This window comes from Thermobia domestica, chromosome 7, assembly GCF_964235325.1.
Source record: "Thermobia domestica chromosome 7, izTheDome1.hap1.1, whole genome shotgun sequence".
NCBI lineage: Eukaryota > Metazoa > Arthropoda > Insecta > Zygentoma > Lepismatidae > Thermobia > Thermobia domestica.
The window spans coordinates 240,580,416-240,868,773 of NC_137460.1; the positions used below are offsets into that span (position 1 = coordinate 240,580,416).

At 36.5% G+C, this 288,358-nt stretch overlaps 1 protein-coding gene across 1 annotated transcript; it reads right to left on the bottom strand.

The window, feature by feature from the left end:
• Nucleotides 1–77,642: 77,642 nt before the first annotated feature.
• LOC145689624 (uncharacterized) lies at nt 77,643–200,019 on the bottom strand. Its single transcript, XM_081763811.1, has 2 exons — nt 199,681–200,019; nt 77,643–77,687 (listed from the first exon to the last, which is right to left on the bottom strand). Exons 1-2 carry the CDS (start codon nt 200,017–200,019, stop codon nt 77,643–77,645), a joined length of 384 nt encoding a protein of 127 aa, XP_081619937.1.
• Nucleotides 200,020–288,358: the final 88,339 nt, after the last annotated feature.

Below are 288,358 nucleotides of genomic sequence, written 5' to 3' on the forward strand. Positions count from 1 at the left end.
TCTCTTCCTGAAAACTAGCACATATGAAGGATAGGGGAACAAACTAGGAATGTCCATGTATGTGCTTTTTCCTATCTGTTGGTAAGTCTCGGTATTATTTTACTGTGTATGCTATCATGCGTAGATGTAGAAATGTCCATATAAAAAGAGGCAAAAGATTTAACTAACCCTATTCTTTTTACGTGGTGTTCAATATTAAAACGCAGTTTTCTCAAAAATGCAGTTTTGTGACATTCCTTCTTTTTCTCCCTTACGCTTTATATCCACATTTTAATTTTTAAGCTAACTAACTCTTGCTAATGAACTACAATTGTTTCACTTAGAGCAAAAGATATTGTGAGAAAATCTTAAGGGAATTCCTCTCTCAAAACCTCCGCTACCTTTCGCCAAGCCGTCAGTGCCAATAATTGACAATTGAGATGGTTACCTTTAACCCTGATAAATTTCCGGAATTACTAAAGCTCCCCACTGATGAAAAGAGCCGAAACAGCTAATGGTTTCACCAAAGCAGACAGGGTAAACAAATACACACAACCATTTCCTGAATTCCTTTACGTGCTTCTTCTCATTCACATCTTTCTTCACCACCCCTTGTTCAGTGTAGTGTTCTGGCCATTGACTTGCAAGCACAAATCGTGGGACTTGATGCTTCATTGTCTTCAGTCACAAATATGGGAATACGAGTGTGTTAAGAAAAATCACGAAACCGTATTTTGCGTGGCCAAGATACGCAAGTAAATTTACCATCATCTGGGTAAATACTGCTTCAATGCGGACAACTTCCAAGATAGACAGGAGGCTAACTTACAGAGTAATATGTAACGAATGTTTTATGGGAAAATGCAGGTTCAAAACGAATCAGGATAAGATGAGCAGATGGCCAACTTCGAGATGAGGCGAAGTTGACAGGTTTTACTGTACCTGGTAGTACACGAACTGCTCGAACGGTGTTTTCGCACTGAAATAGCATGGCTGCGTTAGGTCACATTAGCCCAGTACTACTAAGCATGGATATAAAAATACTTTCCCAGTGGCTTTTAGCTTTAAGCACTCGCTCTTCGAGTCGGAAACTAATTCTGCATAGCTAAATGATAACTGTAAATATGTTGCTATCGTTCTCACGAAAGTTGAAAATATGAATTTTCGAGATTAAATTGTTACGTGGAATCTTTTAAAGCGATACGTTTATGTAATTCACAAATCAGAAATTTTCGAATCAAAGGTCTACATTCGAATTTGAATTCGCAACTGCATCGGTCGGCACGACTCAGCTCAGGTGATTTTGCACTGACGCAAGCGTGCTAACTCGAGTCAACCTGGGCTGGAGTTGCAGTGCTAAAACATCTCTACAGTCGTTTTTCTTTTCTTTTTTCTTTCACTGAGCGAGCACGATCAATAAGTCTGTCCTTCATTAGACCAAATCAAACATCTAATCACAAACATGTTGGTTTCCAGATCCCAGATCCGAACGTTATTCTAGTTGACAATCCAGGACACGTCAAGTGTTCCTTCGTCTGAAAAAACGTTGTCACGGAAGTAAAGATTCTATATCGATACGTTGTAGCATTTCCATACCAAATTCTTTGCGATGCAACTTATCTAGCTGCAACTGTTGCACAATCTGTATTTTGTATGGATGCAACCAAAGCAGCTAATAGAAACCTTTCAGTTTTACATCCAACGTTATGCTGTGTAAACTAAAGTAGACGATGATACTTAGTGGAACAAAGAAAGTGGAGAAACCCCGAAAAAACCAACGCACACGGTGTGTCTACGCAAAGCCACCTGGTGCGAGCTGGGATCGAGCAACAGGACACACAAAGGTGAACATTTTACCATTGAGCACTGTAGCCACTCCAAAGCCGCTTGTGCAGAACAAGGGTGTCTACTGAGTTTCATTTTCAAAATTCAAGTATATTTCCAGTATATTCAGTATAACTATCAGCAAAATTCCTGTACCTAATACAGTGATTTTTTTTAAAGTTCTTTAAGAATAATCTCACTTTTGATGATTTCAAGGTTTGTAACTTTTACAATCAAAAGAATATTTTATTTTTTAATAAATTTAGGTGACCTTGATTTTTTAAACATTTTTAAAGGGCCTCCTAACTCCCCTCACAGCCTTCCACTCTAATTAATAAAATGTATACAACTTTTGCTTTGAAAAAATTTACAATTTCAATGGATACAAAATTCTTTCTAAGACTATTAAAATAATTACAAAAAAGTATTGTTGACAAATTACCAGTTTTATGATTTCTCCAGTATGTGGATCAAAATTCCAGTATCAAAATTAAATTTAAGTATTTCTTGTATTAGTAGACACCCTGAGAACTCGATGCACTATTGGTGAAGCCACACTGAATTGCCTGGTAGATGGATTTACACGGCCAGAGAAGCCCAACTCAATTTCTACCAATTTTTCAACTGATACACAACGGTCACCTGCACCAGATTGTGTTAGTATACTGCCGGTTGTTACAAACTTAAAGAACCACAGCCTAATTTATTTAGCATCAAATGCAACTCATCTCAAATTTCGTCGCGTTGATATCAGATTTTGTCTCAGTACCTCACCAGTGACTGTGCGCGCGTTGTTGAACAGTCGCCACTTTTATCTATGTGACTGATGTGCTACGTAGTGAGCAAACTAACAACTTCGTGTCATGAAAACAAAACTTGATCTAGTCTTTCAATTGGTGTTACAATTACTTATCAATTCATTGCACTTCTTTAAGAAAAATTAATTGAAATACGAAGATCTGAACAGAGCACGCTTTATGTTTTGGCAATGTGAACAAAATTCGATACTCGTGACGTCAAAACTATTAATGCAATAACATACGTAATGATGAAACGAAAGAACATATCAGAAATTTTAATTTCGTAATAGTTTCATACTTTTAGTTTGCAGGTGGGAAATATTTATTTATTTATTTATTTACTTTTTTAATTTTATTTACATCAGATCTTCGTCCTCGAATAATACAAGTCGCGAACTGAAGAAAATTCATTAGGAATCAGTATTAGATGATAATTCTGCCATTTAAATGAAAGTATTGGGATTGAATTTTGAATGAACCCCCAATCGTTAACATATTTCAATCCCAAACATCGTGCAGTTCAGAACTAGCTTGCGGTACCAATACATAAATTTCGCTTTCGCAGACAGGAATGGACTCCCTTAAATACAGGGTTTGAAAAAACCCGGGCATTTTTTAAAAAGCCCACCCTACCTGGGCCCATATGGGTATTTTCGGGTTCAATTGAAATTTCTCGTTTTTTTTTTTTCTTTTTTTTAAATATTTCAATGTCTTTGGGGTAAAAGTGTTAAAATGTCACTTATATTTCAAGATTGTCATTATCACAACTTGCAACAACTTTCTACTCACTGCTGTTTCGAAAAAAGGGCCGCTAGATTGAAATTGTAAATCCGATCTCCGAGAAAACCTATACAGCAAGTTTAGCATATTTTGTGCCTCCACCGTCAAAATTTCACCTTAAAAGACTGAAAATTGCGGTTCGTAGCGTAGACACTCGCTGTGTTGAAAAATGACCGCCATTTTGATATTTTACGTTGGTATGCCGCCAAAATCTGTACAGGAAATTTAGTGTCTCTCGTGCTTGTACTCTGAAAATTTTAACTTAAAAGGCCGAAAGATGTACCCTGTAGTGTGTGAGATAGAGGCAGACAAACGAGTTGAAGTTGATTTTGTGTTTAACGTCCCTTTCAGCAGCGAGGCTATATGAGACGGGACCTACTGATTAAAGTAGAATCCGAACCACATGAGCTCCCTCCGGGAAGCAAACCCAGGTCACCCACGCCGAAGACGCGTACACTAACCGCTTAGCCTTGAAGGAGCTCGGCAGACAAACGAACAAATGTAGATCAAGTCATCCAGAAGCCTGACGGACGTTCGCCAAATATGAATACCAAAAGGGGTCTATTAATTTAAAACAAAGATACAATTCATGATGTATGAAATAAATGTTTGAAAATGTCTTAAATGAAATTAACATCTTCCAGCGTAAATAAATCTGCCATATTTTCTCCAAGAGAATACGGGACAACTCAGACCCCCCCCCCTCAAATTTCCAACACAATGAATTGAACTATAATTTAGTTATGAACAAAAGTATAATAGACCGTGGTTACTTAGTGGTAGAGCGTTCACTTCTGGCGCATGAGGTCCCTAGTTCGATCCCAGCTCGCGCCAAGTGAGCTTTGTGGTGGACAAACACCTTGTGCGTGGGTTTTCTCGGGATTCTCACGTTTCCTCCCACTTTCTTCATTCCGTCATTTCATTCATTTCTCATCATCACCGTCACCTTGAGCATAGCAGGCATAACCGTGAGACTAAAAGTGAAAGATTTCATTTTATTTATTTATTTTTTTCAATATAATAGGCGAAAGTTCACTAAGCAGCAGTTGCTTTTCTCTCTTCGTACCCTGCAATTAATTGTAAAGACTAAAGATGCCTAAAAACTTAAGATGTGCTATAAAAATGCTTTACAGAAAAACAATATGCAAATTATTTAAATAAGTGGTATTATCTACCTTCAATATTCTTCGCGCGTTCAGTAATATTTATTTACATGGCTGTATTTGCCAAAATTACGTTCCTCAGTTTAATCTGATGAAAAGCTGATTTTTCTCCCTGTGTCGTGTGTAATTGTCAGGACGATTTACATTTTTCTAACAAGTAACACTTCACATCGTTGCTGCCGGTCTGACGCTAAACTATACATTTTCGGAAAGCACTAGTCCTAAATAGGATAACTACACAGTGCGACGGTCAGACGTTGCCGCGTTCAGGACTTATGGAGCGTCAAACATTAACATGGGGTTTATGAGAGTAACCATAGCAGTCGTATTATTTCATGCTAATTCGTCTTGCATTTGAACTCTGTGCTAACATTTGTGTTGTAGCAGTCGTATTATTTCATGCTAATTCGTCTTGCATTTGTACTCTGTGCTAACATTTGTGTTGTTTTTGTGTTTTTTAGGTATGCGTTGTAAGATGGATCCGAAAGTGGTCGTTTGGGCTCTGGTGGCCGAGATCGGGACAAATGAGCGCAATCCAAATTTGGAAGAGCAAAGGATGGTGGCACACATCAAGTCTCTTTTGACCAGCGGGATGGAAGTCGTTGAAGAGATTCGTACGCTCGGCTTCGGTGACAGTGATGGTGACCAGGGGGACGGAGACATGGATTTTGGAGACGAGGAAGACCAAGAGCAGGAGGATGCAGAGATGCCTTCGTCATCGCAGCAGTCTCATACGTCTTCCGCATCTGGCTCATCAGCGTCAGAATACCTGCCCTCTCCTGTGAAGAAGCCGAAGTTCCAGGATCAGCCTCCAGAAGACTCCAAAATGACACCAGAGCAGTGGCGCGAGTACAAGGCAAAAGCCTATGCCTACTGGACGGTAAATCCAAAAACAGGTAGGCCTTGGAACACAAAGACCGGTCGTGCTACCCACTCGACTCTGCAGAATCAGTTCAGGTATATTCGGAACATTGGCGTGCTACGTCACTTTGGGGCAACACAAGGCAAAGATGACAAGAAGACGCTGATGGCAGAGATCAATGAGGCAGTTCGGGGCATGTTCGCGGAGAAACAGCACACTGCTATCATTCACGATCGAACGTTGCGAATTTGGGCTAGGCAAACAGCTAATGAACTGGACCCTAACAAGAGTCTCAAGTTCAAGGCATCACCGTCGTGGGTGTACAGATTCAAGAAGCGCAACAACATCGTGGACCGTGCAATCACCCACAGGGTCGGCAGGACCTGGCAACTGAAAGAGTTGGACTTGCAGCAGCAGGCTGATGCTTTCGTATTAGCGACTCGCGAGCTCATTGCAAGCGAAAGCATCCCACCAACGCAGGTTGCCAATGCAGATCAGAGTAGCTTCAAGAAGTTGTTGCAGAGTACTCGCACTCTCCGTACCAAAGGAACAACAGTCGTGCGAGCGGTTGTGGGATCCATGAGCGCAACAACCCACAGCTACATGATCATGCCCGTGATCACCATGGCCGGAGAGATTCTGCGGCCGATGTATGTACTGGTGTCGGAACCAAGTGGAAAGTTTCCGGGAAACAAGCCTGCAGATCCACCGAACATCAAATCATTTGCTGGCAAAACGTCCAACATGAACAGGGACGACCTTAAGGACTTCTACGAGCAAGTGTTCTGGCCAAGCATGCCTGATGATCGGAAGAAGATCGTTTTGCTATTGGACTCGTGGACTCTGAACAAGGACGACAATCTATCGAACGCACTGAAGCCTGCCGACGTTGCGTTGCACAAGAGACTGATTCCTGGTGGTTGCACTGGAAAGATTCAGCCTTTAGATGTGCATTTCTTCCGTCAGTACAAGTCCTTTGTACGCTTTGTGACCGACACACTGGCCATGGACAGTGTCATGGATATCTGGCATCGCGATCGATTCCTGGCACTACAGTCGTTTTCACTCTACCAGTTCAGCGCACCCCGATTCAAGAACCTGATCCGGTACGCTTTCCACAAGGCTGGCTATCTGGACGAGGAGCCGGGAATGTGGATCTCTCCGCACGAGTACTGCTTTGACTCCCTCGACGAAGGTGACGTGTGCTTCACGTGCGGCGAACTACCGTTCGTCAAGTGTGCACACTGTGAGCGCACTCTTTGCATCTCTCATGCTCTGTTCGACGATTTGCACATTGATTGTACCCTTTAACTTACGCAAACAAGTGCTCAATCAGACAACGTCGATTCAAACGTCACAAACCTTGTGTTCTTCTTCGTTTCCTGTAACTCTCATAAACCCCATGTTAATGTTTGACGCTCCATAAGTCCTGAACGCGGCAACGTCTGACCGTCGCACTGTGTAGTTATCCTATTTAGGACTAGTGCTTTCCGAAAATGTATAGTTTAGCGTCAGACCGGCAGCAACGATGTGAAGTGTTACTTGTAAGACCTGGGCCAAAGCACAATTCTGTGCCCCTAACCTCAGAAAAGATTATAATTCTTGTTCACTTCTCTAATGTGTTGCTGGAGAAAACGTCAGCCATCTTTCCTGTGTTTGTAAATGTAGAAACACTCAAAAACTTTTTTTTTTTTTTTTTTTAAATGTTCCGGAGAGTATCAGAGTTCCCATCAAGTTCAATGGAAAAAGTAGCATTGCGAATTTCGCTCGCTATCAAGTCGAACAGGATGGGGTAATAACTTCCTCGAAACTGTTACATGCAACAGCGTACAGTTCATTCACTAATTACAGGATTCCCAGCCAATGTCAGAATTTTTTGTTTTTCACTTTTCGAATAAGCTGATATTGATAGCAGAAATGGAACGAAGTTAAAATACGGGACATTTCCCTGTCCCGACTAAATTTACGGGGACGCGGGACACTCGGCCCAAAAGCGGGACTGTCCCGTTTTTTACGGGACGTATGGCAGGCTTAAGCGTAAAATAAATAGTTTTATTGTTGAAGTATCCATTTCCGATCCTTCTGCATTTAATTCGAGAATTTCCCGAGGATTCTTTCACGGCGTGTACATCAAAACTTTCACTAGTACGTAGATTTGAACTGAGCACTTGAAATGGTAAGGGTTACATAGTCTTCGGAACCCCGAGCATTAAGCTTCTAAAATATGACAATTTTTACGCAATTGCTGGTGTTGATTCTGCAGAATGCTTATTTGAAGAGTAGCAACAAATGACTGAACTAAACTGTTATTGTTCAACCAAATTTTAGTTGAAAAAACGTGTTTTACATCAAAGGTAAGAAATAATACTAATGCATTTACATATGTACTATTAGTACCGGCACCTATGAACTTAAACCCGTCAAACGTATGAGTGATAACGTCCCTTGGTATCGCCGAGTCGACGAGCACACTATTCACGGAAAATATTTTCTAAAGTACAAAATTGCTTATTTTACTTCGAAAGACTATAAGTATAATCCACACATTAATTTGTTCTATAACCATCTCAAGCTATTTTTTTTTTTCTTTTCTAATTCATTTAGTGCATTCAGAGCCTCATAAAGGTCTTGTTGAATGTTGTTGTATACCTTAACGTGAAAGCCTCTAATTCGCCCAAGGAAAGTCTAAAATCTGATAAAAATCACAATGTGATCACCTTAGGTGTAACAATAACATACTAACAAATAGGTCAAAAGCCCAGGTGGGTTTTTTCAGGCGGATCCAACCCGAAAAAAAACACCGGGTTTTTTCGGGCTGGGCCCACTTAGGCAAACCCTGCCTAAATATGCCCTTTATTATCTCAGAACAAACAAACGCTCACTCACAAGAATTTTTGCTTAAATGTCGAATGGTGATTTCCCCGGTGGAGCAATGGTTAAGCTCAACGTCTTGTATCAAGAGGGTTCAGAGTTCGAACCCAGGTGTTTACTAAAGTGGTTATACATATGGTGGTTTACTAAAGTGGTTTAAGATTACTCTTTCTCTTGAACATAGCCACTTTTCAATGAAGCCGACAGTGGCCAACATAAATGGATTGAAACGAAAACGGCTTGACTGTTTTTTATAGTTTCTGCATACAGTCTGCTATTCAGCCATGGCAAGTATAAGAATGCCGACTTGCGCATGGTCACAAGGTACCGAATATAACTTTTCTCACACAAAACAATGACTTCCCCAAATAACCAATAGCTCACACTTTGATGTCGTGACCAAAGTGCGCCTTTCGTGCACGTTCTTTGGCTCGATTCTTGACGAGAGCCATACCTCGGTCCTGAAAAGGATGTGTAGAATAAAAACAAAAAAACAAAGTTGTACTCGGCGGCCATTAAAAAGCACGAACGCTATCTAACAGAGTCAGAGCAGAACGAAGGTGGTGGGACAGCCAAGCAGCGTCCGAAAGGAGCAAGCGCGTCAGCCATGGTGGGAATGCGCGCAAGCGAAGATAGTGGAAAGAAGTGGGTTTTGGTTATGTTACGAGTTTCGATAGCACTTGGCATTTTCATACTAGTAACGCTGCACTTGTTCTGCACACTGTGCTAAAATATACCTCTGGTGGAAAACAGCATCTAGTAGAGCCATCTTTCATATGCACTTATTTTATCAGTAGTGAAGAGCTTGTAATAATTATACACTAGAAACTCTACTCTTTTAAATCAAAAAAACACCTATTTTACTTTGTATTTAATTCTGTCGACTGCAGAAAAATGTTCCTTATAAAGACGTCTTTCCATGCAAAGTATTGAATTTTAACTATAAATCTTACAAAATGTGAAGCGCCAAAACTAGAGTACACCTGCACCGCCGTCTATTCTTGGATAACTTTAACTCGCGCACTGATCCAAACTTAGGTAAATCCATTTCCAATTTGATTAAACCATGCCACTCCAAATATTTCAGTGTCTCGTTTTCGTTCAACTTCTTAACAGACCTAACAAGAGATTGACTACACATAATGCACTCATACTACGACACTTAACCACGCGACGAAACTGACAACTAGGTATTACAAAAGAAGAAAAAGGTAAACTTCAGTATACAAGCTCCAGTGTCGTCTCCCGCGTTGAAAATTAGTTTTTGTTTATATTTATTGCTTTTGTTTCACTTTTGGTTATAGTGTTAGCTATCAACATATGGCGTTGTTATTAGTTCAGCTGCACATGGTTAAGTATCATCTGAGTGTGTCATGACTAAGGCCCGGATTTTTATGTTTTTACATATTTTTTCCTTTGTATGTACGCTGGTGAAAATATGAAATGTTCGCAAATTACGAAGTAAGGAGCCATATAAACCAAAATCACGTTACATATTTTTACATATTTTGAAGTCTGTTACATATTTTCCGTCTACTGTACATATTTTTACATAAATTCAGTTTTCTGGCTCCTTTTCGCTAATTTTCTTTAAATAATACGCAAATAAAAATAGGCCTATATATGTAATAATAACTCAAAAAGTACTTTATTTAAATATCTGTATTTTTTTCTCTCACTTTGTACAACCGATTTGCATTGAGGGAAAGCTGGGTTAAACCAAATCGTACACTCTACAAAAAAAAAAAAAAAAAAAAAAAAAAAACGTCGTCAGTTATCGCTTCCAATCCTGAAAAATAAAATCTGTTTTCTTATATATAAATAAAGAAAACAATATAAGGATTTTTGTGCTTATCGCCTTTATAAGCAGACGCCACTCGGATGTGTGCCGACAAAACAAACTAAAACGCATACAGTTGGCTGGCTTTCTCACCTTTTTTTGTATGTCCAACCTCTACGGAAACACAAGAAACTCAACATTGTGCAGGGAGAAACAGGTGCGAAAATTGCCCGAAAGTTCCAGTCAGTTTTGAAGAGGGATCCAGGATACCTAACATTGAGGACTGCATGCAGGACATTGGATGGAGAAGAAACGGAGGCCCCTGAGGAAATCAGTCCTGGAAAATGTAATTTGCTGAAGTTCGCGCCTGTCACTTCCTGCGACGTGGAGAGGTCTTTCTCAGCCTATAAAAGGACCCTGACTGACCAACGACTCTCTTTAGCTCCTGAACAATTGGAAAAGTATGTAGTTGTTCATTGAGCATCAGCAAAGTAAGCGCTTTTTTTTTCTAAGATTTTTTTCATCATATACAATAATGTGGTTTTCATTTTTTCTGTGACAATTTCATTTGTTACTAGTAAAAGCTTGAAGTATCTGTGGCAAGTTAGAGAATTTTTCGAATACCATCATATAAAATACTTAGTGGTTTATGGTGCGCTCCGAAAGTAAGCGCTCGTTATTTTAAATATTTTTTTTCTCTTTTGATATTAAATAATGTGGTTTTCATTTCTCCACGAGACAATTTTATTTGTTCTTAGTGAAAATTTGAACGTATCAGTGACAAAGTTTTTCCATTGCGTAAAATTATTTAGTGGTTCATTGTTCGTCCCAAAAGTAAGTGCCTTTTGTTTAAATAAATATTTTTTTGTGTTTATATGTTCAATAATGTGATTTTTTTAATTTCTTTATACATATTTTCATTTGTTTCTTCTGAAAATTTGTACGTATCTGTACGAAGTTATTTACACTTGTTAAGCTTTTGTTACATACATATGTTACATTATATTAATTAGCTAAGAAAATAGCACATACACAAAATAAACACGAAAAAATATTTTTACATATTTTCATATCTTTAACATATTTCTTACATATTTCATTGATTTTTGCTACATATTTATGTACATATTTCGGTACTTTGGACTACATAAAAATCCGGGCCTTAGTCATGACGTATAGCGCAAGCACGTATTGTTGTGTACCACATATAATAGAACACGTTGTGTGTGTGATACTTCTGTTGCTTTGATAGTCAAATGCGTGTTCTCGTAAGTTCGTATTATGACTGCAATGTGAAATGGTTTTGATATAAACTTACGTTAATTTTCAACTGACATATAATAACGAGAAGGAATTATTAAAGATTTTAGAGCGTCGTGGTTGAATTAACAAGGAAATTGATTGCCATATATGTGCATTTTTCGGTGTAATCGACAGGTTAATGGAGTAAAGTGCTTTTGGCATGTCTCTCTCTTTCGTGGAACTTTTTACTATTTTATTTTTTAATGAAAGTTAACTTGTGCAGCAGATTAAGTTAAGGAAGTTCTCTAAGGTTCAACTGATCATTTTGATGCATGCTCTGGATTTTTCGATTGCCGATTCGATTCTTCACTTTAATATTGTGGTAAGTAGACTTGTTGACTTTAGTGTATTATAATTTTGGGGGAAGGGAAGTGTAATAGCCTTACGTGAATGTGTAATAGCTTTTTTTCCGTTAATTATTTGAGTAGGAGTGGTTGGGGGCTTGTCCCAACATTTGTTAAGTGGGTTGTAGCTGGCGCGTGCTTTGTAAACTCTAGTCCCGTGGGACAAAGTTTATATTGTACGCTCCATTGGAAAGAATGTTATCTAGAACATTGGGTTAGAGCTGGACCGGGTTTTGTAAACATAAACCCCCGGGGATAAACTTTATAATACACGCTCCAGTTTCTCTTTATAAGTATCAAAAAGCACTTGTGGTTTACATTTTTCCTAATTGTTTTTTTTCCTGAAATATTCTAATGTGATGGTGAGCACGTTTTTGTTTTAAATATGGCGGTGTGTTTCTTCGATCGAAAATAGTCCCAATGCGCAAGGGTACTACCTACGCCGTGTTATAACTGGAACGAGCTTTGTAAAGTACTAGAAAAAAAAAAAAAAACTCATTTTGGGTATGATTTGGTTTATACCCCAAACCACTTGCTAGTGAATCTGGCTCACTTAAAACTGGCTATAGTTCGCTATTTGCAATCTTAATGAGTATATAACTACAGTGTTGAAGCCTGGCCTAAAACTAACGTTCATAAAACACGAAACAACTTAAGCTAGTTGGCCACTGAAAAGTAGGAACGCTAACCGAGTCAGAAAGAGCGTAGCAGGGGAGCCGAGCGAGGGGTGCATCCTTTAGGAGCGGCAGTCTGCCATGGTGGGCATACGCATAAAACGGGTAGTTTACAACGGCTCACTAGTCAGTACCGACTCCGGAGTCGTCGATGGAATTGGGGAGGAAAAAGGCTTACTCGAGCAGACGGTTTAACCAAACAGAAAATTTATAGGTAAAATACGTTGCAAAACAGATTTTGTGAAGGAATGAGTGCGTGAACATAAGTAATTACTGTCAGCGCACAGCATATTGAAATGAACTGTGAGTGATAGTGAAAATATTGTATAAGTTTGCTCCCCCACTATCCTCGTTTATGTGTATACGTCCAGTCGCTTACGCGCCTGCTTCCTATGGACGCATCACCTCGCTAGTGCACCGGACCCCCTGCTGCGTACCTGCTTTGACTCGATTAGATATCATTCGTGCTTTTTAGGACCACCTAGCACCAACTGGTTCATGCTTTATGCACTGTAGTTTTTAAGCCATACATCCACACTGCATTTATACTGAGGCCTCCTGAAGTCAATCTACAAGTAGTTACGGAGCTCCTTATTTAGAGCATGTTTTACTAAAAGAAATACAAAGCTCTAACTTAACCTGAAAACCTTAATGTATCAACATTTGCTAGAAACAGTCAGCTCGAGTAATGTCGAGATAATAAATGCTATCCCTACTTTTCGATGCGGATGGAGAACTGCAGCGTGTATTGTAAACTTTACCCAAAATTTCGAATCCAAGATGAGAGCCATCCATGGGTAATAGTTAAGAACAGCTACTTCTCATCTCCCGTGCACGAGGATACATCTTACTGTTACACTATCTAAACACCCTAAGTACAAGGGCAAGAACTCAGTCTATTACCTACTTTTTAACATCCTAGATAGTCAATGAATAATTCCTGAAAGTATGGCGTTTCTCGTCCTTCCCTAAATGGGAAGTACGGCTCCTTAACTATAACCTCTTATGATATAGTAGCATAGAAATGGCGGCTCTATCGTCTTAGTTATGTGGGAGTGTATAAGAATAACGAACGACAATTAAAGCAAGTAGGCATGTACAAGGGCAATGGATGTAATTCAACAAAATGTAACCGAATGCAGTACATTTTGGTGCTTGTTTTTTTAGTTTTCAATGTGATCCAGCGATACGGCACAAAAGCACAAACTTCAAAGTGTCCCGTTTGCATAATGTATATCGCCCATCTCAACATTCAATATAACGACGTTCGTGTGCAATTTTAAGAGGGTAGTAAACAACTTTTTACACACGCTATATATATTTTAAGATCAAATTTCCGATTGTCTCCAAAAAGTTTATCAGCCCATTTTGAGTCTTATTATCTCATGCACATCAGCAATATCAACATAATTAAAATAACCACTCTACAATGATCACCTATACTATTTATTGACACTACATCCTACATACAATGCTATACATAAAATCGATACCTGTATGATCTAAACACACTTGTTCTATAGCCTAATAGACTTTTCATTTACGCAACGTTATGCACGAGAACCCGGGACCGCGTGAATCCAAATGTAAAATTGAAGTAGCATACGATATTCACTAAAATCTAAAGCACCTGAGTACCATATAAAGGTTTCGAGACTGAGCACATGCTATCTTACGAAGTTACCGTGAACTGTGGGAAAATTTATATGATAGCCTTCTCTTCCTACAGGGTTTTTATTAATGATGTTTACATACCCTGTAACTTCAGACTTAATGACACCTACTTAAACAACTTTCTACGATAATACCTCCCTAAAAATTTCTACTTTTACATGAAAATTACTCGAACAATCTTAATGCCTAACCCATTTCACACTTCCACAAAAACAACTTACATTGTTCTCCAGTTTCGCCTGTTCCACTAAATTTTTTTTGTAATTCTTCCTGTTGTAAGATTTCTCTTGATTACGATTACTCCTGTTCATACTCCGCAATGCAAATGGCGACTCATGGCGACTGATGACGCGTCAGGTGCAATGTTGCCAACCAAAGGATTCAAAATATCAATAAGGAAGCACTAGAAACTTTCAGTGTATTTCAATAGATATCATAAAAATTAGTAAAACATCGAACAACCAATTAACGTAATTAATGAATGTTAATGTAATTTCTAACCATGTTTCCAACCTATTTAATTGAAGAGATTTCTACGATAATGTTTAAATCCACTGTACGCCCTTTATTGTACCGGTATATTTATTCTAAACTAAAAACCAGACGCCCTTTTCATTTTTGAATAATTAATTAAGATCAGTATTCGAAGTGAAGAAAAAGCTGAGGCAGTATGTTTTATTACGATTTTGACTCGACATACCGGCTATCTAAATGTTGAAATACAGCAGGGGTGCCCACAAGTGGGGGCTATGACAAAACTGCGTCATTGAAATATTTGGGGGGGGGGGTAAAAATCTATATAAATATGTTTGAGAGGGTGTAAAAATTAATCGAAAAGTTTTTTTTTCATGGAAGAAAACCTACGGATAGACAATTGAGGGGGGATGCGTCATGAACATGAGGGGGTAAATACAGTGAAGGTATACTGCCTAAAAGATGTATTTGTATTCATATTGATTGAAAACCACTGGGAAGCTTCTGTTTAGTTATGATACGGGGGGCATGGAGAGACTCTAAGTAGTAGAAAATGGATCGATCTGGCTCATATTAGAACAACCTGGAACAGCATTGGCCAACTCAGGAGCCCCTGGGAAATTGAGCACCTTACACCGTGAACCCACGGTCTTTTACGACCTCCATTTTAGGGGTGACTTTATTCCCTTTTATGAGCACTTTTTAGGGGGTGTACTCGTTCTCTTTTATGAGCACATTTTAGGGGTGAACTCGTTCCCTTTTATGGGCATATTTTCCAACCCCTACGAACACATAGCAGAACATCAGACTACGTAACATAACAGAAGATCAGATAACAGATAAGAATATGAAACATAGAAGGGGTGTATTCATTCCCTTTTATGAGCATATTTTCCAACCTCTATTTGAACATAATGAACATAGCAGAGAATAGAGGTGTATTCGTTTTGGATTCCACCCTTATTTGAACTCGTTCCCTTTTATCAGCATATTTTTCAACCCCTATTTTAACATAGCAGAACTAGTAAAAGAGATTACGAAACATTTTCCAACCCCTACGAACACATAACATAACAAGGGTATACTCGTTCTCTTTTATGAACATATTTTCCAACCCCTATTTTAACATAGCAGAACTAGTAAAAGAGTATGACTTATTTTTCAACCTTAATTGAAGATAGAAGAGAATAAATAATATTCAACCCCTATTGGAACATAGCAGAGCAAGGATGAACTCGTTCTCTTTTATGAGCATATTTTCCAACCCACAGCAGAGCGGATTCGTTTCCACCCCCTATTTGAACATAGCAGAGAGTACGTTCCCTTTTAAGGGTATACTCGTTCTAATGTAACATAGCAGTTGGCCTATTTTTCCACCTCTATTTAAACATAGTCCATTTTTGGAGGTGTACTCGTTCTAACACTCTATAGCAAATAAATATAGTCATTTTAGGAGTGAACTTGAAATGAAATGAAATGAAATGAAATCTTTAAGTTTAACGTCCCACGGTTATGTCGGTTAGGCTAAAGGAGACGGTGATAATGAGTGATGAATGAAATGGTGGAATGAAGAAAGTGGGAGGAAACGGGAGAACCCCGAGAAAACCCACGCACACGGTGTTTGTCCACCACAAAGTTTACTTGGCGGGGGCTGGGATCGAACCCGGGACCCCAAGCACCAGAGGTGAACGCTCTACCAGTGAGCCACCGCGGCCCCTAGGAGTGAACTTGTTCTAACCTCTATTTGAACATAACAGAGATTATTTTCTTTTACGGGGGGTAGCAACCCCCAACTCTCATCCTTTCTCATCCAGGGCTTGGGACCGGCAATGGCGGAGTTTTAAAAAATAACATCATCATACTCTCATAAATGAATAAAGCATAATATCATTAGCATCAATAGTGGTAAGTGAGAATTTGTTTAAGAAATCGTGCAATGAATAACCAGATGCACGACATGCTTGATATAGAAAACAGTAATGTCCACAAAATTGAGATAAATCACCTTGAATACGTCTATTATTCCATGTATAATACAGACAATTTCGTTTTAATAACCTTATATGATGTTGTATATAGGGAGGTATACCATAGCTATCGAAATACTCTCCACACACATATTAGATATATAAACAGCAACCCAATGTTCACCAGGCTTATCACTACAATTAGTATTTATAATTATGGCGGCTGGAAATGTATGAATAAACAAAGGTAACTCATCAGCAGCATATACACCAATAAAATGATCTTTAGGCAAATTTTGTTGTAATGCTTCATAAAGTTCAATTGTATTTAACATTTTTTTAAAATTAATATATATTTTTCTCTGGAAATCAATTTCTAATTCTGAAGAGAATTCACCATAAATAATTGCTGTTACAGGAGATGGCAGTGCTTCTTTAAAATGAACCTCTAAACGTACACTTCCTTGCCGTTGTGAACTAGTATGAAATGCAGCACTTGCGCTTGAATCAGGAGTTAAATCAAACACCAGTAGAGTATAACCATTAAGATATACAGCAAGTGAAATATCATTACCTTGATTATAATAATAAATACCTGAACCTGTAAATAATGTAGAATATGCTTGTATATATAGTTTATTATCAAAATCCAGTTGTAATGGTTTGGATGGGACTGGCGTTCCATCAACATACAATGTAAAAAATGACATATTAAAATGTTGAAAATTGAATGGATTTGTTTGATAAGTACCATTGAAAGCAGTATTAGTAACAAAACCAATAATAATACGTTTAGGCACCATGCCTGAAAACAGATCTGGAAGTGTACTATCCATAATTCCTTGTGGCAGAGTTTCTGTCTTCACCTGCACTTTTGTTATAGGATATTTTATTCTAAATTTAGAATTTTGTAATACTTTATTTTGTGCTATTTTAACGGCTGGTGATACATCAACCTTTTTCACAAGCAATGTTGCATCTGTAATTACAACTTTTCCATCAGCATCTGCGTCACCCATTAGACAAAATGTAGGTTTAGCTGGAATTAGTTTAATACGCAATTGTACACCATTCAGTAAAAATTTCTCCTGGTTGAAAATATCAGCATGAATATAACCCAATAATTCAAATGACTGACTTAAAGTAGTGAGAAGAAAACGTTGTTTAAATCCTAAATTAGCATCGGCCACACTGTCCATATGCCCTGCAGTATCTTTAAACCACATTGATGTTTGAAGATGTGTTGATTTAGCTTTAGCATTATAATTTAGTAGTTTTTCAATATACGATCGATATGGATATGTATGTGAAGAGTAGGAAATAAGTTGATTATTTAAATATAATTCCACTTCACTGAACATTGCATTCAGAAAATTATTTACAGGCCCAATTTTCTTATCGGCAGAACTTAAATTAGAACCATCTGATTTAGTAATTTGACCTTTAACATAAAACATTGTGTGCGGTAAGTCTATATAGTCATCCCCATGACCGGGGACAACAAATTCTATTGGTGCATTATCAGATATCGAAGCCACAGGCTTATATGGAACTATTTTATTACCTATAATACTGGTTTGAGTGGGTAAACCAGCAAATAAATCTAATTCTGATTTCATACACTCACACTGCATTTTTCTTACTATTAATATTCACACATGGTAAAATTTACAATACTGTATTACGTCTATGAAAATGTAATTTTACACATACACTGCCATATTGGAAAGGAAGTGGATTACCTGTACTATCTCTTAAATCAATAATAATTTGATCAAATTGTTTACGTTGCACGGGCACATAATGAGGATTGTCAAAAATATGTACATTATTAATACCGTGCTCTGTAATATTTGTATTTATAATACGTAACAATGGAGCTATGGTGTCACCTACCATTTGTGGTTCTACAATATCACTGTAAATATACATAAGTGTAGGTAGCGCTTTTTGTAAATCAGGTGGATAACGAGCATGATGAACAACTGCTATATCTTCCTGTTGAATATGATCAAAACCTAGTATTCTGGCTAGTTCAGGAGATATGCGTACTTCTATATGCTTCTCTTGATCTTTTATTACTCTATTAACCTCAATTCGTTTTACAGATGCTTTGACTTTTAATTGTAAATTTAATATATCACTTTTATGATTAATTTGATATAGAATATCATCAACATGATAAAAGTGGCCTGGTAAGATTTGAGTCATGTTCCAGTTTTTTGTATTCATGATACGGTAATAAATATTATTTGTATATTTGGAAACATTCTGAAATGAACTTGTATAATGTACTTCAACAACAGCTGTTTCCCACACTCCCTTCTCCAGTACAATATGATGATATAATTTAGTTGTATAACAAGCAAGAGTATTTTGAGGAAAATATTTCATAGAACTATTGCTAGGAAGTGTGAGATAAAAACTATCACTTTGCTCCATAATCAATCAATCAAAAATATCTTTGGATCTTTTTATCCGTTTCACACCACCACCACTAAAATGAACTTTCTTTCTTTTTCTTCCAGATCCTTCCAACACTTGATTTAATTTGTTTTGAGCTTTGTTTTTTAAATTTGTTTTAGCTTCTTGCCACCGATCATGCAAAGACTCTTCAATAGGTCTATTATTATCTAGTACGTCTCCTGCTACATTAATTCCTGTACGTATCAACTCTTTACCAACAGTTTTTGCACCTTGTTTTAATAAAGGAAATACAGTACGGAATAAACCTCCTAGAAAACTACCAATGCCATAACCTTCTTGATATGCTGTACCTTTATACACGTTATAATCACCTCCTGCTTGATGCGTGTAATAATTAAAGTACTGATCATTCATCCTTCTATATACTTAAAAATATCAATAGATTACAATAGAATATTAGTATTATTGCTTATAATTACACCATTTGAGTTTACGGGGTGGAGGACCATCCTCTTCGTCCTCTGTGAGTTTTCTAATATAATCTATTCGTTGAGGATTACCAATGTACTCTAAGGGTATATTGGCTTTTGCTAATAATGTAGCAAAAGGTTTCCAACCGGCAACTGAAATATTTTTAGTACGACATTTAACAAAATCGGATATCAAATCCACTATATTTGCACCTGGAATTAATTTATTATTAATATTCACATTTCCATTATCGTCCCATTGAATATTAGGATTTTGTTTCAATTTACGTAATAAAGGTCTTACTTTACGTTTACAAATTTCAGGGAGAGTAGATATTATTTCATCCTCCTCCTCCTCCCCCTCCTTTTCTTCTTCCTCCGTAGTTGCTGTTGGTGTAACTGCTGCCGGTTTTTGAATTATATTTAAATATTTTTGTAAGACTTCTCTATATCTTATCCATTTTTCTTCTGCATTTAAACTTTTATTATTTAAAATTTCTTTCATTTCATCATCAAGATTAGATATCGTTTGATAATGATGTAATTTTTCTGGTGAGATTAAAATAAGTTTTTGTGCGTTTTGCATAATTATTTAATTAAACTAGATAGTATACCTCCTAAAATAGGCGCAAGCAATGCAGTAAGAAAACCACATTTTTGTATAATTATTCGTTTTTTCTTTTGTTTTAATGACAGACCTTTTTTCACCAAATATCTCAGTTCCTTTTTATATTTTTTAGCTTATTTATCTCTGTTTTATTTAATGGAACATTTCTCAGTTCCTTTTTATATTTTTTAGCTTATTTATCTCTGTTTTATTTAATGGAACATTTCCCTGTAATACGTTATAGGAACATTCACAAATAGAGCGAATTAAATTAGGATCTGCATTTTGTAAAATTGCCTTACGTGCTTTCGGTTTTGACTTTGCTAAAAGTTTTAACAAATGTGCATTTTCCTTACTAATCATTTTTTACGGCTATTAAAGCACAAATAGTTGTAAGAATATAAACCATATTGCAATTATTTTTTACAGGCACATAAACATAATTAAAAGAATCTGTTGGAAAGATATTTGTTCGAACTCGCTGCTCATCAGGAGTATTTTGTTTTAAATCAAAAAGTAAATAACCATGTGCAATTCGAGTTGCATCTTGATATGCTTCATGAATAAATTCTGTATTACCTGGATACAATTGTCGTGCCAGATAATTAATTTGAGCTTGGTCTCTAGGATTTTTAAACAATATAATGACAATTTAACGAAATATCCCGCATTCCCTTTTGTTGATCAAAAATATTCTGTGTTATAAATATTACACTTATATTTCTATGATGGCTACCCTTAGTAAAAATATCTACAATCCGATGGTCACACTCACGCATTAAATCATCAATAATGACGAGATGTGGACACTCGTGTGCTTGAAATTCATTATTTTGAGGTAAACCTTCTTTAAACGTGCAGTCTGAAAGAGTATCATACAACGGCTGCCATTCACCATAACACCATACAATATTTTTAAATAACTTACTATAATGGTCAAGAAATGTTTTAACAAAATATGATTTTCCACAGCCTGTAGGACCTGCTACCATACATGTAAAAGGAATTTTCCATTCCATCTTTATTACAGATATATTACATTTATTCTAATAGCGTTTTTAAATATTTTGCTTTCTTTTCTCCTTTACATAAAAAAACAGCGTTTGTTGAAGAACAAATTTGAGTTAATATACTTTTTACTTGTGATATGATAGACCTCGTGATGATGATGATGATGATGACAATTTAACTAAGCAACGAAAATTTACAGTGTTGCTAGAATTTAAAATATAAAATTCACCTTTTGAAATTATAAAATCTACAAAAAATACTTGTGACGACATGCTTCACCTATAAATTCTTAACTTTTCTTTTTTTTACAATATAGTATGTTTTAAATCAATCCAAGAATTTTCAATTTTTGGCAGACCTAACCATTTCACATAGGCCTTATTATTTTTATTTCGCAAAACTTTTTCAATTAAATACGTTTTTGGAAATTTCGTTAATTGTAATTCGTGTCTCTCCTCAATAGGTTTATTATTTGAGTCTACTAAGTGATATGTTGGAGGATTAGTGAAGAAAACTTTAGCAATTCGAAAAATTTCTGTACTCCAATTGCGTGTAAAACCTCTATCAAAACCAGGACGCTTAAGTTTACTAATTCTTACATATTCACCTAACTTAAATTTACTTTTTCTTTTTATCACAGAAAACTTTTTGCAATAGATGTTTGGCAATAGATGTTTTTCATTTTCTTTTTTAATAGCGTCGATAGGTTTCATTTTAATAGTGGAATGAATAGTATTATTATATTTATGTAGTAATTCCGGCAGAATGCCAATCCATTTATAATTTCCCTGCAGTGTAAATTGTCTCCACATTAAATTACGTAATGATATATTAAATCTTTCAATAATACTTGCTTTCATATCACTGTACGTGGAATAATGTTTAATGTTATTTTGGTTCATCGCCTTTTGAAACTCTGAATTATAAAATTCTCGACCCCTGTCAGTTTGTAAAAATTTGGGGCTTTTGTTTGCTTTTCTCAGTACTGTTATAAATGCTTGTGTAATTTCTTTCCCAGTTTTATTTTTCACAGGAATAGCCCAAGCATATTTAGAGAACGTATCTATCACAGTTAATAAATATTTGAAATTTCGATTAATTTTTGCTAGACCTTTCAATGTTCCACTATTCATTTCAACTAAATCAGTTTGCCATAAGTCATGAATTCCTTTCGTTATAATGGGTATTCGAGGATAGTTTCGTCTTGCGCCTTTATGTAATTCTGCAACTATTTGTTCTCGAACTGATTGTGACATATTTTTTGTTTATCAATACTAATATATACAAAAACTAAATTATCATATTTACAATATACAAATCTCACATGTTAAATCTTTATTATGATACCCCCAAGGAACAGTATGTATATTACAATTTAAAATTTTTCTCTTGTCATCATACGGATCTAACGCTAACTTTGTTACCTGATTTGTTGTTATATTGTGATATTTGCTTTTAATTTCAAATTGTGTTTTATGACTCATTCCGTTTTGAAATAGACATGATTTATAATCGTCAAACGTAATTTGTTCTTTAACTACATTTTTCTTGATCCCTTTACATTTTTCAGTTCTTTATTTTCATCAGTTTTTATTACATATTTTTTGCTCGTAAACCAACATATTCAATAATAGGAACTCCACTTAACTCATCTTTCATTTTATCCAAAACGTGTTTATTTTTTGTGTTATATAAAGCATGATTTTCCGCATAATTAGAAGTATCAAAATATACGTTCATGTCTTTTATATCTTTATAAATGTCGTCGGTGTTAATGTAGTAAATGAAAGAGTCAGTATCCATGTAAGTAATGCTAATCTTATCTCCATATCGAGGTTTCATTATATTGTAATGAAATTCATACATTGCTAATTTTGATAGTTCCAAAACTGTCGCTCCTACATAGATCGGTTTATTTAAAGTTACAGATTTTTTTAACATATGGAATAATGCAAGATTATCTCCTAATTTTACCCAATTTTGAAACTGATCTTGCGCTACTAATTTTTTACACTTTTTTCATTGTTAATTAATTTTATATCAATGCGTTTTCGAACATTCTCCATTGTCTTTCCGTATACAGAATTATTTAATAACTTATAAAAATCTTTTTCAAATTCAATTGCAGCATTTGCACGACGTTGAGTATTTTCTTGTATATAAGATGCAAGCCATTTAGATTGACGAAACCATGATATTTTATGTACTTTTACCAATATTAAACCTTGTTTTAGATAAAATTGTAATACTCTATAATGCAAGATATAATTCGATTTAGATTTAAGTGTTAATAGTAATTTTGAGTATTTACCATTTGGTGGAACATCATTAGTGGGAGCACACGGGAAATCAGAATGGTATTCGTGTAAATAATTTGGATACTCTAAGTCCACTTCTAGAAAGAAACCCCATTCACTATCCGTGGGCCAATTGATAATTTTATTCTTATCAATTTTATCCTCCCACCGAAAACCACCATATGGTAAATAGTCAATCATTGATAGTCCATACAGATTATTCATGTCAATATACAGTAAATAATATTTTTCTTTTTCCGCATCAAAATCATGTACGTAAGGATTATTACCTTTGGCATACCTTAATACAGCTTGTGTAATGCCTCCGCGAATCGATTTTTCTACAAACATATACATATTGATATCTGATAAAAGTTCAAGTTCAATTTTTGTTTTATATAACATGGCTTGCCATGCCAAACCAGGTGCAGTAAAACAATTAATTGGGTCAATACAAAAAGCATTTACACACGTCTTTCGAAATTTTTCCAATACATCTGCTGTGAGAAGTACATCACATTTTAAATATAGATCATGGTAGTCCCTAAATTTTGACATTTAAACACACGCCAAATCAGTTTTGCATATTGATAGTCAGTCTCGGAAATTTGTGTTCCATTCAATTTGCTATTAAATGCCCCTCTTTCAGGAAATTCAATTTCTTTAAATGTATCTAAATTTGTTATGTAACCATAATAATAAATTCCCTTACGGAGAATTAAAGGAAACTTATCATCGGAAAAATATTGCTTTGTATATACGAATTGCTCAAGTTTTAATTTTGACACCAAATTTTCGAGACTGTACGGAAGAAATTTAAATAAGTCTGCAAAACGTAACTCGATAGGTCTACCATTAAAATTAAAATGTTTAGAAAATGTGATGTATTTCTCAGTGCTTTGAGCAATTACAGATATATTGCCAGGTGTGCAACCTAGTTCTTTCACAAATAAATGTGCATCATAGGCATACAAATTATGGAAGAATACATTGATAAAATTACTTTGACGTTTAATTTGGGAGCATTTAGTGGATAGATTATACTCCTTTAACTGAGAACTATTTAATGGAATTAATGGTTTTTGTTCATCTAATATGTTTATGATTTTTCTTAATTCATTCTCCATAGCAGACATAAACTTCATCGATACGTTTTCCCCTCGATAAATAACTAGATCTGATTCCATATATTTATTACTCCAACACACAATATAACCAAAACTGCATGGTATATGTTGCTGAATTTATATTGTAAGAGATCCACTTTGTTTATTTATAGGTTTTAATAAACTTTCGAAATCTGCAACTATTATCACATCATTCTGTAATAACAATTTCAGATTTCGAAATTTTAAAACATCTCCTTGTTTCGGCATTTTAATTTTGGTTGGAGTGTGTTCTTTACATAATTTCTCATGTTCATCTAATTTTGATTTGTTATAAGAAGATACTAAACATCGTCTACAAATAAATGTTTGATGAGTACCTAATTGATGTCTAACTAAACCATTTAAATTTGTAATTAAACAATAATGAGAGTTTAAATATAATAAATCTATATGTTTAAATACACCTGTGTTTTCGCTTATACGTAACGGAAAAATTGTTTCATTATCATAATTAATGCCATATATATTAATAGAAATTTGTTCCTCAGTAAATACAGAATTATACATATGTTCAAATTTGCTTATGTGTTTTACTTCAACAGGGAATTTTATATTCGTTTTTTCAAATAACGGTAATAAAGTATTAATATATTGTATGTAATTATTCACACGCAGTGGATTATCTTTTGCGGGATACAATGCAGCTAGAATACAATACATAAAACATGTATTATCGTTATTTTCAATATTTAAAACCCATTTTGTGGATAAATCCATTGACGCAATTTTACATAAGTTTTCTCTTTATGACTTTTCAATAACGCATTGAGATTTTTTATAAGACAATAATGACTATTGAAATTTTCTTCACAATACAGTAAATCTATACGTTTATCTACAACTGTGTTTTCGCTTATACGTAACGGAAAAATTGTTTCATTATCATAATCAATGCCATATATATTAATAGAAATTTGTTCCTTAGTAAATACAGAATTATACATATGTTCAAATTTGCTTATGTGTGCTACTTCAACGGGGAATTTTATATTCGTTTTTTCAAATAACGGTAATAAAGTATTAATATATTGTATGTAATTACTCACACGATGTGGATTATCTTTTGCGGGATACAATGCGGCTATAATACAATACATAAAACATCTATTATCGTTATTTTCAATATTTAAAACACATTTCTTTTTGGATAAAATCCATTGAGGCAATTTTATGTAAGTTTTCTCTTTATGAGTTTTCAATAACGCATTGAGAGTTTTTATAAGACAATAATGACTATTGAAATTTTCTTCACAATACAGTAAATCTATACGTTTATCTACAACTGTGTTTTCGCTTATACGTAACAGAAATATTGTTTCATTATCATAATCAATGCCATATATATTAATAGAAATTTGTTCCTTAGTAAATACAGAATTATATATATGTTCAAATTTGCTTATGTGTGCTACTTCAACGGAGAATTTTATATTCGTTTTTTCAAATAACGGTAATAAAGTATTAATATATTGTGTGTAATTATTCACACGATGTGGATTATCTTTTGCGGGATACAATGCAGCTAGAATACAATACATAAAACATCTATTATCGTTATTTTCAATATTTAAAACACATTTTGTGGATAAAATCCATTGAGGTAATTTTATATAAGATGAAGCTGACAGTGGATCATATTTACTGATTTTAATTTCTAAGTGATGGTTTGGTTCAGAACATAAAGACCACCCTGATTTCTTAATTGCTCTGTTTTCTTGTGCAACTAAAATTTTATTAAATAGTTTTTCAATTATGACATTCACATCTGTACTCGGTAAAATAATTTCGTTACCACTATTTACAAAGAATCTACATGTTTCTAAATCTACTGGTTTTACAAAAGTTGTAGCCAAAGAAAAATTTACTTTAAAAGACGTATTATGTTGTTCCTGTTTTAATATATCTAAACAGTCTTTTCTTTTATTATTTAAAAACATCCACTATCCTCATTTAAAACAGTATCACATTTTAAAATGATTTTTTTCAAATTATTATTAAATAGAGTATCAGTTGGTGAATTGATAGTATTTGATTTAACCTTTTTCGTTGCTATTTTTTTAAAAATAACGCAATGTTACTATTATAATTCAGAAGTGAGTTTTTATAATATGATATTATTGTTATAAGATGTCTTACCTAAAAACAAAACCACACTAATAATATAAACACACAAAAAAATCAGAATACTACACCTGAAACACCAACAAGGAACTGATTAAAAAAGAACTTCTCGATCAGTCTTTTATACCTGTGTGAATGCATTGCGCAATATTGTGCAATAGGGATGAGTCACGGTCGGGGATTCCCCCCTTTTTGAATCCTATCGTTGAATGACAAGTTATACCGCGATCAACATATACCTTTGTGATTGATTGCATTACGTAATATTGCGCAATAGAGATGATATCATCAGGTCACGTTCGGGGATTCCTTTTTTTTAATCCTATCGTTGAATGACCGTGTTGTCTGTTAAATAGAAAACTAGCTCAATGTTTTAAAAATCCGGATGAATGACGTAATGAGAATTATCCACATATGGCGGAAGTTATTATGTAACTGATAACGAAACACGGAAGTTTGCATTCCTTTGCAGTCTTTAAATAATCTCTCCTATGTTCAAATATAGGTTAGAACAAGTTCACTCCTTAAAAGACTCTTTGCTATAGGTTTCGAATGTATTATCTGTTATGTTCAAATAGGGATTGAAAAATTAGAACGAGTACACCCCTTAAAAAAGTGCTCATAAAAGGGAGTAAAATCACCCCTAAAATGGAGGTCGTAAAAGACCGTGGGTTCACGTAAGCCATACTTTTTTATTAGCTGTGCTATGTTCAAATAGGGGTTGAAAAATATACCATACTCTTTTACTAGTTCTGCTATGTTAAAATAGGGGTTGGAAAATATGCTCATAAAAGAGAAAGAATACACCCCTTCTATGTTTCATATTCTTATCTGTTATCTGATCTTCTGTTATGTTACGTAGTCTGATGTTCTGCTATGTGTTCGTAGGGGTTGGAAAATATGCTCATAAAAGGGAATAAATTCACCCCTAAAATGAAGGTCGTAAAATACCGTGGGTTTACGTAAGCCATACTCTTTTATTAGTTGTGCTATGTTCAAATAGGGGTTGGAAAATATGCTCATAAAAGAGAACGAGTTCAAATAAGGGTGGAATCCAAAACGAATACACCTCTATTCTCTGCTATGTTCATTATGTTCAAATAGGGGTTGGAAAATATGCTCATAAAAGGGAAAGAGTTCACCCCTAAAAATGTGCTCATAAAAGAGAATGAATACACCCTTGTTACGTTACGTGTTCATAGGGGTTGGAAAATATGCTCATAAAAGAGAAAGAATACACCCCTTCTATGTTTCATATTCTTATCTGTTATCTGCTCTTCTGTTATGTTACGTAGTCTGATGTTCTGCTATGTGTTCGTAGGGGTTGGAAAATATGCTCATAAAGGGAACGAGTTCACCCCTAAAATGTGCTCATAAAAGAGAACGAGTACACCCCCTAAAAAGTGCTCATAAAAGGGAATAAAGTCACCCCTAAAATGGAGGTCGTAAAAGACCGTGGGTTCACGGTGTAAGGTGCTCAATTTCCCAGGGGCTCCTGAGTTGGCCAATGCTGTTCCAGGTTGTTCTAATATGAGCCAGATCGATCCATTTTCTACTACTACTCTAATCTCTCGCCAACAACTTTCCGTGCAGTTTTACTATACGTATCCATAGTATAAGTAATAGTAGAAATAGGGGTAGGAGTAGGAGTAGGAACGGGTTAGAAGTCCCGCAGGGGTTCGTTAGGTTCTCTTCTCGACATTAAATGGGCAAATTAAAGACTTCTCCACATTTTCCCGTTTATTTTACAATCTGAGGATCCGTATAGTAAAACTACACCCAACTTTCCTTAAAATAATTTAAAATATCCCCTTATGTTGCATTATAGAGAATTTTACACAAAAATGCTCAAAGATGAAGTGTTTATATTAACAATTTCCAGCGAAAAAGCTCCCGAACTCCAACTTCACTGGGGGTTGGGTATTCCAAACACCCCGAAGAATCGCTCCCGCACTAGACATTCTCTAAATCCGCTCTTGCTCAAAACACATGTATATGAATTAAGACAAGAAGACACACACACGTACATAGGAAAGAAACAATTCAATACACCACATCAAAATATAAACTAGATGAACTTCTTTAAAAACACCTCATTTTCGAAACAAAAGGTAGGGTGAAACCTTCGTGGTTCCTATGTAAGATTTCAAAGTTGACCCCCTCCCGCCCCCGGAGGGTGGGGGTAGGGGGTCGAGTGTGGTATCATTGGATGTCCTCCTTCGAGACGAACAACTTTTATTAGAACTTTTTTTTTAAAATCCGATTTGCAGTTTTCCTGATATTCTGAAAAACAGTTTTAAATGCCTCATTTTTCGTTTGTAAGCTATTTTGATTTTTGTCGATTACAGCGCCATCTATCACGCAACGAAAAAAATGTTCGAAACAAAAGTTACGTATTTTTTCATGGAGAATCAGAATATGCAATAAAAAATTGTGGTTCCTATTTAAGATTTCAAAGTTGACCCCCTCCCGCCCCGGGCAGTGGGGGTAGGGGGTCGAGTGTGGTATCATTGGATGTCCCCCTTCGAGACGAACAACTTTTTTACAACTTTTTTAAAATCAGATTTGTGGTTTTCCAGATATTTCCAAAAACAGTTTTAAATACCGACATAAACTTTTCCATTTATACGAAGAAAACCTAACAAGAAATTGAACTGCATATCCTTTGATGTATGGCCATTGTTAAGTATAAATACCTGAAGCAGGGACAGATAATCATTTAAAAGAAAATACGATTTTCAATAATCAAAGGAATAGGACAGTCTGAAATATTTGATAAAAATCTGAGCACTATTTCTGGTGGCCCAACACCCCTGCTTACTGGGAGGAAAGTGGCCATTATTTGTCAGTAATCTAAAGTGGAACATGATTCCCAACGTCCGTGCTTTGTTGCTAGACTTTTTTCTTGCTGGCTTGGCATTTTAATTTGTGATAATCTGCAATACTGCACAGAATATTATTTTGCTAAGGTAGTCTCAGGTAGTATCAGTTATACCATTTCAGGGTTTCAGTTGTCAAAATGTTCGCGAGTATCTATTACTCATGGGTAAACCTTATACTTTAGATTAAAAGTTCATTAATATAATTCCAAATGACATGAGTACAAATGTCTCGTGTGCTCTTGTATTGTTTGCTTAATAGTAAGACAAATATTTTGGAATTAAAATGCCAAACATGTAAATTGTTTCGTTGTTAGTACTGCAAAATACAAAATGGTAATCATTCAAAAGAAATTGTAAAAGCTAAAGATAAAATAACTTCATTTAATGAAAGTTGTAAATAAGAAAATGCATAACTGTTTAAGATATGTTGCAACTATATTGCATGGATACCAAAGTGAAAGTATTTGCGAGTAAATTTGTGGGATTAAACCCTTGTAACAACGTTTGAGAACCACTGTCGCAGAACTGTTTCGAACTTTTATGTTCAAACTTCGAACAAACATTAATATTACGATTCCGAAATCAACAGTGAGCTTCAAAATTTCAGTCTTGGAAACAGTTCCGAAATTCATACTTTTGAGCATTCCACAATTCCAAAATTTTGGAATGTTTCAGAATTTTCGGAACATTCTGGAACGTTCCGAATTAGATGAATTCCGGAATCCGAAATCGAATTCCGAACACCCTTAGTCGGTGTTGTCATCTTAGAAATTATTTCTTCATAAGAAATGAACTCTTTTTACGTGCAAAGCTATTTGGCAATTATTGTGTATAAAAATGGATTTATTAAATGTATTTAGCATCTACTGTCCCGTGACAGTATGTCTTGACCACTGAAAAACCAGAGGCAGTATAGCATATCACCGCATACAGTCTCACTTGGACCACTGATTAAGATTTTAGGATAAAGTTTTAAGAAAAAAAAAACTATCATTTTATTTACCTGTTATTCCCTTGACACCTTTCTCCCATTCCTCCTTCCTCGTTACTGCTATTTGTTTAATTCGTCTTCTACCCTCTCATTTTCCACATACTCATACATGTAAATTTCTACAATTTTCCTGATTGAGGTTATATGGAAACGAATAACCGTTGGAATTCGAAAATAGTTTCTTGTTATGTAGCAGGGTTCGATTTCTTAATTTACTCGTGGAGGAACAAATGGATCACAATGTGTAGGGTATTTGCATATACATTAGGGGCAGTGGGGCTTCAAAGTTGTGAGATGGCCAAAAATATTTCCTGGAGCCTCTTGTAATCAGAGTAATATTTTATGTTCAAATTCAAAATCTAGCTAAACAAAATATTTAATTACCAAAAGTAACAAAAGAATATCAGAAAATGTAGTAAAGATAGAGTAATACAAATAGTACGTACATACAACAAACTAAAGTTGTCTTTTTTTAAAAGAAAAACATTAGTTACGTTTTAGTTGAAAAGGCGAGATGCATGTGAACATTCTTCGACATTTCTTGCTTTCCCGGTAGGATTGTCTGAGCACTGTGACACTTCAATTTTATCCACATTGTTGCATATGTTTCGGCATTAAAGAAACGCAAAGATGGACCATTTATAGACACAAAAAGGAGCTTACCAAATGTTACAATCTGCATATGATTCCTCAGATTATTCAGTGTTTGATTTATAGAACTAGGGGGAAAAGTTGTTTTATGGGAAACTCTAGTGACATGCTTCACTATAATTGCCGAACGTGCCATTAAAGGAACGTCTCTTCGAAAGGAAGATGAATCACTATTGTTAAAGATTCAAGAAGTGCATCTCATAGCATCCGAAACGAGGAACTACACTTGTACCAGATCTTCCAGCTGAAATTGTTCATGGAAGAAACATACCTAAAGATAAATTCGTTACAGGCCTACTCCGTGCTGGTATGTCAGTAAGCGTTTTGGTTATTCAATCAGCTTTGCTGTTACTGTGAGGTGTTCTTAATCACCACATGTAGGTGTGAGTTCCTTCGTGGCCACCCACGGCGGCAATGCTACATTCCAAGAGCTCAGGTTTACCTCATCTCCTCATGCAGTTTTTATTTATTTACCCTTTTAACTGGAATTGGTACGCAAATTCTCGGAAATTATTCCATCAAAAGGAGGAGAACACAGATGAATCTTTTGACTGATGGCTGGAGGGCATCACCGCTTTCGACAACACAATCATACATTGCTATTTCTAATTCAAATATTTGTGAATATAAAGATGAGTGGCCCGTACGGTTGAGCAGAGTTATTGATTCTGTATTGCTTGTGAGATATCTGACTGTTATATCCAGGAGCATCTACTTTGACATCAACCATAGTACACCTCAAACATCTTGCGCTAAAAATTTGACGACACGGGTTTTCTTTAAACTTGGGTCTGTATCACTTGCAGCTAAAAGAATAAAAAAGAGATAAGGTAAGTCGAAGCTTTCGGAATGTAGCAATTTTGCCGTGGGCTGCCACGAAAGATCTGACGCTTGTCGATGGTGATTAATAACAGGTCGCAGTAACAATAAAGCTGCTTCAGTAACCAAAACACTTACTGACATACCTGCACAGGGTCCGTCTTCAACGAATTTATATTATGGTATGTTTCTTACACAAACAATTTCACCTCGACGATTTGGTAAAATAACGTACTGTAGGGCACATGGGAAATGTTCCAGGAACTTACCCTTGAACCCACAAATTTTGCATTCCTAATTAACACTGCGTCTTCTTCTTGAACAGATATCATATATTTTTTCCGGATAAAACTTGACATTTCTACACTGTACTTCTTAATTACGTGCGCTGGACATACGCAAAAATCTGTATAAAAGATTTCATATGCGCCATGTACGGATATTTTTCAAAGTTTCATTTTCACAAGGTTAGTCTCCAGTCATTTCTTGTATAGTCTTTATGGCAGAAGTTGTAGTATAACGACTTCTATGAGATTCATTTTTCGTATCTGTAACTGTAGTGATTCATCTTTCTTTCGAATAGCTGCTCTATAAATGATATGTTCAGCAATTCTAGTGACACATGTCACTAGAGTTTCCCATAAAACATTCCTTCCCCGTTTTTGTGATCCCCATTTTCGCTGTTTCTAGCAAAATGCGCACGGCTCCTAGTTAAATATCATACCAGCTACATACTGTCGTGCAGCACTACGCTCGAAATATGGTAAATTATTCACTAAGAGTGAAACATTTTCCGCCTAACATGATTCAGCAGAGTAATTTAGCAATCTTGGTAAAAATGTGAAACTCTGATAGTTCCAGCGATAGACCGTGTTTGTTTGTGTCATGTTTTGTAGGAATGTTTATGTAAATTGATGTTGAACAGTGCAATTTTGCAGTGTCACTCTCTTGGCGTAGTTCTTTGACCTGAAACTTTTTAATGGAAGCTTTATTCGGTAAAATTTCTCGTCCCCATATCAGTTTTGTTTCATTCGTAGTACATTAAACACGATTTTCGATTTTTCACCACAATAGCAATCGATTTTCTTGTTGTAATTGCTGTCTGTGTGACTGGCTTCTTTTTGTTTGGCATTCTTCTTCAGATTAACTGAGAACATCGTGGATGTAAGAGAGAACGTGATACTATTATCAAATTACAGAGACAAGAACACAGAATATAACAAATTGCTTAATATTACGACAATTAAAAAACTACATATTACATACTATATTAAGTGCGATTCTGTGTGTGCACAAGTAATAAGAATACATGCCCTGCGCAATAACTTCGAGAGTTTTTTGATAACTTCACATACCAGCAGACATGTTTGGAAGTTATATTCATTGTAGAATAACAGAATATCAAGTATTTTCAAAAGAACATAATGTAACCGCACAACAGTAAAATTATTGCTTTGAATTATTTTCTATTATACAATGGACCAACAAACCATAAAACCTTCATGGGGGATTTCTCGGTACTGGGAATCTGTGATATTTTAACGAATAAAAAATCAACTAGAATAATTCGTATCACTTATTTTCGATAGAAAAGTGAAATGGAACATTTACACAAATTCATACTCTTACTTCCATGAAAATCGATTATTATGAACCTTGTTAAGACTATAAAATACATCTTTCATCTGTAGCTATGTGATGGATCGAGACGAGATTTTCAGTTTAAGTTGAACGTAAAATAGGACACATAACTACATTTTATTATTCACCTTTTTTGCAGTGTTGCCACGTAATAACTAAAAGAATTGCATGAAGGGACTTTTTAAGGGAAATTTTCTTGTATAACATTATCAAAACGTCTAACGAGAAATCTATACTACACTCTGTTTCAGGTCAAGAAAATACTAAAACGGAAGTACGTTACAGCGCCCTAGCCACTAGCACACAGTGCGCTTTTCTATCAGAAAAATGACGAGTTATTTATCTCAGGTATGCATGTGTATATAATAGAGTATTTATTTAAAATGTGACTGTTGTCTCTGTTCGCAGAAAAAGTGGATGGTGAATGACATAAGCCACTTTGTGTAGTTATGCATAAAAGTACTTTCAAATAACTTTATCATCTGTGTAGCGCAATGCATTAATATAAGAACTTACAACCCTACTTGTAACCGACTACAATGTAAGAGGAATTGACGCAACAGATTGACAGATCTACCCACTCTCAAATAACAGTGTAAGGAAAGATTTTTTAAATATTATTTTTTGCAGTAGATAAAAGAATTAGTAAGAATGACTGTTAGAATGACAATTGGAAAATACAAAACACATTCTTTTTCAGTTAACTTACTTGAAATAGGGTAAGTTTGGCAAGATTAACTTCGTTGTTGCCACCTTGTTTTTCACTGGGATTAGATTTTGGGCTTCATTCCGTAGTGGTTTTCAGCAACGAAATCTTAAATTAGTGTTTTAGTTTCTGATAGTTGGGATGTGCAGTTATATTTGGTTATAGCACTTTTGCGCTGCGACCCCCAAATTTTGCAATGACCGATACGGAATGAGACCCCTTGTGACCTTAGTGAAAGTAGCTTAGCGATTTTTATTTTCGCATTTGTTCTGTTTATCTTGTTGTGTTCTTTTAAAATATTACGTAGTAGTCATCACAAAATTCTGCGTACAGCAACACAACGCAGCGAAAAATTACAAAGAGTTATTAAAACTTCTTTACGGATTATCGCGAACTAAATCGCATAAACTTGTGTTGCTTTAACGCAAAAGTGCCCGCTTATTATTATTATTATTATTATTATTATTATTATTATTATTATTATTATTATTATTATTATTATTATTATTATTATTATTATTATTATTATTATTTGTTGTTGTTGTTGTTGTTGTTGGAAAATATTATCCTGCGTTATTTGTTAGTGCTGTTCGTTAAACACTCAATTTTGTAACAAGTGTTGAGAATACTTCTATTTCTTTTGTATTATTTTTATAGACAATGACTGCAAATTCTCCATGGTATTATAAGGAGATAAAAGAAAGAAAACTTCTATGTTTCTATATAAGTTTATTCACATTTCTGAAGCAATGCAGTAAAAGAGGGCACTAAAATTGTGTCAGAAGCTATTCAGAAGACCTCTGAAGCAACATTAGGTGGAACCACAACTATAATGAAACTTCGATAGAAATTCTATTGTACTAAAGTAAATTAAAGGTTTCTACTCCACGCAAGAAAATGTTTGGGGCCCCATCCTGTATAAGTCTTCGCAAAATTTGAGGAACGCAACGCAGAAACAAGATTGGATTGCATTTTAGCCTCCCGTTTAGCAATGTAGCTATATGAAATCTGGACCCACAACTTAACTTAAGATCTGAACCAAACCACATGTGCTTCAGGCTGGAAACAAATACGAGTCTCCCACGATAAAGGCATGTATGCTGTCCACATAACCACTAAGAATCTCTGCACAAGACTTGAGAAATATGACACGTTCATCAAAGCAATAACACGCCATAATTCATATATGTAAGGGAGGCCGGGACCGGTTGACGAACTTTTTATTCTTTATTTTTTATAAGCAGATAGTGCACCGTATTGCAATGTAATGGATGTGTACGGACAGACCAATGTTTCTTCTAATAAACTCAATTTTTGTTTTTGTTTTGTTGCTTACAGTTTTCGAGGAATAAATTTTTCTTTCTTTTAAAATGGAGTATGCCAACCGACCCCTAATAATGGGCTAGTTGGCTGATATTGTAGGACTAGTTGGCATACTTTTTAAGTATAGCAAAACACAAACAAAAATTGGATTTATTAGTAATAAACGTGATTTTTCTAAATTCTATTATATATCTTGCAATGAAGTAGGCTATTTGAAACGACTTTTATTCACAACATTTAAAAGAATCAGCATTATGAAATATGAAAACATCTTTCTTTCATTCTAGCTTGGTTGTCATGACATTGAAAGCTATAAGATTATCAAACCACATCAGTTTTAATAGGGTTTGGTGTGGGTTAATTCTTCATATTATTTCAAAATGTAATTAAAATAACTGAACTATCGAGAAACGCAGTTTATTTCTTACTTTTCACAAAGAAAGAAACAGCAATAGCTAGGCATATATATTTTATAACAAAAGAGCACATACAAAAATATTCTTGATTCTGAGAACTAGGTCTATTCAGAAAATTCAGAGTCCGACATCCAGCCTTATCTCGATTTCTAAATTTTCACAGTAATCCAGTAAGTGCATGCTATTCTATAACATTGAAGTAAAAGATTGATAGAACTGTGAACAACATAACAATAAAACAAACAATGTAACAATAAAAGTAAAACAAAATAAAATTCCACACGGGGTTGTATTGCGCACTTGCCAACCAACCCCAAATGCTATACGCCAACCAACCGCAAACCCATGTTGTGCAACAAAGTCGTAATTACTCAGCAATTGTTTGGCATTCACGTTTTATTTTGATTTATTTCATTTTATTTATTTCAGAAAACAACAGGCGGATGCCTAAATAGTTTTCCATCATGATAATATAATTTAAAATACACATATGATAACATAATAATACGATAGCAAAATACTTTAAAATACATATAACATGATCTACACCTTATTTATTTAGAGTAAAATTCTGTCTATGGCTAAAAATGTCTATCTCTGGGTGCTTTTCTGACATCTTATTATACAATAAACACATTTTTCTGACAGGCGATATATCCAATGCATTAGTCCTTTGAGCTGAGAGACGGAATATGCAATTATGGGGTCTGGTTGCCCTATGTGGGATGTGAATTTTGGTTTCTGATAATAAATCTTCTGAATCTACTGTACAATGAATTATTTTATGTAAGAAAGATAAAATGAAGTGAGTCCTCGTGCTTACAAGTGATTGTAATGAATATTTTCTTCGAAGATCTTCATATTTCTCAAATTTCGAATATATTCCTGTTTCTTTATATGTTAAAAAGCGCACAAATTTATTTTGAATATTTTCGATTTTATTTGTATATTTCTTACTATCAGAATCCCATATTATCGCTGCATATTCCTCCTTAGACCTTACATAGGCAATGTGTAGTGTTTTGAGGACATTGGTGTTAGAAAAATCACTTCCTAATCTCATCACAAAGCCAACGTTCCTAAAGACCTCACCAAATACTCTGTTGACATGAATATCGAATGATAGGTTTGATTGCAGAGTGATTCCAAGATCACTTATGCAATCCACTCTCCCAATTGGTGTTTGATTAATAGTATACACATTGCGCACATAGTTCATTTTTCTAGTGTATGATACTACTTTACATTTTTTTAATATTTAACAGCAATTTGTTTGATTTAGGCGACATAAATTCCATTGGAAAATAGAATTTATGTCGCTGTGCAAAGAAATAGCGTCTAATTCCGTGGAGATACTACGATAGATTTTTAAATCGTCAGCAAAAAATAGTTTGTGGGAGGATGTTATCCCAGGTGGTAAATCATTAACAAATAATATAAATAATAGAGGTCCTAAGTTCGATCCCTGAGGCACACAAGAGTCTACGATATATTCCTCAGTTAAAATATATATATCGAACGTGAAGTTTGCGTTGGCAAAGATAGGACGCTATAAATTGTTGAAGGTTTTGTGAAAAATTGAATGTCACAAGTTTGCTTAGAAGTATATCATGATTAATTATGTCGAACCACATTTCTAAAAGCGGACGAGGTATGCATTAGATCAGCAAGTAGGGCATTGTTTCGTAAGTGCTAATCCCTATTGATTGAGAGGAATTGCATAATTTCTTAAACGAGACGAATGATTAATGGAAATGAATGATTATGAAATTAAAGTTTTGAGCTCTTCCACCTTGAATTGAATCCGGAACCACATTTCTAACGGCGCACGAGCTATGCATTACATCAGCAAGAAGGGCATTGTCTCGTAAGTGCTAATCCCTATTGATTGAGAGGATGGGCATAATTTCATGGAGGGCTAAATATTTGAAGAATATAAAGCAAGTAAGGCAAGCAGTTAGGTGTTTTGTTTACATGGACGAAAACTGTGTTAACGCTCGGCACTCCAAATCAAAGGCATAGCATGATACTAAGATGAAAACCGCTGACTAAGCTTGAAAAGAGTGTTTGTGCTCAGCCATTAAGGTACCTTCTCGAAAGGATGAAACGGAAGTAAATTTATTTCTTTTTATTATTATTTACACGGTGGCTGGATTTTCCTATTGAGAATGTATATACATACCATACAGCAAATTGAAAAGCATGTCATATTACAGACCACACACAATAATGTAAGACAATGCTAGAAATGGTTCAGTTGCATTGATATTATTTATTGGGTAACTTGCTAGTGTTTGGATAACTTGCTTTACCTTTTTGCTTTTCTTAAACCGCAATATTTGTACCAGTAGCACTTATACTGATAACGTTGCACTGCACGACGTCACGTTGAACGTCATTTCCGGTTTAGTATGTTCATAACCTGAAACAGAGTATAGTTGATTTGCTTCAAACTTTTCTCCTGAATATCAACTTAACAATTTTCTAGAAACGAGGTGAGGAATTCTTAACACTGTAGGTTGTAAAGGGGTATAGACCAATTTTAAGCTGAGTATCAAGGATCAACCGTTATTTCTGGATTTGTGGACCGAAGTTAATTATGTTTTGATTCAAGTAGTCCCTAAATTACTCGACAAGCAGGTTAATCCCTGTATCCATTAGTTTGACTTAGTCGCACGGCTAATCACTGTCTACAGTTGCTACTAAATGGAAGCGACTATGTCAAAATCATTCTTTAAGTTATGTTCAATTATTGCAAGTATTATGAAAGGTTACTTGTCAACTTGCTCCTCTTTAGTCGATTCGAAATTGACCAACAATTTGAATTCAAAGATGCCCAAGCGGAAAGCTATTGTGACAATATGTTATGTTATAGCAGAATAATTATACGATAAAATTAAACTTGCAGTAAGAAGGGAAAAGAAAAGAAAACAAAGTTGAGTGAAATCATATATTTGAATAAAAGAAATTCCAATTGAGTACTCAATACAAGCGCAAAATACGCCAACCCATTAATAACGAGCCTTCCACACTATTAATTGCATCCGTCCTTGTACTTATGTTCTCTGTATCATTCACTTGCCGTGTCTTCTTTCTATACAATTCTCCATTTATTACATTCCCAAATATGAAACATTTCTTGAAAACGCTATAGGGTCCAAATTGAGATGCAGTAAAATAAAAATTTTAAGAACATAATCTATTGCCCTTGTGGCAGATCCCATTATTTCCATATGCCATTGGTTAAGCAGTCTTTAAGCATTATGTCAGCTTTATTGCTGGAGATTTGCGGTATATTCCGTAAATGCAACATGCTGCCTCTATTTTAGACGAAGAATGAAATACGCCTGAAATTTGTTGAAGAAAAGTCATCTGGTTACTCCATCTGGTGAAAATCTTCTCAACTGTATTCTGCAAGGAGAAAGTTTCTTCTTCTGTCGTGTTCTTGAAGAGAAACGACTCAACATCGTTCTCGGCTAACTTATAGAAATGACATAAAAGTCATTTGGGGCTCATTTCAGTCATTGCTAATGTTAATGACCATAGTTTTCGATTTGTAATACTGTATTCAACAACACTCAGACCCATTTGTATTAATTGATTTGAAATGGAAAACAATAAGGATATATTTTTAAAAAATATTTTTTAATGCGTAAACGTGCGTAGGGATGGGCACGAGCGAGTTTTCCTTGAAACTCGACTCGACTCGAAACAGACATCTTTGAGCTTGACAAATTCCTCGAAAAATTCCCTCCAACTCGGCTCGAAACTCGACTTGAATTCGAGTTCAGTTTCGAGTCGAGTTGAGCCAAAACGAGTCAAATCCTGTGTGTAAGTTCAAGTACTCTCTTCAAGTATCCTGTATCAAGTATAGACAATATGATTATTATCAGCGATACTACTACTACTACTGTTTATTATTATTATTATTATTATTATTATTATTATTATTATTATTATTATTATTATTATTATTATTATTATTATTATTATTACTGTTTATTATTATTATTATTATTATTATTATTATTATTATTATTATTATTATTATTATTTAAGACAGGCGTTTTGTATCTGAATATTGAAAACTAGTTGACTGCAACCTTGGTAGTCGTGAAGTCTAGAAGGCAAGGACATCGTTCTGGATTTGGGTTCCGGAAGTATTCGGGCTCGAGCCAAAAATTGTTAAGAAGTTGCTGGCCAAACATGTTCAAAACTGCTCGGCCCGGATTGTCAACGGCTCAAGCAGCTCGGCTTACAACTCAGTTCACTAACGAGCTGAACCGAGCCAATAGCTCATCGAACCAAGCCGACTCTACCCCTCGGCTCAGTTTGAACCGAACCGAGATGACTCACCCCAACCGAGCCAAATTTTATGGCAGCTTATTGAAGATTACGTGCATTTCATTTGAAGATTACTTTAATTTCTATATTTCCACGTAAGTATGCATCTCAGATGTAAGTGCACACCATATTTCCATTACTTATACACTACTCTATTAAAATATTAGAAATTTCTTCTGTAAATTTTAAAATCTATGGATCTGTATAGTATAACTGTACCGTTAAAAGTCCTTTGTATCATAATAAGCATATGCGAAAAAGGGCTTTAGAAGAAATAGTGACTGAAATATCTGTTTTTAGTTTTGGAGCAATAATTGCGCTCTTCTGCAGTGATTTGTTTCCTACGTCACGACAAAATGCTTATCAAAATGCTATCATATAAAAGCACAATATACTTTTGATGCCATAGAATATTAAACGAGATTTTTGGCAGCACATCTGCTACGAGAAATGCTACGATAAATGCTTTAGTCTAAAACTAGCCTTAGGCGAGTCAGGTTTATTGTTTCAATATTCATAAAAACAAAGTTCAGATCTAACTAATGCTATATTACTTAACTTTGTACTCCAAGTAGTGACCATTCTGTGATGTTGTAACGGAGAAATGAAAAAAAAAAACTTCAGACTGGCAAAAACAATCTTTATCTAATAGACGCCATTATCCGCAAGTTACAAATTACATATGAAGGTGGAAGCTATAACCATAGGTCTCTCTTTTAAGACAGCAACTACAGCTCATTATGTTAATTAATAAAGGAATTGAAATCTGTGAGTTTTACGTCCCACGGTTATGTCGGTTAGGCTAAAGGAGACGGTGATTATGAGAAATGAATGAAATAGTGGAATGAAGAAAGTGGGAGGAAACGGGAGAACCCGAGAAAACCCACGCACACGGTGTTTGTCCACCACAAAGTTCACTTGGCGGGAGCAGGGTTTGAACCAGCGACCCCATGCACCAGAGGTGAACGCTCTACCACTGAGCCACCGCGGCCCCATAATAAAGGAATTATACAGTTCGTCAACCAGTCCCTGCTGCCAACCAGCCCCGGTCTCCCCTATAGGAAATTGAGCTCCCTTGTTTGCAAAAATTCCATGGTACTGTAGCAGAAGACAATGACCTGCTTACTGTATCAGCGTCAACAATGCAGCGCGCGCTGTTGAACATGGAATATAGATTGATGTCTCATAAGCAAACATTTTTTCTTAGTTTAACGTCCCATGGTCATTCCCTTTACTTTAAACGAGACGAATGATTAATGGAAATGAATGATTATGAAATTAAAGTTTTGAGTTCTTCCACCTTGAATTGAATCCGGAACCACATTTCTAACGGCGCACGAGCTATTCATTAGATCAGGAAGAAAGGCATTGCCTCGTAAGTGCTAATCCCTATTGATTGAGAGGAAGGGCATAATTTCTTAAACGAGACGAATGATTAATGGAAATGAATGATTATGAAATTAAAGTTTGAGCTCTTCCACCTTGAATTGAATCCGGAACCACATTTCTAACGGCGCACGAGCTATGCATTAGATCAGGAAGAAGGGCATTGTCTCGTAAGTGCTAAGCCCTATTGATTGAGAGGAAGGGCATAATTTCTTAAACGAGACGAATGATTAATGGAAATGAATGATTATGAAATTAAAGTTTTGAGCTCTTCCACCTTGAATTGAATCCGGATCCACATTTCTAACGGCGCACGAGCTATGCATTAGATCAGCAAGAAGGGCATTGTCTCGTAAGTGCTAATCCCTATTGATTGAGAGGATGGGCATAATTTCATGGAGGGCTAAATATTTGAAGGATATGAAGCAAGTAAGACAAGCAGTTAGGTGTTTTGTTTACATGGACGAAAACTGTGTTAACGCTCGGCACTCCAAATCAAAGGCATAGCATGATACTAAGATGAAAACCGCTGACTAAGCTTGAAAAGAGTGTTTGTGCTCAGCCATTAAGGTACCTTCTCGAAAGGATGAAACGGAAGTAAATTTATTTCTTTTTATTATTATTTACACGGTGGCTGAATTTTCCTATTGAGAATGTATATACATACCATACAGCAAATTGAAAAGCATGTCATATTACAGACCACACACAATAATGTAAGACAATGCTAGAAATGGTTCAGTTGCATTGATATTATTTATTGGGTAACTTGCTAGTGTTTGGATAACTTGCTTTACCTTTTTGCTTTTCTTAAACCGCAATATTTGTACCAGTAACACTTATACTGATAACGTTGCACTGCACGACGTCACGTTGAACGTCATTTCCGGTTTAGTATGTTCATAACCTGAAACAGAGTATAGTTGATTTGCTTCAAACTTTTCTCCTGAATATCAACTTAACAATTTTCTAGAAACGAGGTGAGGAATTCTTAACACTGTAGGTTGTAAAGGGGTATAGACCAATTTTAAGCTGAGTATCAAGGATCAACCGTTATTTCTGGATTTGTGGACCGAAGTTAATTATGTTTTGATTCAAGTAGTCCCTAAATTACTCGACAAGCAGGTTAATCCCTGTATCCATTAGTTTGACTTAGTCGCACGGCTAATCACTGTCTACAGTTGCTACTAAATGGAAGCGACTATGTCAAAATCATTCTTTAAGTTATGTTCAATTATTACAAGTATTATGAAAGGTTACTTGTCAACTTGCTCCTCTTTAGTCGATTCGAAATTGACCAACAATTTGAATTCAAAGATGCCCAAGCGGAAAGCTATTGTGACAATATGTTATGTTATAGCAGAATAATTATACGATAAAATTAAACTTGCAGTAAGAAGGGAAAAGAAAAGAAAACAAAGTTGAGTTTCCAATTGAGTACTCAATACAAGCGCAAAATACGCCAACCCATTAATAACGAGCCTTCCACACTATTAATTGCATCCGTCCTTGTACTTATGTTCTCTGTATCATTCACTTGCCGTGTCTTCTTTCTATACAATTCTCCATTTATTACATTCCCAAATATGAAACATTTCTTGAAAACGCTATAGGGTCCAAATTGAGATGCAGTAAAATAAAAATTTTAAGAACATAATCTATTGCCCTTGTGGCAGATCCCATTATTTCCATATGCCATTGGTTAAGCAGTCTTTAAGCATTATGTCAGCTTTATTGCTGGAGATTTGCGGTATATTCCGTAAATGCAACATGCTGCCTCTATTTTAGACGAAGAATGAAATACGCCTGAAATTTGTTGAAGAAAAGTCATCTGGTTACTCCATCTGGAGAAAATCTTCTCAACTGTATTCTGCAAGGAGAAAGTTTCTTCTTCTGTCGTGTTCTTGAAGAGAAACGACTCAACATCGTTCTCGGCTAACTTATAGAAATGACATAAAAGTCATTTGGGGCTCATTTCAGTCATTGCTAATGTTAATGACCATAGTTTTCGATTTGTAATACTGTATTCAACAACACTCAGACCCATTTGTATTAATTGATTTGAAATGGAAAACAATAAGGATATATTTTTTAAAAAAATATTTTTAATGCGTAAACGTGCGTAGGGATGGGCACCAGCGAGTTTTCCTTGAAACTCGACTCTACTCGAAACAGACATCTTTGAGCTTGACAAATTCCTCGAAAAATTCCCTCCAACTCGGCTCGAAACTCGACTTGAATTCGGGTTCAGTTTCGAGTCGAGTTGAGCCAAAACGAGTCAAATCCTGTGTGTAAGTTCAAGTACTCTCTTCAAGTATCCTGTATCAAGTATAGACAATATGATTATTATCAACGATACTACTACTATTACCACTACTACTACTACTACCACTACTACTACTGTTTATTATTATTATTATTATTATTATTATTATTATTATTATTATTATTATTATTATTATTATTATTATTATTGTCACTGTTCATTATTATTATTATTATTATTATTATTATTATTATTATTATTATTATTATTATTATTATTTAAGACAGGCGTTTTGTATCTGAATATTGAAAACTAGTTGACTGCAACCTTGGTAGTCGTGAAGTCTAGAAGGCAAGGACATCGTTCTGGATTTGGGTTCCGGAAGTATTCGGGCTCGAGCCAAAAATTGTTAAGAAGTTGCTGGCCAAACATGTTCAAAACTGCTCGGCCCGGATTGTCAACGGCTCAAGCAGCTCGGCTTACAACTCAGTTCACTAACGAGCTGAACCGAGCCAATAGCTCATCGAACCAAGCCGACTCTACTCCTCGGCTCAGTTTGAACCGACCTGAGATGACTCACCCCAACCGAGCCAAATTTTATGGCAGCTTATTGAAGATTACGTGCATTTCATTTGAAGATTACTTTAATTTCTATATTTCCACGTAAGTATGCATCTCAGATGTAAGTGCACACCATATTTCCATTACTTATACACTACTCTATTAAAATATTAGAAATTTCTTCTGTAAATTTTAAAATCTATGGATCTGTATAGTATAACTGTACCGTTAAAAGTCCTTTGTATCATAATAAGCATATGCGAAAAAGGGCTTTAGAAGAAATAGTGACTGAAATATCTGTTTTTAGTTTTGGAGCCATAATTGCGCTCTTCTGCAGTGATTTGTTTCCTACGTCACGACAAAATGCTTATCAAAATGCTATCATATAAAAGCACAATATACTTTTGATGCCATAGAATATTATACGAAATTTTTGGCAGCACATCTGCTACGAGAAATGCTACGATAAATGCTTTCGTCTAAAACTAGCCTTAGGCGAGTCAGGTTTATTGTTTGAATATTCATAAAAACAAAGTTCAGATCTAACTAATGCTATATTACTTAACTTTGTACTCCAAGTAGTGACCATTCTGTGATGTTGTAACGGAGAAATGAAAAAAAAAATACTTCAGACTGGCAAAAACAATCTTTATCTAATAGACGCCATTATCCGCAAGTTACAAATTACATATGAAGGTGGAAGCTATATCCATAGGTCTCTCTTTTAAGACAGCAACTACAGCTCATTATGTTAATTAATAAAGGAATTGAAATGAAATGAAATCTGTGAGTTTTACGTCCCACGGTTATGCCGGTTAGGCTAAAGGAGACGGTGATTATGAGAAATGAATGAAATGGTGGAATGAAGAAAGTGGGAGGAAACGGGAGAACCCGAGAAAACCCACGCACACGGTGTTTGTCCACCACAAAGTTCACTTGGCGGGAGCAGGGTTTGAACCCGCGACCCCATGAACCAGAGGTGAACGCTCTACCACTGAGCCACCGCGGCCCCATAATAAAGGAATTATACAGTTCGTCAACCAGTCCCTGCTGCCAACCAGCCCCGGTCTCCCCTATAGGAAATTGAGCTCCCTTGTTTGCAAAAATTCCATGGTACTGTAGCAGAAGACAATGACCTGCTTACTGTATCAGCGTCAACAATGCAGCGCGCGCTGCTGAACATGGAATATAGATTGATGTCTCATAAGCAAACATTTTTTCTTAGTTTAACGTCCCATGGTCATTCCCTTTACTTTAAACGAGACGAATGATTAATGGAAATGAATGATTATGAAATTAAAGTTTTGAGTTCTTCCACCTTGAATTGAATCCGGAACCACATTTCTAACGGCGCACGAGCTATGCATTAGATCAGGAAGAAGGGCATTGTCTCCTAAGTGCTAATCCCTATTGATTGAGAGGAAGGGCATAATTTCTTAAACGAGACGAATGATTAATGGAAATGAATGATTATGAAATTAAAGTTTGAGCTCTTCCACCTTGAATTGAATCCGGAACCACATTTCTAACGGCGCACGAGCTATTCATTAGATCAGGAAGAAGGGCATTGTCTCACAAATGCTAATCCCTATTGATTGAGAGGAATTGCATAATTTCTTAAACGAGACGAATGATTAATGGAAATGAATGATTATGAAATTAAAGTTTTGAGCTCTTCCACCTTGAATTGAATCCGGATCCACATTTCTAACGGCGCACGAGCTATGCATTAGATCAGCAAGAAGGGCATTGTCTCGTAAGTGCTAATCCCTATTGATTGAGAGGATGGGCATAATTTCATGGAGGGCTAAATATTTGAAGGATATGAAGCAAGTAAGACAAGCAGTTAGGTGTTTTGTTTACATGGACGAAAACTGTGTTAACGCTCGGCACTCCAAATCAAAGGCATAGCATGATACTAAGATGAAAACCGCTGACTAAGCTTGAAAAGAGTGTTTGTGCTCAGCCATTAAGGTACCTTCTCGAAAGGATGAAACGGAAGTAAATTTATTTCTTTTTATTATTATTTACACGGTGGCTGGATTTTCCTATTGAGAATGTATATACATACCATACAGCAAATTGAAAAGCATGTCATATTACAGACCACACACAATAATGTAAGACAATGCTAGAAATGGTTCAGTTGCATTGATATTATTTATTGGGTAACTTGCTAGTGTTTGGATAACTTGCTTTACCTTTTTGCTTTTCTTAAACCGCAATATTTGTACCAGTAGCACTTATACTGATAACGTTGCACTGCACGACGTCACGTTGAACGTCATTTCCGGTTTAGTATGTTCATAACCTGAAACAGAACCAAGCCAGAGTATAGTTGATTTGCTTCAAACTTTTCTCCTGAATATCAACTTAACAATTTTCTAGAAACGAGGTGAGGAATTCTTAACACTGTAGGTTGTAAAGGGGTATAGACCAATTTTAAGCTGAGTATCAAGGATCAACCGTTATTTCTGGATTTGTGGACCGAAGTTAATTATGTTTTGATTCAAGTAGTCCCTAAATTACTCGACAAGCAGGTTAATCCCTGTATCCATTAGTTTGACTTAGTCGCACGGCTAATCACTGTCTACAGTTGCTACTAAATGGAAGCGACTATGTCAAAATCATTCTTTAAGTTATGTTCAATTATTACAAGTATTATGAAAGGTTACTTGTCAACTTGCTCCTCTTTAGTCGATTCGAAATTGACCAACAATTTGAATTCAAAGATGCCCAAGCGGAAAGCTATTGTGACAATATGTTATGTTATAGCAGAATAATTATACGATAAAATTAAACTTGCAGTAAGAAGGGAAAAGAAAAGAAAACAAAGTTGAGTTTCCAATTGAGTACTCAATACAAGCGCAAAATACGCCAACCCATTAATAACGAGCCTTCCACACTATTAATTGCATCCGTCCTTGTACTTATGTTCTCTGTATCATTCACTTGCCGTGTCTTCTTTCTATACAATTCTCCATTTATTACATTCCCAAATATGAAACATTTCTTGAAAACGCTATAGGGTCCAAATTGAGATGCAGTAAAATAAAAATTTTAAGAACATAATCTATTGCCCTTGTGGCAGATCCCATTATTTCCATATGCCATTGGTTAAGCAGTCTTTAAGCATTATGTCAGCTTTATTGCTGGAGATTTGCGGTATATTCCGTAAATGCAACATGCTGCCTCTATTTTAGACGAAGAATGAAATACGCCTGAAATTTGTTGAAGAAAAGTCATCTGGTTACTCCATCTGGAGAAAATCTTCTCAACTGTATTCTGCAAGGAGAAAGTTTCTTCTTCTGTCGTGTTCTTGAAGAGAAACGACTCAACATCGTTCTCGGCTAACTTATAGAAATGACATAAAAGTCATTTGGGGCTCATTTCAGTCATTGCTAATGTTAATGACCATAGTTTTCGATTTGTAATACTGTATTCAACAACACTCAGACCCATTTGTATTAATTGATTTGAAATGGAAAACAATAAGGATATATTTTTTAAAAAAATATTTTTAATGCGTAAACGTGCGTAGGGATGGGCACCAGCGAGTTTTCCTTGAAACTCGACTCTACTCGAAACAGACATCTTTGAGCTTGACAAATTCCTCGAAAAATTCCCTCCAACTCGGCTCGAAACTCGACTTGAATTCGGGTTCAGTTTCGAGTCGAGTTGAGCCAAAACGAGTCAAATCCTGTGTGTAAGTTCAAGTACTCTCTTCAAGTATCCTGTATCAAGTATAGACAATATGATTATTATCAACGATACTACTACTATTACCACTACTACTACTACTACCACTACTACTACTGTTTATTATTATTATTATTATTATTATTATTATTATTATTATTATTATTATTATTATTATTATTATTATTGTCACTGTTCATTATTATTATTATTATTATTATTATTATTATTATTATTATTATTATTGTCACTGTTCATTATTATTATTATTATTATTATTATTATTATTATTATTATTATTATTATTATTATTATTATTATTATTTAAGACAGGCGTTTTGTATCTGAATATTGAAAACTAGTTGACTGCAACCTTGGTAGTCGTGAAGTCTAGAAGGCAAGGACATCGTTCTGGATTTGGGTTCCGGAAGTATTCGGGCTCGAGCCAAAAATTGTTAAGAAGTTGCTGGCCAAACATGTTCAAAACTGCTCGGCCCGGATTGTCAACGGCTCAAGCAGCTCGGCTTACAACTCAGTTCACTAACGAGCTGAACCGAGCCAATAGCTCATCGAACCAAGCCGACTCTACTCCTCGGCTCAGTTTGAACCGACCTGAGATGACTCACCCCAACCGAGCCAAATTTTATGGCAGCTTATTGAAGATTACGTGCATTTCATTTGAAGATTACTTTAATTTCTATATTTCCACGTAAGTATGCATCTCAGATGTAAGTGCACACCATATTTCCATTACTTATACACTACTCTATTAAAATATTAGAAATTTCTTCTGTAAATTTTAAAATCTATGGATCTGTATAGTATAACTGTACCGTTAAAAGTCCTTTGTATCATAATAAGCATATGCGAAAAAGGGCTTTAGAAGAAATAGTGACTGAAATATCTGTTTTTAGTTTTGGAGCCATAATTGCGCTCTTCTGCAGTGATTTGTTTCCTACGTCACGACAAAATGCTTATCAAAATGCTATCATATAAAAGCACAATATACTTTTGATGCCATAGAATATTATACGAAATTTTTGGCAGCACATCTGCTACGAGAAATGCTACGATAAATGCTTTCGTCTAAAACTAGCCTTAGGCGAGTCAGGTTTATTGTTTGAATATTCATAAAAACAAAGTTCAGATCTAACTAATGCTATATTACTTAACTTTGTACTCCAAGTAGTGACCATTCTGTGATGTTGTAACGGAGAAATGAAAAAAAAAATACTTCAGACTGGCAAAAACAATCTTTATCTAATAGACGCCATTATCCGCAAGTTACAAATTACATATGAAGGTGGAAGCTATATCCATAGGTCTCTCTTTTAAGACAGCAACTACAGCTCATTATGTTAATTAATAAAGGAATTGAAATGAAATGAAATCTGTGAGTTTTACGTCCCACGGTTATGCCGGTTAGGCTAAAGGAGACGGTGATTATGAGAAATGAATGAAATGGTGGAATGAAGAAAGTGGGAGGAAACGGGAGAACCCGAGAAAACCCACGCACACGGTGTTTGTCCACCACAAAGTTCACTTGGCGGGAGCAGGGTTTGAACCCGCGACCCCATGAACCAGAGGTGAACGCTCTACCACTGAGCCACCGCGGCCCCATAATAAAGGAATTATACAGTTCGTCAACCAGTCCCTGCTGCCAACCAGCCCCGGTCTCCCCTATAGGAAATTGAGCTCCCTTGTTTGCAAAAATTCCATGGTACTGTAGCAGAAGACAATGACCTGCTTACTGTATCAGCGTCAACAATGCAGCGCGCGCTGCTGAACATGGAATATAGATTGATGTCTCATAAGCAAACATTTTTTCTTAGTTTAACGTCCCATGGTCATTCCCTTTACTTTAAACGAGACGAATGATTAATGGAAATGAATGATTATGAAATTAAAGTTTTGAGTTCTTCCACCTTGAATTGAATCCGGAACCACATTTCTAACGGCGCACGAGCTATGCATTAGATCAGGAAGAAGGGCATTGTCTCCTAAGTGCTAATCCCTATTGATTGAGAGGAAGGGCATAATTTCTTAAACGAGACGAATGATTAATGGAAATGAATGATTATGAAATTAAAGTTTGAGCTCTTCCACCTTGAATTGAATCCGGAACCACATTTCTAACGGCGCACGAGCTATTCATTAGATCAGGAAGAAGGGCATTGTCTCACAAATGCTAATCCCTATTGATTGAGAGGAATTGCATAATTTCTTAAACGAGACGAATGATTAATGGAAATGAATGGTTATGAAATTAAAGTTTTGAGCTCTTCCACCTTGAATTGAATCCGGATCCACATTTCTAACGGCGCACGAGCTATTCATTAGATCAGGAAGAAGGGCATTGTCTCGTAAGTGCTAATCCCTATTGATTGAGAGGAATTGCATAATTTCTTAAACGAGACGAATGATTAATGGAAATGAATGATTATGAAATTAAAGTTTTGAGCTCTTCCACCTTGAATTGGATCCGGAACCACATTTCTAACAGCGCACGAGCTATTCATTAGATCAGGAAGAAGGGCTTGTCTCGTAAGTGCTAATCCCTATTGATTGAGAGGAATTGCATAATTTCTTAAACGAGACGAATGATTAATGGAAATGAATGATTATGAAATTAAAGTTTTGAGCTCTTCCACCTTGAATTGAATCCGGAACCACATTTCTAACGGCGCACGAGCTATTCATTAGATCAGGAAGAAGGGCATTGTCTCGTAAGTGCTAATCCCTATTGATTGAGAGGAAGGGCATAATTTCTTAAACAAGACGAATGATTAATGCAAATGAATGATTATGAAATTAAAGTTTGAGCTCTTCCACCTTGAATTGAATCCGGAACCACATTTCTAAAAGCGGACGAGGTATGCATTAGATCAGCAAGTAGGGCATTGTTTCGTAAGTGCTAATCCCTATTGATTAAGAGGAATTGCATAATTTCTTAAACGAGACGAATGATTAATGGAAATGAATGATTATGAAATTAAAGTTTTGAGCTCTTCCACCTTGAATTGAATCCGGAACCACATTTCTAACTGCGCACGAGCTATGCATTACATCAGCAAGAAGGGCATTGTCTCGTAAGTGCTAATCCCTATTGATTGAGAGGATGGGCATAATTTCATGGAGGGCTAAATATTTGAAGAATATAAAGCAAGTAAGGCAAGCAGTTAGGTGTTTTGTTTACATGGACGAAAACTGTGTTAACGCTCGGCACTCCAAATCAAAGGCATAGCATGATACTAAGATGAAAACCGCTGACTAAGCTTGAAAAGAGTGTTTGTGCTCAGCCATTAAGGTACCTTCTCGAAAGGATGAAACGGAAGTAAATTTATTTCTTTTTATTATTATTTACACGGTGACTGGATTTTCCTATTGAGAATGTATATACATACCATACAGCAAATTGAAAAGCATGTCATATTACAGACCACACACAATAATGTAAGACAATGCTAGAAATGGTTCAGTTGCATTGATATTATTTATTGGGTAACTTGCTAGTGTTTGGATAACTTGCTTTACCTTTTTGCTTTTCTTAAACCGCAATATTTGTACCAGTAACACTTATACTGATAACGTTGCACTGCACGACGTCACGTTGAACGTCATTTCCGGTTTAGTATGTTCATAACCTGAAACAGAGTATAGTTGATTTGCTTCAAACTTTTCTCCTGAATATCAACTTAACAATTTTCTAGAAACGAGGTGAGGAATTCTTAACACTGTAGGTTGTAAAGGGGTATAGACCAATTTTAAGCTGAGTATCAAGGATCAACCGTTATTTCTGGATTTGTGGACCGAAGTTAATTATGTTTTGATTCAAGTAGTCCCTAAATTACTCGACAAGCAGGTTAATCCCTGTATCCATTAGTTTGACTTAGTCGCACGGCTAATCACTGTCTACAGTTGCTACTAAATGGAAGCGACTATGTCAAAATCATTCTTTAAGTTATGTTCAATTATTGCAAGTATTATGAAAGGTTACTTGTCAACTTGCTCCTCTTTAGTCGATTCGAAATTGACCAACAATTTGAATTCAAAGATGCCCAAGCGGAAAGCTATTGTGACAATATGTTATGTTATAGCAGAATAATTATACGATAAAATTAAACTTGCAGTAAGAAGGGAAAAGAAAAGAAAACAAAGTTGAGTGAAATCATATATTTGAATAAAAGAAATTCCAATTGAGTACTCAATACAAGCGCAAAATACGCCAACCCATTAATAACGAGCCTTCCACACTATTAATTGCATCCGTCCTTGTACTTATGTTCTCTGTATCATTCACTTGCCGTGTCTTCTTTCTATACAATTCTCCATTTATTACATTCCCAAATATGAAACATTTCTTGAAAACGCTATAGGGTCCAAATTGAGATGCAGTAAAATAAAAATTTTAAGAACATAATCTATTGCCCTTGTGGCAGATCCCATTATTTCCATATGCCATTGGTTAAGCAGTCTTTAAGCATTATGTCAGCTTTATTGCTGGAGATTTGCGGTATATTCCGTAAATGCAACATGCTGCCTCTATTTTAGACGAAGAATGAAATACGCCTGAAATTTGTTGAAGAAAAGTCATCTGGTTACTCCATCTGGTGAAAATCTTCTCAACTGTATTCTGCAAGGAGAAAGTTTCTTCTTCTGTCGTGTTCTTGAAGAGAAACGACTCAACATCGTTCTCGGCTAACTTATAGAAATGACATAAAAGTCATTTGGGGCTCATTTCAGTCATTGCTAATGTTAATGACCATAGTTTTCGATTTGTAATACTGTATTCAACAACACTCAGACCCATTTGTATTAATTGATTTGAAATGGAAAACAATAAGGATATATTTTTAAAAAATATTTTTTAATGCGTAAACGTGCGTAGGGATGGGCACGAGCGAGTTTTCCTTGAAACTCGACTCGACTCAAAACAGACATCTTTGAGCTTGACAAATTCCTCGAAAAATTCCCTCCAACTCGGCTCGAAACTCGACTTGAATTCGAGTTCAGTTTCGAGTCGAGTTGAGCCAAAACGAGTCAAATCCTGTGTGTAAGTTCAAGTACTCTCTTCAAGTATCCTGTATCAAGTATAGACAATATGATTATTATCAACGATACTACTACTATTACCACTACTACTACTACCACTACTACTACTGTTTATTATTATTATTATTATTATTATTATTATTATTATTATTATTATTATTATTATTATTATTATTAGTGTTCATTATTATTATCATTATTATTATTATTATTATTATTATTATTTAAGACAGGCGTTTTGTATCTGAATATTGAAAACTAGTTGACTGCAACCTTGGTAGTCGTGAAGTCTAGAAGGCAAGGACATCGTTCTGGATTTGGGTTCCGGAAGTATTCGGGCTCGAGCCAAAAATTGTTAAGAAGTTGCTGGCCAAACATGTTCAAAACTGCTCGGCCCGGATTGTCAACGGCTCAAGCAGCTCGGCTTACAACTCAGTTCACTAACGAGCTGAACCGAGCCAATAGCTCATCGAACCAAGCCGACTCTACTCCTCGGCTCAGTTTGAACCGAACCGAGATGACTCACCCCAACCGAGCCAAATTTTATGGCAGCTTATTGAAGATTACGTGCATTTCATTTGAAGATTACTTTAATTTCTATATTTCCACGTAAGTATGCATCTCAGATGTAAGTGCACACCATATTTCCATTACTTATACACTACTCTATTAAAATATTAGAAATTTCTTCTGTAAATTTTAAAATCTATGGATCTGTATAGTATAACTGTACCGTTAAAAGTCCTTTGTATCATAATAAGCATATGCGAAAAAGGGCTTTAGAAGAGATAGTGACTGAAATATCTGTTTTTAGTTTTGGAACCATAATTGCGCTCTTCTGCAGTGATTTGTTTCCTACGTCACGACAAAATGCTTATCAAAATGCTATCATATAAAAGCACAATATACTTTTGATGCCATAGAATATTATACGAGATTTTTGGCAGCACATCTGCTACGAGAAATGCTACGATAAATGTTTTCGTCTAAAACTAGCCTTAGGCGAGTCAGGTTCATTGTTTGAATATTCATAAAAACAAAGTTCAGATCTAACTAATGCTATATTACTTAACTTTGTACTCCAAGTAGTGACCATTCTGTGATGTTGTAACGCAGAAAAGAAAAAAAAAATACTTCAGACTGGCAAAAACAATCTTTATCTAATAGACGCCATTATCTGCAAGTTACAAATTACATATGAAGGTGGAAGCTATATCCATAGGTCTCTCTTTTAAGACAGCAACTACAGCTCATTATGTTAATTAATAAAGGAATTGAAATCTGTGAGTTTTACGTCCCACGGTTATGTCGGTTAGGCTAAAGGAGACGGTGATTATGAGAAATGAATGAAATGGTGGAATGAAGAAATTGGGAGGAAACGGGAGAACCCGAGAAAACCCACGCACACGGTGTTGGTCCACCACAAAGTTCACTTGGCGGGAGCAGGGTTTGAACCAGCGACCCCATGCACCAGAGGTGAACGCTCTACCACTGAGCCACCGCGGTCCCATAATAAAGGAATTGTACAGTTCGTCAACCAGTCCCTGCTGCCAACCAGCCCCGGTCTCCCCTATAGGAAATTGAGCTCTCTTGTTTGCAAAAATTCCATGGTACTGTAGCAGAAGACAATGACCTGCTTACTGTATCAGCGTCAACAATGCAGCGCGCGCTGTTGAACATGGAATATAGATTGATGTCTCATAAGCAAACATTTTTTCTTAGTTTAACGTCCCATGGTCATTCCCTTTACTTTAAACGAGACGAATGATTAATGGAAATGAATGATTATGAAATTAAAGTTTTGAGTTCTTCCACCTTGAATTGAATCCGGAACCACATTTCTAACGGCGCACGAGCTATTCATTAGATCAGGAAGAAAGGCATTGCCTCGTAAGTGCTAATCCCTATTGATTGAGAGGAAGGGCATAATTTCTTAAACGAGACGAATGATTAATGGAAATGAATGATTATGAAATTAAAGTTTGAGCTCTTCCACCTTGAATTGAATCCGGAACCACATTTCTAACGGCGCACGAGCTATGCATTAGATCAGGAAGAAGGGCATTGTCTCGTAAGTGCTAATCCCTATTGCTTGAGAGGAAGGGCATAATTTCTTAAACGAGACGAATGATTAATGGAAATGAATGATTATGAAATTAAAGTTTGAGCTCTTCCACCTTGAATTGAATCCGGAACCACATTTCTAACGGCGCACGAGCTATTCATTAGATCAGGAAGAAGGGCATTGTCTCGTAAGTGCTAATCCCTATTGATTGAGAGGAAGGGCATAATTTCTTAAACGAGACGAATGATTAATGGAAATGAATGATTATGAAATTAAAGTTTTGAGCTCTTCCACCTTGAATTGAATCGGGAACCACATTTCTAACGGCGCACGAGCTATGCATTAGATCAGCAAGAAGGGCATTGTCTCGTAAGTGCTAATCCCTATTGATTGAGAGGATGGGCATAATTTCATGGAGGGCTAAATATTTGAAGGATATGAAGCAAGTAAGACAAGCACTTAGGTGTTTTGTTTACATGGACGAAAACTGTGTTAACGCTCGGCACTCCAAATCAAAGGCATAGCATGATACTAAGATGAAAACCGCTGACTAAGCTTGAAAAGAGTGTTTGTGCTCAGCCATTAATGTACCTTCTCGAAAGGATGAAACGGAAGTAAATTTATTTCTTTTTATTATTATTTACACGGTGGCTGGATTTTCCTATTGAGAATGTATATACATACCATACAGCAAATTGAAAAGCATGTCATATTACAGACCACACACAATAATGTAAGACAATGCTAGAAATGGTTCAGTTGCATTGATATTATTTATTGGGTAACTTGCTAGTGTTTGGATAACTTGCTTTACCTTTTTGCTTTTCTTAAACCGCAATATTTGTACCAGTAACACTTATACTGATAACGTTGCACTGCACGACGTCACGTTGAACGTCATTTCCGGTTTAGTTTGTTCATAACCTGAAACAGAGTATAGTTGATTTGCTTCAAAATTTTCTCCTGAATATCAACTTAACAATTTTCTAGAAACGAGGTGAGGAATTCTTAACACTGTAGATTGTAAAGGGGTATAGACCAATTTTAAGCTGAGTATCAAGGATTAACCGTTATTTCTGGATTTGTGGACCGAAGTTAATTATGTTTTGATTCAAGTAGTCCCTAAATTACTCGACAAGCAGGTTAATCCCTGTATCCATTAGTTTGACTTAGTCGCACGGCTAATCACTGTCTACAGTTGCTACTAAATGGAAGCGACTATGTCAAAATCATTCTTTAAGTTATGTTCAATTATTGCAAGTATTATGAAAGGTTACTTGTCAACTTGCTCCTCTTTAGTCGATTCGAAATTGACCAACAATTTGAATTCAAAGATGCCCAAGCGGAAAGCTATTGTGACAATATGTTATGTTATAGCAGAATAATTATACGATAAAATTAAACTTGCAGTAAGAAGGGAAAAGAAAAGAAAACAAAGTTGAGTTTCCAATTGAGTACTCAATACAAGCGCAAAATACGCCAACCCATTAATAACGAGCCTTCCACACTATTAATTGCATCCGTCCTTGTACTTATGTTCTCTGTATCATTCACTTGCCGTGTCTTCTTTCTATACAATTCTCCATTTATTACATTCCCAAATATGAAACATTTCTTGAAAACGCTATAGGGTCCAAATTGAGATGCAGTAAAATAAAAATTTTAAGAACATAATCTATTGCCCTTGTGGCAGATCCCATTATTTCCATATGCCATTGGTTAAGCAGTCTTTAAGCATTATGTCAGCTTTATTGCTGGAGATTTGCGGTATATTCTGTAAATGCAACATGCTGCCTCTATTTTAGACGAAGAATGAAATACGCCTGAAATTTGTTGAAGAAAAGTCATCTGGTTACTCCATCTGGTGAAAATCTTCTCAACTGTATTCTGCAAGGAGAAAGTTTCTTCTTCTGTCGTGTTCTTGAAGAGAAACGACTCAACATCGTTCTCGGCTAACTTATAGAAATGACATAAAAGTCATTTGGGGCTCATTTCAGTCATTGCTAATGTTAATGACCATAGTTTTCGATTTGTAATACTGTATTCAACAACACTCAGACCCATTTGTATTAATTGATTTGAAATGGAAAACAATAAGGATATATTTTTAAAAAAAATATTTTTAATGCGTAAACGTGCGTAGGGATGGGCACCAGCGAGTTTTCCTTGAAACTCGACTCTACTCGAAACAGACATCTTTGAGCTTGACAAATTCCTCGAAAAATTCCCTCCAACTCGGCTCGAAACTCGACTTGAATTCGGGTTCAGTTTCGAGTCGAGTTGAGCCAAAACGAGTCAAATCCTGTGTGTAAGTTCAAGTACTCTCTTCAAGTATCCTGTATCAAGTATAGACAATATGATTATTATCAACGATACTACTACTATTACCACTACTACTACTACCACTACTACTACTGTTTATTATTATTATTATTATTATTATTATTATTATTATTATTATTATTATTATTTAAGACAGGCGTTTTGTATCTGAATATTGAAAACTAGTTGACTGCAACCTTGGTAGTCGTGAAGTCTAGAAGGCAAGGACATCGTTCTGGATTTGGGTTCCGGAAGTATTCGGGCTCGAGCCAAAAATTGTTAAGAAGTTGCTGGCCAAACATGTTCAAAACTGCTCGGCCCGGATTGTCAACGGCTCAAGCAGCTCGGCTTACAACTCAGTTCACTAACGAGCTGAACCGAGCCAATAGCTCATCGAACCAAGCCGACTCTACTCCTCGGCTCAGTTTGAACCGAACCGAGATGACTCACCCCAACCGAGCCGACTCAAATCATCGGCATAGTTGAACCGAGCAAAACTATGCTCGTTATAAAAATCTATTGTCGTCTTTGTATCGGGACGACAAGAGATGCGAGCAGTGTCCCCTGTTGTGAACAACACCAAAGATATTTCACATTATTGCTTATATTTTTCATGACTGTCGCTTTCCAGTCTAATCAAGCCATTATTTCAAAACGAATCAGGACGAGGTGAAGGAGCGAGCCATTTATCAAGCTCGACCTCAAAAGCAGTGACTCGGCTTGGACCTCGAATCGAGAAAATTACCTTTGACTCGACTCGTGCCCATCCCTAAACATGTACTGTCTATTTTGTTTTTTATTTTATAGCAAGATATAATAGAAGGTATTTTTGAAAATACTTACAGCTCACAAAAACAAAAGTTGTTAATAAAATGTGATAAAATTATTACTGCAATAATCCAAGCTCGCTCGTGGCTAAAGTGTAAGTTACGATTTTTCTTTTCTGTAGAAGAGCCGGAGTTAATTGTTATGTGAGCTCAAGTTTCTAGGATGTTACTTTAAACCAGGGATGGATAACTTAACGAAAATAGCTCTCTGTAGCAAAATATATTTTTTGCTTACATGCACACTAATTTTCATTACGAGGCAATAACGTTATTCGAACTAACGTTATTATACCGTAACTAATTGAATAAACAAACATATTCCGGGTATTTCTTCTCACACTTGTGAGCAGAAAATCGAGAAATGATACCCTTACAATGAGGTTCTTTCTTCCCTGGGTGCCTAAGATGAGAAAATGTGGTGGGGCGGAGATATTCTGTTACAAATTTCATTTCTCACACGAGTAACGGATTTGAATAAGCAGGTTTGGTAAAGGTATCTTCAGGAGTTACTGATTTTATCAGATCCTTAGAGAGCTCTTCGGACGTGGTATCTATTGTATTGTTCTTCAAAGGGGTCAAATTGAACTTTATTCATTAGGTACTGAAGCCGAAGATGAAGTTTTACTTCGATATGTTGTTATTGGAAAACTAGAGTAGAGACAGGAAGAAAATTAAAACTGTTTGATTTCTGTGAAGTCAATCACATACTAGGAATGGAAACGTGGAGTGAGTAGGAGGAACACAAAGTGGGACGAGAAGGAATAAACTAGTAAAAGGGATGGAAGAATAGACAGTGTCTTTCATTTTCTATCTTATTTTCGTAGTGCTCTCTGTTGTTCATGACGATAGGAGGATACAGGAACATCGAATCTATCCCATGCTGTGTGTAAATTAGATAATTTATATTGAAGGGGCGATAAAATTAGGGCAACAGCGTAGACTAGCCCGTATCCCGTAGCATCTTTTAGTAATTATTTCCGAACTTGTTTTAGTATGAGATTGGTAAAATCTTACAGTGTACGCGGGTACGTCCACGAAAAAATGTCACAAACTGAAAAGAAAAGTAAGTAAATACAATTCAGCTAAGTGTCATACATCAAATTAAAGTTTGAAATTTCTATTTTCAGAATGTACTTCAGCTAAACTCATTTTAACGGTATATTAAGAATTGTTTTATAGGAAAGTCACATTACACTATGATGAGTTATCACATTTTACTACACTTTTTCACCCTTATTTTAAAAATCTAAAATTTGGATTACATATAATATTTACACACGAAACTACTCATCCATTTCAAAAACACATCTCTTTTGATAAATATCAACAGGGCAGTGGCGGATCTGGAAGGTAAAAACTGGGGGCAGCCAGTACCCAGACTATGATACGTATATATAAACTTTCAAAAATATATAAATAACAGCTTAAATTATTTTGTCACTGAAAAAACTGGGAGCCTAGGCCCCCCGGCCCTAGCCTAGATCCGACACTGCAACAGGAAATAATAAAAAGATGTGCGATTAGGTCACACTACTGACGAAATTTAGAAAAGTACCAAGAGAGTAACTTGTTCTATTTATTAGATATTATGCAAACTGCTAGTTAATCACAGCCCTTCATAAATTGTGTAATTCTTTATCTGACCAACAACTTTTTTCTCAACGTGAATCTAAATATTGGTCGGCATAATCGGCATAACAATTATAATGGCTTTTTGAATTTTTGATTTTCTACCTGCACACAAAGTTTGTGGAAGTGTGGATCGGAATGTGTCTCTAGAAATAGCTATTCACTGAATTTTTTAAACAAAGAAAAAATGGTACTGACATATTACTTCGAAATGCCTGAATAATACGATTGTGATATACAGGCACATTCCATATAAGTGTCCGTAAAATTTGTGTAACTCAACGCAACCCACAAATTGCGCATAGCCATTATAATTACTATGTCAATTATTACAGATTAAATTCAACTTTCGAGTTGCGTAGATGCAAACCACTAGGGAATGAGTAGCATGAGCTAAGAAAGAATACACTGGAGAGTGAAATATAACAAAAATTAAAACAAGATTTTAATCGATACAATATAGAGGATGAATGTGACATGTCCGACCTTCGCCGAAGTATGGTGGAAGAAGTTATTTGTTTACTTCTTCTTAGCCAACCGCTAAGAGCGTTTATAAATCTATATGACTGTTATGCACAATTAGTACATTCAAATTCACGAACGAAGACAAATTATAGGGTACGATGATACGGTTGCAAGTACCAACTGTAATCATAATAATATAATTCAACTACATAACGGTGTAAATAGTGGTGAAATTAGAAATGACCAAAACTGAATAGTTTACATCGCTCATTTCGAAATACAGTTAGCAGATTAAACTTGCAAGAAATGACAAAAATCAGTGAAATTATTACTATTATTATTAAAACAAAACTCTGTAGTTCTGCAACCCATAAATGGTTATGGCCTGCTATATGACTACGTAATGTATGCCCTGCTGATTATAATGGTTCACAGTCATCATTATTTGTGGCATATTTCACCGGACTTCGCTGCTTCGTAACTAGGGTAGATGTCCAATAGATTCACTAGGCTGAGACAAATTATGTTATTATTATTATCCAGCTTAGCAGAATCGAGAGAGCGTAGGCTAGTAGTAACATTCTCCCTTTGCAATCGGGAGATCCTAGGTGCAAAGCATGTAGTTTGTCATTCTGACAGATTTTACAAGACTTTTCCTCAATCCTATCATGTGAATGTTGTAATGATATCTTTAAGCGTATTTTCTTTTATTTCCTTTTTCCATTGTTGACATTATGACATGCTGTTTTAAATTGGCATTAGAGTCTATATTTGGAATATTGTTACATAAGTAAATATATAAATGCTTAGCGCGTGACTGGCGCGAAACCAGAAATTTTTGTTGTTAGGTCTAATACGACTATGTAGTATCGAACCTGTAATTATTCTGCATCTGAAAACAGTGTCAGACTGGGCGCCGAGCTGGCAGGGCAGTTTAGAGGCCCTATGGGAGGAGTCGTATACATCCCATATGCAAAATGTGTAATAAGCTTAGCCCTACTGATAACATAAGTTCAATTACTGTAATATAGCAAAGGTGTCTCATTCTGTTTGCTCTATTGTAACTTCAGGCCATAATGATAATCGTAATTCAATGAGAAATGGCGGATATGCTATGTTTTCTAAATGCTATTTCTATTGTGCATCGCAACAACCTTCGGAATGAAGCCCGTAAACTTTTAGGATCCTTCTGGGCGTGATAAGATCTATAGTTATCTTTCTGATGCCTGTGGCAATAGTCAGTGACGTGCATCTGATGTAGACCCGAATTTCTTGGTTCTTTTTATGTTGTGGATACAGAGGAGTCCCGGTAATTAGGAATGCGCACGAGATAAGATTTGAGGTTGTCTCGTCTCGAAAATGTGCTGTAAAAGTGATGTCTCAACTCGAAAAATGTATTCTTCTCTATTGGAAGAGCTGTGTCTCGACTCGTCTCGTGCGCATCCCTAGCGCTAATCCGAACTAATTGGGACCGAAACATGTTTGGATTACATGATTGCTCGGATTAGTCGGAATAACAGTGAAATTGCGGTTTCAAGCGGGCGAAAGGGTTTATTGTGTTGCAATACATAGCGTATAGTATTTCAAAACATGTTTTCTGACGGCAGTATATGTATTGTACTCGAAAAATGTTTAAAATGTTGGAGAAACTTGATGCCTTTATTTATGTCTTGTAACAAGTAATACTAGTATGATACTATGGTACTATGGTAGATACTAGTACAATACTAGTACTGTACACTACCAGTATTATGCGTTCAGTTTCATGTTACAGCACAGTACTTATTCTACTATATTACTGTATTTCACTTTATACTAAATCTATAACTTTTAATATTGTACAGTACGTACTGTATTCTATTTCAAACTTTGTGTAATTGTCGAAATGCGGCTTAAGGCCTAAATAAAGGTATTAAAGAAAAAAACTGTATTTAACGAATGTTTACTTTACTTTCTACGAAAACATGCACTCATTTGAATCCTTTTAGTTATTCATTTCCTAAAACTGTGTATTTTTGCCAGGATTTAAAAAAAGTGTTTTTTTAAAACCAAAAAGAACGTTTTTTATGTTTAAAACATGTTTTTTGTTGTTTAAAACGTTTTTAACGTTTAAAACAAAGTACTTTCTTTTAAACAAAAAAATGCTTAAAATGTTTATTTTGTTTAAAACAATAATCTAAATAGGCATATATATTACATTTTTATACTCTTAGGTATTGCTTGCCATCTATATTCAACCGCTAGATCAAATTTCGGGGACTTCCCTAATCTCGATCCGCCCAAATTTTCAATTCCGGAAATGAAATCGGGATTTTCCCGATCTCCGTTCACAGAATATGTAGTTTAGTTTCTTTGTGTTACGTTCTACTGGTCGTCTGCATTCTTAATCTTTAAACGCCCATTGACGCAACTGCTGTGTCAGGGATTAAAACCTCAATGTCTCAGTCTTAAACTTCAAATTAAGGCTGGAAGATGGTTTTGGTACCAATTTATTCCTGAAAGATGCAGCTTTGCTGGTATGCACAGGACCAGCGTGAGGGGGGGGGAACGAGCCGTGCCATCGCCCAGGGCTGCAACTCTAATGGGCGAAAATATTTGAATTATCAAAATATAATGCTTCGTTATTGGCCCACATGGAAAAATAAAATTGTGTTCAACTGAGAATGTAATTGAACTTACTTCACTCACATTCAGGATAATACTCATTCATAAAATTCAGAATATTCCCTTCATTTTCAGTTATCAAACTACTAGCCACAGGTATCTCATTCAATATTTTCCTTGCCATCTTTCTGCTACAAAGCAAACGACAATAATCGTTCGTTGTATATAAATTACACACAATAATGAAGAATGCCTCGTAAAAGTTTGCTAACACTTTCTTAGTTTCGTACCATTGGTCTAGGACTGACAGAATAAATAATTAAACAGCTAAAGGAAATGAACATTCCTATCGAAGACATGAGAGGTCAAGGTTATGACAATGATTCCAATAGGAAAGGCATATATTCAGGTATTCAGAAGAGAATTTTAGAAATAAATTCCCGAGTCTTCTATGTTCCTTGCAGTAGTTATTCACTAAACTTTATCGTTAGCGATGCAGTCACAGCATCTTAGTACGCCGTTTCATTTTTTTGTATAGTTAAAAAAGTTTATGACTTTTTCTGCGTTAGTTCAACGTTGAGCCATACTATAGGAGCATATTAGTAGTCTCACTTTAAAACCATTAAGCACCACAAAGTAGGAGAGCCGAATTGATGCTCTAACTCTACTTACGTTAGATATCAAATAGGGGAGGCTTATGATACCTTACTTCAAATAAGTAAAGACAATAGAACAGATACAATGGTCGCCCACGATGTTCTGTGTATAGTAAACCAGCTTCGTGACGTTTACTTTCCTTTGCTCACTTGATATCCGGTATTACTTTTTACTCCACATAAACATAGTAAGCAAAAGTCTCCAAAGCATTCATTCTCATGTGTTGGATGCAGTCGGGTTTCTCGAAAATATATCTGAGTGCTTTGAAAGAGGCAGAAATGATGCAAAATTTCATTCTTACTTAGTTGATGCGATGGAGTTGACACCAGCATTAGATATGGATGATCCACGGATAGGTATTACAGTGCAAGCTCGAAGTCGAAAGAAGAAGAGACAGTTTCAGTACGTGGCAGAGGATCAAGCTATTGAAGATCCACAAATAAAATACAAGATCGATTTTTATTACAAAGTTCTAGACGTGATTGTGTTAGCTTTAAGAGAGATGTTTGAGCAACTTAAACATCGCAGCGAATATTTCGATTCTCTTTACGATATAAGTAATCTTAAAGATATTTTTGTCTGACCTTTTGTCTACCTGAACTTTTGTCTAAAAATTGTACTAAACTTGTAACAGATCACTTTGACCGTGTTACATTGATGTGTGTATTGTGTTAATTTTGTTTAGAATTGTGTTCTGTTCTGTTCCTTATTATCATTATTCTTATTTTTAATAAATTTGGTTGTATTAATTCTGATCTGCACCGGTGATTTAATGTGCAGATAAATAGAAAGTCGGAACACTTTATGGAGTTGACTTGTCTATAAAAGTTGAAGTCGACTACAAAATTTATTAATACTTCTATTGCAATTAAGAGGAAGAAAAGAGTAATTTATCTTTATAACTGATATTTATTATTCGTTGTACTTTTATTATGGATGCTATATTATATAAAACCTGAAGAAAATAAGTCAAATATCGAGTTATCTAATATGTTTGAGAAGAAGTGAAGTAACTGTAATCTATTCCATTCTAATAATTTAGGTAAAGGAAGAAGAAAAGATTTACTAATAAATATAGATTACAAGAATTACAAGAAAATTTATTTATGAATTGTTGAACAATTTCAAACATGAATGTTTGTTTACCTTACCAACCATTTGCTAAATATGTCAACCGTACACGATACTAGAGCAATGTCCACAAACGTGGATGACTCTGTGTTGCTGAACGATAGTGATGACCCGAGCATTAACATTTTAAATACTGCCGGTGCATCTATTAATCATGATTCAGTGTGTTCCCATTGCAACAAACAGTTACTTAATGCAAGAGGTCTAGCAATCCACAACAGTAAGTGCCATCGTGCTAGTACTAAAGCCAAACCTACATCGTCCACTCTCACTTCCATTTCCTCACCTTCTTCACATAGTTCTATCTTGCGCAATTGCATTGATAGTCCCAACGAGATGTCGATCGAAGAATCCAACACGCTCTTTGGAAAACTCATCCATTACTCCTATTCTACGTAGAGTACCTCGAGGAGCTAGACCGGCAATGGCTGACTACCTCTGTCAAGTTCTACAGAACATTGTATGTTCTAATAGCCTGCAATCGTGGAAGGAGCTCTTCTTCTTCCCATACGTAACTCTTTGTTCACCAACAAGAACTAACAAAGTGTCTAATATCACTACATGGGTGAAACAAAGAATCACTAGTTGGACTAATTCTCGCTGCGATGCCCTTCTTTATCGCCACCAACGACCCTCCAATCCTCGCCAATCAACAGGTGCAATCACCTTCAACACGAAGAGTATAGAGGACACTTTCCGACGGCGATGTCCATGGAGCTGTCAGACTCCTCATATCTGATGACACTTTGGCGCTTCCGAATGCTACGGTACTAGAAGCTTTACGCAACAAACATCCTACACATAGTCACACCTTCACACCTCCTGCACTTATCGAAAACGCTCCAGCCGTCCCTAGTGTTTCTGTCAAGGAAGTCCAGAGAGCTCTTCGATCCTTTCCTTCCGGCTCCGCAGGAGGTATAGACAGTTTACGGCCTTCCATCCTCAAGGATCTTCTGCTATACCAGAACATTAACTCTAGAGACCGTCTGTTGAACACTATCAGTGATTTTCTTCAAATAATCCTCACTGGAAACGTACCTAAAGAAATCAGGCCAATATTTTTCGGAGCGTCGCTTATAGCATTGAGGAAGAAATGTGGTGATATACGCCCCATCGCTGTCGGTAACGTTTGGAGACGATTATCAGCTAAAATAATATGTCAAAGAATTAGGGAACCGTTATCTAACTTTTTGTCACCACATCAGTTGGGAGTGTGCATTCCACATGGCTCAGAGGTTGCAGCCCATGTAGCCCTGTAACTGTACCAAAATTCTGCTTATAATATTTTTCGTATAAACGCAAATTCTGCGTTAGAGCGTGATGCGACGTTCGTCTGAATTTGTACACTTTGTGCAGTGTATGCTTCTTGTTGATTGTGCTGCCGCCTAGTGGTGTTAAAAGACAGGATAGAAGAAGAGGAAGAGGAAAGTTATGAGAGGACAACTAGTTTTTCGTTGTGTTGTGTTGGTGTGTGTGAATATGAGTGACTCAGCTATTTTGCTGATCACTATATTATCTCGTCCTCAGATGTTGTTTTAAGTGAAATATTAGTTACCTTGTAATTTAGACATTCGTCACTGTCTTCGAATATGTAGAAATTATTAACGAAAGCAGTATTATTAACTTGAACATTTTGGCAATTCTTATGCTACTCATTATCAAAACAAATTAGCCCCAAGTGGTATTTTATAACAACGAGGGGGCGTGTTGGAGACTAAAAAAGAAAGCACAAAGGACTTGGAAGGTGGTACTAAAACGCAACGGACATGTAGTAAACGACCAACACAAAAATATCCCAAAACTGGTCAACTCCTGATCAAAACCACGACATAATGTCATCAATGTGTTCACTTGCAATAACCGTCTACTAAATTCTCAATATTAGAAGAAAGGACGATCTTGGTCAGTGGATTCGACGGATATATAGTGTTCCAACCTAAAATGTGATCACGTCTTTCACCAAGCCATGGCGGACAATATAACAAAGTGCACTTACAAACTCATTACGTAAACGGGGCGAATAATATAAGGGAAAGATTGTTTATCTCAGGTACGTTTATTCATTTTAAATAAATGGCACATTAAGATATACATTTGTCAGTTTTTCTTTTACAGATTGCATGACGTAATAAGAAGGTGATTGTTGGATAACCTGTGCATGGTTCTTGAAAGTAGGTGATGCTCTCGTCTATTTTCACAATACGTCTTAGATCTTCACCCAGGTGGTTCCCGTCCGAATCTGGACCGTAACGGTGAGGTGTATCGCACCTTCCTTAAGCGATCGTCGTGGGGACGAACTTTCCGTACCCGTGGATAAAATAGTGCAAAGCTGTATTATTTATGGGCAGGGAATAGGGAGTTCTTCACGGGGGCCGATTGAGGACGGTGTGCACCATGCAGCGCTATGCTGCTCGAACCCAGAACCGTAATAGAATGGCGTTTCCCTCCAGGGACGGATCAATTAATAATTATTCACGTTTTTATTAATTGATTCGTAACGGATGTAACATCTGGGAGAAGATCTGGGTGTAATATTTGACAGGTTTTATTTCTCATGATATGCTATATGCGCTAAATTGGTGTTTGTTGTGTTGTATACTTGTAACTTGCAATCATGGCAGAAAGTAAAAATTTGAGTTTGCAAACTTTGCTTGAAGCTATTAATGACATTAAGCAATCACTTAATGATGCTGTTAATGATACTAAAGAACAAATGCAATCACTTAATGGTAGCGTGAATGAAACCCAAGCTCAGATAGAAAAATTTTCTTACGATCTTACAGGTAAATTAGAAACGTTAGAACATAGAATGGATGGGCGAATTCAGACACTGTCGACTGAGTTAGTACAAATGAGAAGTGAAATAGACAGGGTTAGTCGTACTTGTGCGGATAACTTTGAAAAATTGTCAGCACAGTTTCAGGAGAAATTAAATGTGCAAGAAACGAAGGTTGATGAAGTTAAGCTTGCCGTGAAAAATAATGAAGACAAAATACGTTTTGTCAATGCTAAAACTAATCAGTTAGGAGATCAAGTTAGGGACACTGAGGAACGTATTATAATGATTGGAAATAAAGTTAAGGATTTAAGTTCCGATGTCGATTTAGTGAATGATAAAGCTGAGCGAGCGCAGGAAAAAGTGGGTGAACACGAAAGTAGAATCATGAAATTAGATCAAAGTGTTCGTGAAATTTATGATGTAAGTATTGCAACACGAGAAATAGCTCATCATACTCAAACGATAATAGATGATGTTAAGGGTGAAGTAGAAAGTAAATTCGAGATAGTAAATCAAGAGGTCAGAAACTTGCGCGTGAGTATGATTGAAAGTCAAATTAGGTCATCTACGTTCGTGGGAAATGTAAAGCCCGAGGTAGAAATTAAAGAAGAAAAAGTTGATACCAGTATACGTAAAAATACCAACCCTTTTCTTGACTATGATGTTAGTTCGGTGTTAAGTGAAAACGATTCTTCGGACTCTCGCAGTGATAATAGCTTTGTTGGGGTAAAAACAATCAAACGGAGGAAAAAGCGAGAAAGAAAAGTAGCTTTGAAATTACGAGATTTAGAATCTTTCGAGAAATTCTCCGGTCACGAGAATGAGTTGACTGCCACTGCGTTCTTACGTAAGTTTGAAGATCAAGCTTCGCTTATGTCAATTTCTCGCAGTCAATATTTAGACATTATCAAATTTTTGTTAACTGGTTCTGCACAAAATTGGTACATAAACAATTGTGGCTTTTTCACTTCTTACGATCGTTTTGCCGAATTGTTCAAATTAGAGTTTGAGAATGAACAGGTTCGCGCTAACAAGTTAATGGTATTGCAATACAAACCCTATGATGCAAAAGTTGACGGAAGTGTGTACAATTTCGTGTCATACAGATGTAATAAGATACAAGAAATCAATCCCGACATAAAAGAATCGTTAGCTATCAGTATGATTCTCAATTTGATTCCACCTTACTACTGGCGTCAGTTAACAACTTTGTCTACTATGAATTTGTCTTCTGTATTGTCCGTTATACAAAGATTAGAAGCAATTCCCAGGTCTGATAATCGTAACAACAGCAACAATCATAGGTTTCTGAAAGCCAACCAGGTGTCCGTTAATAAGAATGGTAAGCGTGAAAGTAATCAGAATAATGTTAATGATTGTGATGAGTCGGATCAGGTGTGCTCGAACGAAAATCCAAACAACAGAGGTAATCGGAAAAGAAAAAATTCCTTTCGTAGAAACAAAAAGAAAAAATGGAATAACAACAGTAGTTCTGATAGGCATGAAGAAAGTGTGTGTTTTTGCAATCATGGTTCAAATGTAAGTAATAGCAATGCTAATGTAAATCAAAATGAAGCCACTAGTGATGTGACTAACAGGTCAGTGAATGGTAATTCCCAAACAAGAAATTCACCTCAGACCGGTTACAGTAATGGAAATTTTGTAAATCCTTCGAATTTTGGTAATCCTACTGGCTTTAGGCCACCAAGACCGAATTTTACGAATGTCACTGCAGGTAATTTTGGGTTTCAAAATAGATTTCCTCCCCCAAACTAGAAGCACCCTGCCTGAAGAGTGCTCATAGCAGGGAATTAATTCAAACGTGTGGTAATGAGTTAAATAATGCACTCCTTCCAAATAGTCAGACTGTTTTTGTAAAGCTTGATAAAAATCTGATAAATGTAGTACAGTGGGATGATGTTTTCTCGTCTGATGAAGAAGAAACTAAAGATTTTTGTAAAACTAATGTAAGTTCATGTGCCACTGCTGAAATTCTTGTCAAAATCATGAATGAGAACATGTACGCTCTGTGCGATTCAGGTGCTTCGGCTAGCTTGTTGAGTTATAATGCGTGGAAAAAAATATCTAACATAGTGTCAAACGCTGTATTGCAACCCGCTCCTCAAATTGTTCTAGTAGATTATAGTGGTAAAAGAACAAAATCAGTTAAGGGCGAGGTTACCCTCTGTGTAGAAGTTGGTCCTGTAACTTGTGATGTTAGATTTATTGTTGTCAATGACCTTAATTGTAATTGTCTGCTAGGCAGAGATTTCCTATCGCTAGTTAATGCGAAATTAGACTTTGGCGAGAAATCCGTTACTGTAGGTTATGACCTTAACACTTGTAAGGTACCAATGAAAGAGTATGAACACGGATTTGGTAGTGACCCCCTTCTGAGTAATGAAAGTAAAGGTAAAGTAAAAATACTTACTAGAGAGAGTGTTAATAAGGTTGGTTCTCTTTTAAATAATGCGAAGTGTGTTGACGCTAATTCCACTATTGAAAGCGAAAACGAAGATGTAGTCGAACCTGTGCTAGAGTGTCCGATAATTCAGAGTTTAGAAATTCATAAGAAACAGCTGACGCAGGAATGGATGGATAGTTTGTTAGAAAATAGTAAAGCATTTGAACATGTAGATAGGTACACTACCAACAATGATTTAAACATAGAGCAAATTAAACAAGCACGTTTGAACGAAGCTGCTGAAGTAAATTTTTTGTATCATTTTTATGGGGAACAAATACATAAATTGGATGAGGAAATTCAAATGTCTCATAATAATGTAAAAATAAATCTGGATGTTTGTAATACAAGTAAAATTACTCGTAATACCCAAAGTCACTTTCCTTCTGTTACTGAAATTAGAACAAAAGTTCTTGAAATTGAAAATTTGTCTAATGTTCAAAAACAGCAACTATATGATTTATTGGTGAAACATAGATTGGTTTTTAGCGACTTGCCAGGTAAATGTAATAAATTTGAATACACCATCGAAGTTGAAACAGACCAACCGATTGTAAAACGTCAGTACCCATTACCTTTTAAGTACAAAGAAAATATTGAACAGCAAATAGCTGAATGGCTAGAATGTAACGTAGTGGAAGAATGTGTTTCTGTGCATTGTCATCCTTTGTTGTGTGTAGCTAAGAAAAACACTAGTAAACTTCGTACTGTCGTAGATTTAACTCAATTGAACAAATTTGTAAAATTAAAGCAGTTAAAAGTCAATAAGATCGATGACCTTCTTATCAAATTTCAAGGAATCCAATTCGTGTCTTGTTTAGATTTTGTGGGAAGTTATTTACAAGTATGTTTAAGTAAAGAAAGTAAACAATACACAGCATTTTGTTGGAATGGAAAAATGTATCAGTATACTCGAGTTCCGTTTGGTTACATAAACGGAGGAGCTGCTTTTATGTTGTGTTTGCAAACTGTCCTTGGGGCAGGTTTATATGAAAAAGTAGTCTCGTACATCGACGATGTCTCTGTAATTTCTATGACTTTTGAAGAACAGTTACAGTTTTTGGATCAAATCTTTCAGAAAGTTTACGAGGCTGGCATGACATTAAATCTACAAAAGTGTACTTTTTGTAACACGAAATTTAGTTTTTTAGGGTTTGACATCAGTCCGCAAGGCATAACAAAAAATCCTTCTTATGTACAGTGTATTAAAGACCTACCAAGGCCTAGAAATTTAAAAGAATTGCAAAGAGTTTTAGGTTTGTTTCAGTGGTGCGCCAAATTTGTTGAAAATTTCGCTCAAAAATCTGAACCTTTATTTGGTTTGTTAAAGAAAAATAAAAAATGGATCTGGGATCAATCTTGTGAAGATAGTTTTAACCAATTGAAAAGTGAATTGGTTCAAGAGGTAATGCTTGCACATCCTTTGTTAGATCATGATTTTTGTTTAATTACAGACTGTAGTTCAGTTGCTTTAGGAAACATTCTTTTTCAAGAAGTGGATGGTAAGAAACATATTTTAGGGTTTTATAGTAGAACGTTAAAACCTGCTGAGAAAAATTATACTGTAACTGAACGTGAGTGCCTTTCAATTGTAGTCGCGCTCAAACGTTGGTCTCAATTGTTGTATGGAAGGCATGTAAAAATTTACACGGATCATAACTCATTGGTATACTTGCACAAAATGAGACAGTGGAATTCTAGACTTGCTCGTTGGAGTTTGCAAATTCAGGGATTTGATGTACAAATTGTATATATTAAAGGTCAAGATAATCAAGCTAGCGATGCATTGTCACGTATCATTCTGTTTCCTGAGGTTGAAAAGTATGAAGTTAATAAGTACGAAGTGTTGCCATCTTGTTTTAAAAATTTAACTGTCCAAGATTTAATTAGCAAGCAAAGAGAACATCCGGAGTATGAAAATATCATGAAGTACTTAGAGAATCCCAACGATCCTTACGTTAAGGTTAAGAATCGAAATATTGGCGAATTTTACAAAATTAAAAATGGAATTTTGTTGAATCGTAGTTACCATTTTCCTAATCAATGGAAAATTTGTATTCCTCCTTCACTTGTAAACGATGTAATTCAAAATTATCATGAACAAGGTCATTTTGGTTTTGAAAAGGTTTTAGGCTTTGTAAGTGATTGTTGTTACTGGAAGTCCATGCGTAGAGATATCAGCAATTATTTGCGTGACTGTGTTGTTTGTAAACGTACGAAAGTTGAAACTTCGCCACCAGCTAGACCTTTACAAACTGTAGCTGTAAAGAATGTAAGAGACATGGTCTCGATCGATTTGTTAGGACCTTATCCACCTTCTCATACTGGAAATAAATTTGCATTGTCAATTTTAGATGTATTTAGTAGATATTACACAATGTTCCCAATCAGAAATGCAACGACTAAATGTGTTTTGAGATGTTTAGAATATTACTATTTTGTAACCATGGGAATTCCAAAATCCATACTAGTAGACAATGGTGGATGTTTTGTATCAGCAAAATTTAAATCTAAAATGGAAGAATATGGTATTAAAATTCATTATGTAACACCTTACCATCCAAAGAGTTCAATTGTAGAACGTATCCATAGGGAGACGAATAGGTTGTTCAAATTGTTGTGTAACGAGGAACATACTTCTTGGGAAAGATACATACCTCAGATTGTCATTTTGTTAAATTATTCTGTGTGTAGTAGTTTAGGTGTCAGCCCTGCTAGTCTTCATTTGAATGTAAAAGCAAATTATTCTGTGTTGAAGCATTTTGGCATTGTAACAAACGAAAGCTATGATGAAAGTGAACCTGTAAATTGGGAAAATAAACTCATAATGGCTGACTACCGTAGAAGTGAAAAAGTTAGAAAAAGAAACGAGAAATATAATGCGTCCCAAGAAAGAAAATACAAAATAAAAGAAAACGATTTGGTATTTTTGTTGCAATCACATTTGAGTTCGGCAGTAGACAAAAATATCCGCAAGTTTTTCATGCTTTACAAAGGTCCACTGTTTTGTAAAAATAAAATTTCAGACAAAGTTTTTGAGCTTGTAGATCCTTTAACTGGAGAATCTTGTGGCGTACATTCTATTGATCGTATGAGAGTGTGGAGACCCACTCAAAAAACTAGGAACATCTGGTTAGAATTAGCTAAGAAACATATTCATGAAAAAGAATTTGATTCTGTAAAAGAAAATAGTGAAAAAACCGATTCTTGTGAGCCAGAAACCTTAGTAAATGTAAATTCTTTGAATATAACGAAAGTTAGTTTGTCTGTTTTCAACGAGAGCGAAAGTAATAAGTTTAATGTTCAGTTGTTGTTGAAAGAACTATTGAAATGTGATACATATTTGCAATATTTGAACGACAAGCTAGATTGTCGATATCGTACTCTTGTGTTAGCTTTAAATCATTTGCTGAATCCTAAGCTAAACAGACGTGACATGTAAAAAAAAAAAAAAAAAAAAAAAACTCGTTTACATGAATAATTGTATTGTCTTGTTGATGCTTTGTGATAAGTCATCAAGGCTAACTGTAAAATTTTCAAACACCTAATGTACGAGGTGAATTGTATAGCATTCATGTGTTATTAAAAATATAAATGATGATATGCTCTGATGTAGTCAGAGTAAAAGTAAGTTTTTATGTGTCAGTAAAACACTGTGACACGAGAATTGAATTATGAATGGCAACCCCCCCCCCTTTCATTTATTTTTAACCTTTGGGTACATTTTTCTATGTTGTTTTATATTCCTACCTCACTAGAAGGTCTTGTTGCCATTCTAAAGGGGTGGGATAATAATAATATAAATGTATAATGGGGAAGGGAGACTTAAAAACTTAAGTGGATAGGCGCTTATTAGCGTAAAAGTGTGGCAGACTTACTTCTATCTGGCCTCACTCTTATTGTTACAGTACAATAGAGTGGTAATAAATTTGTTTCATGTAGTTATTTGTTTAAATGATGTGTAATCTTTGTATTTGTGAATAACTATTTTGTTTTTGTAACCTTTTTGTCAGAATAGCTTGAGAAACGCAAGTATGGTTTGTCATTTATGCAATTTAAATATCATGTGTGTAGAATAAGTTTGTTCATTTACTTTCGTGAAAAATTGAAGTATATTATTCAAATGATGTTTGTTTTATCTGTTTGTTGAAAAGTTGAGCTGTCCATGATAATTATTTGTTCGTGTTCTATAGTTTTTGTATAATATCGTAAAGTAAGTAATGTGAATATTTTACTTCTAAATAATGCCATGATTTCATATAATGTTTGTGTTAATTTTTAATGGTAAGAGCGCATATAGCAATATAGTAATTTGCATATTAAAGGTATATCATGAGAATTATTTGAATATTAATTGTGAGTCATGCACCTATAAATGTTTAATTTAGTAGCAGTGCCGAATGAAAAAAAAAAAAAAAAAAAAAAAAGAACTTTAAAGACTTTACATATTAAAGCCCCATGAAACTTTTATGTAAGAGTATAAATGCCCCACGCGTTTGTCGTTTTTCTACGTTAAATGAAACTTAATGAAACTTTTTCATCTGATGAAGTGTAACTCGGCGAAAGTTCTTATAAACTTCATTGTGAACTAATGCTCATCTTCACTTTGGAACAGTGGTGAGTGTTGAAGTGGAATTACAGTCAGGGTTCTTGAACGTTTACCATTATCCAATGGCGCACGTACATTCCTTTCGACCGCCAATGTAACTGTACCAAAATTCTGCTTATAATATTTTTCGTATAAACGCAAATTCTGCGTTAGAGCGTGATGCGACGTTCGTCTGAATTTGTACACTTTGTGCAGTGTATGCTTCTTGTTGATTGTGCTGCCGCCTAGTGGTGTTAAAAGACAGGATAGAAGAAGAGGAAGAGGAAAGTTATGAGAGGACAACTAGTTTTTCGTTGTGTTGTGTTGGTGTGTGTGAATATGAGTGACTCAGCTATTTTGCTGATCACTATATTATCTCGTCCTCAGATGTTGTTTTAAGTGAAATATTAGTTACCTTGTAATTTAGACATTCGTCACTGTCTTCGAATATGTAGAAATTATTAACGAAAGCAGTATTATTAACTTGAACATTTTGGCAATTCTTATGCTACTCATTATCAAAACAAATTAGCCCCAAGTGGTATTTTATAACAACGAGGGGGCGTGTTGGAGACTAAAAAAGAAAGCACAAAGGACTTGGAAGGTGGTACTAAAACGCAACGGACATGTAGTAAACGACCAACACAAAAATATCCCAAAACTGGTCAACTCCTGATCAAAACCACGACATAATGTCATCAATGTGTTCACTTGCAATAACCGTCTACTAAATTCTCAATATTAGAAGAAAGGACGATCTTGGTCAGTGGATTCGACGGATATATAGTGTTCCAACCTAAAATGTGATCACGTCTTTCACCAAGCCATGGCGGACAATATAACAAAGTGCACTTACAAACTCATTACGTAAACGGGGCGAATAATATAAGGGAAAGATTGTTTATCTCAGGTACGTTTATTCATTTTAAATAAATGGCACATTAAGATATACATTTGTCAGTTTTTCTTTTACAGATTGCATGACGTAATAAGAAGGTGATTGTTGGATAACCTATGCATGGTTCTTGAAAGTAGGTGATGCTCTCGTCTATTTTCACAATACGTCTTAGATCTTCACCCAGGTGGTTCCCGTCCGAATCTGGACCGTAACGGTGAGGTGTATCGCACCTTCCTTAAGCGATCGTCGTGGGGACGAACTTTCCGTACCCGTGGATAAAATAGTGCAAAGCTGTATTATTTATGGGCAGGGAATAGGGAGTTCTTCACGGGGGCCGATTGAGGACGGTGTGCACCATGCAGCGCTATGCTGCTCGAACCCAGAACCGTAATAGCCCGACTATATTATTCTCATCCCCACAACCAAGAAAAAATTTTCTTGAAACTTGATTTCCGGAATGCATTCAACGAAATCAACAGAGACTCAATGCTTACAGCTGTAAAAACGCACTTCCCTTATATATACGCTTTCATACATCAGTGCTATTCACACCCTAGTCACCTATTCTTTGGTGAAAACATCATCCTCTCCCAGCGAGGTGTTCTACAAGGCGGCCCCTAGGACCTGCTTTATTTGCGTTGACACTTCAATCTATTGTCAGCAACATCAATACTGAGTTAAACATTTGGTATCTCGACGATGGAACTATAGCTGGAGACAAGGAAGATGTCCTGGAAGCTTTGACAAAGATCCATAATCAATCTCGCGAGATTGGATTAAATCTCAATTTCAGCAAGTGTGAAGTTGGTTTCCTGGGAGTCTCAAACGAACAGGCTAAGACCCTGTACACCCTTCTCAACGAAGTCGCATTTGGAATTCAACTTATATCACCAGACAGAGCCTCCCTTTTAGGTACAGCACTAAACACTGTCACTCGACGCATTGTATTACTAGACAAAATATCCAAATTAGATTTCTTTTTCACTCGCCTATCTAAGATTTCTGCACACTCAGCTGTCTATCTCTTACGGGCCTCATTAACAATAGCTAGACTGTTATATTTCCTTCGTAGTTCTCCATCCTGGCGGGAGACAGATCTTCTGAATCAATACGATAATTCCATCCAACTTGGCCTAGAATCTCTTCTCAACTGCTCTCTTACGGATAGGTCATGGATACAGGCATCTCTCCCAGTGGATCACGAAGGTCTAAGTATTCGTCGAGCCCTTGATTTGGCCACTCCATCTTTCCTTTCTTCCATTCATAGCTCTATGCCATTGACCACTTCTCTTCTTCGCCAGGATATTCATCAAGATTCTGAAGCTGAGATTAATGATTGTATCTCCCAGTGGAGATCCTGCGGCGGACTTGCTCTACCTGATCTTGATAAGAAAAGTTTACAATCTTCATGGGACGCTTCTCTTATAAACTCCAGATTTTCTTCTCTTCTTCAGTCCTCCACCAATCCTGAGGATAAGGTACGTCTTCTAGGTACTTCATCCCCTGAAGCAGGTGCCTGGGTACAGGCTATTCCATCTCCATCCCTAGGGCTGCATCTTCCCAACGAAAGTTATCGAATCGCTTGTGCGTTACGTTTGGGAGCAGATCTCTGCGAGCAACACTGGTGCCTTGCTTGCGAAAGTTTAGTGGGTAAGAAGGGTGTACATGGCCTCTCATGTCCCCACAGTGCTGGCAAATCCTCTCGCCACTCAGATGTTAATGACCTCATCATGAGAGCCCTCATCTGTTCTGGAACGCCTTCTGTGAGAGAGCCAATGGGGTGTAGTCGTTCTGACGGCAAGAGACCTGGTGGAATGTCTTTGGTGCCATGGAAACGAGGGATTTCACTTGTGCCGATACTCTAGGCCCCTCTAATCTTTCTACTTCTTCCACAAAAGCTGGGATGGTCGCAACTCGTAGAGAATCTGAAAAGAGACGAAAATATAACAACCTCCTGGACAAATACCATTTCATCACCATCGCCATCGAAACTTGTGGGTCCTGGGGTCATGAAGAACTAAATTTTATTAAAGAAGTTGGACGCCGAATAACTCTCAACACAGGCGACACTCGAGCTTCAGCCTTTCTTATACAGAGATTAAGTATGGCTGTGCAAAGAGGGAACGTAGCAGCGATGCTAGGAACGCTTCCACCGGGAAAGGCACTGAAAGAAATCTTCCTTCTGAACCACCCTCCTCTCACCAACCTCACTCAATTTCTGCTAATTAATAATATAAAAAATATATTTTTGTAACCTTTTTATTAACTAAATAGATTTCCTTTTTCTTTTGAGCATGTCTATTAATATAAATATATAAATATAGGTGTATATACTACTACATTACTATTATGCAATATCGTATATGAATTGACCCATGTAAATGTATACTTATTGAATGTTTATGAAATTCTGTGTCTTAATTTATTATTGAAAATATACTATGCATGAATGTAATAAAAAAAATAATATAAAATGTATTCAAATCTTTCAAATCAAAAAAAGTTATACAGTAAAAAAAAAGATTACAAGAAAATAAAAAAATAGCTTAACTATTGGATTAAACCTAGCAACGCTTCAATCTTATAATATATGTAAAGAAAAGAAAGTAAATGAATGTAGATCGATCCAGAAGGAAATAACAGTTTTCTTTTATTTTACGTACTAATTGCGGTTCTAAATTTGGTGCAGAAGTCATGAATTTCGTGATGTTCTATTTTGTATTTGAAATTAATGGTATAATTTGAGACACTTGAGTAAGACTTCCGTTGTACCTACCAGGCTCCAGGTATTGGTATAAAAGGCGATAACTACTAGAATTTAACAGCAACAAACAAAGGTCAGTAAAATAAATTTATTAATAAATTTGGAGGAAGTTTCGAAACATAAAATTGTTGATTTTCTTCTCTAGAACAGTTATCCAAGTCAATGTGTTTATATTCTGTAACGAGTTTGGAAGGACATAAGAGAACGCTTTACTAGATTGGACTTAATAAATTTTATTTATAGTGTTTTGGTTTGACAGTATAATGAAAAGCTTGAGTATAATGAGTCAGTAAACGTTTATTGCATCATGTACTAAGGACTTTATCGTGCGGAATGACGTAACAGGCCATCTACGCGAATTCTTTAAATTAACCAGTGGGAAAGATCATAGTGATAAAGATTCACAGTTGCGTTCCTTATAACAAATTATTATCGAGAAATATGTACCTGTAACAGTAATTGATAATATTGAATAAGTAGGAATCTAAGCAGCAGTTAAAGTACAAAGTGGAACCGATTTATGATATTTAACACTACTATTATTGTTACTATATATCATGACACTGAAAGTATTGATCCATTTGCCTAGATATAAAATTAATTTCTCCATATTTTAGAACATCTTAAGTTCTTGATATTCACACTGTAGTACACTGAAGTATATTGCACAAAAGGCTGACTATGCTTGTATAAATAAAATTACTATACTTTGAACTGTTAATAGTGTGGAATGCACATGTAATTCTTCTTTCCTTTGGTTATAACGATGTAAAGACAGACTGCCATTGTAAAAGCTATAGAGATATTCGCCAACGAATGTAAGCATGTCAATTATTGCAAGAACTATAAAAAATGTTTCACTTTCTCATTTTTTAATCAAATAAAGGCGATAAGAGGTCAGCTAATGTTTATTTATAATTTTCTATGAAGCTAAATGTCAATGACTTTTACAGAATCTAAATAATACTATATAACAAGGTTTCGTATATGGGAGCGCCATTTGAGACAGGATCGTGGGAATTTTCTGATTTTACTTCTTAACTGAGGTTCCTATTCTATTTATCCGAAAGGAATCAATATACGAAAGGAGATATTTTGGGTTATTGGGTTCCATAACTCCATAGTTCAAAATTTATATTACAATAGTGTCCCTAGTTGTTGAAAGCTTATAATACCATTTTTTTAAAGTTAACAATAATAATAATAATAATAATAATAATAATAATAATAATAATAATAATAAAATTTTAGTAGCCCGTTTTATTAGTCACGAACCTTTTTTTAAGTTATTGTTCTTTTTCTCTGGTTATAAAGAGAGTAGCAAAAGTAGTAACAACCATCGAATAAATTTTAAAATTTGTTTCAAACTTGCCAGCATTTTAACACACGAAGAATCAAAAGATATTAATCCCAGTGATTTGAAAGACGAACTGAAAGCGTTATCCACTATAATTAAACCTAAAAGTTCACCAAAAGAGATTTTAAGATAATTAAATGAAATGAAATCTTTGAGATTTACGTCCCACGGTTATACCCGGTGAGGCTAAAGGAGACGGTGAAGATGAGAAATGAATGAAATGGTGAAATGAAGAAAGTGGGAGAACCCAGAGAAAACTCACGAGCACCGTTTGTCCACCACAAATTCCACACGGCGCGAGCTGGGATCGAACCAGGGACCCCAAGCACCTGAGGTGAACGCTCTACCACTGAGCCACCGCACCTCCTTGAGATTAATTCAGGAACATGACTTTGCTCCCAATGTCAGTGTGGCACTTAGGATTTTGTTAACCTTACCGGTAACAGTGGTAAGTGGAGAAAGAAGTTTTTCGAAACTTAAACTTATTAAAAACCATCCACCTTCTTCCATGTCTGAAACACAATTGAGTGGTCTAGTAACGATATGAATAGAACACGAACTGGCTGAAACATTGGACTACTCGCATGTGATACAGAAATTTGTTCATATCAAAGCAAGAAAAGATTCTTTCAATTAAGGTATGTTAAATCTTATGTATCTCCATTGTGTTCAGTAAATTACAAGGCTTAGGCTAATCACTTAGGCTGTCGTAATATCTGATTCACTATTTTATCTTCATGCTCCATACACTATTGGAAACACCTTTTTGATGTAAAATAAGCTTTAAAATTAAAATACTTATATATATATATATATATATATATATATATATATATATATATATATATATATATATATATATATATATATATATATATATATATATATATATATATATATATATATATATATATATATAGTCAAGGAACGCCTAATTCAGATATAAATTTCTATATTAAATTTCATTTATTTGGCTAAAGATGAAAATTAAATTGTATTTTAAAGTTGGCTTACATTCAGAAATGAGAAATCATGCAGACAGACGAGTTAACACATAATATTACATTATGCTTATGGTTGTTTATTTTGAATGAAGTAATGATCCATACACGAGTCTGCACGTGTCATAACATTGTAAACAAACATTGAAGCAAGACGAAATTGTAAACCTTTGTATATTTTATGTTCACACCAACACATTCTGAAAGTTGCTTAAAATTGTGGAAATCGCAAACGTAGACTGTCTGGAGATTTGGTCACTGAGAGACAATGTAGAAACTGCGGTTTCAGCACAGAGATGTAATAACTGCGAAGTTTGGTAAGGAAGAAACCACGAAATCATCATCGAGTAAATGACATAAAAAGGTTATGTCAAACTGAATCGGGATGAGTTCCTGGAAACCCGTTGTGAGGTATCATTCTTGGAAACCAGTCTCAGAAGATTAACACCACGTTCTCAGTGGAAACCCTTCCATTGTGGTTCACCGCTGACTTCTAACATAGAGTCCATGAGTTCGACTCCGGAAACGTCAAGGTATGTGGTATTATGTCTCTGATTACTCTCAGATGAATGAATCACCAACAGTTTATCTAATGTGATCAATCAATTTATCTAACGACTCATCACATACATAGTACACTTAACTCTACATTATTATGACAATAAATGTCTAATTTGATAGTAAAAGTTTAGCTCATGATTAATCTACAACCTCTCGCATGATTGTTATATAATTCCTGTCTATTCTGGATAATAAGACAGAAGCAACTAATATCGTGTCAAATAGCATTCTACATCCCAGCATATAGGCACGACACGATATAAAGTTGTTAATATATATATATATATATATATATATATATATATATATATAATTTTTATATTTGCTTCAGTATATCACAGATATACAGCGAAATCGAGCATTCTGAATATTGCATCATGTGTGTAGTCGTTTAAATATTACGTAAATATTCGAGAGGTAGTTCAATTTTTTTATTTATATTTCCATTTCATACATGTTTTTAAATAGGGCATGTTACTTTTTCATGACACTTGAACGTCTTGTATCAAAATAAGGTTTGCAAATTAAAGGGGCGGCATGCGAAAGTTCCGCCCAGGGCAGCAACACTGCTAGCGCCGGGCCTGGGTGTGCATTTTATGTATGTGGGAGGAGGGTAAAAAACACGATTTTTTTCGTTTTTTCAACAGTTTTTTGGTGGCCATTCCCCCTCTTGGGTGATAGATTCATAAAAATTGTTACGTGAAGCAACGAAGTAGGCCACTGTATGGTAATATCGTGTATTTGTACTTCTTGCTCATATGGGATAGCAGGGAGGGGGAAAAGTTAGAGAACTTTTGGACTTTTAAGTTTTTTGACGTAAATTACATTTATTTTTACAAAAAACATCAATAGCTCAGTCCTTAATTAAGCTAGAAAGATAATTTGGCACCAAAGTATTTTTGACGGATGAAGCTTTCCGTCAGTTGCATTTTATGTATATAGGGGGTACGTATGTACGGCCGAGAGAGGGAGGATTAAGTTGTTTTTCTTAATTTTTCATCAATTTTTTTTCATCAGGTTTTGGCGGGTATTCCTCCTCCCTTTGTGGTACATCCATAAAAATTGGTATGTGAAGCAATGAAATAGTCCCCTACCTGATAGTAACCTGTATGTGTACTTGTTGTTTATAGAGGAAGAGGGGTCAAATTTGGTTAATTTACCTTTAATTTCGGGACGGTCCCATATAACACAAGATATATTTCACTGAAGTGGTCTAGAAGCATAATTCATGTTCGTATACATGATGTGTGCAGCAAAAATGATTTGCATATGGACGTGGCACTATAGTGGGGGAAGGGAGAGAATGTCTAATTCAATAAATGTTTTTCTGCGCATATTTTTTTAATATTTCCTACATAAAACGAATTCATTACGCAATGGCAGCAATGGCTACCATTTCTTTTATTATTGTCACAAGTATGTGGCCTACATATTAGCATCATTTTGTCAGCGTAGGGTGACTGCAAGGGTTGCCAGGGCCCCGCAAAGTCAATATTTTCATATTTTTAATGATATTTTATGTCTGTTCTTTCTCTGCGAATACGGCGGGAATTTCACGAATGTTACCCCGTTGGAATTTGTGGTCTATAAGCTTTCCAATGGTGTATAACTCATGACTGTGATAATTAGAGGGGTCACCAGAGTCCCTAACGTGAGACTCTACCGTTTTGTTAAAATCCGTGGCGGGTGTCTAGAGTTAATTGTGTTGTTATGCCGTAGACACTAATCATTATTAGCTACCCATGTTGCAGATAGAGATGTATCTTGAAAACTGTTCAGTTAAAATGTCATTTGCTCCTTGTAGGATAGTCACTGCTCTTTTCTATGAGCTGTATTGTATTTGTCAGAGCATTTCTTCTAGCTTATGATGTGAGAACTGTTAATTATTATGGAAATGACAGTGATCAAAAAATACCCAAGTTTTGAATTTGTGAATTTGGATCTTAGAATAGTGTATAGTGTGTTTAACCCCCGTTATTCTTGTAAATTAAGAAACGTTCAAATACTTCACTTGAATTTCTGTTGGTTTAGTTATGCGCATATTGATGTGCAGAATTTCGTTCAGTAATTGCTGTTATAATAAGAATATAATTCTGCTTGTAATTTACTCCATGCACAAATCCTGCGGAGGATGGGTTGTTTGTTAGAAAATTAAATTAGCTTCTTCAATCTGATATTTTAGTTGATTTAAACATGTCCAACCAGCATCGAAAAGAAAACACGTTTAAAACAATTTGTTTAAAACGTTTAAAACAAACTGAAAAAAACAACATTCCTCGTTTAAAACATGTTTTAAACACTTGTTTTAAACATTTTGTTTTAAAAATATCAACCCTGATTTTTGCAACAAAAATAAATAAGAAATAAAACAGAAAAAATAAAAAAAATAAACTTCTCATGGACCTGTTCAGATTAACCAGATGTTCGGATTAAACGTGTTTGGATTACCGGAACTCCACTGGATTACCGGGATTCCTCTGACCTTGGCCAGTCCCAGATTGTCTGAAAAGAGGATAAATATTTGTTAATTACTGCCACCAATTTTCTCCGAAAAATGACGGTTATTTCATAAGAAAAAAAAAAGAGTACAGATGAGATGCAAAATCAAATCTTTAGGCTACACTAATCATTGTTTATGCTTCATTTTACAGTATTTTGCACACCTATTTACCTTCTGTTTACACTACATTCAGAGATGACACTTTAACTTTTACTTTAAACGAGGGTTAGCGAAGCGTCTACTTTTCGACTCAATTGACAATTGTTAAGGGCAGGAGTTTTTAGGGGCTACGTACAGGACACGTGATAATTTGCGCAGCAGAGTTCTCCCGCAGGGTCAAACAAGCCCGCAACCTCCCTGTAAGTCAAGGAGATGGCTAGGGGTGCTTCAACGCACCCTTTGCTACCCCGTAGCAATTTCTATTGTTGTATAAAATGCATATGCTCCGTGCTGACAAAATATTTGAGTATGTTAATGAGTTTACCGAATTCGTTGAGCTGAATAAGAGATAATAAATGACATATTTTGATGGCAAACAATTTAAAAATTATTATATACCAATTCCTGAAAGAAGATTGCAGGATATTTTGCTTCCGCTAGTACAAGTATTGAATACAAGATCAAAGAGTGGACTAATAAATTCTACCTGAAACAAAATAAGCGAGTGATACTTGGTGTCACAATATCAGTAATAAATTTTAGATTAGATTGTGGATAAGCTTAAGAATTGATTTCAGGGGATCAATGATGATTTCAGGGATCAGCCGAGGGACATTTCTCCGCGATAACCATAATATTTACTCGGGACCACATAACCTATTGTGCTCAATGTGGATTCCCAGTATTTTCGTTAGTAATACATGTCATCCCCAGTATATTGAAATTCGCCACCACCAGAAAAAAACTTCTGGAATCAACACTGATGGGGAAAATTGACTCAACAGTTATACATATTTCAACATGAAAATCTTATTCTAATGTCTTTTAAATTTTTCCCTGTTTGTGTTTGCCTACATTTTCCAGTTAGCATAAGTAAAGTTGATGAGCGCTACCATCCATTTTTTCCAGTTATGATTTAATGTCTTCTGTATCTTGGTTTCTTACCTGTCCACCAGCTGCATACACATTTATAATATGCTTGCAAACTTATATGTTATAAATAAATAAATGCGAAAACCATGCACGAATAAGTGCTAAGTGCTCAGCAAAAACTAAGTTCGCATTTTCCGATTCCAAGGTGGGCACAATTTGAGTTATCACGCGTGATTTTGTCCACGGAAGCAGGCACATTAGCGATGGTGGTGTGTGCATAAAGAAAGACAAGTGTGGAAAACATCAACCTGCTGTTTTGCGCTGTAATTGCTCAAAGTACGCATCGGTTCACATGTACAGTAAGGGACACTTCTGGATGGTACAGCTATATGGAGATTTACGGCTAAAGTGCTCGACCAGTTGAGTCCAAAGCATTTGCCGGGAAGTATTGCAACCGAATTAGCTTTAAACGTAAGTGGGTGGCATAATAGCCAGGCACTGAAACTTCCCGTACACTTGGGTGAAATTCCCACTACCGTCTACAGCATCATTTTTCCAAAATGAGATGAATCTTAGAGGTGTAGTTCTTATGTCAAACATACTACTTGATATTCCTTCTATTCGTGAAGATAAAGTGCAACAAAAAATGAAAGTCCAATCATGTTGCTTTTGGAATGAACTCTCTTTTGGTCGTTTGATCTGAAATGAGTTTGCAGAACCTGAATGAATATTCTGTCACTTTAGGGGGGTAGGAAGAGCGAATGCTCCCCCTCCTGCAGTATGAAAACATATACTTTTAATCAAATGCTCAGCGAGAGTGAGCCCATTGGTATAGCGCTTTTATGATTTGAAGCTTTACTCACAAGCCATCTTATGTCATAGCTGACAACATAGGAGAACGAGAGATGCAAATATGATGAAGGAGAAATATACTCACATGAGCAAATTCAGAATTGGAGACAAAATGATCGGATAGCATCCATATTTTGTCGCAAATTTTGATTTTGTAAGTAGACATGTAAAAGCTCACCCAAACCTGAGAACATCCCACTACCAATTGTTGAATTCAAGTGGAGAACTCAGTTAAGAGCATCAGATGATTACGGATGGGAGAAACATCTTCAGAGAAACAAAGAATGGGAAACCAAGAATGAAAAAATTGAACTGGCCTGAACAGGACTCGATCCATGAAACTCACGATTACCAAGCAACGACGACTCTACTCACTAATCCACGGAGCCACACAGAACGATAGGCAGTCATACGTCAGACACAGAACGTTTGTTACTTACAAAACGTTTATTTGTAATTAGGAAAGCTAGGGAAATTCCTCGTCTCTAGTTTTTCTTTCCTTGGCACTAACTTAATTACTGTTGTCCCAGCCTGGAAAGAATATTTTCCACCTCTTCAGAAAATTTCCTAGCAATTTTCATACATGTTTAGCAACACAAAACATTTATTCATGGCTGTTCTGCATAATTATACTTACACAAAACAATTACTTCCAATTCTATGAATTCACGTACGAAGTAAACAGAAGTACTGAGTATGAAATTCTATATCTCGCGAATAGTTTTGCAGAAATACCCAAACTAAATTCTCTATTTGGAATAGGGGGAAGCACACACGCGGGGCTTAGGAAGCAGATTGCGCCCATAAGATTTGTTTTGGGGATTAGGGGACAAATTTACATTCAAATGGCAAAATCACACGTTTAATTATATTATAATTTTACTTTTAAGAGCGCCAAATGCGTAGAACGAATGAATTTTTTTTGACTTGGAAGAATAAAATTATGGCTGAACGTGGAAGTGAACACTGATTATGATCTGGAACAATGTATGCTACTAAGCGGTGGCGTAGCCAGGAGGTCTGGAAGCCCCGACATTTGTAAAAGTTGTTAATATAAGATCTAAGATTGTGGTTTTATTCAGACTTTTCCCGGGGTGGAACTTCGGACACCCCCGAACTGAACGTTAGGCTGCGGCCCCCCTAAAATCAAATCCTGGCTACGCCCCTGCTACCAAGTAATGTATTCTTTCTCACATAAGATATGCATGTTTTCCGTGAGATACTATCTTTTGCCCCTTACTATTAGAATGAAATCGGTACGCATTCCTTGCTACCACATCGCGATTTAATTAATGTTTTAAAAGTTTTTAAAGCTCAGTCCCTAACCAAATGGATAACTGCATGATCTATCTCTTTGCAGTTCACATAAGACACTATAGAAATATCGTAAAACTTAATAAAAGAAAAAATCTTTCACAGCGTGAAGCTTACAGTTATTCCCATACATTTATAACGTAAATGTCTCGTGTATCTTATTTCGTAGCTCATTGAATCCGTGCAGAATTCCCATTCCCGCGATCCGTGTTCGAATCTTCGTGCCCCTACTTTTTATTTTCCTTTTTTCATTGATCAGGTAGGACTCCAGTAGAAAGAAACTTATGGTTACAGTTTAAGATGTGATTCGATATTCTGCAAGTATGTATTTATTTATTTATTTATTGTCAAGCAAAAAAATGAAGTAAAATTTTACAAGCGTAAAACTGTTCTAGATTTGACTGTTAATAAAAGCTATGAGTGAGGTTATAGCTCAAAATAAATTGAATTCTCTTCAATTGTAGTCCATAATTAGCTATGGTCATGGAAGTGGATTTCATCTGTTTTGTGTGTGATCAGCACATCGACTTTTATCATCCCTATTTCTGGAACTAAATATCACTGATTTTGTTTCTTTCGTTTATACATAAAATTCTCCTTTCTTAGTTCTTAACAAAACACAGATTATAGTTGAAACTGTCATTATGGCATTACATTTCGTTATATAAAAAATGAATATATAGGGACACTTCACCTTGAAATATACACCTTGAATTTGATTCTCGATAGAATCTAAAATGTATTAAAAACTTTAAATCTTGAATAACGCAACACAAGTTTGAATCCCATGGTTATAATATTGTCCTTACAAACTCACTAGCGATAGTGGCTCATTGAAAGAATTCCTGCTTCCCGATCTTTTCATATAAAGTAACCAATCTAAAGCCGGATTTTTTTATCAAAAGATATTTTCTCCTTTGCGTTTATTTCAGGGAGAAAATGTAACGTCAACTTTTTATTAGCAAATGTAGCAACTGATCAAATTGAATAATGCTAAAAATAGCCTGCTTTGCTAGCTAGAACCTATGTTTGGTAGTTCATACATCAAATCGTTTTTTGTTTTGTTTCCTTAGGTTCCTGAATACTCCGGAAGAGTTTAACAGAATGCTTGTTATTATACATTTATGTTTGTCCTATTTGAAACGTAAAATATGTTTATTTTTAAGAAAATGGTCTGCAGAACTCTTTCTAGAATGTCTGTTATTAGTTGTAGTAGTTGATTTGATTTTTGCGTCCCATTCAGCAGCGAGGCTATATGAGACATGGACTTACAGCTTAACGTGGGATTCGAGACCATAAGCTTCTATCGAGAATCGAACTCTGTTTTTAAAAGAAAGTATCTGACCACAGTCAATTCTTACTTAGGGTTATAACAGACCCTACTATTATACTGGTATTTGGAAGCAGTGATGAAACTGGTTACGAATTTCGTGACCTGTAAGCAATCACACTCGTGTCACGGTATGACCGGAACAGACCTGGGGGCGACAAAACTTCGTTATACACACGGCGAATTTGTATGATGCTGTTAGTAAAAGTTATATGGTTTCTGCATGTGTAGTGGCCAGCCCGTGCGCTTTTGGCTGTTGTAGTCTCGTGTTCGATTCTCGTTAAGAATTAAAATTTTACTTTAACTAGATTTTATTTTCATTAACCATCCGTCTCCTTTAGCCTAAAGGATTTGAACGTTAAGAAAAGTGTATGGGAAAAATGTTAAATTCTATACATGCAAAAGTCAGGTGCAAGTGTTTTGTAAGGTGAAAGAAAATCTCTTGAGAGCTGAAACCGAACAATGTTTAGTATTCATGATTTTACTACTAATTTACTACTAACGTGACACATTAAATTCAATGTAATATGCATATTACACACAGTGGCGGATATAGAAGGTAAAGACAGGGGTGGCAGCCAGTGCCTAGACTATGATAGGTATATATATAAACTTTCAAAAATATATAAATAATAGCTTAAATTATTTTGTCACTGAAAAAACAGCCTAGGCTCCCCAGACCTGGCCTAGAGCCACCACTGGTTACACAAAAATTTCGCTACTTGACTGTTGATTACAGAAAATGCTAGGTATTGTTAAACATTAAACATAACATATCATTTTTATATCAATAAATAAATAAATAACAAAACATTAGCAATACTATTAACCTATATCTACAGAGTATATAAATGAAAAATACGTTGTCTATCATAACGAAAAATGGCTGAACCGTTTGAAATGAATTTTATGAACATAGTTAACAGTTACCTCGGACTGGGTTGTTAAGGACTAGCTCGGGAGAGTACTCTCGGAAGAAGTAATTAAATACACGGTTCTGATTGGTTGGCGTTATCCGTATCTTGCCACGTAGCCTATACCCAGGTATATAACAGAAATCAGACACTTGTTGCTGTAGCACCTCGTGGCTGTGCGCGCTGGTAACAAGAATTGCTTTTGGCGTGGGTTCAAACCCAGTCCAAAGGAAGCTTTTTAAAATTTTTAAATCGTTTATAACACTTTTCCTCCTCCACCTCATCATTCTCCTTCTCCTCCTTTTACTTCTACTACTACTGGCACTACCATCGCGAAAGAAGTAAGTCAGCCGGGTAAAAGGGGAAAATATTTCCAACCCTGTTCACATGAGTTAACTTCTCCGAGAGACTTGCTGCTTTCATGTGAGCTCTGTAAGCAAGCGACTCCTGTCAAGCAAATCTAGTGTCTGCTGAAAAGCAATATTCTTTTCGAGACTAAGCTTAGTGCTTTCAGACAGAGAAGAAAAACAATACTTGAATTTCTTTTTAACAAAAACAAGAAAAATAATGTATACACAGTAGTTTACAAGTGCCAGCGTACTTATAGTTAATTTAGATATCTGAATACTCATGATCTACTCAAAAGTAATTAGGTGTAAATAGTGAAGATTAATTTTGGAAATTCTGGACTCAATTATTGATCTAATACTATGAAATGAAACGAAAATTTTTAACATCGCACGATTATATCCTGAAGGCTAAAGGAAACGGACGAAAGGTGAAGAAAATAAATGATGAAAAAAACTGATAAATGAATTGAAAGGCAAAAAGAACCCTTAGAAACCAACGGACACGATACTATTCAACACGAAGTTCTTGGCATAAGCTGAAAACGAATCTATGACTTTAAAACCAGAGGTGAGTACTCTATCATTGAGCCACTATATCCCAATTATGACAGGGAAAGGCGCTTCCACGTCTGACTTTAATTGGTTGGTTAGTGGGCTTATTTGGAGTTTAGTCTTGTTCAGCGCCGAGGCTATTTAAAATGTAAACCTACATCTTCACATGGAATCCAAGCCAGATAAGCTTCCACCAGGAATCAATCCCAGATATCTCGTGCCAAAGATGAGTACGCTAAGTATATAGTTACGAGAGAATTCCCCTCGGTCACGACGTAAAATTCGGGATTTTTCTAGTGTTCTTCATGTGAATGAGATTTCAGTCTCTCTCGACTCGTGAAGTATCGTTAACATTCAGCTTCGTATTCATAATGGTTTTCCCATTTATACTGGGCGAGGTCACCTTGTCTCATTTCCTCGCCAATACTACTTTCTGCACACAATAGCACACACACAAGGATAAATAGCATGTATATGAGTTCAATATGGCGCTTTGTTTACTCGTCATACATTTCAATTAAAAGATCATAGTTGTAGCATCTCTATTATCGTAATTGTGTATATAAGGTTGCGCACAAGTCGAGTCGAGTCAAGATTTAAGCCTGTCTATACTCGTCTCGAGAAAACGTTGTGTCGACTCGAAAACGTTTCTGTCTTAACTCATGTCTCGACGCGAAAATATGTTTCTGTCTTCACTTACGTCTCGACTAGACAGTTTGTCTTGACTCGACTCGACTTCGAGACGAGACGTCTTGAAATTCGAGTCGAGACGAAATGTACGAGTTAAATATACGCACACATCAGCCAGAAAATTATGACTACCTACCTAATTGTCAGTATATCCACCTTTGGCACGGATAACTACGGTGATGCGTCTTGGCATGGGCACTGGTAGGTCGCTGGAGAGAGTTGACACCACACATGCATACACAGGTTACCTAATTCCCGTAAATTCCGGGTAGGGGGCAATGTGCTCTGACATCACGTTCAATTACATTCCAGCTGTGTTCGATTGGGTTAAGATCCGGCGAGTTGGGGGACAGCACATCAATTGGAACTCGCCCCTGTGTTCCTCGAACCACTCCATCGCACTCCTGGCCTTGTGACATGCTGCATTATCTTATCAAAAACTGCCATTACTGTTGAGAAAGAGTATGAGTCGTCATGAAGAGGTTTACGTAGTCTGCAAGCAAATTGCGATACGCCTCGGCCGTCATGGTGCCTTGCTCAAGCTCCACTAGACACATGGATGCTCACGTGAATGTTCGCCAGGTCATAATTAAGCCGCCACCAGCTTGTATCCGTCACGCAGTACAGGTGGCACACGACGGATTCGCACCCTCCCATCGTCGTGATGAAGAAGGTATCGGGATTGATAAGACAATGCTACGCTCTGCCACTGCGCCAGGGTCCGGTGACGATGGTCACGTGTTAATTTCAGTCGTAGTTGCCGATGTCATGGTGTTAACATTTTAATTAACTAAATTGAGCTGAAAATTAAATCTTGATCTCGAAAGATTAACCATTATGTTTATGCGTTCTGTACCTTTCTAAAGTAATAAATGCTGGAATTGGTTTCAAGGCTGTCTCTGAGTGAATACTTTCTTCAAAATAATATTAAAAATTATAGAAAGATTTTCGAGACATTCGAGTCGAGTCGAGGTTTTTACGAGCAGTCTCGACTCAGCTCGAATTTTACAGTGTCTCGCCTCGAGTCTCCACTCGAATTTGAGTCGAGATTCGAGACATCTCGACTCGTGCGCATCACTATGTGTATAGGTTAAATATCCTAATCATCTATTGCGTAATTGCTGCTTGTGGAATTTTCAGCAATACTGTTTCAAGCGTTTAATTCAAAAGTTTCATTATTTCCGTTAGTGAAGGGGAGTTTGGACTATAAATTTTTGATAAGTGAGATTAAGTTCCGATGGAAGTAGTAAGAAAAAAGAAAGAAAGAAAAGAAAAGAAAAGCGGGATAAGAAAGATCCTGTAGTTGAATATATGCTGCCCACACAATGAACGATAAATATTATTTTGCAACATTTCAGATGGAGAATGTCCCAGATGTCTTCATCTTCCAGTAAATAATCAAGAATCAGATCTCATAAAATGCTACAACAAAACTGTTGTACATTATCAAAAATACTATGGGCTGATTTGTGAAAAAAAGCACGGTGTATATGTAATTTATTTCTAGTGAGATCTCTATTGTAAAGCTACAGTCTCACGCGTTTTCTAGCTACATATCCTCCATTTTTCTTTTTGGGAGTTAATAGATATTACCTGAAAATTAAAGAAAAAATTGTACGCTATTCCTCATCTACACCATTGTGTTTCCGCATTTGCAAGAACAAAGTTCAGAACATTTATTTCATTTTTTGATATAGCATACATTGTATCTATGCAGTTGCTGCTTCCATGTTAATGCCGTATTATAGTATAATTGAGCTTCGGAGTTTTACCTTCAACTTTTTTTGACGAAATTTTAGCCTCGTTCTAGGTGTGGCTAGACCAATCAACCCTGAGTGTTAACCGTACCTGAGGAATCTTTTTGGAAGCTTTATGCATTGCACAGTCAAGGGGAAGGTTGAGGTATCCTACAGGTACGGTTTGTCTAGGGGACCCCTACGCAGTCGACCATGCATATGGCCCTATGCCAGATTGAGTAAGGAACTTGGTATTTTGAAGTCGCTACAAAATGCGATAACTGACATTTTGAGCGAAATATACCGGAAAACGCGACAAATTGCGATATTTTTAAACGTCAATTTCAGTTGTTAAAATACAGAAGTAAAAAGTACAATTTTTCAAGCAACGTTTTCTTTTTACAATTGGCAACGCTGATTACTTCTAACTTCCGTTTCAAGTTCATAGTTGATAGTTGTGGGATATGGAACCAGGCCCTTAGCCAGCCCTAAAACGTAGGGAGTGCCCGGTAGAAGTTGGGGCCCGATTCCAACCATATTATAGTTCATTTGCAAGCATACCGTGAGGATTTTAGGGAGACGAGTAAAAATTTAGGGGGGACGGCCCTCCTAGATTCCCCGTGGATACGGGCTTGTGTGGGACGTTCAGCGTCGTGATAAAACATCAGAAATCAGATATACAAGTAGATACTGCTATAATGTATTGTATGTATATTTTTTCCCTTTTGCATGCGTACTGTATGTGTTTTTGGTGTACAGCTAATACAATGTATGGTGTTTTGTGATTGCAATCGGGAAGATGCTGTGCTAGTGTATTTTAAGTTTTTGGACTTGTAAAAGAAGAAAGAACTAATTTGTTGTTAGTAACTGCATAAAGAATAACTTCATTGTCCTAAGTAAAGTAGTATTTTTGTTTATTACTTATATTGGGCCTACATTCGAATTTGTATAATTTATATTAGAGTTTGTATTAGAGCTTGTAAAATTATTTAATTACCGACAAAATGAGAAATTTTATATATGAAAATGTGACAAAATACGAAATTTTAAATTTCAAATGCGAAATATTTAATTTCAAATTACGAAAAACTCCTGCCCCTAACAATTGTATTTGTTTGTCCTTTTGTCCATCTGCTCGACGAAAACTCGCATAAAACGTTTACCTTATTGTTTAAACTTGATATATCTTCCTGTCACTTCCGGAGATAATCCTATTGTTAAGATTTCAACCCATCAGATACTTAGCCGGATTAAGGAGAGCTTAAAGTGGTATAGCCTCGAGCCTTCAGATGGACAGGGGCCTTCACTCTGATCAAAATCTGAACTGACTATCTAAAAAGAATCATAAAGATACAATCATCATAAAATAAAATATGACCAAAAATATTAAACATATTCCCTTAACTTTCGTATTGTACTTTCACAGAAATGTATTAGGTGAAGTCAGCAAGGACTACGTAGTAGCCCTGTTCCTCCAGATGGGTGAATCCAGCCCTGACCAGGTATAAGAGGGATTATCAATGTCATGTTGCAAGTTTACACGTACACTCATGTCCAAAATTATTGTCGCAGGTCTATAAATATGTTGTTGTAGGAATATAATTTGATAACCATTTCGCCCGGTATTTCTCATAATGTTAGTATCTGTATAATCGCAAAGACAATGTATGTGGAAAATTTCATGTCAAAATGGCAGTAAATAAGAACAATAAAACGAAAATAAGACTTTCTTGTCCATGTAGCAACATTTTGTTTTACTCGTTCTAATTTTCATATTTATAATTCTTTTCCAATGAAATTTACCACAAATATACATTTTCCGATTATACGCATAGTATCAGTATTAAAAGTACATAGATACAGTGAAAAAAGTAATGTGTGTTTAAGAAGAAAAGTATACCATAAAAACTTTATTGTATGGTCTTCTGGACGATAAGACGTTCAATTTTACTGGTGTACAGTTTTCGTATCTTGTGAGCAGAGATGCCAAACTAAAACGTTATAAAATCACATCTCGAGAAGTAAAAATTTTCATTTTGCTTAGTATTTTCCCCGCGTTATACTAATTACAAAATTAAGAAAGAAAGAAACTTATAAAATACTAACAACGGACTCATTCACTCACTTTCTTCAATAAATGAGTGAACAATTAGTATATTTGTATTTTCTTTGTTTATCAAATAATTTATGAATAAGTATTTTTTCTTAAATTGAAAGAGAAATTTGAAATCATAACGAAAACAAATTTTGTCAAGAGTTCAGTATTTACATCATACTTTTGTGAGATCATCCTTTAACGAGGATAACAGCATTAGAAAAAATCTTTAGTTTAAAATCAGATTTTGTGGAACAGTTTCTAAGTTTGTTGTTTCTCATTTCAAACTTCATTTTTTCTGTTAATAGATTAATTTATTTTTGTTAATTCCAGAACACAATTTACGTTTATTGTTTTATATATATAATTACAAGTTATTTCCCCACTTACCAGCATATTTTGGTAACATTTCACCAGCATTTCTTTGTTCCTAAAAATTCGTGTTATAAAGACACTTTTCTGGCTTTCAATTTAGCAATAATGTTTTATTATTACATCTGTATTCATTTCATTGATATTTGCCATTTTCATTTTCAATGGCCATCAAAGCTGGTCATTTATTTGTTTTTGAGGTATAGTTGATGTCAAATAGTTCTTTATTAATTTTAACTGAACTTCTTTTTTAGGCTACAAATGACAAAAGTGTGTGTCTTAATCGATATTTTATTAGTCTTCGGTCCAGTGGCGGAACTTCAAAATCAGAACCCTCAACCTGCAAAACGTTCTTAATCTGCCCCACTATGAATTCAGTTCTTCCATGTATCTTTCCAATATAAACATACGAAATCAAGCAATGAGTAACACAATATAAACACAAGCAGTGGCGCATCCAAGATTTATCTTTTCGGCCTGAAGATTTTCGGAGTAGCCTACAAAATGCAAATAACTTTGTGTATTTGGTCCGTGAAATTGTGACAATTTTCTTAAAAATTAAAAGTTCTGGGGTATCCAGACTCTCAGACCACCTCCCTGAACACAAGTAACTAATAATCAAAACTATTTTGCATTAGGACTTATTACTAAATATTTAAAAATATCGCTCCATCTGAATTTAATACGAGAGAATTGATTGATAATGATTGTTACAATGTTATATTACAACGAGTATATGTATACGCTGCTGTGAGTTCTGAAAAAAATGTTAACTTATAATCCTAATAACTTTTCGATTGCAGTTTCGATTTCGATTACAATTATCCTTTCAAATTATGTATGCATATGCTGCGTGAAAACTAATTGCATTCAAACAAATTTTGACATACATTAAATTTAACTCAGATTTGTAAGCGAAGAGGCCGTACCCATTCCATTTTATTTTAACAATTAGATTATTATAATAAGGTAAAGCAATTCTACAGTTTCAAAAGTTTGTCAACTTGCAGATGCTTCGTTAATAGTAACTGGTAATGACAACTTCCCCACATCAATATTTGTACGATTATCACTTTCCAAATTTTATCCAGAACTCACAAGAAATTTTTACAGCCTCCACTTACCTCTCGTCTTCTTTCAAGTTTCGTAGCTTATAGTCCACTTTAAAAAAAATCGTCGGCCATTATTATACATGAGAACCAAAGTATTATTGAAAAGTGAAAACACACCATTGTAAACATAAAAAGCAATAATAATACGACCTAGGGTGGAAACGAAAATGTTGACGAGTGACAAATGGATCAATAGACATTAACAAAGTGTGCATTAAGCAGTAGGCAGCGATTGTGAGCCAGTGATATCAGGTACTTAAATAAAAGTTTCCCTCAGAAATGGTAAAAATTTCCATTTGTACCGCTTGTCTTTTCTTAGTATTCGCCCGTCCCTGGACCAATGGACAACAAAAGCCTAGTCGCTAGTCGCTTGAACTTCGATAATGTGCATTTCATTTACGCTGACCTTTCTAGTAAATTTTATGAACAAAACACCTCCTAGAGTATGACGTCATTACTTAGTACTTTGACCCCCTTCTACTCAAAAACACAAAAGGCGCTTCGTTGTGTGATATGTCTATTTCCAAAATTCCAATATACTGACTATTCCCAAAATTTCAGATTTTTCTATCCAGGCCCATCGGAGATATTGGACAGTGAAATATGCTAAATTAGCATAATTCCCCAAATTTACGATTTTTTCAGGCCTTTGGGAGCAGCTACAGGTCTGTAAATTTTTGTGTATTAACTTATGACCCTGGACTACATGCACTCACAAATTCAAACCTCTACGTAAGTTGTTTCCTCTTCCCAAACATGTTTTCAATGTTCAAAAAAGATTTTATGAACAAAACACCTCCTAGAGTATGACGTCATTACTTAATACTTTGACCCCTTCTGCTCAAAAACACAAAACGTGCTTCGTTGTGTGTTATGGTATACACTACACTATATACTAACTATTCCCAAAATTTCAGATTTTACTATCCAGGCCCACTGGAATATTGGACAGTGAAATATGCTAAATTGGCATAATTCCCCAAGTTTACGATTTTTTTCAGGCCTTTGGGAGCAGCTACAGGTCTGTAAATTTTTATGTATTAACTTATGTGCACACACAAGTTCAGACCTCTACATCAGTTGTTTCCTCTTCCCAAACATGTTTTTAATGTCCAAAAATGTTGCTACTGTATGCCCTCATTTCACCCCCTTCAAATGGTTTTAGGCAAAAATGTTAAGAGATCAAAGTTTTAGCTCTGTACGAGTTGTGGACGTCCAGCAATTTTCAATTTGATAGGACAAGTGCATGCTGAGATATTCAAAACAACGTAAAAGCCTAAAATCGAAAAAGAAAAAAAAACACAAAATGGTGGCAGCCGTTGTGTTGCCATGGGATGTTGTAAAAAAATAATTAATTGTGGTTTTGAACTACCCTGATATAGGATAAATATTCATGAAAAAATTAGATTTTTTGGAGATAGTCGAGCGGCACATGCTTGATCACTTAAATTGGATTGCTCTACTAAGAGCTTTTCTATTAGATTCGCTTTGTTAATGTTTTAAAAGTTTATTATCTCTAGGGTTTTTGCCTGTACTTTTATTCCAGTTTGTTAAACCTTTCGTTATGAAAGTACCATCAGAACCTTTTGAAAGTGATCTATCTTTATAATATATACTACATACTGAACAAAGAGCACAACCATTGTCTAGTGCCAAGGGTCACGTGTGAGTTTGTTCCCTTCTTTAAACACGACATATTATCATTAACATAGTAATCGACTAAGTTTCGGATACATCAAATAAATCTATTATAAAAAATATAACACTCCAAGCATTACACCTCAAAAGGCACAAACACCATGTAATATGCCATTACAGTCTAATGAGATTATGTTTTTAATAGGAGGGTGCCCGAAATTTTTTGCACCGACTGTACCTGACGTTTAACAAAAAATTTCTGGCTGTTCATATAATTCGTAATTTTATTTGTTATTCTATTTCAAATTATCATGGAAAACTGTAAAAAATTCATTAGGAATTATAGTTTTGGGGAATCAATACCTTTATTTATATTTTAAATTAGTTATAAGTCTTGTATATGGATATGTAAATGGATTATTACAATTCTTACGGTGTCAGTGCTATCCGAAAATATAGATCCACTATTGGACGGAACTTTCCAGATCAAATAACCAATCTAAAATTCGACAGAATTTTCAGGACCACCCTTCACCTCTCTTTTAGATACCTAGGTCCTTCTAAAATCTAGTTTGATCCAGATTTTACCAAATTTTATTCGCTTCAAAGCCCCACCGCCAAAATGCTTAGTTTTGATTGGCTGATAAACCCACGCTATGATATTAGGGCGCAATTATTCCATTCCACGCCGGAAAGTGTTATTGAAGACACTGGATTTCGATCGTCTAGTTTAAAAGTCGAAAGGAGTGAGAGAAACTACAAATAAAGGTAATATTGTGACGTTATTAACGTATAGAAAATCACTGGAAGTCTGAGGAGCCATAAACTGTTAAATTTCCTAGTCAAAACTGGACAAGAAAGCAAAAATAGGAATCCTAATTTAGTAACGCCATGTTGAGCAGATATAGTCAATAGTGGACAGGTTTGTGAAGTGCATCAGTTCGCGAGTTATTCTTAGGGATCCACAAATAGTTTCGGAAAGTGGTGTTTTCCCCTTGAAATACTTTATCCTAAAAATTATTCCTTTTCTAGTTACGTAAGACCTGCCCCACTACCGTTTGTGTTCGTGTATATAGTGGATGTGATTTCTTTTGTATTTATTCATTAGTAACATGGCGGTATTTAATTTCTTTGTAGTTAAGATAGGTAGAATAATGCACGTGTAAATATACAGTAAGGGCTCCTATCTGACTCCCAAATTGGGAGTACGGCTTCCAGCGGGATGAGTTGAACATTTAGTTTGTTTCCGGGTTCCTGCCCCTTCAGGGCAGGGGTCCTATTGTTAGCTAATACTTCGATATGTCCCCTCAGGGCATGATTAAACAGGTTGAGTAAAGAATGTGATTTAGTAAATATAAGGGCCAGTTGGCCCTGTTCATTTCTTTCCTTTCGTTACCTTTCATAGAGCCGATTTAACATGGTAAAATATGAATGTTTTCTGTGTATATTTATTAGTATAACATGTATTAATGTAGTGTGTAGTATGAATGTGGCATGTATGTGTATATTTGTAATGTAGTATCAGTGGTAGTGGTAGTTAAGTGATGAAAGAGTGTGTGATATAATTAAATATGGACAGTGTAGTATTTACTATGTGATAATTTTTCATTATTCCGTCATTAAGTGAACTCATACGCAATATTTAATAGTGAACGTAATATAGTATAATAATTCCGTGTACAAGGTCACATTCAGTTGTTCAAGGGTTGATTATATCGTCGCTAGCCCTAGTGTCAAAAGTTAGTACTAACCGCCATTCTTCTGTCGAGGAGCTTAGTGATTTAGTTTTCATGAAATTGACCTTTCTTTCCGAAATAAAACCTAGAAGGTATAATTCACAGCCCATATGAATGTACAGTTAGGTCAAGTGACCCAAAATTAATATATTCTAAAAATTTCAACATTCTGCCTAGTCTAAAAATCGAGATATTTAAGTAAATTTTTAACAGAAGTCGGGCGATATGATGCTAGTTCTTCGCTTTGAAATTATATTAAATGTCCATTTTTTCTTCGTGGCTGCAGAAGTTTATTGTTGCTGCAGAATTTCATAAACATTAAACATTATCGCAGATAATTCTATTTTCAGTGAACATACGTAGGATTTTTTTTCTTTAGTTCTTAATAAAGCTACCAGGTATTACGTAGTATTGTGTGTGTGGTGAAAGAGTCTTGAGTTCGAGTGAGGTTGTCGTGCGGTGATCGGAATGGGAAATGTTTGTAGTGATTATAGGTTTTAAAGTGTTATGATGAAATGTGTATATAGGCTGGGCGTAGATAGAGGAAACAGGGTGTTTGTAGAATATAGCGTCGTAGCAAATGAAAAGAATGATGATATGAATATAATATGAATATTAATGTGAATATGAATATAAAGTATATGAATATTGTAATAAATGAATAGAGAATATAGGACACCCATATAGTTAAATATATAGTAGCCCAGTGAATACTTCGCCGCGTGTTGATATATAGATATTAAATAGATACGTGTAACTACAAACATCTCAGGTTCTGACCCCTGCACCATGATATCACGCGGACCGGAGGGCGATATATAGTCGGACTACGGTAATACTTTGTAGTTTTATGTGTTATAATAATAATAATCAACCATAGTAATACCATCTGATAGAATGGGTAGCATCATATAATCGCTGACTAGACATATTGAATGATAAATTATGAAAAGACAATAGTAGTTATACAACAGGGCTGTAGTGAATTATATTTTCTGGTCGGTTTTAAAAATAGAATGTACCACTCCGTGAGATTTTTTTTTCTTCACGTTACCTACTCATGCTAGCTTACAATGTTCATGGAGGCGACATTTCTGATAGGGTTACAGAATCAAAACAATTAATTATTGAAATTTATTATCCCGTACCCGGGCATCGACACCTCCCCCCCTTGAATATTTTCGTTTTCTTTTATTAGTTTCCAAACTAGATAGTGATGGAAATTAATCGATGCCTCAGAATTTAGCGCATTCTGCGAAGGGGAGCTATCGGTGAAATTTGGCAATAGAAATCACCGATCCAAAATTCAGTTTATTTAATTTTTTTTATTATTTTGGCAAATCATTAGTTAGGGATATCTTAGCTATTACTTTTACTCTAGTTTCATTACTGTCCTAGAACCTTCTTAGTTCTTCTGAGGGGTCGAGTATATTTTTTTTTACTTAGAGATTTCAAAATTGGGGACGCAGTTACCTGGTCCCTTCCCCCTCTCCTTTTATCCTGCTGGTCTGGGCCGGATACGGGGCTCGGATTTCAATCTTACAAACAAACTCTTGTGGGATTGGGATCCGATGGACACAGAACTTGCATCCTTGGCAGCAGGGCGCCCCTTTGAGTTTACGTATTTAAGTAAACCACCTTCTTTCGGCATATGTGAATATTTTTGGCTATGAGTTGATATATATATTTAAATTCGATCACTCTTCTGTGTAGTGAGTAGTACTTTAATCTTTCTCCTTTCGTTGGCGCCGCTTTCTCTCCCTTGTCTCTTCCTTCTTACTTTGAGATTTTTTTTTTAATTTTCAACCTCCCCCCCCCCCCGATTTTGAACTTGTTGCTTACGATTTATTTAACGTACAACTCTGATCTGAAATTACCAGCTGAGACGTTGCAAGACACGATTCATGAATGGAGTAGATAATGATTGGGTCCTCCATCACATTTTGACCTATCGCTGAAATGAACAAAGACTTAGTATTTGACGACACTTCGATTACGTTCTTTCACCGTCGTTCCTCTTAAGTTTTTTTTTAATCCATTGGTCACTTTCCTTTCTGTTTTGGTTTTCGATTACTTTGTAGTTGATCTGGGCCCAGAAATTGTATTTTGGTTTATCTAGTTATATCTTTAGAAATGCTCTGTGTTACGTGCCTGCCTCCCAAAGTTTTTTTTTCATGATTTAAGCACGAATTGATTATATAAAAGTGAAAAATTTATAGATGCGCGGTATCAGGTAGGAAAGCGATTTTCTTTTCATATGTAATGTCGGAAGTCATTTGTTTTGGACAATGTTTGCAACCTTGTAAAAATTTTATTATTGGGGTGATTAATTTAAATGTGTGCGCATTTATTGAATATAAATATATATATATAGAGAGAAATGAATACGTCGAGATGTATATGTACTTAGTATACGAATATGATTTTATAGTAAAAGTATGATATTGAAAGTATTATATGAATATATGTAAGAGCGCTCGTGTCTGTCCCCCTAAACGTGTGTTGGTTGCTATAGTTTACCAGTAAGTTCTCCGACGAATGTAAGAATGTAGATTTTGTTAAGAATACCGCCGTGCACTTAAGTAATTTTCCTTTTCTTCTGAATCAATGTAAATGATAACCTCTGTAATTATGTAATAGCATGTATTGAAAAGTAACGGCAGGTCTAAACGTAACTCACATCATAACGAATATTATCCCTGAACGACTAACCAAAAACCATTGTGGAAAGTGTACCTTGAATCCTTCTCACCTGCATATGTATCCTGTGACTTGACCAGTTTTTTTTATTTTTATCCTCGATTTAAACTTTCATACTCCGTACACCTGCGGGAGATCGTTTTTTTTAAAAATCCGAATTATATACACATATATACGAAAGTGATCCTAAGGAAAGGCCTCATGACATGTCCCAGCGTTGCATAAATAACTTAAAACTATTCAAGTAATAAGTTTGGAAATGGATCGTCTAAGAGGAGAAACATCCTCTAGTGAAAGTTATTTTCTCAAAGTTCCCTAGATGGGTAAAGCGTCGTAATGTGCGATTGCAGATATAAACTGTTAAAAGTTTTAAACCAAATATAGACGATGAATGGTTTTTGTAAACCAATAGTTAAATATATATATATAGAGAGATATATATATATAAACACGAACGAAGTTAAATGGAGCGAAATGTTCTGGACACTACGAGTAGTGCGTGATCTGTGATTTGAACGCTCAAAATCATTAATATTTTATTACCCAATGTGAGGTAGAGACTCATATAAGTTCTGATACACCTAAAAGTTTTTTTTCTCTTTTCTTTCCTCTTTGTTCATATTTTTTTAAGTGAAATAAGTGTCTTCTTTGCATATGTCGCAAATCATAATTTTGCTTTAGCATGCCTAAGATACAATATATGTAATTATTTTTATTTGTCAATATGATTGAATATATAAAAATTTACTAAAATATAACACTATGTACTCTATTAATATATAACCAAGAACTTGTGCTTTTAAGATTTTCGTTGTAATTAATTTTTTTTTTCACTATGAATGTAATAAACTATTTGTATCTTTGTAGTTAGTTGGTTTCCTTTAAACATATATACACTGTCCTGAGTGAGTGAGCGTGTGAATGCATGATAGATTTAATTTAAGTAATTCTAGTGATATCATTTGTTGTATTAACATCTATAATATATGTGTCATGTTTTAACATATGTGTTAAGGTAAATAACCTAGGTCATGAAGGACCGTCGCTAACGGTTTAAATCGGCTCGAGGAGTGAAGCAAAAATAGCAGGATGAGCCTAAATACGACATCTTTCTTCCAGGAAGTTGGGACTTTTATTGATGCGATACATAAATTTATATTGAGTTGATAAGTTTGATTTTTTTTTCTTGGCTAATTGATATGTGTGGTCGATCCTAGAGAACAGAGTTCAGATGCTGGATGGTTATCAATCACCGGTTAGAATAACAGTACAAAGAATTAAATTTCACTTTTCTCATTTCCAGGTCTAGGTCTGGGCAACCGCATGATTGTGGTGCCTGGAGCTAGGTCTGAGTGGTATGAGGGAACATGTGTCTATTCCGAAGCATTCCAAAATTGATTAGTCGTTAGTAACATTTAGAATGATTCATCTTTCAAGGATTTCTCGACTTCTTACTATATTTCCGGAATTATCCAGTAATCTGTTTCTTATTAAAATACCATATTTCTTTTCTTTCTTCTTTACCTACCTCCTTCTTTTACCCTTCTACTTTCTTCTCTTTCTTTCCTATTTCTGAATGAAAGAAAACGGAGTCATGACAGAGTAGTCGCTATTGGCACGGTCAATAAGTTGCTTCGATGAGTTTTCTTCGGGAGTCCGATATGGAATAATTAACAATAACAAAAGGTTTTATTGAAAGTTACTTTATTGGAGAATAATCATGATTTCGATTAGTAGATGATGTTTCGTAAATCGTTCTCGTTCAAAGAAAGTTAATTTTTAGCGACTCCTCTACATTGCTTGTTTTTCTTCGTTTACATACTTTTTTTTTACGTGTTTTCTTTCAATTTTGGCTAACCGTGACAGGATCTGTTGCCCTAGAAACGACGGTTTCTATGGCAACGGACAGTCGTTTTCTTTCAACCACATTAAAACCCGATCAACACACTGATTTCTTTTCTGTCGTTGCTTCGTGCTGATACATATTGTAAAGTGGTAAATTTCGGCATTATAAATTCCCACAGAAATTTTGACCTCCCTCCACGAAATCATTTAATTCACGACAATTAGCTTTGCTAATTACGTTTTATAACATTGTATTTTAAAATCAAAAACAGGAAAATACTAAAGAGCATATTGGATTCAGACATTCTCATCTGAGCTCACATTCGTTCCCTTCGGGATGCTTTATTTTTTTCTCAGTGGAAACGCTTGTTTTATTTTTCGTATGACAACCCCCCTTCAGAAGGATGATCTCAGACAGCGAGACTTGTTAACCTCTCTTCTCTCCCTGTCTGTAGAAGATATTTTTCTTCTTAAGAAAAGCAACTAATACTCATCTCTGGTTATAATAGTTTTTAATAAACAGAAAAGACAAGAATATTTTAAATTAAATTTTATTTTGTTCAAAGGTAGAAAGGTTATATTACTTGTCAGTAATATATCCTTCTATGACTAAACAAAGCCTAATTTTCTTGCAACTGTGTCACAAGTGTTCAATTATAAATTTTGTGACTCGTACTGTTAGTGACATTTTTCTAATGAGATCTGTCACGGGTTTTAAGTTACTACGTCCATAGTACATGTTTTTAGTTTGATTTTTTAAACTTTGCAACTTTTGTTTGGTATACAATGTGCTTGGTTACCACTGAATCAATTAAAGTTGTCACACGAAATTTCCAGTTCCTGTGTACAGCTGTGACCATTGTACGCATGAGGTCAAATAGCTAACCTTATAAAAATATAATCGCACACTGAGAAAAAAAAATGTAGGTGGCATACTTAAAAACGTAGGTTACATTCGTAATTCCTGTAGTTTCTGGACTTAACGTACAACCGTATATAACATCCTGCAGCAAACGTATAGCTGAAAAAGTATGTATTATACGCACTGTCTGCATAAGTGCAATGACGTCATTCGTGTGACGTCATCTGCAGTAACAAATATATACGGAGGTGATATCTAGCTTTGTGACGTCAGGATCGTATGTAGCATGTGGGTTAATAATGACGACACACACTGACTATCAGGACGGAGCATAATTTCAAGAAGTATGCAATATACGTTCTTTACGTATGTTTCTTTCGTTCAACCCCAAGACAGCATCTATATTGTACTTGTGCCCCGTACGTACGACTAGATACAGTATACGTATTGTACGTATGTATTATACAGATTTTCCTTATGTCGCACACAGCTTGTCCAGATACAGCATACAGAATATCCATATGCACCATACAGAGTGCACATATGTAGCTTACAGACTGTATACATGCAGCATATAGATTATACGTATGTCGCGTACAGGTTAGCCATATGTAATGTATGGATTGGATGTATATAGCTAATAGGTTGTCCATATGAAATATACGGATTTTACCTGTATCGCATACGTATTGCCTTCTTGTAATATATGGATTGGACATATGCAGGATCTAGATTGTACGTATAGTGTACCATTATTAAAGTGCTGCAACATACTGCAAAATGCATGATACATTCTTACTGTAATGTTGTCAAATATTGTTTTACTCTGTATGAAAACTAAATAGCTTAAAATATGTTTGATCTCCTTTGTGCCAATAATAATAAAATTAACAATCTTAGTTTGGAGCAGTGAAAGTGTCCAAAGAAATGTATTTACCTGCAGGGTGTCCTATAAGTTTGGATTTCCTGCTAATTCGTTGGGAAGCTACTGCAAAGCCAAGTGTTGAAAAGTGACACAAGCGTTAATTTTAAAATTATGGGCACAAAGGAGGTTAACCATATGTTAAACTATTTTCGTTTTCATACAGAGTAAATCAATATGTGATATATTACTGTAAGAATTTATCATATGCTTTGTTGTTAGTTAGTTCCAGCACTTTAATAATAATGCAAAATGCACAGCCATATACAATCCTATATTCAAACTCAAACAACTTCTCTGTACATTTTAATTAACAGGTATGTTTTTTTTTTTTTTTTTTTTAATGTCGCAACAATTAAAAGTATGGTGTCAGCTGAAAACGTGTTCGCTCACAAGATAATTTCTACTCAGTACTCGCCATAAAAATGCAACACCAAGAAGGAGGCTGGGTAGCTGCGCCAAAGTTTCCAGGCCGATACCTAATAGTAAGTGCAGAATACTCTTAAACGTCCGCCGTATTCGCTGTGCGACAACGTGGTGACAGCGGAGGCGTTGTGCAGCCATCGACTAAACATATTTATCCTTCCCTGCTCTAGACATTCTGCAAATTTGGATTTTCGTGGGTGCATCCTTCTTAGTGCAACATTTTAAGCAACGAGCGGATTAACAGTCTCATACATTGCTTAAAGAAAGAGCAATGATTCTCAGAATTACTCGGAAGATATTATATATATATATATACAATAATTTAAAACTGTTATTTCAAACTTTGCAATTCAGAGCACGAAAAGAACTATAGCTAAAGGAACACTGATTTTAGCCAGATAGTAACTAGTAAACTCAATCACACTCAGTACCATTAGTTCATGGTGTTATCCGTAAGTCAGAGATCATGGTATCTCATTTCGTGTAGACTTTTGCATTTGTTTAATGCTAAAAATGTATTTTATCGCTACTTGAACCCAGTACCATATATATATACCGACAGGACGTACCTTAGTCACAAGGTGACATGAGTGAAACACTAAACTATTCGATTGACACCTGCGGCCTTGTCAACACTAGAGAAAGTTACAAAGTGATTAAGTAAATACGGAACATAGTTCATACAAAGTATAGCGATGTATGAAGTCTCCGTTTCATACGACTTGGATAAAGGATACATCTGAAATTGCAACAAAAAATATATGATTTCTCTGGATAATTTGGATTAGTCCAGAATTCGAACACATATACGTTGGTAAGTCGAACTTTTTTTTTTTTTTTTTTACTTCTTTCTTCGGATTCCCAATAAAGTTGACTACTGAAAAGCTGAGTTACAGATTCTGTATTAAAACAACACCTTTGCTAGACATGTTCAGTATACACATTGTCTTACATACAGAACAATACATTAGTTATTAATGCATGTCTGAAATAATAGTGCTTCGTATAGAATTTTACTTCATTCAAACGTAATAGCACGAAGATAAAAAAATATTGCGAAAGATAATGTTCTTATTACAGAGAAAAAGAGTTGAAATGACTTAACAGTAACAAACATTTTCTTTAAACAGAGACAATATTTTATTCTAATTTATGGAAGAAAGAAATAATTTGTAGTACAGTATCTTTATTAGGGTTATATGTTCGTACAAAAGAATGTAAGTACAATTGGGTCTGTCTTCAGAAAGGACGTACTTTTAGCCACAACCTACACTGCTTCTTTTCACTGTCTTTCAAGCAGAATCCTGGTTTGATGCACGAAATACCTGAAACAAAAATCAGAAAACATTTAAAATGTTACATTCGGTGTGCTCAACTTGGTTGTACTTAACAATACAAAGTATCTTAACATTTTTGAGATTAAATGGACAAAATCTGTTCGGTCAGGTATGGACTTTTAGGTTGCACATAGAAAAATTACGAAGTGTTTATTGATGCTGAATAACAACTCAAAATGTATTACTATTCAAAAGTAAGTGGGTACCCCAATGGTGTTCGGGGTACCATGGGGTATCTAATGTCTGTATTTTTTTAGATATATGGAAATGTATGTCTCTAAAATGTAAGGAACTGACATCTGTTTACCGAAAACCTCAACTCGGTAAGCCTTATGGATATTGAGATATGGGAAAATAAAGAGCGACACCATAGAAGTGTGGGGTTTGAGTACTAGATGGTGCAGTTTCGGAAATGTAATTACGAGGGCTTACAACAACCTCAAAAGTAATTTCAATTAAATACACTACACACACGCCCTGATGGGGCTTTTCGGGTACCATGATATTCGCAGAACTCTCATTTCTAAATATTCTAAAATATGTCTTAATAACGTTTTAAAGAACGTTAGAGGTGTGTGTTTGCCGAAACTGCAAGTCGGTACGCCTAACAGTTACCGAAATATGGTGAAATAAAAAGCGACACCATAGGTACGTGGAGCTTGCATATTAGACACTACAATTTAGAAAATTAATTAAAATATGACTATCAAGATATTGTCAAATAAAGGGAGGATCCATACAGTTATGGGATTTTCGTGTTAGGTGGTAAAGTTTCCGAAACCGGTCATGGAAAGTTAATAAGCATCAGTAGCAATTTCATCTTAAAGTAATTAGGTACTTCCATGGAGTTTAAGAACATCATGGGGTCTACCAAGGTTAAATTTTAAAAGCTTTGGAAAATATATTTTGACATTTGTAAAGAGTATTAGAAATATGTATTTACCTAAAATTTCCAGCTAGTACATCTAGCAGCTAGAGAGACACCATACAATAAAAGCGTATTAGATCTTGAAATTTCAGAAAACAATTATTGATCCTAACAAAAGTTAAATAAGATGGTACTTCTATGGGTTAAGTGACTACCTCAGACTTGTCAGTACAATTTCGATCGAAAGATTAATTCAGCTCTAAATTTTCTTTGGACAATTCCAAGCGTTCATCGGGCTCTGAAATAAGTGAACATTTTTTGTCAATATCTAATATAGCAAGCGAGATATAAGAAATTATTTTATGACGTCGTAAAAATAGAGACCCACATGGATTTGTACTTTTGAGTCTTTGCTGTAAGAAGAAATTTCAGAAAACAACCGTATATACCTTAATAGAAAATTAAATGGGCGGGAGCACGGTGGCTTAGTGGTAGAGTGCTCACCTCTGGTGTATTGGGTTCGTGGTTCGATCCGCGGCCGTCAGTTTGTAGTGGACATCGTATTCGTGGGTTTTCTAGGGGTACTACCTCTCCTCCCACCTTTGCATTCCATCAATTCTGTCAACAACATTCACTTGCTTTAATCGTAATCTCCCTGAGACTAAAATGCATAATCGTGGGTCGCTACACTGAAATATTTCCTTTTATTTAATTTTAAAATGAAATAGGGAGTTAAGTATGATCGTATCTCTATGGGATAAGTGAAAACTCCAATAGTTTCTGCAAAAGAAGACTAGTTAAAAACCCTACCACTAAGCTACTGTATCCCCGTCCATTGAATTGTCTATTAAGGTATATACAGTAGTTTCCTGAATTTTTTTCTTATGGGAAAGACCCAAAAGTACAAATCCATAAAGATCTATTTTTACGTCATAAAATATATAATTCCTTATATCTTCTCGACTATCTTAGATATTGACAGCGACTTTTCATTCTTTTGCACAGCTCGATGAACCCTTGGAATTGCCTGAAGAAAACCTAGGACTGAACTAAATTTTCGATCGAAATTGTACTAAGGTATTCATTTAACCCATAGAAGTACCCATCTGATTTAATTTTGTTGCGACCAATAATTGTTTCCGAAATTTCAAGATCTCATACGCTTTTATTTCAGTGTTTCTCCAGATGTTAGATGTACTAGCTGGAAGTTTTGGGTAAACACATATTTCAAATATTGTTTACAAATGTCAGATTATATTTTCAAAAGCTTTTAAAATTTAATTTTGGTAGACTCCATGATGTTCTAACACCCCCTGAAGATATCTAATTACTTTAAGATGAAATTGCTACTGGTGTTTATTAACTTTCTATGACCGATTTCGGAAATTTTAGCATCTTAAACCCCTTAATTTTAGCTAAAACCCCTTAACTGTGTTGGTCCTCCCTTTATTTGACAACGTCTTGATAGCCGTTAGTCATATTTTAATTCAATTTCCGAATTCTAGCGTCAAGTATGCAAGTCCCACATACCTATAGTATCGCTCTTTATTTTCCCATATCTCGGTATCCATAAGGCTTACCGAGTTGCAGTTTTCAGTTAAAAAAAAAAAATCAGTTGTTTACATTTTAGAGACATGTATTTCCAAATATCTAAAATGCAGAAATTAGGTACCGCATTGGAACCCCATTGGAGTACTCACTTACTTTTGCATAGCAGGGTAAAAACGCCAATGGTTCTCACTTTAAGGTTGAAAACATACTATTTTGTCTCTTCTCTGAGCATCGTGAATCTGTCGGAGCTGTACCATAGTTGGAAGGACTCACTGATCCTTCCTATAATGACCATATAGTCAGAATTCAAAAAGGAGTAGCCGTTGAAGGAAAAACAATATTTTAAAATCCTTGCACCAGTAGTCGTCACCTTAAAATCAAAATGTTCCAGTAGTAGTCAGGATTTTCTACCAGTATTCGTCACTCAAATAACTTGATATAATTTATTCAAAAACACACTGTGTATCAGTTTAGGGTTAAGAATACAATATAAAGTAGTAAGCTTAATAACTTTGCATCACTTTTAGCACTCAAGAAAGAAAATAGAAACGTTTTTACATACTTTTTAAAGCAATTTCAGAAAGAAAAATGTTAACTGAATTCAAAAGTTAACTGTATATCACTTTCACGTTAAGAGTACAATATTAAATACTATGTTTAATAACTATACATCACTTTAAACACTCAAGAATGAAAATAAACGTTTGTACATTCATTTTAAAAACAATCTGAGAAATAAAATAAGTTAACTGAATTCAAAATTTAATTATACATCACCTTAAGCTTAAGAATACACTATAAAATACTGAGATTAATAAAAAATGAAATCTTTAACGTCCCACGGTTATGCTGGTTAGGCTAAAGGAGACGGTGATAATGAGAAATGACTGAAATGGTGGAATAAAGAAAGTGGCAGGAAATGGGAGAACCCCGAGAAAACCCACGAGCACGGTGTTTGTCCACCACAAAGTCCACACGGCGCGAGCTGGGATCGAACCAGGGACCCCCTGCACCGGAGGTGAACGCTCTACCACTGAGCCAACGAAGAGTAGACGACTGAAGGCGCAAGTAGCATACAAATTTATGATGCTGAAGGCGTTATTTTTCACAGCTATGGAGGAAAGAGATAGAAACAAAAAAAATAACAGGAAATCTTTGTTTTACGTCCTACGAATATGCTATGTAGGTTGACGGTCAGAATTGTGTAATGAAAATTGATGATCTTGGAATACGATTTGGCCGAATAACGAGGGAGAAAATAATCATTGATTAAATATTAAATTGAAAAGAATTAAGAACCTGACGCTTAAATACTTATCTATCCGGCACCCATCTTGATCCCCATAAAATATCATGAAGTGCTTGATTGATTCTAAACCCAATAATAGTAATAGTAATTTAACAAGAAACACAGAATATATAATTTACGCACCTTGAAATGTAGAAATTAATGATTGTAATCCCCAGCTTTCCAATAGACCTTTGATTTCTTCAAATGAAGATTCGGATATCTTGTTTCTTCTCAAGCAATAATGGGTTACAATAATCAGTTGCAGTCCAAAGCCAAGTCACTAAGTGAAGCATGAATATAAAAGAATTCATTAGTTAAATGCATACAAAATCCTACGCATGTAAATCCGAATCTACTTATATTAAATTGTAAATTTAAACAAACTAAATTATACTACAGTTATAGTAACATAAAACATACATTAAATAAGGTATACAGGGTGTCTCAAAAGTCCCCTGACATAGGGTAACTCTGTTATTATCAGAGTTACAACAAAATGTAGGAGAGGAAAGCATCTCCAAATATGATGTTTTCAATCTAAAGTGAAGGAATTTTTAAAATCGGATGACTCGTTTGCGCTGTACACTCTTTATGCGCCTAATGTGAAATGAAAATGCAACGTTGCCATTTACCTGGACCTACAACATAAGTGAATGAAGTTACTTTCTTTTGCGCTAACATTTCGATGGCCAGCCCCCGTTTCAAACAGGAACTTCATTCACTTATGTTGTGGGTTCAGGTAAATGACAACGTTGCATTTTCATTTAAATTTGGGTGCATAAAGAGTATACAGCACAAATATCTCGTCCGATTTTTTTTGAAAAAAAAAAAGTGTTCACTTTAGATTGAAAACGTCATATTTCGATATGATTTTTCCTCTTACATTTTGCTGTAACTCTGATAATAACAGAGTTACCCTATGTCAGGGAACTTTTGAGACATACTGTATACATCATAAGAAGTTCCTTTCTAAATTCTACACGGATGTGGTTTCATTGAATGTGAGGTGGGTGATACACATTAGGCCTTTTGGGAGTACATCACACGGACGACCGTAATTTTGTGTTCAAAATTTTTATTATGAACTGGTGGGATATGTGATACATATGGCCACGGGCTAGAATTTTCTCAGTATGTCAAAAATGCAATCAGATTTCATGCAGCTTAATTTGGTGAAAAGCTATTGCCAATTGAACGTTACATTTACCTCTTCCTTGCAGATGTTAAACCATGCCGTTAGCACGTGAGGAATGGATCGAAATAATAAAACTGTGGGACTGGAGGAGTATATGTGCAGTGGTTGCCGATTGCAGAGTCATCCACAATGTGACTCTGTGTCACATGTTTCAGTGCTACAGTAATTAACTAAATTTGAGAAGACGAGCACATTCGTGAACATACATCGTAACGGTTCAAACTCGCGGGCCCTTTTTCCTTCCCCATTTTGAACCGGTACATGAAAATGCCATTTTCTCTATGTTTGCCTGCGCCGATTTTGAAAATTCCTTCACTAATCGATTTCTCTCGACGAGTACTACAAGAATCAGTTAAAATCGCACGGGCCCTTTTTTTCTTCCCCATTTTGAACCGGTACATGAAAATGCGTTTTTCTTCATGCTTGCCTGCGCCGATTTTGAAAATTTCTTCACTAGTCGATTTCTCTCGTTGAGTACTACAAGAATCAGTTAAAATTTCGCGGCCCTTTTTCTTCCCCATTTTGATCCGGTACATGAAAATGGGTTTTTCTTCATGCTTGCCTGCGCCGATTTTGAAAATTCCCTCACTAGTCGATTTCTCTCGTTGAGTACTACAAGAATCAGTTAAAATCTCGCGGGCCCTTTTTCCTTCCCCATTTTGAACAGGTACATGAAAATATGATTTTCTCCATATTTGCCTGCGCCGATTTTGAAAATTCTTTCAGTAATCGATTTCTGTCGTCGAGTACTACAAGAATCAGTTAAAATCTCGCGGGCCCTTTTTTCTTTCCCAACCCAATATTTTTATATATTTTGAATGTATTCAAGTATGGAACAAAAGTGTTTAATTAATTCCCTTAGTAGGCTTCTCAACTTAATATTTTTCAACTTAAATTTTATTTGTTTTGATTATTTATTTTCTTGTGACTCAATATTTAATTGCAATCGTTCATTGGGGAGAAGGGTGGCCATTCTCAAATATATAAATATAGTATTCTTAAAATTTATGTCTTCTCGTATTATTAGTTTCTTCCACTAGACCTGGAAATTGCAAAATTAATACCTGGAAAACCTGGAAAATTCAGGGAAATTGAGTTCCATATTTATGTATGAACCCTGCTATTTACAATTTTTTTCGAATAGGGAGAATTGTACAAAAGGGTGTTCTGGGAATGGTATAACAGTAGGTTTCTGGGGGTGTTGTTCGAAATGAAATAAAATCTTTAAGTTTTACGTCCCACTATTATGCTTGCTAGGCTACAGATGACTTGGTGTTGTTCGGTGGGGGTCAATGTTGCCAATTTTGGGAAAAGTCACTAAATCAGGGGAATTCGACCTCAACGATAGCGTAGGGTGACCATAAAATTTTCAGTTAATAACGGGATAGGTTCTGGCTTTTAGATCTACCTTTGTTCTTACCAGTGCCTTGGGGCCGCGGTGGCTCAGTGGTAGAGCGTTCACCTCTGGTGCTTGGGGTTCCGGGTTCAAACCCTGCTCCCGCCAAGTGAACTTTGTAGTGTACAAACACCGTGTGCGTGGGTTTTCTCGGGGTTCTCCCGTTTCCTCCCACTTTCTTCATTCCACCATTTCATTCATCTCTCATCATCACCGTCTCCTTTAGCCTAATCGGCATAACCGTGGGACGTAAAACTCAAAAATTTCATTTCATTTCATTTATCAGTGCCTTGATATCAGAGTTCCCCCTCTCTCTCTCTTTGTTACTGAGCGGGTACTTATGAAAAAGGAAAGACACGTTGAAGTTTGTTCAACACACAACCAACTGCTAAATCTCTGCTGTCTTTCGAGCAGTACTACGAACTATAGAGTATGTTTAATATAGGGAATTTCAGTTCAATTTTTGCCTCTTTGTTGTTATTAATACTTTTAAAAGGAGTAAAGGTACTGGGTTTGTTATTTACTTCTTTCATTTACATAAAATGGGACGAATACTACTTTTTTCCATCTACTGACGGGAAGGCCGGGAAACGCCCCTAAAACGGGACTGTCCCGGTCAAAACGGGACGTATGGTCGCCCTACGAATAATTTTTCCGATTGGAGACTTTTATGGGTGATTTTTAAATGACGATTCAGCTACTTATACAAAATTTTCATCTGTAGAGAAGCATTATTAGTTCAAAACAGTTTTTGAACTAATAATGCTTCTGTTTGTTCTTTTTTCTGTTTGTTTGTTTTAATCAGCGCAAGTGATGAAGAGTTTGGAAATACAGCGTACCCACTGGCCCACAATCCTGCATTGTTATGTTGCCCTTGTCCTCTAACGAAGAAGAACTACAAACTTGATGTCCTTTAGTTCGCAGTTTCCGTTGAGAGACACACGTAATACATCTTTACCGATAGCAAAAAGATTAGCTATAGATGCGTGAATAAAGGCGATGTGGATGTTTGTTATATTTGTTCTTTGGGGTCTTTTAATTATTCTGCAGTTTTTCTTTTACAAAAAATTGCTTAACGTAAGTACTGTAGTGTTAATTATTTCGGAACTATTTTGACTCCACAATATGAACAAAAGTACCCGAAACAATCTGAAATGATCCCTGAATTCAAGGATTGGTTGCGCCCTGTTTACAAAGATGTGAGTAGAACCAGCGGCGCAAATCTGTCTTCAACATTGGGGGGGAAGGGTAAGACCGTTACCATACTTTTTATTTTGCGATGTCCAAAATAGTTATGAAGTTGAAAAACAATGTTGTGGAGTATCAGAGTTGTCTTCAGCATTGGGAAGCTGCAGATTTGAGGCTTATTCTGGGAGACGTCTATTTTATCTCACGTTCCTTTGTAGCAATTGGACAAAAATCATCAAATTTCTCCCAAAAAACACATTTCAAATCGGATTATTGGGGAAAACTCCCCCTCAGTTCCAAGATTGGAGGGGACATGTATCCGTCATCCCCCCCCCCCCCGGGATTTGCGGCAGTGAGTAGAACATATTGTTTAGTTTACATCTACAACTTTAAAACAATGCTTATAGACAATGAATTTCTCGATTATTTTTTATAGCGACTTTTCACCCAAAATTCGAGTCGCCACCTCTCGTTTCGCAAACTTATTGTCAACATTTTGGCAACACTGGTTGCGGGGAGAGCTACAATGGAAATGAAAATGAAATGAAATCTTTGAGTTTTATGTCTCACTGTTATGCCGGTTAGGCTAAAGGAGACGGTGATGATGAGCAATGAATGAAATGGTGGAATGAAGAAAGTGGGAGGAAACGGGAAAATCCCGAGGAAACCCACGCACGCGGTGTTTGTTCACCACAAAGTTCATTTGGCGGGAGCTGGGATCGAACCCGGGACCCCAAGCACCAGAGGTGAACGCTCTACCATTGAGCCACCGCGGCCCTAAGAGATTGAGAGTCATAAACTTAGTCACTTTCAATTTTGTAATATATATATATATACTGTATATATATATTACAGTATATATTACTGTATATATATATTACATCACTGACTGATAACTAAAATGCTTGGATTGTATATATAAAAGTCACCCCCTGCCCGTAGAAAGCTCCATTCAAACTCGGAATCGAACAATTGCATCTGTAAAGCAGTGCTGAGTTGATTTTAACGTTCCTTTCAGCAGCAAGGCTGTATGAGACATGGACTTACAGATTAACGTGAAATCCGAACCACATAAGCTCCGGCCGGGAATCGAACCCGGGTGTCCCACGCCAAAGGCGTGTACACTAACCACTTAGCCACGAGGGAACCCATCTGGGTAATAGTTAAGAACAGGTACTTCTCATCTCCCGTGCACGAGGATACATCTTATTGTTGCACTACCTAAACACCCTAAGTACAAGGGCAAGAACTCAGTCTATTACCTGCTTTTTAACATCCTAGATCAGCGTTTCCTAACCTTTTTCAACTTGCGGCACACTACGGATGTAACTTGAATTCTCGCGGCGCACTCATAGATATTATTATTTGTAAATATAAAACTAGTATTTTTTCTGCGATTATTGATCTCCTTCTCACAGAGAAGAAAGCTCAATCACTGTTTTTTTCCCCGTGGTAAATTATTATGCTTATTTTTCATTCTAATTTAAAAATATAAAACAATTGCAATGAAATATTGGACTCAGGTTTTTAAAACTAAGCTTTCTTGTTCGAAAACTGTATCCAACCTTTCACTAAGAAGTAAGATCACTAAATAACGAACGAACAAACAAATCTTTTTTACTTTTAAAATACAAATGTATTTAATTTGTCGAAAGGATTGAATGTTATTTTAAATTTTCAAGTTACAAAGTAGTCTGCAACAATAAAGAAGCAATAATAGTCACAACAATGATAACCAATATATATTTTCAACATTAAAAATGTACAGAAAAGTAACACGGTATGAAACTTAAAGTTGTAGATTCATAGTAGAGGTTCATAGTAATGTGAAATAAAAATATACATTTTTCCTTCGTCTTGCAATTTGATTGCTATAGAATTAATAATTTGCTTCGACTTCCTCGCGGCACACTAGCGGCCCATTCACGGCACACCAGTGTGCCGCGGCGCACCGGTTGGGAAACGCTGTCCTAGATAGTCAATGAATAATTCCTGAAAGTATGGCGTTTCTCGTCCTTCCCTAAATGGGAAGTACGGCTCCTTAACTATAACCCTCATCTGTAAGGCAGTGTAAGCAACAAAAAATTAAAAAAAAAACGCACACTGGATGTTTGCGCAACTGAGGATCAAAACATCCTCAATGGAGTATGAGAAATCGTAAACGTCAATCAAAGTGTGTTTTTGCTTATTCATTACTTCGTTAATAGTTAATTCCTTCTAGAAATAGTGAAACAATACTATGAAGAAACACTAATTAAACTAATAACTATTACGTTGTGTTTCTTACCATACCGTTTTTACCAGCCATAGAATTTGAACCTAGTACTATACTGCATTAGTCACGCCGGAACGAAGGGTGAAATTCAAACGCCTGGCACTCGTAGGTGTTGAAGCTGTGTTGTAGTTACGCGGCCTGCGTTGGTACTCCTCAACATAAATACGTCACTGCCCAAAACCAGGAAACATCACAGACAGAAGACAGGGGCACAATCAGTGCCTGACACTTCACGAACTCAAACCCGCCAAGACTCAACTCAACATGACCTTCAATTACGTTCTACAGTAGAAACCAAACCAATGCTAAGGCACAAACTTACCAACTTCCTATATGAAAACACAAGAAAAAAAAATTCAAACTTTTTGGTTCCAAAGTGATGCCATAACAATAATACTAAAAAGGTTTTAATTCTCAGTAACCCAAACATTAATTAACTAGGGAACATAACAAGCAAAAATAAATAAATAGAAATCAAATCAAATTAAATTTAAAAAATAAAAACCTGACAAGTAAGCTCTCCCTGACTACTTTTTTTTAAAATTTCAGTGAGGCTGTAAAATATATCAATATCTTCGTCAAATATATATATTTCAATGTAAATAAGTTCTTTAAACAAAAGAAAGCTCTGTAGTAGAGCGCTTACCTCTGACCTGTTAGGTCCCTGATTCGATTCCTGCTCCCGACAAATAGCCTTTTGGTGAACACTGTAGGTGTGGTTATTCTTAAGACTTTCCAGTTTCCTTACATTTTCTTGATTCCACCATTATCATGTATCTCATCGTCACCTTCTCACTTACGTTTATGTACAATCATGGGGCGTTAAACTAAAAGTAAAAAAAAAAAATGCAAATATCCTAATAAAAATGAGTTTTCTAGACTACACAAGTGGCCCCGCGTAGCGTAGTTGCTAACGCTCTCGCCTTCGGTGCGAACGGTCCCGGGTTCGATCCCGTTGGGGATCGATTTCCTCAGTCGAAAAAGTATCAAAAGATTTTAAGTCCAGCCATCCTGAATGAGATTTCCTTGGATTTTCCTCATTCACAGCAGGAAAATGCCGGAGTGGTACCTAACATATAGGTCCCAGGCCGTTTTCTTCCTTCCCCAATCCTTTCTTCCCTTCCTTTACCCGGATAGTGTGCTCATCGAGGGACGTCATCCCTCATATGTGACGGGCTAACAAGGCCATTGATGCCGAAAGCCCAGAGACCTAAAGCCTAAATCTTCACTACACAAGGGAATTTTCGCGCTGAAAACGGTTTCTTAGCAATTATGTTAAGCAGTCCTGTAGTAACTCTGCACCACGTAATAAATCGTCACATATAAAACGGAATGAATAAACACATAACATTCATTTTGCTACCTTGTAACGTAAAATGTTTCAAAACATTAATATTCAAAGATTTCTCAAAATTCAGATTCACCCATTCCATTCTCCTCAATCATTAACGAGTTGTAGTCATAAACTATATTACTTACTTAGTACTATACTAAAGCAAGTTACACTAAAAGAATATATAATTAATGGAATATTTAACTAAAGTAATAGTTAACTAGTGCACTTACCCATGTTTTTGTTTCCTTCCTCTCTTCTTTTCCGATTGTAACAACCTCGTTTCGCAAGCAAAAGACGCTAGTTCAATGACGTCAGCCATGGCGAAAGAAAGAGTGTCTATAGGCGGTCTGGATCTCACGTACAGATGGACGTATATAACGTATAACTGAAGTACTTAACATACGTATATGTATGTAAAATACAGAAGATTGTTAGATGTCAGACATCCTGCAGCGAAATGATGTAATTTCTAAGCGGGTAAAAGGCAGTACCTGTGTAGTATATGGATAAAGTACGCTCCGTACAGATTTCCTTAGTAAACATAACGAATCCTTGTATTTGTACAATATACCGCTGTCCGGATAATGGATTTTTCTCAGTGCATGTTATAAAAAATTTATGTATGTTATGTACAGGAAGTTATGTACAGGAAGCATTTAGGAAACATCCACTCACCCACTCGCGCAGACTCAGAGCTTAATTTTGCCTTGCCGATAATCAAGTTCCAATCAGGTAAGACTAGAGCTACCCCCGTAATACACACGATAATACTGTAGTGTTTTGTGCAACTGATAAGGTTTTAACAAAGCCTCTTGCACCCTCTTTCTCATGGGGGAATTACAACGGAAACGTCAAGGCACCAGCTCCATGCTTGTTATCCCCTTCGGGGATTATCAACTGAAACGCCGAGACCCAGACGTTGTGTCTATCACCCTTTGAGGTTATTTGGTCTCAGAATTAAGCGGATATACCGTCCGTCGCGAGGCAGACTTGTTTTCGTCTGTCTTTGGGGAAAACTCTTCTAATTTCATCTCCGGAAAAGATAGTTCATCTCCCGTCACGCCTATTACCAACAAGTGTTAAGTCTGTTGAGTCGGTGCTGACACTTAAGTTACATCTAACGGCGTTTGAACTCATTGGCGAATAATTCAGTGCCACGGTCACCTAAGTTAAGAACTCCATCTCTTAACTTTTTCACGAACAGTGCGTGTGCTATCATTAACACACCATCATCAGTGTCATCATCATCACTGCAGTATTATTTGTGAGTATGGGGCCCAATCAAGAACTTATTCGCTGCTATTAAGATCCTTCTGTTGTTCTCCAAGAACTGTACTATTAGCGGATCCAGTACTATCCATCACCAACTCTCAATTACTTCTGGTTCCTAAAAGCTTCCTAATTACTACTTCCAATCTGCTTACGCTATGACTGTTTTATACATATTTCAAGACCTCATGTAGGACGTATCCTGCTGTTGTGTAAAGTCTACGGACTTATTCGAGCCAATTAATAAAACTCTTTCAATCTCGAATTCCTTGTGTTGCTTACGTCATTTCAAGTTCTCGTAATATTACCTTATGTGAATCTCTCTCATCGTGCCTCGAGACATCTGTTGGCGCCTCATTCATTGGCGTGCAAACACTATAGTCTACTGAGGAAGCAGAACGACCTGTGGAGTGAAGTCCCGTTGGGTGCCATTCCATTGTATGCTGTGTTTCTACCATTCGTTCTCACCTACCTTCTAAGACGTTCAGACCAGAAAACTAGCTTGTGCGATGTCCTAATTCTAAGAAGATTCCTGGTCCCGTACAAAGTCCAGCGATGATGCCATCTCGTATGAAGTCCTGGTAACCGTCCTTCTATATTGCTCGTGTGTGCTTCAACCGCTAACGGCCAAGTGAGTAATTATAACACCAGTTTGTGATTCCGTGTATTAAGTGAATTCCAGCTACTTGGTGTGTATGAAATAGCTGTAGAGACGTCGATGGCAACCCAGGAATTTTCCCTCTCAACTTCCAGATTTCCTGTGGTAGAATCATGGACCTCAGGTGGGTTACAATAGTTTCTTTTGTATTTCAATGTACCGATTGCTTGCATTCTTTTCATCAAGTCGCTTAACTGTAAAGGGGATCACCTTCCAAGTAGTTTCAAAATTACTTTGAAACCTTTTTATTGTTTTGGTATAGCATACGTGTATATTGTTAGAGCAAATTCCAAGCGCTCCTCTATATTGGTCAATTGTTAGTTATGTTTGATTTTGGATGATTTCACTTATTAATGAGCGGCTATCAGTTTCAGCGGCCCCCACTAAATTTACTGATTTCCCTTTAATAAATTAATGCTGTTCATCTGATATTACTGTATCTTTTGGTTGTTTAGGTTGTTTGGTTGTTTGGTTGTCTATACCAACTTATTTTTCATCATTGACTCTAAGATTTTTGAGAAGCCCGGAAGAATTGAAATTGGTTTGTAGTTCTCTACGTTTCTTTTGTCGCCCTTTTTGAATATTGTTATTTTCGCTGTTTTTAGAATATCAGGAAATGTTCCGGAAGAGAGAGATAAGTTTATTACGTAGCATAAAAGGTTTGCAATGTATTTTACATTTTGTTTAGTTAATGCTGGTGGTATTTCATCCACTCCTACTAGCCATTTATTTTTCAGTTTATGTATTATGTTTTCAACTTCTTGTGGATTGACTGGAGTAAGAAACTTTGATTTGTTTCTATTGGAGTCACTCGAGTTTGAGACAAATGTTTGTGGATATGTATTCGTATATCGTTGCGCAATTTGTGTATAATAGTCACTAAGGATGTTTGCAATTTCTTCTGGGTTCCTAATTGACGTCAAGTTCTATGATTGCCTGAATTTTGCTTTGCTGTTTTGACCCTAATTCTTGTTGCATTAAATACCAGGGTGTTTTAGATTTATTTTCTTAGCACCGAATTAATCTCTCATTGCAAAGTCGCTTTGCTATCTTTAATATCTTATTATAGATATTTTTATATTTCAGATAATAGTCCTTGAATTCTTTGGTGAGTAATCCTTTTTTCTTGTCTATATGCATTTGTCTCAGTTTATTACTTGATTTTGTTATGCCCTGTGTTACCCCCGGTTTTCTCTTATTGTGCGCGGTTATTTTTATTTTCTTGGCCGGAATTGCTTTCTCAAAATAGTGCTTATATATATAATGTTATCAGTGATTCCCACGCTTCATTTGGCGTAGTTTGCGTATAAATTTTGTACCAATTTTCTTTATTTAGTAAATAATTCATATAAGAAATGTTTTCATCTGTATAACTTCTCTTATATATTTATTTGGCCTCGTGTTCTGTTTCAGATTTTGCGTGTAGGGTGTTAATGCTAAAGTGTTGTGCTAGATGATCTGAGAATCCACTATTTAATACTTGCACTTCACAATAAATAATGTTCTTATTTAGAACGACTTGGCCACTCGCGCTCTTTATGTTTTTTGTTATTCTGGTTGGTTCCCTTACTAACGGTTCAATATTAAATGCCTCAAGAAATACTTTAAGATCCAGGTTTTCTACAGATTTAAGAACGTCAATATTTAGGTAACCTACTATAACCGTTGATTTCATTTTTATAAAGTGATCCAGAACAACTGTCATGTTCTTAACAAACAAATGAAGTTTACTGTCTGGGGTCCTATAAACGCACAAAATTAGAAAGGATCAACAATTTCTATAATACTGAGTTCAAAATCCTTCTCTATATTCAAAGACTGAAAATTTGGCCATACCCTCGTTTTCAAACCATCTTTAACATAAATACAAGAACTCTCTTTTTTCATATTTAATCTACAGTAACTAGGTGCCAAATTAAAGTTTGAGAAATTGAAACATTTTAAATTTTCCCCTTTTTATCATTGTTCTGTTATGCAAATCACGTCTACATTATTTAGGTTTTCTTCTAGTAAGAACTCTAACATTATTTCTTTTTTATTGTCAAAATTTAACCCTTGTACATTTTGGTAGTAAATATTTATTTTTTTCGATGTTTTCCCACCTGCTTCTGTTTCTTTTAACTCATCTAGTTTCATCCCAACATTTATATCCATAAAAAAATCACTTTCTTGTTCTTTTGGCCTGTTTCTACAAGTACGCGATTTTACGGCTACAATATCACTTACATTACCTGCTTTTTCAAGATTTTCCTCAGTACTTGCAATATCTCTCTGTATTTTTTGAACGAGGCAGATCCTGTCTAATGTAGTTTCTATGTACGCATAGTACTGTTTACATCTGAGCTGACAGTAACGGTGGTCTTAGTTTTGAGACTGTTGTTCAATGGCAAAGCTATGACACCAGTATCATTATAGGTTTCCGGTTGCTCCACTAATACACATACAGGGCTGTCGCGTGGGTGGTGCGACCGGGGCAATCGCCTTGGGCGCCACGACCAAGGGGGCGCCAGGACGACAAATAAAAAAAATCAAGAAATTCAGGTTATGGTGGTAAAATATTTTTTTTTTAAATAATGTTAAATAAGATATTTTAATAAAGGCCAGGCCACGGCTAAGTAAAATTACCGGTAATGCAAAACATCGTTTAGGATTATTCAACTGAAATTCTCTCCAGCCCTCTGTGAGAAGTTTTATCTTGGAAACCTCACCGTGATCTGCTTTTACTTAGTCCTTATCTGTATGATAGTTTGGTACAAATTGAAGAAACATAAGTAGAATTGAATAACATTTCTTTATTCCTATTCCTTCCAAGAAATGCTCAAGTAATACCACGATAACTGCAAAACTACAATTATCTGTTTCTTTTGAGACCACTTGACAATAACCGGTTAGCATCACAAATACAACTTCGTACGTGCTTTCCGATCAAAAACAAAATAAATATCTTTTCAGTCCTTCAATTCCGTACTAACTTCATACGCCTACTGTGATTATTAACTATCAGGGACGTAGCCATGGAGGAGACTTAAGGGCCCTTCCCAACTAAAATGGAAAAAGAAATCAATAAAATTCCAATTTAGGCTATCCTATATTGGTTTAAACTGAAAATAATTTTTAATAAGCCATTACAACACAATTTTAAGGCTTAATTTTTACAAAAAGTTTTGAGGGGTGCTGCAGGACCTTCTGTACTCGAGGAAATATTTCCAGATTCCTTTTCCCTGTGTACCGATGATAAATTTATTGAAAACTTTGTGTTAATCGCAATGAAAGAAAAGTTTATTTTGTTGATTTTTAGCGAGTCAGAAATTGTTATCACTTACACATTGGGCTTTAATATTTGTATTGTTATTTGTATATTTTATGCTATTACTATATTGGTGTGTATCAAGTTCAAAATAAACAAGAATAGCACTCGATTTCAATAATTCAAAACCATTTTTTCATTAATTTTTATATTCTAACTTCAAAAGCCATTCACGTTTTTAAAAAGTGGCATAATACCAACTTCTTTTATCTTACATTCCATATTGAAATCCAGGAGTACAGAATAAACTCTGGTAGTTTTTCATAACATACTGGCGGTGGGGGCGCCTGAGAATTCTCGCCCTGGGCATTTACAACCAACGCGACGGTAATGTACACATATTTTATCAGCCATGTATTGTTTCCCCTTACCATTTAGATGCAGACCATGTACGGCATGGTATTGTCTAGGATACGTACTTATGTTCAGTACCTTTACATTTTTGAACCTTCTGCACTAGTTAATGATATTTGCATTTCATTCATCTTCTTTGTTTATTATTGATGTACCGATTAAGTCGTGCCGGTGAGGAAGAGTAGATACAATTACATTTGTTTGTGTAAGATTTGGCAAGATGTTTTTGAAATTCCTGACCACGTTGTCAGCTTCGTATTTTGCCACATCATTTGATCCCCCAATTATTACTACCATATCCCTCTTTGACATTTGTTTACCTTTTTATGCCTAAGATTTTTAGTTTGAACCCGGGTTTGATCCCGTTTCTCTTGCGTTTAAGTCAGTCGTGTTACTGACTGACAAAGAGCAGCTCCAATTTATCCATATAGGCTAGTACCGGTATATTTTATTTTATCACGGCACAGCCATTAATGACCGTGTTCATATAATATTTTAACTAAAAATAAAATACTCAAATATCGAGACTGAAGACATAACACATTCCGACATTAACATGCACCCGCATAAATTTCGATAAGTCGGCGCCGATGTATATATATATATATATATATATATATATATATATATATATATATATATATGTGTGTGTGTGTGTGTGTGTATGTGTGTGTGTGTGTGTAGCTATACCTAATCTTCAAAAATTTGGGGGGGGGGATTTTCATCTCCTGAGATGTTTGAATAAAAGACTGAGATAGTTCAGAAAGTACATTAATATGCCTATAGATTGGTTGGTTGCTTTTTAAATAATTTTTAAGATACTTAGGCCTACTGACAATTTCGAGGGCTTGCTACTCACATACAAAGGGTCTGTGAGTGTCTATATCCTTTGTCTGTGTTGCTACTGATATTTTGCCAGTATTGCTAGTTTCTCACTGGTTAAAGAACCCTCTAACTAGTGTCAAATATCACTCATTTTGGAAAAATATCCCTACATTTAGTATGAAAAGATATTACATAGAAGAATAATGCACGAGGGGGGAGGGGACACTGAATACGGACTCTCCATTCCAAAAGTGCGTAACTCGTTTTTAATAATATACTTGCGTTTTGTCTGCACCAGGGATACATTCAAATCGAAGTTTCCATATTTTTAAATAACATGATAGAACACTTCTCCCCATAATTTTCAAAATTATTCCATTTTGATGCAATGCGTCGTTAATTTCTTTGAGGCGTCCAACTTATATGTATTATGTGCTCTGACTTCGAATATGGTGTATAGTTTTCCTGTAACTTTTTAATCATCATCACTGCTTTTTCAGATGATAAATAATGAAGAAGTGAATTTAGCTTCCATCGAATTAAAATACGCTAAAATCTTTTTTTTAAGTTCTACAATTTTTATGAAACATGAAATTTATTCCTATCGTTTCATGGTACTCTTGTTTTGGATTGGGGCCACGATGACTCAGCGGTAGAGCATTCATTTCTCATTTCTCATCATCACCATCTCCCTTAGTCTCGGTGTGTAATCGTGTGACGCTAAACTATAAATTTAATTTCATTTGTATTGGATTGAAATTAATCAAAGGAAATTCTCTAATCTTTCGAAAGCGTGTTATATATAATATTATATTCCCGGTGGGGGCACTCGGTCGAAAAAGTCTGAAACGCTTTTTCAGACCAACCAGCCTGTAGGGATGCATTCGAGTCGAGTCGAGTCGAGATTTAAGCCTGTCTCGACTCGACTCGAGAAAATGTTGTCTCGACTCGTGTCTCGACTCGAAAATATGTTGCTGTCTCGACTCGTGTCTCGACTCGACAGTCTCTGTCTCGACTCGACTCGAATTCGAGTCGAGACGTCTCGAAATTCGAGTCGAGACAAAATATATGAGTTAAAATATACACACACATTAGCCAGACCATCATGACTACCTACCTAATTGTTAGTATGTCCACCTTTTGGCACGAATAACAACGGCAACGCGTCTTGGCGTGGTCGCAATGTTCCTCGGTGGGTCGCTGGAGAGAGTTGGCACCACATATGCACACACAGGTCATCTAATTCCCGTAAATTCCGGGGAGGGGGCGATGCGCCCTCAGGTCACGTTCAATCACATCCCAGATGTGATCGATTGGGTTCAGATCCGGAGAGTTTGCACTTGGAACTCGCTCCTGTGTTCCTCGAATCACTCCATCACACTCCTGGCCTTGTGACATGGTGCATTATCTTGTCGAAAAATGCCACTACCGATGAGAAACATGGCCGTCATGAAGGGATGTATGTAGTCTGCAAGCAGCGTGTGACGCCTCGGTCGTCATGGTGCCTTCCTCGAGCTCCAATAGACACATGGATGTTCACCTGAATGTTCCCCAGATAATAATTAAGCCGCAGCCAGTTTGTCTCCGCCCCCCAGTACAGATGTCAAGGAGCTGTTCCCTTGGAACATGACGGATTCGCACCCTCACATCGTCATGATGAAGATGATATCGGGATTCATCAGATAATGCAACGCTCTGCCATTGTGCCAAGCTCTAGTGGCGATGGTAACGTATTCATTTCAGTTGTAGTTGCCGATGTCGTGGTGTTAACATTCGCCATCGGTAGGAGTGTTCGGTGCACCGTGTGCTCAGACTAGTGTTGTAAAGGTGTGTGAAAAAAACAGAAATGTTGGGTAAAAAAACAGTTTTTTACGGTTTTCCCGAGCTGGGGAAAAAACGGAAAATTTGGGTATTATCAGAATCATCATTTTTGCTAATCACACAATCATTTTAGTTAATATGTTAAATCAAACATATTTCATAGAGATATCTTCACTGTTGTATGTAAAATTCCGGAAATTTTGAAACCATTAGAAAAAAATCATTTGTTCGGAAATATTGGCAAAAACAGGAAAATATAGTTTAAAAACTATTTGTTGGCCTGATGCTAGTAATCTTACTTGCTGTAACATGTCTGCAACATATACAGTGGGAAGTCGAAAATTCGAACTATTTGGGACCACAGGTAGTTCGGATTTTCAAATTGTTCAGATTTTCGAAAATGACCAAGAAAATGCCATTTAGGCTTACATATACTGTACGGTATGTTCTTCTATCGATACAGTGGTTATTCAGTACATACAATAATTACAATACCGTACGTAAGGCTACTTACATTTAATGTTTCTGAAGAACCTGCTTGTACTCTAAATAACACTGTTTTGTAAGTCACACTTAAAATTTATAGGCCTAATAAAAAAAATAAAAATAAAAATACATGACGAACAATTACATATAAATGAACTTTTGTAAAAACACTGACTTCACATAACGTCGATGGACACGATATTGTTTGTTTCTCGCGTTAAGACAAAATGTAAAAAGCTTCTAGGGACCGCGTTCGGATTTTTGACGTTAGGATTATCGACGTCCTACTATATATGCAATGTATTCCGCTAACGGAAAAATACTTAAAGCAACAGGTTTTAGTTGTACTTTACACACATATACCGCACAAGTGAGTAAATTTGAGCAGCGAGAAATATATTAAGTGAAACTTCCGTTAGTTATTATTACAGACTAGCAGAATATCCGTTCTTCGCACGGGGAGAATACCTTTCATTTTGGACGCAAAGGGCACCAAAACTGTCCCCAATGAAGTTGTGAAGCCCCAAAACTATGAATTTGACATTAATACCGATAATTTTCAATTATCTTTACATGTCACCATCCCCCTTAGAGTACTAATGGGGCTGAATTTGTGGATTTAAACGGCATCTTCTGTTCATCTCAGCGAGTGTGATTCGAGGCCATTTTCGATCATGTATGTATATATAGGTAGATATATATACATATATACACACAGAGGCGGATCCAAGGGGGCTATCGCCCCCCTCTCTTCACACTCAAGTATACACTGCATAAAATGGGCTTCAATCCTGCTTTACACTGGATAAAACTGCAAACTATGGTTTAGCCCCTCCCTTGATCATATCCTGGATCCGCCACTATACTGTATATAATTCTCAAAAAAATTAGGGGTTCAGCTGAAACATCACACAGGACCTTAAGATAGTGTATGAATAAGCTTGTGTTTGACTCATATATATCTTACAAAAAGGAATGCTTTAAGATACACTAGAAAAATGGGGCACATACTGGTGTTGGGGCACGGAAAACCTTGTTCACATGGCTCATGACACAAGACGGTTATGTGTGTACCTCTCGAACTGCTCACAAACAGGCAAGGCAACAACACTGATTGTTCCTTAATATGTCATATGATCACTTCGAATAGCCAACAGAGCCTCGCACCTGCGTGGCATGGATTCAATCAGATTATCGATGAGTTCTTGGGGAATGTTGTGCCACTCATCCAGAAGAGCGACTTCCAGCTCTGGAATGGTTAATGGATTTACTGGCCTAGCGGCAATTCGTTGCCATGCATATTCCAGACATGCTCAATTGGAATGAGATCCGGAGAGCATGCTAGCCACTTCATCCGAGCGATACCCTCAGCATCCAGCATCTCATCCACTAACCGAGCTCTGTGAGGACGAGTATTGTCATCCATGAAAAGGAACGAATCACCAATGGCACCAGCATAGGGAAGAGCAAGAGTTTTCATAATCTCATCCCTATATCTGAGAGCCGTCAAAGAGCCATTTCGGATGATGTGGAGCTCAGTACGCTCACCAATGCTGATTCCTGCCCACACCATCAGTCCACCACCATGATACTGGGATCTTTCTCGCACAAACATGGGATTCTGTCGTGTTCCACAATCTCTCCAGATAAAAACACGTCGATTATCAGGCTCCACACTGAATTGAGATTCGTCAGAGAACAAAACATTGCCCCATTCATTGCGTCCCAACCCACGATGTTCCTCTACCTTCGCTCTTCGATCAACACGGTGTCGTGCAGTTAATGGGACACACACCATAGGCCTACGTGCGTAGAGACCACCTTCTCGAAGGCGATTGCGGACCGTTTGAGTGGATATTGTGCGTCCTGTTGTTGTTCGGAAGGCTTGCGGGAGCAGAGTTGTATTCTGACGCCGGTTTTGACGAGCTGTTAACAAGAGATAACGATCATCTCTGGCTTTGGTTGCTAGTGGACGGCTCTGTCTTTGTCTTCTTCGAACACTTCAAGTTGTTTGTAATCGATTCCACAATCGGGAAATCACACTTTGTGCCACTCCTATGGCATGTGACACCTACCGCTGTAACTGACCAGCTTCTAACCTGCCGACAGCTCGCCATGCCAACGATTCTGGCAAATCACGTTGTTGCGCAATTTCACTACGTAGATTTGTGACGCACTAAACACAATGAAAACAAAGGTATCCTGGAGCTGGAATGTGTTGGCAGCGCCACACTACAAAATGATATCTGTTAGCGCCACGTCACTGATCAAGTGCACAGATGTTTCAAACGGTTCGTTTTGCACGTTGAGCCTTCAGGATTTTAATCTGAACTGGACAAGATACAGTGTTCTCACATTATTCGTAAGAAGTTTTACATGTGTTTTCATCTGATTCCCTAATTTTTTTATCAATATATATATATATATATATATATATATATATATATATATATATATATATATATATATAGATAGATAGATAGATAGATAGATAGATGTAGATATATATTAGATAAATGTACCCATTCTTCGCATGGAAGTCAAGGCCTGTGGAAGTATTAACCTCATTTCCGCGACCACGAAAACTATGGATCTGAGACTAAATCGATCATTTTGGATTACTTTTATATGTCTCGGTATATCCTCCCCTCCCCGCTGATTCTCGGTCCGCATACAATGGTAGCTGAATTTGCAAGTGATCACTAATGAAAGTGTCACCATTCATCTCAGCGACCGCGAAAAGTATGGATTTGACACTAATATCGGTCATTTTGTATTACTTTTACATGTTACGGTATCCCCACTCCCCGCTGACTCCCGGCCCACATACAATGGTAGCTGAATTAGCAAGTGATCACTAATGAAAGTGTCACAATTCATCTCAGCGACTGCGAAAACTATGGATTTGACACTAATATCGGTCATTGTGGATTACTTTTACATGTTTCGGTATCCCCACCCCCCGCTGACTCCCGGCCCACATACAATGGCAGCTGAATTAGCAAGTGATCACTAATGAAAGTGTCACTATTGATCTCAGCGACCGCGAAAACTATGGATTTGACACTAATATCGGTCATTGTGAATTACTTTTACATGTTTCGGTATCCCCACCCCCCGCTGACTCCCGGCCCACATACAATGGTAGCTGAATTTGCAAGTGATCACTAATGAAAGTGTCACCATTCATCTCAGCAACCGCGAAAACTATGGATTTGACACTAATATCGGTCATTTTGTATTACTTTTACATGTTTCGGTATCCCCCCCCCGCTGACTCCCGGCCCACATACAATGGTAGCTGAATTAGCAAGTGATCACTAATGAAAGTGTCACCATTCATCTCAGCGACCGCAAAAAATATCGGTCATTGTGGATTACTTTTACATCTCTCGGTATATCCCCCCCCCCCGCTGATTCTCGGCCCGCATACAATGGTATCTGAATTTGCAAATATCGCTAATGGAAGTGTCACCATTGTTCTCAGCGATCACGAAAACTATGGCTTTGACACTAATATTGGTCATTTTGTATTACTTTTACATGTTTCGGTATCCCCGCCCACGCTTACTCCCGGCCCGCATACAATGGTAGCTGAATTTGCAAGTGATCACTAATGAAAGTGTCACCATTCATCTCAGCAACCGCGAAAGTATGGATTTGACACTAATATCGGTCATTTTGGATTACTTTTACTTGTCTCGGTTTCCCCCCCTCCCCGCTGACTCCCGGCCCACATGCGATTGTAGCTGAATTTGCAAATCATCGCTAATGGAAGTGTCACTATTGATCTCAGAGACCGCGAAAACTATGGATTTGACACTAATATCGGTCATTGTGGATTACTTTTATATGTCTCGATATCTCAACTCCCCCTTCCCGTTGACCCCCGACCCGGTGCCGCATAGCATGAATTTGGAAGTTAATGCGATCGGAGTTTCACCATTGATTTCAGCGACCGCGAAAACTATGAATTCAACACTCATATCTGTTATTTTCTACTACTTTTACATGTCCCGGTAAACAACCCCTGAGACCCCCCTGGTTCGAATTTTGACAAAATCGTTTAACTCTGGTCTGGAGCCTGGACCAAGGTATTCGTGACTAAAATTTGGTAACTCTCGGTCAATTTGTCTGGTTCCCAAGCCGGTTCCGTTAAACGCCTCCCCATGAGACTCCCCTGGTTCGAAATTTGAAAACAACTTTTCGTCTTGATCTCGGGCCTAAGCCAAGGTACAACTGACCAAAATTTGGTAACTCTCGGTCCACTCATCTGGTCCCCAGGCCGCATACAGACAGACAAACTCACAAACAAACTGTTTATTTTATTTATATTAGACTAGATAGATTCTTGGAAATTATACCAGATTTTCATATTATCTTTCCGAACTAATTTTAAAGACCCGCTCCTACTTATCTTTATATGTATACAGTATATCTATATTTATATCTATATATGTATATAACAAACGCAGGAATTACCCCATAAATAACACTCCTGGAGGACCCCTTTCTCAAACACTTGTACAAACTTCAGTTTTCGTACCGGATGATTACCGAGACCTGGTGGGAAAAAAAACTGCTTTTGCGTTCGAATTAAAAAAAAAAAAAATAGTTCTCCTCAGATTAGTATTCACTGATAATATTTTTATAAAATTTAAATTTGATGGGTAAATCAGTGGACTTTGAATACATCCACATCGTATCCACTGAGTTGCGAAATTGTGTACCTCCAAACATGAACGGCCGAAGAAAATTTTCTAGGGGAACATCTTCAATGTTTGCTATATTAGTCTGGCATTTAATGTTCATGGTTTGTTATATTACGTATACATTTTCGTGAGCCAGGGAGGTTCATTCTTATCAAACACGGAGATTATGAAGGAGCAGATCTACTGTACAAAATATAATAAGAACATCTCTTTCGGATTTCTATTATCCCGCAGTCCAACCCCGAGACGGAAACATAAGAGATAGGCTTTTTGTTTTTAAACAAGATAACGTGTCTAGCGAATGCTTTACATTGTGAAGATTATATTAGTGAAAATTAAACGAATATAATTTTACAACTTAATATACATATTACTAAATGTTTAGCTCCCCGTTGCTATGTTGTTAGCGATGCGCCTTTCTCGAACGAGGTTTGATTCATGGTAGGAGCTCATGTGTTTCAAATCCGACATTAAACTGTACGTTCACGTCTTGTAGAGCTTTGCTCCTAAAAACGACGCTAAACTATAATCTAATTTAATATTATTAATATTAAAAAATAATGACTTATCAATGTGACGTCAATTTGGCAGTCATCAAATCCATTTTATACTTTCACTTAATCCAGTGGATATTAATATAACAATTACGAGACACACGCGCATATAAATACTCAGAAACAAGCACATACACACGTATACATACACAAATATGAACACTTCAAATCTATTTACATGTGTTGGACTGCACTGCATCAAGTATCTTCTCATGTATCTGCATTTTCTGATTCATCCACAGATTTCTTATTTGTACGCATCAATCATTTTAGCATTTTCGGGAAGGTTCAGGGTTCGTTCTTCATTTAAAGAGTCGGTTCTCTGTATTGGAAACAGAATGAGGGGAGGGTGGGGGAATTTATACTTTATAAATGGATAACATTTTAAGAAATATATACAAAACATGCCGCTTCCGATGCAGCACTAAAGCATATAGTACCCTGGTGATAACACCCCCTCTCCTCTCAAGTTGTAAAGTGAGAAGGGACAGAAACATCCCAGACACTCAGGGTTCAGTTGACAATAATAAAACTATGGGTAAGTAAACATCTTGTGCAGAGTCACGTTTTGCTTATTTTTGAACATTTCTGTGAAATCAACAATACAACAGCGGAAATACTAACTGGTTTTATTACTCCAACCATCGCTTCAACAAGGGATAATTCCCAACGGTCAGTGTTCTCTTTCTCTTTTTCTGTCCTCGTTCTTATTCTCCACATCTTTAATGAAGTAGGGGGCGCCCAACCCCTCGACATTTGGACGTCTTTTCCTCTTGGTTTCGCCACTTGTTGAAGACAATCACCGCAGCACTCTTCGAACACCTGACAAGTCCTGCAGTTTCCGAAATTCTCGTGCCGAGTGTTTCTGAGCGAGTACTTTCTTCAAAATATTATTAAAAATTATAGAAAGATTTTCGAGACATTCGAGTCGAGTCGAGATTTTTACCAGCTGTCTCGACTCGACTCGAGTCTCGACTCGAAAATTCGAGTCGAGAAATACGTTTGTCTCGACTCGTCTCGAATTTTACAAAGAGTGTCTCGACTCGAATCTCGACTCGAATTCGAGTCGAGTCGAGTCGAGATTCGAGACATGTCTCGACTCGAGCGCATCCCTACCAGCCTGAATGAAGTTTTCCTGATTTTTCCTCATTCACACCAGGCAAATGTCGGGGTGGTACCTAACTTGTAGGTCCCAGGTTGCTTCCTTCCTTCCCCGATCCCGATCCTTTCTTCCTTTCCTTTCCCCGGATGGTGTACTTGCCGAGGGACGTCATCCTTCAAACCATGACGGGCTAAATGGTCTTAGATGCCGAAAGCCCAGAAATCTATATCCTAAATCCCTAAATATAATTTTAGTTTCTTTTAAATAGCCAATTTTCATGAGGCATTGTATGTTTTCTTTCAGATATTCTAGTGAGGTTTATTATTACTGGTTGACATCACATCCCAGTTTTAAGATAGTGCTTTACAGTCTCGTTCGTTTTTTTTAACAGTATTGAATCTGGGCGTGTGTTCTCTGGGTTAATTATCCCCCTGATGGTTGGGTTTAAAATTGGTGAAGAGTATGGCGATAAAAATGTTGTATTGAAAAAATTGCTTTCTTTTATATTTTATTGTGTGATACTGTATTTATTGCGTTCAGTGTATCATACATAAGAGCAAATTGCACCTTGTTACAGAACATTGAGAAAATACTAACATGATGAGTACACATTGTTTAGGTATTTTCACAACGACAGCATCAACTAGGTTAAGAGGAGGTTCAAGAATATAAGATAGTATTATCTACAGAAATAATAGTAATAATATTCTGCTTCCGCTAACTATTCGAACATATTCCTATCATATGTTTTTCAGAAGTAAGCAAAAAGTAGTACTGTGACACTATTGCATATGTGCATAAGAAGGTTACATGCAATACTAGGTGAAAGGCTATATCGAACGAACATTTCTGCTTGCATGTAGACAATTCATTTTATGCAGTTACTTTAACAGGTAAATGCTATTACACTCACAAGGTTCTACGGGATATATATAACTTATTTCTAGGATATTCTATGTATATTAATGACAAGATGCTTAAATGCTCACTTGAGAGTATGAGTTCGATTGCGAATTGAATCAACGTTGCCTCATGGTTCACAAGAAGCATAAATGATATTGTATCTTACAACCACGATGGTAAAAGAAGACATATTCATTTAATTGACACCTAAAACACAGAAGGCCATTCATCGTTTCTTTATATTCTATAAAGTATTCTGAATGAAGATCCTAATGGATATGCAGCATTTTTTCCAAGGACATTCCAATAGTCGATTACTAAAGAAATCATAAGAACCCATCAGCGCAAATCTGTCTTCAACATTGGGGGGACGGGTAAGACCGTTTCCATATATATATATATATATATATATATATATATATATATATATATATATATATAAATCTATATCTATCTATCTACCTATATATATATATATATATATATATATATATATATATATATATATATATATATATATATATATATATAAGCGATGTTCAAAATATTTATGAAGTTGAAAAACAATGCTGTGGAGGATCAGGGGAGAGAATTGTCTTCAGGGACTGGGCTCAAACTCCCCCCGAAATAAATTTGTTTGTTTTTCGCATTCCACGCACAACAATAATCCTTCTTACCATTTCTAAGAATGTCATTGACTTTCCATTTTCTTATGGTCTTTGTTCAGAAATAATACTCTATTTGTCAAATTTCATTTCATGTAAGAACTGCGTCCTTTTGTTCTTTCTTTCGTCCTTTCTACTTTTCCGTTTCTTTTTCTTGATATTTTTTTTCATTTCGCTTATCATACTTTATCGACCGTTGTCACTTGTGATTCAAGTCGGCCGTCGTCAGTAACACCAAAACTAAGAGGAATTGATAAGCGAAACTGGTATTCCACACCAACTTGCGCGGATATCAACATGACGGGACTTTGGTTATTATAACAAAGGAAAAATTATATCGTTTAGTTATTTTTAAATGAAGGAAATGTTTGAATTAAAGAAAATGAAAACGGGAGAATAATTAGCCCGGGAAATTAGGTAAGCGAAGAGGATGCCTTTTCTTGTATGAATAGAATAAAGGGTTAGATTCACTCATAAATTTCTGTATCATAATATATAGGATTTATCGGTCTGCAATTCTTACCATTGTAACTTCACTTTATGCACAAATTAAAATATATTTAATTCTCAAACTCAGGTAGGCAATTGCCCACTTCCTTCTATGTGTTGGTCATAGCAGTAGTAATTGCCCCACTTGGTCTAACTTTGGACTTTGACCCCGACCTCAGTGATGTCATAGGTCAAAGGTCAATGACCTTGACCCGGGGTCAATGACCTAGAAGTACTTAGGACCACCCCTCTAGATTTTGGTAGGGGTACATAGGACCACCATCCTTAAATTTTGGAAATTGACAAATCTAAAAATTCGGTATGGTAACCCAGGACCATGGTATATATCACTATTAATATTGGAGGTCTATCTCGTTCCCTTTTATGGGTAAAAAATTGCCAAAAAGTCAAACTTCGGGTATTTTGACCTAATTTATCCCCTTTGATGAGGTTTAATTACCTTACATACTTATATGGGCGTATACAGGGGTCCATTCCCTTTCATAAGACATGGGCATATTCATGCAACCATTTAAATTTTTGGGAAGGGTACATTGACCCACCACTTCAATTTGGGAAATTGACCAATTTAAATATATGGTATTATAGTATAGAACCCTAATATATATCACTATAAATTTGGATGGTCCACCTCGTTCCCCTTTAGATGTAAAAATTGCCAAAATATAAACGTAAGCAATACGTTCAATCACGTGTTTGGTTTTTGGCAAATTTTATCCCCTTTGATGAAGTCCTATTACCTTACATGGTTAATGGGCGTATACACGGGTCCATTCCCTATCATAAGACATAGGTATATTGATGCACCCCTTTAAATGTTTGGGTACTTTGGCCTTAACCCTTAAATTTTGGAAATTCTCCAATTTAACCATTCAGTATCATAGTACAGGACCTCAATATGTACCATGATAAAATTGGATGGTTCACCAAGTTCCCTTTCATGGGTAAAAAATTGCCAAAATATAAACGTAAGCGATACGTTGTACCACGTGTTTGATTTGACCTAAGTTATCCCCTTTGATGAGGTCCTATTATCTTATCTGATTATATGGATATGTATAGGGGTCAATTAACTTACATAAGACATAGGCATATTAGTGCACCCATCTTAAAATTTGGGAGGGGTACCTTGGCCCAACCCTTAAATTTTGGAAATTGTCCAATTTAAACATGTGGTATAATAGTACAGGACATCAATATGTATTACTATAAATTTCGGTGATCCATCACGTTCCCTTCATTATGGAATAAGTACAGGATTTATTACATTTTTATAAGACACAGGCGTATTTGTGTACCAATCTTACATTTTAGGAGGGGTACGTTTCTTTTTGTTAAATCAATAAGTGGTAATTGTTCTTAGAATTGGGTGGTATCTCAATCTATGGGTAAATCATTGTCAAATATTAGTATGGTCACGTGATATGTTATTGACCTATGATGGGATTAGGAGTCCAACACATTGGTACATTAATACGTTTCACTTAAACTTTGTAGGATAATTTGAGAATTGTCAAAATGAAATTACGTCATTGGTTTTGATTATTCCCGCCTATGGGCCAAATATAAACGTAAGCAATACTTTGTACCACGTGATTGACCTTGATGAGGTAGTGTACAGGGATTCATTTCCTTTTCAAAATTCGTGGAAGTTATCAAATAACACGTTTCTGGACAACACTTGAAACAATTGACCTAATTGAGACCTAACTACAACATGTAATTATATGATTAATTGTAAGACTTAGGTATATCGAGAGATTAAATTTGGGAATTGTGATAAACAGAATTTTAGCATGAGGCGCGAAATTCGAAAAATATTTTGAACTTTAGTCACAGCTCATAGTCTAAGATCATCGGTGGTGGTTGATTTTACCTTGAGCTTCAGAAATCTGATAGCTAAACCTTATTGAATCTTGACTCATAGACGAAAGGCAATACATGCTACAACACTGAAATTTAGTCACAAGGTGACGAAATTTGATTGGCTAATCACTAGCAAAGTTGTTGGTGCAATTTGATTTGTTGATAGCTATCTTTCACGCAATCTGATTGGTTGATGATTTACAAATCTTTGCTGCATTCGGTTTTAAATTTTATTAAACATTTATGGATTACTGTTTAAAAATCTTGGTTTGAAGATTTTCGTTCAAGATTTTGCACTCACTGATAAATATGATCAAAACCGTTTATTTGTTAATGGACTAGTTAAAAACTGGATAAGGTTTGACGGTTAACCGTGAAATTTTTAAGTTTAAAATTTTTCGTTTGAACTTTTTGAAACTTTTTGTTTGAAAATTTTTTCGTTTCAGAATTTTGTTTGAAAATTTTTAGTTTGAAATTTTTGTAAAATGTTTTTAAAAAGTTTTTGAAAAATTTTTGTTCTAATTTTTTGTTTCGAAATGTTTGTTAGAAAATTTGTTTTGAAATTTTTAGTTTGAAATTTTTTTGTATATTTTTGTTTCGAAATGTTTGTTTGAAAAATTTTTGTTTCAAAATTTTGGTTTGACATTTGTAAGTATGTGAACTCATTGGTAAAAACCGTTTCGTAACTGTTTAGAACAAAAACATCTGGTAACAATGTTTATTAGGACGCAATAGTGCACGTCAGAATATGGTAATCCAACGTAATTAGTTTTGCATCATCGTTCGAGTTAGTATTCTTCATAACGTCATCATGGCTACTTGTCTGCAGTTTCTAAGCTCATGTGATGTGATGAAATCATTTACCAACATTACTGATTTACAACAGAATATACCATTTATAGAATCTTAGCTAGCCGAATGATTCCTACAAAGTTTGGATTGAACACTTTGATAAGGATGAGTGTGCACAGGGATTCATTTCCTTTGTTGAGGTACTTCTTAAGTTTGAGTATACACTTCTAGAAAACAGTTGGTTCTGCTAAGGTAAACAATTGACGGAGATTGTTGACCTTATTGAACATATAATGATATGGTTAATTAAAAGACTTAGGTATATCGAGAGATGTACGTAGAACCATTCTTTAAATTTGGGAATTGTGATAAACAGAATTTTAGCATGAGGCGCGAAATTTGAAACAATACTTTGAACTTTAGTCACAGCTCATAGTCTAAGATCATCGGTGGTGGTTGATTTTACCTTGAGCTTTAGAAATCTGATAGCTAACCTTATTGAATCTTATGACTCATAGACGGAAGGCAATACATGCTACAACACTGAAATTTAGTCACAAGGTGATGTAATCTGACACTGGCAAAGTTATTGTTGATGCAATTTGATTGGATGATTACTATCTTTCATGCAATCTGATTGGTTGATGACTTTCAAATATTTGCTGCATTCAGTTTTGTTTTATTTAACATTTATCGATTACTGTTTAAAAACCTTGGTTTGAACATTTTCGTTCAAGATTTTGCACTCACTAATAAATATGATCAAAACCGTTTATTTGTTAATCGAATAGTTAACAACCGGATAGTTTGGCGGTTAACCGTGAAACGTAAATTTTTTAAACGAATTTTTTTTCAAAAATTTTAGTTTGAAAATTTTTGAAAAAAATTGTTAGAAAATTTTTCAAATTTTTGTTTGACAATTTTTTATTTCAAAATTGTTTGAGTTTTTTAAAAAATTTTTGAAATTTTTTGGTTTCCAAATTTTTAATTTGATTTTTTTGAAATTTTTATTTTCTTTCAAAATTTTGTATTTTTCTTGTTTGAAATTTTTGTTAAAAATTTTTTCGTTTAAAAATTTTATTTGAAGAGTTCTTTGGTTGAAAATTTTTGCTTGTAAATTCCTTTTGTTTGAAATTTTTGTTTGGAAAATTTTGGTTTGACATTTTTCTAAGTTTGAGCACTCATTGATAAAGAACCGTTTAAAACTGTTTAGAACAAAAACGTCTGGTAGCATTGTTTATTGTGATGCAACTGTACACGTCAGAACATGGTAAAGCAACGTCATCAGTTTTGCATCATCATTCGAGTTACTATGCTTCATAACGTCACCATAGCTGCAGTTTCTAAACTCTTGTGATGTTATTAAATCATGTACCAAAATTACCGATTTGCAAGAGAATATACCTTATAGAATCTTAGCCAGCCAAAAGATTCCTACAAGGTTTGGATTAAGAATGGTAGTGAAACTTGAAAATGATAAGGTTATTATTTAACCAGCAAGATATTTATCCATGGAAGCATCAAAACAAGAAGCATTACGTTTCTTAAACACTGGCTCTGTATCCTTATGCTATAAAAGACTTGTTGGGCGTAGTCATCAATTTGAATTTACTAGACAGCCTGATCTGTGATTTTGGTTTTGTCAGCATGAAGTCAGCAATTGTGATGAAATCATGAATTCAAACGTCAGCACATTCCTTTCCAATGACGTCAGGAATAGCTCTAGAAATCATCAATGCAAACGTCAGTAAATTCCGTGTCAGCCCGAAATCATTCGAGCAAGTGCGTTTCAGGAGAAAAGATGTGTAGTTGTAACGATAAAGAATTCCTCTTCGCAAGCTATTATCCAATAAATATATTTAAAACAAAACATGTCATGATTGGTGTCTATGCTACATCGTTTGAACCTGTGATTCGATTGGGCAAAGCAGAACAATTTGGTGCACAACTGATCAGTGAAGAATGGAAAATATTATGTATCGACCAAATGAATGAATATTTTCATAATGAGCTAAATGTGACCACAGTCAAATCATTAGGCTCAAAGTGGTGCCGCGTAGAGTCCTCGAGAAGATGGCGCAGCTAGGTGAAAAGAGTACATTGCATGAAGCCCACAACATGGTGTATCTAACGCAAACGGAATGGACCAAATTCATCAACGTATTCCAGTGTGTAAAACATGCAGTGGAAGTGTGCAACAAAACAAATATATTCCTGAAAAAGTACTATTTTCAGAAATGTGTTATGGATATTGTACAACATGTATCTAGATGTGATGGTTGTCAACACCGTTCGTGAGTGCATACCTGCATTGATAAACAGTTTATTTTTTTATCAAATGGACATTGAGTTTCCACCAATTAACATTGCAGTAGACCTTAGAAGACTTCAATTGGAATTAAAAGTATACGCTAAAGAAACACCAGTGCAAGAAGTTAAAAATGCATTGTATCGACAATATGCAGAGCCTTTATCTGGTATGGATGTATGTGATTAACCAGTGCAGTGTAATAAAACGATCAATTTCAATGATTTGTTTTTCATTTCAAGTACAACCCCACGTTCTGACGTGTACTATTGCATCATGATAAACAATGTTGACAAAATTTTAAACAAAAAGTTTAAAGAAATTACAAACAAAAATTTCAAACAATTATTAAACGAAAATTTTTTCAAACAAAAAATTTCAAACAAAATTTTAAACAAAACATTTTAATAAAAAATTTCAAAAAAATTCAAACAAAATTTGGAAACGAAAAAATTTCAAACAAAAATTTTCAAACTAAATTTTGAAACAAAAATTGTCAAACAAAAAATTTTCAAACAAAACTTTTCAAACTAAAAATTTTAAAAACAAAATTTTCAAACTTAAAAATTTTACGTTTCACGGTTAACCGTCAAACTTTATCCGGTTTTTAACTATTGATTAACAACCATAACAGTTTTGATCATATTTATCAGTGAGTGCAAAATCTTGAACGAAAATTTTCAAAGCAAGGTTTTTAAACAGTAATTGATAAATGTTAAATAAAACTTAAAACTGAATGAAACAAAGATTTGAAAATCATCAACCAATCAGATTGCACAAAAGATAGTGATCAACCAATCAGATTGCATGAAAGATAGTGATCAGCCAATCAAATTGCATCAACAATAACTTTGCCAGTGTCAGATTACATCACCTTGTGACTAAATTTCAAAGTGTTGTAGCATGTATTCCCTTCCGTCTATGAGTCATAAGATTCAATAAGGTTAGCTATCAGATTTCTAAAGCTCAAGGTAAAATCAACCACCACCGATGATCTTAGACTATGAGCTGTGACTAAAGTTCATAGTATTGTTTCAAATTTCGCGCCTCATGCTAAAATTCTGTTTATCACAATTCCCAAACTTAAAGAATGGTTCTACGTACATCTCTCGATATACCTAAGTCTTAGAATTAATCATATAATTACTTATTGTAGTTAGGTCTCAATTAGGTCAATTGTTTACCTAGCAGAACCAACTGTTGTCTAGAAACGTGTTATTTGATAACTTCCACGAATTTTGAAAAGGAAATGAATTCCTGTACACTACCTCATCAAGGTCAATCACGTGGTACAAAGTATTGCTTACGTTTATATTTGGCCCATAGGCGGGAATAATCAAAACCAATGACGTAATTTCATTTTGACAATTCTCAAATTATCCTACAAAGTTTAAGAGGAACGTATTAATGTACCAATGTGTTGGACTCTTAATCCCATCATTGGTCAATAACTGGTCGCGTGACCATACTAATATTAGACAATGATTTACCCATAGATTGAGATACCACCCAATTCTAAGAACAATTACCACTTATTGATTTAACAAAAAGAAACGTACCCCTCCCAAAATATAAGATTGGTACACAATACACCTATGTCTTATGAAAAAGTAATAAATCCAGTACTTCTTCAATAATAAAGCCGTATCAGAAAAGATTAAATAGGTCAATAACCTTTACAATTTGAATATTTGGCCATAAGAGGGACACCAACATTTACAATGGGTTATAGAAAACGTTTACCAAATTTTGATATTTGATAATTCCCAAATTTAAGGAATGGTTCTATGTACTCCAACAAAATTTAAAAGGGAATATAAAAATGTTAAGGTAATAAAGCTCTGTACATACCCATATAACGTGCTAAATCCTTATGAAAGGGAATAAATTGAGTCAATAATCGAACACGTAGTCATACTAATTTCTGATAATTTGTACCCATGAAAGGGAACGAGATGGTAAATATTATGAACCTATATTATGATACCAAATTGGGTAATTTCCTAACTTTAAGGGTGAGCCAATATACGATTCCCAAATTTTAAGATGAAAGCATCGATGTACTAATGCCTTATAAAAGAAAATAGAGCCATTAACACATTCATATATTCATATAAGGTAATAAAACTGCATCAAAGGGAGTCAACAACCTCCGAAATTGGATTTTTTAGCAATATTTTACTCATGAAAGGCAACGTGATAGATCACCCAAATTTATAGTAATACATATTAATGTCCTATACTATGATACCGAATTTTTAAATTAAACAAATTCCAAAGTTTAAGGGGTGGGCCAAGGCACCCCTTCCAAATTTTAAGAAGAGTGCACTAATATACCTATGTTTTATGTAAGATAATTGACCCCTATACATACCCATATAATCAGATAAGATAATAGGACCACATAAAAGGCGATAACTTAGGTCAAAACCAAAGACGTAATACAACGTATTGCCTACGTTTATATTTTGGCATTCTTTTACCCATGAAAGGGACAAGGTGGGCAACCTAAATTAATAGTGATACAGATTAGTGTCCAGTACTATTATACCAAATGCTTAAATTGAACAATTTGCGAAATTGAAGGGGTGAGCCAAGGTATATCTCCTAAATTTATTAAGGGTTGCACCAATGTAACCGTATCTTATGTAAGAGAATGGACTTCTTTACATATCCATAAAATCATATAAGGTTTGTGGATCTCATCAAGGAGGAAAAATTGAGTCAATAACCAAACACGTGGTTATACTAAAATTTGGCAATTTTGTACACATGAAAGGAACGAGATGGACCACCGAAATTTATCATGATACATATTAAGGTCTCGTACTATAATACCAAATGCTTAAATTGGGTAATTTCCAAAATTGAAGGAGTGCGTCAATGTACCTCTCCCAAAAATTTAAAGGTTTGCATGAATATACCCATGTCTTATGAAAGGGAATAGACCCCTGTATACGACCATATAACCATATGAGGTAATAGAACCTCGTCAAATGGGATAAAATGGGTCAAAAGCCAAACACATGGTACAACGTATTGCTTACGTTTATATTTGGAAAGACAGGCTCTGTTCAAGATAGGGCGACCAAAGACTGCCACCAATGAGGAAACTGCAACGGCGGTTGTTGCGTCGTTTGTGAAAAGTCCTAAAAGAAGTACCCGTCGTGTGTCCCTAGCATGTGCAATAAGCCAATCCTCCGTTGTCCGGATATTGCACGCCAATCAGTGGTATCCTTACAAGCTACACATGCAACATAAACTGAACGAGGATGACCCTGATCGCCGGTGGGAGTTCTGCATGTGGGCTGCTGAACAACACGAACTGGATCCTGCGTTTCCTAAATGCATACTGTTCAGCGACGACGCGTATTTCACTTTGAACGGGGAGGTTAATCGACATAATTGTCGATACTGGTGTGACGCAAATCCGAACTGGGTTGACCCGAGTCGAGAACTTAGTCCAGCAAAGGTGATGGTGTGGTGTGGCATATGGGACACCAGCATCATTGGCCCATTTTTCATTTACAATACCTTAATTGCACCACAGTATCTGATGCTGCTGTAGGACCTTGTGTTCCCTGCCACACTGAACTCTGATGGAATTTTCCCATCTTATTTTCAGCACGATGGAGCCCCTCCACACTTTGGACTTGGTGTCCGTGAATGGTTGGATGAACAACTGCCGTGGAAGTGGATTGGTCGCCGTGGTCTCGTGGAGTGGCCGCCCAGATCCTCTGACTTAACGCACCTTGATTTTTATCTATGGGGACAGCTTAAGTAGATTGTATATGCTGAGACAATCCGTGATTCGAGACACCTGGAGGAACGTATCCAACAAACCTGTGACCAAATTTCAGGAGACATTCTCCTCCGTGTGCAGTCAGAGTGGTTGCGGCGACTACAGTTGTGCATTGAACGGGATGGATACACGTAGAACATGTGTTGTAGCGTTCAGTATCAAGGTAATTTCCCACCTTTGAACATTAATAACTTCTAAACTGTACAAGATAGGAAAAAACAAGTTAGACTACTAAATTCCTGAGTTCAAGCTAGTGTTATTAGATGTGTCATACACCCCCTTCCCATTTAAAAAAAATGACTTGAATCCAAAATGGCGGATTTCAAGATGGCGGTCATGAATGACATACACTCCAAAAGTTGCAGCCCCTCATCAAACCTCTGTTCCCATCATCACTTTTTACTTTTCCGGTTGATTTTCAAACTTATGCAGGTGTTCAAGGACTTTTGACTCACTGTGTATAAAAGTTCTCTCAAAATGAAGATACTGGGGGCGTTCGCCACTCATTGCAGATAACGCATGCGTTTCCAGTTCATGGTAATCCTGGATTCTCTCGTGTTGAACAGCATGGCTTTTCTCAATGCCGCCTCTACAAAGGCGAAGATAAATACGTATTATGAAGCACTGCAGTCCATACTTTTACTTAGCGAACCACATATCGAAAAATGTCTCAAATTTATTTTTCCTTACCTGCCCCTCCTCTTCAATATTTCTGAATCCGCCTCCCGTATCGGCTGTTGCCAATTAACTGCAAATAGTCATAGCGTACCTTTTGAAATTATTCCAAACGTTCTTTGCATAAAGAACAGTTTTCCGTTCGCCCATTCCCCCCTTTACTGTGCGCCCTGGAGCAACTGCTCCACTCGCTCCATTGAAGTTACGTCACTGGCCAGGCCATATTAATATATTTAAAAATGTGATAGTTGGAAGAAAAATCATTTTAATATAATAGCAAGGAATCAGAAAGGATTTTTAATTAAAATACGAACTCAAAGGGGGAAGCGGTAATGGGGGTTCAAATTTTTTACCGAGAGTTGAGCATTCTAGAAATTCCTTAAGTTGGGGACATGAAACTCGGCATATGAACTCCTCGTTATAAATAACTGAACACAAGTTGCAGCGTTTAAAAAAAATCGATGTTGAAGAGGGAATGAAGGGCAATTTCTTTAATATTTCAAAATTTTGCGATTCTTTGTTTAGAAAAAGGTGAAATATAAGGATTTGCTTATGATGGAGGTGTGTAATTCCACTTTTGAACTCTAAATTAAAAATAGGGAATATCTGAAAGCCACATAAGCGTGAAGAAAAATACAATATATAGTGCCGGTAGACTTCATTCAGGTCATTCAGGTAAACCCATCTGTCATCGAGGCAGAAACCTGTAACGAGGAGGTTTACTATTTGTCCACTAGAGTGCAGTGCTGTATGGGTGGAAATATCTTTCTTCCTTTCAAGAAGTTGTAACGTCTAAAGAGTAAATAGAAAGATCGGGTTGCAAGTTTTCTTTCTTTCTTTTTCTTTTTTTCTGACAGCTCAAGTTCTTGTAAAATGGAAATGTGCCTTAAGGCTAGGTCAATGGTCTTTGGGGATGCTGGTTTATTGCATATACCACCTGCCTTCCATTCTTTTAAAGGGTGGAGGAGAATCAGTGACCCCCACGGGCAGTGTACAGGTCTCACAAACGACCAGAGAGAGGGACTAATAAAAACCGATATATCTGCTCAGAAACCGAAAGCAAAAATAAGGAAACTAGATTTGAAAATTTCTTGAAGTAAAATACACGCATCAAGTGTAGGGCTAGTTTTAGGCGGAAGCATTTATCGGTGCAAAAATCGTATCGTCGATATCCTACCGTGTAAAGTAGCAAATGCTATATCATTTCACATGCCATGGCATATCCTATGGCATTTCTTGTCGATAGAACCTACTCTATTTCGTACCATTTTCCCCTGCATTTCTGGTGCGATTGCAGCGCCGTGGAGTGTTAAAGAGAAACGAAAGATGTTGTGCCAAATACCCATGCTCTTTGTTTTGTGTGGGAAATTGAATTGTAGTAAAGAAAAATGAGTTGGAGTAGCAATGCTCTTTGCCCACATACTTCTTTGTGATTTTTGTTTTTTTAAATATGATCGTCGAGAACTGTTTTTACAATTACTATAGCTTTAGCAACCTCACGCTTAATTTAGGGGCCATAATTGCGCTCTTCTCCAGTGATTTGTTTGTTACGTCACGACAGATGCTTATCAAATGCTACCGTTTAAAAGCACCATATACTTTTGATGCCATAGAATATTATATGAAATTTTTGGCAGCACATCTGCTACGAGAAATGCTACGGTAAATGCTTCCGTCTAAAACTAGCCTAAGATAGCCAGAAAATCCCTACATTTCAGACGCTTTACCAGAATCATCCCGCAATTCCTCACCACGTCAAAAATCCCTACGCCGTGGGATTTGTCCCTTTTGCACTCTTTGATTGGCAACTTTGACTATGGACAGGACTACTCTATTACAGTGTTGTCAGATGGCGAGAAATTTCCCGAAAAACGGGAAATTCTTAGAATTAGTGGGAATGTTGGAAATTCTGGTTGAGAATGGGAAATGTTGTCAACTTTTCATATCGTCTCTTTCTCACTCCTTACTTTCATCTATTTGTACATGGAATAATACATGGATTGAAAGCTTCTTTGAAGGTCAAAAGAACTAGAACAGCAAGGTTTATAAACTGAACCAAATGGAACTGATTGTTAATGGCGCTAATATCCATTTTCTGCAAGATGATAGAAGGGAAGGAGGGTTTATGGTCCTTCGCTTATTATATTTATAGCCAGTCATTCACTGAATGTTAGGGTAAAGTGAGGGGAAGGATGGAAGGATATAATAATACTTACTTGCAAGTAGCATACACACGCACATACACAGAAATATGTATATTTATACCAAATAAATACAGTTAAAAATAGAAGGATGTCCCTATAATAGATTTCTCTTCCCGCAGGAAAGGATGTACTTCTGATTGATTGTTCAGAGTTATTTGATTTTAATTTGAAGTTATTAATATAATGATTAATTGATTAATCATTAATGACTAATTAATAAATGATTGATATTCTTTCTTGACGGGAAATTTTGTAACCGATCGGGAAATATCAGGGCTTTGAGCGGGAAGTCTGTTATACTGTATCTGGGATATTATGGGAAGTAATGAAAAAAAATGGAATATCAAAGAAATTTATTATGCTTATTAAGGAACTATATAAGGATAACAAATACAGATATGAAATGGGAAACATAAAATCAAAATGGATAGACAGTAATAAAGGTTTGAAACAAGGGTGTCCTCTATCACCAGTTCTATTCCTGGTATACATACATGAAGTGGAAGAAGCATTGATCAAAACAAACAGAGGGTTAGAATTAAGGTTGCAAGGAAAAGAAAAAGTAAGAAAAATCCCTGGCACTCTATTTGCAGACGATGTAGCATTTATGAATACTAATATTGAAGATATTAACAAAATGTTAGAAACAGTAGTTAGGAAAGGAGAAGAAATTGGTTTAAAAATAAATGAAGAAAAAAGCAAATTCATGGTTTTTAGTGGAGACATAGAGGATAAAAATATACAAGCAGGAAACATAGTAATAAGCAGGACTGAAAAAATAGAATTTTTAGGAATCACACTTGAGGAAGGAGAACAATACTTAGTTGAACATGAGAAAAAACTGAAAAATAAACTACAAAAATATATAGCAATTATAAAAAATAAAGCAATGTGGTCATACAATAGATATGAGGTGTCAAGAATACTATGGAAACAAGTAGCAGTACCGGCGCTAACATATGCAAATGAAGTAATAACTGTAACTGATAAAACCAGGAATATTTTACAACAAGCACAAAATCAAATAGGAAGATTTGCCCTAGGAGCAAATAAATTAAGTGCAAATGTAACAATAACAGGAGAGATGGGATGGAGTGATTTTGAAAAAAGAGAAGGTGTGAGTAAAATAAAATATCTTGGAAGATTAAAATTTATGGAAGAAACAAGATTAGTAAAAGTAGTGCATGAGGCCACTAAACATATGAGAAAAGGGGAGAATACAAAATGGTTTAGGAGAGTTAGGAAATTAGAAAGAAAGTATGATCAAACTACCCTCTGGCACAGAGAAGAAAATTATAAAAATTGGGAAAAATCACAGAAAAAAGAATTAAAGAGAAAGCGCAGGAAAAGTGGTATGAAGAAGTTGTTAAGAAGAGCAGTTTGAGAGGAATATACACATATAAAAAGCGTTATGAGAAAATAAATTATATGAATAATGATTTACGAAGCATTTTACTTTTCAAAGCCAGGTCAGGGAACCTTGAAACAGGGGTAAGATTGAAAAAAAATAAAGAAGTGAACGAAAAATGTCAACTATGTTTTAAAGAAGATGGAACATTAGAACACTTATTGTTAAAATGTGAAGAAGCCCTAAATATCAGGGAAAAATGGAAATGGAACGATGAAATGAGAAAGGAAGGAAATTTGGTTAAATTAGCTTGGAGGCTAGGCTTTACTAGGCTAGGAGGCTAGGAAGGGAACTATGTGAGAAAGAAATGAAAAAAAAAGAACTTCTTGAATTTTGGTGGAAAAAGAAAATGGAAAACGTTAAATGAAAAAAGAGCAGTACTTTCACTATTTTTTTCAGGAACCCAACTTCCGAAGAGAAGGAAGGAAAATATCTTGAACATGCACCTGAACCTGACAACACAGCTCGATCCTTTAGGCAGGGATGCCACTTTTAGTGATTTCGTACTAGATTTAGCAGTAGCGGCTCGTAGTCTGTACAAGCACCGGTTGCAATGTTGCAATATCAAAGGTATGTAGGTACGCGCAAGTGTTCCCCCCCCCCCAGCATTCTTGAGTTTTATCCAAAAAATATTCAGGAAATATGAAGAGGAAAGCCTTTTAAGCTCTATTTGTATGTTATTGATTAAATTATTTCTCTAATATTGATTTAATATATAAGTTATTTACTTTTTTTCAAACAACCACTATCAATGTACGTTTATATACTATTTATATACAAAACCTCTACACTCATGTTATTGAACACGAGATAAATCGAATATATAGTATGTGCTGTAAGCCATGAATGATGGCGTTAATCCGAAAAGAAGAAAAAAAGCAAGAAAATTGCATGCACGCAGTTAAACAAAATTATTTAATTATATAAACTATGCATTATTTTAGAATGGAAGGTCTTTCTTCCATCTTTTGGGCTTCAAATTTTCCTATGACTAGTGTTGTAAAAAAACGTTTTTTTTTTCTGTGAAGTTTTTTTTCAATAAAAAGCATAGTTCTTTTTCATGTTTTTTTTTTCAAAAGTCTGTTTTTTTTCTGGCAACTATTATTTATTGATTTATGTTGCAGATTATTGAAATAATCAACAGAACTTGAGTCGAAGCCCTCGTAACTTACAAATCGTTTGTTTCTTTGAACCTATACGAGCCAAATTGTGTGATTATTCCTTTCGGTCCCAGGTCATTTTTGGCGTTTTTCTACATTTCCAGTTAGTGGCTTATTGCTCAAAAACTATTCATTCGATTGATATGGTGAAGGCCTTTTTTTTTTTTAAGAAAACGGATGTGGCTATTTTTTGGTGTAAGTTGCATTGCAGTGTTACCAACGAGTGGGAAATTATTGAGGGAAATGTAGGGGTGAAAATTTTTTAAAAATTCCCTAACCGAATTTCATACATTTTTTGTATCTAGCACCATTGCTGTTATATGGGTTCAAGTCACCTAAACAAATCTTTGGTGTGTTGACAAGGTACAGTGAAATCCTGAAGTCGCTGGCTTCCATTCAAAGAGGGAAAGAAAAAAATTATGTCATACACATGAAATTTTAACACTTTTTACGCCTCAGAGGCAAAAATCAAATATGCCGGATACAGCTTCTCTAATTATCCTATTGAAACTTTTTATGGTGCGTTCTGTAGGGCAAAGAGGAAGCTTTCAGGTAGTGGTACGTTCGTCTCAATGTAGCCAGTAAGAGGGCAACAATAGAAGGGAAAAGGGAAATTTTCCGAATTTTTCACCTAATAGCGGGAATTAATTGTTTTGGCTGGAAACGCTGCCATCAGACAGACGAAAACTATTTAAAAATAAACCGTAGTACTCGAAGAATATTCCTACAACTATCATGGCGATATATAACAAAGTAAGCATGAAATTAAAAAAAAATCTCATTCTACCTCAGAAATTCACCATTTTCTTACCATTTCCAGAACATGATTTATTATAAACCTCAACTGTACTTCCCCTAATTATTCTAGTGAAACTTTTTATAGTGCACTGTGTAGGCTAAGGATGAGGCTGTTAGACACTGGTACATTTGTTCGAATGTAGCCAACAAGGAGGAAATAATAGAAATAAAAAAGGGAATTTTTCCCAAAATTTGCCCCTAAAATCTGGAATTAAAATTTTTTGTAGCTAGCAACACTACTATCAGACATACACAAACTATCTTAAAATAAGCTTTGGTATCCCTCTAATATATCCTACAAGTTTTGTGACGATATCTAATAAAGTAAGCATGTCAATAAAAAATATCTCATTCTACCTTTAAAAAAAATTACAGTTATCTTTCCAATTAGAAAACAAGGTCCACTGTAAACCTCAACTGTACTTACCCTAATTATCCTATTGAAACTTTCTATAGTGCGTTGTGTAGAGCAAAGGCGAGACTTCCAGATACTGGTACGTTTGTTCCGATATAGCCAACAAGAGGGAAATAATAGAGACAAAACATATAAGTTTTCCAAAATTTCCCCCTAAAATCTGGAATTAAAATATTCTGTAGCTGGCAACACTGCAACCAGACAAACGCAAACTATCTTAAATTAAACATTGGTACACCACTAACATATCTTACAAGTATTGTGGCGATATTTAAGGAACAAAGCTTCTAATTACCAAAAATATATTACGGTAAACAGAAAAATAAGGAAAAACTAGAAAAATCAAGGTCTGGAACATAAATACGAATTTTACGTGCGTCCCCTAATTACCCCATTGTAACGATCTGTACTTTCGTTTGTTAAGTAAGGACAAATGTTCGATTGGCGTAAGTTGACTTCTACTCGGACGTATAGCTACGGATTTATAAACAAAAATTTCTAATTTTTTGCCCAAATATAGGAGAATTTTAATTTCCCTAATTGGCAACACTGCGCGCAGGCCCGTCCAATTGATGCCAACAGTTAGGCATCCATCCGAGGTATCTACCTGGCAAGTCTTAAGGATGTCTTTCTACAACGAAGGAAGCTACAGGGGAAAAAAGTAAAGGAAATTCGAAATTAGAAAATTCTCGAATTTTTTACTGGGGTGAAATTTGAGAAGAAAATTCGACACCAGAAGAAAAAGAAATTAATATGATAAACTATAGTCCAACCACATTTTGCAAGAATAATATCCCGATATCTTAATTAGTGTCCTAAACAAGTGACACACCTGTGTGTGCCACTTTGGCCACCTGGGCCACCGAGTACACATTTGATTACATTTTTTTGACTACTAACTCGTGTTGTTGTTGTAGTTATAGTCTCGACTAATAATAATATCGTTGTAAACAATAACTTTATAATGAAAATTTTCTCTCCTTTTTACATCTTAGTTCCAACATTGTTGGTGAGAAATGTAGGGTGTTTCAAAATAAATTTTGGGGTTTTAAGTCTTCGTAGTACTTATTACATTTTACGTACAATTATAAGCAATGCATGAAGTAAAAGAGCACCTCAAACAGTCTTTGCTACAAGTGTTCAATGTGAGATTCATTCATCACACGGCACACATCTAGCCGATAGGCGAGAAAGGCTCATAAACTTTCCGCCATATGGCACAAAACACATTCAATTTAGGGGAGTTTCGTTTCAATTGTACCATCTCCTGAGGATTTGCTGACGGCCAGATGCAAACATTATGTGTTCACATTAGCTCTTAGGTGAAAAGTCGATTTATCACTGTAGACGACACGATCCAGAAAATCTTCATTGTTATGCAGGAATATTTCACTTGCGAAATTGGCACGTAAACCGTAGTCTGTAGGTTTTAGTCCTGTAGCAACTGCAAACAATAAAAACGTAGTTGCAAGCGTCTCCTTAATATTCTTCACACAGACGGTTGCACTGTACAGGTTCAGTCTTTACTAAAACACAAAAAGCTTTTTGCTCTCTAGTCTCCATCTTTGCTACTTGCTATTTCTAACGGCAGACAGAAGAAACAATGCATGTACATGCGTGCGTACAAAACTGTTTGAGTTGCTCTTTCATCTGATATAATATTTATAATTGTAAGTTAATTGTAATGGATACTACAAAGTTTCAAAACCCTAATATTAATTTTGAAATACCCTGCATTACTTCAAACTGAGTCATCCTATATTCAGGTCCTAGTCAATTTGTCGCCTCGTGCAATGGCATAATTTGCCGCCTCCCCCTTTCTCCAGAAAGAACAAATCTTAGAAGTCATGATTTTAAGAATGCTACTCAAGCATGAACAACAAAGGTGAGGGTAAGTACAGGCGCACTCAGAAAGGTTTAAATACTTACTAAAAATGCAATTCCGTTGTCTGTTTTTTTTTCTTGAAATGTTAATCTATTATGATAATGAAAGATAAAGCAAACACACCTGCTGAGGAAAGATGGTAATCCTTTTTATAGAATTCACTATCGAGCTTCAATCTCAATGTATCAGTTTGCAATTCCAGTGCAACTAGCTCTTTTATCTTTATTTCTTGATTTTTCTTCTACATCTTCTAACATTTAAAAAAAAAACATTTCTATCTTCAATGATAAGGAACTTGCTTCTGACAAAAACAAGACTACTTTCATATCAAAACTGTGATAACTTACTAAATGGAACAGATATTCACTACTATTCGAGAATTGAATTCTTGCATTTGACAACAATCAAGCAATTTGTGCTCGGACTTATTCGACCATTTGCTTTAGCATTGTCCATGTGGCCTTAAACTAATGCAACCTAAACATAATTTATTAATGTAGTATTCAAATAGAAGGTCAGCTTAGTAAATGTAACTAGCATCATCATGAAGTCTGTTTCCAACAAGAAATATTGAATTTAAATAATATACTTATGACAGATTTTGCCAAACCATCCAAGCTTGCCGTTCCACGCAAATGCACGTGTTGCATATATACAGTGGCGTATTTAGGAGGGCTTCCGGGCTTAAGCCCCCTCCCCGAAATCGTACTTACTATAGTAAAGTATATGAAATATCTTGCAGAATTTTCACATTTTCAGGCAAAGCCCCCACCCGAAAGTTAGCAAAGCCCCTCCGGAAACAAAATCGTAAATACGCCACTGCATACATGGTAGAGCCGGCTCTGCATATCATATATATCTAGTCGACAAATTATTTATATATGACATTTAGAAAAATACTATTAGGCAAATTAGTATTAGTTTTTACCTTTAGACAAGTTATTGGAATTTTATACTGTTCGTGACATTATTTTCGTACTTATTAAAGGCCTGCTTTCATGAAAAAACAAAATTTCATTTCTACTTTTATTTCTTAGTTGATATTGATGAAAACTGCTGAAACACGAATTGTTAATAGGTATGGTATTCATGTAAATTGTAAAATATTTGTAGCGTATCAGTATCTAGCGTTTAATTTATGTTGCATTTTACGGTGATTACACCTACATAAAAATATTTCATACTTAAATAGACGTAAGATGCATTACAAATGACTATTTGAAAAAAAAACGAAATTTAGAAAAAAAACGATTGACAATGTTTTTTTTCTAAAAAAAACGTACATTTCTGAAAAAATACGAACTGTTTTTTTTTTTCTATTTACAACACTACCTATGACTTTATTGAAATCTGAAATGCTGCTCGCCAAGTTTCTCTGAATAGAAAGCATCGCTACCGCAAATATTTTCCGCTTTATTTTCTTTAGGGTCCAGAAACACCTCTCTCCTCCGACAATATGCATTTTGTTAGCTTTTCTTTGTATAAATATACGGTACAAAAAGTCCATATTCAGAAACCACGTATTTTTGTCTGTAAAGAAGCATGAAATCTAAGATGTTTTCCTTCGAAAATGAAAAAAATAAATAAATAAAGTAGTTTAACATTCCAACAAATTAGGCTAAAGAAGACAGATGAGTATTGAAAGTGAATGATTTGATATTAATTTATGCTCTCCGCCGGAAATCGAACACAGAATCATGTGCACGAAAGACACAGAGCTAGGAATTAGACCAGTAGTAAGACATTTTCTTCTTCGAGACTCGATCGATCCCCCCAGAAAAGGATTTTTAAAAAAATAAATATTATCCCAAGAATTTTCACCTTTGCATTATAAATGTTAAATAAAATCTATTGACTTCGAACGACCGCCCCCCAAACTTTCAGCCTGGATCCGTCCCTGCTACCACCAGACTTATATTTGTTCTTTGCGAGTTTATGTTTTGTGAATAACTTCTTTCTTCCAAGCGTCTGTATCTCGCTCACCCTGCTAGCGCTGCTAAGCGGAGGTATTCGTAACTATTACAGAAGCTGACCAATTGCGGAAGAAAGGCAACCGCATGAGACCAATACGGGAAGATAGGAGCGATGCAAGAATAAATCCACTTCCCCATGTTAAGAGATAGGAGCTCGCTGCCATATGCTCAATGTTACTGCTTCCAGTGGCAACGTTCGCTGCCACTGGAAATGTAAATCTCTCTCTTTCTTTCCGTTTTTTTGATTGACTTTTTTCAGAAATGCATCAATACTGTTTTGCGCTCAAGAGCAGATGTTTATTTTTTACTGATACACTACTTTAATACTTAAAAATAGTTTTAGTATTAAAAAATATCCAGTTGCACAACCATGCAACATATAGTACCAGCCGCCACTGAGATTTAGTGATTTTATCATTGAACTAGTGATCTAGTACGTACTTCACGTAAATCTGCACAATCTAGTGATTTTTGGTGTTTCATTTCTCATGCAGATAAATGACAAGGAAATGATTTTTGAAATAAGAAGGAAAAATGTTTTTCGGTTCAAAATCTTTTGTTCCACTCTGAAAGCAACCCCTGCCTTGAAATGACCATGGGTAAACAGAGAGTATCTTTGACACTCTGTCTCTTTATGTTTGCTGATATGGGATGTGATTGTGAGTTACTTATTGTGAGCAGGTAGTTTTCTGAAGTAACTGGAGAAGTAATAATTACCGGTATCTGCTTCTACGTTTTGTCACGTACGGAGGCGCTGGCAGTATCATTGACTTTGCTTGTTCCCAATGATTTTAAAGGAGGAAGAAATCATACTAATATACGTATTAATAAAATGTACCAGTACAGATGAAAGTTCCATCTGTGACATACTTGTTGAACATAAATCTTTTGATATCACGTACAAGCACTCTAAACTTCTATCCTTTCGTATTATCTGTACAATTTGTAACCTAACTAATTTCTCACGAGAAAATTTTTGGCACATGGGATTTGAAGTTTGGACACTTGTACTTTCTTCTTGCGCTAATCAGTAAACTAATTTAGGTTTCTAAGAGAGATATCAATAAACAGGAAGGTCAACAATGCTAACCGCCGCTGTTTGGTACACATTTTTAAAACAGTTCGTTGGAGTCTTATATTAGTTTAGTTATGGGGCGTTTACACTTAGTCGACTTGCGTTCGATTCAGTTGAATTGACGTCACTTTCAACTTAATCGACCGTGTAAACGGGACTTCAATTTAATCGCTTGTTGATCGAAGGCGACTAATCGACTGGCAACTGAATTGAAAGACGTTCTATTTTCTTCTGCTATAACACCGCAAATTGTACCAATTACTGCTTGCTTGGACATCTTTAAAATTGCCAGTCGATTTCGAATCGACCAGAGGAGAGCGAGTCGACAAGCAGCATTCAATTTCGGTTGAAACAATTGAACACATCCATCGATCTGATTCGGCCTAGTTGTTTCGATTTAGTCGCAAATGCAACGAGTCGATTTAGCCGTGCGACTAAATCGACCAAGTGTAAACGCCCCATTAGCAATTTCGTTCGGTATCTTATGGAGTGCGTATCCTTTGTAGGTTCTCGTTGTTCATAATATCCATAGTGATTTCCCAGAACTTTCAGTTTCCTTTTTTCTTTCATAAAAAAAGATGGATTTGCCTTCTGCAGATAGGCAGGCTTTATATTCACTTGATAGACTTAAGTATTCATTTTGTAATCAGTTCTTAATTTTGAGAAGTTATTAAAAGTCACATTTGTGCTAACCCTTCAATGTATTCCAAATGATCTCCATCTATGTAGTACATAATTACAGCATTTCTGTACTAACAACTACAGACGTAAAATTAATTCAAGTAATCCAGAGGCGGCTCTTGAGGGAGATCACATGGTAAATGTTTAAATTTTATCGCTAAGTTAAGGGAAGACATACATAGTGTATGTATTCTTGTATGCATTATAAGGAATTAGCGCATGGGATAAGCTTTCTTTTCTTAGCTTGTAGCAATAAAATTATAATTGTTACCAGTTTGACTCCTCTCGACAGCCGCCACTGAATTATTCGCCCGAAATCTTTTCGACCCCTTCCCCCCACTGTCCTGTTCTGGATACGGGAAATCTTACGGGACACTAGGGAGAAGGAATAGTATTTAGCGATTATAGTTTGATAAAGTTAATTCAGATTCTCTTTCTCTCCCGATATATATGGTATCTGAATATATGGTATTTACATTTAGTGATTTTTAGTGATTTTCCACTCTCTAATTTAGTTCTAAAAGTTGATTGTTCGTTGGCAACTCTGCCTTTTGGTTTGAGTGAGGCAGTGATGCCAATTGAAGGGAAATTTCCCTTGGCGCAGGGAAATTTTGAGTAAATTTTGGAGAAAAGGGAAAAAGGGAAATTGTTTGTAATATCTCAATATTGCAGGGAAATTTGAACCTCTCTTCAAACATTTATAGATTGAATGTATTTACGTATCTGATTAAACTCATTAAAATTCAGTTTAAATTCAACATCCTATTCGTTCCAAACATAATCCGTTGCACATATTTCACATAAATTCTCACAAGTTATCTTGCTTTGCATTCGTTAATATTTATCAACATTACACATTGATCAACATATTCAGTTAAATTCTGAACATTACAACAAGGCTTATTTAAAATCTATTATCAAAATTAATCTTCCCATTGTTGAATTAAATGCAATGCAATAAGATGAAATATTTCTCAATTAAATTATCACTCCAACTATTATAACAGTTTGGTTTTTTTCACAACCAGAAAACCAATCAGATGTTTTTCACAACCAGAAAATTGATTGTGAAGAGGATTAATCGATGTAAGAGAAGAAAATCTGCGTATTGTGAATGTAAATATGTATATATGGGCGAATACTGGGTCATTAGTGTTTATGTGTTTGTGTAAGTTTACAAATTTTCTGGTGACTGTGCGCACAGAATTATAAATTCTTAAGAATTCCGCATCTCTAAACTTTGTATTGTGCTTGCGAACATTCCTCGTGTACAGCCAAAGACAGTAGCAGCTAGAGTTTTCTTTGTAACTGTTCGTATTCGTTTCAGTAAATATGGGAGTGCGTTCTTAAGTAAGTACATACCAAATATATACTTAATAGTTTCTTTGTACGTTAGGTTACATTAATATTAAAATCTATCATGATACCTAGGATAAAAATTAAATTTACATAATATTTATTTTCTATTTTTTTAATGATTTATTTAGGTTGTCCGTCCTGACCGAGGTATTTATAGGTTTTTTTTCAGTCACACCAGCCAAATGCACAGATTGCACCTTTAATACAGGTCCTGGCCTACACCTCTCTATATCCTTTCCCCTCCTTTTTCGCGATGCCTTAGATACAGGGGTGTAGCCACGGGGGGGCCCATCGGGGCCTGGCCCCCCAAATGAGTTCTTGACCCCCCAAATGACCAGCTTATAAAACATCATCGTAAGATTACCTCGCTTCAGTCATTTAAAAATAACAAAGTTTACATATAATTAATAATTTACGGTAAAATGGTATGGAAAATACTATTTTAACATACCAATAGAAAAATAGTGTAGTATCCAGGGGCGTCGTTAAGGGGGTAAAAGTGGAGCTTTCCCCCCCAAAGTTCCCAATGTCTTAACAAGTTGGCAAATTAAAATACCTAGTTGGTAATTTGAAGAATGCCGTTTTGTTCGTGCTGCAAATCATTATCAGTTCTTTTATAGACTTGGCATAAATTTTGTGTAGTTTCCTATCTTGAAATAAATTGATATATTTATTGAAAGCTTCTTTACTTGTTGTAAGTAATCAGTGCCTGATTTACGTATAAGCTAAACAAGCTATAGCTTAGGGCCCCACTGTTTTAGGGGCCCCGAAAGCCTTAAAGAAACTGGATATCAATTTCCAATGTACAAGAAACTCAATCAATAAAATACAATTTACATATACGTAGGACGTAGCAACAGTGCTTCCTGTTGTGTGGGCTACTATGATGTAAGTAATGGTGCCCCTTCTGCTAGTCTGCTTCCTAAAATATCATTAGTTTATCCATTTCTGTATATAGGGTGCCTACGTTCACCGGGACACATAAAGGGCCCCATTACCTTCAACGGTTTAGGGCCCCACTAAACATAAATCCGACTCTGCAAGTTATCACACTTCACTTTTGTTCATTTGATATTCCTATACATTTTGAAGAATCTTTAATGAAAAATTGGGAAATTGTACCACTGGCAAAAGCTGAATAGAAGTGGCGTGCAAAATTAATACAAAGACAGAAGAAGCGTTTCGGTTGCAGGTAGAGTATTGGACGCAAAAGTATTTGATAGAAGAGCGTATACAAGACAACACGCAGATTGTGGAGATTAATAAGAAAATAATAAGAATTAACAGGCCTATTAATAAAATAAGAACAAGGCAGTGACTGGTTAGTATAAACTTTTTACTATGTATAGTATGTAAATTTGAAAAATTTAAGAGTGTTTTCCCAATAGTAAAATATCAAAGGGAAGTAGATTTTGATACCAGAGTGAATATATTGTGTAACCGTATCTGCTTTGTGTGTGAATAGACCTTTGCCTTTGAACAAAAATTGATCATACTAATATGAATGAAAACAATAGATTATTTCAGTTGTTTTGCAGTAAGGCTCTATTTACAGGGCTTTTCGACAAGGGAGAATTGAACAAAATGAGTTTTGGGAATGGTATCACAGTTGATTTCTGGGGTGTTGTTCGGTGGGGAGAAAAGCTACAATGGATGTGAAGCAGTGCCTTGCCTTGTGGTTGGGCGACCGCCCCGGGTGCAGATGTAAAGGGAGACGAACTTCGGGAGGAAAATGCATGTGTGTACACATGTATAAAATGCAAGGAAAAAAATAATTAAAAGTGCTCAAAATCAAGAGAAAGCAGGGATTAATTTGAAAATTTTCTACCGCTTCGCGCCAAGCATGGTAGCGCTTCGCGGCTGGTCTGTCGATCTCACCCATATGTACGAGGGTACCATCGTATACTCTCCCCCTGGGCGCTGAGTTACTACGGCACGGCACTGGAGTCCCAAGTCATTTCGTCGCTTCCGCTGCGAACCTAAGTGCAAGATGCCAAGTCAAATTTTGGGGTTCGAAACAATACGTCTGCTGGGTGAAAGCATAGACCGGTGTGTGTTTCACTTCATTTTCATACAAATGTGTTGCCTTTCCTACCTTATGTTTAATCCCGTAAATGCTTCTTTCGAAAGTTAAACAAAAATTGCAATTCTTCCTTCTTCCGCATTTGTAAGTCAAAGCATATGTTACTTATGTAGCTCACAGGGCCGTAACTATGGGGGAGGAAGCGAGGCACGTGCCCCGGGCGCGTGGTTGGAGGGGCGCCTAAAAGGGAGGTTATATATTAGTATTTTTCCTGCCGGTATTTGATATATTTCATCAGAGTGCGAAATCATGAAATCCAAGTGGGAGGAGACGAGGACTGAAGGGTTAAAAAAGAAGAAAAAAACTTTGCGCACTTTTATGCTTCAAAGTTTCGATGTAGGAAGTTCACGTATTTGGGCATCCAGAAGTAGTAAACTATACAAAGTTAGATATTACTAGTATATCGCTGATCACTAGTTCATTTAATAATTAAATATGAAATACACGTAAAATTACGTATGAATTACGGTAATTACTTTGGAAACTTCTGACATTATTTCAATGTATTATCTCCCCCAGCAAGGATTTAGTGAGGGAATTTTGTTCAAAAATATTCAGTGGGGGGAATTTCTCTGTTTCCCAAGGATTTCGCACCCTGTTTTTCACAATTTCGCTATTTGAGTTGAGTTGAGTTGATTTTAGTTTAGCATCCCGTTCAGCAGCGAGGCTATATGAGACGTGGACCTACTGATTAACGTGGAATCCGAACCACATGAGCTCTCGCCGATTTCACTATTTCAATTCGATAATAAATAATGAATTTAATGTAGAATCAAATCTCATAATATGTATTATAATGCATCTTCTCTAACTATATACATTATTCATTTTGGTAGAAAATCATTCTACAAAGACATTCCCTCAGGCTTTCTCCCACTTCTCTGCCAGAGCCTTTTTCCGCATCCTACCTAACAAGATTCGGCGTTTTACCAAACGTCCTTAAAATATGAAGTAGATGAGCTAAGGAGGTATTAGCCTGGTCTCTCACTGAACCCCTCAATTGAATGTTTATGTAAATTATATGTCCCTATATCACAAGCAGTAAATGTAGCTACCTTATTCTACATTTTTAATGCATTTCTACAACAGATTATAGCTTCAGAGGTCCTTGTGAGGATTGGGTGACGCCTAACCTAGCCATTAGTTGTCAAATTAGCAGTTGTGCATCGTGCATGGTGATAATGATCCTGAGTTGAGTTGATTTTGAGTTTAACATCCCGTTCAGCAGCGAGGCTATATGAGACGTGGACCTACTGATTAATGTGGAATCCGAACCACATGAGCTCCCGCCTATAATGATCCTGAGTTGAGGTGTAAAATTGCACTCGAAAGTGGGACAAGGGATGTTCGTATTCGTATCTCAGACGAGGCATGTAATGGGACGAATATGAAAATAAGGTTGCTGTAATAGATTTCCACAGGATTGGTAAAAGTGAGACTAAGACTTTCGAAACACTTTTCATTTTTTAAAGTAAGACTTGGAATTTTTTAAAATCAAAACTTGGCAATGTCAAGTTTCATCTCCCCCCTCCAATCTTGTAATGCTCGGCACGCCGCTGATGGCATCTCTTCCTTATACCGATCGGAAAGTAGCATGGTATACTTTTTCTGTGACAGATTACACAATTTACTGCGAATTATATTTGACAGTTTGATGACAAACGTTCTAACAAGATACTATAAATACTACCATAAAACATTGGTATTAAATTAATTTGTAAGTACATTATATTTTTATATGCTCTACCTCGTGTTTTATAAAACATTTTTTATCATATGGAAAATTTGGTGAAAAACAAAGTTTTTATTTAATTTTTCAGTTTGGATTTCATTCGCCTTTTTAAAATGCTACTTGGTGTAAAACAGGAAGTAAGTTATAGCTGTTAATAAAATAATCATGTTTGTTTATTCACGAATAATAAATAAATTTGTTAGGAAATGTTAAAGAAATTAAGTGCAATTTCAAAGAAAATCAATCTTATGTAGATAGGTTCTGTGTACGAAAGCTTAAACTGAAATAGTTACGCACAAAGGTATAACATTTGGTCCGGGACAGTAGTTCTGGGTTAAATATAATAAAAACTATCTGGAATATAATTTATGGAGAAAAAGTATAGTAATAATAATAATAATAATAATAATAATAATAATAATAATAATAATAATAATAATAATAATAAGCTTATAAAGCAGTGGTTTTAGTGTTCCGGACTCAAAAACACTAGCCGCAACACATTTTTTTTGCTTGGCCCCCCCTCAAAACGACGGGCCCCCCCTACACTAACCTGCTGGCTACACCCCTGCTTAGATACCTAAACAACAAATCAAGTTCAAATTCTGCGTAAGCTCAAAGGAAGGCTGTCAGGTAAATGCTTGTATGCGGTTATAAGATTGGCCTGGGGGGGGGGAAGCGAAAACGATTAAAAATACGTTTACTAAGTACATGAACGGTTTGGATGAAAGGAAATTTTGTTCGGAAAAGGGAAATTCTGAAGCTTGTGAAGGGAAAACGGCTCTGAAGGAATTGGCATCACTGGAGTGAGAAGTGATGCCAATTGAAGGGAAATTTCCCTTGGCGCAGGGAAATTTTGAGTAGATTTTGGAGAAAAGGGAAAAAGGGAAATTGCTTGTAATTTCTCAATATTGCAGGGAAATTTGAACCTCTCTTCAATCATTTATAGATTGAATGCATTTACGTATCTAATTAAAATTCAGTATGAATTCAACATCCTATTTGTTCCAAACGTAATCCGTTACACATATTTCACATAAATTCTCACGAGTTATCTTGCTTTGCATTCGTTAATATTTATCAACATTACACATCGATCAACATATTCAGTTAAATTCGAAACATTACAACAATGCTTATTTAAAATCTTTTATCAAAATTAATCTTCCCATTGTTGAATTAAATGCAATGCAATAAGATGAAATATTTCTCAATTAAATTATCACTCCAACTATTATAACAGTTTGGTTTTCCCAATCAGATGATGTATTTCCCAACCAGAAAATTGATTGTGAAGAGGATTAATCGATGTAAGAGAAGAAAATCTGCGGGTCGTGAATGGAAATATGTATATATGAGCGAATACTGGGTCATTAGTGTATGTGTGTTTGTGTAAGTTTACAAATTTTCTGCTGATTGTGCGCACAGGATTATAAATTCGTAAGAATTCCACATCTCTAAACTTTGTATTGTGCTTACGAACATTTCTCGTGTACAGCCAAAGACAGTGGGAACTAGAGTTTTCTTTGTAACTGTTCGTATTCGCTTCAATAAATATGGGAGTGCTGTTCTTAAGTAAGTACATACCAAATATATACTTAATATTTTCTTTGTACCTTAGGTTACATTAATATTAAAATCTATCATGATATCTAGGATAAAAATTAATGATTTATTTAGGTTGTCCGTCCTGACCGAGGTATTTATAAGGTTTTTCCTCAGTCACACCAGGCAAATGCACAGATTGCACCTTTAACATAGATCCTGGCCTACACCTTTCCATATCCTTTCCCCTCCCCTATCGCGACGCCTTAGATACCTAAACAACAAATCAAGTTCAAATTCTGCGTAAGCTCAAAGGAAGGCTGTCAGGTATGTGGTTATAAGATTGGGATAGAGGGGGTGGAAGCGAAAACGATTAAAAATACGTTTACTAAATACAGTACTTGAACGGTTTAGATGAAGGGAAATTTTGTCCGGAAAAGGGAAATTCTGAAGCTTGTGAAGGGAAAACGGCTGTGAAGGAATTGGCATCACTGGGAGTGAGGATGAAGATGGCGACTATTGTGTGAGGTATGCGAGTTTGAAACTCTCATCTTTTTCAATTTTGTTACTTTGTAAACAATTTTACATTTTAACATCTTTTATTTTCATATAATCTCTAAAGTACTTAGAATAGTTTATGCACTTTTGGCTCACTACCCCTCGTTATTTATTATAATTTGTAGTGTTACCAATTTTACTTCGAACTGGCTATTCCGCCTCATGGCCACGCCATTTTGGTTATAGCTCATAATGGCACTTTTGAATCAAATATCGGTACAATTCTAGTGGTAAACACTATAATTATCAATCCTGTTTGGTGGTTAAATCGACCATCCTGTAGCCGCGACTCTAGAGCTTAATATCCGACTAGTTTTATATAGAATAGAACAACATTAGTAGGGGGCTAACGATTGAACAGGTGGACGCCATTACGACAGAAAATAGCTTTGTGCCATTACAAAAAACAAGGCTTGGGGTAAAATGGTTGGCGGTCGATAAAAATAATAATAAAAAGACGAATAAATATTGCTTTTGGGTATGTCCACGGAAATAGGGACAAAAAATCATGAAAGATATATAATTTTTAGTCAAGTTGTTCTTTTGATAAAAAAAAATATAGTTGTATGCAGCTGGGATCATTAATTTTTTTTCTGAGAATTACTATTTTCTTATTTTTCCCGTAGGTTACTCTTCATCTACAAAGTTTTAATGTTTATTATACAAGCCTTATTTATTATTACATAGGTCTTACTTTTTTCTGTTGGTATCCCAAGGTATTTCATATAACTGATGAAACCTTTTCTTAAAGTAAAGTTCAATGTCCAACTTAATTAAACTGTGCTTATTTCAAATTATAAATGTATGTTGCTTATACTTAATAATAAAAGATCGTTAACAAATGTAACGTGAGTTACCCTACTCTGTGCATATTCCACTAAAATAAGTAGTCATAAAATGTAAATAAAAATTTAATATTTTTGTCATAATTAAATTCTGTGTCCCTATCTTACATAGTAATTTCATGCACATAGCTATGCCAGGACAAAAGAAAATGTACTAAAAAATCACAGGTTCTGAATGTAGGGAAAAAAATTGTAACGTGAGTTACTATAGTGTTTTGTTTTCTCCTAGGTTTGCTGTATCATATAAAATGACGATATTTGGTAATTATCTGTATAAATATGACAGCTTTCCTTTTGTTAAAAAAAAAAAAAAAAAAAAAAAAAACTGCTTTTAAGATTATTGTGTTTAATATCCTTCAAAATATACGTCATTACTTAACGTGAGTTACCATGGACATACCCTTTTGTTCAGTACAGTCATTATCAAAGCGCCACACACGGATTACATGTAATAATAGCTTACTGATTTACTTTTAGCGTACCACTACGAAGAATTGTTGCAAAATTAATTCTATTAATGATCTTATTGTCCCCTAAAAAGTAAGTTTCAACTCTGCGACATGAAAATACCTCATTTGGCATAGATAAAATTCAGGGGTGTAATAAAAGTGTTCTGGTTTATTTTCGGCGCAACACTAGAAAAGATGGTAATTGTTTAGAATTGTGGGGCCAAAAGTAGTGAAAAACAGCTTGAATTATAGGAGAAATGAGTTGATAGTGTTGAGAAAATATCGTACACACTCTTTTAAAGGCAGTAGGTAAAGCTAAGTGAAAGTGATTGCCCATTTTATACCGAGAACAGAACTCAACGAACACCTGCGGGGCTTCTAACCCGTTCCTCCTCCTCCTACTACTTAATAGAATGTCTCAAAAATGTAGGGGGAAAAGCTGGCGCCCCAAAGCTCAACAACAACCGAAAGAATTGCTGAAAGGTTATAATTGTTGCACTGATTTCGGATTGAGTGTCAGAGACCGATCTATCCCGATGGCTAGGTCCTTCCAGTTTTTTGAATGACAAGAATAATTCAAGCTATTACTCACATACTTTTGCAAGTTTATAATGCATTCATGATATACCTATCATAGTGTGTGTTTTGTTTGTACTCCCCCCCCCAGTTCTTACCTGCTAGATCTGCCTTTGTTAAGTGCTATATCGCTGCACCAATTTTAAGAAATTGATCGGGTGAATTCGGGAATTTATTTTGATTTGTGAGTGAGTGAAAGTGAGGTGAGGGGAATAGTTGAAGTTGTTATGATGATTGTGGTGGTTGTAGAGTATTTTTGATGTAAGCGGCACTGTATGTGGAGGCGAAAGGGATTATTTGCCGGAGAGGTACATTATGGCGCGTATATGTCAAGGTTCTGTGTGAGTTTTATAAAATTACACAAAAAGGACGAGGTCCAGCTAACCAACGTTACCTGCTATGGCGGTATATTTCTGCACAGTGTACAGAAGCTGTATTTTATATTTATGAGTGGAGTGTTACATATGAAACCATGACAAGTGATATTGAAACTCATCACATTGCCAAAAACCACCTGTTTTCACTAGCCTACTAACTTCGCCCTTACTCGGTTAGATAACATTCGCGCTTTTTAGTGGGCACGTAGCACATGCTGGTTCGTGGTTTTTGCACTAGTTTTTATGCCATATCATCCAGACACTTTATTTATACGCAAATAATAATTTTCTATCTCAAATTGTAATGGCTTGCTTTACATAGCTCTGTTTTGAGGGTAACTGACTTGGAGCTAATCTAAGGAAATTTAAGGCAAGGTTCTAGATTACTGGTCCCTCTTCCCATTGAGCAGTAATAAAGACAAAAACAACGTGCCCTGCGGGGCTCTAACCCGCCTTCACTCGCTAACGCTCGCTCGGCAATACTGTGTAAATTAAATGTATAAACTTTAGTACAGAAAGAAACCAACCTACATGGGGGACCAGTATTCTAGAACATTCCCGAAATATAACGTAGCGTAACGTACCGTAATCTAATATAAGCAAATGTAGTAAGTTTTGGTACTTCTACTTTTGATTGATGTTTGGTCCAACGATACAGGGTAAGTTCCCTTATATCCTTCTTATTGTCCCCTCAGATATGTCCGCTGGTCGACACGAAAATATCTCACTTAGCATATGTAAAATTCAATTGGGCCATCAGAAGTAATTGTTAAAAATTTACAGTTCTTGACGGTTCGCGTATAAATACGGTTTCTGGATGTCTGACATAAAAATTACCGTGCAAAAAACATAACCGAACCTGTGCTAGGTGGCCAGTAAAGAGCACGAATCCTATCTAGCCGATTTAGAGCATGGCGAAACTGCGGCTTCCTCGTAAGAGTGCGTCTGAAGGGAAAAGGCACGTTGGCGATGGTGAGTTTCCGCGAAATCGAGGGTAATGAAAGTGAGTGGGTTTTGGCAATTACGAGTTCCAATAGCACATGTCAAGGTTTCATATCAGTAACGCTCCAATTGTAAACATAAAATCAGGTTCTGTGCACTGTGCAGGAATATTCCGACGGTTGAAAATCAAGGTGTGAAAAAACCCAACGCACGTGGGCTCATATGCGTTTTTCGGGTATTTTCGGCTGTAATTGTTTTTTTCGGTTTGTTTCTCGAAATATTTCAATGCCTTTGGAAAAGTGTGAAAATGTCATTTATATTTCAAGGTTGTTATTGTCACAACTTGTAACAATTTTCTTTCCACTGCTGTTTTGAAACAATGTCTGCCATTTCGAAATTTTACATTGGATTGCTGAGAATACCTAGACAGCAAATTTAGAATGTCTCGTGCTTCTGTTGTCAAAATTTCAACTTAAAAATCCGAAAATTACACCCTGTGTTATTGATAACCGCTATTTTGAAAAATGGCTGCCATTTTGAAATTTTACGTTGGATCCCCGCCAAAATGTACATAGCTGATTTAGTGTGTCTCGTGCTTCTACTCTAAAAATTCAACTTAAGACCGAAAGTTGCGCTTTGTAGCATGGATACCGCTGTTTTGGAAGAAAGAAAAAAAAAAAGGACGTAATTTTGAAATTTACGTTGGTTTGCCGCGAAAATCTGTACAGGAAATTTAGTGTGCCTCGTGCTTTGTACCTTGAAAATTTAAACTCGAAAAACCAAAAGTTGTACTCTGTAGTGTATATGTAGTACAGGCAAACGAACAAATGTAGATCGAGTTATCCCAGGGACCTCAGTTGTGTTCGTCAAACATGAATACCAAATATATTAATTTAAAACTAGGATATAATTCATGGTTTATAAAATAAATATTTCAAAATGTGTCTATCAGTGCGCAAACTTTCAAAGTCAGAGGCACTCGCCAATCCAGAAATGATGGTTGCCAGTGTCTCTTCCTTAGAAATTATGAGAGTTCCCCCCCCCCTCCTCCTCACTGCCTGTGGTTTGACAAAGAAAGATTTCATATTCCGTGTTTTCTCTCACTCAGTGACAATTATTTTCGTGCGAAACAGAAACTGAGCAGCCTTGTGAGTTTAGGCAGAAGCCATTCTTACTGAATACTGGTCGCCAGCTCTATATTTCTAGTCGCCAATGGCGACCTAGCGCCCGGAAATTTTGCACCCTGTCTTATATGAAATAAATATTTTCCAGCGTAAAATAATTGGTCTTATTGTTGAAATTCACCTCCGATGCTTTGTGGGTTCAGTTACGTGAATTTCCCGATCGCTTATTACAAGACTGTTTTTTTCCCGAAAATTAATTTAAAACAACAAATTTATAGGCTAATTTATATTGTATAAAGTTCAGGATATTTCAGAAGGTCTTAAATTAAATTAAATATCTTCCAGCGCAAATACTTTTATTGTTGAAATATTCACTTCCAATGCTTTGTGCGTTCAATTGCGTGAATTTCCCGAGCACTTCTTTCACGATGGGTTTCTTCTGAAAATATAGCTTTCTTTACTGTACATTGAAACTTCCACCAGTATGAAGTTTGAATTCAACACTTGAAGTAGTAAGCGTTACATAGTGTTCGGAACTGCGGGCAGTAAGCTTGAATCTGACACGCTATTGCTGGTGTTGAGTCTACACAATGCTTACTTGAAGAGTAGCAACAAATGGCTGAACTAAACTGTTGGTTGTTGGGAAATCAAGTTTTACTGAACAATGCTTGTGTTATCGAAAATAAGTAATAATACCAATACTTTTATTAACGTATTCACATATTTACTGATGATACCGGCTCCTATGGCCTTAAACAAGTTAAACTTATGAGGGATAACGTTCCTCGGCGTCGGCGAGTACACTACTCGCGGTAAGTATTTTCTAAAATATAAAATTGAATATTTTACTTCAAATAGGCTATAAGCATAATCCATACATTAATTTGTTCTATAATTATCACAAGCTAGTTTTTTAAGTCGTTCAGTACGTTCAGAAATGTATGAAGGTCTTATGTTGAAAGTTGTTCTGTACCTTAGCGTGAAAGCATCTAATTCGCCCAAGAAAAGTCCAAAATCTGATAAAAATCACTTTCAGTGTGATCAGTTTAGTTGTACCAATAATATACTAACAAAAAGATCAAAAACCCAGGTGGATTTTTTCGGGCTGGGCCCAATTGGGCAAACCCTGTTGAAAATAGAATAAGCCCTCGTTAACACGAATCCCAAGGGGCCAGATTACTGTGATGTAACTTGAACTCTCAGATCATTTTGTGTTGAAAAATTCCAGTATGTTGCGCTGTCTCAGACGGGAACAGAAATGTCTGGTAACTTAACGGCCAACTGTACTCATGGCTTCCGCAAAACGCCAAAAACTATGATTTTTTTTTTTTTTATTTTTTTAAAATTTATACTTGTCTGCTTCCTCTTGGCCACGACTCCTTTCGTACTGGCTCACCGTTAAACAATAAAAAAGAAAATCTGAACATAGAATAGGGTTGGCAAAAACCATGGTTTTTATTGAAAAAACCAAAAAAGCAGTTTTTTTGTTTAAACCAGGTTTTTTTGGTTTAAATAATTTACTCTATGTCAGCGTTTCCCAACCGGTGTGCCGCGAATGGGCCGCTGGTGTGCCGCGAGGAAATCGAAACAAATTATTAATTCTATAGGAATCAAATTGCAAGACATAGGGGAAAGTATATATTTGTATTTCACATTACTATGAACCTCTACTATAAATCTACAATTTTAAGTTTCATATTGTGTTACTTTTCTGTACATTTTTAATGTTGAAAAACGTATTTATCGTTGTCATGACCATTATTGCTTCTTTATTGTTGCAGACTATTTCGTAACTTGAAATTTTAACATATCATTCAATAAATTCAACAAAGCAAACATGCATACAAATTACCTACATTTGTGTTTTAAAAGTATAGGAGATTTGTTTATTTGTTCGTTATTTAGTGATCTTCCCTTTTAGTTAAAGGTTAGATACAGTTTTTGAAAGAGAAAGTGAAGTTTTAAAAACCCGAGTCCTATATTTCACTGCAATTGTTTTTTTTTTTTTTTTTTTTTCTATTTTAAAATTAGAATGAAAAATAAGCATAATGATTTACCACGGGGGAAAATCAGTGATCGAGCTTTCTTCTCTGTAAGAAGATCAGTAATCACATTAAAATACCATGGTATATTTACAAATAATATATATATATATATATATATATATATATATATATATATATGGGTGATTCCACGAAAAAGGGAAATTTTCACTTGGAAAATTTTTGTTCCGTTGATGGTCGCCTATTTCGATAAAAAAATCACATGCACTTACTACTACTAAGTACATGTTAATTAGGTGTTCAGCAGAGCTGAATCGCTATTGGTGTAGTGAATAAAAAATAATAAACTTTTCAGCACCCACGGAGTTGAGACCATAGGTCACGGAGTTGAGATTAATTAACACGGAGTTGAAAATTGCTGTGGAGTTGAGAAACGTGATACATCTGGGTGATAAGTTTTGGTTTATAAGTGATTAAGCTTATAATTTACATAAAAATTGAAATAATTTTCCAATAGTTTTTGTAAGTTAGAATTATTCTCTTTATGTTGAATAAAATTCTAACAAACTTGATGACACGTAATTTGTTATACAAAAATACTCCAGAAAATACAGCAAACATATGAAAATATTGAAAAATTATTGCGCTTTCAATATGTTGACTATCATATGGAGAGGACAAACTTTTCACATAAGCTTACGAAACAGACGAAGTAGTCACTAAACCTGTCTATTGTCTACTTCATTTGTTTTCTGAACTTATGTAAACCGTCTGTCTTCTCTGTGTGATCAAGTCAACACGTCGAAAGTGCAATACTTTTTCAACATTTGGTAAGTGTATTTGTATATTTGGCATATATACAAGGTGTTTCAAAACAATACACACATCGTTTGGGAGCTGATTCCTGACACCAAGGTAAGGCGAGAAGTATAGACAACTGGGTGCACAAATGCTTCCTTTCCGAGTTATAGGCTGCCGAAAACATGAAAAAAATGAACTTTAAAGGTCCATAGCTCCAAAACTATGAGACCTGCCGTAGTCGGGTCACGACTTCACTTAGGAACTAATATGTGCACTATCCAAAAATATGTTTCAAAATCCTGAGGTACTCGCGAAGCAATTTTTATAGAGGGAGTTTGGCTACGGGCGTATAATCTGAAGTATTCACCAACTACTTCTATAAAAGTTGTTGTGGAAGTACCGCAAGATTCTGAAACATGGATATTTGGATAGCGCACATACTAATTCCTAAGTGAAGCCTGACCCGACTACGGTAGGTCCCATAGTTTTATGCTATGGACCTTTAAAGTTCATTTTTTTCATGTTTTCGGCAGCCTATAACTGCGAAAGGAAGCATTTGTGCACCCAGATTGGTCTATACTTTTTATCTTATCTTGGTGTTAGGAATCACCTCCCAAACGTTGTCGGTATTGTTTTGAAACGCCCTGTATAATGCACACTAAATGACAGTGTAAGGCACTCATCATTTCTGTTTTCTTTGGATAATTCGATGTTCTTTGTTAAGTAGCCCTCATTTTCCACTCCAATGAAGGAAATGTCTTGAGGAAACAGAGAAGGTCTGTTCTAGTCTACACAGAATGACAACTGCCAACGCTTTTTAAACGCCAGGTTTAGTAGGCCAGGAGAAATTCCTCGCGATCCGCGTCATAAAATTGACTGTCCGTATATTGTCCTCAGACTCTTCGACAATCCCTGAAAAGAAAACCATTAGTTGATCATAAGATTGAGACGTCAACAGGTTAAAAACAGATACCATCCATCTTGACTTGACTGAAGTTTTACCTCCGGCTACCTGACAGCACCAAATCTGAACTTCCGCGAAACACTCCTTAAATGGGCTAGGACCCACCAGCCGGCCTTTGAGTGTGAATGACACGTGGTCAGCGTGTCGGCTTCTACGACCGTTGCGATGGTCTGCGCGATCAGGTTTCAGTACATCTCTACTCAAATGAGTTTTTCAATTGCCTCACTTTGCGAAGTAAACACCATTAATTTTTGAGCTTCCACCGGGAAACAAACCCAGAACCACGCACGAAAGGCGAGCATACTAGTCACTAGACCATAAAAGAGCTTTATTTCTATCAATATATTGAAAGAATAAATATTTGGAAGAGTATGAGCATAACAAACACTATAGGATTATCAACTCCGTGAACTTGTCTCAACACCGTGGATTCCTTAGTTTTCAGATGGCCATGGAGTTGAGAAAATCGAATATAATTTATCTTTGCCGGCCCACTTTTTGACCAGTACATGTGAGTAATTGTGTAAGAATTTTCTACGTTAAGGCGTAGGTTTCTCAAGGGAAAGAAGGTATATACCATACAAATACATTAAGTAATAAATACCATGGTGTTGAGTATCAATTAATATACGCACCTGCTTTCCACACACAAAAATATTTTTACTATAGCTTTTAACACATGCACACAACTTTTTCTGTTCTTCAGTCAAACATGTCTGCCTTGTCTTCTTGTGGGTGTTGCCAATGTGGACGACCATGCTATCTGTTGAGAGCAATGATAATTTTTTCTATTGCCATGGAGTTGAGACGAAATAGAGGTGACAGAAACGAAGCATAGTCAAGCTTTCGAAAATAATCGCTATAAAGGTTTACTTTCCACAAAACCGAAACATTGAAGTGTTCTCTTCCATTTAATTACCATTAAATGATGTTTGATTTGCGACTTCAGTTGTAATTTATTGATTGAAATCAGTCAACTGTAGTCTGTGACAGTCCACGGTGTTGAGAAATTGGGTAATAATTATTTTTTTACGTATGTTCCGTGTTATAGTTGCAAACTGTTATACATGGCATACCTACTTTGTGACGGTTACTACCAAACAAAATAAAAATGAGGTGATTCTTTCTAGTAGTAGTTTGAAGAAATGCCCGTGACAGAAAATTTCCCTTTTTCGTGGAATCACCCATATATATATATATATGGGTGTGCCGCGAGAATTCAAGTTACACCTGTAGTGTGCCGCAAGTTGAAAAAGGTTGGGAAACGCTGCTCTATGTATTTGTATTAGATATGAACAGAAATGAGTGTGTTTTGCCTTGGTGTTACTATGCTACAACAAGATTATGCTGAAAGGGGTCACATAAGCTTAAAGCGGAATCCGAACCGCTTCTCGACTTACATCCAAGAGAAATTGTTCATTTGGACACGGAACCGGAACTTATTGGTCACAAATGCGATTGCCGACTCACTCACCAAGGACTCCTGATAAAAATACGCTGTACTGATCTTTACTTGTTAATGAAGGACAAAAAGATAAACAAGTACACAAGTAAAAACATTATACCAGAATTTTATATAAATCGGGAGACTCCCGCCTTAGCCACTTGGAAAATCCTGTTATTACTTTAAATGTATTTATATGTAAAATTTTAAGGTCAACGTATCATAATAACTTCGCTAAAACTAAGGTATTAAATTACAAAGTTGGCGTGTAGATATCATTCAATAAAATTAAAGTCAAATCCAAGTTGATGTTGGAAGCTACGTGGCCAATTCATAAATTTTGCCAATTTCTATCAATATATTTAAACAGCCTTGCTTCTTTATAAAACAACAGGCATTGAGGATGGTTTGATATGTGGAAACGTCACCATGTAGTTCACACGATTTAAAGCATTTTTGGTTTAAACCAGTTGGTTTAAAATAATAATAATAATAAAACAGCTGGTTTAAACCGCCTTGGATTCAACCAGCCAATCCTGACATAGAACTGCACTTGTTACCGTATTCGCTCGAAAAATGTTCAAATGTTGGTAACTTAACGGCCAACTGTAACGGTAACTTCACGGTTTCCGCAAAACGCCAAAAACTATGATTTTTTTTTTTTTTTTTTTTTTATTTGCAAATTTATACTTGTCTGCTTCCTCTTGGCCATGACTCCTTTCGTACTGGCTCACCTTTAAACGATAGAAAACAACATCTGAACCTAGAACTGCACTTGTTACCGTATTCGCTCGAAAAATGTTCAGATGTTGTCGCTAACTTCAGAGGTGAAATGTAGGAGAAATTAACTCGATATTGTTCACGAAAAGTCAAGTGGTGGAAATAGCAAGCACGTTCGCTAACACCAATTCTTGGATTGGGATTTTCACGCAGTACTCCAAAATCTGATGATAATGGAAAGTTACATATTTGTGACTGCTGTCGCCAACTCATCTGCCGAGCATTTGTAGTGTTCAGCGCTTGAGGAAGGAAATAATTGACATCTCATAAGAAAAAAGAAATGCGAGTTTCTGGTCTCTCTTGTTTACTATACCCTGGTCGGTGAACGATGATTTCTGACAGTTCAACTCGTGAGGACGACTGAGGAGTGCGGTATTGCCATGTACTTTTCGCACAAGGGGAGAATCGTCTGCTTCCTCGTTGAGGGTGAGGGGGGAAAAGTGAAACGAAATCTTTGAGTTTTACGTCCCACGATTATGCTGGTTAGGCTAAAGGAAACGGTGATGATGAGTAGTGAATGAAATGGTGGAATGAAGAAAGTAGGGGGAAACGGGAGAACCCCGAGGAAACCCACGCACACGTTGGGGCTGGGATCGAACCCGGGACCCTGTTCGTCCAGCAGACTGAAATTAGTACTCTGGAACTTTTGGACCATTACTGAATTGCTGCGTCCAATGTGTGATCTCCATATACACGAGGCAGTTTGTGGCTGAATAATTGACAATCTTGTACAGGAATTCAATGGCCGACCGTTGGCGGGTGCAGTTGTCTACTTTCTCCTCCGTTGTGGGCATATGTGTAAATAGAGGATGAAATTCGATACACAACTTCAGCATAAAGAACACAAATGCAGGAACACAAAATATCATGGTCCTAGTGAAATTATTTAAAAAATGATGCATTTCTTCGTTTTTGTAAATTTTATTGATTTTGGCCTTCGTTCTGCAGAGCAAAACCCTATGGCGGTTGCATGTTATGATTGTGATATTTTATTTTTACTGTCAACGACGTATTTTGGTAAAGATTAAGAGCTATTATGTTTTGTGGAGCGACACAGTTAGCTGAGCTGAAAACAAGCACAAAATCCTGAAAGCAGCTAACCTAACGTAGCCTTGCGTATTGTTTCGTAGCGAAGTCCTTGTTTACACGTACACCCACCGTTGCTGACACACTTTCTCTCTACGGACGGGTTAGTAGCTTTGCCCTACCCTGACTCATTCATTCGTACTTTTAGTGGCCACCTAGCACAGGTTGTTTTCCGCACTACAGTACTTTTGGACGCTGTATTTAAATGCAAAGCGGTACAGTTCTCGTTAATAATTCTGAACCGAGGAATGCAACTTTTCCCTTAAGGACAAACGTGATTCTCCCGTATCCTCCCACTTTCTTCATATCACCATTTCATTAATTTCTTATCACCGTCCTCTTTAGCTTAGCCGGCATATCCGTGGGACGTAGAAATATTTCATTTACCCTCCCTTTAGGAACACTTTCTATGGTAATAACACCGAATTTCCACATAAGTTACAGAATTTAAACGTTTGTAAGCCTTTACATTTTGGGCCTACTCTGGGGCCCAAGTGCATTACATTTTCCTATTTTACTTGTACTTTAAACGCACTTTAAAAATTCATTAGTATATTGTTGGTGTAACAAATCTGATTTCTTTTTGAACCACATTGATTTCTTTTTCTCAAGATTTTGGAGTTTTGTTGGGTGAATGAGAGATGATAGTTTCACATGTGAAGATACTTCATTCAACATAACAATAGGCGCTACAGTGAGAAGGTCGAATATTACTGATAGGTTAATTGTGCATCGTGATGCTATAGACGTTCACGGAATTTGCTGATGAGTTGGCAGGTTCTTGCTCTTTTGTTTTGGTCATGGCTTTCACATTCTCTGATCACTGACCTTGACAACCGTAACAATACAAACAGTAAAACATAGTTTTAAAATGCTAGAATTCCGTTCTTTTTTCGTGTTTGCACCTCATTTTTAGTGTTTTTTTTTTTTCGGATTATCCGCGATTTTCGCCATCCGCGGTGCCCTTGCTACCCAATTCCACAGATAATTGTGACTACTGTATTATGACTGTTCTAAAACCATCTTGAAATTCTGAATGTGCAGAATGAATGCTTTTAATTACAGTGTTTTCAAAACTAGAAACAAGTTGACGTTTGGAGAAGCACATGGTGCGCTGTTGCCACTTTGTGCGCATCCCGGTGAGTCATCAGCTGGAACTGTCCTGTGGGTCTTAACAGAAAGCAGAATATCTAAATATTGGTTTGTTTGGATGGATGAAAGGATATATTTCTCGTCCCAGTTTGTGCATGTTGGGAACGGGGTTACTGTTTTAATAATAATAATAATAATCACTTCCACACACAAAGAAACGAAAAGCGCTTCTTTCTTTCTGAAAATACGTGTTTACTATTTAGCAGCAACATTGGAATGTTGAGGTCTATTGTCAAGGAAACCCTCCGCCCACTGTTGCTAAAATGACGTGTATGATTCGACCTTCGCTGAGTGACCGTAATAACTGTGTGACATAGATTCCCTTCTTCAAAACAAATCTGCACGTGTTTTTGAGTTGTCAATTTGTTTTTAGTTTTGAAAGCACTTTATTATTATTTATTTAGTGTTCTTAACGTCCCATATTATACCCTTGAGGCTAAAGGAAAGTGATGATTAATGTGAAAGTAAATTTTCAGTTTTCCATCGGTACCAGTTACACGAAAGGTGCAAACGCTAGCCACTAGACCAGCGGAGAGGGTGAACCCATGCTTATGTACCCTAGCTTAAGATCATTAAAGAACAAGTACGTTTCCAATTTTTACATTAAAAAAAAAAAAAAAGCGAAAGGTAATAATAAAATTTCAGGAGCATAGCGGCCTAGAATGTAGAAATTATCGATTTGGTGATAATTTTCTGTATGTACTTATTTTGGTGGAATGAATAAAAACGGGCGCGGAATTCGAAGTTATTACCAGCCAGAAAAAGACCCTCTCGCTAAAAGACCTGGACTGTCAAGGAATTTCACGTTGAAAAAACTAGTAGAAGTTGCGGAATTTTTAGTTCTCAGAACACAGCGCTCTTTTAGTTATTTAGAATTTAGAAATCATACAATACAACAATATAGAATAATAAGTTACAGATGCATTAAGTTTTATCAAAATGCATTGCGCCATGAATTGTGGTTAGGTCTTTAACTCTGAAATTCGTTGAGCTACAGCATCGTGGAACCCTGCATGTAGACAGTATGACATCTTTGACCTTCTGAACTGCGATAAATACGTCTTTTTAACCGACTTTTAAAACAAGACTAAGTTGTAAGTTTGACCTGTTTATAGATGTGTGTGTTGTGCGTATGTTCAAGGATAAGTCTTCGACACAGATGCACCAATTTTAATGTTGTTGTTGTTTGTTGGTTTAAAAATATTTTTTTTTTCCAGTTGTTCCACATAAATTTCATGAGGATTTAACCATAGTCTTCCGAGCTAGAGCGTGGAACTTTGCAATGGCTGACACTATTCATATCATAATTGTGTGTACATAGGTACATCAATTTTGTTGATTTACTTTTTGTTTGAGAAAGTATGCTCTCGCATTGGTTTCGTATAAATTTCATTAGGATCTGATGATGACCATTGAAGCTACATCATGAAATTCCTCAACGTTGATAGTGTTTATATCGTAACTAACCGACTTCATTGTGTGCATGCCATGCATAAGTTCAACACATAGACTGATTTTGATTATCCTTATCTAATGACAGTCTTTAGAGTTGGACCGTGAAACTCCTCAACAGTTGATAGACCTAATACTGTGTGTACATGTGTTATTCTGTATCGCGTAGACCGATTAATATATTTGGTCACGCATGGTTCATAGGCCTATCCATGTTAGTACCCTACCTCATGGTATCTAACGAAACCGGTGAAGGAACGAAAAAATTAAAAATCAAACTTCTGTCAGGGAAGGTCAAGAGGCACAGTATACAAAGATCTGTGGGAACCTTGTTACCTCAGCGACCATGAAAACTACGGACTGCACATAGATATCGATGGTTTGCTTTAATTTTAGACGTCATTTTCTTCCCACCCGTAACTTCTCATGCCGTTGGGGGATGAATTTAGATTCAAATACCAACGGGTGTATCACAGCTCATTTCAGCGACACCAAAAACTGTCGATTGAATACTAATATCAACAGTTTTTATTTATTATTTATTTTTAAATGTCAGCTCCTTCCCACCCCTCACCTCTCATGGCGTGGGGAATGAATGTGGACTTAAACGGCATCTGGAGTGTCACTGTTCACACACGTATAGAAAAAAATATACTGATTTCCATATATACTCAAGCCTGAACAACTCTTCCCCCAGGCCTAGTGGTTAGCGCGCGTACCGCACAGGTGGTCATGAATGAGTTCGATTCCCGATACAAATGCGTTGAAATTTGAATGCATTACTATGGTTCGGATTCCATCTTAAAATGTAGGTTTGGGTCTCGTGTAGCTTGATGCTGGAAAGGAACGCTGAACTTGAAAAATAGTTGAACACCACAGAAGCATGGAATTCAACTAGTAGAATAGAAAAATGAAAAATGGTGAAGTCCGTATCAGTGAACAGAAAATTGTTGTAAATTATGACGATGTTACCTTCATATATAAATCTACCCCAAAGAAATTTAATATAATTCAAAAAATTCCAATTAAACCCGGGAAAGTCCGAAAACCCACATAGACACAAACACAAGAAACCTTTCTCTCGAGGATCGAAGCAACGCGCAATGGCAAAAAAACGTGAATGTATGCCATTTAGGAACTTAATTCAGTGGAGATAATGGGGTTTAATTGGTTGTATTACAAACCAAAATCTAAATAATGTTATTTTCTCTGATCGACTCCCGCTCTGTTTTCCTACTTATTTTACTTAATAAACTAGATCCAATTTCTACCTTGGATTCCTATTTCTGCAAGATCCATCTTAATATTGTCCATTTGGCTGATCCATGCTGTCTCCTTCCAAGGGAAAAAATTGTTAAAATTATAAAAGTACGTTTTGCCACTTAATTGTTTTTTGCCTAAGTTTATGCTTTAAGGTGAGGGTTTATTATAATTAGAGCATGGATTTTTGCATATTTGCATTTTGTTTTTCTGATATGGTATCGATATGTTTAGATGATAATTGTTTGTTTTAGGTGTATAGGGATCTAAACGCGAAGTTTTATTGTGTATATAATTGCATAGTTTGATAAAGTGCATATTAAAGAACTTATTGCATATATATGCATATTTGAGAAAAATGACTAGTGTATGGTTACTTGACTAGAGGTATTTAGATTTGAAAATTATTTGAGTTCTGACTGATTAGGGAACGCAAGAAATTAAAATAACCAATGAGGAATCGGTTTAAAGATCATTGAGGAATTTTTAAGGACTCGCAAACCAAAGCCAAAGGGAAGCTCTTTTAGATTTCTCTCCCTCGGAATCATCCATTATACCTTCACAGTTGTTTGAAACATTGCGTTGTGTAGTAGTGTTACTAAATAAGAATGCTGAAAGAGAAAAGCTCGAGAAATTCCAGTCTTACAAGTTAGACAATGGACTAAATAATATTTAACCTTGTCCATGAATGGAAAGACAGTGAGTGTATGCGAAGTATGTAGGATAGAAATAAGTATCGTTTATGTGATATTAGATTTTTTTTTTTTTTTTAAAGAAAAGAACCCTACATTTTTGAGTAATGAAACCTTAAAATTTGTCAGTAATTTACAAATTGCCTATAACCTGCAGAGGAGGAGGGGATTTTTTTTTTTTAAATCAGCAATTAAGTCTAGGAACATGAAACATATTTGTGTTCCCAATCGTCCTGGAAAAGTCCTTGAATTGATTTTGTCCTGGAAACATCCTGGAAATGCCCTTGAAAATGCATTTCTGTCCTTGAAATTTACAGAAATACCGAATGCCAGATTTCTCATAATGAAAATTTTAATGGATTGCTATTTTTGTTTGCTACTCCTGTTTTTCTCCTGAATAATAATTTGTCATGATCCTGCATGTGTGGGTGGGCTTTCTATCTCCCAACAAGGTAGTTAACTGGGATAACTTCTGTCTTCTTTCATCCACTAGTCTGTCAACCCATTGTTGGATGCTGTCTTCACTAGCACTATCCTCCAGAAACTGCTTTGTACCAATATCAATCCTTCATAATCAGTCTGTTTTCGCAACAGTACTTAACTCTTCAGTAAAATTTCACATGAATGCTATTTGTGACAACTCAATTTCTTACTATACCAAAGAAACTTTTAAGTTTTTCTGAGTTGTTTAAGTTGTTTAAATTAGGATTTCATTAGAAGGTAGTGGAGAGCAAGATGAAAGAGAGAAAGTGAAAATGTACAGCATCTGCAGAGAAAGAAAAGGAAATTGATGGAAACTAGTGAAGCTTTGGAGACTGAAGCAAACCAGCTTTCACATGAAGCAGAGCAGAAGTCTTGCTTTACTTTATTGACAAAGTCAAATGCTATCCGTAGAGCAGCTTAACTAAAGAAGAAATCACCCAATTCTATACTCAGTTGAAAAACTTGTATAATTCCTTCTTTCCCATTGTCACATTGTCGCGCAATGAAAATGCCATGTACGAAAAATCATCTTTGTTGTTTGTAAATTTTTTCGGTGCACAATTAAAATATCATCTAAATTATTCATTGTAGCTTTGGAAAATTCAAGATTACTAATAAAACTCCAACTGACCAAAGCAGTATATATATATTTTAAGATTATATATTTGTGTTACAGTGTATGTAACATAGCCGAAACTGTAACATAAATATGTAATTTTAAAATATATATACTGCTTTGGTCAGTTGGAGTTTTATAAAATATCATGTAGAATGAATGAAAATACATGTGCTGGATGTGAGTGCATCGGGTGGCTATAGGGGGAGTTGGAGACCACCCAAAGTGCAGCACATTACGCTCTACTTTGTGTATTTATTATTATTGGGTATTAATACTGTACTTGCTTTAATATTCACTGCATAAGGTGATCTGGTACCCCTAGCAACCTTGAAAGTTAGTCCATTTAAAAAGCATTGCAAAGTTTTTCACTATTTTCTTCTTTATTATTAAAGTTACAAACGTCAAAATTTGAACAAACCTAGAGGAGACACATATCTATGCCTTGTGTGTTTTAGATTTTGAAAAAAACACAGTAAGGAAACTTTTATGTTCAACTTTGAAAACATGGCAACAGTACCTGAACTCCCTGCGACGGTATAGTTTTTCCTTTCCGCCCGAGTCGAGCGGCAAGTTCAGTTCTCTGCCTCGCTCAAGTTGTTCCGATCAGGTGACTCATAAACAGCGGTACAACCGAAACCTTCTTTTCTCATCTCTCTCCCTCTCTCTTTTTTTCTTTCTTTTCATTCTGCCAATTCCTGGAAGGGTAGTTGTCACTTGTCAGCTTACCATTTCCGCAAAATAACATATTATAGATGTCAGTTTGTGATCTTTGGGAAAGATTATAGAAAAAATGTTGTTGGAATCAATTTAGGACAAAATTACCCTTTGAAAGCGAGGTCAAAACCCTCTCTTCAGAAATAATTGAAAGATATTTACATGAATAATTTTTGAGGGAAATATGATCAAGTGAAATGGCATGTGGGCAAAATTCCTGGGGCCTGCTTTTTTTAAAAACCACTTTCGTTCTTTGTTGCCTGTCCACATGGCCACTTCTATACTACCCCCTAGAATTTTTTTTAAATTTTTCATGCACATGTCCGGTGACAATACAATATTGTATAAATTACCATATACTCATATGTAATGTCTATATCTCCCTTTTCCTGGAAGCGGAGAAAGAAAAAAATATAGATCCATGTAATGTTCACACTAGCATTTCCTAATTTTAGATTTTTTTTTCTAATAAATGAAGTTCGCAAGGCGCCTGAAGGCTGTGAGATTCTACCTGGGTATCATGTGCATAGATACACCCTTCAAATTCGTGTGAAATATATTGTGCAAACTTTCATTGTGAGTTCGAACAGAAGAGAACCAAGTTTGATAAATCTGGGTAACGGCTCACGCAACATTTTATGTTCTTGTAAGTAAATGATGTTGGCTTATTTTAAAATTGAGCATGATTAGGGATGCGCACGAGACAAGATTTGTGGTTGTCTCGTCTCGAAAATTTGCTGTAAAAGTGATGTCTCGACTTGAAAAATGTATATTTCTCTATTGGAAAAGCCGTGTCTCGACTCGTCTCGTGCGCATACCTAACCATGATTTAGTAGTAAATTTATTTTGCATTATACAAATTTGTTTAAATTATGTAATATATGTGAAAACCTTGTTGACCAGGCTCGCAACCAGCCACTGAAGTTTGGGGAGCATAAATATGCTAGGGGGGCAATCGTAACAATTCTGGGTCTCCGTATCAATGTCATAGGATGCATTGTGGTTTGAGGGGCTAAAAAATTTAGGAAGGGAGCAGACCCCCTAACCCCCGCCGTAGTTGCACAACTATGTAAGTAGATTCCTCAGTACCGGTACTTTATTTCACAAAATAAACACCACTACTTTATTTCGCAAAATAATTCTTCACTACGTTATATAAAAATTGGATAACTCGACGGGTCAGTGTGCGAATTGAATATTTTTCCCAGGGCGGATGAATTTCACTCATATACGTACCCAGCCATCATACACGTAAGAGTGGGGAAAAGTTATTCCTGTCTGGAATGAAAATTTTCTCTTGCAGGGGGATAAAAATTTCGTTAATATTCGTTAGTCGGGTTTAAATATAGAGCCCCTAATAATAATAATAATAATAATAATAATAATAATAATAATAATAATAATAATAATAGGGTCTAATAATAATAATAATAATAATAATAATAATAATAATAATAATAATAATAATAATATCCGCTTAGTATTGTGTTTAGTAGAACAGATGTAGACTTCTTCCTCTGACACTGTCCGTCTCCATACGTATAAACATTTACCACCCCTACCCCCACCCCCACATCTTTAGATTCCAATCAGTCTCGGTGGTCCGTCTCTCTGTTTATTGTTAATTTCACTGGAATGCATTTCTTTATAGTCTTCAATCTTTGCATAAAATTAACAGTCCTCACCTAAAAAATGTGTGGTGTAGTGTGCGACGCAATACTTCCCTGTGGGAAACCCTGGAAATGTACGTATTGCAATCGGGCATCTCACCTGAGTCTCCCGTTTAATCAGTAAGTACGCTGGGAATTTTATTTTCTGAGGTGTTCAAAACCCAAGAGGGAGAGCATTTAGAATAGTGATACATATTTTTACAGAAACGCAAAGGAAGCAATATATTTTGTTACGCCCAGGGATGTGTGTAAAGAAAGTTTGGTTGGTGTTAGGGGGTGTTTATGGGGTTGGGAAAGATTTTAAACAAAGAAACTTCATTTCCTAGCCTTCTCTGGATTACAGGGGTGCCCACAGTCAGGTTTTGGGGCACAGGTTGCACCTATGATTTTTTTTTTTTTTTTTTTTTTTTTTAGAGGAGGGACATAATTTGTCATTGAAAGTGGAACAATCGAATTTTAATTATACCACAATGATGCTTTTATGAACACGAGTGGCGTATTCAGGAATTTGTTTCGGGAAGGGGTATGCACAATACGAGAATAAGCACTTATATTTTTCCTTTTAGGTGCCGACAAATTTTAATGAAGTTGTGAATATAACAAATTTATTTCGGGAGGGGGGGGGGTTGAGCTCGATAGCCACCGACTGATGAACACAAAATATGAAGGAGAACTTAGCATGAATAACATTTTTAAATAAGTAATTGTCATAATAAAGAATGGTAAATTTGGGGGGAGGAGAGTAAATGGGAAGAATGGTAACCTTCAGGGGAAAATAGGGACCTGTGCCTGGGTGTGTATATTCTCTACTCATTTACATTTTCTAAACATTGTGATGTGTCGTCGTACGTATATGTAAGCCCCTTCTCCACACAGGAAGATTGTTGTTGATCCAAGATGAAAGCTAAAATCTTCTAATTTCAATAGATATGAAAGGAGGGATTACAACCTGTACCAACACATCTTAAAGTATGCCACTGTTTGGAAGTATTTCTTTACTAATGTACATTCTTTCCAAGAACTTCAGTCTGATGTGTTAGGTCCTATATATCGTTTCTAGCTATTTATCATTTTTAGAAAATATTTTTTCTGCATTTAGGCCTATATGCTTATCTATCTATATCTAAGTCTCTCTCTCTCTCTCTCTCTCTCTCTCTCTCTCTCTCTCTATATATATATATATATATATATATATATATATTACTTCTATGTTTACCTGTCTATCAACCGTTCGATTTATCATCTTTCATTCAACATTCAAATACTGTATTGAAATAAAGCTACATAGAAACGGAAGAAATAACCACAGAAATATGAAACACAATAGCACTTCTTTCTTCTCTTTTCTTATGTTTCTGAAGCCGAAAGTCGTGCGATATTTTTCCTCGGTCGGCAGGAATATCTCGCTTTCCGTTATCTTTTCACGGCACAGACATTTGTACTGCTATCCCTCCTGCTGTTACTCATAAAGTGATTATCCGTCGATATTCACATTTCAAGCAACCACGACTCGAAGGACAGGCAGAAAGACGACCGCTAAACACGAACACGGAGGTTCACACAGGAGTCAATAGACATTTCAACAAAAGGAGACACCAACTCAAAATTTGAGTGGGAGGGTTACATCTGCGTTGCCAAGTTTTTAAAATCAAACATGGAAGCTTTTTTACTGTGTTTTTTTTTTCAAAATCTAAAACACACAAGGCATAGATATGTGTCTCCTCTAGGTTTGTTCAAATTTTGACGTTTGTAACTTTAATAATAAAGAAGAAAATAGTTAAAAACTTTGCAATGCTTTTTAAATGGACTAACTTTCAAGGTTGCTAGGGGTACCAGATCACCATAAGCTACTGCACTTTTCGTTTCACTGTTGTGGATTTTAAATTTACAGTTGCAATTCTGTTATACCTTTCTGTGTCGAAGTCCTGAAAAATTGGTGATTTGTCCTGGAAATTTTGTTGGGAAAGAGTGGGAACCCTGATATCACTACATACCCTTTAGGTAAAGTTTTATACATTGTTACACCTGCTGTATGGGCCAGACGTTTCATGGGCTTTTTTGTTGGTTTACTTTAGGCCAAAGGACGTTGATGATGATGTATTCTTTGCACTTTGGAGCTTTACGTAGAAGGTAAGAAAGACTGCTGTGCACCGTATACAATAGCTAAAACCTGAATTCCTGGTTCCCTATTCAAGATAAACGCATACATAAAGGGGAATTTTATAGGTAAAGCGGTGGAAACAGCATCGTGATTTTAGAGTTTGCCGGAGACATCTTTTACTACGAGCCTTTAGCCAACTACTAAGTTTAGGAGCAGCTCAATCAAATGTAGGGGGTACACACACATACCACCCTCTAGCTACTGCTAAAGGTTCATACTAAAACAAGATTGCCACGAATTTAGGAACTGTAACCCGGACACTTGTTAAAAATACGAAAGAACGAACCAGAAACCCTCCACTGACTCCCCAGTTTGGATTGATTGATTAGTTTGGGTTTAAAGTCTCTTTCTGGCACTGAGGCTGTATCAAGCGGAATCTATTGCTGATGTCTTCTGCTACTTTTATCCGAGGAAAGACCCCGACAAGGAATTGAATTCGATAGTACGCTTACAGAAAGCTCATGCATTGGCTAGTTGGGCACGAAGGGACTACTATAACAAGAATGTAAAGTAAATTCACGTTATCCCCTCCCCAAATTATCTCATCCTCCCCTGTATTAATGTTCTGAGTACGGGCCTGACACACACTACAAATTTATGTGATTCACATGTCTCACCAGATTTTTTGTATCAGAGTAAGAATTAGTTGCCTTTAATCTTAATTTAGTAGTTCAGACAGTTAACTCCTCCCATGACTGTTTATCGGTGTTTATAAACACTGTATTTACTTCTTTGTAAGCAGATCTTTTGAACCTTCTTTTGGTTCAAGAAATGTCCCTGTGTTTAGAACCGGTGTAGTAGATTTCTATTTGAATCAAGAATGAAAGGCAAAATTTTATGTTGCTCATTTCTGGCTTTAGCAGACACTTTAAGCATTTTCACAGCAAAAGAAATGAATTTCTTTAGATAAAAACCATTCTTCAATAAAATTCATTAGCGTTTAGTGCTTCCTTTGGATGCTTTATCAATAAACTTAATTTTTTTTTCTTTTCGTGTTTCATTTTCGGGGGTATACTTTATATTCGTTTATTCTGGTTGTTGGCGTTGCTGTTTTGATTGCTTGCTAGCGTTGTTTCCATTTTATTAATTTTTCACATATATTAGTATTATTTCCCTTGTACATTTTAAGTCTTTAGACTGTTTCGACCCACAGGAAACTAGATGCATACAAGAAACAAGGAGCGCATGCAGCGCTGACAGTATTCAGTCTGATCTAGCCTTTATTAAGTGCTCGTTTTCGGTCACTACCTAAGACGATCACTGGACGTCATTGGAGCTCTTTGATAATGGTTTAAACCAAGCCCTACTCGGCAAGTTGGAAAATACTTTTGAAAACCCAGAACTGAAATTCTTGCAGAATGTGAATGGAGTACTAAGTGGTGTGTCAACTCAAGAACACTCTGGTGATGAAATAGAATCACTAAAATTCTATCCAATTACATCTTGTGATACTGAAAGCTCGTTTTTAGTTATAAAATCTTACTTCCATTAAACGCAAAAGTTTTCTCTCAGAAAATAGATTGTAATTTATTGCAACCGCAAACGATCACATATGGTGGAGTAAAATTTATTATGTGCAGCATATTTGAAGCTCTGGAATAAGTACGCATTTCGTTATTTATGTGGTTGGGTTGTATGTTTTCTTTAATGCATGTTTTTCAATTGTAAGTGCAGATCCTAAAGTTTTGTTTTGTACATATTTAGGGAAGTTTTAGTGCAAATTTATCCACCCTCTAATTACAACATGTGGATGAGTAGAGAGTAGGGATATCCATCCTCTTTCATAATGTTTCGATATTTCGATAAAGCGATTACGAGACATTGCTTCCTGACAACGGAATTTCTAGTCTTCAACCAAAAGGATTTGAAGCTCAGCCCTTCATAAGTGGGTCCGTGTTCCCAAATATGCATCCAATTCTTCTAAGAAACAGTTCAATTATCATTAGCATTATCATTGTTTTCTTGCTTCTGTTTCAGTATATTTATCCATATACATCAAATTGCCTTCGTTGATTAGTAGTTAACCGGCCAGAAAGGTAGAGCTGTACATTTGGTGGGACTACAAGATCATCGTGCATCACGAGCTACTACAAAACTACAAAAATAGTATGGCGACGGGATTATGGTGTAGCCGAAAAAATGGCAGACGATTATCGAACGAAATCATGTGTAAGTGTTTTCTTAATGTTATTGTCAGATATCAATGACTATATACTCAGCTTTGACCTCCGAAGGCTCGGTATTTGTAGACGAGCCACTGTATTAAAAGCATCGATGGCAGTCAGTGCCATCATGTGTCAGAGGAGCTACTACAAAACTACAAAAATAGTATGGCGACGGGATTATGGTGTAGCCGAAAAAATGGCAGACGATTATCGAACGAAATCATGTGTAAGTGTTTTCTTAATGTTATTGTCAGATATCAATGACTATATACTCAGCTTTGACCTCCGAAGGCTCGGTATTTGTAGACGAGCCACTGTATTAAAAGCATCGATGGCAGTCAGTGCCATCATGTGTCAGAGGAGGATGGAACTGCTAGAGGGGCCGCGTCTGGACCGCGGACCGTAGTTTCTTCGTCATTCATCTAGTCATAAAACACGATGGACATTCTTACGTTCTATCCATCATCGTATTTTCAAATGCCCCGTGTGTTAGAAATCTCCAAGGATTCCATCTGCAGAAATGAACATACGTGTCTTAGGAAATTCAGCCAGAACTCGCCCAAGTTGCCAGGCCGTTAATATAAGGAGTGGGGGGGGGGAATGAAAAAACTATGGGTCGTAAGTGGTATTGTTAAATATAACTGCTTCATCAGTTGTATCATCTAACGCAGTTATCTGCTGTGTGGTACGGAGCGTCCGTATTGTGGAGAGTATATTGTCCCTCTGTGTATTGAGCACATTTTTGTTGAATGTCCTGAATATTTAGATCTTAGAGAACGTTATGGAACGCCTTCTATTCTTACCCGTGCCTTGGGGATGCCACTGATATAGTTAGCCGGGTACTTGAGTTCATTTCGTGCTTCTGGGGTTGCTTACGTTCTCTGTGCTCTTTTAGTCTGTTGTTACTATTTTATTGCTGCTATTTTTTTTTTATATTTCTGTCACCTTTTATTGTTGGTATATATTGTTATTGTTGTTATATATTTTATTTATACTTTTATTCTCTTCCTTTGCCTTCGCTTTTCCTTTTTATCATTTTGCAGCGCTTTGGTTCATTGAACTCTTCGTTTTAGCTTGTTCTTCTTTTAATCTTACAGTTCTGATCAATCATGTTCATCGCGACGGGGACATACAGCCTCGATGCTGACGTCCCATTAATCCGTCTATTCATTCATTCATTCATTCAGTACATTTCCTCAGTGCTTCATGGACGAAACAGATTTTCCTGGTTCTGGCAAAGAAAAAGGGAAACTAATTGCGTTGTCTTATGTATTAAACGGTGAAATTGTTCACTGTAATAAACGATAAAACTAGCAGTATGTAATATTTATATTGCGTTTAGTGAAAATAACTACTTCGTTTTCATCTCTGCTACAGTGACTTCAGGACAAGTTTTAGGAGCTTAACTAGAAAGAAGAGTAGTGGTAGTCGGAACTTTGCGCTGTGGAGAATGAATCGACATCATTTAATGCTCCAAGATAGCGCCATTCTAAGTGAAGAATTAATAATTATCCAGTCATCAGTGTAGTTCAAGTACAACACAATTATTATATGTGTAGGAGTGCATTATTTATTTAAAGTGAAATGAGAAATATAGAATAGTAGCTATGTTTCTAATATTCGCGCCAACTGTTTTACAGCGTACCACCTCAAGGGCTATATTCAAGAGTTAATACGAAATCAAAAGCAGTTGATCTCAAAATGTAGCCTATGAATAAAAAAAAATGTTCCAGTGTTAGTATATCACCCTAAGATAGAGCACTGAATTTATATTTTCATCAGGTTTATAATAAAATAGTCATTTTTTTTTAGTTCGTTGCATACTCCAAATATAATATGATAGTGTATGGTCCGCAAGCTAAAGTCATTCTAAAGTAAGTGCTTTCTTTTGTCCATTTGACGTCAAACAGCGATAGTATTATAGTGTCTATGCATGGCACGCATAAATAGCAACGCGTAGTGTGTATAATTCCGTTTACCTTGACGAATTTCTCCTCTTATTTTCCTTGTACATAACCATTAAAGGAAAGTGTAGTGCAATCAGGAAACTCTTTTGCTTCCACTTGATAGTAAATACCGCTTCCATTCATTGTTACCTGTCAAAGGAGTCAACATAATGGGATTACTACGCTGATTTATTTGGCATAGAGTCATTTCCGATAAGTCTTCGTTTGGAGATGACCATTACAGTCCTTCACTTCAGGTATTCATATGAGAATTATTTGTGGATATTAGAATGAAATAGTACACTGAATAAAGTAAACTTACAATAAATCATTAAGTAATGGATCCTATTACTTTCTGACACTGCTATTAAGCTCTTTGTCGGATAACTGCATTTATTTACAGTTCACTTGAGTGATTTGTTTTTCAGTATTTTCTGAGTATAAACTATAAACAAGTTCTTTAGAAATGGGGTGCAAGCGGTGCTTCCTTGTGAGCACTGAAATGCCAACCTCACTTCCTCGTAGTGCACCCTGGAAACTGTATTCGTTGCAATGCAGGCTAACGAGGCTCTGGCGACTGGTCACTCCAGGATAATCAGTGGCTGATAGGAATTACATCTTGTCTACAATACTTCATTCTTTGTGCTGCAACGCGCTGTTGCAGTTGTAATTTTTTTTTTTTATATATAGATCATTGAGTATTCTTTGTTGTTATATTTATTGTAGTTTATAACAACCTCTGATATTATATGTCGTTTGAATTGAGCAAGAAAGGGGAATTGCATAATGTTTGTAATAGTGTTTAACCCTGAAAAGGATTTCACTCACCTATGTGCCCATAAGGATAAAGAAAATTTCACTTTTGTAATAGAAATCGGAATTGCATAATGGTTGCTATAGTGTTCACGAATTTGGATGTGCTTAGGTGTGTCTTCAACATTGTGGCTGGTCTTGATGATTTTATTAGTCACGGTAGCTGGCTCGCCTGCCAAAGTACAATAGACTTGTGCTATTGTGAAATCAGTTTCTACCTTAAGATTTCAAGGATAATCAGTTGCTGATAGGAATTAAATCTTTTCTACAATACTTCATTCTTTATGCTGCAACGAGCTGTTGCAGTTTTTCATATATAGTTTTTGTTTCCTGTATTAGATATTATCGCACCTATTGCAGTTTATAGTAGTCTGCTGCACTTGAATTACAATTGATTCAGTTACTCAAGATTTAAAACAGCTTGGGAAGGAAAGCTGCTTCATATCAGATTAATTTCCTTTCTTGTACGTTATGCTACCGAACCAGATTACTGACCACTGTACTCATTTGAACTGAGCTTTTTTATAAAGGCGACGTGACTTTTAGCAGTGTTTTTTTGTTTCCGTTCCTAATGGCATTAAACCTGTAGTGAGTTGGGTTGTTTGAACTTTACGCAGCGAAAAATGAGATTGGTGTAGTAGGTATAGATTTAAAATTCCACCGTGTTGTGAAGTGGCTTGACATTTATCCCTGCTTTACAGCTCCAAAACTGATAAACGTTCTTACCGGTTGAGCAGGGAATCCGGGTTCGTTGTGAAGATACAGTTAAATTATCCTGATTGGTCGCTGATTATTTAACTTGACACTATTTTCTTAAGCTGTCCTTCGATATGGTCAATTTTCATGTCTTAAACAGCGTAATGTGTTCCTTGGAAAACCTACCTAGAATGGAGGAGTCGTCTTGGGAAGGGGAAGTCAGTGCCAGTTTCTCTGATGTGAATGAGGTCTTGTTCCGGGCTGTTGGTGTGTGTCCAATATGTGTTTTATTGCTGAGTTGCAGAATAAAATATTAATAAACTAACACATATATATATATATATATATAAAAAAGCTATGCACTTTTCAAACACAACGTAAAACGTAGCACAACTTCTTTCTTTTGGCTGCTGAAGGGCCATCTTTTGTATTCTCAGATGTCCTTCGGTTTCTTCGCGTTTTTCGACCTTCGTCTTTTTGTCGAGGGGAAATGGTTTCTTCTGTTCTCTATTCCTTGAGATCACATAACCCTTACGTTGATTGTATGATGTGGACATGCATGCTGGATTTCAAGAGAAGTAGCCAAAGTTCCCACAAGCATCCCGGTGTGAACTTGCGACCTTCACATGCCTTCTGTCATACTTGTTACATGGAGACTTTGTATGGGACAACCTTATATATGGATCCGGGCTCATTCTCACATTATATATATGTAAAGCGTGAGTGACAGTTGAAGTTAACTAATAGATCATGCAGAGAAGAAAAATAATTCCTGTAATTTAGGATAAAGGCGCTGACAGTGACAATGTAAAATTTAATCGAGTGCTATATAGGGCTTGTAAAGTCATTACGTACACCCAGGACTCGTTTGACATCAGAAAATTACGGAATTGCACTTTACTTGTGGAAACTGATGGTAAGCAAACTGCGAAAGTACTGAAATTGAGCACCATTTGCCCCGTGAATGTGTCAGTAGAACTTCAGTCTAGGAGTGATTCCTTGTTGGAATCTAAACGCTACCGAAGGGAAGATTAAATCCTCATTATCTTACCGAAGTAGCTCGCATTAAAAGTAAGAAGTCCGGTTAACTGGTTGCTACATTCTCGAATTGTTACTTATAGTATTCCTACGCTTCCGGAATTATATGAAGTCGGGCTGTTTTCGCGTTCGTCCCTATATTCCTAGACTTCTCCGATGTTTCAAATCACCATTTTGAGCACACCAGTACGTTATGTATCACGACAGCTCCTATTTGTGCCAATTGTGGCCAGGGCAGTCAGTGCGGAACCCTGTACGGCGACCAAGCCTTACTCCGACGATTATTCTGGTCTAGGGACTGTTCAGACTTTTACTACGAGAAATGTGTTCGTGAACCCATGGTTGTGAAAAAGCTTTCGTCGCCGAAAAAAAAGCGTTCGTACTATCTCCTTGTTCCGTTTGCCATTGATATAGTTACCTCTCGGCGATTTGTGGCAAACCATAAAGTTGACGTTTTCACTGAACTCATAATATTACCGATCCCAGTCTAAAAACAAAATCCTCAGTCTTCACCTGGTCTCTTTAGTTGCGGCCTTTCCCACAGTCCATTGCGTCATTGCTTATCTTTGCTGCCATGAAACTGAGATAGCATATCCACTGCGTTATTGATTCCATCCTCTCTTACATGAAAACGACACGCATGATCGTTTTAAACCACTTACAGTTTCTTAAATGCTGATATGTTTGAGGACGAACTAATAGATAGCAATGGACGGTAATTAGCACTTTCAATGGAACCTTAAGGGCTTTAGGAGTCACCTCTAGGAATTGAAATAGCGTTCTCTGACTACTCACCAGCCATTGTCTGTTCGCAAGAAACTAGTTTCCATCTTACCGAGTCCTGTGTTTCTTCCGATAACGTTTATCTATGTGATCTGGACATTGGTGGTAACACCATTAGTGGCGTGACTAGTTGTCTGTCTCCGATCCTTTCATTTCCGATTCCAAGCAGTCGCATTCCGAGTTTTCTTTGCGTTATTCAGTTCGTTCCTACCAATATCGTGGGTTGTTCGTGGAAATCTGTGAACGTCTTCTTTTCTCTCGGGTAGACGTGCACCAATCCTGGCCTCCAGTTGCGTGCGTCCAATGCTTGTGTTGTCCAGTGTGCTGAATCTTCGCAATTATTTAAAATAAAATAAAAGTATTAAGTAGAAAATTTAGAAATAAAAAAAGCGAAAAACTTCTTGTTCTGTTATGGGTTGATGAAGGTCTATCTTGGGTTGAGCAGGTTTTCTTTAACCCTTTCACTATGGAAGGCGACGGAAAAAAAATTCTCTAACCTGCGAATGTCGATTATAGTCGACGTGTTAAAATTTGTCTGTATCTTGGGTTTGTCGATTGTAGTCGCCAAAGGTTTTCTGTGTGATTTCTATTGTTTATCGAAAACAATAGAACACAAACAAAAATGAACGGTACAACTTTGGCGACTACTCTCGACAAAGAAAAGATACGGACAAACAAAGTTTAACACGTCGACTATCGTCGACATTCGCATGTTAAGGAAATTTGGTTCTGTCGACAAAAGTCGACTTCCTCTGTGAAAGGGTTAATATTTTTTTTTTTTTTTTTAAATACTACTACTTCCAGGGCCATACGTTTCTGTCGACGGGAATGCTTTGTTGCACCCCCATTCCGTTGAACACTTGGCCGCACCTGATCCTACGCTAGAACGTGCTTATGAGATAGATAGCTGGGTATCAGCGCAAGTTCTCTTTGCAGGTATTCCTGTGTGAAGTTGCGACGTTCACTCAGTTTCTTTTTGAAATGTGTTATAACTTACAACTTTATATGGATACGAAAACATTAAAATCGGGTCCGGGCTCACCCTCTTGTATAAATTCCAAACCAAGCGAGAATAAGACTGACACTCATGACAAAGAGAATGCGGAAAAGACAAGTATCGTGAAATTTCTAATTCGATGTCTTACTAATCAAATGCTAGAGCTAACTACAAGGGCTTGTCCCCTTTGCTTCTTAATAAAGTTATCATATATTACACCGGATAGGTCAATGATCTTAAGAAACTAAGGAATGGCGCTTTATTGGTGGAAACTGTCAGCGAGAAGCAAAAAGCAAAGCTATTGAAATTGATTGCTATCGGAGTGATGCATGTGCCAATAGAATCTTGCCGTCTCTCGAAGTTTATAGCGTGTTCGGACCACTTGAATGCCATCGAGAAGATAAACCTATTTATGCCTAAAAGCACATGTAATTTTTAAAATATTTCCTACATAATTTGCATTAAAAGGAGTCAAATGAACATATTTTCGCATCAAAAAATATTTTTAAATATTTGGGTACAAAAAATGGACAGTTCAACATATAAGACTTTAGGAATATATACGAGTATAAGCTTGCTTCAGACGTGACGTATCAATGATGTAGCACGTTAGAAACAATAATCATTTGAACAATAGTAAAAATTCTTACCTAAATGAGCTGAGCGTTTTGCACATTTCATTTTCAATGTTCACTATCTATTCGTCATACCTCATTTTCTGTGATAAGCAAGAAGCATTTCACGTGCACACCAACCACAGATGTCACACACTTCATTATTGTCTTCTCGTGACACGCTCTATATCTCGTTTTCTTTTCCTGTGGTACGACAAAATGATCAAGGCAGTCAAATATAATACTGATGTTTTCTGTTTGCTTGATGTCCTGCTGATGTGGTCTTTTTCTGGTTACTTTGTAGAATATATTGTGCAGTTCGTCTACGAAACGCAAGGTGGTCCAATTTTCCAGCAGCCTTGCGATGAAGCAACCATCAATTTTGAACAACCAAATTAAGGAAATAAGGAATAAAGGGAAAATACCATTTCTTTCCTCTTATCAATGTTCGGTACAAACTGATGTTTCCATCACTCAAGTATGCATCTCCCATATACGTATTTTTTGTACATATGGATTATATTAGGATGCTGTACAATATTCTTTTTATCTTTGTGTGAGTAACTGGCAACATTACGAACTGGATGTACAGCAAAATAATTGGATTGATAACTGTTACTATACCGTTATAATTTCACTTCAGTACAATACAATTTCGTGAAGAGCGAAAATCAAAATACCCCCGGTTCTTTTAATAGGGAATTTCCAGTCCTATTTTCTCTAATTGTATAGTCGAGACGTTCTATTGGTCTCCAACCGGCTTGATTTGTACTCAGGCAGAAATTTTACCCTGACCGCCTTCATAAATAACTCCAAATAAGCCATAAACGGCACGTGTGTTGTGTCAAGGTTTTGCGTTGTTGCCATCGCTAAACTTACATTAACGATGGATACATTAGGCCTATGTAATAATAATAATAATAATAATAATAATAATAATAATAATAATAATAATAATAATAATAATAATAATAATATCACTAACATAACAATCATTAAAGGAATCCTATGTAGTAGTATGAACAGGAGCGGTTCAAGGATGGACTTCTAGGGGTGACAACTGTGAACGGGGGGGGGGGGGGAAGAATTCTTGTATGTGATGTATAATTGAAAAAAAAAATAATTTGCTAGAATGAAAATGTGGGAGGAAACATCACACACTAACTGAAAATTACTCTAATAATGCGCACCCTTCCACTCACAAAGTTAAATAAATGAATTTAGTTCAGTCGGTAGAGTCTGAATTAGTAAAAATTAAATTTTGAAAAGTCAAGTTATAATATATGTAGCATGAAAACTCTTATTTACGGGGATGCGCAGTTTTAACAACCATCCTGAGTGTAAAATTACCCACTGTTAGCATGAAACACGCTCATCGTATTCACGACTCATACCTAATCCCGGCATCTGGCCTGAAAAGCAAACATATAGACAGGAAATGGTAACACATACCTGGCAGCACATACCTGGCACATACCTGGCATGGAAGAAAAGGAGAATCCCAAATTTTCTGATGGAATCTTTCTAATATGCAGATCCAACATTCCACGCACGTAAATATATTATGATACAAAATCACTCGCGCGCAGTCTCACAATGAGACGCGAAAAAAAAAAATTAATTTTAATTTTGAATCACACTTATCGCAAAGCGGAGCTCTCGCTTAATTGTTCGTGCATTTCATTAAGTCAATTTCCCGTTATCTTCTTTCTTGAAGTGTCCATGTATGTTTAAACTCCTTATACTGCACTACGATGTTGCTTCCGAAGTTGATGGCCAAGGTTGTCTGCATTTACCATTCTCCTTCCTCTTCTGGGTCGCTGCTACTTTCCTTCCACAGGTGTTTGTCCATCCAGCACCTGAGTTACACTCCGTCAGTGGCGATTGAGAGGGTTGTCCTCTGGGTCTTGGTACTATTTACCATTTGTACTTGTAATGAAAGTTTGTACTATCTCGCCGCTACATGAAAGCACTTTAATTTTTTTATAATTCTAAACACGAACGAAATGTACAAGGCTGTATGCTTAGTCTCTTGTACGCGTGTCTTAATTACTTAAAACAAGCTGCGAAGTAATGCAACATTGGTCACTGCCTAACATGACAGGCATTAAGTTTGTTTTGACCAATAATTTAGCAAATTTTTAGTAATCACTGCGAATAAACAATGAACATGTTTTACGGTGCTTGAAATAACGTTACTATTCTAATGTCTAGTATGGGCTAAGCCCTTCTCAAGTTAATATGAAGAAATGTCACTTCAAACCCGAATTTGCCGTACATGTTCTCTACGTAACAAAACTATTAAAAAAAACTGACATTTCGGAAAACCGAACTTTCGTAAATACTATGTGTGCTTCCAACACTATCATTCCACTAACACTTCAGAAACTGAGTTTGTAGTAAACGCTGTTTATGCTTCGAAAACTAAAATTTAACTGCCATTTAGAAAAATCACTTTTGACACGACCGATGCGTATACTTCGAAAACCAAGAGTTAACTGTCCCTCGTGTTCGGTACACTACCGTTTTATTTCAACCGAAGTTCATTGTCTGTTTGAACTCCGCGTCGGGTCAAACCATTATCCAACGCTTCTCCCAACATAGGTGAGGTAGGTTCCTCCCTCACCGGAAGCTTTCCAGTGACCTACTTAACTCTTACATTCAACAGGTTTGTTTACTTTTATGCGTTTTCTAGCTCACGTCTATTAAACTGTTAAACGTCACTATATGTGCGTGCTAGCTTATTTAATAAGCTTTACTATGGTGTATAACACCCACAATCACTATGCCGTGTTAATTGGCAATGTTTAATTAAACACACAAAAAAAATTATTAACTTGTCACTCGACATGTTCGCGGACTTGTCTTGACAAGTGGAGCCATCTCGTAACGAAGAAACTAACTTTCTGTCCAAGTGACATTGAGAATGGCATAAACCTGGAATGTTTACATTGAAAGATTTTGACTTTAACATGATTTCTCAGCATAAATACAACAATTTAAATAAACTACACATATGATATTATATTATAACAGTCCCAAACCGGGCTGTCCTGATCTGACGCCTGAAAACGAGTATTATAACATGGTTTGAGGGTTCCCATCTCTAACATTCAGCCTCAGAGTCTGGTCGATGTTAAAAAAAAAAAAAAAAAAAAAACTAATGTTTGTGTTTGTCTGTAGATCACCTCTCAAAACCATCAACCAGGCTTATAATTACTATTAGTACAAGCCATTAATATAATGCAAACTAAGTATCGATTTAAATATATCTAATTAATACGGATACATCCAGAAAGTTTTATTTACATATTACAAAACATACTCTTGTAGCAAATCATGCACGGGAAAGCAGACGGAAATGATCACACACCAGAGACATCTGACGGATGTTTCTGAACTATTACAACCAGGACTAAAATGGACTCGTCCAAAATTTCAAATTTGTCAAACTTCTCCGGTAGAAGCTCGTTGTCCAAGCGACGCATCCTGTAACTAGGACGCGAAAAAGGGGTGTGTCTTGCAAACTTCACACTCCATTGTATCGACAATTTGTCACGGATACGCTATAATTTTGCTTGCTTCGAAACTATTGTGCATACCGACTTGCTGTCTCCATAGTGTCAATGTATGTCCCTAACTAATATTACACTAGAAACTAGCTCTGCTGATGGACGAAGTTTGGAGCTCATGCTTACTTTATCAGAATAAAGGTAGCTACAGTGGCTAACTGTTCATTCCCACGCTGCTGTAGAACAAGGCTCCTTCAGAAAAGCAAGCTTTCTTAAGTTTTTTTTCTGAGGACTTCTCTGCCTCTACGAAAAGCAAAATAGCGTATGTGAAACTCAAATTGTTCTATCTTCTCCATTATAGTATTTAAATTATATTAAAATATCTCTGTCCCCAGTATCACGTCCAGTCCTGTTAATCTATATTTATTAAAATACACTAAACCAACAATATATATACATGAAATGCAAATGAGTCATCTGCTCCCGCTGCTACGTATGCAAATCAAATAAAATAAATATGTAAATTCACCTAATTAAACGATTAAATATTCTCAAAATCAAGCAAAAATTTGATATGCAAATATTATATAAAAACACAGTTCATGTGCTGTTCACATTATTCCCCTCCTAAGGAAATGCAACCGTTAATTGCTCAATCGTTGCATTTTCTCAGAAGTGGTGACAATACACTTTATGCAAATATCATACATGATCCGTATATACTGAAAGTTACACAAAATATTTCTAACATACATGAATATATTCTCACAATAATAAAAAGAAAACTAATTATTAATACGGCATAATCAATACACAAATTTTCTATCTGCAATATAACACTCAGCGCAACAACTCTCTTTTTGTTCCAGTGGTAGCGAGGTGCGACTGTGAGTGATGTCATCATCAACCTTCCTTCCTGTATGACGCGTTGTGTTTACATTCCTCTGCTACGACGTCATCAGATCAGCTGGTTCTTGCGGAGGTGCGACTTCACGCTGTATTTACTTCTTCAAATGAAACACGTTTCGTTTCATAATTACTTCTCTCGTCTCAGGATCACCGATAGTGCACACATTATTATTCGATGTGGAAAGGATGGTGTAAGGTCCCGTGTAAAGGAGGAGCATTTTTTTTTTGTTATTCCCGAGAAAGCGTCAGACTTGGGAAAAGCTCTGACCAGTACTAATTCTCCAACCTCGAAACGCGCTGGCTCGCGACGTTTATCGAAGGCCTTTTTTCTCCTCTGTGCAGACTTCTTCAAATTTCGTGCTGCTAACTCTGCGTAGTATCGCAATGACTTGTGTCTCTCTACTTCTGGGATCTCAAATATTTTCGCCAATTCTCGTGATGGTGATTCTCCCAGGTGTACTTGATATGGACTCAAACCAGTCGACAGATGTATACTTGAATTGAGACATTTTTCTATTTTCTCAAGATGTTTGGGCCATTCTTTCTGCTTGTCATGGCACAGTTTTCTTAACATTCTCACTGTCGATTTCACACCCACCTCGGCCATGTTTCCTTGTGGATAGTACGGTGTACTATAGATGGGCTTTAGGTTTAAGTCCGAGAGTTCCTTCTTCCACTTCGCACTTGAGAACTGTGTCCCATTGTCTGTCAAAATGATCTCGGCGGACGGGCAGTTTCAGGGACTCCTTCAGCTTCTTCAACGCTGTATCTGTGGTGGCCCTTCTACAAGCGTATAATCCTATCAATTTTGAGAAAGCATCCACGCATACAAGAATGTAACTCACGTTGCCTACCCCCACAGGGAGAGTCCCCAACCAGTCCAGGCAGATCATATACCCAGGACGACGAACGACGTTGCAGTTTTCCCAGAGTTTTCCTGACTCTGCAGCTTTCTCTTGACGTCGCCAAATACAGGGTCAGATGTTTGCAGTTCTGGCAACACTGCAACCAGCTCTCTCATCTGACTAGGAAGGTGTGTCAGAATGGTCATGAGAGATTCGTTCAAAACAAGCTTCTTAGCCTTGTCAAATTGAACACCTGTATTTGGTGGGTACCTAGAATGATAATCACTCAGGTTGTCTTTTGACTTCACATACTGAAACTCGAATGATAACATACTCAAAGTAAGCACCCAACGCATGAGACGCTGAGAGGTTAGCCTACATAACAGCAAGAAGCGAATCGATTGATGGTCGCTGCGAATTTTGAAATGATTTCCAACTAAATAGTGTTTAAACTTGCTGACCCCATCTATTACTCCTGCCATTTCCTTCTCAGAAATTCCATAGTTCCTCTCTGCTGCATTGAAGATGCGTGACGTCATCCCAATTACACGGACCTCGCCATTCTCATCAAGTTGATAAAGATGTGACGAACAGCTTACGTCGGATGCGTCGCATTCCAAAATAAGCTGTCTGTCAGGGAGTGGCTTCTTTAGCACTACTTTTTCTCTAAAGACTTCACGTATCCTTTGAGACGCTTCGTCATGACAGGGAAGCCATTTAAATTTCACTCCCTTCTTTAGCAAATGAAATAAGGGATACAATATCTCTGAATACTGCGTACTGAATATTCTGTAAAATTGACAGTATCCAATAAAACTCCTTAATTCCTTGACATTTCTGGGTTTTCTGAACTCCATGACCTTCTCTAGTTTCTCCTGCGACTTCTCAATTCCAGCAGGCGAGAGGTCATAACCTAGAATTGAAATTCTACGGCGAGCAAATTGACACTTTTTAAGTCTTAGTGTGAGACCTAATTTCAACTTCCCTAAGACTACATTTAGATGGCGCATGTGTTCTTCAAAAGAAAATGACGATATTGTCACATCATCGACATAATGGCCGCAGAAATCACGACACTCATCCCCGAGAATGGAATTGATTGCACGCACACATGAAGCCAAGCTCTGCTTCGTGCCAAATGGTAGTTTCTTAAAAACATACGTTATTACATCGTGAAGGAAACCTAAATATTTCTGGCTATTTTCTTCAACGAGGATTTGTTGAAAAGAATCCACTGCATCTAAGCTGCTAAACCAGCGCCTTTCACATAAATCCTGAAGAGTACTAAGTGCAGGGATTGGCTGGTTGAATTCACAGCGCGTAATGGACCCGAGCTTGCGCGCATCCAGGCATATACGGAGTGACCCATTCTTCTTCGGTACTATGACCAGCGGACTTAGATAAGAAGTGGGATGCTTCTTTATGATCCCCCACGCCAACCAACGATTAATAGTGTTCGTGACAGCAGTTCTGTGCCGTAGCGGGTATGGATACATCCGGGTCTTCATTGGTCGGTCATCGGTCACTTCAATTGTGTGGTGGTAGTCCCTTACCGTACCGGGCTTCTCATCAAAGATCGCTCTGTCTGTAGAGCACGTCGTACAACTTTTGTTTCTCATCCCCACTCAAATCCGTATACTTTTCGACATGGTCTCTAATATCGTTGGGTGTAGCCTGGGTTCGAACCTTCGCCCACTCCTGTGGCGAGTACACAACATTCGCAAGTTCGGCTGCAGTTGGGAATTTCCCATCATCCAACTGGCTGCGCAGAGTAGCCAACTCTTGCTGGTGGCATCCATCTGCTGACGCTCGCGCGAACTGCGGCGTAGTCAGCGGTCCTATCCTTGACGCGCACATACTACTAACAGTGGGGTTATATAAATCAACCACATCATCTTCGAACTCCCAGGATAATTTTCTTATAAATAGATCTTCCTCGACCTCAATGTCTCGAAAAGAAACTTCTATGTGGTGGGGGTGATTCAACAAAAGGACGTTTCTCTCGTAATCCAAAATTGCTCTAATCTCTACAAAAAACTGTGAACCCAAAATGAGTTCACGGTTGAGCCCTTTCACAATTATTGCCGAAGTATAGAACTCCTTACCCGCAATAATTCTAATAATACTTGACCAATGATCGACGCGACCGAACGCCGAACTGACACGTATGTTGGATGACTTGATAAACGCTGGTGGGGGGTCACGCTGACGTATAATTTCCCAACATTGGAGCGAGATCGCCGAGATACTAGCTCCGCTATCTAGTAATGCCAGAATTTTGTTTTCGAACAAACCTACTTCTACTTCTGGAAGTGTCACTAAATTATTAGTAGGTAGTTTTTCAGTTGAAGTTTCTAACAGATCTCTGAAAATCGCATTCGTCTCATCGAACAAATTCCTACCTATTTTAATTTTGTCCCCATTTCTCTTCAAAAACATAATTTCAGAATGACGAATGTCGTTGTTTCCTCCACGATTGAAATGTGTGGTGCTTATAATTCGTTTACAAGTATCGCAGTCCTCATTCTCTAGTGTCTCAATACTTTTTACTTGTGTCTCACAACTATCTTTTTCCTTTTCTTCTAATTCATTACTATGTTCCACTACACTATTACGCACATTCTCAGTTTGAAAATTCGCCGGTCGTCCATGAATATTCAGCACGCAAGTATCCAAGGTACCGTTCTGAGAACATGCGGACAGTTCTCAGTTGCGCTGATTGTTCCCTGGGTTATTCGCACGAGAATTGCCTCGAGACGAGACTTGTCTCGTGGACTGCGTAGCCCTTTGATCGTGAACACGGAGCTGGTTCACCTCTGCAGCATAGTCATTATTGCGATTGTTGTCTCGGTGCTGCATGTTACCACGACCCCTGTTTCTACCACGTCTTTGCCCCCTATTACTCTGGTTCCCCGTTCGAGACCCTCCATCGTCACGAGACTGACCATTGGAGTTTCTCGAACGCCAATTGCCGTTTGGATTGGTATCTCTATTACCATAGCCTCTTCTATTACCCCTATTCTGATAAGGCCCAGTGTCCCTATGGAACCTTCTGCTTCTAGTGGGGTTACTCGGCCTACTGCTACGTGGGGGGGGAGATCGCCCTGTTTCTTCTTCCACTGTAAGAGCATTGATTCCCCTCCTGTTATTTGTATTCGGTGGCTGGTAGGTGGACTGCAGCTCACCTACTATACTTAGTAACTCGTCTATAGTGCGCGGTTTCGAAGAAACTATGCACCTATAGATCGAGAACGGCAATTGTCGCGGTAGTACCCTCAACAATACTTGGGGAGGCAAAGGGGGGTCGAGAATACTGTTGGTGTGTAGCAACTTCAACAAGTATTCTGTGGGTTTCTTGTTGCCCCGTGTCTCGAACCTCGATGTAAGAATAGAGGCGCGGAGGTTAGCGAGCTTCTCTTCGCTTAGATAGGCCTCTTTGAAGTGCTTTATGAGGTGCTGATAGCTGCGGCACTTCTTTAATGTGACCTGCACCCTTTGCCGTGAGATACCACGAAAACAGTGGGATGAAAATGCAAGACGTCTCTCTTCTGGCACACCAGTCAAATCAAAATAGTTTTCTAACTCGACTAAAAAGTTGTGGGCCTGGACTTCTGATTCAGCACCAGAAAACGTAGGAAGAGATAGATCCCTATGTAGTAGCCCTAGCGCTGATGCTACTTGACAGGTAGAAACACTACCACTACTACTGCTGGTGTTATTGTTGTTGGTGGGAGGGGCAGCCTGCTCATCTGAACTCTGACGTCTTGAGAGCTCAGGGGACTGTCTCGCATGGCTCGGTCCAGCGACCGGTGTGTCAACTCCACCATGCGAGACAGGCTGTGTTTTGACAGCTGGAACTGCTTTCTCGCACCGACTCCCTTAACAGTTCCAACTGTTCCTCCCATCTCATTTCTGCACGTCGTAATTTTGACTGTAGATGTCCTACAGAACTGTCAACGGTGGCCTTTACTCTATCTACCTCACTTGACACAGCTGCTACATTCTCACCCACTCTCTCCATGTCACCACGTAAATGGTTGACATCACGAGAGACCTGAGCCAGATCCGAACCAAGGACCTCTGAAATCTCGCCTATCCTACTCTCTGTGTTTATTTCTAGCTGGTTAACTCTTTCTTCAGTTGCCTCTACAGAAGTTTTCAACTCCTGGCAGGATGCTGTGATCTTAGACTCAAGAGCTTCCGCTGAGGAATCTATCCTTGCCTCCAGCTCTGATACATTTTGAAGCATTTCCTGCCTGAAACTGGCAGTAATTTGCTTCTCAACAGCTTCTAACCTCTCTAGCATAACTACTAGAGTTCTCCTGCCTGTGCGCTATTTCTTCTAACGTCTTCTCTTGTGCCCTTTCTTGTTTTTCTAGTTTTTTCTCGTGTTTCTCTAACCTATCTGCAATTTCCAGAAGAGATTTTTCATGTTTCCCAGACAATTCTAACAGTGACTTCTCCTGTTTCTCCGAAATTTCTAGCAACGTCTTCTCTTGTTTCTTCTCTTGAGTTTCGAGTTTACCAGAAATCTCAGTTAACGACTTTTCTTGCCTCTCTGCCATCTCTTTGATCATATGAAACAGTGACGCGAGACACGGGTCAGTAACGGTAGTGACTTGCTCTGAGGTGGATGGAATCGGTTCCCTAACCTGCTCCGGTTCGTTTACCCTTGCAGTGCTTACGGTACTTTCTCCAGGCGGAACTACTTCCTGGAGAGAAGTATTTACATCGCCTATAGCATTACTAACGGTGTTCTGAGACTCCGACGGGAACTCAATAACCTGCGCAAATTGTTCTTGAACTAAACTGTTGTCTGCAGAGCCCTCCATTTCCTTAGCTTTACTACGAGTTATAACCATAAATGTGTTTTAAATGATAACAATAAACAAAATGTTCTCTATTGTGCCTAACTGATTCTCTAATAAAGTATTCCCCTCCAAAAAGGCTTTAAAATTTCAACACACTTCAAAAGATATACACATATAACATCAAAATAAGAACACAAATAAATTATAAACTTTCTGGATGGCTTCCCGCGACAACCTGAAATAAAAAACATATACTGACACGCGTCTGGCTTGTGCTAATTGTCGTGAATCCGTTGGGTAATTTTTTTCTCTTGTTGTGGCATCATAATTCAATGAAACAGACAAATGAAAAAAACTTTACACTTTACTCTCTTGCCACAACGTTAACTACCAAAACAAACTTTGCAAGGGACATTGATACAAAAATTTCATTCAGGATGGTGTGTGCCGGGCCCCACGCGAACGGCAGCCAAGTTCTTTGTGAACGGGGGGGAAGAATTATTGTATGTGATGTATAATTGAAAAAATAATTAATTTGCTAGAATGAAAATGTGGGAGGAAACATCACACACTAACTGAAAATTACTCTAATAATGCGCACCCTTCCACTCACAAAGTTAAATAAATGAATTTAGTTCAGTCGGTAGAGTCTGAATTAGTAAAAATTAAATTTTGAAAAGTCAAGTTATAATATATGTAGCATGAAAACTCTTATTTACGGGGATGCGCAGTTTTAACAACCATCCTGAGTGTAAAATTACCCACTGTTAGCATGAAACACGCTCATCGTATTCACGACTCATACCTAATCCCGGCATCTGGCCTGAAAAGCAAACATATAGACAGGAAATGGTAACACATACCTGGCAGCCAAACTGATGGAAGAAAAGGAGAATCCCAAATTTTCTGATGGAATCTTTTTAATATGCAGATCCAACATTCCACGCACGTAAATATATTATGATACAAAATCACTCGCGCGCAGTCTCACAATGAGACACGAAAAAAAAATTAATTTTAATTTTGAATCACACTTATCGCAAAACGGAGCTCTCGCTTAATTGTTCGTGCATTTCATTAAGTCAATTTCCCGTTATCTTCTTTCTTGAAGTGTCCATGTATGTTTAAACTCCTTATACTGCACTACGATGTTGCTTCCGAAGTTGATGGCCAAGGTTGTCTGCATTTGCCATTCTCCTTCCTCTTCTGGGTCGCTGCTACTTTCCTTCCACAGGTGTTTGTCCATCCAGCACCTGAGTTACACTCCGTCAGTGGCGATTGAGAGGGTTGTCCTCTGGGTCTTGGTACTATTTACCATTTGTACTTGTAATGAAAGTTTGTACTATCTCGCCGCTACATGAAAGCACTTTAATTTTTTTATAATTCTAAACACGAACGATATGTACAAGGCTGTATGCTTAGTCTCTTGTACGCGTGTCTTAATTACTTAAAACAAGCTGCGAAGTAATGCAACATTGGTCACTGCCTAACATGACAGGCATTAAGTTTGTTTTGACCAATAATTTAGCAAATTTTTAGTAATCACTGCGAATAAACAATGAACATGTTTTACGGTGCTTGAAATAACGTTACTATTCTAATGTCTAGTATGGACTAAGCCCTTCTCAAGTTAATATGAAGAAATGTCACTTCAAACCCGAATTTGCCGTACATGTTCTCTACGTAACAAAACTATTAAAAAAACTGACATTTCGGAAAACCGAACTTTCGTAAATACTATGTGTGCTTCCAACACTATCATTCCACTAACACTTCAGAAACTGAGTTTGTAGTAACGCTGTTTATGCTTCGAAAACTAAAATTTAACTGCCATTTAGAAAAATCACTTTTGACACGACCGATGCGTATACTTCGAAAATCAAGAGTTAACTGTCCCTCGTGTTCGGTACACTACCGTTTTATTTCAACCGAAGTTCATTGTCTGTTTGAACTCCGCGTCGGGTCAAACCATTATCCAACGCTTCTCCCAACATAGGTGAGGTAGGTTCCTCCCTCACCGGAAGCTTTCCAGTGACCTACTTAACTCTTACATTCAACAGGTTTGTTTACTTTTATGCGTTTTCTAGCTCACGTCTATTAAACTGTTAAACGCCACTATATGTGCGTGCTAGCTTATTTAATAAGCTTTACTATGGTGTATAACACCCACAATCACTATGCCGTGTTAATTGGCAATGTTTAATTAAACACACAAAAAAAATTATTAACTTGTCACTCGACATGTTCGCGGACTTGTCTTGACAAGTGGAGCCATCTCGTAACGAAGAAACTAACTTTCTGTCCAAGTGACATTGAGAATGGCATAAACCTGGAATGTTTACATTGAAAGATTTTGACTTTAACATGATTTCTCAGCATAAATACAACAATTTAAATAAACTACACATATGATATTATATTATAACAGTCCCAAACCGGGCTGTCCTGATCTGACACCTGAAAACGAGTATTATAACATGGTTTGAGGGTTCCCATCTCTAACATTCAGCCTTAGAGTCTGGTCGATGTTAAAAAAAAAAAACTAAGGTTTGTGTTTGTCTGTAGATCACCTCTCAAAACCATCAACCAGGCTTATAATTACTATTAGTACAAGCCATTAATATAATGCAAACTAAGTATCGATTTAAATATATCTAATTAATACGGATACATCCAGAAAGTTTATTTACATATTACAAAACATACTCTTGTAGCAAATCATGCACGGGAAAGCAGACGGAAATGATCACACACCAGAGACATCTGACGGATGTTTCTGAACTATTACAACCAGGACTAAAATGGACTCGTCCAAAATTTCAAATTTGTCAAACTTCTCTCCGATAGAAGCTCGTTGTCCAAGCGACGCATCCTGTAACTAGGACGCGAAAAAGGGGTGTGTCTTGCAAACTTCACACTCCATTGTATCGACAATTTGTCACGGATACGCTATAATTTTGCTTGCTTCGAAACTATTGTGCATACCGACTTGCTGTCTCCATAGTGTCAATGTATGTCCCTAACTAATATTACACTAGAAAGTGAGACTAGCTCTGCTGATGGACGAAGTTTGGAGCTCATGGTTGCTTTATCAGAATAAAGGTAGCTACAGTGGCTAACTGTTCATTCCCACGCTGCTGTAGAACAAGGCTCCTTCAGAAAAGCAAGCTTTCTTAAGTTTTTTTTTCTGAGGACTTCTCTGCCTCTACGAAAAGCAAAATAGCGTATGTGAAACTCAAATTGTTCTATCTTCTCCATTATAGTATTTAAATTATATTAAAATATCTCTGTCCCCAGTATCACGTCCAGTCCTGTTAATCTATATTTATTAAAATACACTAAACCAACAATATATATACATGAAATGCAAATGAGTCATCTGCTCCCGCTGCTACGTATGCAAATCAAATAAAATAAATATGTAAATTCACCTAATTAAACGATTAAATATTCTCAAAATGAAGCAAAAATTTGATATGCAAATATTACATAAAAACACAGTTCATGTGCTGTTCACACAACGAAAGATTGTATTTTTTTTATTGGACTTTTGCAGCAATGGTGCCTGTACATGGGGGGGGGGACAACTTAACATATTTGGTTCGTACAAACGTTACCGTTATAGAAGTTATACGATATTAACAACATGCTATATCTGTTAAGAGTAAAATGAGCATATATCATGAAACTAGTGATTGAATTCTTTTTTCATTACTTCATATGCAAAATCAATTGAAATGAAATATTTCAGTTTAACGTTCCACAATTATGTCCTCTAACAAGTAACACTTCACATCGTTGCTGCCGGTCTGACGCTAAACTATACATTTTCGGAAAGCACTAGTCCTAAATAGGATAACTACACAGTGCGACGGTCAGACGTTGCCGCGTTCAGGACTTATGGAGCGTCAAACATTAACATGGGGTTTATGAGAGTTACAGGAAACGAAGAAGAACACAAGGTTTGTGACGTTTGAATCGACGTTGTCTGATTGAGCACTTGTTTGCGTAAGTTAAAGGGTACAATCAATGTGCAAATCGTCGAACAGAGCATGAGAGATGCAAAGAGTGCGCTCACAGTGTGCACACTTGACGAACGGTAGTTCGCCGCACGTGAAGCACACGTCACCTTCGTCGAGGGAGTCAAAGCAGTACTCGTGCGGAGAGATCCACATTCCCGGCTCCTCGTCCAGATAGCCAGCCTTGTGGAAAGCGTACCGGATCAGGTTCTTGAATCGGGGTGCGCTGAACTGGTAGAGTGAAAACGACTGTAGTGCCAGGAATCGATCGCGATGCCAGATATCCATGACACTGTCCATGGCCAGTGTGTCGGTCACAAAGCGTACAAAGGACTTGTACTGACGGAAGAAATGCACATCTAAAGGCTGAATCTTTCCAGTGCAACCACCAGGAATCAGTCTCTTGTGCAACGCAACGTCGGCAGGCTTCAGTGCGTTCGATAGATTGTCGTCCTTGTTCAGAGTCCACGAGTCCAATAGCAAAACGATCTTCTTCCGATCATCAGGCATGCTTGGCCAGAACACTTGCTCGTAGAAGTCCTTAAGGTCGTCCCTGTTCATGTTGGACGTTTTGCCAGCAAATGATTTGATGTTCGGTGGATCTGCAGGCTTGTTTCCCGGAAACTTTCCACTTGGTTCCGACACCAGTACATACATCGGCCGCAGAATCTCTCCGGCCATGGTGATCACGGGCATGATCATGTAGCTGTGGGTTGTTGCGCTCATGGATCCCACAACCGCTCGCACGACTGTTGTTCCTTTGGTACGGAGAGTGCGAGTACTCTGCAACAACTTCTTGAAGCTACTCTGATCTGCATTGGCAACCTGCGTTGGTGGGATGCTTTCGCTTGCAATGAGCTCGCGAGTCGCTAATACGAAAGCATCAGCCTGCTGCTGCAAGTCCAACTCTTTCAGTTGCCAGGTCCTGCCGACCCTGTGGGTGATTGCACGGTCCACGATGTTGTTGCGCTTCTTGAATCTGTACACCCACGACGGTGATGCCTTGAACTTGAGACTCTTGTTAGGGTCCAGTTCATTAGCTGTTTGCCTAGCCCAAATTCGCAACGTTCGATCGTGAATGATAGCAGTGTGCTGTTTCTCCGCGAACATGCCCCGAACTGCCTCATTGATCTCTGCCATCAGCGTCTTCTTGTCATCTTTGCCTTGTGTTGCCCCAAAGTGACGTAGCACGCCAATGTTCCGAATATACCTGAACTGATTCTGCAGAGTCGAGTGGGTAGCACGACCGGTCTTTGTGTTCCAAGGCCTACCTGTTTTTGGATTTACCGTCCAGTAGGCATAGGCTTTTGCCTTGTACTCGCGCCACTGCTCTGGTGTCATTTTGGAGTCTTCTGGAGGCTGATCCTGGAACTTCGGCTTCTTCACAGGAGAGGGCAGGTATTCTGACGCTGATGAGCCAGATGCGGAAGACGTATGAGACTGCTGCGATGACGAAGGCATCTCTGCATCCTCCTGCTCTTGGTCTTCCTCGTCTCCAAAATCCATGTCTCCGTCCCCCTGGTCACCATCACTGTCACCGAAGCCGAGCGTACGAATCTCTTCAACGACTTCCATCCCGCTGGTCAAAAGAGACTTGATGTGTGCCACCATCCTTTGCTCTTCCAAATTTGGATTGCGCTCATTTGTCCCGATCTCGGCCACCAGAGCCCAAACGACCACTTTCGGATCCATCTTACAACGCATACCTAAAAAACACAAAAACAACACAAATGTTAGCACAGAGTACAAATGCAAGACGAATTAGCATGAAATAATACGACTGCTACAACACACATGTTAGCACAGAGTTCAAATGCAAGACGAATTAGCATGAAATAATACGACTGCTATGGTTACTCTCATAAACCCCATGTTAATGTTTGACGCTCCATAAGTCCTGAACGCGGCAACGTCTGACCGTCGCACTGTGTAGTTATCCTATTTAGGACTAGTGCTTTCCGAAAATGTATAGTTTAGCGTCAGACCGGCAGCAACGATGTGAAGTGTTACTTGTAAGTTAAGGGAAACGGAAGATTAAGGCAAGTGAATGAGAATGGAGGAATTGGTGGAATGAGAATGTGGGGGAAAAGAGTGCTCCGAAAAACCCGACAACACGATGTTGTCTACCAGAAAGTTGCTTCGCCACGCATCGAACCAGGGACGCCACACACCAAAGGCAAGCGCTCTACCACTTTTCTAAAAATCAACCGACCATGCCTGAGTTTCTTGAGCAACCCGAGTTTCCTCGTATACAAGGCCTCTTTGACCTTTACTAAATTCGTCAGGGTCTCGAACACACACATATCCAGGACAGTTAAAAATCCAAAGGCTCTCCCACCATGAATCGAAACCGGACCACATAACACTAAAGGCGCACGTGTTAGCCACTAGACCAGCGGGAAGGACTACCTACCACAGAGCTACCATGTCACCTATATGCAAATTGAAAGGAAGAGACAATATAGTAACTAAATGTTTTCAAAGGACACTGGCACTAGATTTAAAACTTCTACCAATATCCATAGAAATAAATTGACACCTTTACTCATCGTCGTCACTGTCCCCTACATGAATTACAAATCTCTCCTGACTGCTGTGTCTATCATGGTTCATGTATTTCTCTTCTATTTTCGTTGTGTGACTGACGCACGAGGCCCAAAGCTGAGAGTCAATATTTTCTGTTCCATCCCGCAATAACTGACACAGTAGCACTCAACATAGGGGACGTGTTGTTCTTTCTCACAAAAGATTTCAGGTGAGCCCATACTAGTTCAATGGGGTTTAACGTACTGTGGTAGGGAGGGAGGCGTAACACTTCATGTCCATACGAGGCTGCAAGTTCATCTACCACGTATTTTTTGGATATATTTTTCGATTTTATTGCATCCAACAATACAGCTTTTATGGGGACAGGGTTCGGTATGTTGTGTTGTTTCATGAGGGAAAGAATATCTTGTAATTTGGTCTTCATTGATGGAATTTTCACCAATAGACGCGAGTGATAACTGGCGTTGTCCATGACAATTGCACACTTCTTATTTAGATTTTTTAACAAACAGTTTTCGAAGACCTGTGCTGTCATTTCGTCATGGCTATCGGCTTTGGAGTCACCAATGTTCTTTGCTCATAAAGACAATTTGGGACCCACCCTTTACTAGTTCCTGCGTGGAGCACCGTGATGCGTTTCCCTCGCGCTGACGGAGATTTCAAGATATAATTACAAGTGCCGTCATCCTAGCCCTTCCGAACGACGTCATAGGTATCATACCAGGTCTCATCCAGGAAAACAATACCATAGCCTCCTGATCGAAGTTCATGTAGTCTGTGTAGATACCGGTACCGCCAAGCAATAATTCTAGCCGATTCCATCACTAGATTCCTCTTTTTAAGGCGGCGAAAACAAAACCTAAGGTTTTTCAGAAGCTCTTGGAGCGTTGTTTCCTTGTAGGGAAAGCTACATACTGCTTTCAAATGTTTCAATTGCTCACTCACAGTTGGCGATTGTCCCTTGTTATAAAATTGATAAATCACTCTCCTAATAAAATTACACGTAAAATCGTCCATTTGATTAAATTTCACTTTTCTGTTCCCTTTATTCTTTGGCGTGACTAGTCCTCTCTGTATAATTTTTCTCACCGTTTTTCTGTCTAATTTCAGAATTTTTGGTGTTCCTGAAATTGGTCCTTTTCCCAAATTATTCTTTTTAACATAGTCATGAACATTGCAGACAAATGATTGACTTTGTTTGTTTAAAGTCTGTGTTGTTCTTTTGTTGAGCTCTCCGGAAGTGCTGGTGCTGGGCTGTTCGGGATCCGAAGCATCACGCGCAGCAAAATCTGCAGGAGTAATTACTTCATTTGTATCCCACGGCCTCCACATGTTTTCTAAAATAGCAGCCAGCTATCAATAAAATAACGAAAACGCGCGCGCGTGCACACACACACACACACACACACACACACACACACTCACTCACACACACACACACACACACACACACACACACTAAAACGTTAACAAAAGTAACGGAAACAAAAAACAACGAATAATTAGAACAACGAAACCAAAAGTAACGAAAAATCAGATATACTAATAGGACTTAAAAATCAAATAGCACACACGCACTGTCTTTCTGCCGAAACTACACTGAAGAATCAGTAAGCAAGAGGGTGAAAATTGCAACATGACTTTCTTTTTCAGAAGGTCAACTGGAGGGCCACCCTCAACTGGAAGCACTTGTTGAATTATCCCTCCCATGTAACAAAGAAACATGTGGTTTTCTTCAATGGTGTTCCGCTTCCTTTGATGCCGCGTGGGGACGATTGAGCGATTTTACTATACCAGTTCCTTTCATGTTCTCTTAATCTTCCCAGCAAATCAAAAGATGTAAAGTAATTGTCAAAAGGTAAATGAAACTTTATCACGTATCTTCATTCAGTTTTTTCACAATCTTTGTGTACTGAAGGGAGTCCCTCCAATACCCTTTTCCTTGAAATCCTCATCCACTAAAGTATTTGCTCCTGAATGTGACTGAATCCATCTAACGTACCCGAAGTGTATAGCTCCAACCCACATCTTATACCCATAGTGAATACGTTTACCACTTATAAATTGTTTACATGGATGTCTACCAAAATATGGTACCATATATTCGTCAGCGCTGTGCTCAGTTTCAGTAGGAGCATATGTTTGAAACTAGGAGTCATTCAAGATTTCAATCACTTTGGCAAACTGTCAACATTCTTGAAATTTGTCCTTGTAGATGTGCAAGTTAGATATAATTTCAAATTGTCAGTATTTTCATTTCAATTTTAAAATTGCCGAACTTCCTGTTACTTGGAGCATCTAAAGAAATGGCGCTGATTACTTACTTTTTTACGTCATCAGGATATATTTAGCTAACTTAAGACATCAGGCGATTAATGAGTAACAATATTCTATACAGAGTTCATAAAATTAAAAAAAAAATGACAAATTTGTTCGTTTTTGGCAAAATTCATCCGGCTTGGGGTAGCTCTAAATATTGAAAGAGAGAAAAATTTAGATTTTTTCGTTTGAAATCAAAAGGCAACTTTCCCATGCAGGGCGGATTTCAAGTTCAAAATTTCGTTCTTGATGATCCATCCTACTGTCCAACCTTTCAACGCGAGAATCGGATCTGAGAACTTTTGGTATTTGAGAAAATCTCTGCTGCTGACGCTAAGCGTAGTTTAAATGAGTGTTCCTACCTCGATTTCTGTCCAATTTGCCACTGTTGCAGCTACTTCTCGGAAATCTTGTGATCCATGCGACCGACGTTTCCACCCAAACGAACCTTGTCCCCCGATAACTCCGACCCATCGCCGATCACCTTATATCGCTGACCGTAAACTTAAGCCAGCGTATTCGCCGGCACAACGAATAATTCTCTCTCCTGTTAGACTTTTTGCTATGATATTATAAGAACAAAAATACATTGGAAAGCGCAGACAATTCATAGCAAAAGATAACCTTCAAATCTTACAGTTATTCAGAATTCCTTCCTTCCTTCCTACTAGTATTTTATACTTAAAAGGCTAATTCCACCACTTTCGCTTTCTTCAAAAGAATCCCACCTCCCAAAACCAGACCCTCTTTTCTTAGAAAAAAACCCAAACAGTGAAAACCCCGCTCAAGGGGCGGTGAAGGCAGAGGAGGGAATGAGAGGTTACCGTATTCAACTAAAACTTGTTTTCTCAAGTGGTTATGAGTGTGTGTGAAGTGACCTTCACTTTAAAATTATGAATGGGGAAACGTTTCTGAATCTTTCCATGTTAGCAAATATAAACAAAGAATATTTTTCAGTTAATTTACTCACCACCAATTTCAGGATTTGTTCTTCCATTAAATTTTTAGTTATCTTTGCAGTTTCAATAACCGTACAAGTCTCATACGGTTACAAATCAATATAATAATAATAATAATAATAATAATAATAATAATAATAATAATAATAATAGGTCAAGTAGCTAGTGTATGTGCCTTTGGTACACGTGGTTCTGGCTTCGATATTTGGCAAGAGAGCACAAAATTAATTTTTTCTGTCATTCAGTTTCCTTAATCAATAGTCTAGTTTAGCCTAAAGACCATAACTGTTAAATAAAATAATGATAATAATAATAATAATAATAATAGATCTTCTTCATATCCACATTTGACAAAGATAAATGTAAGTTCAACTTGTTTATGTGGTTCGGATATCAACTTAATCTGTAGATCCATGTCTCAAATAGCTTTGAAATTCTTAAAAAAAAAAAAAAAAAAAAAAAAACAATTCAAATTGAGCTGATTGAAATCAGATAATAAGTTGCAGGTTCATGTCTCAAAAAGTCTTTTTGCTGAAAACAATATTTTAAAATAACTCACACATATTAAAATGGGAAAAGAACGAATCACATTTTCTTGAAATAAAAACATCAAATTTTCAATATAATTAATTTTAAACTAGAAATCACTTTATTTTTACTATTTACAATATGATGATTTCTATGTTCAGATTTTTACTTTTGTCTTTTCATTGTGTATTATATCCCTAAAATGACTTCAACTTTATTATCTAACACCTCTTCTTTCTTCTTCTTGCTCTTCTCCTGCTCTTCCATGTTTTTCCTGCTCTTCTCCTGCTCTTCTATAGTGCGCATTATTTCTCTTCTTCTTTTCCATTTTCCTTCTAAACCCCAAGGTAAGCCTAGAATTTCTTGTCTCTTTTTTTCTTTGGTGTAAATGTCCAAAAACATTGAATTCACACATGCACTGCATGAATGTGATTTTAAATTCTTTTTATTGTTTGGACAAATGTCCGATAAAAAATAAAATTGCTTAATCCCCCTCAATCTAATCTTCTTTTCACAATATTGAACAGCACATGTAGTATGCTCACAAGTTATTTCGGAATCCATAATCTGAAATAATAAAGAAACGGAATTTTTTTACTATTTGTTCAAATATTAATAAATTTACATATCAAAATATTTGACTTTAATTATGTTTGGACAATTATTTTATCCTATAAATCATGCAGATTTCTCTATTATGATAATGAAACGATACTTTTCCTTTCTTTCTTATATCCTATCATTTTTTTAGCAATACCATACTCTCTAATACTATTAATTTTTTGATATTTTAAGTCAACAAATTTCCCGACTTTTTCGTTCTACAAATTAAAAGTCTATGTAAGTTTAATTTCATATATTGGTCTTGTAATATGAAGGTATCGTACGGACCGTTCCTTTAATTATCTGAAGTATCATTCTTAACGGTCTTTGGAATAAAATATGCGTTAATTCACATATATTTATACCTTAAGAAAATAATCAAGTCAGTTGGACAGTACAATCAAATTATTTCGTTACGAAAAACAAGCACATTTTCTTCCTTATCCCACAGGTTATTTTCAAGTGTTTTATCCTAGCTTAGAATAATAATTAAAATTTAGTAAATTCAAATAATTTTTTGAGGGGTTTTGGTGATTCAGTGATACAGGGTTCACCTCTGGTGCGTGGGGTACCGGTTTAATCTTAGCGCCTGCGAATTATTTCAACATTTTTATAACAAGCATTAAGTTTGGATTTATTTTTATAAATTGTGGTGGACAAACACCGTGTGCCCAGATTTTGTTGGAGTTCTATATACTTTTAAGTGGTTTCTTTTTGTAAAGTGATGATATAACAAATCACCGTCTCCTTTAGCGTAGCGGTATAACCGTCAGACGTAAAACTCAGTTATCGTTCAGATTAGGTAACCCAACAGTACAGTGAATCATATTGGGTTGCCTAACATGTAGGGATTATACAACACTACACTAAATCATTGGGCTGCCTAACACGTAGGGATTAAACAAACATTTTCTTTCACGGATTATTCTCTCTCCGAGAGATGTCATCCCTCAAGGGGACAATAAGTTTAGATGTCCAACTCTATATTCTAATTTCGGAATTCTTTTCTATACCTACATGAAAAGATATATACACTTTTCTACGATATATACTGTCAAATCATTCAATCAAAAAGCATGAAAGCTTTTCTTTTTTCAGGCTAGGCAACATATGTCAAGATACTCTTTCATTGAATTGTGTACATGTCATGAGACGTAACGGTATAACATAATCTTAGATGATAAAAAAGATCAGGAAATCTTGTCTTCTGTAAAGGGATTTAATCACTGATTATATTTCAAACTATAATACTAATTCAATAATAACAATATAAATAAGGGTGACGCGAAAAATCAATGGTAAAGCTTTCGTTTCTGATGCAAGGGTTTCTTGATTTATGTTGTCAGTTTAGATCTTCCACAAACATCATGCTTCTACATTTTCTCGGAGAAATCCTTTCTACTTTCATTATAATCGTGGAAACTAAAGATTCCATTTTTCCAATAACATTACTAAAAGTGATTATAATAATGATTCTACTATAATTACTTATGAAAAAATACGTAAGCCGTTCGATCAAATTAAGAATACGATATCATATTATAAAACAACAAGCAATCCAAATCTGTTTAGCAATCAGTTCTATTTTAGAAAAAGTGTGAAATAATATTCTTAAAAAATTTTCTTATTATCGTTAATAAGTATCGTTTTATTCAACTAACTAACTAACTCTATGGCCTATGAAACCCGGAGGCTTAGTGCCACGTTCACAAAAGCTCTCCACTGACTTCTATCCTTAGATAAATGCATCCAGTTTCTACTTTGTATGCCTATCTCTGCGAGATCCATCTTAATATTATCCTCCCATCTGCGCCTAGGTCTTCCTGATGGCCGTTTTCCTCTTTTATTACGACCCTAACCATGTTTGGTAAACGATCTAATAAATTACGTTATGAAGTTTCCACCATTCCCCATTCCCGTTCCTCTTGGGTCTGAATATTCGTCTCAGGATCTTGTTCTCAAATACTTTTAGTCTATGTTCCTTCCTCAGAGTAAGCGAGCATGTTTTGCAACCATACAGAACAACAAGCATGATTAACGTTTTATATATTTTAAGCTTCGACAGAATTCGCGACGACAAGAGATTTTGAACTGAATAGTAACACGAATTCCCTGGTTTTAGTCAACATTTAATTTCTCCGTAAATATGATTTTCCTCTGTTAATACTGATCTTAATATTTGAAACTATGCACTTTATCAAAAGTATTATTTAATATTTAACGCCTCCACAATTTGCCGTATTACGGTCCCGACGCACTTCAATGTATTTAGTTTTCTCTGCATTTACTTGTAAAGCCATGTCCCTGCAAGCATTTCATAAGATCTCTGCATTTATTTCTACTGTTCTGCTATCATCCCCTATTAAATTTACATCATCAGCATATGGCATAACTGGTGAACACCGTTCAACTCTATTCAACAATCTAATTAAATTATTCTGTCAATATATGAAAAAACACCAACAGGAAGACCAAATATAAAATGAAAAAATCGATTAATCTAGCATAAATGATTCATTACTCTCTCTGATAAATTCACTAAATATTATGATTTATTTTGTTCAAACAACCTAGTAATCACATACAGAATCTTACATCTACCATTTTCACAAAATATAATAAAGATTTCTTTCATTCAGAACAAATAAATGCTCAAATCTTGGTCCATCATACACACAAACAAATATCACTTTGTATCTTTTCACAAATAGTACGTTCACTGAAGGACGATATTGTACAGACGTATCAAAATAAATAAATGTAATTCTGACCTATAATTCAAAACTCGATCTTAATCCTCTGTAAAACACTACATTTCATAAAATTTCCTCGTAACTTCTTAGTTATCGTGCACCCCTTTGCCGTGAAAGAGCGGTGTTCAATTCTCGGTAAAGCCATGTAGTTCAGATTCGATGTTAATCACTAGGACCCCGTCTCATATACGCTAGTTATTGCGCAAAAACCGTAAAAACAATTTTAATAATCAAATCATGTACTTATCGTTAACAAAAACCGTAACGTGCTTCACGACAAAAAGTTACATTTCACTTGAGGTCCCCGTCTCATAGTCTAGTTGTGAAAAGGCTATTAATTCGATAACTCGCTATTTTTTTATAAATGTGTTCAAAAGTTTGTATATAAAACATGGTTTAATAATGCACCATTTGTCTTCCGATCAGTCCAAATATAAAATATCAATTCAACTAATGCGTGAAAAGCTCGGCATTGATTTCAGTTCGTAGCTATAAACATGGATTTGGTGTCTACTGTTTGTAACTTACGTTTTCCTAATGCTTGTTACGTGAACATTACGTAAAGGTGACGAAAAAAAATCAACTGGAAGCCTTCAAAATGTAGATGTGGAGAAAAATGGTAAAAAATAGTTGGATAAAGCAGAAAAGAAATAACAGAATGTTGGAAATGGTGGGTGAGAAAAGAACATTTTTTTAGACATTATTAGTAAGAGGAAAAGAAATTGGTTGTGACATTGCCTAAGAAAAGAATCTATCATGAGGGATGTCCTAGAGGGTATGATAACGGAAAAAAGAGGCAAAGGATTAAGGAGACTACAATTAATGGATAATATTAAAACTAAAAGATCGCACGCAAAGACAAAAAGGTTAGCGGTGGAGCGTAGAAGCTTCTCAGCTGTGGCCTATCAATAAAGGCAAAATACCTATAATGATGATAATAAATGTTTGTTTTCAATTAAACTTTAAAAGCAATATGTATTTTAGACACGGTTAATATCCAACTAATAATATTGATTTCATTCTCTGGACTTCCATGAAAAATAAACATTTGTATGTCTTCAACATTACATATTATATTTAATAAGAAATATATTATTTTTCTTACCTGGTAATTCTTACTGGAACGTGATTCGTACTCCTGGAAATGGTGTAATCTAAAAAGAAAGAAAAAAATGAATTACTATATTTAAATTGTTTCTATTACAAAAATAATCAGTGCTAAGAAAAAATCAAATGAGTATTTATTATAAAATTAATCCTTTCCGAAAATGAAGAAACTTTCCATTTCAATAAGCTAGGTCCAAGAAATTAAGAAAAAAATCCAATTCTTTCTCAAAATACTATGTTTTCAGGATAGTATAAGTCAACTTGGATGTATTTGGCAAAATAAATGTGATATGAAACAAAAAGAAGTTAATGATTTCCAAATGAATTCATACAATCAATAAGAATTACTCTAAGATAATTTTCCAATAATAATAATATTAAAAAATGTTTCATATCTTGTAACCAATTAATGAAAATGAATTTTTATCTGAATATATTTAAGAAAACGGAAGTCCACTTACCTTTTCAAATATAAGATCAGATGAAGTGGCGCCAATGATAAAACAATCTTGAAAGAAGAACAAGAATCACACTGTATTGAAGTAACTTAAATCTTGAAAGTGAACTTCAAAATTCAGTTTTTTATATTGATCAGAAGAAAGGCACGCCAATTTTCACAATTCCATACAATAATAATAAAAAAGGTTCCTCTAAAAGATTGTACAACCATTTTTTTTTCTCTGGAATTCTATATGGTCGATAACCCCTCATAGCAATAACGGGATGGTTGCAAACAACATTTAAAAAAGAAAAAGAAGCAATTCCACCTTTCCTCTTACTTCGAGGTTAAAGAAACCGTGTCCTTCACACTGCAATAAGACGCCCAATAGTCTACCATCGGGTTTTATAGATTCTGTGAGTATTTTTTTCTCATTATATAATTAGTATATGTGTAACTAAAGTTCATTAAAGTAAAGCAATTAATTATGTTCTAAGAGCCTCACCAAGTATGTATTTTTAATCAATTTCATAACAAACATTGTATTGCATTTACTGTAGACATGACATACATGTCCATGCATTCAACACTTATTTTTCCTTACATCTTATCAATAATTAAAACCTAGTCTAAAAAATATAGTCGAGGTACCTTAAACTGCACAAAAACTCATTTCATGTAGCAACTGTTTTAGTTTAGTCGGTCTTAAAAAACTCTGTTTATGTATTTTACCGTATGTCGCACATTTTTTACTCCGTACTCTTCTTGTAGAAGCATTACGTGTTAGAGAATTACAAGAGTTATAATTATTTGATAACATCATGTTTGCCATTAATACATGTGGTCCTAAGTTCATTTTTCAATAGTATGTGTAACGTTTCCAATTCAATTCCCGGTGGCTGCCTTTGGCGTGATAGGCTCGGATTCCATTCCCGGCGGGAGCTCATGTGGTGCAGATTCCACGTTAAACTGTAGGTTCATGTCTCATATAGCTGTGCTGCTAAAGACACACTAATCTAAAATCAACATAACTCAATTCCCGGCGGAGGTATATAGTTTGGATTCTACGTTAAAACTGTAGGTTCACGTCTCATATAGCCGCACTGGTAAAAGACACACTAATCTAAAATCAACACAACTCAAATCTAGTTACAAAAGTTCTGTACCAAGTCGTGTTATACGAAACCCAATTAATATAATTAATAATAGTACAATCTAGTTCACTGGTAGAGCATCTATTTCTGCTGGTGGATTTTCTCATGCAAAGCCTAGCCATATTATTTTTAGTGTTCTTATAACAAAAAAGTATATTCTATAAATTGTTCTAATCACCATCAAGTCCGTGAGGTTTCTTAAAGTTACCCGTTTGCTCCCACTTCCTCATTCCACTATTTTATTTTTCATAAAGGGAATATTACGACAAAAATGCATTCATATAAATTAGTCTAACAGAATAATTCTCTGACAATAAACTTAATAAATTCATATAGTCTCAGTGGTAAAGAGGTCTCTAGTATATGAGGTTCTTGGTTTATTTCCTCGTCAAAACCATTTTACTAAACTCAAACAAGTGTCAATCAATATTATCTCAGTATAGATTCCTATCACTTTCTAAGGGCTAGTACCACAGTGAAAAAGTCTTGTTCTCTGTTAGTTGGGAAATCCTAGGTCGCACGAATTATTTAAACATTTTCTAAGTATTTAGTGTATTGCTGCTACAATCCACATCTCCACTGGTTGGGATATTTTGGTTCGATTTCCAATCAAGTAAATTTGTAGTGAGCAAACACCTTGCTCGTGAGTTTTCCTCTCACTTTCTTCATTTCAACATTTTATTTATCATAAGGGGGTTGTTAGCACAGAGTAAACTGTTATAAGTTAACCTAAGTGATATAACCATACGGCACAATATTTACAAATCAAGAAATTATTTCATCATACATCATGGACATTACATGTTGCATATACATTTTTTTTAATCATAGGAGTTAATATTCATTCATTCACGATAACTATTTTATAAACTCGTCTTCTCGCCAAAACAAGTTTGGGCAACTCAATTCCCGCGCCCTTCCAGCCTTCTGTTCAATATGGGATCCGGCGCGTCTCTCTTTCCAGCAGTCATAAGCAATAAAAGAAAGAATGTTTTTAAGTTTCGTTTCAATACAATCTTTACAAAACTCGAGGGAAACAAATTCATGTAACAACCTAACTGTTACGTAAAAGGGGGACAATACATAAAGCTTTTCAAAGTTCAATGTCAACTTTGGGTTTTATTTTCTTTTTTCCTGTAAGGGAGTAAAAAAATTTCTTGAAGGACATCTAGAATGCAATCTCCACAAAGCTCTCTAAAAAGTAGACAATAATCCCTAACATTTTCTTTTTTAACAGTAACTAAATTGCATAATTGTGTTCCAAAAATCTTTTTTGAGGGAGACTCTGGTATTTATGTGAAGGTTACTCTAATTAAATCTGATGGTTGTATCTAACGGTGAATCCTAATTTTTTCACGGCTCCTTTCGGGTGAAGGACGGTATCTCCTCATAAATACCAACACAGAATCACAGGTGTATCCTACATCAAAGATGGGTAAATCTTCAAAGAATTCGTATATAGCCAATAATAAAGCGTTATTTTCAACTTGGCCTTGCATCAACTCTCAAAAACCTCCAGGCTTCATTTCTGAGAATTCGGGTGTCAAAGATTTTTTTCCAACATCGTTTCACATATTGTCAATAATAAATGATAAAGAACGTACCAAAACACAACAATAAAGTTTTATTTTCAAAATAACCTTCAGTCAAATTGTATTTTCTACGAATTTTAACTTTCACAGCCATAAATTGTCATTAAACATTTTCAACGCAATAAATAACATAAAAAACACTCATAAACGGCAGACATTCCTCTAATCAATCAATAAACAGCATTAACTCGATGCCAGATGGCTCAATTTGGACCTAAAGGTTGAACTACCTTTACGTCCATCCCCTACTCTGCTTCATCTCCTTGCTGCTCCTGAGGTTCTTCTGGTGGAAGTTCACTCATATTGTGAAGGATGGATCTCCAAAAATGCCAATCAGGAGGTAACTGCGCCACGGGTTTATGAATTCCCAGGTCGTTGCGGATGTCCAGACCGCCTTGTTCTGCCAGGTAAAGGAAAAGGAGTCTGGGATCCGCTTGCGGTCATTGCACATCGTCAGGTTGAAGATCCAAATCAATAATCAGGTCGGCTAAAGGATCATAGGGCTGCATTGGGATGACATCGTCTTCGACGGGATCTGGTGGTACGTCTGGAATGGGGAGCGGAGCCCAAAAGTCAATCACATCCTCTGGTAGGTTATTGGCTGGATGTTGAAGCGCGATTCTTTGGACCCGTCTTCTGTGTCTGCGGCTGCGCTGAGGCGGCTGGTCGAAAAAGAGGTGGGGGTGATGGACCACAAGACCAGGCACTGGAACATAGTTGGTCTTGGCGGCCGCCGTACGCCAATCGAACTTAATGGAGATGACCAATAATCGAACTCGCTCTCGGAAGAAAGTTTGATCCGCTAGGAGCAATTGTTCGTAGAAGGGGTACAACATGGTAAGCTCCCGGGCCTCTCCATAATCCCGACGTCCAAGCGTGTTAACGTCGAGACGAGATTATAGAATGTGATGGCGGCAGGGATATCGAAGTCTGCTGCCGACGGCTGTGGAGGCTGCTGCTGGAGTAGGCGAACGGCGTCAGCGAGAATGCGAACTCCGTTAACGAGTTCCAGAGCTGGATCCGGATCCTTATCTGAATCCTCATTCCGATCATGCTGCAACATGGAGGTAGCTGCAAACGTCTGAGGAAAAGAACGGCAACAAGAAACGGCGAGACACTGGTGGCGTTGAGCCCACAGGACGACGAAGAGCGGATAAAGCGGAAGCTGCTGCTTAGGTAGCAGGCGAAGCTTGCACCGGAGTAGCCGAAGGACAGGCCGGTAAATGTTCGTCCGATGTACAGACAGCGAAGATCGTCGTTGGAAGGTGTGACGGGGCGACTAGACGAAGCCACGGTGAACGTATGTAGAGATCAATTAAACAGATGCCGCGCGCTAAGACGCACCTCTCTCCGCGGGTCCACGACTCACATCGTTTGTATGCTGAGCATACTTATTGTAAAAATGTTTTGAAAATACTAAAATGCTGTGAACGTATTAATTCGAACACGTCTTTTGACGTCTCCTTTCCGATCTTTTTCGTATCGTTTGTTACACAAACTCCGCTTATTTATTCTTTTGTGTTATTTCAAATAACACTTCTTGTTAAAAATGGTCCTAAAACACTTAAGATTGCGAAAATGTAAATAAATCGATTGTTACACAAACTCCGTAGAACAGCTACGCTGTGATCATATTAAAATTTCATAGGAAGCTCTGCTTATTTCTCTCAACAGAACACTCAGACTGTGATCCGTCAAATAAATCGTTTTCCTTGGAGGCTCGGCAGAGGAACATAGTTGCGATTAATTTACGGTTTGCTTTCTGCAGAAGTTCTGAACAGTATGATTGTCAACCTACAAATAATTCCTTCGCATTTTTTAATATCTCGTAATTAATTACTCGAGCACTTCGTGTAAACGTGTTAAGAATTTGCTTTTTGCAGCTGATTTATTTATTGTATCATGGGTAAATTGATATTTAAGCCTTAACACTAAGGTTATTATGGTAGCCAGTACCAATTTTACCACATCTATCAATTACCGTGTTTACCTCAGTCATATAGTGGTTATTTACTACATGAATACTGATACTCACTCAACCTGACGTAGGAGAATGGGGTTGTAGTTAATTATGAGAGAGACACAGTGACTACATAATAATCTACCTTTGCTATCTCATTTTATTATGTAATCTTATCTACACAAGATGTGGGTGTGACTTACAGGGCTATTCTAGAACCGATAAAGATAACGGATTAATATATGAGTCACCCACTTGTAAATCGATTATTTGCATTATCTCAATCATTAGTGCTGTTCTAAGTTTGATAATAACAATCGTGATTATTCCTCAACAATACAGGAATTGATAAACAGTACTAAAACATTACACAAGCTAATTGAGAATTGCAATGAACAATTAAGAATGTATAACATTGCTTAAGAATACTACTATTATTATTACTATCCGGGTTTATCATAACCTACGGTTACACGGACTGTGCGAATTGCATTGCCTGACCATACTGATGTGCAAAGTTAAGGAAAACCATAAAATACACAACTTACATGTTCTGGTCCATCAATACAGTTTGACTTAACGAAGAGGCGTTAAGACAAGACGCTACTATCGCGTGTACTCGAGACGAGACAGCGCGATTGCAGATGCGAGCCAAGACGGACCGAGACTCGATCCAAAACTGAACACCCTGGTTTAGAAACCAGGAGTTTTTATATTTGCCTCATTTGTTATTTTTCTTTCTCCTGTCCTTCCGGGCCAGTACATTCTAGACTATGAAATAATAGTTTTATGACGTATGCATGGAAAACACAGCTTTCACACTTTCACTGAAAAAATGTTTTGCAATATAAGTGTTTTTAAGTTTGCTGGTGTCCTTCTACCTTTTTTTTCACCAAACCAATAATAACTTATTTTTCACACTTTGGTATTTCTCAAGGTGACATTCACTTTTAATAATAAAATGTATAATCTTCGAAATTATAAAAAATTCGATCAATCTCGATGTTCTCGTGATAATTGGATCGTATGCCAAGCATACTCCGTAGAACAGCTATACTGTGATCCTATTAAAATTCCATAGGAAGCTCAGAGGAATTATATTCCGAAAATACTAAAATGCTGGGATCGTATGAAAGTTCTTACAGAAGTTTTTCAACGAGCATATAAAGAATTGTTTTATATATTTCCAAATTATATTTTACAATAAAAGTTTTCATGTATGGAATTATTTTTTTGTAAGTTTACACTCTACGAGTTATGTGTTAAAAGAATTGTTTCGATTTTGTAATACAAAAAATTAACTAAAATTACAAAAGAAATTTTAAATATACATACAGCAAAGTTGGTCTTAGAGCTTGCTACGCAAGCAAAGCAATGAATAAACAGAATATCATATAATGAATTACACTAGTTAACAAAGGTTTTGTTACATAAAAGGAAATACCTGTTCTTAAAGGAACTTTTTGCGCAGAATTCGAATATGCACTCGGTTTTTCTCCATCACGTACGATTTTCCCGTAACAGAAGGATTTTCGGGAAAATCCCTCAAAAATTTCCCTTTTCGTTTATTTTACACCCCAAGATCTTGTCCCCTTGCATATACTAACAAAAATTATACCTAAGTATACTTTGATTCATATTTAACAAACCCTCCAAGTTTCGTAATAATCGCTTTATTCTTTCTAGAGAAATAAATATGTTTGTATGTATACTGTCTGTACTGTTTATTGCACCTTATAGTAATGCTTTCAGATCTCTTAAGTTGAGGTAAAACGTTTTGCTTTATTACCACAAACACATATATAAAATATAATACAATATAATTTACAAGTGTGACAATTTACAATAAACAATAATACAAATGTACCAAAAGGTCATGAAAAGACAATCAAAACTATCACAATATATGAAACTTCTATTGGGTTACAAAAACGTACACTACTTCCTTCTTTTGTAAGAAATGTTGCATTCTCTAACAAGACCCTAACAATAGTCCCCCATCATTGAAGGATCCCATCGTCCCTGGTACCTTTTCTCCATTGCAATTATATCTTGGTGGAATCTTTCCCCCTGTTCGTCGCTGAGAGCACCTAGGTTAGCAGGAAAGAAGCTGAGGTGGGAGTGCAAAAAGTGGATTTTTAAAGACATCCTACAACCCAACTCTTTGTATTTCTGTATCATGTCCTGTACGATTTCTGTGTAACTCTCAGCTTTGTTATTGCCCAGAAAGTTGCGCACAACACACTTAAATGCTGTCCAGGCAGCTAGCTCAGCACTGTTTAACTTGCTGTCAAAGCTATCATCAAGCATTAATTTCCTAATTTGGGGACCAATAAACACTCCCGCTGAAATCTTAGCATCACTCAGGTTAGGGAACTTATATCGCAAATACTTGAAACCTTCACCAGATGTGTCCATAGCTTTGACAAAGTTTTTCATAGGTCCTAACTTGATATGAAGTGGCGGTAGTAATATCTTATTAGGATCTACCAAAGGAGCGTATTTGACGTTGCATTCTCCAGGTACGTAATTCACTCTAGGTTCCCATTCCTTCACTTCATAATGTTTGTCATCAGCTCGGCTATCCCATAAACATAAAAAACATTGGTACTTCGTGTAACCGTACATTATAAGTAAATTAGAAATATGAAAAGAAAGTTTTACTAATACAAATCTTAATTTTAACAAAATATAAATTAGTATCATAGTTTAAAAAATCAATAACTAATAATGATTTGTTAGATGCACAAAAAAAAAATTAAGTTGAAAGTAAGAATGGTCTTAAGGATAAGGAAGAAAATATCAGTTTGAAAGAATTTTTAGCGGTCCATATAACTTATTCGCTAAGGAGACTTACGCTTACCGTCAACAGTATTTCTGCTTTCCCTAAAACATTTACGTCAGTGATAAAGTTTTGTTTACTATTACCCAGTACATATCTTTAATCATATATTTTTTGCCATGCACTATCCTATACGTACAACACGAAAAAATCATCCGTTGTCGTACATAGTAAGTGGCGACAATATTTTCCGCATGCAAAACTTTTTAAATTAGAAAAAAGTTTATATTGTACTTCGCATACTAATATATGTATAATGAACATACTAACTGTGAGTTATATTTCCTATGGATTGTCCTATATATACACAGCGCCTAAACACGAAATAAAATTACATATATAATAACTTACCCACAAGGATACCGTTCACTGCAGATATTTTTATTCAGCGCAAAAAATCTCAATATTAACTCTGAACCACTAACTATCTTTCACCGCGCATATAGTGCCTTTAAATCGCACATACTAGGTGCTAGCCGTCATATATGTTCAGACTACATTCAGTCAACATTGATACCCCTGTGGGAGATGGATGAATAAGGCAACCGATATTAGTATCAAATCCCTAACAGCCCAGTTACGTAGCACGGATATACCTATCATTTTTCCTTAGGTACATGAGAATGTGATGTCATTTTTCCCCCATTTTAAAACAGTAATGTGTAATATGTGTAAGATATTAAGCGTTCGGTGTTTCAGTATATTTTTTCATTCATACGATATAAGTGTACTACAGGTAAAATATTAACCGTCAATGCGTCTTTTATTCGTCTATGTACTAGCCACTCTTTTACACGTATATATGCAGTAATGTATAAGATAGCATTGCTTGGCGTTCATGCTAAAGGACTGATTATATGCTATATACAAGCCTTACCGTTGATAATATATGTGAATTACTAGCTGAACCTGCGCTCTTTACGCAGCGCATCATTTATATGAGCATGAATCTCCTTGCTATTCCTCGCATCTGTACATGTCCGTTTGCAGACACAAGTGAAAGATGTCTTGCTAAAAATCGGCAAGATGCCGTTAAGAGAAAATTTTTTCGATTACTTTTTCAATATCTCGTACCGTTTGCAAGATTTGAGCCTACTTCCGGTTGCAGTTTTTAATTCATGTATGATCTGTGTTTTCTTTCTTCCATGTAGTATGTAATAAGCAAATACATAGACTAAGTAACTCTGGCCTATGGAACCCCGAGGTTCAATTCCGCGTTCACAAAAGCCCTCCACTGACAAATCCTTAGTCAATTGGGTCCAGTTTCTACGTTGTATTCCTATTCCTGCGAAATTTACCTTAATATTGTCCTCCCATCTTTACCCACGTCTTCTTAACCCTTTCAGGATCCGGGGTTTTTGGTGTATTTTTTAGACTTTGTCAAGCAGCTACTGCATCGTTACTATTTATCCTAGAATCATGGAACATATCATTCTCTTCAAAATTGAACAGGTTTTCAAATGGTACCACTTGCATGCCCATGCCATATACCAGGAGAGGGAAAATTTGAAGGGAAATGAGATTTTCTGAAAAAATCCCTTTTGCGAAATTTGGTTCCCTGTAGGCTAGACCTGTGTAAACGTAGACGTACCAAAATCACTGGAAAAATACCACAACATGTACTGAATACTTTCACCAAAAATCAATCCGATATCTTGAAAACAAAGAACGGGGAAAATACGAGGGGGAGTCAAATGAAAACCATAATTATTTTTTTAAATATTATTTATTGGTCACACAGGGTACAGAAGTAAATCACTTTTCAACATAGTCCCCTCCTCGTTCAATGCAAGTCTGCCAGCGCTTCGGAAGAGCCTGAATACATACAGAAAAAAAGTCTTTTGGGCGACGGTGCAACCACTCGTGCACCGCGTTGCGTACCTCTTCATCGGAGTGGAACTTCCTGCCGCCCATTGCTTCTTTGAGCAGACCAAACAGATGGGAATCGCTCGGTGCGAGGTCTGGCGAGTAAGGGGGATGTGGGAGGCATTCAAATTTCAGGTCTGTGATGGTCGCAACCGTTGCACGCGCCGTATGGGGCCGTGCATTGTCGTGTTGCAGCAGCACATCGGCTGACAGCAATCCACGTCGTTTCGTTTTGATGGCAGGCCGGAGATGATTTTTTTAGGAGGTCCGATTACGTAGCACTCGTCACAGGTTCCTCGTGGCGTGTAGTGTTCCAAGATGATGCCCTTTTCGTCCCAAAAGAGGGTCAGCATAACCTTCCCTGCAGACGGCTGTGTCCAAAACTTTTTGGGTTTCGGTGATGAGGACTGGCGCCACTCCTTGCTCGCTCGCTTTGTTTCAGGCTGATGGTAATGCACCCATGTTTCGTCACCAGTGACGATTCGTGACAGGAAGGCATTACCGTCACGTTCAGCACGCCACAAAATGTCTTCGCACGCATCAACACGTCGCTGTTTCAGTTCAGGCGTCAGTTGTCGGGGCACCCATCTTGCAGACACCTTATGAAACTGGAGAACATCATTCACAATATGATGTGCCGATCCATGACTCGTGTACACATGCTGCAATTTCGTCTATTGTCACACGGCGGTTTTCCAAAACGATGGCTTCAACGGCTGCAATGGTCTCTGGAGTCACTACGCGCCGAGCCTGGCCGAGGCGTGGAGCATTGGCCACAGACGTGACACCATTTGCAAATTTCCGGCACCATTCATAGATTTGTGGCTGTGACAAACACGCATCTCCATACTGAACCTTCATTCGCCTAAAAATGTCAATCGGTTTCACACCTTCACTTCGCAAAAACCGAATCACAGATCGCTGCTCCTCGCTGGTGCATGTGGCTAGTGGGGCTGCCATTTTGGAACTGTTGTTGCTCCGGTGTTTGTGCATCTGCCGGCTGCTGCCACCTAGGAGACATCCGGCATACTATCTTAAACAGGCATGCGAACTTACAGCTCACTGGCGCCATATGCGGATTTTTATTTCTACTTTTATGGTTTTCAGTTACTTACCTTGTATATACCACAGTCAAATTTGTATAAAATAATAAACCTAACCGTTCGCCAAAGGACGTGATGTAAAAATTCCCTGACCAATTACAAGTTATCCTAGCATGATGATTCATAACTCATTCTCTTCCCAATAGAGCGCCCTATCAAATGGTGCCACTAACATGTTCATGCCGCATACCAGAAAGGGAAAATCTGAGGCGATATGAAAATTTTTTGGAAAAAATCCTTTTTTTTTTAAAGTTTGAGCCCCTCTGGAGTGGCCCTGTGTAAATTTAGACCTCCCATAATCACTTAAAAATACCAGAGGATGTATTGGATACTTGTGCCAAAAATTAATCCGATATCTTAAAAAAAAGAACGGAAAAATATTTATCTCTGTACTACACATATAGGAAAATAAGCAAAATTTCCCCAAACCAATGACATAATGTAAAAAATTCCCAGCAAGTAACTATTTCTGCTAGGACCATGGTTCATAATGCATTCTCATCCCAAATAGAGCACCCTAACAAATGGTACCACTAACATGTCCATGCCACATACCAGAAAGAGAAAATCTGAGGCGATGTGGGAAATTTTCTGAAAAAATCCCCTTTCCAAAGTTGAGCCCCTCTGGAGTGGTCCTGTGTAAACATAGACTCCCAAAATCACTTGAAAATACCTCAGAATGTACTGGATACTTGTGCCAAAAATCATTCCGATATCTTGAAAAAAAAAAAAAAGGACGGAAAAATATTTATCTCTGTACTACGCATATAGGAAAATAAGCAGAAAATACCACCTTTTTCGAAAATTTAGTTATATAATTCAAGTGTAGAATATTATATTAAATAGAAAGATGTACTTACTTTATTTGTCCTTGTGTAAATGTTCCCAACATTTGCCGGTGGCGGACACGCGCACATACTATTTACAAGATTGGCACATGTATGTGGTCCGTTTGAGCTTCTTTGTAAGGGCATAGCAGGGCTTGTACGAGTATTCCTTGTTTTCGTAGTTTTGTCAGCTACATGCTCAGGAACTTGACTGCTACTACTCCTTGAAGTTCCCGGGACATGGGCTGTGACGGTCCAGCACTTCCAGCCCTGCCAAATTTCAGCAGCTGTCCCAGTAGAATTTCCCGAAATCTATCATGACCCTTCACTTTGGCTTTGTTCGCAGTGGCCATGACGAAGAAGTTGACAACTGCAACGTCAAGGTGGAAGAAGAGTTTGGTCGTCCACTTGACCGTTCTCCTTTTCATTCCAAAGGTCGTAGCCATTTGATCCGATTTTTCAACATATCCCATAGACATATTATAGTCGGAAACTATAATAGGTTTGGGACAGTTGCCATGCTGATCACGGAAATTCCAGTTGGCTGGTGGAAGATGAATGTTGGACAGCATGTACACTTTCCTCTTGTCTTTCCAGCACAGCAGACCCTGTAAGCCAAAGGACTAATTGTGAACGTAATGTTTCTTGTAAAATGTAACAGGACGCAAAAATCAACACACAACAAAATACAAAACTTTTCTTATAAGATGAAACAAGTTTTTGAGAGTAGCAGTCACAAACACTATATTCCTCGACAACAATTCACGAACTGAACAGACAGCATAAAGGGAAAAGACATATTGCAAAAGGGGTTGAAGGGATGAGAAGGGAAGTTGAGTCTAGACATAGTTTATTGTTATTCTCAACACACAAGAATGGAGCTCTTTTTTTTCAGTAAACGTGCAGGCATTTAACTTTTAAAACTAATGGCTTTTAACCTCTTGTAAACAAAGATGAAAAGGACTGATTAGAACAGTAAGGGGGGGGGGGGGAGACAAAGCGACACAATAGACTAACGGATAGCAACAAGTGGTGGGTGCTGGTCCCTTGTAACGCAGCTGTTTCTTTGTTCTTGTGTGACTAACGTACAGTAGATGTTCATAGGAATTCCTCCTTCCTTTTCCTCTCTCTTTCTTCGTAGGTCAAATGTCCTACGTCGCGATCCTCAACATTTCCACATAAAATGTTTCTGTCACTGAAAAGAATAACAAAACCGGTAGAAAAATTATCAATAGCAGAGTTATAACGAAAAGCACAATGGTACACCCGTGCTAAAAAATATAAACGATGTAATATGGCGCCACTACCTATATAGGGCGCACGCGATTGCTCTAAAGCGAAAAAAAATGACAGCAATACTGCTGTGATTGAAAAACAAAAGGAACCCGGAAATAGAAGATTTATAACGCGAAGTGGCATGGTACACCCGCGTACTTAAAAATATACCACATTGATTATTTATATGACGTCACTACCCCTACGGGGCGTACATATTCACGCTGAATCGTAAAGAAACTTACTTTGCAAAGCCTCTGTGGCTGGAAAAGAAACAAAAACCAGACGAAAAGGCTAAAATAGGAGAGTTATAACGCAAAGTTAGTAGATAGATAGGTTTTTCTATACGAGAAAGAGATGCCCCGCATTGATAAGTAATCTACTGTTTGAATATGGATAAGGTTGATACGTAGTGTGTTTCTCAACCAGGAAGCTGATGCAAGAGGATGATGAAATTGTGTTAGGATAGGAGGTTTTTTTCCTGGAGGTAGTTGAATGACCTTTGTGGTCCTTGAAGAATGCCCCTGCTTTTTTCCTCTGGTATTGCAAGACATACTCCTTGTTAAAATAAGCCATGACCCTTCATTGCTTACCAGAGATGAGCTATAGAAAAATGACCCCTTCTCCTCCCCAATGAATTAAAAAAATGAAATTATATTGATGTGAAATATCATAGTGAAGCATGGAATCGAACCCGGGAACCCTGCATTGGCTATACGAACAGTGTGTGAGAATATTATTTATTCTTTCGTATCTTTTAATACCTCGTAATAATTACTCGAACAATATATGATCATATTAAAGATGGAAGGAACATAACTTCATTAATGCGGGACACATTTCTTTATTCATTTGTAACTTATTTTCTCGTAATTTACTCGAACGTTATGTGAGAAGTCGAAAAGCTTTCCACTTTCCAAAACGTTTCTACTACCTTTCCGCAACCAACTATATCAAGAGGGCGCCACACCTCGACTCGGCTTACAATTTTGAACAGCGGCGGAGACATAATATATATATATATGGTAGAAACATTCATAGGAGGTACTAGACCAGCCAGCGACCTAAACTTCACCCCTGACACCACCACATCTAGGCGTGAATACCAGTAGCAATGCCCACCATCTTCGACGCGTCCAACTAGACGGTTTATCGTAGGTTCTTAACTAATGATTACGGATATATATAAATACTGTTGTGCCCTGAAGGTAAGCGTTACCAAATTACGATTTACAGGCGAAGGGGCACACCAAAGAGAAGACGCAAGTTCTTAGGATCGTACCCTATGGTATGGCGGTAATTCTCCAAAAGAAAGAATTGATATTAGTACGTTTATTGGAAATTTGGTTAAGTCCAATGCAATGAAGAAACACAGAGTTACTTCTGTTGCCGGAACGAGGTGGTGGAGAAAAGTTAGTGCACGCGCGCCTGAGACACTTTCACACGGGGAGCGTTCAGCAAAATAACAGTAAAACTCCTCGCTTATCTGATAAGAGGGGATTTTTATACGCACCATTCTGCTGCGTAATTGTAGCCCCCCAGCTCGATCCGGTCGACAGTCACATTGACACGAGTATAAGCTTAATACAGAATTTCATCATGGTCAAACATTCTGATTAATTAAAAAAACTACCAAAAAATCATATTTGCTAATTTTTGCATCATTCGTCCATCCCTGATGTTCCAATGTTGCATCACCTTTGACACTTACGAGGAAACCTATCCAAGTGCAACTCTGACTTCGAGTCGAGACTATGGTTGTTGGATACCTTGTAGCAAAAGAACATAACACGAAAAGTGATACATCCTCGATCGCAACCGTTGCGGAGATATAAGCGTGAAAAGTTAGAAATTGAGCTCCATACTATACATTACAAAGTCAGCTTCCGGGTCAGATTTTTCGGAAACGGTCATATAAGGAAACTCAGCGAATACATATCAAATTAGTGTTGGGAGCCCACCACCTTTTGAATGAAAAAATGTTGCCCCCGGGGCACTCGCAGGGTCCCAGGCGGGGTCCGACTCAAAATTGGCAAATGGAATCGGGGGTCAAGTAGCATATTGTATGAAAGCTATTGTTAAATAAAAGAAGATAGAACAAATCTCAACTCTCTATGATGACCCTGTACAAACGGGCAACTGGTCAAAATGTCAATACAACCTACATCAGAAGATATATGGCCACTCTTCTAAATCCGTTAAGTTGTGACAATAACAAAACAGAAAAACACGTTTAAAAGTGCAAGGTATTGAAGTTAAACAAATTGTTGCAGTCTCTCACAGAGTTACACAACGGACCTTATCCAAGTATAAGTGTGACTTCGAATGACCAATGGACCATAGAATGACCATGGCCATTGGATTGCGTGTCCTAGAAGAGAAAGAATACATTGTCAATAGCAACCGTCGTGGAGGGTGAGAAATTCAAAAGGCAACGGTATATACTTCGCGAATCGGGACCCCAAATTCGCAGATTGCACCGTGAAATTTCTGTCGGAGAATTTGCTGAACTAGAAACATAATGGTAAAGACGAAAAGGATTGACCTTGAAACTGTGAGGCAACTTGGAGAGGAGTGGGTTTGAGAAAACTGGAATAATGGTGCAGAAATAAATTATATCGAAAGGTGCTTTTCTAGGGCTATAGGGAATGGTCAAAAATAATATTTCGTTCAAATATAAAGTTGGAAACCAGTTGATATATTGTAAACTCGAGAAAGAAAACGATAACCAAGTGGGGTGGGAGACGAGCCAAAACATAGCGAACGTACTAGAAGGTAGTGTTTCATAGAACATTAGCAACATTAGCACACAAATACCCTGTGACAATACAAGATTTATTTGCAGAAATATGCAATTTATTGGAAGAATATCTGGATGAGATATAAGTAAACAAAGGTATGTCCAAAGAAAATAGATATAAAACTTCGCATATACGTGTTGGTATATTTACAGACTGTTACTTCAATAAAGAAAACATATATTGCGCTAGACAAAATGAAAAGAAATATCGTAAAATTCAATGAAAACAGACTCTCTCCAGAAAATGCATTAAACAAATACACTTGTTACAATAAGCACATCGAATAAACACTCCATCAGAATAATTATCTGATTGACACTTTTCCTGGTCAGTTGTGAAAAAAAAACACACCTGATTTACATTCTGTAAAGTTTCTACATGTTGAGCATTATATCCGCATTTCTCCCATGCATAAATGATCATGTCTCTAAAAACAGGAGCTCGCAATTGGTTATGTACCAAAGATTGTAAGTTTAAAATAAACTGCCTGTTTTGGGCAATGTTGATATTGTCCAGTGAAATTCGAAGAGAAACGGCCCGTACCAAACATTTCCATTGCCGGAGGAAGTACACATCATTAGGCTGGACTAAAGCTGTTGTTCCAGGAGGAATTGTAGCCAGATCAATCCGATGAACAAGTGCACATTCGCAGTCTTCGGGGTGGTCGGCGTCATCTGGCGGAATCGTTGCAAAACCCGACTGATCGGCGTTGAACACTACAGCGTATTCTGCTAAACGTTCATTCACGGCGTTTACATGGTCCTCAGCAGATTTGTGAAGAGCAGCTTCTTCCACAAAACGAAGATTTGTAACTATGTGGGTAACCTTTCTTGATTTCACACGCATTTCTTGTTTTAAATTATGGATAAAGAACTCACTGGCAACAAAATTGCAAACGTTTAGTTCGCTACCTTTCTGCCTAGCCCACCTCTTAAGATCAATATCATGCACTGGTAAGTCCTTGTCTCTTGCTTTCCTAAATTCCTCCTTCGCATATTGCTTGACAACATTACATTTTTGATATCTGGTGCCTCCTTTTGTAACATACGCCAGAATTCTATAAAGCTTCCTGCGGTTTTTAATTTTGGTATACAAAGTCATTAGTGATTTGGGGGACTTTCCACTATCGTAGAGCCTCTTAATTGTTTGCATAGTGTGCAAACTAAACAGGTCAGTAAGATTCTTATCACTTTCATGGCAGAAAGCAGGTTCTATCTCTTCTGCATCGATATCACAATGTTCATCCTCACTGTCGCAATGTGCAAGTGTAGAGTCCGATTCCACCAAACTATCATCACGTAACAAATTTTGCAAAATCTCGAACACCCGTAAAAATGTACCCGTGTACCCGTAAAAATGTAAAACTGTTTCTTGTCCCCACGTTAACGGAACGATTTTTTTTGGAAACAGATGTTTCGAGAGCGTATCTGCTACATATTTGACTAATAGATTGAAAGCGTAAAGTACAGCTACTTTTAGATGTATGGTTAACAGTTTAATAATGCCAAATATAAATACTTTAAGTTAGAATATTACTGGCACACTTTTATTCTATATAATTAACCCTTATCATTCCAAGGTAAGTTGATCAACGTTCCTAACCAAGGGAAGTCTCTAAGGGATCCCATGATCTTTTTCACTCTACATTTGTTTCATCGGTGTTATTTTGTTGCTTTTTCTCACATTTTTCAATCTTAGGCTTCGTAGGATCTTCAGTTTTATAATTCTAGAAAAATTGTATATACAGTGCGTTCCACGAATAACACTAAGGTCCACCTCCTGAAGAAACCAAGGCAGATAGAAACATGAAACCTTTTGGAACCTTCAAAGGACATAAAAGGCAACATTATGCTGAGGAGAATCCCCCACAAGGGGGTTACTGGGGGTAACTCAAAAATTTTAAATAGCAACCCCCATCGTGTGATACCTCGTTTGAAAGGTAATCACGAGTAAAGACCACTTGTGAAAACTGTAAGTCGCTAGCATGTCCGTAGCCAACATGGCGGCCATCCGTAAAGGACGGTCGAAAAAACATTGCAAACCTGTAAGCAGAGAGTAACATAGTATGATTTGGAACATACCTCATTAATGCAGGAGATGCTCGAAGTGTGCACCGCCCACTTCCTGGCAGTAATGTAAACGTTGGACGAACTCCTCTCAAACACGGGTAAAAGTCATTACCGGTATAGAATGACAGGCATCAACTATGCGTTGGCGCAACTCCGCAATGTTGTTAGGCTGCGTGCGGAACACTATAGTCTTCAAATAGCCCCGGAGAAAAGAATCGGGTGGAGCAAGGACCGGCGAACGGACTGGCCATTCAATGGTGCCGCGACGATGGAAACTCACTATCTAAGTAGTCACGTACAAGGCGGTGAAAATGGGCAGGACAGCCGTCATGCTGAAAAACGGGCGGAATCTCTCGAAATTCTTGCGAATTCTCTTCCATTGCCTCGATAATCAACGGTGCAATAAAGTCTTGCAGCAGCGCCAGGTACTTCTCACCCGTTAATATTCCATCGATGAAGAGGGGCCCGATTATGTGATTACCTAAGATACCCGCCCTGACATTCAGCGACTCTGGGTGTTGAGTGTTGTCTTCACGAAATACATGAGGGTTTGTGTCACACCAATATCGGCAGTTATGCCTGTTGACCTTGCCATTCAAGTAGAACGTACTCTCATCCCTGAAACACACGTTTGTCAGCACAATGGTCCCACGTGCCAATGCCTCACACATCTGCTCACAAAACTCGATACGCATATTGGGATCATGTTCACTTAACTCCTGGACCATATGTAGTTTATATGGATGGAAGGTGTTTTTTTAAAGATTCTGTATGTCGTTGTGCGTGACACACCACACGTTTGAGGCACAGTTGTTATGGACTGTTGAGGATTCACATTCAGCTCCGCCAACACTTGTATCTGTGTTTCTTCCGTAGCAACACTAGGGTTTCGAGGCTTGGGGGCATTGGTCACACTGCCTGTCGTAAAGAATTTGATTAATAAATGGCGTACAGAAGTAACACTAATTGGGTTGCGCACATTTTGTTCATTGAACAACCGTGCTGCTGCACTGTACGAACGATTCGTAGCACCAAAGAGTAACAGAATTTCAGTTCTCTGTTCAAGAGACCACATTATGTATGCAATGTAGGATGGTCAAACGCACCAGCACAAACACACGTCTGCGTCCTTCAGACCTACTGTTCCGGGTTGTAATGTAGCGCACTGTCGGTCGGAAAAGCACATCTAATAGTGGTGCACGAATAAACAGTAGCTTTGCTAAAGTACGTGTGTCCAACACCAAAGCGCCACCACGGGCAACTCGTCGTCATGAACTACATCTCCTCGTCCGTAAGAGTAGCAGTTCGACAGTAGCGCAATGGTAAAGTGTTGGTTCAGTACACGTGCGGTCCGGGGTTCGAGCCTGGGAGGGTTCAGATTTTTCAATAATATTATGGCACTCTCTTTTCTATCGGTTTCAGTTCAATTTGCATGTTTTGTATTTGCAATACTGTTATAGTGTTAGTTGTGTGGTATGTGTATTGTGCATTCGTTCCGAACTACACCTACGTTAGACTTTAGAGTTTGTTGTGGACACGGTCTGGTCTCTATACCGTAGATGCGGGCTACTTGGACCCAATTTTGCAATACATTCGTTCTTTCGGCCTATTTTCATCCATGAAAACTCGAAAGATATTGTCATAACCCATATTAAGTGGAACTACAGGCTTTATTGCATATATTGAGGACAGTTTTAGTTACATATATTGAAAACAAAGCACAGGCGATTATTGTAAAAAAATGGGTCCAAGTAAGACTCGCGTTCGGGCTACTTGAACCCACCCCCATATTTTCCTACAGAAAACCATTGAAATCTGCTCTGAGACTAAGTAGGACGTAGGTGTTCCAAGAACAACACTTTTTATTTACTGCAAACCACAAAGAGAACATGTTAAGAGGTACTATCAAATATAATGATTGTAATAGCTGATTACGTTTTCTTCTGCAGCTGCACGAGCCCTATCTATATTAGCAGCGAATCTAGGTGCATTTTCTAAAATAGTTTCACTCAATCTCGACTGGGAAGATTGTCTTAGAAAGCAATGACAGTTCTCCCATGCATGGCAAAATAGGACTTCACAATAAATCTGAAATCAAGTTAATTAACGAGGAATCCGATATCACAAACTTTATCAAGATGACTAGCGAAGGCTAATTCTTCTTCTTCAGTGAACACTTTCAGATGGCCCGGATTCTGCCTTGACCTATTCTTTAATCTTCTTTCTATGGTGGAACGACTTATCTTGAAGTGAGCTTCTGTTTCTTTTCGCGACATTTTCCCCGACTGAATTGCTGGTAAACATTCTTCAAGCTGTTATGAAAAATCAGCATATTTTCGACCTGCAGGCAATCTTTTATATTGATGTACCATTTTGTACCGGTATCCTTAAGGAAACAATAAATAGTCCTTACTTGTGTGATACATGACAACAGACCTTTATTTTTCATTAATAAAGATAACAAAGGATGGGGTGGGATAAAGATAACAAAAGATGAGGGAAAAATATCCATGTTTTCCAGGTCATATGTACACACTTCATATACTGTATAATCTAATTACGCACACATCTTATTGTATATGAGAAAGTTTACCATGTCAGTTTCATTAACCTATATGTAGCTACTTATGTGTTTACTTAGCATTGGTTCCACTTCCTTGCAAGTAGTGCCCACACGTAAAAGTTTGGCGCTCAATAAATACACTCTTTTCGTCAACGACCTTTCTCACCAATGCTGCTCAATCGTAGCCTACCACAGAACTAGTTTCAATGTGTGTACGCCTGCATAATGATCCCATCTAACGGATCTAACTCTGAACTCACTCATTATTGCATTGCATATGGGACTTTAAACGGGTTTTTCGTATGGGTCCAAGTAGCCCCTTAAGGGTCCAAGTTGCCCGCAATTACGGTACGCGATTACTTTTCCAGCGAGGTACCACACGATGGGGGTTGCTATTCAAAATTTTTGAGTTACCCCCAGTAACCTCCTTTAGCTCCCCTTGTAGGAGATTCTCCTTCTCACAAGTAACACTTCACATCGTTGCTGCCGGTCTGACGCTAAACTATACATTTTCGGAAAGCACTAGTCCTAAATAGGATAACTACACAGTGCGACGGTCAGACGTTGCCGCGTTCAGGACTTATGGAGCGTCAAACATTAACATGGGGTTTATGAGAGTTACAGGAAACGAAGAAGAACACAAGGTTTGTGACGTTTGAATCGACGTTGTCTGATTGAGCACTTGTTTGCGTAAGTTAAAGGGTACAATCAATGTGCAAATCGTCGAACAGAGCATGAGAGATGCAAAGAGTGCGCTCACAGTGTGCACACTTGACGAACGGTAGTTCGCCGCACGTGAAGCACACGTCACCTTCGTCGAGGGAGTCAAAGCAGTACTCGTGCGGAGAGATCCACATTCCCGGCTCCTCGTCCAGATAGCCAGCCTTGTGGAAAGCGTACCGGATCAGGTTCTTGAATCGGGGTGCGCTGAACTGGTAGAGTGAAAACGACTGTAGTGCCAGGAATCGATCGCGATGCCAGATATCCATGACACTGTCCATGGCCAGTGTGTCGGTCACAAAGCGTACAAAGGACTTGTACTGACGGAAGAAATGCACATCTAAAGGCTGAATCTTTCCAGTGCAACCACCAGGAATCAGTCTCTTGTGCAACGCAACGTCGGCAGGCTTCAGTGCGTTCGATAGATTGTCGTCCTTGTTCAGAGTCCACGAGTCCAATAGCAAAACGATCTTCTTCCGATCATCAGGCATGCTTGGCCAGAACACTTGCTCGTAGAAGTCCTTAAGGTCGTCCCTGTTCATGTTGGACGTTTTGCCAGCAAATGATTTGATGTTCGGTGGATCTGCAGGCTTGTTTCCCGGAAACTTTCCACTTGGTTCCGACACCAGTACATACATCGGCCGCAGAATCTCTCCGGCCATGGTGATCACGGGCATGATCATGTAGCTGTGGGTTGTTGCGCTCATGGATCCCACAACCGCTCGCACGACTGTTGTTCCTTTGGTACGGAGAGTGCGAGTACTCTGCAACAACTTCTTGAAGCTACTCTGATCTGCATTGGCAACCTGCGTTGGTGGGATGCTTTCGCTTGCAATGAGCTCGCGAGTCGCTAATACGAAAGCATCAGCCTGCTGCTGCAAGTCCAACTCTTTCAGTTGCCAGGTCCTGCCGACCCTGTGGGTGATTGCACGGTCCACGATGTTGTTGCGCTTCTTGAATCTGTACACCCACGACGGTGATGCCTTGAACTTGAGACTCTTGTTAGGGTCCAGTTCATTAGCTGTTTGCCTAGCCCAAATTCGCAACGTTCGATCGTGAATGATAGCAGTGTGCTGTTTCTCCGCGAACATGCCCCGAACTGCCTCATTGATCTCTGCCATCAGCGTCTTCTTGTCATCTTTGCCTTGTGTTGCCCCAAAGTGACGTAGCACGCCAATGTTCCGAATATACCTGAACTGATTCTGCAGAGTCGAGTGGGTAGCACGACCGGTCTTTGTGTTCCAAGGCCTACCTGTTTTTGGATTTACCGTCCAGTAGGCATAGGCTTTTGCCTTGTACTCGCGCCACTGCTCTGGTGTCATTTTGGAGTCTTCTGGAGGCTGATCCTGGAACTTCGGCTTCTTCACAGGAGAGGGCAGGTATTCTGACGCTGATGAGCCAGATGCGGAAGACGTATGAGACTGCTGCGATGACGAAGGCATCTCTGCATCCTCCTGCTCTTGGTCTTCCTCGTCTCCAAAATCCATGTCTCCGTCCCCCTGGTCACCATCACTGTCACCGAAGCCGAGCGTACGAATCTCTTCAACGACTTCCATCCCGCTGGTCAAAAGAGACTTGATGTGTGCCACCATCCTTTGCTCTTCCAAATTTGGATTGCGCTCATTTGTCCCGATCTCGGCCACCAGAGCCCAAACGACCACTTTCGGATCCATCTTACAACGCATACCTAAAAAACACAAAAACAACACAAATGTTAGCACAGAGTACAAATGCAAGACGAATTAGCATGAAATAATACGACTGCTACAACACACATGTTAGCACAGAGTTCAAATGCAAGACGAATTAGCATGAAATAATACGACTGCTATGGTTACTCTCATAAACCCCATGTTAATGTTTGACGCTCCATAAGTCCTGAACGCGGCAACGTCTGACCGTCGCACTGTGTAGTTATCCTATTTAGGACTAGTGCTTTCCGAAAATGTATAGTTTAGCGTCAGACCGGCAGCAACGATGTGAAGTGTTACTTGTCAGCATAATGTTGCCTTTTATGTCCCTTGAAGGTTCCGAAAGGTTTAATGTTTCTATCTGTCTTGGTTTCTTCAGGAGGTGGACCTTAGTGTTATTCGTGGAACGCACTGTATACATATATAGTATGTGTCAAAAAAGTGGACCTCTAATAATTAAACACGAACGTCAATACTACTGCATCAATATCGATCGCCGTTTGTAAACTATATTATACCTCAACACTTTGTTTAGCCTGTTACTTTTAAGATATGTAAATAGTGGATTTGATAATTTTTCATAGTTTCTTTATTTAGCGTTTCTTATACAAAGAATGATAATTTGTGCTACATTCTTATGAGGAAAACTCATGGGATACCCACCTAATATCTGGTCGGGCCCCCTCTGGCCCTGCGGAGTGCAGCGATACGGCGTGGCAGTGAGTCAGCAAGGCCCTGGAATACGTCCGGAGGCAGTTGGCACCACACATCCTGCAGAGCGGCAGCCAATTGGGTCCTGTTCGTGGGTTGAGGATTCAATGCCCTGAGCCTAACCTCGAGGGCATCCCAGATATGTTCAATGGGGTTCATATCCGGACTGCGAGGTGGCCAATTCAGTCGTTGGATCTCACCTGCATGCTCGTCGAACCAGGCACGGACGATATTGGCGCGACGTGGGGCTGCGTTGTCATCTTGATACACAGCAATGTCGTCAGGGTGTTGAAACATGACAAAAGGGTGGAGATGGTCTCCAAGCAGCTGACGATACCGCTGACCAGACAATAGCATCCAGAACGACCAGGGGGCCCATTCCATGCCACGAAAATGCACCCCACACCATGATAGATAGGCCACCGGCCTGGACTGTGCCCACTTGGCACGCTGGATCCATCGCTTCGTGCGGTGTGCGCCACACACGGTGCCTCCCATCTGCATGGAACAGTTGAAAATGTAATTCGTCAGACCAGATCACGTTACGCCACTGATGCAGTGTCCATCCGTGGTGATTGTTGGCAAATGCACGCCGAATTGTCCGATGACGCCGGGTTAGCAGTGGCACACGTGTGGGGCGACGGCTCCCATACCCGAGAACACGCATGTTCCGACGGATTGTCCACTGGGAAACGTCTCTATCTCGGCCAGTGTTGAATTCAGCCGTGATTCGTTGCACATTTGCTCCCCTATCTCGAATTACCACTCGTCTCATGTTTCGCCTGTCTCGGTCATTTAGGGTCTGTGGACGCCCGGTATGGTGTCTGTTGTGGACTGTGACACCCTCATTCACCCATTCTCGGTAAACTCTCGACACTGTTGACCTTGAGAAGCCGAATTCCTGAACCACTTCCGAAATGGAATGCCCCATGCGTCGGGCACCCACAACCATGCCCCGTTCGAATGCCGTCAACTCGCGACGACGTTGCATTTTACCAGCGCACTCACACAGAAACTTCCAGCACTGTCTATCACACAACTGAGACCGTCGCTGAGGCTACCAGGTGGCGTTGGGCACACGTGCTGTCCATCCACAAATCAGAGCCCTGCTATCCCATGAATTTTGCTCATTCAGTGTACAATAGATTGTTACATGGTTTGTAAATCAAATACTATACAACACTACCTTTACAATTTTGGGACATATTTAGTAATTTCTACTCTACAAAAAAAAAAAGCTTATGCAAACGTGAAGTTTGCATTTTACGAGTTGGAACAACATTCCGAGCAAACACTGCAAGTTTGAACTTTCCTGTGATTTTTGCATATAAATCGATTGCAATTATCACACTTTGTACTTACCTTCCGTTGCTTCTATGGCCTTATACACATGAGTATGTAACCCAATGTGATCGGCAGGTCTTCGTGCTATGTTTGGATTTATTAGTTCTTTTCCCAACTGTAACAAGAAGTGGTATGTTTTATTATGCTCTTTCTTCTTCCAGTCTGGGTTTTTCAGGGGCCAAATGCCGAATGAATTTAGTGCTGCAATGGCAATTATGTTCGTAAAAAGTCTAAAAGGCCACCCGGAAGTGCTGCTAGAGCATGAATATTCTCGAATCAATTCGTCAGAGTTGTCGACTCCTCCTTTAGTTTGATTGTATTTATTTTTCTTGGAGACGTAGCTGACCATGCCCATATCATCAGAGAAGAGAAATATTAATGATAAAATCTCTCTGTCCTTTGGAGTGTCCATGATCGGTGGTGTATTTGGTTTCTGTGCCCTGAGTGTCCCAGTAATAGTAATATCCTTTGTCAACAGAAATTCTGCAGTTGGTACAGACGTAAAAAAATGTCTGTTGTGACACCTTTTTCTGTTCCGTACAAAGGTTGCATTATGTCACATACAATGCTATGTGCCATATTTTTTCTGGAACGCTTCCGAGATTTTCCCTGTATACACTTGTAAATTGTATAGATACGATGTCTTTACATCAGCTGCAGCCCAAATTTTGATGGCATACTTCGCTGGCGTTGACTTCATGCACTGTTTGAACGGACAGCGTCCACGAAACGCCATAAGTTTTTGTTCTACTGTCAACGTATGGAACGGTTCATAACATTTCTTGCAATTTTCAACGAAGTGCTCCCATACCTCCCTGATGGCTGCAAGCTTGTCACTCATTTTTCGATGATCACGTGTAGTTTTATCATAAAATTGTCTGAATTGACTGATATGAATAAATTTAGCCCTTGACATGGATGCTGTGAAAACTGCACGTCGAATGCAATTGTCTGTGCTCCACATTTGGGAAATGGTTTCTTTTGTGCAGCACAGAGCTCTTGCTGTCACTAAAACACCAAAGAAATCTCGAAGTTCATCTGGATCCACATTTTTCCAAACTCAAGCTTTTCCTGGAACACACGTTTGTTAAATTAGTTGATTGTTCGGACGGCTTCCTAATTCGTGTACATACAAATGATATACGAGGGTCATTCGGAAAGTAAAGAACGTTTTTGTATAAACACTTTAATAACTGATATACAAAGGCGAAATTTGTGTTATATACTATGTGCTACTTAAGTTACTTTTCGACATAGTCGCCGTGTAAATTTAAACACTTGTCATACCGTGGTATAAATTTTTCTATGCCTTCGGCATACACAGTTGCCGCCAAACTGTTGAACCAATCACTAATAGCTTCCTTAAGTTCATCATCACTGCCGTAGTGGCTTCCACCCCAAAAAGTCTTTCAACTTTAGGAATAGGTGGAAGTCACTGGGGGCTAAGTCTGGACTATAGGGTGGAGGCTCCCAAACTTCCCACTTAAGCTGCTGAAGCAAGTCTCTCGTCAATGCCGCGGAGTGAGAACGGGCATTGTGGAGGAGGATGACGCAGCTGGTCAGCAATCCGCGCCTTTTGTTTTGAACCGCGCGGCGAAGTCGACGTAACGTCTGACAGTAGGCAGCTGCATTTATGGTATCACCTCTCTGCATGTAGTCAACGACCAAAACACCCTTACGATCCCAAAAGACCGTAGTGATATCCTTTCTGATGCTCAAAATTTGTTTGGCTTTTTTCGGCTTTTTCGGAGAATTTGAATGGTGCCATTCCATGGATTGGCGCTTTGTTTCTGGAGTGATGTGCGAAATCCACGTGTCATTTAAAAGTTCATCGCCATCCTTATGGTAACGGCTGAGAAAAGTCAATGCGGCTCCCATTCGCTTGGTTTTGTCTTCCTCCGATAATAGTCGAGGCACCCACTTTGCACTAATTTTTTTGTAACCAAGTTCACCATTGACAATTTCGTACAACAAAGTTCTTGAAATTTCAGGAAAGAATTCGTGCAGCCCATCAATAGTGAATCGCCTATCCTCTTGAATTTTCCGCTCAATTCTTCCTTTGAGTTCGTCAGTCACAACAGAAGGCCGGCCCGAGCGTTCCTCATCGTGCACATTCGTCCGTCCGTCATTAAACATAATGCACCACTTACGAACTGATGCTTCATTCATCACATTTCCATACACCTCAGTGATTTGTCTATAAATTTCTATCGGACGCACTTTTCTTGCATTCAAAAATCTTATCACACTACGAACCTCACACTTGGCGGGATCAGTAATTGTATCGCACATTTTACAGTAGCACAGCGAAGCAATAACGGACCGTAGCGGATCGTAGCTGGTGCCAGACTGAGGCTAAAGCATGCCCAGGTCAATAACCCAGCGGCAGCGGGGGTGGGGGAACACGCGCTAGCGCAAAACGCGCAAAACGTTCTTTACTTTCCGAATGACCCTCGTATATGATTTCGTCGTCAACGAAGAGATTGAGCACATCAAGAATGTTATTTGTATTACAAGTGACTCTTGTAGACCCTGGTGTTCCTTTCACAATTTACATCTTCGACGACGAGTCACAGGTGTAGTTGAAGTTTTCCAAACTCTCCCAGATTTTGCTACAAATTTCTCATCTGGAATTGTTTCGTCACCAACCACATAACTATACACCCTCCATTCCAAAAGAAACCGAACGTTTTAAAAAAACAAAAAAGCAATGTACATTTTGGAACAAACCATTTTTATTAATCAATGTATTCCCCTTCTGCATCGATACACATATTTGCACGCTCCAACAAGTTGTCAAACGACTTCTCCATGCCCTTTATTGGAATGGTCTTTAGGACGGCAGTCGTCGCCTTCTCAATGGCATCAATCAATGCGTGCCACTTTCCTTTCATCGCCAAATGCAGTTTCGGGAACAGATAGAAATCGCACGGAGCGAGATCTGGTGAATAGGGCGGATGATGCAACCGAATAATGTGATTTTTGACCAAAAATTCAGTTACAAGTCGCGAACGATGTGATGGTGCATTATCGTCCAAAAGAGTCCAACTGCCGATTTCGCGATATTCGGGCCGAATACGACGAATTCTTGCCAGCAAACGCTTCATGACGCCCAAGTAAAACTCTCCAGTGACTGTCTGGCCGGGCTGAACAAATTCTTTGTGGATAATTCCTTTTGAATGGTAAAAACAAATCAGCATCACCTTAACTTTTGACTTCACCAAGCGACTTTTTTTGGGTGTTCCTTCATCCGGCGCTCTCCATTCAGCACTTTGCCGCTTTGTTGCGGGCTCATATTCAAAACACCACGTCTCGTCACCAGTTACAATCGATTTCAAGAAGTTTCGATCCTGCCGAGCACTTTTAACGATGTCTTTGCCATGCGCAATTCGATCAACTTTTTGGTCTTCAGTGAGTTTGTGTGGTACAAACCGCAAATTAACCTTCTTAAGGCCCAAAACTTCGGTCAAAATGCGGTATGCGGTTGTTTGAGGAATGCCTAATTCCATTGCAATAACTTTCACCGACGATTTTTTGTTATGTTTGATGAATTCACGCCCTTTTTTATGTTTTCTTCCGATAATCCGGTTCTGGGACGGCCTGATCTTTCGTCATCATCCAGCGTCTCTCTACCCGATTTGAATCGCCTGAACCACTCGTAAACTTGCGTACGGGATAGACACTCATCACCATATTTATTTTGTAGCATTTGGTGCGTTTCACTAAAAGTTTTACTCAGTTTAACACAAAACTCAATTGCAGCTCGTTGTTTGAAACTCATTTTCCGACCGATGTACACAACACACTGACAGTTGAAACGCAATAACTTTGTTGCCGTGCATCCAAATGTCATGACATTTATACCAGTTGTCAATGAGGGACTACGCCATCTACCGGTAAAATATTACAACAGTTGGCACTAGTGGTACTATTTGTTTACACTTAACTCGGCCGTGGGCTAATTTAATAGAATTTCTAGTGCGGACAACCTTTTACTTAAGGAAGAATGAATGGAACTGGTCATTGGTGCTCCTAAGATGACTAATAGGTAATGAGATAACACAAAAGTAATTTGAATATATCGGAAAGATTTTTCTCGCTTCACAATAACCATGGAGCGGATGGCGCTCGAAATCGCTTTCTTAGAAAAGAAAACTTACTCAACATAGACCTATTAAGAAGGACTGATAATCTGCACTTTTACCACATTAACATATTCCTGCAAAGGAAACTAGACACTTGGCCACCTTTTCATTGCTTTTATTCGCCTTTTAATCTATTTTGCCTTCTAGAAGACAGGGGGCTGCAAGAAAATGCGCCTAGGTCTGTAAATTTACGGACCTATGAGAATAAATAAAAGCATGGCTGGACCTAGACTGACGCAAAGAGGTGTGGTCACTCCGAAAAGATGATGACAGCTATTTTTACGCGAGTAGGCAGCAAATCGCAATATTTTATTCAACAAAATACCTATATTTCATCGCTATTTCGAGGACTGTTCGAAGGCACTGTCGATAACAATTTAGCACAAGGGGGATATGTATTATACATATCAAACACAATCTACATGATTTTCCACTAGATGAGAGGGGAGTATTACTCGACCCAAAACAATAAATTTGAAAATGAGCGAGAGATTAGGAACGAACGGAAACACCTGAGTTTGAAAGCTACGTCACATTGGGCTGACGACATTTAACGTCCGACACAGTTGCAATTAGGTTTTCAAATTTATAATTCTCACATTACTTGAATATTACGCAGCCATTGATATAAAAGATATTTAACTTGAGCGGTATAGATTTTCATTTATTAATTTTCAATATTCATCAACAAACACACATGAATACACGCAAATTCTCAATTCATGTCTAATAATACTCATGGTTGGATACATTCTCATTAAAAAGTTCTAAATTTGCCGTAAGATTTAGATAACTTCGGTTATTAGAAACGATTAGAAACGTTAATTTTTATACAACTTAAAATACTTCAAAGGGTGATCTGTTTGATTACATTTGACTAACGCAATTCAGTAAGATTTGATTCTAGGTGTTTGACAAGACCTCTGTCGACTAGAGGTAATAACGCAACAATTTGTACTCGAATTCGGACCGAAGAATGCGGAAAGAACTGAAGGTCGTAACTCTTCGTGATACTCAATTAAATTAGATAAATATGTAAAGACATGGTCTTGATGCCGTGAAAGATAATTTCTGAGCTGTTCGCTAGGCTAGTCTGAAAATTTAATTCATACCATTTTCGAAATTGTAAGCCGCGTAGATTTTGTTAATTCATAAGTGAGATTAAACAATTGAAATTTAGGCAAAACTGTACGTTGCGAAAGTAGATACTTAAATTTAGAGTCTTGCACGAGAACTTCGTCTTCTTTGTAGACGGGATAATGCAATTTGTGGTGTCCAAACATCTTGACAAACTTTTTTCCTTTTTCTCTCTCTAATAAGCTACTGAAATACAACCGAGTGGATATCGTCACCTACATAAAACAAATTGACCTTTCTTTCAGTGGTCAATGACTTAAGCAATTAAGTTTTACATGAATCAAATAACAACAACTTAATTGGATGATTTAAGAATTCTCACGGCTCATTTTTTTTTGACTACAGTTATACATTCTTCTTATTATTACTTGGAAGAAGAAACCTCACTATTTTGAAAGAAAACAAATAGTTACTTCGAAAGGATGCGAAGGGAAACAAGTTTTTCGTTCAATTGCGTTTTCGTTTTCCTCTTTTTTTTTTGGAGCCGTAGTTTGACGGCGAACTCAAAAGGAGAGGCTTTCTGTCCAAGATTGAAAACTCCCTGTCGCGGCCAGACTTCGTTATTTTCTTTCTAGGCGTGAACCTTCTTTGATCTTTTTTTTTACAGTTACCACGGGGGGGGGGGGAGAGAATAAACGAACAAGATGTTTCTGTGAGTGGTGTTAGCTTGAAAATATTAGAACAATGAGTTCTGAAATGAAGTTATTCCTAACTTTTAAATTTGTAAAAACAACTTATAGTTACGTTTACGTCTACAAAAGCAAAATAATAGATTTGTTGTGTCTATCATACAACTACTTTGTGATTTCCAAATAACCAAAATAAACCTTTTGAATTAGCTGAGCAAACTATTCAAAAACACACAAATTAACTTACTTAATTTCACCAAAATAAGATTAAATAACCACAGTATAACAATTTACAAGATAGATTAAACTTTTCGCTGTCACAAGCTGTTACCAAAATATTTTTTAATGGCAGTGTTGGTATCCCGCCGTAGCTGAGTGTGACGTGGGGTATCGCATATCACCAGCTGCCACCAAAATATGTCGTGGTGGCAGGATTAGGTCCCACCGCTTGCCACCAAAATATGTCGAGCCCACGAACGGTGTCAAGGGGAACTAGACCTTTGTGGTCGACTTGTAGGATTTTCAGTGTTAGGAAATTGTAAGAGCACCGCTTCTATCATTTGCATTAAAGAACAACGAATAGTTTGTTCACGCTCCCAAGTAAGCTCTGATAGAATCCAAAAATATTGATTTAATATACACGAGCGCTTAACTAATTTATGGGCGTACTAACAGGGTGTAAAGACACCAACAGAGAACAATAGCCAAGAGCAACAAGTATTTATATACCGCCAAATCATAAATATCGCACAATAAGAACAATCCACAACAATCTACCACACTAGAGAGTCATAAGTTATATCAGGGCCCATCGGGCGCAATCGCATGAGAATGAACAGTCTCGGGGAGACTGTCGGTTGTCAAATTGTTTGCAGCGGTAAGGAAATGCTTACCGCCTGCCACTGCCACCAAAATTATGTCTTGGAGGTGGGGTTGTTATCAACACAATAATAATACAAAAGAACAAGAGGCAGCCTTGAAAAAGGCTGTTTATATTGGGACTTTAAATTAGTGCGTATCAAGAACGAGCTATGCAGCTAGCTATGATTTATTAGCATACAATTTCAATAGCAATCGAATCAGAGCGCAAAGGCACGGATGTCCATCTCAAGCAGAATAGGCTTTCGAATGACCACTCGTCAAAGGGACAGCGTTAGGGTCCCGCAGTAATACAGATAACTCGAGTTGATGCGGTCTGGTTACAATGAGGACGAGTGTGGTTAGTACGCAAGAGAATGAAAGATTATGAGTAATATAATATAATGATTATGAGTAATATAACAATAAGTTCATTTAGATCTCAAAACACTGTTAATATTAGTGTGTGGGCTTCAGCGAGTTGGAATACCACTGCTATCAGCCAGTTTAGAATACTTAACAAATTATCGTATCAAAACATATTATATCGTTACAATTAAACAAGATGTTACCGCTCGGATTAAAAGAGATCTTGGAAATCAAATGTAATTAACAATTCACCAAAAGAGGAGCGGTTAGGATTCGCTCTGTCAACATTCACATAAGCGATATTAAAGCAATTGAAATGTTTCAAAGTAATCTTGAAATTACTTGGGAGTTGATCCTCTTTACAGTGAAACGACTTGATGAAAAAGAAAATGCAAATGATGGGTACCTGAAAATATTAAAGAAACAGTGGTAACCCACCTGAGGTCCGTGGTCCTACCTCCAGGCACTCCAAATCGAGATGGGAAGACTAGTTACTTCGACGTTGCTGTAGCCATTCGTACACACCGGGTAGCACAATCACTTAAAACACTCAAGAACATTATTGTTATAATTTACTATCTTGTACTTCGAGCGGCTGAAATACAAAAGCAGGATAGACGGATGATGATCAGGACTTCGTGTAAGACGATGCCACTGAGCTTCGTACAGGACTAGAAGTCTTCGGAAAGTTGGAACTGCGCACAGGCTGCTCTTCTCTTGGACGGGTGATGGAACAGAGGTGAGACGAATGGTAGAACGCAGCTCCCAAAATAAAATTATATCCAAGGGGATTTCATTCCACAGCTCGTCTGCTTTCTCCAGTAGACTACAACATTGGCACGTCGATGTTGAGGTGTTAATAGAGATTTCAAGAAAATGATGAAATGTTCGCAAAAGGAAGTATTGAGAATTTTAAATGACGTAAACGACGCAAGTTCGAGTTAGAAGTTTATTTGTTGGCTCGAGAAAGTCCGTGGACTTGATACAAGACAAGTGACTTCCTACATGAGGTCTTCTAGAGATGCATAAATCAGTATTAGCGCAGGTTAACTAATATTGCACTAGGAAGCGTTCAGGAGCACAAACAATCAGAGTTAATGAGAGATCTTGAAGAGATCCGTGCAGAGCCAGTTCTCAGGTTTGATAGACAGAATCTGATTAGTAGTAACTAAGTTTTAGATTAACTGCAACTCACAATGAGACAAGTGATACTGTCCAGTTGAAGTGAGAACTAATGAATGGATTGGCGATAACACACACACTGCTCGTTTAAGATTTCAAGGCGTAAGTCTTAATGAAGCGACCGTGCTGGAAGAGTACTGTTTATACGCCGTATGATGGAATTGTCATTACCGAAACAACAAAGTAGCACAGGTCGGTGAAGGATGTGAGAAAGTTTCTCCCGACCGAAGAACGAACATGAAGTCGGTGTGTCAACGTTCCGGCGTAAATTCTGAGTTAGACTGCGGACAGTATGTCCTCGTCTTGAAGTTCGATGAAGTTCTCCCCCCGAAGAGGGCAATTAGCACGGAGCTCGTGCCTCTTCGACAACTAGATGGCTATACCCCTTATTTTCACACGGCACTAGGGTAGGGACGTGTGAATACAGGAGTAAACCAGGGTGTTACCTGATTGGATTTTTAATTATCTGTAAAACTAATTTCAGTTTCTGCGGCTGCGCAAGCATGCGGAGGGCGTATGCTAAAAGCTTCCTTTACATGAGAAAATTTCTTTATACAAAACCCTGATAACTTTAGAAGGTTGACATTTGACCTCATGTGTACAAAGAGTCACGTCTCTTTACAGAAAGAATAATTTATTAAGACAGTTTCAATTATACCATGACTCGCTAGATACGTTATGTTTCCAATAAAATTTAGTTTAAAAGTTTAAACTTTACATGTGCGCTGTAAAAATAATAACTTAAGGACTATGACAATTTGTATTACGAAAATGTCCAAAAACAGAGTGAGTAATCAAATTTATAATAGAACACTTGTGGTTGTGTTGCGAGGAAATGGGACTTTGTGTTAGAGTTATAGAATATATTGCTGGCTAGTAAAATAACCTTTTCCTAAATATCCAAGTTCAGCATTTATTTTTACCACTGTTGGAATTGTTTCAGTATACTAGTGGAATTATATATACTTTTGGTTTCAATATGGTAGTACATTTGGTTTCTACACTGTTGCAAACATGGAATGTTCCATCTAATTTTTATTACGATGTATTTAAAAACTTGGAAGAGAAGTTTGTGCATTAAATATGTTTCAATTAATTTATTTTTCTCACCATATGCAAATTAATTTGCTATCCTAGAAAAACATACAGTATATTATTAAGTTTCCCATTACTGTAGCCCATGCCCCCTTCCTTACTTTTCATGTCTGAATTACTCTCCATGAAATTGGAATTTATCTGTGGATCTGTATTTTCAAACAAGTATGTGTATATATAATACTGAAACTGGTGGTAATCAATCGAAGTCCTAACGCGCGCAAGGCAACGACCCTCTCACTACCCTCAATTCTCGTGAACTGAGCTGTCACCACCTGTCTCCTGGGCTTTGTTGTCCCAGGATCCAGGTGGCCCGCCCCGTTTGGTTGAGGGTAGTAAGAGGATCGCGCCAGCGGCGCGTGAGGCTTCATCCGCTTTATTATTTTCTGAAGCCACAAACATGAATACATAGTTATCAAGGTTATACACTACATGTGCAATTGGTAACAAAAACCACACTCTACATATTTTAACAATAAATCACAGCTTGATTATCACACAAAATTTTTAACTGTCTGGGGTATGCTAATAGAACCGCAAAGGCTGCTGCTAGGAACTCAATCACAAAGATGGGATAAGAGCGTAAAGCCGTCAGTAGATATATTCCGTTTTCGGACCAAAACAAGGAGAGGTGAATAGACAATGGATAGACAGTATTCGATATATATAATGTGAATAGAAGAATAGCAGAGTGGAGATGATGGTAGGGGAGAACACATCCTGTATTGAAGTGGACAATAACATGTAGTAAATAAGAAAGAGAGAGATCAGGTGGTGGGGGAGAATACTAAACAAAAGAAAAAGGATAATAGAGGATAAAAAAGAAATCAAGCATACAACGCTATGCAGCTGTATGTTTTTGAAGAGAATAATTGGTGAGAAGGATGAAAGAGAATTTGTATATACAAGGCTATACACTTGTTTGTGTTTAAAAGATTTTGGAGGGTGGTGTGGGAAAAGGTTTGTTGTTAATGTACGTACGTTGAATAGTAAACAAAAGGTTAATAGAGAATAAAAGAGAAATCAAGCATACAACGCTATGCAGCTGTATGTTTTTAAAAAGAATAATTGGTGAGAAGGATAAAAGAGAAATGAAGCATACAATGCTATACAGTTGTATGTGTTTAAAAGATTTTGGAGGTTGGTGTGGGAAAAGGTTTGTTGTTAATGTACGTACGTTGAATAGTAAACAAAAGGATAATAGAGGATAAAAGAGAAATTTTATATACAATGCTATGCAGGTGTATGTTTTTAAAAAGAATAATTGGGAGGGTAAGAATGTTTTTCTGCGAAAGATAAATTGTAAACAAGAGAGAAAAGAATAGTACCAGATGTCGATAGCGTGGGAAAATAATATGTATACGATGGTTTTCCAGGTGGTATGTTTATGAAAAATAATAATAATTTTAAGAAAAATGTTAGAACAATTGGTGCGCGGTGGCGGAAACGCGGCGCGGCGCGGGCGCGGGGTGCGCGGAGGCGTGCGCGACCGGAAAACACCCGCGTGTGCGGACGCGACAGCGACTAAAGATGAAATGAGAGTATATTGAAAAAAGAGAAAAGTATTAACCTTGAGTTTATTCATGTGAACATATGAATAAAGGAAAATAAATGTTTACAAATGTTTAGCCACACATTGAATTTTTCAAGAAAAGAAAACGTAATGAACATATGAAAAGAATTTTGGGGGCGAATTTTTTTTGTAAAAGATTTGTTTTGTTTCTTGTATATGGGTAGTATGATTTGTTTTGGTGGAAAAAAAATATATGGTTGGTATGATAAATAAAAATAATAATTTTGTCCTTGAACGGGATGTGAGAGTTGTGGTGTGGTTAGAACACCATTTTGTTTGACGTAAATGTTTAAATACTGAGTGTTGGTAAAATGTTGTATGTATTAGCTGCTATGGCTTCCGTACGTAAGCTAGTTTTTGAGGAGGACGAAGACACTTTACTGTGTCCGCCATCACCATCGAGAAAGAAGATGAAGACAGGAAATACTGATTTACCGAGGAAAGAGCCAAAGCACAGACCGGATTCCCCGGACTGTGTTGAAGTCGTGTATTTATCGTCATCTTCGGATGATGATGAAACTGATTTTGAAGAAGAGCGCCAAACTCCATCACCAATAGTTTCACCGTCACCACCTTCATCGCCATCGTTATTAACAAGAACAAGATGATTTTGGAGATTGGATTGTACGTGCGAAAACTAGAAAGTGGACCCAAAGTGTATTTTGAAATCAATTAAAGACTGGGAATCGAGCAAAATTTTAATATGCCTGGGCTGTTCTGAAGCGGTTGACAATCAAAACGGGGACGACTGTTTATTTATGTCCGAAGAAGAATTGGTTGAAAGGGCAGTGCGAAATCTAATTGAAATAGATATTGATGAACTATTTTATACGTACGCAAAATCCCACATGATCGGAATATGCACACAAGAGATCTTTTATGAAACATATTACGATTTGATTGAAGAACGGGACAACCAATTTTTAACCGAAGTGGTTGAAATTTTTAAAACTAAGGACAGGCAGAAAACACATTCCAAGTAAGTGTTTACCAATGTGAAAATAAACTAAACATTCGTGAATTGTGTGTTTGTGTATATAGTTTACCAGAAAGTGAGATGTGATTGTGTAATTACTTTGAACTACAACAAGAAAAAATCATATTTAAACTATTTCATTATGATTAATCATGAACTTGTGTTTTACTTAAGACATTAGTGAAGTTTATACTTACGTTTAAACAATATTTCTTGTGAACATTGCGTGTTGAAAACTTTATACGCAAAGTGCATGAATACGGAATTTGTTGATCCGTTTTTTTTTATTGGAACGTAATCGTGAAATTCCAACATGGGATAATGACATACAAGATCATGAATTTATTATTTGTGAATTTTGTTTAACTTTATACAGGACATTTGCATTGTTTAATTATTTCATTTGTAGAATACAATTTATTCGGGTTAAAAAACAAATTGAATTAAAAATATTTTTCCAATAACTAATCTTATCAATTTGCAAAATAAAGAACCTGTAGTATGACACACACTGTATGAACAAAGATCATGTTTAATAACAGTAACTATTGCAATGTGTTTGCTGTAATTTCAATTGTTGTAAATGTATGATAAAATGAAAAAAATATTTAGAATCAAATAAACGTTTCATTATACTAAAAAAAAGTGTTGTGTTTTCTTTTGCAAAAAAATAACAATGAAATAAATAGAAAAAACTTTACGAAGGAAAATGTTGGAAAGCAATACTTGTATTATATTTATATTCTGCATTTACATTTATTATTTGATGATTAGTATTATTTCACATGTCTGCATTATTTTAATTTTTCGTTATATCGTTTTACACTTTAAGAAACTATTTTAAACTTGAATAAAAATAATCTTGAAGAGAAAACTAATTAAGTATTTACTAAAGTATTACAACTTGAAATATAAATATTTCCTGCTTTAGAGAACAATAGAGTATATAACATGAAATGGCAACACTTGTAGGAAAAAAGAAACAAACTTTCGAGACTATTTTTTAGTTGTTGTTGAATTTATTTTCTTGTAAGAAGACGCGTTTCTGCATTAGCAAAAGTATGAATTGCGTATGCAGGAAATCACTTATTGACATTAATTGTATTACGTCCGCTTTAATTAATTGGATACCAAACAAATTTTTTCTCTGCAATGAATGTTATTTCGGTTTGAAAGATAATAATATACATAGCTGTATCTTAAAAAGTAAACATGTGTTGGACTTGGAAGCTTTTAGTATTTTATCAAATTCAATACGTACAAGGAAATTTTGAAAATATATATGAAATCACATAATATTCATAGTAAGAAGGATTATATTCTTATTCAATATATTTTTAACAAACATTATGAAAACTTTCTATTTCATTTGATATTATCCAATTCTGATTTTCCAAGACAGATATTTTTGCACAAAGATTTTTTACATGGCATGAATATGATTGGAGAAAAATAATGCTAACTTTTGTAGGACGCATGCGCATTCGTTGAAAGTTTTGTGCGCTTGCGCATTTGTTTATATATTTCTAAGAAGAATGTTTAAGTAAAACAGTTTTTGCAAAGATGTGTAGTAAGCGTGTATTTGCTTCCGAGTATATTTCTCGAAGAGAAAAGGAAATTAAATCTGCTAATAGACATAAAGTTACTTATCTAGATGGTGAGATTTCTGAAAAGGATAAACTGAAAATATTATTACGTAAGGAAAAAATATTGATTCGTTTAGAAGATTTTATAGATATGATGATGAAATTCGATGTGAAAAAGTGTATCCTAATTCACGTATTGAAATTCCTGAATTAGATATTGTGAACTGTAAGTGCAATCGATTTAACATAAGTGAATTGTGCGTAAAAGAACTTTTTGAAAATTATCAACTGAATGAACCATTACTTTGCTGTTTGAAACGTGCTGTGTGGGAATTTGTCATTAAGAAGAAAACTCGTGAGATTGTATTTGAACATTATTGCAAGAAACATTGCTTAAACAATACTTATAGAAAAAATAAAACGTTTTTAAATAGATTTAATTTATCATACGAAGGCCTCTTGTTTTCTGATTCTTATATTTCACAGTTAGTGGAACTGTTTTTAAAGAAAGAGAAGAATGCATATAGAAAATAAAATTTGCGTGTACAATTGTACTTCTTTTAATGTAAATGAACATTGTGTGTTTGAATGTATTTCAAGATGGAACCCGCAACGTCGAGTTTTGTGTTACGGATGTTTTCAAAATCGAAGTGTTTTAGATGAACATGAATGCATTACGTTAGACTATATGTTATGCTATAATGCATGGCGTGCTATGGTGAATATACAGACTTTTGATGATTTATATGAAGAATTTGTATCAATGCATAGTGATATTGAAATTTATAAATGGTCATTTAATTATGCGCTATATAATATTTTATTAAACAAAAAATATATTGAGTTAATTTTAGAATTACTCCTTGAGAAGGATTTCTTTTATAATTTTTAATTTTGTTACTGAAACATGTACAAAAAGGTATAAATTGTAAACACAATTTTATATTGCTCATTGAATTTTTTTTATGATTTCTTTTGCATTTACTGAAAAATATTATATAACATTGTATATGATATACCACATGTATGATTCATATTCAACTTTTTATATTTATAAACATGATTTTTAAAATTTATATTATATGCAAAACGTTCTTTTGTAAACAAAATATTATTCGTTAAAAGTATTTCTTCTTCTTTACATATTTTAAAATATTTTTGTTTTCACTTTTCAAAAGCTACCCAGATACATTTAAGTTCATACTCAGACAGTTTTAAAAAAAGAAAATAGTAGCTGTAATATTACGAAATGTGTTAATTATATATTCCGTGAACGCTATGAAACAAGAAAAGTTATTGTCAGTATTGTTTGGACATCACACAGAAAATCATATGTGTATTTTCAAAATGCACAATGTATGAATAGTATCACAATGTTTGTAATAATATTAAACTCGAATGCCCTGATTGTCATAGACTGTTTTCTAGGGATCAGTCAATCCTAGACCAATTTTGCCAATCATAAAACAGTATTTGTTTGCGAAAAGAGTTTATACGGTCACATAAGTTCTAAAATGATTGCGGTGAATGTTAATCTAATACATGTTATACATATGTAAACGTTGGGTATATTTATTTCGTTGAACGGTTACCATGTAGATATCTTTTTTTGTACATTATCTTTGATGTAAAATGAACATGGAGAACAAGAACATCAGCTCATTTGTATTTACAAGTGTAAGGACATGAATCGTGATGATACATGCTTTGTATGTGGAGATAAAAACGGATTCCGTTTGTCTACTACATTGATGGATCATGTATTAATAACTCGACCAATGTTTAAAAAAATATATTCTACTTTCACATAATAACAGTAATTATGGTATGTAATTTTATGTTTAAAAAACTACATTTGAAGTAATAATGTCGGGGCAAAAATTGATGAAGGACAAAAGATTTACTTCCGTGACACGTAGTTGTATATGGGAGTTAAATTATTATTAAAACTACCAAACACATTAGGTCTTTTTGCAAAAGCGAGATTTCCTATATTTAGTTTAATACATTAAACAATGAAAATTATGTAGGCAAAATTCCTGAGCTAAAGTATTTTGATCCTGATTCACGGAGCACCGAAGATCGAAACCAACTCATCGGCTGGTACGAAAAACGTGCTGCAAGTGGTGGAGGAGTATGATCTCCAAAAGGAAATGATGGAATATTGTAGAAATGATGTTATTAAATTTTCAAACTTAATTGTGGACAAAACAATTTGTATTCAATGATTTATTATAACCCCAACTATTGATAGTTTGGCAATACTAACGTATCGTACCTTATATTTACCCAGAGAAATTATTTCACCCTATGGGTTCGACCATCGTGATCGTCAAAACCTAAAGGTAATGTACTGGTTACGGTACCTAGAACGTACTACTGGTAATGAAATCCATTATTCCGGAAATGGATTGGAAAAAACGATTTGGTAGGAAAACAAATACAGTTTACGAATTTCATGGATGTTACTATCACGGGTGCTTAAAGTGTTATCCTACAATGCGACACGTATCCTTGAATTTTACGTCTAAGCAAAGTACATCACTACAAGACCGGTATGACCACGAAAATAGCATTTCTTAAAAAATTAAATCTTAATGTCGTTGAAATGTGAATGGGACCACCTGGTGAGAAAACGACAAAAATCCGCTAAATTATTCAAACACACTGTTTTGATTTTGTCGAGCACCTGGTACCTAAGGATAGTTTTCATGGTGGACGTGCCGAATGTTTCATTGCACTGTACCAACGAAGAGTTTGTTGCATATTATGATGTAACATCATTATACCCATTGGTAATGGCACGTGAACCATTGCCTATAGGTAAACAAAAAATTTATAGGGCGAGCTAACTTTCCACAAGTGGAAAGTATTTAGGCATTAGTCAAATGAACCATCTTACCTCCAAAAGATTTATATTTTCCAATTTTATCATATACATGTAATGGACGGTTTTGTTTGGGTTATGCCGTTCGTGTATGGAACAATTGCATACACTGCGATTCCGAACGTGTCATCACTAGTAATCCCTGAACCTCATGTAGCTTTACAGCTTGGATACAAGATTTTGCAAATTTTGGAGTTCAAATTATCCGATTAGTTTGTTTAAAGATTATGTGAATTCATTCTTAAAAATGAAACAGGAATCTTTAGGGTTTTCCCAGTTGGTGTAGAAACTAAAGAAGACAAAGAGAAATATATTGCGTAGTATTATATCTATGAATGCATTCAGTTAACGGGAAAAATATCATTCAATCGAACCCCGGTCTGAGGTATATTCCTCAACTCGCTATATGGAAAAATGGGGACAGCTAACAGATTTCTCGCAATCTGTAAGTGTTGATACTCCAGAAAAATTTTTAAGTTATCTATAGGCGTCACAATATGAAGTACAAACTGTATTACCCATTGGAGAGCAACATCTTACTGTAATGTAGCATGGAAAATTTTCAAATGTTACCCTTGCAACATTTTATCACATCATTGTTAAGACCATGATTTTATGATCTATTTACTATTGCAGGACTGTTATGTTTATATAACGACGTAAAAAAAACTCCTAAGAACAACTTATTTTACTGATCGCTTGCTAAGCAAGCTCCGAGGAACTATGTTCCATGTTGGAATCTCATCTTATTCATTGGATCGCTTGCTAAGCAAGCTCCGAGGAACTGTGTTCCATGTTGGAATCTCATCTTATTCATTGGATCGCTTGCTAAGCAAGCTCCTTATTTATTTAACCTTTAGTAATAAATTACTCGAGCATTTCATGTGACCATACCAAAGATGTTCCGAAAATGTTAAAAATGTGATCCGTCAAATAAATTGGATTAGGGTTATAACCTTGATTATGTATTTTAAAATTAGAGGACGTTGAACATTTATACTTCAATGCTAACGTAAGATATTCAAAGACTATACTGAAAATCAACATAGCAAGCCCAGAAAGATACGAAAAATCATCAAAGAGAACAGTCAAGACATGCATCTATACTAAGAATATTCAAAGACTATACTGAAAATCAACATAGGAAGCACAGAAAGATACAAAAAAACAGAAATGAGAACAGTTAAGACATACATCTATACTAAGGATATTCAAAGACTATACTGAAAATCAGCATAGCAAGCACAGAAAGATACGAAAAAACCAGCAAAGAGAACAGTCAAAACATGCATCTATACTTCAATACTAAGGATATTCGAAGAGTATACTGCAAATCAACATAGGAAGCACAGAAAGATACGAAAAACCAGCAAAGAGAACACTGAAACCAGGCATCTATACTAAGGATATTCAAAGACTATACTGCAAATGAACATAGCAAGCACAGAAAGATATGAAAAACCAGAAATGAGAACCGTGAAGCCATACCTCAATACTAAGGATATTCAAAGACTACTGAAAATCAACATAGGAAGCACAGAAAGATACGAAAAACCAGAAATGAGAAACGTGAAGCCATACCTCAATACTATACTACAAATCAATATACCAAGTCCAGAAAAATACGAAAAAGCGGTAAATTTTTATGTTCTGCCTAATGTGTATCGTAAGGCAAATACTATGTATGATAGTATACATACATTGTTCAGCAGGAAATGTTTACATTTACTAAGTCTTATCTACTACCTATTCCGTTCACCATGCATATAGTACCTTTATATCACATATACTAAATGCTAGAGCATAGGAAAAGTCAGCCATATTTTTTTTTCAACTTTAGTAAGTCTGGTGGGTGCACGTTTAACATTGTACGTTTAATCATCATTAGTATCCATATAGGGGAATGGGGAAAGTCGTTATTAGTATCATATCCTTAACAGCACAATTACATCGCATGTTTCCCTGGGTACATTGAAAATGTCACCCATTTTAAAATATTATTCGTTGGACATGTACAATATGATACGTCTATATGTATATGATATAAGGGTACCACTGATAATATATGAATTATGTATTAAAAAAGTTGGTAATATCTACCATAGTCACCGCCATTTTTATTTTTCTCCAGGTAGCGCCATCTGTTTTCTAGTTGACGTACCACTACCGCCATTAGTTTGCCCGCGCGCCGCATCCGTGAACCATCTTACTTGTGCGGGGTTGTTACTCCCGGGTAGCGGAAGTAGCCCGCCCAATTGCCGGTAAGGTTTTTCGTTCCGTCCCGATCGCGGTTTTTCCCGTGCGCGACAAAATGGCGGACAATACGGATTTACATTTACATTCTTCCGCCATATTTAATTTTCGCACATTGATATTCAGATGTTTCCTGAAAAAAGTAAAACGACATTTGGTAAGTCCAACTTTATAAGAATTATAGAGAACAATATATATATATATATATATATATATATATATATATATATATATATATATATATATATATATATATGGAAAATATAAATAAATGAAGACAAAATGTCTATCGATAAATGTTTATATTATTATACATATATCCTGTACTTGAAATTCTATTCATATATCTTATTTTTAGTTCGTAGTAGTAATATCATTTGTACGTATAACAAGTTAACACTCTATAGCTTGTACATTTAAATATGTATATTTTAAAGTATTATATATCCTGTCCATACATTTCAGGGTTTTATACTAAAAGTAAATTTTCAGTTTTGAAATCTTTTTCCCGTAGACATCTTTTTGACCCCTATAGGTGTACATATGTATATTCAAGTATTGCACTACTAATACAATTTACTTCCTTTATATGAGTCTGATGAATAAGTAATTTTTACATACATACATATCTTCGGATAGCAACAATATGAGCTAACTGTTGTGTTTTTCAAGAGAACACTTGTAAAAAATATTCTAATGTTACACCTCAAACTTTATGACCACACAAGCCTAAAGATAGAATCAGTTTTATTTCTGTTTGTATTTCGCTCTCCATCTAACACACATTTTCTCTCTCTCTCTCTCTCCCTCTCTCTGTGTGTGTTTCTTTGATTGTTCTATATGAATATCTAATCAGTATTTTCCTTTCTTATTTACATTGACTGCCCCCTAAAATTTCAAAAGCTCTATCTGAAATTCATTTGTGTCGGGGATTCCCTAATGAAACTCAATTTAATATGGACATCTCATTTATCTCTAGAGCATCTAAAAAAATTTTTTTGGTTTAATCCCTGATACCTCTCCACACATTTGAAAACAACAGATACGATTTTAAACTTCAAATTCCATGACAGACAATAAGAAATTTCTGTCTGATTATAGTTTATCTTCTGATGTATGGGTGCAATGGAAGAGTGTTTAGTTCTATTAGTTAAGGTTCGTTATAGCACTATGGCGATCCTGTGATGATTTGGTCCATCTTTGAATTTTTTCACAGCAATGAGTCAGTGGTACACTGTTTCCATTCACTCTGTAATAAAATATTTCTTTATGATTTACAAGTTATACTCCCTCTATTTAAAATATGTTGTACATTCATTAAGCTTTCCACATAAGCTATACTCCTCCATTGTTCTACAGCCATGGTAGGACTTTCAGCTTTGGTGCTGGTTGCTCAGTGGCAAAGCGTTCATTTCTATTGCTACACCCCACCAAATATTTCATCATTTTCATAGCAAATCGTATGTTTGAATTATTTTATAAAATGTAGTAAACAAAACACTGTGGTGTTCTCCCCTTTCTTCATTCCACCATTTTATGAGAGCAACGTCTCTCCTTTAGCCTAGACAGCATAATCTTGAGACGTAAAACTCAAGGTTTAATTGTAGTTCTACTGGTTGGGGTCGATCCCAGCCCCCCACCAATCAACATGTGCGTAAGCTTCCTCGGGGTACTCACGTTTCCTACCAATTCCAACACCTGCCAAATGAACTTTGTGGTAGCATCATTTTCATGACAAACCTCAGGTTTGAATTATATTATAAATTGTAATAATCAAAACAGCGTGGGTTCTCCCGTTTCCTCCCACTTTTTATATACTCTTTCAAGAGCTTTCTATGTAAAGCGAGGCATTATGAAAGATTCATTTCTCATCATCATCATCTCGTTTAGCTTTAAAACGCAGTAATTGTTAAACCCCATCCAACTGCACACAGTAAAAGAAAAAAAATATCATCTGATACCTTTTCCTGTAAATCCATACCAGTGTCAAACCAAGCAGAAAACCTGATTTTTCTCTAAATACATTACCGATTATACTCACACATGAGTAAACAAAGCTCTTGCCTTCGGTGCGAGCGGTCCCTGGTTCGATTCCCGGTGGGGCATTCGGTCGTAGAAGTGTAAAACGTTTTTTCAGCCCCACCAGACTGAATGAGGTTTTTCCTGGGTTCGTAGCAGGCAAATGCCTAGGGGTGGTACCTAACTTATAGGTCCCAGGCCGCTTTCCCCATCCTTTTGTCCTTCCCTTTCCCCGGATTGTGTGCTCGTCGAGGGGTCCTCAAACGTGCAGGGTTAATTGGCTTTAGATGTTAAAAGCCCAGAAATCTAAATCCTAACCTAACATGCCTCAAAAATTGTGATATTTCATTTCATTTATTAAATGAGTACAAGTTTCACGCAAGCTATTCTTACATATGTTAATAAAACTAATTATCTCTCTTGTTTCACAAATCTATGATTAGTTATTATCCATTCGGGTTTGTTTATCTTTTCATAGGATGGATCAGAGAAATTTCTTATACAATAAAAGACATAAAATTCATTTTCATTCAATCATTTATGTAACTCTAATATAAAGGTTCCATGTTTCGTTTGCTGTCATATGATTTGTATTCCACTCACAACATTTAAAAATCGTTATGGGTTAGCTTCATAACAAACAAAGTGCATTCACTCCGTTCAGCTACAATACGTTGGTTCGATTCCGGCGTTCGTCAATATAGTTTATTCGTATTCTCTTTTTTTTTTCAAGATTAATTTAATAACTAAATGCAACATTGCAATTTACATGGAAGTTCTCCATACCACACTCCTCTTCCCTCATACCTTTTTCAAGTTAAAAAACAATAGGGGCATATGTTCCACAGATGGTACAAGGAATCGGTTCTCACGGTCAAGTTACCAAAATTTTAAAATAACAACAAGAAGTCACAAGCTCTCCCCCTGTTTTTAAAGCAGAAAAGAAAAAAAGAATTATCTCTTCCTAATTGTAGAAAAATATAACAATCATTCATTCACATCTGCCTCCTTCTCGTAAACAAGGGTACAATGTACTCTGTTTTTTCTCATTGGTTTTTCGACAAACATATATATATATATTCTCTTGGGTCTTTTGAACACGAGCTCTCTTTTCTTAGACCATTACATCTTTCTATAGCTTGTAAAATAACAATATAATTGGACCTCTCTTAGACCAAAACATCTTGCATCACAACACAGCAATTACCAAACACACATTGTATAAACCTTCTCTCTCCCACCTCTCTCTCTCTTACCACATCATCTGTTCTTTCTCTCTCATGTTATTCTCAATTTCAATACAGAGTGTATGCTCCCACCTCCTCTGCAATTCAACCATTCAATTGAATATTGTGCAGGTGGTTGTGTTTTTCACAACTTGTTATTCTCAAATTTCATTATTGTATTTCTTACAGAATGTATTCTCCCACCTCCTCTGCAATTCAAGCATTCCCATTATATATATATATTTTGTTATTCTCAAATTTCATTATTGTATTTCTTACAGGATGTATTCTCCCCCTCTCTCTCTTATTTACTATGTTATTGTCCACTTCAATACCGGATGTGTTCTCCCCTACCATCATCTCCACTCTGCTATTCTTCTATTCACATTATATATATATCGAATACTGTCTATCCATTGTCTATTCACCTCTCCTTGTTTTGGTCCGGAAACGGAATATATCTACTGCCGTCCATTGGAAGATCACTGTATCATCTTGATTTACCACTGCCAATCCCGTAGGCGTAGCATCTGTGTACCACACTAATTCAGGGGTTGTTTCTCCAAATTGGTAAAGGTCGAGATTGAACGTGGGTAATCACCTGTATGACGTATTTGAAAAATTTTTGATGCAACACTGCATAAGGAATGGGATACTTTAATGTTGACACCGGGGTAATCCACAGAATGTATCTTGCTAAGATTTGGCGTGCTCGATGAGAATGAAGGATTAGTTGCCAGGGGCAATTGCAGGTCAACATGAATGCCCAAGTACAATAACTTGCGAGTTGGCACTAAGACTGACTTCACATTAATAGCCCAAGTGGTCTTCGCAAGGATATCGAGGGCTGCACACAACTTATCTGGAGTACCAATAAGTAGGATGTCGTCATAATACTATACATAGCCTTTGTATACATGTGGATGCGCACACCAAGAAATGCGGAAACAGCAAATAGTTCTGCTTGAGTAGCCCAAGTTTTGTCCATACTCATTTCTTTGATATGGGCATCAAAGTTGCCATCAATATAAGAAACAAATTTACTCTTTTCGTTTATCATGCACTGTATAATTCGTTTCCTAATCTCACCGTAATGAATTTGTTCACCACTTACAACATAACTAATGCACCTAAAGAGGCAATTTCCATCTCCGACGTCCTGAATGTTTTATTTGGTTTTGTTAGTTTCGACTTGTATGAACTATTTGTGGGTAAACTCTCTCGGTAATAAGGAATATTTAAGTAGTTGCACATGTTAATTTGCCAATCTTTTCCCACGGGATCAAATTTCTGTTCTCCTCTATCTATTACATCTACAATTTCTAAGTCTGTTTTTGTTTTATATATATCTTCCAAATTAGTACATTTATCACCAGGTTCTTCATTACGAATAAATTTGGAAGTTCGTTTACACGTGTATCGTCTACGTGCCCATCTTTCTGTGACGAAGTTTTCTGAGTTTTTCTCTCCTCTTATTACTTTCGTTGTTTCATAGGTATTTACGCTTATTTTACCCTCGATACTTTTCCACAATTGACGTATCATACGACCTGGTTTCCTCCATAATTTCGACTGTAACAGGTGATTTTTTATGTAATGAAAATGTGCCTCTACAACAGAATTTGAATTACGTTTTCTATTTTGCAAACGTTTCTTTTTAATCATAATCATTGATCCCCACAAAGGTATATATGATATGAAGTTTTTCAACAATATGTCAATCGCCTTTTGAGAATGGTATTCATTCTTTACACTTGTACTCTCAATAGCTTGTGCTATTTTAATTGCCTTATTCCTTAAAAGCAAAAAATGCTGATAAAACGGTGATTTTTTATATAATGACTGAATATTCGACGAATCTGTATATTTCTTATCAACTCTTATGTCATTTTGTTCATCATTAGTAGCTTTTTGAATTCTTTCTAAAGCTTTAAGGCAACTATCAGTCCTAAATTCAGAACTCAGCACTATTACACAATCCTCAAATATTTTTGAGCATTTACTCAATGTAGTACATTCTTGTAATTGCCTTATTACCACTTTAAGAAGGTTTCTCACGGCTTTCGGTACATTTTTCCGGTGTAAATGGACAGACAATGCATGTGACAAATGGGAATTGCAAATATGTAAACACGTGCCAGCAAATTCCTGATCATCCAAACACATATCCCATGCCCTGTGTAAATACGACACTAAATTTTCGCCATTGAAAGCCTTTAACACTGAATGTATTAGCGCGAAACTGAAGTCTACTTCAATCAGTGACACTTCTTTGGAACAAATGGCTGCATATTCTCTGTGAATATTCGATAAGAAATGAGTTAACGAGGGAACTGTATGATCTGTGGAGATGTATTCACCAAGAGGAACTGGAAGTTCTCCTTAAGACGGTTGAAATACAGCTGCATAATAATACACAGTTTTACTATTGTACCATTTTGGTTTTGATACCACAGAACCTGTACAGTCTATGTACAAAATTTTAGGCTCACATCTTTTGGCAAACAGTTGAATTTGTTTAAAGCTACCTAATTGAATCTTGAAGGGAATATAGCTTATTTCTTTAATATAATTTACATTATTTGCTTGCTGTTCTCGCCATGTTTCTACCACATCCATAAATATATCCTTATGTTTATCTGTTTTAGTTATCAACTCACGCCTTATTTTCTTCAAAACATTTTTGGATGGACAAGGGGTTAAATTGCCAGCACTTAACGAAGAACCATCTGTTGTTCTAAATAGTTCTTCCCTTATTCTTGTAGGTGTGTCTACAATGCACTTCTTCTCAATTTCTTTCCTTAATTGTCCCCTCGCAAATCTTCAGTATATCATATTGCTAGCATGATTAAATTGACCAAAGCCAATAACAAATACTTTAATATCTGTATTTATTAAGTTTTTTTCTGAATATGAATTGGTAGGTTCTACATGTTTTATGTAAGCATTTGGCATATGCCTTACAGTGAAACTGCTGAGTATTCAAATCATGTCTTAATCTGTGATATACAAAGCGTAGAACACATCCCTTGTTAATCGAATTGAACTTTCGATAAAATAATTCCGTCCAACCAGCACGAAGTTTTGGGCGTGGTTTGGTTCGTTCATCTATTGCTGGGCATATATGGTTCCATTCATTCTTCGTAATAACAAAGGAAAAAGAACTGGGATAGTTGTTAGGAGTTTGTAGTGTTTTGTGTTTCTTGTTAATTATTTTCAAGTTTAAACTTCCTCTTTTTTTAAAGCATAACCACTGTTGGTCGGTATTTGAATACTTGTCGGAACCTTCTAAAGACTCAGAATCTTTTTCATCACTAGTAAGTACAAGCGGTGCACATTGAGGATCGTACAGCTCTTCGTTTGAAACGTCCATTATATCTACCCTTATTGTTTTACCGCCAGTCTGCAATGATTCTCGTTCCTTATCAATTTGTTTTCTGAATTCTTCGCATCTTGAATAGTAGTTTTTAAGTTCTTGGCTCAGGCGCAGTATTCTTGTTTTTGACTTAGAAGTACCCTGCAATAAAGATGCAACTCTAAACCACAAAGAGGTTGGTGATCTCCAGGAGACAACTTGCTGTTGGGTTTTCCTTCAGTATTGTAATTGTTTTAGAAAGTACCTCATCATGTGAACATGACAAACCATTTCCTTTAGAGATAAACAACAAAATAAAGAAAGTTGTCATGCACAGCCATCCTATCATGCTCTTTCCTGAAACAGACAATACAGAAAATTTGAATATATTTTTGCAAAAATACCTATAATAACAGGAATATCCATATCTATAAACAATACATTTGAACGTCAAGTTACGAAGGTAATTCGTTACAGAAAGTTACTCATATCTTGAAAATCTGATATCTGAATAAAGTATTTGTATATCAAGTAAATACCAATTAATTTATTTCACCCACTAAAAACATCAGTGCAGTAGAACGATCACTTAATATAATATTACAAGCAGAAGAAATTTTGTTTTCTTTACATATTGTGCAATATTATTAGCGTGCAAGGAAAATGAAAGTGTCCAAAGAACCTACCGGTACACCAATCAATAGCTGAACAAAAGGATATAGCTATAAAGGATAGAACCAGTATGTGAAGTATCTAAATATCCAACTTCCTGTGGTACTTCCCCAACATTTTTTTATAGAGGAAGTTGGAGAGTACTTCAAATTATATGCCCCGTAGCTAAACTCCCTCTATAAAAATATCTTCATGAGTACCGCAGAATTCTGAAACGTGTTTTTAGATAGCGCACATACTAGTTTCTAAGTGAAGTCTTGACCCAACTACGGTAGGTTCCATAGTTTTTTTTAGCTATGGACGTTTAAAGTTCATTTTTTTTTCATGTTTAGGGCAGCCTATAACTCCGAAAGGAAGCATTTGTGCACCTAAGTTGGTCTATAGACCCTACTTTTCTTGTCTTATCTTAGTGTCAGGAATCACCTACCAAACGTTGTCGGTGTTGTTTTGAAATGCCCTGTGTATATATGTAGAGAGAGAAAGAGAGAGAGAGAGAGAGAGAAAGAAAGACAAAGAGAAGGCTATATACATCAGAAGTGGATTTTGTTTCAGGAGAGGCTTGAGGAACTGGTAAGAAACATTTGTGTTGTACGTGCAATGCGAAAAAATGATCAAACATTTATTTCGGGAGGGGCTTGAGCCCGATAGTCACCCCCTAAATACGCCACTGTATATCAGTCAACCGTTCCCATATTACCTAACACAGCAAAGAAATAACTTTGGAATAAAGGGAATTTTAAAAGCTATCAATATTCGAGACTTTCGAGACTGATTTAAGTCGCGTCTCGGTCTTGTCTCGATTTATGGAGGTCTATCTCGGTCTCAGTCTCGTCTCTCTTATACAAAAATCCGTCTCGGTCTTTGTCTCAGTACCAGCCCTAGGCCTCAAACCTCAATATGAGTTCTTTTCTATTAGGAAGACAAATTCACGCCATCTTTCTCAATTTATCATCAGTGTTTCTTCCTGCTAGTTTATACATCATCGTTTCACTAGCCCTCTTCCCGAGATGTAAGCCGATGAATTAAGGGGGGCTTTATCATTACATCAATATCGTTAGGCTTTTTTTTTTTTTTTTTTTAAAAAAAAGAATCAGAATAGATCAGCCATTTCCGAATTTTGATCAATGCCCCAATCAAAGTTATACATTTTTGGACTTGAAAATTATACTGTGTCGAACTCATAGAACTGCTTTGTCCACCCGTACTTCAGTCTGTCGACAGGTATTAGAGCAAAAACGGTAAGAGATATCAAGAAGGATGTTTTAAATCAATCCAGCGTCCAAGAATAGGTTTTATCTTCTCCGTTAACACACTATTCAAACCGGAATTCATTCAAATTAGTCACTTCGGTTTCGATGTTTATCGCCGTAGAAAAAACGGTAAAAATAGCGATAAGCAGATATTTGCAAACGATTTAGCATCTCAAGGCAACATAACGGGACAATCCACAACCTTAACTATATCCAGAAGTGATTTAAATTTATTATTTTTTCAGTTTTAACACTGATTCTCCAACAGGAAAAACGAAAAGAAATTTTGGGTTGCGGGTTCCTATAATCAATTAACTTTCTCAAGAGTAAACTCCATTCAACGTTAACTATCTACTCAAAGCGGAAGTGGCGGGCGCAGTGGCTCAGTGGTAGAGCGTTCACCTCCAATGCTTCGGGTCACTGGTTCGATCCCAGCTCGCGCCGTGTGGACTTTGTGGTGGACAAACACCGTGCTCGTAGGTTTCCTTGGGATTCTCCCGTTTCCTCCCACTTTCTTCATTCCACCATTTCATTCATTTCTCATCATCACCGTCTCCTTTAGCCTAACCGTAAAATTTCATTCCATTTTTTTCAAAGCGGAAGTGGTTGAAACTAGCAATTACCAGTTTCATTTCTGATCACCATAGAACAAAAATGGTAATAGATTGAAACAAGAAGTTTTCTGCAGTTGATTAAGGGTTTCAAGAGAGCTTATAATCACAAACCTCAACACTCCATCAAAACTGGAAGTGGTTTAAATTTACTCAGGTTTGAATACCAACTTACGTAGCAAACTGTAAGAGATATCGAGAAGCCCGGTTTTGCAATCGGTTCAGCTTCCCAAGAGTAGGTCCTCCTTCCTTAACCTCAATTCAAACGGGAAGTTTTTCAAATTAACAATTTCCGGTTTCAACTTTTATCACCATAGGACAAACAAATTAAACGATAGCTAGTAGGAGAAAATGAGGGTCTTAAAAGGAGGACAGCGTGAGATCAACAGGTTTTATCTTCGATTATATTAATCTAATTATAAAATACCGACAAGATTTTCAGTGCGGAGCACTGCTGTGCCGTGCAAAATCAGCGCCCGGGTCGAAACTATACGACGGCATCCCCATACACATTGTAAAATTTGAAAAATGAAAGAAAGAGATCCCGGTGGTGATCGCTTGCAGCGCCAGATTTTGTAATAATAAAAATAAAATGAGATGGCGGGTTTTGGGTTCATATTCCGTCTGTCACTATTTATTACCTGTGCACTACCGTTAAAGTCTCCGTTCCCCGAACTAAAATGGTTTTGTGACTCGATAAGGACTAGTTTCACGGTTTGGAAATTCTATCTCCCCGCGGTGTCCCAGGGCTTTAGGGAAACAAGATCCCCCTAAAACCGTGTAAGCAAATGAAACTTGATATTCTTTGCATACGTATCCTGTATTCACATGCTGCAACGCTGAAAGAGAATTTTGCTCTAATGTTTGGTTTGTGTGGACGAACTAGACTGACTTTCACTTTCCAGGATGGACTGAATGATAATAGTAGTAATAATAATAATACCAGAAAATAAACGAATATCTAGAATTTAAAATTTTAGTTGAACGCTCTGAAAATCAGTCTAATTCCCACTAGAATCGAGAAATGCTTATATTGCCTAATTTGCCTAACAGATCCTTTGGAGACCAATGCTATGCTTTAGGTTAGGGATACAACTTGTTTGTGAAAGAAAAAGCTTACGAATTTGGGGTTAACAATGTAATAAAAGTTTTAATGAGCAAACGAAAAAAAAATGTTTTTCTAAAAAAATTAATCAGGCCGAAGATTAACATTGAATTTTGAGTTTTGCGACAACAAATGTTCAGAACAAGGCTTAAGGCCTTAACACAAAAAGAAATCAATGTAAGTAAATTACATCTGGGCTTTCTTTCTTGAACTATGTAGTGAATGAATTGTTATCCTTAACCTGACACCATAAACAAACTATGGAATTGATGTCTATAACTAGTGCTAGATGCAATCTTACATTGTTTATATTTTATATAGAGCTTTCATAATTTACATATATGTCATACCAAACTGGTTAGATCACAATCTTGCATCTGAAAATACCTAATTATTTGACATCGTATGCTAAGCATATAGTTTACATTGATCAGCTGATATGTTCTGACTATGACCTTTCCAAGATTAACGAAATTAAGATATTATATTGCTTGACGGAATTTGAATATAACTACCCACATCTTATTCGGGTGAAAACTAAATATTGGGATGATTTAAAATAAGTTGAAACGAGTTGAAGTAAGTGGAAATAAGTTGAAGTAAATTGAAATAAATAAATAAATAAAAATAAGTCGAAAAACCAGTCATAACTTTGATTTGAGATTCATGGGAAGTATGAAAGAAACATAGAAGGATCTAAAGGAGTTAAGTAAACCTACTGCCTGACTGGTAACCATTTCTAATTATTGAAATTATTAACTGAGAATGGAGTATAAGTACACTAAATATGCAATTCGACATTGACCTAACTAACAAGAATACACCATTAAATACATAAAATCAATGAGTGTAGCATTACTATTTGATTATGCATAAAGGCTATATATATATATATATATATATATATATATATATATATATATATATATATATATATATATATATATATATATATATATATATATATATATATATATATATATACACATATTAACACAAGTAGAAAATCAACAGACACAAACATATATAGATATATATAAAAAAATCATAAGGAAAGACATGCATACATACATAAAAACCAAATAACATATGAATATTAATAGTAAATGCAAAGACGTCTCTCGAGATTTTTAACATGAATATATTGAGTTTTCGTGATTTTCTCTCTGTATCATCAATAAGGTTGGTATATGGCCGTATATTTTCATTTATTTGTCTAGTCTATGCGCATAAACTTCTGATCGCTCGATTGTTAGAGGATCAGAATGACGTAATAACTGCGGCTTTACTTAGCCTACTTCGTGTTTTTCCATCTGTATTCTACCTGACTGAAAATAATGTCGGTTCCGCTTTATTTACGGATTACGTATGTCTAACCAAGAAAATGATTAATTGTGAGACTAGTCGCATATATTATAATCACTAATTAATCTCTTAGCTCTCTTACATAACATACTTTTGCTGAGATATTACAGTATTATTTATTAGAGTTTTACTGGCACATAGATCGAAATAGATTCATTTAGTCCGGAAACTTCTATGCAAAATGACTTTACAAACACAATAATCTTTGGACAATTGGAGCAATGTCTTGAATATATTTTCTAGGAATACATATTACGCCTTGTTCTAAATTATCTTAAATTTCTAATATTACATGTCCATAGCGCAGATGATGCACTTTCGCTTCATACAAACTTCAATATGGTAAAGTAAATACTTCTTTCCTGACAAATTTCACAGCTCGAGTCGTTAAAGGTCTACAACCTGTTATTTGATCTACATTTAAATTAACTTTTTTGATATATTATTTAAAAATCCTAAGTGACAATTAGAATAATGACATATACTACTATCTCTTTAATAAAAACAACGACATGTTCACTGAAGTCACAGAATATATGTAAAAGTACCATTGAAAAAAAAGTCTCTCTATTTTCAATAAGCCTTGCTCAAAAAGAAAGAAAAAAAAAGAATTCTAATGCTTAGTAATTATTGTTCGAATTGGAAAATCTTTTCTCCACGCGGTGTAAATGCGTTTACAGATTTGACATAGTTCCGACTTTTATACCGCGAACGTCTTGCATTTTATTCAATGCCGAAAATTTCCCTTTTAGCATAAACAAAAAAAAAAAAAAAAAAAAAAAAAATCGATGGGGCCTACCTTTTGCCGTCCACACTGCTCTCACCAATTTCGTGCGTTTCTTGGTTTCCTTCTTCCGTGAGAAGTGTACTGGATCCGTAGTTCCTCTCTTCGACTCCTGCTGCGTCGTCCTCTTAAACTGCAAGGGGCGTCGCTCTTGGGCGTCTCCTGGTCCATCAAAGTGGGGCTTCTGTTGCTCCATTTCTGTTGGTCACTTTCACTCTTGACAGCACTTTCAAACGTTACACTGCACCAACATCACTCTATGTGTCACAAGTGTAATGTTACACGGGTAAATAGTATTTATTGTTTTTAAGTATTGTGTATAGTACTTCAAGACTGATTATGTATTATTGAAACTAGTCTAAGTGCTTTCGGTGAGTATATGGGCCATCCGTTATTGCTAATTGTCTGTAATTGCTCGTGAATATGTTTATAAGTGCGAAATTCTGTCACTCAAAAAAAAATGTCTGTAAGCGTTTCGCGATATATATATTAGCAGCGTTAAAAGTTTATATATATATATATATATATATATATATATATATATATATATATATATATATATATATATATATATATATATATATATATATATATATTTGAAGAAGATCAATGTGTAAGTTCCTATGCCTTGGAAAAATTGTCAGTTCGTACATTCGGCTTCGGTGAGTTTAGCCGCACATTATTCTCGTTGGATTAACTTTTGATTATAAATGTAGTGTGTGTGTAAGTTCCGGGTGTGTTTTTGTGTTGTGTTGATATGATGTTTCCCGGTGATGAATTTTTTTACGACTGACTTGGAGTTTTGAATTTTTAACCTGCCGATCGATTTGGATACGCCTCTAACGGTGTCTTCGATTTCGTCTCTGTTCTCTTATTCGTTAGATTATTTTGATGTCCTAAATTTTTAATTTCTTGGTCTCCGCCTATTTACGGTGTTCGAACGTCGTCTCTCCAACGTACGTGATTTTTTTAAATTTCACATATTATATCTAAAATTTTTATAGGGGTTGATTCGGCGCCTATTAGTCTCATGCGTGCTTTTGAACCAAGTTACAGACCTGTGTCAAAATTTTATCTTGGTACTGCGTGGCGACATATGGTCTATGCTATGATTTTGACAAATTCGCAGAGATTATTTTCCACTCGGATTCTATTCAATGTGTTCAGACTTTATTATTTTTCTCAATTTCACAAAAAGATGCTGAAAGCTGTTTTGTTCTTCTTTCTTGGGCTCTCGCAGGGTCCTCTGTTGTGTGTGGTCTTCTACGCATGTGGTTTAGGCAGCGGTATTAAGAGACAATAGAAGGGTCTTTCAACTGTCCTCGCCGCGACGACAGGTATACAGAATTAAAAAAAATCTTACTCTCGGAGAGTGAAGGAAAATAAAGAATGTTCTTTGCTTCTTTAAACACTCAAAAATGAAAATAACAATGATGTTCACTAACGTTGTTCATAATTATATGCAAAATTGAATTAAAAAGATTTATTTAAAAATTAAATAAAATGATGATGATGCAACTGTCACAACATATTCCAAGTATTTTTTCCTATCTTTTGCCCCTTTTTCTCCCGAATATTTCGCCCCCTTATTTCGGCGCCAGAGGTCGTCGCCCCGCTTGCTCCCCCCCCACGGCACGGCTTTGGTGTGGAGTAGGGATGGCCGGATCCGGATCTCGGATTCCGGATATGGATCCCGATCTTGGATTTCGGATCTGGATCCGGATCTTGAATCTCGGATATGAATCAGGATCTTGAATCTCGGATATGGATCCGGATCTCGGATCTGGGTCCCAAATTCGGATCTGGATCCGAAATCCGGATCTCAGATCTGGATTCTTATCCAAACCCACATCCCACCCAAGTTGTGATAAACTTGAATATCAAAAATTCGCCGAAAGTAATTTCACAAAGTCCTGACAGTGAAGAAGAAAACAGAAAATTAAGACGAATATTGAGAAGTCTATTTGTTTCCTTCATTCTACACTAAAGATCAAATGCTTGCCTTACTAAAAAATAATCTGATTTGATCCGGATGAGAGTTCGAATGTCGAATCTAGGTCCACCCGGTTGCAGGACCGAGATGAAATACACACATATTTATATTTGAAACCGGAATACAAATTTCGAATATTTAAAATTCCTCAATACGCCTATTTCATTGACAGTTAAGAAAACAAACAGTTAAGATAAGTATTGACTAGTTTTTACGTATATTCATCTTGCTCAGTCTGCTCAAAATATCAAATTTATACCTTACAATTAGATTTAATAATTATTTAGTAAATCACAATATGAGCACCGAGATAAACTATGAATTTTGGTGCCCCTTATCTAGATTTGAAATTTCGGATTCATACATAGAATTAGGCTGAAAAATAAATATTTGAGATCTGGAAACCGAAATATTTGCTAGTACCAAGATCGTAGCCGTTTGTACCTAGGTAATGCGAGTGGAAGGCACTTGCACTAATTCCGCATGTACTTTGGGGAATACGAGAAACTAAAAACAGATAAATATTCTTTTTCAGGGGTAAGTCGCGCTTTAACATGACTTTTCATGAGTGTTGTGTTCAAATACGAAAACTGTAATGGTGACTTGTTTAAAATAAATGCCTTTTCCTTTTTAGCAATAAAGTTAGGTACTTTCACATTGAATAAAAATTAGCAAAACACATTTCACTGATTAGAGTGCTGGCCCTTATGGAAGCTTTCACACTGAACCGAAGATTTCCTCATGTGGGTATCGGATTGCCACAATTCACCTTGCTGAAAGACGTGGTTTATCAGGAGTCGGCCAAGATTCTTTTGGACTTAGCCTGTATACTGCTTCTGGTCTCAATTATTCCCATGTAACAAGACTAACCATATATAAAGTTGGTTCGAAATGATTTAAAATATCACTAATTGACCTTAAGAAGATAATCGCGATTTAAATATTCGTAAATCAGAAGAGATGTAAAAGTTAAGCGTTAAAATAAATCCGATAATTCCTAATGCAACCGAATGATAGCAATAAAACTCCTTATGTAACATTTTCAAAGCTAAGATTGTCATACTTGATCAAATGATGATCAAACAATGGACACAATAAAGAATTGAATCTTGGGTGCATGGGAACTAGTTCCTCCTTTTCTAATCTTTAGTAAAGTTGATCAAACATTGCGAATTGTTGATCACACCTGGTCAAATGAAGATAAATTAATTAGCATCGAAAAATTTTGAATCTGCCGTAGAGAAGGGGGGTGGGAGCGTAGTTGGCCTTCCTACTAAATATAGCTTCATAAAGCTATATGAATATAAGAGTTATTTATGTTCGTAAAGCTGATCAAGCGTTAGAAATTATTGATCGTACCTGACCAAACGATTGACACGAAAATAATTTTAAATTTAGCGTGAAGAGGCTAACTGCACGTAGGCTTTTTGGTTACATTCCTATGGTTACTTTGGCTACTTGAGATATGGCGTGCCGCCGTTTTCATTTGAAATTTTGATTTTTTATTCAAGATATCACAGTCACCACGTACTCCACAAGTGATTTTCTCTACTACCATCTCCCATTAACAGTTTTGCCAATATTCTCTGCTTTCAAAATAAAAAGGTGCCTCGAACCTTTTAATTCAATCTGTATAACTTCCTACAGATATTACTGTATTTTGCCCTATTCTAAAATATGGAGGTGTGTAAATTTTAGTTGTATATCTTCAAAGTAAACGATTAAAAGCAAATTAAAGGATTGGAAACTACTGTTCTATACAACATGTTTTCCTCAGATTTTCCCACATTCCATAAACTTACACCCCGGCTGTAGTGTTCCCGAGTTCATTCTGTCAACTAGAATTAATCTATCAATGATTTGACAATTTTAGTTCCATTTTTCATCTACTTAGAATATTTTAAGTAAGAGAAAATTATAAGTTCTACCGTATAAATATAAGGTAATGTACCATGTGTAGCTAAATTTAATAATAATACATAGAATAATTAAATTGTACTTACGATCACAGTACTTCTTAGATTTCTTCTCCATTCTTTGGAACTATTTCTCAACGTTCTGTTTACAGCGTATCTTCTGATGTATCATCAGTACATATTTCGAGATTATTTTCCACTAATAATCTTGATAGAGCTCACAAAATATATACGGTATAACAAAAGCCACAGGCCAGATCAAATCGAAAATACATAAATTTACCTTTCCCAAGGGAAAGAGTTGACCACTAGAGTCACTAGTATTATTTCTATGACGTTATTATCTTACTTAAGCTTTGGAAGAAAAATTAAACGCAATAACCGAAATTAATCAAAATTGCAAAGACTTTAACGTGAGTATAATTGTTGCCAACAAAATTAACTAGTGGCAACCTTTGTCGGTGACAATCCAACAATCACCCACAGAACTAATAAATATTAGGGTGAATAACAATTTACTCCGTACATGTTAATACAATTTGAAATATATTTTATAATAAATTTTGATTTTGAGGGAAACAAATTAAATTTTGAGGAATTATCAATCTCCTGGTACGGATAAGTTGAATAGTTCAGAGTTCCCATGTAGTTCTCCACTGTTATTCCTCCCTTGATTCAAAGTAGTCACCGGAGATATAGAATTAGATTCACGAAGAAGCGGTAGTAAGTATATATATTTTGTAAATATGATTCAATGTCTTTTTGTACCTGATTTACATTTTAGCGCACCTTGATACTCATATATGTAATACATATGTCCCTTGTCTTTGATATAAGGCAAGTCGTTCTGATTTTGGAGCGTAATCACAGGACATATAGAATTAGATTCACGAAAAAGCGGTAATAAGTTTATATATTTTGTGACTATGATTCCATGATCTTTTGTATCTGATTCACTACCGAGCGCACTTTGATACTCATATATGTGGTAGATATGTGCCTTCTTTTTCAAATAAGTCATCTAGTTCTTAATATGAAGGGGGGTCACCGGAGATATAGAATGAGATTCACAAGGAAATGATAATAAATGTATGTAAATTATGATTAGGATTCTGTGACTTTTTGTACCTGATGCACTATCGAGCGCACTTTGGTGCTCATATATGTGGTAGATATGTGCCTTCTTTTTCAAATAAGGCATGTAGTTCTGAAATGGGAGGGGGTCACCGGAGATATAGAGTGAGATTCACGAAGAAATTTTACTAAATATATGTAAATTATGATTAGGATTCTATGACTTTTCCTACTTGATGCGCTATCATGCGCACTTTTATACTCATATATGTGGTAGATACGTGCTGTGTCTTTCAAATAAGGCATGCAATTCTTAAATGGGAGGGGGGTCACCGGAAATATAGAGTGACATTCACGAGGAGATGTTACTAAATATATGTAAATTATGATTAGGATTCTATGAATTTTTCTACCTGATGCACTATCGAGCGCACTTTGGTGCTCATACATGTGGTAGATACGTGCTATGTCTTTCAAATAAGGCATGCAGTTCTTAAATGGGAGGGGGGTCACCGGAGATATAGAATGAGATTCACGAAGAAATGTTAATAAATGTATGTAAATTATGATTAGGATTCTGTGACTTTTTCCACCTGATGGACTATCGAGCACACTTTGGTGCTCATATATGTGGTAGATACGTGCTATGTCTTTCAAATAAGGCATGCAGTTCTTAAATGGAGGGGAGTCACCAGAGATATAGAGTGAGATTCACGAAGAAATGTTACTAAATATATGTAAATTATGATTAGAATACTATGACTTTTTCTACCTGATGTGCTATCGAGCGCACTTTGATACTCATATATGTGGTAGATGCGTGCATCTCTTTCAAATAACTCATCCACTTCTTAATATGAAAGGGGGTCACCGGAATTATAGAATGAGATTCACTAAGAAATGTTAATATATGTATGTAAATTATGATTAGGGTTCTATGACATTTACTACCTGTGCACTATCAAGCGCACTTTGGTGCTTATATATGTGGTAGATACGTGCTATGTCTTTCAAATAAGGCATTTAGTTCTTGAATGGGAAGAGGGTCACCAGAGATATAGAGTGAGATTCACGAAGAAATGTTACTAAATATATGTAAATTATGATTAGGATTGTATGACTTTTTCTACCTGACGCACTATCGAGCGCGCTTTCGTACTCAAATGTGTGGTAGATGCGTGCTATATCTTTCAAATTAGGCATGTAGTTTTTAAATGGGAAGAGGGTCACCGGAGATACAGAGTGAGATTCACGAAGAAATGTTACTAAATATGTGTAAATTATGATTAGGATTCTATGACTTTTTCTACCTGAAGCGCTTTCGAGCGCACTTTGATACTCATATATGTGGTAGATATGTGCCTTCTCTTTCAAATAAGTTATCCAGTTCTTAATATGGAGGGGGGTCACCGGAGATATAAAGTGAGATTCACGAAGAAATGTTAATAATTATATAAGTAAATTATGGCTAGGATTCTATGACTTTTTCTACCTGATGCACTATCGAGCGCACTTTGTTTCTCATATATGTGGTAGATGCGTGCATCTCTTTCAAATAAGTCATCCACTTCTTAATATGAAAGGGGGTCACCGGAGTTATAGAATGAGATTCACTAAGAAATGTTAATAAATGTATGTAAATTATGATTAGGATTCTGTGACTTTTTCTACCTGATGGACTATCGAGCACACTTTGGCGCTCATATATGTGGTAGATACGTGCTATGTCTTTCAAATAAGGCATGCAGTTCTTAAATGGAGGGGAGTCACCAGAGATATGGAGTGAGATTCACGAAGAAATGTTACTAAATATATGTAAATTATGATTAGGATACTATGACTTTTTCTACCTGATGTGCTATCGAGCGCACTTTGATACTCATATATGTGGTAGATGCGTGCATCTCTTTCAAATAAGTCATCCACTTCTTAACATGAAAGGGGGTCACCGGAGTTATAGAATGAGATTCACTAAGAAATGTTAATAAATGTATGTAAATTATGATTAGGGTTCTATGACATTTACTACCTGTGCACTATCAAGCGCACTTTGGTGCTCATATATGTGGTAGACACGTGCTATATCTTTCAAATTAGGCATGTAGTTTTTAAATGGGAAGAGGGTCACCGGAGATATAGAGTGAGATTCACGAAGAAATGTTACTAAATATATGTAAATTATGATTAGGATTCTATGACTTTTTCTACCTGAAGGGCTTTCGAGCGCACTTTGGTACTCATATATGTGGCAGATACGTGCTATGTCTTTCAAATAAGGCATGTAGTTCTTAAATGGGAGGGGAATCACTGGAGATATAGAGTGAGATTCACGAAGAAATTTTACTAAATATATGTAAATTATGATAAGGGTTCTATGACATTTACTACCTGTGCACTATCGAGCGCACTTTGTTGCTCATATGTGTGGTAAATACTTGCTATGTCTTTCAAATAAGGCATGTAGTTCTTAAATGGGAGGGGGGTCACCGGAGATATAGAGTGAGGTTCACGAGGAGATGTTACTAAGTATATGTAAATTATGATTAGGATTCTATGACTTTTTCTACCTGATGTACTATCGAGCGCACTTTGGTATTCATGTATTTGTTAGATATGTTCTCTATCTATGAAGAAAGCCATCTAGGCACCGCCCATGATTGTATTTATTTTTATGTAAAAAATTTTTTGGTGTACTGTCAACCCTGGAATTATTATTGTTCAAAGTTTGCAGATATCTGCTAAAATCCCTTCGGTAAAAAAAAAAAAAACCTTATGCATTTCCAGGTGCCGAGTATTATATGACAATAATGATGCTGGTGCTGCTGCTGGTTAGATTGTTGAGAAAGGTGGCGCACTTGGGTAGCATCGCTTGAAGGGCATCGAGTAGTGCTTGATTGGCGTGTGGAGTATGTGGTCTGGAAGTATCATCATGCTCGCTCATTTTCTTCTTTGTCCAAAAATAATATAACGAAGATTGCACTAGCTTGCGAGGTCGAGATGATGATGCACCTGCAGGAGTTGATGTCGAAGCGTCGCTAACACCAAGGGAGGCACTGGCACTGGTCAAGTCCTGTAGGGTACGAGTTACGTGCACTCCGGGAGTCACTGAGCACTGCACAGGTAAACTGCGGAAATTGGACGCCGGCGAAGGAGCCACAAGCGCGAAAGGTGCATCAATAAAGAGAACCGGCGACGGAACTCGTGATGCGTCGTGTGTACTATGTACAGGGCATTTTGTGGTGAGTAAACACTGTGTGCCCGGGTTTTCTCAGGGTCACTTTCTATTTATGATTTTAAGAGCTTTTATAAAAGCTATAATACAACAAATCACCGTCTCCTTTAGCCTAAGTGTAGGACTCCATTTTATTTTTTAAGTTTTTCTTTAATCCAACTAAATAAATGGTATGTCAATTAAGATACAGTCTATAGTTTGCCCTTGTACACTGAAACCTTTCATCAATAGTTTACCTTAGATAGCTGGATATTATCGTGTTTTCGCACATTCATTTTAAAGCGATTTCATATAAAATACCCTGGGTCGCAAATCCACATCTTCAAACTCGAAAGAGATACCTAATTAATTATTCAAGGAATGAAGAAAAACTGATCTCATTGTATGTTCCCTGTTACCAAGTAAATCTTAGTGTTCACAGAAGAAAAAGTTTTCAAATTCTTTAACTTGTCTGCATTTAGTTTCTCGAAATTCGCCCGTTTCCTCCCATTTTTAACTACCTGTATTTCATTTATTCATTCATCTTAAACTGATCTGGTCTGATTTAACCAAGAAGTAAAATTCAAAGATTTCTCTTTCAGTATACTGTATAGTAAACATTTATCAACAACACACTAATTAGTAAACGAAAACCTTGTTTTAATTCTTATTTATGGAATATGTGCACAAGGAATTATCCCAATGAGTTGGTTTCACCCTAGAATTATGTATGTATGTATGTTGATCAAGAAACTACAAGGGAATCAAACTAGTTATTGCACACACTGCATCAAAATTTAAAAAAAAAGTCTTTTCATTGGTGACAACTTTGGGTTATGACAAGAACAGAAAAAAAATATTTTCAATGAAGAATTAACTGACATCTAAAGAAGGGGCTCAATGAGCTAGTTTCACCCTACAATTGTATATATTGGTCAAAAAATTTAACGAAAACAAACTAGTTATCCTGAAAACTCAAATGCAATTTAAGAACTAGAGGGAAATCAAACGAGTTATGGAAGGCACTACAGCAAAATTGAACAACTTTTCCCTGCGGACTGTTAACTAAATAGTGCACCGTAATGGAAAAGCATGAAGATTTTTTCCTGCTTCTTTTTTTTTAAAAAAATTCTAACGACAATTGTTATTACTCTATTATCAAGATTTCCTTTGCGTTCTTCAAAACGTTGCTGTTAATAAAAGACATCTATGTTTCATTAACACTCTGAGCCCGATGGGTATTTAAACGTGTCACACACCCTGTCCGGCACTTTTTAGAGGTATTTTTAAAATTTCATATCTCCGCAGATTTTAAACCAATTTCTTAGAAACTAACAGGATATACAGTAAATATATCAAATATTCAAAATTAGAAAAGCGAACCGTTTACCTTGTTTGGAATGTGTGTGATGGTCCTGAGAAAAATGATTGCATTTTGTCAGTTTTTTCACTTATTGCACACACTAAAAAATACACTTGCACAAAAAAGAAATGCACTCATAAAGTTTATTTCATGTTAAAATCTTATCCGATGTGTAATATTGAGTTTATACTTCGCAAAAAAAGTCTTTTCAGATCTAAAAGTCCCAGTACTTCTCTTTAGTGTGGTACATTTCAAAGCACTTTCCCACGCAAAGCCCAACGTCACATATCGGACAATAAACGCTAGTAAATTTTTTACTTCCCTTCCCCGTGCGGATGCTACACACTTTGCATCTCCTTTGTCCTACTCTATTGGGATTTGTGGATGTTGAAGGACCTCTGTATGGGTAATGGCCCCTTGCTACCAGCCTTCCACCGGATGAAGACTGGGATGGTCCCTGTACTTCTATGCCTGCTGAATGCAGCAGTCCTTTTGCTACGTTCGCATAAAAAGTTCAAAGTGCGATATGTTTTCCTGTTTTCTTCCTATACAGTATATGAGCATAGTAGTTATATGTCGTTTTCTATCCCAATGTTATCCTTATGGGAAAAAAGGAGAGGTAATCAAACAAAAGGTAGATAATAGTGGCTATAAAGATGAATGCAGAGTAGTGGGGGAATACTTCCTGTAATATAATGTAACTTGAGGTGAAAAACAACCGCAGGTGGTCGGAATTCAATTGAATTGTAGAGTGTATGATGGCAGGGGTGGGAGAATATCTTCTGTATGGGAATTTGTGAATAACACGAGAGAGAAAGAACAGATGATGTCGTAAGAGAGAGAGAGAGGTAGAGAGAGGGAGAGAACCTTCATACTTTGTGTGATTGATAATTGCTGTTTAGTGAAGCATGTATGAGATGTTTTGGCTCTAAGAGAGTTCCAATGATATTCTTATATATTAACCTATAGAAAGATGTAATGAAGCATGAAAAGAGATCTCGTGTTTCCAAGACCCAAGAGAGTATATATATATATATATATATATATATATATATATATATATATATATATATATATATATACATGTGTGTTGAAAAACCATGAGAAAAAATAGACTACCCGTGTTTACATGAATGAGAGGCAAAATATGAATGAATGCATGCTATATTTTTTCTACTTTTAGAAGAGACAATTCTTTTTTTTTGCTTTTTTAATATGTTGTTGTTATTGTAAAAGTTGTCGTAACTTGACCATGGGAACCGGGTTGTTGTAGCAGCTGTAGATTACCCCGCCCACAGTGCTTTAACTTGAAAAAAAAAAGTATGAGGGAAGAAGATTGATGGAACTTACGTGTTTAAAAACGCGTGGTTATGGAGAACTTAAATGTAAATTGTAATGTTGCATTTAGTTATTATTAAATTAATCTAGAAAAAAAGAGAATATGAATAAACTATATCGACGAAGTCAGGAATCGAACTAACGTATTGTAGCTGAACGGAGTGAATGTATTTTGTTTGTTATGAAGGTAAACCTATAACGATTTTTAAATGTTGTGAGTGGAATACAAATTATATGCTAGCAAAACGAAACATGGAACTTTTATATTAGAGTTACATAAATGAAAATGAATTTTATTGTATAAGAAGTTTATCCTATGAAAAGATAAACAAACCCGAATGGATAATGACTATTCATAGATTTGTGAAACAAGAGAGATAATTAGTTTCATTAACATATGGTTGAAATTTTCCAAAATAAGGACAGACAGAAAGCATATTCCAAGTGTTTTTTTTACCAATGTTAAAATAAACTAAACTAAACATTCGTGAATTGTGTATGTGTTTGTGTATCCAGAAAGTGATATGTGATTGTGTAATTACTTTGAACTACAATAAGAAAAAATGATTATGATTAATCATGAACTTGTGTTTTACTTAAGACATTAGTGAAGTTTATACTTTTGTTTAAACAATATTTACTGTGAACATTACATGTTGAAAACTTTATACGAAAAGTGTATGAATATTGAATTTGTTGATCCATGTTTTTATTGGAACGTAATCGTGAAATTCCAACATATGATATTGAATTTATTATTTGTGAATTTTAACTTTATACACTACATTTGCATTGTTTAATTACTTCATTTGTAGAATACAATTTATTTGGGTTAAAAACAAATTGAATTAAAAATATTTTTTTTCAATAACTAATATTATTAATTTGCAAAATAAAGAACGTGTAGTATGAACAAAGATCATGTTTAATAACAGTAACTATTACAATGTGTTTGTTGTAAATGTATGATAAAATGAAAATAGAATCAAATAAACTTTTCATGATACTAAAAAAAAGTGTTGTGTTTTATTTTACAAAAAAAAATAACAATGAAATAAATAGAAAAAAACTTTACGAAGGAAAATATTGGAAAGTAATACTTGTATTATATTTATATTCTTTTTCATTTACTGGTGTTTGGGGTCCCGGGTTCCAACCCTGCTCCCGCCAAGTGAACTTTGTGGTGGACAAACACCGTGTGCGTGGGTTTTCTCGGGGTTCTCCCGTTTCCTCCCACTTTCTTCATTCCACTGTTTTATTCATCTCTCATCATCACCGTCTCCTTTAGCCTAACCGGCATAACCGCGGGACGTAAAACTCAAAAATTTCATTTCATTTTCTTTTTCATTTACATTTATTATTTGATGTTTAGTATTATTGCACATGTCTGCATTATTTTAATTTTTCGTTATACACTTTAAGAAACTATTTTAAAATTGAATAAAAATAATCTTGAAGAGAAAACCAACTAAGTATTACAACTTGAAATATAAATATTTCATGGTTTAGAGAATATAACATGAAAT

Bases quoted from the DNA above. Each gene is read 5' to 3' on its own strand.
- LOC145689624 (XM_081763811.1), bottom strand. From the start codon at position 200,019: ATGGCCGAGGTGGGTGTGAAATCGACAGTGAGAATGTTAAGAAAACTG. The intron at 77,688-199,680 runs GTCAGAGCTTTT...GTCTCTTTTCAG, and splicing joins AGGTTGGAGAATTAGTACTG to ATTCTCTACGAGTTGCGACC.